The sequence below is a fragment of the Hippopotamus amphibius genome, chromosome 1, assembly GCF_030028045.1.
Source record: "Hippopotamus amphibius kiboko isolate mHipAmp2 chromosome 1, mHipAmp2.hap2, whole genome shotgun sequence".
Lineage (NCBI taxonomy): Eukaryota > Metazoa > Chordata > Mammalia > Artiodactyla > Hippopotamidae > Hippopotamus > Hippopotamus amphibius.
The window spans coordinates 234768951-235057308 of record NC_080186.1 but is presented as its reverse complement, the minus strand read 5'-3'; the positions used below and the strand labels follow the sequence as shown (position 1 = coordinate 235057308).

The following is a 288358-nucleotide window of genomic DNA, read 5'->3' as shown; positions in this document are numbered from 1 at the left end:
TAGAACTTTATCCCATCTGGGATAACAGCAATCCTCCTAATACAGTCCCTTCTATCGTTCATGTCCCCGCTAAGGTGGAAAAAACAGCACAGTCAAAAACAGGTCATGGCTTCAAGGAAATAGATGCTACAGGGAGGGAAGGGAATTCAAGTATGGCTATGCCTGTGGAGAAAAATTTGTGAAGGTCACAGCCCAGTGACATAGATACACTAAAGGAAGGAGTGTTAATTTAAAGATTATAAAATGCTACTTCTCCTTCACATTGTTCCACAATACCACCAGGTTCTAGTATAGCAGTGAATTCAGCTCAAAGAGCTGCAAGACTGAGACTCTATCTAAGGAGCCTAAGGGAAGTACTGAGGGAACACTAAGGACAACAGAAAAGACAAAACCAAAGACATTAGGGGAATTAAAAGCCTCTGGCACCTACAACTACAGTAATCATTAAACACAATCCAACTCTAAGCCAGATTAACAAAAAGCCTCACATTAAAAGGCTCATTTCCTATTACCCAATGCATTATGTCTAGATTTCAGGAATAAAACTATGAGTTATACTTAAAATGCAAGGAAAAAACATAGTCTATAAAGACAAACCAAGTATCAGATTCAGATATGACACAGATTTTGGAATTATCAGACAGGGAATTTAAGATAACTATGAGTAACATGTTAAGGGTTTTTAGTGGAAAAAGTAGAAAGATGGAAACTCTAAGAAAGAATAAAAAAGAAATGTTAGAAATTTAAAAAAAAAATTCTAACAGAAACAAAGAATGCCTTTGATGGGTTCATCAGTAGACTCAACATGGCCATGGAAACAAATAGGTGAGCTTGAAGATCTATTTATCAATATAAATTTCACAAACTGAAACATGAATAGAAAAAAGAACAACAACAAAAAGAACAGAGAATCCAAGAACTGTGGGATAATTGCAAAAGATGTCATAAATGCATAATAGGAATACAAGAGCGAGAAAAGAGCAGAAGATATATCTGAAGTAATAATGGCTGAGAATTTCCAAAATTATGACAGACACCAAACCACAGATCTAGGAAGCTCAGACAACTTCAAGCAGGATAACTATCAACACACACACACACACACTCTCTCTCTCTCTTTTTCTCTCTCTATCTCTACACCCCTAGGCTACCATATCCAAGCTGCAAAAAACTAAAGACAAAGAGAAAAGCTTTAAAGAAGCCAGAGGAGAAGAAAAAAAAAAAGCCTTCTCTCTAGAGGGACAAGGACAAGAATTATAGTCAACTTCTCATAAATTATCTTAACAAGAGAGTAGAGTAAAATCTTTAGTGCTGAGAAAAATAAAACCACCAATGTAGACTTCCATATCCATCAAAGTTATTATCCTTCAAAAGTTAAGTAGAAATAAAGGTTTTCTCAGAAGAAAACAAAAGCCGAGGAAATTCAATAACAAAAGACCTCCCTAAAAGAAATGTTAAAAGTAGTTCTTCAGGCAGAAGGAAAATTACATAGGTCAAAAAGTTGGATCTAGACATGAAAAAGAAGAGGATCAACAAAAGAATAAGTGAATGTAAAATTTATTTTTCTTATTCTTAATTAATCTAAAAGATAACTATTTAAATTAATACAGTAACAATCTATTGGATGAGTATAGCATATTGATAAGTGAAATGAATGATCCCAATGTCACAGGCAACTGAAGAGGAAAACTGGAAGCACAGTTATAAGGTACCTGTACTATACCAGCACTACACATGAGGTGGGCTTAGATTAGTTAAAAATGTATGTATTGTAAACTCTAGGGCAACAACTCAATTTTTTGGAAAGAAGTGTAATTGGTTTACTGAAATAGAATATAGAAGGGAATCATATAAAATAATCAGTTTAAATCAGGGGAAGAGGGAAACAAAAAACAAATGAAATAAATAGGAAATGGTTACAAACATAGTAGATATTAATTCATCTATATCAGTAGTCACTTTGAATGTGAATGGTGTCTATACATCAATTAAAATACAATCTTCCAAGTATATTAAAAAAACAAGATCCAACTATCTACTGTCACATAAAACCCATTATAAATATAAAGACTCAGGTGAAAAGCAAAAGGATAGGGGAAGATATATCATACTAACATTAATCAAAACAAGCTGGAAGGACTTCCTAGGTGGCGCAGTGCAGTAAGAATCCACCTGCCAGTGCAGGGGACATGGGTTCGATCCCTACCCCAGGAAGATACCACATGCCACGGAGCAACTAAGCCTGTGCGCCACAACTATTCAGCCTGCACTCTAGAGCCTGCGAGCCACAACTATTGAGCCCATGTGCTGCAACTACTGAAGCCCACGCACCTAGAGCCCGTGCTCTGCAATGAGAGGCCACCACAATGAGAAGCCTGCGCACCACAATGAAGAGTAGCCCTCGCTCAACCCAACTAGAGAAAACCCATGTGCAGTAACGAAGACTGCATACAGCCAGTAAAATAAATAAAATAAATTTAAAAAAAACAAAAAGCAAGCTGGAATACCTAGCTTAGGTAGGTGAGTTGATTTCAGAACAAGGAAAATTATCAGGGGAAAGATGCACATTACACAATAAGAAGGGGTCAATTCTCCAAGAAGACATAATCCTAAACATGTACACACCTAACAATAGAGCATCAAAATACATGCAGCAGAAACTGATAAAAACAGCAAAGAGAAATCAACAAATCCAATATTGTAGTTGGAGACTTTAATACCCCTCTGTTACTAACGGATGGATCCAGCAGGCAGAAAATCAGTAAGGACATAGTTGAACTCAACAGCACCATCAATGAGCTGGATCTAATTGACATTTATAGAATATTCCATCCAACAACAACAAAATACATTCTTTTCAAGGTTGTATGCAATTTTCAGCAAGACAGATCACATTTTGAGCCATTAAATACACCTTAATATGTTAAAAAGAATAAAAATCATACAAAGTATGTTCTCAGACTACAATGGATAAAGTAGAAATCAACAACAGAAAGACAGCTGGAAAATACCCAAATATTTGGAAACTGGAAAACCTACTTCTAAATAACACATGTCTTAAGGAAGAAATCTCAGGAAAAATTAAAAATATTGAACTAAATGGAAATAAGAAGTCAACTTTTCGGAATTTGTGGGCTATAACAGCAGTGCTTACAAAGAAATCTAGTGCATTAAATGTTATAAAAAGGAAAAAGACTAAAATCAAAAACTTAAGCATCTCTATAAGAAACTAGGGAAAGAGAACAATTTAAGCCAAAATCAAGCAAAAGAAAAGGATAAAATTAGAGCACAAGTCAATGAAATTGAGAACAAGAAAACCACAGAGACAATTAGTGAAACTAAAAGCTGCATCTTTGAAAAGGTCAATTAAATCAACAAACCCATAGCTGGGTTTACAGAGAAAAGACACAAATAACCAATAGCAGAAATGAAGTAGGAGTCCTCATTACTAATCCCATGGATATTAAAAGGGTAATAAAGGAATACTACAAACAACTCTATGCCCACAAATTTGATCACTAAGGTGAAACTGACGAATTCCTTGAAAGATACAAAACTATCAAAACTCACACAAAAATCAATAACCTGAATAACCTACACCTACTAAATTGAAATCAATAATTAATAAACTTCCAAAAAAGAAAATACCCCAGGCTAAGATTATATTACTGGTGAATTCTACCAAACATTTAATGAAGAAATTATACCAATTCTTCACAATTACTTTCAAAAGGTAAAGGCAGAGGGAACACTTCCTAACTCCTTCTATAACGCCAGTATTACCCTAATACCAAAGATAAAGATATTATAAGTAAGGAAAGCTACAGACCAATATCTCTTATGAATATACATATAAAAATGCTCAACAAAATATTAGCAAATCAAATCTAACAATATACAAGAATTATATGACATAACAGTAGAATTTATATCAAGTGTGCAAGGCTGAGTTGAACACAAAAATAATAAATGTACCACCACAGCAACATGCTAAAGTTGAAAAATCAAATGATAACATCAACTGTCACAGAAAAAGCATTTCACAAAATCCATAATAAAAACACAAAGAAAATGAGAAATGGAGGAGGAACTTCCTCAATTTGATAAAGAACATCTACCAAAAACTAAAGCTAACATTATACTTCTTTGTGAGACACTGGATGCTTTCTTCTAAAATAAGGAACAAGGTAAGCATGTCCTTTTTCCACCCTCTTATTCAATATCTTACTGGAAGTACTAGCTAATTATGCTAGTTAGACTGGTTATATTCCTTGTTTCAAGGTTTATTTTATTTGATATTAATACAGTCGCTCAAGCCTTCTTTTTACTGTATGCATCCCATATCTTTTCTATTCATTTACTTTCCCAACTTACCTAGTATTTATATTTAAGTGTGTGCATTTCTAGAAGAAAGAACTTGCTTTTTTAATTCATTCTGGTAATCTCTGCCTTTTAATTGGAGTGTTGAGCCCATTAACATTTCGCCTTCTGGAGACGAGCGATTTGATTTATTCAATATTAAAATGTCACTAAAGAAACTCTAACTAAGGAGATTTCAGTTTTTACTTTTAAAAAACTTCTTATTTTTAGAATAGTTTTAGATTTACATAAAAATTGTAAAGATAGTACAGCAAGTTCTCATATACTCCACACTCAGTTCTCCCTATTATTAACCTTAAAACTGTATGCTACAGCTATAATAATTATCGAACCATATTGATATTTTTAGGTAAAGTCCATACTATTCAGATTTTCTTAGTTTTTACCTAATGTCCTTTTTCTGTTCCAGAACACCATATTACAGTTAGTCATCAGGTCTCCCAAGACTCCTCTCAGCTGTGTCACTGTCTAAGACTCCTGGCTTTGGTTACCTTGACAGTTTTGAGGAGCACTGGTAAGGTATTTTGCAGAATGTTTTCTCAGTGGAGATGGGTCTGATGTTTCTCTCATGATTAGATGGGGGTTATGGGTTCTGGGGAGGAAAACCACAGAGTTGAAGTGCCATTCTCATCACATCATATGGAGGGTACATCCTATCAACATGACTCTCACTGTTGATGTTACCGTGATCACCTGCCTGAGACAGCATTTGTCAGGATTCTCCACTAAAGATACTCTTTTCCCCCTTGGCATATTGTACTTTTAAAAGGAGGTCTTTATGTGCTGCCCAGACCTAAGGACGAAGGCGTTATCCTCCACCTCCTTGATAGTGGAGTATCTAGGTAAATTATTTGGAGTTTTTCTGAAGAGGAGATTTGTCACTTCTCCCATTTATTTACTTATTTAATCATTTTTTATACCGTATGGACTCATGGATATTTATGTTATAGTTGGTGTTATAATGCATTACTACTTTATTTATTTTGCTGCCCAAATTATTCCTGTTTTGGCCCCCAGGAGCTCTTTCAGTTTGTTCTTATGTCCCTTTGACATACCCTTATAATTGTGAGTTTTTTAATACACTGAGAACTTCCTTACTTTCTAGCACTACAAGATAATCCAAGCTTATCTTGTATATTTCTTGCCCCAGTCCTAGGGCCAGCCATTTCAGCAAGGCACCCTGGTTCCTTTTACTGGAAAATTATATTAGAAACCAACATCTGGGTGACAGATGTGCTCATTGCTACTGAGATATCTTTGCTTCTAGGACCTCTCAACTAACAGGGCAAGGAAATATGTGTCTAAAGTAACCTGTATGTATATACACATATTTATAAATATTTCTATATGAAACCATCTGTACATATACCAAGCTAAACATGAGCTCACACCAATGTCTCCAGTTCTAGGCCATGAATCACTTCAGCCTCCTCCCCTTGCTAACCTGTAACCTTATTAGTAACACACCTTGCTCCCACCATCTGTCCTGTATTTATTTAACTGTGAAATTCTAATATACATATATAGTAGTTTCAGAATTGTTAACCTGTACCTGTGTGAGAAAATTTTATCAACTAGAATAAGCAGCTTAGTACAATTCTTTTAGTAAACTACACTCATTTCCAAAGTTATTTAGGTCAACACTGTTTCCCCCCCAACCCCTTCCTTTGGTGAGATTGTTTCATACATTTGCAAAGCAATTAGATTGGTTTGTCCATTCTGTATTACATGTGGGAATCTTCCAACCTTCTAAATTATTTTTTTAATTGTATACATTGTTTCATTCTTTGTGCTATAAAGTTCTATGAGTTTTGACAAATGCAGTGTCATGTATTCACCATTACAGTGAAAATAGTTTCACCCCCTAAAAAATCCCTTATACTTTACCTATTCAACCCTAACCCAGTGGCAACCACTGATCTGTTTATTATCCCTATAGTTTTGCCTTTTCCAAGATGTCATATAATCAAATCATACAATGTGTAGCCTTCTCACACTCACTTCTCTCACTTAGCAATATGCATTTAAGATGCATTCATGTCTTTCCATAGTTTAATAGCTCATTCCCCTTTATCACTGAATAGGTATTCTGTACCACAGTTTGTTCATCTATACACCTATTGAAGGACATCTTGGTGACAGTTTTGAGAAATTATGAATAAAGTTGTAAACATTCATGTGCATGTTTTTGTGTGGAGGTAAGTTTTCAACTCACTTGGGTAAACATCTCAGAGTGCAATAACTGTATCATATGGCAAGACTATGTTTATCTTTGTAAAAACCTATCAAACCGTCTTCCATAATGGTTGTACCATTTTTTATTCTCACCAGCAATGAATGAGTTTCTGTTGTTCCACACATCCTTGCCAGTATTTGGTGTTGTCAGCGTTTTGGATCCTCTCCTTTTTAATAGGTATCTAGTAATATATTGGTATCTCACTTTAATTTGTATAAATTTAGTGACATACGATGTTGAGCATTTTTTATATGTTTATACGCCATCTGTACATTGCCTCTGGTGAGGGATCTTTCAAATCTTAGGCCCATTTTTAAACTGAGCTGTTTGTTTCCTTATTGTTGAGTTTTAAGTGCTCTTCATATATTTTGGATACAGGTCTTTTTTCAGATGTGTTCTAAAAATATTTTCTCATAGTCTGTGGCTTATCTTTTCATTCTCTTAACAGTATCTTTCACAGATAAATTTGTTTTAGTGTTGTCCAACTTATTTTTTTCTCTCATGTATCATGCTTTTGATTATATATCTAAAAAGTTATCATCAAATCCAAGGCCACCTAGATTTTCTCCTATATTATCCTCTGGAAGTTTTATAGTTTTACATTTTAATTTAAGCCTATGATCCATTTTGAGTTTATTTTTGTGAAAGATGTAAGGTCTACGCCTAGATTTGTTTTGCATATGGATGTCCAGTTGTTACAGCACCATTTGTTGAAAAAACTATTCTTTCTCCTTCAAATTGCCTTTGATCCTTCATCAAAGATCAGCTGACTATATTTCTGGGCTCTCTATTCTGTTCCACTGATCCATTTGTCTATTCTTTTTCTAATGCCAGACTGTCTTAGCTATTGTAGCTTTATCACAGGTTTTTAAGTCAGTTAGTGTCAGTCTTCAGACTCTATTCTTCCTCAATATTGTGTTGGCTATTCTGAGTCTCTTGCCTTTCCGTATAAACTTTAAAATCAGTTTTTCAATATCCACAAAACAACTTGCTGGGATCTTGATTGGGATTGCATTGAATCCAGAGATCAAGTTTGGAAGAACTGACTTCTTAACAATATTGAGTCTTCCTATCAATGAACATGGAATATCTCTACATTTATTTAGCTCTTCTTTGATTTCTTTTATCAGAATTTTATAGTTTTCCTCCTATAGGTCTTGTATATGCTTTGTTAGATTTATATCTAAATACTGATTTTTTGTTAGAATATAAATGGTGCTGTGCTTTTAATTTCAAATTCCAACTGTCCATCACTGATATATAGGAAGGCAATTGATTCTTGCATATTAACCTTATATCCTATGACCTTGCTTTAATCACTTATTAGTTCCAAGAGTATCTGTCATCAGTTCTTTGGGATTTTCTGAATAGACTATTATATCATCTGTGAACAAAGATAGTTTTATTTATTTATTCATTTATTTGTCTGTTAATTATTTGTCTTATTACAGTAACCAGGACTTTTGTAATACAATACTGAGTAAGAGTGAGAGAGGGGACATCCCTGCCTTGTTCCCAATTTTAGGAGAAAAGTATCTAGTATCTCATCATTAAGTATTAACTGTAGGTTTTTTGTAGATGTTCTTTATCGAGTCAAGGAAGTATCCTTCTATTTCTAGTTTGCTAAGAGTTTTTATCATGAATAGGTGTTGGATCTTGTCAGGTGATTTTTCTGCATTTATTGATAGGACCACATAATTTTTCTTCTTTAGCTTGCCGAAGCGATGAATTTCATTAATTGATTTTCAAATGTTGAACCAGTCTTGCACACCTGGAAAAAATTCCATTTGGTTGTGGTCTAAAATTCTTGACTTGATCTGCTAATACCTTGTTGAGGGTTTTGCATCTCTATTCATGAGCGATACTCGTCTGTAGCTTCCTATTCTTATGTTTTTGCCTGGTTTGGGTATTAGGTAATGCTAGCCTCACAGAATGACTGAGGAAGTGTTCTCTCTGCTCCAGTTTTCTGGAAAAGATTGTAGAGAACTGATATAAATTTCTTCCTTAAATATTTGATAGACTTCACCAGTGAAATCACTTTGGAATGGTGCTTTCTTTTTTGCAAGGCTTTTAATTGTCAATTCAATTTCTTTACTAGATATAGGTTTATTCAGATTAGCTATTTTTCCTTGTGTAAATTTGGATAGATTGTGTCTTTAAGAAATTGGTCAATTGCACTGTTATTGAATTTGTCAGTACAGAGTCTCTGAACCTTTTGATCTGATCTACTGTCCACCATGGCAGTTTTAATGTGGGTCATAACTTTCTATAGGCTTCCAAGAGCAATCCAGCAGTTAACTACAATTATCTACAAGGTATCTAGGATATACGGATGTCTAACACATTAGAATTTATATGTTAAATTCTGTATCATGGGACAGTAGCCTCGCGTTAAAAAGTAGCCCTTCAGGACCTCCTAGGTGGCGCAGTGGGTAAGAATCCGCCTGCCAATGCAGGGGACACGGGTTCAATCCCTGCCCCAGGAAGATACCACATGCTGTAGAGCAACTAAGCCCATGTGCCACAGCTATTGAGCCTGCGCTCTAGAGCCCATGAGCCACAACTATTGAGCCCATGTGCCACAATTACTGAAGCCCACATGCCTGGAGCCTGTGCTCTGCAACAAGAGAGGCCAACACAATGAGAAGCCTGCGCACCACAAGGAAGAGTAGCCGCCGCTCGCCTCAACTAGAGAAAGCCTGCACACAGCAGTGAAGACCCAACACAGCCAATAAAATAAATAAATAAATAAATAAATAAATACATACATACATACATACATACATACATAAATGCTATTAAAAAAAAAGTAGCCCTTCATACTTCTCCATATGTTACTTCTCTAGTGTGGATCCAATATTCCCAGGATCTATCCCAAGGAACACTCTCCTAATGCCTATCAGAACATAATAGTTAGCTCCTGACACCTTTTTAACACATAATCACTGCTTCCATTAGTTTTCCCAGCACATGCCCAACTGGTTCATGATGAAATTTAATACTAGTATTGGTCTGGAAGTCAGGAGGTGAATTGAGGGTAGATCCTGAGGAAAACCAACATAATATTGCTACCTGCCTCATAGTCTTCAAGAAAGGGAGACTGTATTTTCCTACAGTGAAGAGTTGGTGCCACTTCTGCAAACCTGGAGAGCACAAGAGAATCTGGGTGCTCACGTTCATCTACCAAGATAACTTCATATTAGGTCTTAGGATCTCACTTCTTCTCTACCAAGGACTTATCTTTAGCACAGAAGACTGGGCTAGGCTGAGAATTCAGCCTTTTCCAATGTTCTGCCACATCTCTCTCTCTCCTCCACTAGCAGGAAATGAGGTCACTCTGGAGGTTAAGATGCCCCCAACCCTCACATTTTGCTTTAAATCTGTGATTGATTGTCCTGAACCTATGACTTTCTATTTTCAATGGCAGTCAACAATAGCAACCCAATTTCACAGTCCTTGTAATTATTCTTTCTCTACTACTTTCCAAATACCAGAAATATTGCACAAACCAGCGCAGATTCTTCCACAATATCAATTCCAGTTCACCACAGGTGAAAGCCTCAGCAATTGCACTTCTATTACATACCATAACAGACTATCAGAAGTGATGATGAGGTGTGCTATTATACTGCCAGAAAGTGATACAACCTGGGATCATATTCTTAGAGTCTGCTCCCTACAAGCACTTCTAGAAACAACTGTATTAGGCTGGGTTCCCTAGAAGCAAAACCTGAGAGAGGGCTTATAGTATACATGATTTATTGAGAGTGTGCACTTTGGAAAATATTCTATATGGGAAGAGAATGAAGCAGAACTGGAAAGGAGAAAGAGCGAAACAAGGATACAGTTTTGGGTAAAGCTAGCTACAGATTAATCCAGAGGAGGATGCTCAGAAGCATAAACCACGCAACAGGCTGACCTTTCTTGAGGCAAGAAGGCCAGCCTTTTGCACCCTCACATTAGTCATTCACTAGTTGAGGAACATCCCCAGAAGATACGCAAATGCCTGGCAGAGATAGCCCCATTAGAAGAGGACCACTTCTCTGGAGAAGGTGGGCAGCATGAACTGCTAGCAGTTGTCACTCACAGCATCTGAGGGTATGGGTGCACAGGCTTGGTAAATGGGAATCTGGGCAAAACACCATTGCTCTACTATAAGTGTGAAAAAAAGGGTCTTTTCAATATATAATGGTAGGTCAACTGGATATCCAATGACTAATAAACATATGAAAGGGCTCTCAAGTTCATTAATCATCAGGAAAATTTGAAACCACTGCAGAGTGACTAAAAATAAGAAGACTAACAATACTAAGTGCTGCCTAGGATGTGGAGGGACTGGAACTCCAATACACTGCTACTGAGAAAGTGAGCTGTTCCAGCCACTCTGAAAATAGTTTAGCTGTATCAACTGAAGAGAATACATATCGACTCAATAGCATAGAAATTTCATTCTTAGGTAAATGCTGAACAAAACCGTGTATATATGCAGGAGAAACGACTCGTACAAGAGTGTTCATAGCAGTGTTATTCATAATAGCTGAAAACTGCAAACAATCAAAATGTTCTTGAAGAGTAAATAAATTGCTTCATAGTCATACAGTGGAATAAATAATAAAAAATGATCACATTGCTGCCACACACAACAATATAAATTAATCTCACAGAAAAAATGTTCATACTGTATAATTCCATTTATATAAATGGGGAAAGGCAGGGCGTAATGATGAGGAATAGGCACAAGAGGATTGCCTGAATGTGGGTTATGTTATATTTCTTGATGTTCATTTTTGTGAAAATCCATCCAGCTGCACAATGAGGGTTTATGCCTTACCTGCATGTATCGTCTACATCAATATATATTATTCTTTAGTGAAACGGAATTACAATCAGTAAATTGTGATTTTTCGGATTTTGCCCAGCAATACAACCCTTAGAAGACGTTTCAGGTCTAATGCTAAGCATCATAATTACAACCAGATAATTCGTTGTAGTTTACAAGCCTGTACGCATTATCTTTCAATAATGTGATGGTGAATAGTAAACCAGTATTAGAACACATCTGCAGTGAAAGGGACCCAGAGCCCAGCTATGCCCACACAAATTTGTATAAAGTTGTCTCAAGGATTTAGAGGGATGCAGAATATGTTAACTCTTTTTAACCCCTAAGCATGTCCAATGTAGTAGGGTTTTATTGGTCTCATCACCTTGTCATATGTTTTTCACTGTCTTCCTCTCCATCTTTCCCCATCTCTCTTTTCCTCTCTTTTCTCCTTCTCTCCCTCTGTGTTTCTCTCCTTCTTTCCTTTCCTTCAATCTCCTCTATACAGGTTTCATGGAGACAGTGGAGACCGTGGTGAAGGTATCATCAAGGCTATTCAAAGGGAAAATTATCTGTTCTCTTGTTATATTTCCATTTTAAACACCAGTTTTAATTTTTTAAATGACTAAATTTTCTCAAAAAGAAAAGAACAGAGCATTTGACATAGGTAGCTAAGTATACACCAAAAATTCATGGTCCCCCATCTTTAGTGTAGAGATTATTTTAAAAGTGATTGCCCAGCCTGGGACTACCTTTCCCTGTATCCCTCATGGTTAGGTGAGACCACATAAAAGAATCCTAGTCTATGAAAAGGGAGTGGAAATGTTACATGCCATATCCAGTTCTGGCCCATAAAATTCTCCTATGTACTCTCCTTTCTGCTCTTTTCCCCTAATGGAGGCACCCTGGGGCATCCACATGCTGAAGCTGGCAAAGCCTCCAACAACCTGGATTCCTGAATGACTGTATGAAGGAGGGATACTGCCCATCTTCTCCCTTGCCTAGCACTTGTATGTGGGCAAGAAATAAACTCGTATTGTACTTGAACCATTATACATTTTTGGGTCTATTTGTCAAAGCAACTGACCAACCTTAATTGATACAAAGTATTTCTAGAATATTTAGTAAACAAGACTCAATAAATTTCCTTTCCCAAGTCTTAGACTTGATAGGTTATAAACTCTTTGTAACTATACTTGTACAGAGGGGAGACTAATTTTTCCATTCCATGGAATGTTATTAAGTGTGTTCTTCCTCACCAGAGTCTGCTCTCTGAAATGGAACAGAGCAGTTGTGTGTTATATCAACTGTTCCATCAAGTAAAAAAGGAAGGAGGGAAGGAAGGAAGGAAGCAAGGAAGGAAGGAAGGAAGCAAGCAAGGAAGGAAGGAAGCAAGGAAGGAAGAGAGAAAGAAAGAGCGAGAGAAAGATAAAGCCTGGAAAATGCCAATTAATTCTTGTAGCAAAAATAAAGAAGCGCTGTATCTTTCTCCTTAACTCTACATCAGTAACTTTACTAAGTGAAATGGTTTTAACAACAGATCATCAGAGTTCTCTGCAGAGAGTGCAAGAGTTGAAAAAGATGATGAGATTTAGCGACATTTCATTCATAAATAACAGTGGATTCCTGAAAGCCCCCTCTTCAGAATTTTATGGTTTGGAAACCAGAAATGAGGTTTGTTTTGCAAGAATTTCTATTTTTAAAACAAAAAGAAATAAATATTGAGTGGCTTGGTGAGTGCCCCACTACCCAAGCCTTCTTCTCAGGAAACCAATGCCAAGGAATTCCACTGGTCTGGTGCACATGTGGCTTGGCAGGTGCTCTACACTGAAAGGCACATGAGGCTTTGTCAGATTGGCTCAAATTGCTCAAACCTTGGGGAATCAGTTAATGTTTACCTTAACTCCAACCCAGGAACATCTGGGAATCTCCTGAAAAATTAATGACAAATTGTAGGGAGAAATCTGATAAAGTACTTATAACGTTGGCATTAACACCAAATGAGTTTATCATGATTAACTTTAATAAAAGCCAAAGGAATTAGAAATGATTTAGTTCAGTATTTTAGACCATCATTGACTTAGGTCAAGGTACCCCAAGGGCAAAGTTTTAATGAGTACAATGTTTGTTATGAGGCCACTAAGATGATAGCATGTAAAGTGTCACTGATCTCCATATGACTCCATTTGGCATGCTAACAGTTCCATTGTTTACAGTTCGGGGCTTTCTGATCATGTGGTGGGGTACATTCCATAGCTCCCTCTGACAGAATAATTCCAGTGTGTCATTTCAGAAGAATACTGAACTAGACCCTAACTTGGCTAATACTTGAGTACTCTAAGTTCCCAAGTTGTTGCTTTTGATGGGAATCTGGCCCTAACTGCCCTGAAATGATCATGCTTAAACTTCTACAACTCACCCAAGAACTATCTAGCCCAGATTTTGTGTTTAGTCCAGCAGGTCATCCTGGGCTAAGAAATGTGAGGATACTCTGGAGAAGAAAAACAGATTAACTGAGACTAAGGACTATAACTTCAGGTTAATAATCCTCACTGAAAGGCTACGATGCTCATGCCTCAGGGCCACCATTCTCCATGACTGTGGGGATTGCCAGTGTCCACAGAAAGCCCTTCACATGCCATCTCCATTCATGTACACAGACACACACACACGTACATACACACATAGGTACATACACACACATGCACACACAGTCCCCTGACTGCCTGCAGTACTGATATGAGTCTCCATTCATAAACTTCAGCTGTCTTGAAAACACAGACTATATCCTCCTCTACTAGAGGATATCTTAGAGGTATGAGCAAATATGAGTTTCATCACAGGATCTAAAGTCCTTTTATGAAACACTTTAAATCAAACATAGATCTTTTTAAACTTATTATAAAAGCAGTAAGTGTTTATTGTAAACACATCTATTTTGTTTATTGTATAAACTATCAGCAAGCAAAAAGATGAATTCATAATTCTACCATCTATAGATAACCCTATTAATATTTTGATGCATATGTTTCTAGCTCTGCAGTATTCAATTTGGTAGCCACTAGTACATGAGACTGCTGAGCAGATGAAAAATATCTAGTCTGAAATAAAATATGCTCTAATGATAAAATACTCACTGTATTTCAAAAACAGTAGGCAAATATGTAAAATAGCAATAATTTCTGTTAGCTATGTTAATATTTTTTTAGTTATATTAATATTTAATAATATCTTGGCTATATTTGCTAAAATATACATTATTAAAATTAATTTCACTTATTTCTTTCTACTTGTTTTAATGTAGTTACTAGAAAATTTTAAATGACATATGTGGCTTGCTTTGTGGTTTGTACTATATTTCTATAGAACAATGCTGTTCCAGAACTTTTCTTACGCATATATATTTACCTCATTATGAATGTTATATATGCTTTTTTGTTTTAAATGACTCTTTAAAAGACGATACAAACAGATGGCAAGATATACCATGTTCTTGGATTGGAAGAATCAACATTGTGAAAATGACTATACTACCCAAAGCAATCTACAGATTCAATGCAATCCCTGTCAAATTACCAATGGCATTTTTCACAGAACTAGAACAAGAAACTTTACAATTTGTATGGAAACGCAAAAGACCCCGAATAGCCAATCTTAAGAAGGAAAGACAGAGCTGGAGGAATCAGGCTACCTGACTTCAGACTATATATACTTCAAGGCTACAGTGATTGAAACAGTACTGGCACAAAAGCAGAAATATAGATCAATGGAACAGGATAGAGAGCCCAGAGATAAACCCATGCACATATGGTCACCTTATCTTTGACAAAGGAGGCAAAAATATACAATGGAGAAAAGACAACCTCTTCAATAAGTGGTCCTGGAAGCTACATGTAAAAGAATAAAATTAGAACACTTCCTTACACCATACACAAAAATAAACTCAAAATGGATCAAAGACCTAGATGTAAGGTCAGACACTATAAAACTCTTAGAGGAAAACATAGGCAGAACACTCTATGACATAAATCAGACCAAGATCCTTTTTGACCTACCACCTAGATTAGTAGAAATGAAAACAAAAATAAACAAATGGGGCCTAATGAAACTTAAAAGCTATTGTACAGCAAAAGAAACCATAAACAAGACAAGAAGACAATGCTCAGAATGGGAGAAAATATTCACCAACAAAGCAACTGACAAAGGATTAATCTCCAAAATATACAAGCAACTCATGCAGTTCAATATCAAAAAAACAAACAACCTAGTCCAAAAATGGGTGGAAGACCTAAACAGACATTTCTTCAGAGAAGACATATGGATGGCTAACAAACATATGAAAGATGCTCAACATCACTAATCATTAGAGAAATGCAAATCAAAGCCACAATGAGGTATCACCTCACACTGGTCAGAATGGCCATCTGGACATAATGAGAGAGTAGCATTGGCACATACACACTACCAAATGTAAAACAGATAGCTAGTAGGAAGCTGCTACAGAGCACAGGGAGATCAGCTCGATGCCTTATGAAGACCTAAAGGGGTGGGATAAGGGAGGGTGGGAGGGAGGCTCAAGAGGGAGGGGATATGGGGATATATGTATAAATACAGTTGATTCACTTTGTTGTACAGCAAAAACTAACACAATACTGTAAAGCAATTATACTCCAATAAAGGAAAAAAATTTTTTAAAAACTGACATAAAATGGATGATAGCTAAAATAAACAAACAAATAAACAAATAAATAAGTTACAAGGATATATTACATAACTCAGGGCATATAGCCAATATTTTATAATAACTATGAATGGAGTATAACTTTAAAAAATTATGAATCACTATGGTGTACACCTGTAACATATAATATTGTACATCAACTATACCTCAAGAAAATAAAGAAAGAAAATGAAACAGGAAGTACAAAAAAAATCTAGAAACAATAAATGCTGGAGACGGTGCAGAGAAAAGGGAAACCTCCTATACTGTTGGTGGGAATGTAAATTGGTACAGCCACTATGGAAAACAGTATGGAGATTCCTTAAAAAAATGGAAATAGAACTACCATATGACCCAACAATCCCACTACTGGGCATATACCCTGAGAAAACCATAATTCAAAAAGATACATGTACCACAATGTCCACTGCAGCACTATTCACAATAGCCAAGACATAGAAGCAACCTAAATGCCCATCAACAGATGAATGAATAAAGAAGATGTGGCATATATACTATGGAATATTACTCAGCCATAAAAAGAAATGAAATTGAGTTATTTGTAGTGAAGTGGATGGACCTAGAGTCTGTCATACAGAGTGAAGTAAGCCAGAAAGAGAAAAACAAATACCATATGCTAACGCATATATATGGAATAAAAAATGGTACTGATGAACCCAGTGGCAGAGCAAAAATAAAGATGCAGATGTAGAGAATGGACTTGAGGACACGGTGGGGGGTGGGGGGGGAGGTAGGGGGAGCTGGGACCAAGTAAGAGAGTAGCATTAACATATATATACTACCAAATGTAAAATAGATAGCTAGTGGGAAGCTGCTGCATAACACAGGGAGACCAACTCAATGATTGGTGATGACCTAGAGAGGTGGGATAGGGAGGGTGGGAGGGAGGTTCAAGAGGGAGGGGATATGGGGATATGTGTATAAATACAGGTGATTCACTTTGTTGTACAGCAGAAATTGGCACAACTGTATAAAGCAATTATACTCCAATTAAAATAAATAAATGACTTTAAGTTTAACCATATATTATACAGATATTTCTACATCAGTAAATATTCACAACACATTTTTAATAATGTTCATTGTACAGTTCAATATTATATTGATAATCTTTATTTAACCAATGTGCTAGTGTTGAAATTTTCGCTTGTTGCAATTGGATATATTTCCAATAAACATATAAAGAATTCCTAAAATCACAATCAGACTGTGTCTTACTTCACTGTCCCACACTTAACTTTTTAAGAAGAGGAATGAGAGTAAACCAGTGGAAATGACTAAGATGAGGGTTTAAGATTCAAAAATTTTGTTTATACCTTATAAGCCATTAAGGTTCTCCAAAAAACAGAACCAAAAGGATATTCTCTAGAGAACCTGAATACAGGATATATTAGTCTAGAAAGAGAGAGAGAGATACATGTAGAGAGAGATAATACAGGATATCTTAGTGTGTGTGTGTGTGTGTGTGTGTGTGTACACAGAGAGAAAGATTTATTATAGGAATTGGTTCACACAATAATGGAAGCTGAGAAGTCCCACAATCTGCCTGTGAAAATTGAAGAACCAGGAAAGCTAGTGGCGTAATTCAGTCCATGTCCAAAGGTCTGATAACCAGAAGTTCCAATGCCCAGGGGCAAAGAGAAGATGGATATCCCGGCTTAAGCAGAGAGTACATTCACCCTTGCTACATCTTTTTGTTCTATGCAGGCTGTCCAGTGGATTGGATCATGCCCACCCACACTGGTGTGAGATATCGTCTTTACTTAGTGTACCAATTGAAATGCTAATCGCTTCCAGAAACACCCTCCCAGACACACCAGAAAAATGTTTTACCAGCTATCAGAGCATCCCTTAGCCCAGTCAAGCTGACACATAAAATTAACCATCACACATGCTTTTAAGTAAAAATTACTAGGCAGAGGATTCAGAGGGACATCTGAAAACATCTCCAAGAAAGATTTAGTTTGCTGTAACATGACTGGCTTTGCACTTGAGTCAGTCAATATTTATTTAATGCTATAAACACTAATCCTTATCTATATTAACATGCGTAATTACATGAACCTAAATTCTTATAGATTAGTCTAATGAGATATTTAATCAGCCATGGGTTCTCTAATATTTTTCTAATAGATTTTATGAGAATTAGTTTTTGTGCATTGATTTTAAGTAACTAGAGTACAAGAACTTTTGTGGCCTGGTGATTTGGCAAAAGAGGAGGAAACAGATCTATCCAGAAGTGCCTACTAGTGATTTTGTTCACAGCAAGTGGACTGGTAAATGTGTTAAGGCAGCCCAAAAATGCCCTATCCAAAAGCTCAAGAGAATGTTTTAAATTCAGCTTTTTAAAAGGAATTTAGGAATTTGTTCCTCTGTTATTTAGGAATTTGTTCCTGTTACTCTGTCTCCACTTCTTCCCAGTTCTAAAGTCAAAACAGAGTCCCTATATATTTCAAAGGAAGGTCAGTGCTAAAAGGAATAGAGGAGGAAACTGTCCCCAATCAACAAGAAAGGGCTTAGATAAATGGTTTCTGTGATTTTGACTAGAGAATATTATGGTAAAATTTGAATCCTATGAAGAAAGGCTCCACATCTCTATGAAAAAGTAGTGTCTCCTCCAGCCTTAGAGCCAGGACTAGGCAACATACAATTGCTTCCTACTCTGAGGAAAGGTTGGAGAAACATCAACCCTGGTTCTTGGCCTTGGGCTCATTTCCCTAGGCCTTCAGGTAAGCAACAGACCGCAGGTCAACAAAGTCATCACTGTCTCCAACTCGGCATACCTGATCACTGGCTTAAGGAATGTAGTTTACATCCTTAAACTGTTGCATTATTAGAAGGAAAAGAAATCTCCTTCTTCCTTATTTTCCTAAAAGGCTTTCAAAGTATCTAACAATATCTGTCCTCTACCCAAAATGGAAAGATGAGAGACAATAAATATCATTTACTACAAGTAGTTATCACTGAACTAAAGAGTGAGGTTTCAGTAGAGTTAGTAGAACTGATTGAATAAAAAAGCACAGAATAAAAGCACCTTCTGTGCAGCCCTGCTCAGATTACACTCTACTTCAGTAAAACACATAATATTTTGAGGTTAACCCTAGACACTGAACACTGTTTAACTGTGCTCTGTAAACACTGTGAAAGTAAACCACACAAGTTTATTCAGAACATTTTAAAAATGTGGGCTGAAATAAAAACCTAGAAACTTCATTGGTACTACATCCATTTTGAGATGGTAAACAGAAAGAAGTACCTATAAACACCCCCTCTTGAATATTTCTAGCTTTAAATCCAGCACTCTTGGCTTCTATTTTTCACTGAAATTTTTTGTTGTACCACACAAAATGTAGGTCAAGTTGTTGGTAAGTGCCGGATAAAACCTGTTTATATCAAAAAGTAAATGGTAAAATCCTTCCAGCCTTACGTAGTTTTTAAAAAAGTATTCCTGCCAATGTGCTATTCAGGGTATCCCTGATAAACATGAGGAATGCCTAACATTGGCCTCTCTGGATGTCAGATTTTAATCATAATTATATAACTTTCCCTTAAGGGCAAATTCATAAGAATTGAAATTCACAAGACCCTCTACTCTTGGGGACAAATAATAGGGAGTACAACTGAAATCTTATTCAAGTTCTTATGCTTCATATCCAGTGAAGTCATTGAAAGACTCCACATGCAACGAAGGGCAAGATGTGTGCTATGGACTAAAAGTGTGCTTCTCCCCAAAATACATATGTTGAAGTCCTAGTCCCCAATGTGATGGTATTTGGAGGTGGGGCCTTTAGGGTAATCAAGTTTATATGAGGTCATGAGGATAGAGCCCACATGATCGGATCTGTACCCTTACAAAAAGAGGAAGTGACCAGAGCCCTCTTTCTCTCTCTACCATGTGATGGTACAGCAAGATAGCCATCTGCAATCCAGGAAAAGGGTCTTTACCAAAAACCAAATCTGCAGGCACATTGATCTTGGACTTCCAGCCTCCAGAACTGTGAGAAATAAGTGTCTACTGTTTGTCACTCAGTCTATGGTATTTTGTTTTGGCAGTCTAAGCAGACTAAGACAAGGTGAAACTCCAATACTGAAGGCAAGGCAGGCACACAGAAGCCACCACCAACTGCAGGTGGCATTCCCCTAGATCATACTAGAGCCTATCAACGCACATTGCTCTCTAAGCAGTGATTTTTTAAAAACAGCATACATGAAAGCCTCAGTGTTGTAGCAGTAGCAGAGAATATGGTAGCAGTCCAAATCTTAGTTCTTCGAAATCTACAGAAAAAATGTTCATCAACTTTTGGTCACTGGAGAAGATGTTCCAGGCCTTTCTTCTGCTTGACCTTTTGTTCATTTTCCTACTTTACATATGTCACACAGAGGATAAAGGGAAATAAATGTCAACCACACTATTGGGAAACCTGGTTTGGTGAAAAGCAGTAAAATGAGATGTTACAAAATATATTGACATTATTGTGCCCGAAATAAAAAGCCAGCTCTTCTTATAGATACTCCGAAATTTATAGAAAACCATAAACTCCCACAGTATAAACCATAAGTTCCTTCAGTTGTTGCCTCAATGACCATCCCTCAGTCAAGGACCAGCTATTCTCAAATCATCTAGAGTAGCAGGTAGTGAGGGAAGGCAAAAATATTCGGAGGCAAAAATAGTTTTACAAACTCAAGGTCTCCGTAAAGAAATTATACATGTGTGTATGTATATATGTATATACATACACACACACACATACATCACACACACACACAACCCTCCAGCTTGAAGATAATTGTTTGCTAATTTAACTGCTAAAATAAAATAAGTTTTCATACAGTGTCCAATCAGATACATGCAGTTATTCTGGAAAAAGAAAGGACTACATTACTTAGTTGCCAAGGATTCCTCAAACATAACAACCTAATAAATATCAACACTCTTGCTTAAATGACTGTCATATATAACCATTAGGACACGTGGAGTGGGGTTATCCAAGTACCAAGGCATGGTAGAAGGGTGTTTAGAGGAACTCTAGATCCTGCAGCAGACCCTCTTCTGGATGAACTCCTCTGGTTTTACAATAATCTTGACCTGAATTAAAGAGTGCTTATCTGGCAGTACTCTTTTGGTATTCCATAAAGGAAAGAAAGGTGTCCCTGGAAGTAAAGCACCTGCTGACATAAAACAAAACAATAAATAAACCACAAGGGAAGGCAATGAAAAACCACCAAGGTAAAGGATGTGAAGTTTAGAATTCTACTAAGAGGGAATGGATCTGAAGTTCACAGATGTACAAGGTGTGCTCTTTAGGCTTCCCTGACCAAGGCAACCATCCTCAATCTCCAATCATTCACTTTTAACAAGCCAAAACTACAAATATATTCCTGGTGAGAGTAGGACTTTTGTTACTAAATGATAATAGCTCCCCATAAGAACTCAGATTTACTGCTGATGCTGCCACAGACTACATGAGCCAAAGTTTTCTGTTTTTCCAGTTTTATTGAGATATAATTGACATAAGTATGGTATAAATTTAAAGTATACAACATAATGATTTGACTTATATATATCATGAAATGATTACTACAACAGATTTAGTGAACAGCCATCACCTCATATAGATACATTAAAGAAACAGAAAATATTTTTCCTTGTGATGAGAACTCCTCGGACTTACTCTCTTAATAACTTTCATTTATAAAATACAACAGGGGACTTCCTTGGTGGCACCGTGGTTAGGAATCCACCTGCCAGTGCAGGGGACATAGGTTCAATCCCTGCACCGGGAGGACCCCACATGCCACGGAGCAACTAAGCCCATGAGCCACAACTATTGAGCCCACATGCCACAACTACTGAAGCCCACATGCCTAGAGCCTGTGCTCCTCAAAAAGAGATGCCACTGCAATGAGAAGCCCACACACCACAAAGAAAAGTAGCCCCTGCTCACTGCAACTAGAAAAAGCTCATGCATAGCAACAAAGACCCAACACAACCAATAAATAAATAATTTATAAACTACAACAGTGTTAATTATCTTTACCATGTTGTACATTACATCCGCAGTATTTATTTATCTTATAAGTGGAAGTTTGTACCTTTAGACTACCTTCATCTAATTCCCCTCTCCCTACCCCCACCTCTGATAGCCACAAATCTGATCTCTTTTTCTATGAGTTCATTCATGTGTTTGTTTTTGAAGTATAATTGACCTATAATCCTAATCAGTTTATGGTATACAATACAGTGATTTGATATTTATATATATTTCAAAATTATCAAGATAAGTCTAGTTGTCATCTGTCACCATACAAAGATATTATGTAATTATTGACTATATTCCCCACACTGTACATTTCACACCTGTGACTCATTTATTCTGTAATTGAAAGTTTGGACCTCTTAACTCCTCCCCCCTTACTTCTTTCTCTCCCTCTCCCTACCCTCCTCCCCTGCAGCAATCACCTGCTTGCTCTCTACTTATGACTTTGTTTCTGTTTTGTTATGTTTGTTCATTTGTTTTGTTTTTTTGATTCCACATATAAGTGAAGTCATACAGTATTTGTCTTTCTCTGACTCATTTCACTTAGCATAATATCATCTATGTCCACCCATGTTGTCACAAACTGCAAGATTTCATTCGTTTTTATGAATGAGCAATATTCCATTGCATATATATACCACAATCTCCTTATTCATTCATCTACTGATGGGCACTTAGGTTGCTTCAATATCTTTTTTTTAATATTTATTTATTTATTTGGCTGCATCGGGTCTTAGTTGAGGCACACAGGATCTTCGTTGCAGTGTGTGGGCTTCTTTCTAGTTGTGGTGTGCAGGCTCTAGGGCACGCAGGCTTAGTTGCTCCACAGCGTGTGGGATCTTAGTTCTCCAATCAGGGCTCGAACCCATGTCCCCTGAATTGGAAGGTAGATTCTTAACCACTGAACCACCAGAGACCTCCTTCCATATCTTGGCTATTGTAAATAATGTTGCAGTGAACACAGGGGGGCATATATCTTTTCAAATTAGCATTTTTTATTTCTTTGGATAAATACTCAGAAGTGGAACTGCTGGATCATATGGTAGCTCTATTTTCAATTTTTTGAGGAATTTCCATATTGTTTTCCACAGTGGCTGCACCAATTTCCATTCCCACCAACAGTGCACAAGGGTTCACTTTTCTCAAGATCCTTGCCAACATTTGTTATTTCCTGTCTTTTTGATAATAGCCATTCTGACAAGTATGAGGTGACATTTCATTGTAATTTTGATTTACAGTTGCCTGATGATTATTGATGCTGAGCCAATCTTTTCATATGCTTGTTGGCAACCTGTATGTCTTCTCTGGAAAAATGTCTAATCAGGTCCTCTGTCTATTTTTCAATCAGGTTGTTTTTTGTTTGATGTTGAGTTGTATGAGTTCTTTGTATATTCTGGATATTAACCCCTTGTCAGATATACTGTTTGCAAACATATTCTCCCATTCAGTAGGCGGCCTTTTCATTTTGTTGATAGTTTCCTTCACTGTGCAAAAACTTTTCAGTTTGACGTAGTTCCATTTGTTTACTTTTGCTGTTGTTTCCTTACCTGAAGAGACACATCCAAAAAAACATTGCTAAGACTGTTGTCAAAGACCCTACTGCCTTTGTTTTCTTTTAGATGTGTTATGGTTTCAGGTCTTACATTTAAAGTCTTTAAGTCTATTTAAAAAAAATTTTTATGGTGTGAGAAAGTAATCTAGTTTGATTCTCTTGCATGTAGCTGTCCAGTTTTCCCAACACCATTTATTGAAGAGGTTATCTTTTCTCCATTATATATTCCTAACCTCCTTGGTAACAGGTTAATTGCCCATATAACTGTGTGTTCATTTATGGGATCTCTATTTGGTTCCATTGATCTACATGCTTGTTTTTGTGCCAGTACCATACTATGTTGATTACTGTAGCTTCATAGTATACTTTCAAATAAGGGAGCATAATATCTTCTGTTTTGCTCTTCTTTCTTAAGATTGTTTTAGCTATTCAGGATCTTTTATGTTTCCATACAAGTTTTAGAATTATTGTTCTAGTTCTGAGAAAGGCCATTTGAAAGGGATTGCATTAATCTACAGATTACCTTGGGGAGTATGGTCATTTGAACAGTATTAACTCTTCTAATCCATGAGCATGGTATACCTTTCCACCTATCTGTGTCATCTTCAATTTCTTTCATCAGTGCCTTACAGTTTTCCAAGTACAGGTCTTTTATCTCCTTACTTAGATTTACTCCAGGTGTTTTATTCTTTTTGATATGCTTATGAGTGGGATGGTTTTCTTAATTTCTCTTTCTGTTATTTTGTTGTTAGTGTATAAAAACAAAACACATTCCTATATATGTATTTCATAACCTGCAACTTTACTGAATTCACTGATGAGTTCTAGTAGTTTTTTTGTGGCATCTTTAGGATTCTCTATGTATAGCATCATGTCATCTGCAAACAGAGACAGTTTTATTTCTCCCTTCCCAAATGGATTTTTTTAATTTCCTTTCTTGTCTGATTGCTCTGGCTAGGATTTCCATTACTATGCTGAATAAAATTGGCAAGAGTAAGCATTTTTTGTGTTCCTGCTCTTACAGGAAATGCTTTCAGCTTTTCATAACCAAGTAGGATGTCAGCTGTGGCTTAAAGGTCATAAAAAGGTCATATATGGCCCTTATCATGTGGAGGTATGTTCCCTCTATACCCACTTTGCTGAGAGTGTTTATTATAAATGGATGCTGAAATATGTCAAACACTTTTTCTGCATCTATTGAGATGATATGATTTTTATTCTTAAACTTGTTGACACGATGTATCACACTGATTGATTTATGGATATTAAACCATTCTTACATTCTTGGGATAAATTCCACTAGATCATGTCATATGATCTTTTCAATATATTGTTGTATACAGTTTGCTAATATTTTGTTGATGATTTTTGCATCTATGTTCACTAGTGATACTGGCCAGTAATTTTCCATTTTTGTGCTATCTTTGTCTGGTTTTGCTATCAAGTTAATGCTGGCTTCAGAGAATGAGTTCAGAAGCAGTCCCTACTCTGTAATACTGTGGAATAATTTGAGAAGGACAGATGTTAACTATTCTCTAAATGTTTGGCAGAATTCACCTGTGAAGCCATCTACTCCAGGACTTTTGTCTGTTGATGGTTTTTTTAATTACTGGTAATTGGTCTGTTCATAATTTTATTTCTTCCTGACTCAATATTGGGAGATTGTACATTTCTAGAAATTTGTCTATTTCTTCTAGGTTGTCCTTTTTATTGTCATAAAATTGTTCATTACTAATACATTATGACCCTTTATATTTCTCTGGTGTCAATGGTAACTTCTTTTTCATTTTTGATTTTATTGATTTGGGCTCTCTTTTTTCTTGATGAATCTGGCTAAAGATTCATCAATTTTGTTTATCTTTTCAAAGAATCAGCTCTTTTGCACTGATCTTTTCTATTGTTTTTTTAGTCTCTGTATCATTTATTTCTGCTCTAATCTATGTGATTTCTTTCCTTCTATTTACTTTGGGCTTTATTCTTTCTCTAGTTCCTTTAGGTGTAAGATTAGATTGTTTACTTGAGATTTTTGTTGTTTCCTGAGGTAGGCTTATAATGCCTTAAACTTCCCCCTTAAAACTGCTTCTGCTGCATCCTATAGATTTTGGATTATTGTGTTTTTGTTTTCATTGGTCTCCAGGTATTTTTTATTTCTTCTTTGATTCCTTCAGTGACACACTGGTTGTTTAGTAGCATATTATTTAGCCTCAAAGCTATCGTGTTTTTGCAGTGTTTTTTTGCAGTTGATGTCTAGATCTCATAGCATTGTGGTCAGAAAACATGACTGATGTGACTTCAATCTTCTGAAATTTACTGACTTGTTTGGTGTCCTAGCATGTGATCTGTTCTGGAGACCTCTGCATGTGCACTTGAAAAGGATGTGTATTCTGCTGCTTTGTGATGGAATGTTCCACATATATCTATTAAGTCCATCCGGTCTAATGTGTTATTTAAGACCAGTGTTTCCTCATTGTTTTTCTGTCTGGATGACCCATCCATTGATGTAAGTGGGGGTACTAAATACTGGGGGTATTAAAGTCCCCCGCTTTTATTTTGTTACTGTCAACTTCTCCCGTGATGTCTGTTAATATTTGCTTTATGTATTTAGGTGCCCCTATGTTGGTATATATATATTTACAATTGTTATATCTTCTTGTTTAATTGATCCCTTTATCAGTATGTAGTGTCCTTCTTTGTTTCTTACGATAGTCTTTGTTTTAAAGTCTATTTTTTTCTTATATAGTACTGCTACCCCAGCTTTCTGTTTTTGTTTGTATGGAATATCTTTTTCCATGCCCTCACCTTCAGTCTGTATGTGTCTTTAGATATAAAATGAGTCTCTTATAGGCAGTATGTGAGTATGTGTGTCTGTATGTGGGTATCTTGTTTCTGTACCCATTCAGCCACTCTGTGTCTTTTGATTACAGCATTTAGTCCATTTACACTTAAAATAATTACTGATAGGTATGTACTTATTGCTATTATGGTAATTGTTTGGGGATTATTTTGTGGTTCTTTTTTGTTCTTTTCATCTTTTTAGATCAGCTAAAGTTTTAAGTGAAGATGTCACTAGTGCTAAGAAAACAGCACAATGGTGAGACTTAAAAAAGGAAAGACAAAAATTTTCTCAGTGGCAATATTTCTTCCTAGGGCTTGTCTAGGCTATGAGCAAAGTAAATTGGAGACCTCTAATTCAGAGAACAGGAAATGAAGAAATTCTGCCCTTTTTATAAAAATAGCATCACATCCTTCCTGTTCATACTTTAAAAATAAATATTTTACTTATTTATGGTGATTTAAGTGCCCTTCCTATATTCCTTTGGAATAACTCTTACCCTGGGCTAAGCCACCCTTCATTGATAAACTTCAGCACTCTATCTATGTTTCCTCAGGACCTCAGCCTGGGTGGCCAGGGAGCAGCACAATCACTAGATCCAATCTAGAGTAGGATCAACTACGAGCTGAGGCAATACCAAACTGTGAGTCAAGACTGAGTCCCATTCTTTCAGTTCAGAAGTGTTCTGGGAAAATCCCAAGGAGAGGAGCATCACTGAACTTCCCATTGGGGTTGAGGCTATGGAGCTCCCCATTCTCCACCAGTACAGTATGAAAGGAGTAAGCCCATCCCTGTGGGAATATATCAGATATGTGACACACAAGAGAAAAAAGTCTAGATCTTAGTTCCAGCAGTTCTTGGATACCTTCTATGGCCAGGCACTCTGCTAGGTGCTAAGGAGAGAGAGATAAATGATAATGGTATTATGGGTCCCTATAGCCTCAAGAAGTTTACCATCTGATATGTTTCCTAAGTTTTTCTCACATGTTTGCATTTAGGAATCTTATAGTTTTAGCTCTCATATTTAGGTCTATGGTCCATTTTGAGTTAATTTTGTACATGATGTGAGGTAAGGGTAGAGGTTTGTACCTCTGTGCACACCTATCCAGTTGCTCCAGCACCATTTGTTGAAAAGATCATTCTTTCCCCCATTGGATTGTTTTGATAACTTTTGTGAAAATTAACTGGCCATGTATGCATGAGTCTATTTGTGGACTTTCTATTCTGTTCTATTGATTTATTGGTCTGTTTTTACACCAATACATATTGTCTTAGTTACTAATGCTTTATCATATTGTCTTAGTTACTAATGCTTTATCATAAGTCTCGAAATTAGGTAGCATTGGTTTTCCAATTTTGTTTTTCTTTTTAAATTCTTTTTGGTTTTTTTAGATTCTTTGCATTTCCACATAAAGTTTAGAATCAGTTTGTCCAAAAACAAAACAAAACAAAAAAATCTACTGGTATTTTGACTGGGTTTGAGTTGACTTTATAAATCAATTTGGGGAGAATTAACATCTTAACAATGTTGACTATTTCCATTCATGAATACACAAAATTCCTTTTTCACCCCTATGCCTGTGTTATCAATCTTTCTAAGTATTTTTCTTGGAATTTTTTAGAGTCAGTATCTCTGAAAGACTCTGTTTATTAGCATTCAGCATTCAGGACATAAATGACATCTAATGAATATCAAAAGTTTTAATAATAGTACTCAAGAAATTATGTGAATGCATATTATTATTACAACAAATAATAGAAAACCTAGGTTTCACATCTAATTTTGCTAATATGCTTTTTTACTAATAGACTTCCTTAAATTGTTATGCTGTTTGGTCTTTATGTATTTATTCTCCTTTGCTGTATAAATAAGATGTCTAGTTTCACTTTTGCTTAAAAGACATTCACCTTCACTTTCAATCTTTCAGTCTCTGAAAGGAAAGATCCTCAGCTCTGACACAAATTGTTTGTAAAATTTAATCCTTGAATAGCATAAAATGGTGAAACCTCAAGGCTTCACATCTAGATTCTTTCTAACAGAAATAAGAAAGGACTACATCTCTTTAGACATGCAAGTAAGATGTATGGGCAGGATTAAAATTCAACAATTCCAAACAGAAAAGACAAACAATCAGAAACGATGCTCTCCAAAAATAAAGCATAGAGCAATTTTGTTGCTAACCAACTGAATATAAGCCCTGTTCACAGACATAAAAACAAATTTCTCTGTGTAACTTCAAGTGTCTCATAGGAAGAAAGCCAAACTTCAGTGAAATTTTAATATAGGCACAAGTTGCCTTCAACTGCCCACTTTTATTTTCTGAATCCTGAGCAGCCTCTGGCAGTTCCTCCTGCTTCCCAGAGACCAGCATTGCAGTGTCTTCTCCCCACAGCTACAACTGTTCTATGCTTCTAACATTTCTCTCCAATAAATCCTAGAATTATAGGCTACCAGTGCTGGGAGAGATGTAAGAAATCATGTAATCCAATCCCCTTGTTTGACAACTGGGAAAACAGAGGCCCAAGAATATAAAATTACCTATGCAGTTATATAATTTTCTGCTAATGCAGAAATTGAACTAGAATTCAAGCTTTCTACCATTTACCTTCAGAGCTGTCACAGAATGCCATATCACAGAAATTAGTTTAAACTATTATGTTAGGGTACTAATTATTCCAAGACAATTTCACTTATTTTTTTTTTTAAAGAAGTAATACATGAAAATTCATTTTTTTAAATTTCAGACAATGTAGATAATGTACAAGTCTCTCCTGGTTCTACAAAATCCCACTCCCACCCCCTGACATACCTTTAATTCTCAGATTGATCTATATCTTTTTTCCTCTGTATTTACATACAAATATTTCTACATGTACTTTTGTTTTTAAGGTGATTTTTTAAAAAATAATATAATTACCTATTGTGGGCAATTTGGTTTGTCTATTTGTTAACTTACCATATAGGAGATCTAGCACATAATATTCCACAGTGTGCCAAATGCTCTGTTATCCACTCAACATCATAGCTTCCTCCTTCTAAGTTCTTACTATCACAAGGGAAAAGCCCAAAAATGCATTTCCCAGAATCCCTTTTAATTATGGTTCTGGGTTAAATTCTGTCAGTAAGAGGTACTACTTACTGACAAGACTAAGAAGGCAACAGAGGAGAGCCAATATTTTCTACCAATCATTGCACACAGAGATGTGGACAAATGGAAAAAGATGAAAGTTCACAGTAATTTTTGGGAAAGCTCCTGAAAATCACCTGCTGCCCAACTTTAAAAAGCCTCACAAAATGGCTTCATTGGGGAATTGTACCAAACACACAAAGAAGAATCGATACTAATCCTTCTCAAACTCTTCCAAAAGACTGAAGAGGAGGGAACACTTCCAAAGTCATTCTATGAAGCCACCATTACCCTGATATCAAAACCAGACAAAGACACTACCAAAAAAGAAAATTACAGGCAAAAATCTTTAACAAATAGAGATGCAAAAATTCTCAACAAAACATTAGCAAATCAAATCCAACAACACATAAAAAAGATCACACACCACAACAAAGTTGAATTCATCCCCGGGTCACAAGGATGATTCAACATACACAAATCAATCAATATGATTCACCACATGAACAAAAGAAAAGACAAAAACCACAACATCATTTCAATAGATGCAGAAAAAGCATCTGATAAAATTTAACATCCATTCATGATTACAAGAACTCCTACCAAAATGGGTGTAGAGGGGACATATCTCAAGACAATAAAAGCTATTTATGACAAACCCACAGCCAAAGTAATACTCAACAGTGAAAAGCTGAAAACCTTCCCACTAAAATCTGGAACAAGACAAGGATGGCCACTCTCACAACTTCTATTCAACATAATATTGCAAGTCCTAGCCACAGAGGTTAGACAAGAAAAAGAAATAAAAGGTATCCAAATTGGAAGGGAAGAGATAAAACTATTACATGCAGATAACATCATACTATATATAGAAAACCCTAAAAACTCCACACAAAAAGTACTAGAACTGATAAATGAATTCAGCACGGTTGCAGGATACAAAATTAACATACAGAAACCAGCTGCATTTCTTTACACTAACAATGAAATATCAGAAAGGAAAGTAAAAAACAAAAACAAAAACAAACCTCCCTTTTAAAATCACATCAGGGCTTCCTAGGTGGTGCAGTGGTTAAGAATCCGCCTGCCAATGCAGGGGACACAGGTTCGATCCCTGCTCCAGGAAGATCCCACATGCCATGGAGCAACTAAACCCGTGCACCAAAAGAAGAAAAAAAAAAGAAAAAAAAAAAAGTAAAATCACATTAAAAAAAATAAAATACTTAGGAATAAACCCAACCAAAGAGGTGAAAGATTTATCTGCTGAGAACTATAAAATGTTGATAGAGGAAACTGAAGATGTTATGAAGAAATGGAAAGACATCCCATGCTCTTGGACTAGAAGAATTAATATTGTAAAAATGGCCATACTACCCAAAACAATCTACAGATTTAATGCAATCCCTATCAAATTACTAACGGCATTTTTCACAGAACTAGAACATATAATCCTAAAATTTATATGGAACCATAGAAGACCCAGAACTGCCAAAGCTGGAGGCATAACCCTCCCAGACTTCAGACAATACTACAAAGCTACAGTAATCAAAACAGCATGAGATTGGCACAAAAACAGACATATGGATCAATGGAACAGAACAGAGAACCCAGAAATAAACCCACATACATATGGCCAATTAATCTTCAACAAAGGAGGCAAGAATACTATGGAGAAAAGACAGTCTCTTCAGCAAGTGATGTTAGGAAAGCTGGAGAGCTGCATGTAAATCAATGAAGTTATAACATTCCTCACACCATACATAAAAATAAACTCAAAATGGCTTAAAGATTAAATATAAGACAGGACACCATAAACTCCTAGAAGAGAACATAGGCAAAACATTCTCTGACATAAACCATACCAATGTTTTCTTAGGTCAGTCTCCCAAGGCAATAGAAACAAAAGCAAAAATAAACAAATGGGGCCTAATCAAACTTACAAGCTTTTGTACAGCAAAGGAAGCCATAAACAATGAAAAGATAACCTACAGACTGGGAGAAAATATTCGCAAATGATGTGACCGACAAAGGCTTAATTTCCAAAATATACAAACAGCACATACAACTCAGTATCAAAAAAAAAAAAGCAACCCAATCAAAAACTGGGCAGAAGACCTATATAGATATTTCTCCAAAGACGACATCCAGATGGCTAATACACACATGAGAAGATGCTCAACATCACTGATTATTAGAGAAATGCAAATCAAAACTAGTGAGGTATCACCTCACACCAGTCAGAACGACCATCATTAAAAAGTCTACAAATAAATGCTAGAGAGGGTGTGGAGAAAAGGGAACCCTCCTACACTATCAGTGGGAATGTAAATTGCTGCAGATGCTATGGAAAACAGTATGGAGTTTCCTTAAAAAACTAAAAATAGGACTTCCTAGGTGGCACAGTGGTAAAGAATCCACCTGCCAATGCAGGGGACACAGGTTCAAGCCCTGCTCTGGGATGATTCCACATGCCACAGAGCAACTAAGCCTGTGCGCCACAACTGTTGAGCCTGTGCTCTAGAACCTGTGAGCCACAACTATTGAGCCCATGTGCCGCAACCATTGAAGCCCATGTGCCTAGGGCCCATGCTCCACAACAAGAGAAGCCACTACAATGAGGAGCCTGCGCACCACAATGAAGAGTAGCCCCTGCTTGCAACAACTAGAGAAAGCCCATGTGCAGCAACAAAGACCCAATGCAGCCAATAAATAAAATAAAATAAATAAATTTATAAAAAAAAAAACTAAAAATAGAGTTGCCATATGATCCAGAAATCCCACCCCTGGGCATATATCCAGAGAAAACTCTAATTTTGAAAAGCTACATGCACCCCAATGTTCATAGCAGCATTATTTACAATAGCCAAGGCATGGAAGCAACCTAACTGTCCACCGACAGATGAATGGATAAAGATGTGGTATATGTATACAATGGAATACTACTCAGTCATTAAAAAAAAGAATGAAATAATCCATTTACAGCAACATAGAAGGATTTAGAGATTATCATAGAGTGAAGTATTCAGAAAGAGAAAGACAAATACCACATAAGTTTTTTGTGGAATCTAAAATATGATACAAATGAACTTATTTACAAAACAGAAACAGACTCACAGACATAGAAAACAAATTTGTGGTCACCAAAGGGGAAAAGGATGGGAGAGAGATAATTTGGGATTAGCAGATACAAACTACTGTGTATAAAACAGATAAACAACAAGGTTCTACTGTAGAGTACAGAGAATTATATTCAATATCCTGTCATAAACCATAATGGAAAACATATGAAAAAGAGTAATATGTGTATAACTGAATCACTCTGCTGCACACCAGAAACTAACACAACATTGTAAATCAACTACACTTCAGTTAAAAAAAAATTTTTTTTTTTAAAGCACCTTATATTGGGGCATTATAATCTGACATTTAAAAAAAGCCTCATGAAGATCAAGGGTATTAATGAACAACTATCTGAAGGACAGGATTTCTTACCATTTCTCTAGTTAACTTCCCGGATCAAGTGGGGCCATCATCTCCCATGTCCTATTGTCAAGCTGTACCCTCCAGTCTTTTTATTTTCTTTCCTAAGGTTTGTTTTGATTCAGTGTCCTTTTAGTTCATCTAGAGGCAGCACTATAAATCTCATTCTGATATATTCTTAGGGATATTGCTGAGGACATTGCTTCCTATATGAAGATGCATTGAGAAATTTCTTTCAAAACTAATTGTCAAAGGAAACATTTGCACATATAAGAAACTGATGTATTAATCACTTAACTAATTAATCACTTTGGTTGACAAAAAGATCAGAGTTAACTTACACTCAATTTTCAGAAACTGTGTAGGACAGGGGTTCCCAACCTGTGGGCCGTGGACCACTACCAGTCCTTGGCCTGTTAGGAACCGGGCCGCACAGCAGGAGGTGAGCCACAGGCGAGTAAGCAAAGCTTCATCTGCTGCTCCGCCTCAGTCACATGACTGCCTGAATCATCCCCCAATCCCCAACCTGCACCGGTCTGTGGAAAAACTGTCTTCCATAAAACCGGTCCCTGGTGTCAAAAAGGTTGGGACCACTGTTGGGACCACTGATGGGACCACTGATGTCGGACACAGTGGCTCATGTGTTGTATCTTCATTGGATCTTTACCTTCCACTTTAATTCATGCTTCCCCTGGCCCATATTTTTAATTTACTTACATTCTCCCATTTTATCATGTAAACATTTGTATTTTTCACCACCTCTCCCAACTAAAAAATATAACATATGCTTAAGTATAAAATTTTTAAGACTACATGTAGCTCAAGCTTCCTCAGACCTCGACACCATGTAGACACAAATGGGGTAACGAACAGTAACTAAAATTTAACTAGTTTATACTTCTATTTATTCATGAAAGTCTTTGGGTTCCTATAAAACACGCCATTTCTACCCCCAACCAAATGTTTCTGGAAGTCCCCAGAGGGTGTACTACATGGATTTCCACACATCTGTTCTCCTATCAGGCACCACCATGGTTAGCTGAACATCACAGGCATGTATTTCTTCCAAGTTACAGTTCTAGATGAGTACTCAGGTCAGCAGGGCAACTCAACTTTTCACGTTCCCTCATGAATCTAAGCTGTTGGACACATTGCCATTTTCTACATGTGACTTCCAAGGTTGCCCTGAGTATTGACATTCTAGTCAACAGAAGGTAGTTAAAAAGAAAAAAGCAGTAGAAACGTGGGAGATTTTTATAAGTCAGCACTGAAAGTGGAATACATCATTTATTTCACATTCCTTTGGAGAGACCTTAATCACATGGTTACACGTAACTGCAAGACAGGCTAGGAAATGTAGTGTGGCTATATACCAGGAAGAAGTAAAGAAGGGATTTTGGTAAATAGTTAGCAGTCTCCTCCATGGTGTATTTTCTACTATACTTTTTGCTATATTTTTTCAACAAAATTGGGATCACATTTTATTCTGCTATATTCACTTAAAAACATATTGAGCATTTGCCTGTCATACAATTATCTTCAAAAACAGTTTTAAAAGACAATATATTATTTCACCTCATATATATAGCACAACGTGTTTACCTATTCCCCCACTGTTGGATATTTAACATCTTTTCAATTTTTTATTTAATAAATTAGGCTGAAATTCAAATATTATATATCTTTACCAGCTACTCTAAAATTTTTCTTAGGATAGGTTCTTGGCAAGTGGCATTATAGGGTCAAAGGACATATACATATATATAGGGTGTGTTTTACTCCCATTCCACTTGCTGAGGGATGGAGGGGTTGAGTTAGCCCTGTTTAGTCACACCCTAGTAGAGATGCAGGAGATTTCCCTTCCCCACCATCACCCCTCTAGGTGTTGAGGGCCCCAGCTTCTTTCTCAGGGCATCTAAGAGTATTCTAAGAGGGGCTGAAAAGAGGGGCTTCTTTGCCCAAAGTCAAATAGAATTGAGCATAATCTTTCTGAATGATCACTGGGAGATATGCTGGCTACTGGACCCAGAAGGCTTCCACCAACGTCAATATGAAGGGCATCTAAGTAGGTCCTAAGTACAAGCTATGTATAATATTCACTGAAAGGGAAACAGAATGGTCCACAGACACTGGTTCTGCTCCCAAGTTATTCCCTGGTGCTAGCAATGAATGCACTCAATCTAGTGTTAACTGGATGTGACTACCCGCAAAATCTCAGCAGGTCCCAGGAACCCTCTAGCCTGCCATATGCATTTTTAAGCATTTAGTGTTATATAAATTCTTATAAGTGGCTTCAAACATTATGTAATACATTGATCTACAAACAAGTAAATAAGAAAAACTGTATACTATAGAATAGGAATTGGCAAACTACAGCCCACAGGCCCAATCTGGTCTGCAGCCTGTTTCTATAAATAAAGTTTTATTGGGTCACAATTATGTCCATTCACTTATGTGCTATTGACAGCCTTCTACTGCAATTACGGAGTAGTTGTAACAGAAACCTTATGGCCCCCAAGCTAAAAATATTTACTATCTGGTCCTTTACATAAAAAGGTCTCTAAGTCCTGCTCTAGAATCTCAGCTACAACGACTGAGCCAGCTACCGTATTCACATATGCCCCTACTCATCTGTCGAGCTTGCTCAGCTCCACATAACCTTCTTACTCCACTCACGAGTGTCCTGCTCTATATTAGTGCATTGTTAATGCAGCTGGCCTCCTTAACTTCAGACCATCTCGTCCACTTGTCATAACTAATTTTTGAGTTTCACTCCTCTCCTCCCACTCAATTTTGGTTCACAATTTATGTGTACATACTATGTTTCAGTCATCCAAATTTCATAATGAACATGCTAAGTGGCATTTTTCTTTCTAGAAATGAAGGACTTAAGCATTTTCAAATGCTTGGTGAGCAGCACTATTGATATTTCTTTTTCTCTTATTCCTAGTAAACATTATGCTGTGTCTGTGTGGTCATAATCATTTCCATCACAAAAGACTCTACAAACCCAGGATTACCTCATCCCAATAGAAACAAAGGCAAAAAGGAATGAGGCTGAAGGGAAAACTAAAGTAAAACCATTTTCAGCGATATCAAAGGGACTTAGAATAACAAAGTGTATTTCTTACAAATAAATGTGCCCTTCTCTCAAAAGGCTTTTGTGGCATAGAAAACTATCTTTAGAGTCTTAGAAATTGCCATTAAATGTAAAGGAAGATAGAAGGGATCATTAAAATCAAAAATCAATTAAAGACATTTTAAAATTTAAAATATTTGCCTAAATCAAATTAAATAGCACAAAACACACAGCTATTTCAGAACTACATAAAAAATTGCAAGATACTCTTGTCTTCTAGTTAAACAGCTAGTTAGTTAATCACTGTTTCCAAATGACGTAACAAGGATGTACTTGCGTGTGTTATTTACAAGACCAGATACATGATTAACAAAAAGACACAGTTTAAAACACCCTCTTTTAATGTTTTTGTTACACAAGTGGACCCAGATTTGTGATTAAAACTCGTCAGAGAAGCATGTGAAAAAGTGGTATGAATCATCACTGGTTTCCTGCCTTGCCCCTCTCCAAAGAACCTTATCCTTTTCCCCAACTAAAAACACAGAAAACATTGACAGTTATAAAACCACTTAGAAAGAAAGCAATTTGTTCAAAAAAAAACTTTTTTTTTAATCTCTAATACAAAGCCTTCCTACCTAAATGCTCAGATGTCATCTAAGTCCTTTCTGGAGTTACAAAAGTGATTCATAGTTTAATATAGTTATAGATAATTTCAGAAAGAGTCCCTGTTGTTTAAATGAATGTGAAACCTTTTGCCAAGCTTTGGAAACTGCTGCTTTCATTAGCATGTTGACTTTTAAAAGGTGAGATAGCCTTTGGTGGCTTTAACTAGTGTCTTTTACGGGAAAAAAAAGGAGGCCTAAAGGATCTCTAGAAACTTTTTTTACCTCTAATACTATGATCATACTGTTTGATGAAATCCAAGAGTTGCTCAAGTAAACATCAATTTTCAACACTTCACATAGTGTTGAAAGATAGATCTATTTGCAAGTGTTCATATTCAGGAGTCCTTCCCAAACTAATGTCCATCCTTTAGCCTTTTGTTCCCTCTTCCACGTACTGTGAGAATTGAGTATTAAATTCATTTTCTCCTCGCCAACCACCATTCCCAGCTCCATCTCCATATACCCTTTAAAAAGTGTAAAAAAGTGTCTGTCTTTGACCTTTCTGATGTTCCCTTTCAGTATCTCCATCCTTCACTTTGTTCTTTTCTTCCAGGAATCTAGCACCATATGCTGGGCCCTGTATTAGTTATCTCTTGCTGTTTAACAACTTACCCTAAAACTTGGTGGTTTAAAACAATAAGTATTTATTATCTCACACAGTTTCTGTAGGGCAGGAATTTGAATGTGCGTTAGCCAGGTAGTTCTGCCTCCAGCACTCTCATGACATTGGAGTCTGCAGTCTTCTGAAGGCTTCTTTCGGGCTGGAGAATTCACTTCCAACATGCCTCATGCATATACCCAGCTAATTTGTGCTGATTGTTGGCAGAAGGCCTGCGTTCTTCAACACAAGACATTCTCTATAAAGCTGCTTGAGTGTCCTCACAACATGGCAGCTGGCTATCCCCAGAATGACTGATTTCAGAGTGAGTAATGCAGAAGCCTCAGTGTGACCTAGCTTTGGGAGTCATTTCCATAATGTCCTATTGGTTACAAATTAACCCTCACTCAAAGTGCTAGAAACAATACAGGTGTGACTAATAGGAAACGAGAATCACTAGGGGCCATGTGGAGGTTACCACACACCCTAACTGCCCCAGGCCTCCCACCCGGGCCCGCCTGCCTGCATTTGTCCCAGCCGTCCTCTCCAGATGGCCTCCCCAACCAAAGCAAAATTTTAGTGTGTTTATCCTCTTACTTCTCTATTCTTTACTAAGTGTAGCTTTGCTGATTTGGTAAGTTAATTTAATTAATGTGTTCAGAGAATGCTACAGGGGAAGAGTATTGTTTCCAGCTCGCACTCTCCTTCATGAGAGAATAAAAAAGCCAAGTCCTTGACAAGCACTAACTCTAGTGGTGGAAACATCAGGTATACTACAAACAGAGGGGGGAAATGCCTTGTATTAAGTCCTGGAAAATCTCACCACATAGGCATACACCTGCTTCCACAACTCCTAAATCCAAGTTTGTAGGGACAATTATAGACAACATGATAAGTCCAGTCACAAGTTTTTACTTCTGCTCTCTATTGGCTGAAATTACATAGACCATGCTCTAATCCCTGTGCACATTTGTGTGTCCCCAGAGCCTGCCAGAGAGTAAGCATCCAATAAATACCAGTTCAGTACAAGAAGGAAGGTCCAGACAGACATGATTTCTGAATAAATGACAGCACTAATTAGTTACCCACCTGCTTTCTAGAAACTCAATAGGTGCAACTTCAATAAAGAGAAGCAGAGAAAAAGCAAAAAAAAAATTTTTTTCAACACACTTTAAATCAATGTAACACAGTTATTGTTAGACAAGAGCAATCAGAAGCAGAGCTCTCTGAAAGCAAAAAAGCCAGGCAGGGGATGACTTCATCCGAGTTATGTATTTAAGACTAAAATTTTTTTAATTACAAACAGTAATTATGAGAGACTAACAATAACTCCATTTACTGAGCATCCAACTCAAGCCATGCACTTGGCATACATTAGCCATACCTTCTTCAACAACCCTACAGGACAGATACTAGGAACCTCATTCCAAAAGGAAATAAAAAATAGGAGGCAAGTGGCTCGTAAGAGATAGAGAGATGGGCTTCAAACCCAGGTCGGTCTGCCTCCAAAGCACAAATGTTCTCTTCAGTGCTATGCTGACGAACTGGTTGCTGTGTCTAATCAAAAGCCAGGCTCACTGGTTCTCACTAATGGAAACTGAGGGAGACCTCGGCTCCTCTGTCCTCTGCCTGGGCTCACGCGTACCAGTGTTGTCAAACTGGCTCCGTGCAATTGTGGACTTGCCCAATAGGCAGGCCTGCCAGACCCAGGCACTTTATAGGGTTCATCCCTGATTGTACCGCTTTTTTGGGGAGTACAGAAAAACTGTGACTGGGTTAAGGCTCACAGCAAGGAAGCCCCTAAACTGTGGTGCTGTGTATAAACTGATTGGAGGAGGACAGAAGAGAAGAAGGCAATATTTATACCTTTTGAGAAACAGGAAGTTAAATTTATTTTTTCCCTGGTGGAATATAGATATACACAAATGGCTGATTTTTCTGTAATATCAGTATTTTTAGTATAAAGCAACATTCACCTCTGCATGAGAGTTCTAAACTATAATAACAGATTTTAAGGAAAAATAGAAGAAAAGGAAATTATTCTCTAGGCTCACATACAGCCATCAAGCACACAACCTCCAAAGAAAAAAATCATGTATAAACTACAGATTTAGAGTTTCAAAAACACTGGGAACATAATATACTGAATTCTATCACCTGATTACTCAGTGCTAAACGACACTAAAATCCTTAAAAAAAGGAAAAAGGAAAAATGAAGAAATTCTCATTAAAAGGATTATTAATAAAGTTGCAAACTATTTAATCCTCCATGACAATCAGTAAGAAATAGTAGCTTTTTATTTCTCAAAATGTCATTTAAGGGACTTCCCTGGTGGTCCAGTGGTTGGGGCTCCACACTCTCAATGCAGGGAGTCCGGGTTCGATCCTTGGTCAGGGAACTAGATCCCACGTGCTGCAATGAAGACCAGCGCAGCCAAATAAATAAATAAACAAATAAATAAATAAATGTTTTTTAAAATTTTTCATTTAAAAAACCTTGTTTTCATCCTCTTCTTTGTGAGAAGAGAATTTGTCTTAAATTTTGAGTTTTCTAGACTTTTAATAACTTCTGTATCTCAGCTTTGCCCTGCCATTGTGCAGGATACAAAGAAGTATAAAATTTGTCTCTTCCTTTACAACAATGATTCTCAAATTTGAGCATGCAATGGAATCACATGAAAGGCTTGCTAAAATACAGTGTGCTGGGACCCACACCCGGAACTTCTGATTCAGCAGCCCTGAGTGGGGCCTAGGAAATTATAGTTCTAACAAATTCTCAAGATGATACTGATACTATGGTCCAGGAACCACACTTGGAGAGTTGCCACTATAGAACCAAGTCTCTCACCTAGATAAGGAGGCAAGGCACAGACACCTATGAAGTGAAGGAATTCTATGCAGTAGCATCAGATCAGACACCAGCTCAGAAAGACAAGTGGTGCGAGTCAGTGAGGAGGGAAGACTAACACAGGCAGGAGTCATCAGAAGGGAGGTAGGACGGGGGTTGGTTCTCACTGAATGAGCAGCGGGAAGAGAAGAACGGACATCTCAGGCCTACCCACAAATCTTACGCTTCACAAAGCAACCAAGCCACTCTGAGAAGAGACTCTCTGCTGGTCGGTACTGCCTATAGGCATGAAAAAGAACGCTGGGGCCAGTGAGTGCAGAGAAGCTTTGAATGTGTGTTGAAGGAATCATGGGCTTTAGGAACCACTGACATTTCTTTAGCAGGAGAGTGAGAATTTCAGTCAAGATTTAATGAGGATTTTGGCTAGGATTAAAAGGCAACAAGACATACATCTGACTGGGGCCAGGAGAGACTAGACCGGGGAGGCACCAGCTAGATGGTAAATGCTGTGATCTAGGCCTGAGGTGATAAAAGCCTGAAAGGGCTGAAGGCAACAGAAATCCAAGAGAAAGAGGCAGATTGAATGAGGTAGAGAATTTAGTGACTTACCTGATACAAAGGCCAATGAAAGGAAGAGAGAAGAGTGAAAGTTTACCGAGGTTATGAATCCTATGACTTGGGAGAAAACTATAACAAAATATTTTACTCTGTTGGACAATACCCAAGTATTTCTGCTGACAATATAATATCAGAAGGTACTGACATTTAGGGAGGAATGGGAGAGTCTATTTTAGCAAGTTTCAAACTTTCCCTAATCTTACAGGGTCAGGATTTCAAGTCTGAATCTCATTTGTGTCCAAACTCATTTAAATGCTTTAAAAAGTGATTTCCTGTTTTAAAGAGAAAAAAATATATATTTCTTTAAAATTATTCAAAGGGCTTAAAAACTTCTTAGACATCAAACAACTCTTAAGAAATAATATTTTGATGATTAATCAAAAACATATGGATTGAATTTCCTTTCCAATACACATCGTGTTTAGAAAGTAAGGGTAAGACTGCTTCATAAAATGAGTTTGCTCTTTTATCAAACTCAAAATGGCTGAAAAACCCTTCAAGCATTCAAATTCCAGCCAGATTTATCCTACCCTGGTTTTTGTGTTATTGAATATCAGAATCTGTTAGGCCATTTTACTTTTCTTAGTCAATGAATCATGACATTGGTTTTCACAAGACATAATATTTATGGACTGTTTTGACATGTACATCTGCAAAATAGGTAATGCAGTTGAATCAGCTGAATGCTCCAGTGAGAGCTTCCACACACAGCCAAGGGTGCCCACTGCTGTCAGTAACCTATGACAGTGGTTTTCACATTTGGCAAGAGAGACTGTTCTTCTGAGTAAACCCTCCTCCCTAAGGAGCCATGTGGAAACAGACTAGCTTGCTAGCTGTGGCCCACTCAGCACCCCCACCATCAACCTCCACGCACACGCGCGCACGCACACACACACACACACACACACGCACAGCTGTATGGCTTTTGTGTCTTCCTTGTACATTCTGACTTCCATTTAGCACAAACTCCTTTACCCTCATCTTAGATTTTGTCATCCCCCAAACCCCATTACTTATCTTCCTACACACCTAATTAACACCTCCCTGATTCCTACACTGCATTCCTTCAAAGCCCTACTCCTCTTCTGCAAAAATAGGTAATAATGGGCTATTCATTGGATAAACAAATCTATAATTTCTTCACACCTGAGGGGTAGGAAGAACCTCACGGGTCACTTAGTTCAGCCCCCTTCTTATCAGCCACGTGAAGAGAGTCCCCCTCTGAGACACAGCTGGACAGCAGCCAAGTCAGGGTTAGTGTGCAGGTCTCCTGATTTCCTCTCCACCTCGCCCTTCCAAACACACCACATTATCTCTTGGACACCTGTTCTTTTACAAGTGACTGGATGACTCCTAAGTGACTGTCCTCTCCTTTAAATCAAAAAGGAACCATTTCCCTGGCTGACTGCCCAGTTATTTGCTCTCAACTTGCTGTAACTATCCCAACTAACATGTCTGTGGTCAGCCTTCCTAGAAGATGCTGTGGTCAGAGGAGGTATTACTGGTCAAAAGGACATTTCCAGGGTACTCATATCATATTTCATTATTTAGTACTGCTGACTCAACTCATGCCTGTTAAAATGAGATCTGTTCCACACAAGTATGTTTCGTTTAGGGCAGCAACTCCACCTTTTGCCCTCCAGGGAAACTCTGTCAATGCCTGAAGACATTTTTCGTTTTGCCAACTGGGAATGCAACTGGCATCAAATGGGTAGAGGCCAGGGATGCTGCTAAACCTCCTACAATACACAGGACAGCCCCCTACAACAAAGAATTGTCCAGCCCAAAATGGTAATAGAGCCAAATTTGGGGCCATGGTTTGACGCTCTTGCAGAAATCAATACAAGAATTTCAGTACATTTCTAGGTTGTAATAGCTAGACCCTCTATCTCAGGGCATTCATTCAGCACCTACTATGTGCCAGGCATTGCACTAGGTACTGCTGCCAAATTTACATTAGAAACATAGAATGCTGCAGTGCTGCAAAGTTCTAGGTTCAGTGAAAGACAGAGTCTTCAGACAGGTATGTTCCTGAGCATGCCACACCACAGACAAATAAAATATCAAACCATCTGGAAGGCGTGATGCACCTCACCTGTTCCTGGGATCAACATCAGCCACTTGGACCTGGTGGAGAACGTTCGAAAGATGAATATGGTGTCTGTGCCCTGAAGCCATCCAAGAACAACTGGACAGGCACCTGTAAAGAATGCTCTGCAAAGTGAAAAATGGTCACGTGGTTTCTGTTGTTGTTGTTGTTGTTGTTCTGCCAAGTGAAAAGCAAACTATGCTTTAAACACTTCAAGAAAGAAAAATCTCCCCTTAATAACGTCTTAGTCACTTTCGCCAAAATGTCATCCTGTCAGGCTGGGTGCTAGCCGGGACATATCAAAAGTCTCTTTTATCAGTGTTATTCCTACTTTGAACACATTCCTTTAACTTAAGTCAGTAAGACTGGTTTGTATTAAAATACTGGAAAGGTTCTTGGGTTTCTGACTGATAGTAAATCCATAAAAAAGCAAGTGGCTTTTCCATTTCCAGAAAATCTAAGTGTTGTGAAAACAAATGTGCTCTAGTGTCGTATATAATGGAATAATATTAAAGAATAAATACTGAGGTCTGTTGTCGGGTAAGCTCTTTGAACTCAGAAGAATGTGAGAAAAATGCCTTCCCAAGCTAGGGGATCTAGAAACAAGGAGATAAGAATGACAAATGCTCCCTCAAAGCTACTCCAGATCCTCTATGCTATAAAAACCTAAATCAAATTAAGGAAGCCCTCCTCTCCAGGTTCAGCTAATATAGCTCTCGTGCCAGGTGGCAAATTTTGTATCTGAGGGATTTTCTCTCTCCCATAGTCGCTACCAGAATTCTCAGGTGAGAAAAAACACTTGCCCTTGGCTTTTATCTCCCTCTCAGCCCCTCCCCTTCTGTCACCACCACTCAGTGTGTCTTGGTAATGGTAGACCCTTCCACAAGATGGGGTCAGAGTTTATCCCTTTCCAGTGTCTATCTTGACAAAATATTTGCGAGGGTACATGTGGTATTGTAGTGACCCGTAACCTACACTGCTGCCTTTCCTACCAACCCACATGCAATCTAAACAAAAAATAAGATATTTGCTATACAAACACAGCTTTGAGGCAAGTTCTTTTCCAGTCAGATTGCTGCTTATAAACCCATTCTATAACTGAACATCAAAGTCCGTGGTTAGGATTTATATTTTTACAGGAAATAGTAACATTGTGACTAATGTCATACAATTTACAAGCAATTGCATGTACTACCATACTTCACGGTTCAGCATATTTCTGACGCCCTTCTCCAAACACACATAGTTACAGAGCCCGGACGGAGGCATCACGCACTTCTCTGATGACCTGATCAACAACTCTGCCCACCCTCCTATCTCCTTTTTGGTCAGTCTAACTGGGATTATACTTAAGAAGAAATGAGACTGGGCTTCCCTGGTGGCTCAGTGGTTAAGTATCCACTTGCCAGTGCAGGGGATATGCGTTCAGTCCCTGGTCTGGGAAGACCCCACGTGTGGCAGAGCAGCTAAGCCCGTATGCCACAACTATTGAGCCTGAGCTCTAGAGCCCACGAGCCACAACTACTGAGCCCACGTGCCACAACTACTGAAGCCCACATGCCTAGAGCCTGTGCTCTGCAACTAGAGAAGCCACCACAACGAGAAGCCCACACATCAAAGAGTAGCCCCCGCTCTCCGCAACTAGAGAAAGCCCGTGAGCAGCAACGAAGACCCAATGCAGCCAATAAATAAATAAATAAATTTTTTAAAAAAGAAAAGAAATAAGACTACCTGCTCTTCTGCCTTCCTAAGTCCACAGGGAGCTTGATGCCAAAAGCTCAGCCTCTGTGCACTGGTGCTGAATCAAATCTCAGAGACAGAGTTGTGGGTGAAGTAGAAAAGAATACCTTTACTGCTTTGCCAGGCAAAGGGGGACCCAGCGGGCTCCTGCCCTCGACACTGTGTGTCCCAACCCAGGAGGATTTGATGGAGAGCTTTATAGCAATAGCTCAAGGGTGAGGTTGCAGACAAGACTAGGGTGTGTGCAGGGTCTGCACTTCCTTAATCTCACCTCAGGTGGTCCATCTCCTAATCTTGATGAGTTTCTCTGGTTCCTTTAATCTTTTTTTTTAACATCTTTATTGGATTATAATTGCTTTACAATGTTGTGTTAGCTTGTGCTGTACAACAAAGTGAGTCAGCTATACGTATACATATATTCCCATACCCCCTCCCTCCCTATCCCACTCCTCTAGGTCCTCACCCAGCATTGAGTGGATCTCCCTGTGCTGTGCAGCAGCTTCCCACGAGCTGTCTATGTTACACAGGTAGTGTACATATGTCAGTGCTACTCTCCCACTTCATCCCAGCCTCTTTAATCCTGCTCCAGGTGGTTTCTTGGATGTTCCTCCATTGATCAGCAACTTTCAAATCTGCCCTTTGAAACTCAGGGAAGGTCATGGAGGCTAGAGTCTTGCCTACAAGACATGGGGGATAAAAAGGGTTTCCATGCATTTGTAGAGACATGGATGGACCTAGAGACTGCCAAACAGAGTGAAGTGAGTCAGAAAGAGAAAAACAAATATCATATATTAACACATATATGTAGACTATAGAAAAATGGTACAAATCAACCAGTTTGCAAGAGAAAGAGAGACACAGATGTAGAGAACAAACATATGGACACCAAGTGGGGAAAGCAGGGAGGGTTGGGGGGAATGAATTGGGAGACTGGGATACCAAATAGCACACTCTAAATATATGCAGTTTATTGTATGTTAACGGTATCTCGATAAAAGTTCTTAAAAAAAAAAAAAAGGCTTCCATGCCCAAGAACCCTACAGTGTCCTGCTCAGTTTCAAGCTCTCTCTCAGTAAATCTGAGCCACCACTCCAGCTTTCCACTTGAAGAAGAAAATTATCTGTTGGTGACTACTGTACAAGAATGATGTTTTATAATTTTCCATAAAGACATACAAACATTAACCCTCTCCCTGGACATAGGTAAGGCACTTAGTATCCTACTAACTCACTCAGGTCTCTACAGTTCTTAAGAAACTGCAGCACTGATATATTAAATCAGCTCTGCTTTAACCGGCAAATAGAGATCTCATGAATGTGGGCTTCCCGAGCTGGCCTGTCCTCTTCACCAGCATCGCAGTCACCAGCATCCTGTCTAGCACTTTCTCATAATGCCACTTGGCTCAGCTGTGTCTGTGTGACTCTGTATGTCTGCTTAAATGTCCACAGTGGAAGGTCGCGGAAGCTATCAAGGGACTTTGATCTAGCTGAGTGAGAACATCATTGCAACTAAAGATAACAGAAAAAAAACACTCTATATTGAAATATTAAATTGCTTCAAAGAGTCTTTATTCTTAGTTCTGTGGCCTTCAATACTAACGTAGCATAAGCAATAACTGCTGAGTTAAATATGTAAAAAGTCTCATTTGAGGATAGAACAGTAAGCTAAAAAACAGTAAGCAACTTCCAATATACTGTGAATTTGCTACTAGTGAGATGAACTGTTATGCCAGTTTCAATTTTTCTCCCTCTGAGATGACTTATAAGCAACTGCCTACAATCCAGTTATTCTTAAGTAGGCAGTTTTTCTAACATGACAGTTTTAACACCTTATTGCATTTATTTTTTTCTTTGCAAGTCTGTATTTCCTCCAACCAGCCCACCCTTAAGAGAGCAGGTATTGTATACTGCATATTGTGTTGTATTCTCTGAAATCCCAACACCTACCATTATACCTCTACAGTGCCAGTTGTTGATAAATGCTTGTTGACAAGATTAAACAAATGACTATGAAAAGCTCTTCTAAATGAAAAAACAAAAGTTTACAAAAATGGGCAAAAGATAAATTGATATATATGTATATATCCACTAAACAAATGGAAAGATTCTCTCATCCACATTACAGATTAAGGGAAATGCAAACCAAAACAACAATGAAATATTTTTCATCCATCAGATGACATTATTTGCTTTAAATAATTAGTTAAATATTATGTCTTGACAAGTAGAGACAAGCACAAATAGTGTGCTTGATTCAGTTTGACAATATCTATGAAAATGTAAACTGCTAACTCTGCTGTAGCGATTTCACTTTGAGAAACCCACACAGAAGAAGACTCAATATGTGCACAAAAGTAGGAGGCTCAACAAAGCATAGTTTGTAGTTGAAAAAAAATGGAGAAGCCATATTTCCATTAATAGAAGAATGGTAAATTAATGATAGTATCAATACATCAATATTATGAAGCACTGTGACAACATCAAGAAGAATAAGGTAGGGGTTTCCCTGGTGGCGCAGTGGTTAAGAATCCGCCTGCCAATGCAGGGGACATGGGTTCCATCCCTGGTCCAGGAAGATCCCACATGCTGGGGAACAACTAACCCCATGTACCACAACTACTGAGCCTGCTCTCTAGAGCCTGCAAGCCACAACTATTGTGCCCACGTGCTGCAACTACTGAAGCCTGAGTGCCTAGAGCCTGTGCTTCGCAACAAGAGAAGCCACTGCAATGAGAAGCCCACTCACCGCAATAAAGAGTAGCCCCTGTGAGCCACAACTAGAGAAAGTCTGCATGCAGCAACAAAGACCCAACACAACCAATAAATTAATTAATTAAAAAAAAAAACAGAAAAGAAGGGAGCAAGATGGATTATGAGTGATTTTTTTAACTTTCTTCTATACATCATCCTAAATTGTTCAAATAATTCTTTTTGAGTTACTGGAAGGACTCAATTTGCCTAAATATGTCCTTCATATCAGTTCCAGCACTGAGATTTGTCATCCATTCAATGAATATTTTACTGAGGGCATTTTGTAAAGGAAACTCCACGCTAAAATTCCTTTCTTTCTGTCCTTCTTAGTTTCTTACTAAAATGCAAATATCTCCCTATCTCCCTCTTCATCCCCTATGGCTGAGGTGTAAAATCTATTTTCAACCAATACCTTGGGAAATTCTGGTAGCTAAGAAAAAAACCATTGGGGCTTGTTTTTGTTAATGTATCCATTCACTCATTCATTCATTCAGCCTTTATTAACTGAGAATTCCTAGTCACTGTTACAAGCTGGAGATAGTATAACCTCACAGCCCTTTAATGTAATGAACAAGACAGACAACAATAAGCTAATTTATAGAAGGAAGGAAGAAAGGAAGGAAGGAAGGGAGGGAGGGAATGAGGAAAGGTAGGAGGAAAGAGATAATTACAAACTAGGATAGGTGCCATGGGAAAAAAACAGAGGGAGTTACAAGTGCCTTTAAGATGTTCTTAAGTCTTCAAGGCAAAGACTTCTCTAAGGAAGTGACTAAATGGAGATCTAAAATTTGTACTGTGTTGTTGGGAGACTGGTGTTGGGGGACAGGTGTCATTTAACTAACTTGTGCCAACTGAAATTCATGCATGTAAGGAACCATGCAAAGTGAGGGCTACTCGTATGTATGACCTCCCTCTACTCTCTTGGGAAATTGAGTCTTACTACCTTCATCTTCAGTGTACTGGGCTTTCACATTTTGGAAAAACAGCATTTCATAATGGATAGAAATATACAAATGAGGACAGAAGCCGAGGCTGGTTGAAAGGTCTAGAGTGGACAGAAGAAAAAGCACAGGATGAGACGAATTTGGAAGAACGCAGAAAGCCAAGCCTAGAGCTAGGAGGCCAGTTAGGTGGCTAGTAGCCAAATAGAAGAAGGTGGTAGCGAGGAGTGGAGACATACGAAAGTAGAAAGACCCTGGGAGACATTTGGCAAGTAAAATGGAGAGGCTCTGATGAGGAATTACGTAGGAAAAGGGGAGTATCAAGGATGAAGCCTAAGTTTCAAGGCTTGCATAAGCGAATAGACAGGGGCGACTTTCCCTGAGCCAACGGGCACAGGAAGAAGAGAACTGGGAGTGGATAATAGGCAGTGGAGTTCTTGAGGTCAACCTTCAACATGTCTAGATTCAATGGCCTTTAAAACAGCCAACTAGAAATGCTAAGTAAGAGTTCAGAAGAACAGTCTAAGCTGGTTATAAACGTGGGAATAACTGACATATAAAAGTGTGGGTGATGACAAGTGGAACAGACGGGTGCTGAATAGAAACAGAAATGAGTGGTGGTTAATGGCAAAAATTACCCAATTTGACAGGACCAGATCTGATAACCATAAGGGCCACTGATATAAGGCCCAACTGCCCTCTAGTGGAATCCAAGCCATTTTAACAGTCTGCACAAAGAAATACATTGAGCTGATTTTCAAATGACTGTGAGCAGAAACACTGTAGGCTTTCTGTGGAGGACAATGGACCCCAAGGCAAGCCACCTGCCTCCCTCCACAAGGCTCTGGATAAAATGAGGTTTCTCTCTTCTTAATGAAATCCAAAAAAATAAAACTAATAATTGTGTTTTTGAAATACTAGTCTACAATCCTTTTTTCATAACTCAGAAGATAACCAAAAATTTCTAAAAAGCAAATGGTATTTTTTGCCTAAACTCTTTTGGTGGCAAACCTGACTTGCTCTGAAAACTCATTTGGTGGCAAAAATCTGATCCAAATTTCCGTGAGGCTATTCACAGTCTTGATTTGCCCCTCATGGCATACACACCACGCATTTCACTGCAAAAACTTGATGGACTATGGATGCTGGTTCAGACCCAGATAAGAGTGTTCCATAACGTAGTAAATGCACCTCACTGTCTTGCAAACATCTAAAGTATAAAGTCTAAAATCTCTGAAAAACTCAGATCTAAAAATTCCAAGTTTCAAGTGTTCCTGAGGTTTTTAGCTAAAAGATCAGACAGATTACCAATGGCAAAAAAGTCCTAGCATTTCAAATTTGAATCACAGGAATGTTAATTTAAACAAAGACATATGTAAGCTCTAGTTATCTAAGACCCAACATGAGTGCAACAAGGAATCTTAACAAAAGGCATAAGCAAGCACTCAAGTCTGACTTTTCCAACAACAAGGTTAGCCATCGAATGAGCTGCCACTGTCCTGCTAATGCGTGTGTACATGTGTGTATGCATGTGTGTGCATAGCATGCCTATGAATCAAGAGACGGGCACAGACCGTAGACGCCTTCATCCTCCTCAAGCTGCAAGCCAAGGCCAGGGGACTCCCAGCTTTGAAGTTTCTGGGCAATCTACAGTACAGTGGACTAAGAAAGACCCTACATCCTGTATCTTCTTCACATAAATCTTAAAAACGGAGATGCAAATAATCTAGGTAAAGATTCTATATGACTTCCCCTTTAAAAGTACATAAAAAACAGTAATAATCATTTTCCACTGAAACCATGCCTGGAGAATAAAAACACTGTGTACTCTGAAAGGCCCCTAACTACTGGTATGGAAAATTCTACGAGAATCTCATTCCTTGTGCTAGTCTGATAGTTCTATGGCCCAGCACCAGAAACAAGTCAAGGCAGAAATATTGTCAAAATTTTTTTTATTTTATCTTGTTTAATAAAAACAGATCAGTTTGAAGTACAACCTCCTCTCCCAGAAAGCAATACCAAAATTCATTTAGAATTGGAGAATTTTTTATGATATTTATTCATTTATTCAACATATATTTATTGAGTGGTTACCAGGCACCAAGCACTGTCCTAGATATGGTGAACAAGGCAAAGTCCTAGTTCAGGTGTGAGACGAAGAGGCCAGAGAGCATCATCTGCATTTTACAGATAAGAGAAATAAGATTGAGAGAGTCTATGTGTCAATAATAAAAGTAATAAGAGCAGAACTTGCCTGCAGGCCCTCTGCTATGTCTCTGTCTACTAACTCATGACCCTCCACCTGCCCTACTGCCCTGCATACCAAAGGCCAAGGCACACATCAGAGATAAAGCCTAGAGAAGCAGGAGAGGTGAGCCCAGGAGGAAGTCAAAGAGCCAGCCAGAACACACACATAAAAGCCCCAAAGTGAGCGGAACAACACAATGCCCCCAAAGAAGTCAAAGAGGAGGGCGACCCCAAAGCCAAACAAACCAAAAATCCAAATCAATATTACGTTTAAATCTTTTCCTAGAGTGGATAGAGTGGAGGAACTCATTTATGGCTAGTTTATTTATGACTTTTCTCCAGCGCTGCCTCAAGATGAACATTTGAGAAATGTCTTCTACTAAAAAATAGGAAATAATCGCAAGGACAACATACCTTGATTTTAGAGGGCTTTTCTTCCTGCTAAGGACCTCAGAGCACTTTGGAGGGATACCAGATTTCCAACGAACAGTAACTAAGGAGGAGGTGTTTCCACAGCCTCTTGGAATTTCCTAAAGAAAGACAAAGGCAAGGAAGGGGTCATCGAAAGCCACAGACACATTGTGTAAAGTCTGTATTCATGCATATTTTATAGACAGGTTTGGTAAAAGCTAGAGATGTTTCAGTTCTGTAAGTTTTTGGCTCCCAAAGGACTGAGACTGGCCAAAAATGCAGGTAAACAAAATACCAGCTGAAAACTCCTCTACAAGAATGCTGTGGAATATATCACACCTGGATTTTGGCCTCAAGCCACCACAAACAGAGCATGTGGGCTTACTGGCACTGGAACAAGAATATTCATGGGAGAAATCAGGGGAGTAGACGGCTTAGGGGCCTGATAATGGGATATGTTTTGCCTCTTATCTTCTGGCTCAGATTCAGCCCAGGTGGAAAGTGACTAAAAATGGCTGCTTTATTGTGGCCTCTGGGCTTGGACATTTCCACTTGGGTCCTGGTAAACAAGGATCCACCTCCCTCAAACAAAAGGCTAAAAAGAGAAACCTGGAACAAATTCTAACAGATGTGCCAAGAACTCAATGGGCCATAAAGAAGAAAAAAATTAATAATAATAATAATAATAATAAACAGGAAAAAAAAAGAAAAAAATGGGGGAGAAAAGCCTCTTCACCCTAATAGGTGGTTAGAAACTAACTGTTCTTGTGGTAAACCCACGTGGGGTCCTAAAGGAGGGCTCGTATAAAGAAGCAGTTAAGGCATGAGGTCAGTTACTAGACTACAGTGACGAATGACTCAGCCTCAATTAACTCTCAGGTGGAAGGAGATGAGACAGCTAGATTTAACTGAACCCTTAACTAATACGTGAATGTTTGAAGCCACTTCATCATCTCACCCATAAAGTTCTTTCACTGCCAACTTCCTGACCTACAACCATCCTCCTACATCAAGGTTTCTCAATCTCAACACTATTTCCACTTTGAGCTGGATAATTCTTTGTGGCTGTTCTGCGCATTATTGAGCTACCAACTAGATAGCAGTAGAAGCCCCCACCTATCTCACAATTATGACAACTCAAAATGTCTCCAGACATTGCCAAATGTCCATGGGAGGCAAAACTGTCCTCGGTAAAGAACCACTGCTCTCACATAAGGGACCTAGGTGTGGTCTGAATCTCACTTCCTATCTGTGTGGCATCAGACAAGTTATCGACCACTCTGAGCCTCAGCACCCTTGCATGCCATCACTGCTACCCTGCTGGGGTATTGGGAAGATAATGAGATAGAGCCTGGCACATGGTGGGTGTTCAATTTTCATTTTCTTCCCTCCTGCTCTCTAAGGCCCTCTAAAGGTACAGACACCTTCCATTATTATTTTAACCTCTCTCCCACTCCTGTTCTCCAACAAACTCCCTAATTCTTTCTCTGGTCTGCCCATGCGGGAGCTGAAATCAAAAGACTTGGGAATTATGCCTCAGCTTTGCACTTACTGGTGAGATGAACTTGGACAAGTTATTTAACCTCTTTTGGATTCTCTGATCTTGAACTGGTATCATCATCTTAGTATCTACAAAACTGCAAGAGGTTCTTACTGCCCTGCTAAATAAGAAGCCTGACCTGGCCCACTATCACTTTGTGAGCATAGAAAACATGGACTGCAGGCTCCCTTCACTCAACCAAGTATGTGTCTTATTAAATTGATTCTCAAACATGTATATGCATTAAGATATCTTGTGAAGATTTTCAAAACAAAACACAGAGACTCAAGACACCACCCCAGTGGTGTCTTTTTTAAAGGTCCAGTGTGACAGCTACACGTAAAAGAATGAAATTAGAACACTCCCTAACACCACACACAAAAATAAACTCAGAATGGATTAAAGACCTAAATGTAAGGCCAGACACTATAAAACTCCTAGAGGAAATCATAGGAAGAACACTCTTTGACATAAATCACAGCAAGATCTTTTTTGACCCACCTCCTACAGTAATGGAAATAAAAATAAAAATAAACAACTAGGACCTAATGAAACAAAAGCTTTTGCACAACAAAGGAAACTATAAACAAGATGAAAAGACAGCCCTCAGAGTGGGAGAAAATATTTGCAAACGAATCAACAGATGAAGGATTAATCTCCAAAATATATAAACAGTTCATGCAGCTCAATATCAAAAAAACAAACAACCCAATCAAAAAATGGGAAGAAGACCTAAATAGGCATTTCTCCAAAGAAGACATATAGATGGCCAAGATGCACATGAAAAGCTGCTCAACATCACTAATTATTAGAGAAATGCAAATCAAAACTACAATGATTATCACCTCACATCAGTTAGAATGGCCATCATCAGAAAATCTACAAACAGAAAATGCTGGAGAGGGTGTGAAGAGAAGGGAACCCTCTTGCACTGTTGGTGGGAATGTAAATTGATACAGCCACTATGAAGAACAGAATGGAGGTTCCTTGAAAAACAAAAAATAGAATTACCACATGACCCAGCAATCCCACTATTGGGCATATACCCAGAGAACACCATAATTCAAAAAGACACATGCACCCCAATGTTCACTGCAGCACTATTGACGATAGCCAGGTTATGGAAGCAACTTAAATGTCCATCAACAGATGGATAAAGAAGATGTGGTATGTGTATATATTCCATTGTGTGTGTGTGTGTGTGTGTGTGTGTGTGTGTGTATGTGTGTATATACTGGAATATTACTCAGCTGTGAAAAGGAATGAAATTGGGACATCTGTAGAGACATGGATGGACCTAGAGACTGTCATACAGAGTGAAGTAAGTCAGAAGGAGAAAGACAAATACATATCAATGCATATATGTGGAATCTAGAAAAATGGTACAGATCAATCAATCAGTATGCAAGGCAGAAACAGACACAGATGTAGAGAACAAACATATGGACACCAAGGGGGGAAAGCGGGGGGCGGGGGGAAGGGGGGGACGGGGGGGCAGGGGTTGATGAATTGGGAGATTGGGATTGCCATATATACATTACTAATAAGAAAAGAAAAAAATCAAATTGTACACTTTAAATATATGCAGTTTATTGTATGTCAATTATATCTCAATAAAAGTTCTTAAAAATAAATAAGTAAATAAAGGTCCAGTGTGGGATTCAGGCAGCTATCGCATTTTATAAACTTCTCAGGTGATGTTGATAATGTGGCCGGGATTAAGACCACAGTCCTCAACTCAGGCTCTCCAATCCAGTTAAGTGCACATGCTCACCATCCTTAATTCATGACTAACTCCCCCCACCTCCCAGCTTTGCATAATTACCGCCCCTACCTGAATTGTTTCCCCAACTTTTCTTAGCCAGTCCTTGGCTTTTCCTTCTTTTAAGACTAACTTCCTTTAGGAAGCCTTCCCACTTTTCTCTAGTACTGGTACTTGCTCACCCATGAAAATTCTTAGTGCTTAGAAGATGAAATTTATTTTCAAACAAAAATTAGCATTTTACAGTATTGTTATATAGTATTGTCCTTCACAGAAGACGTTCTGGAAGGACTTCTACAAAGGACATCACTAATCAGAACATTAGCTTGAATTCTTCCTGTTTCATGGCTGTCAAAGACAGTTTATGAGCCATACAAGAAAGACCATGTTGTTAGAGTTACAAAAAAACTCTACAGTTTATCTTCATCAACACACCGTGCTCACCAGTCTTGGCTGTAAATATCTTTTAGAGATTTCTAAATATTAAATTCACCATGCAAAGGATGATTTATTATGCTGGGTAATATTTTTAAGTTGTACTACAAGATCTGAAAACAATTTTTTTAATGTTTTGAACAACAGCAGCGTTGTTGGAATGAGTGTCATCTTCCCAGTAGATTACTTGGGTAGAAACACTTTCATTGGAATAAATAAATAATGATGTGTTTGTTTTGAAATAAGTTGTCACCATCAATCAAAACATCGTATTACTCCAAGTGTAATTACTATTATTAGCTTGAAAGCTGTTTGATTAGAGTGGGGGTTCTCAACAAGGGGCCATGCGGCAATGTCTGAAACGTTTTTGATTGTCACAACTAAAGGGGGCACGCTACTGGTCAACAGCACCACAGCTGAAAACACTGGGTTAGATGTTTCTGTGGCTCTGCAGCTCATTTTTCTCACATATTTTCATCTGCCTGGTCCCTCTTTAGAAGAAATTTCTTCCCCATCATACCCCTCAGGGCAGAGCTACGTAGATGAAAGCAACAGGAAAAATACTATGCAATTGGCTAGCAATCTTTTTCTAGAAATTGAAAATCCCCATTAATCAGAAGTCATTATCCCAAAAAGAAGGTGTGACAGACAACAGCATAACGTGATTGGGAGTGTGGACTCTGGAGGTTAACCTGCCTGGGCACAAATCACAGCTCTGTCATTTACTAATTATGCGACTTGGGGGAATGTATTTAACTTTCCCATGCCTAAATCCCCTCATCTGTAAAATGGGAATAACACTATTTGCTCTCCCATCATTTTTACAAAAGTGAAATAAACTATTAAGCGCTTAGTGCCTGACAAGACACGCTCAGTAACTCAGCCACTATCACCATCACCGTCATCATTTTCAATACACATCATTGCAAAGATTAAAGCGCTAGACATCTGTGTAGAGTGCAAACCCAAGTAAACTCAAGTTCACGATTAGAACTGACAGGGCACAAGAGCAGTGGCCCTCAACCTTGGCTGGATGTTAGGATCACCTAGGGAGCTTTTAATAAAACCCCAAAGCCCAGGCCACACTGCAGACCAATTCAATCAGAATTCCTGGGGATGGGACCCAGCTATCAGTACTTTTTAGGCTCTCCACATGATCCCAATACGTAATTAAGGCTGAGGACCACTGCGTTAAAGTTATTAACAAAGTACTATATCTCTCAGTGGGATGATAAAAAGAGGGCATATTAAGAAAAGAAACAAAGGCATGTGAAAGAAGTAAGAGGTGGTAAATAATCTTTCAGTTAATAAATACATTCAGATTAATAGAGATACAGAGGTAAACATACAACAGTTCCTAACCTTTGAAGAATTTACAATCCCTTTGCCAATAAAATATATAAGGTGCTATGCGAACGGGAAGGAAAAAGCCCTGAAATGTAGCTATCTGGGAAGGTGACTGTAAAGCAATTTATATAGAGTTGAAAGAGAAAAGAAAAGCTGTGTAGAAAGCTGGGGAGTAAGAATACCCAAGACAGTTTAAGGCTGGAGACGTCACCCAGGATAGGGTGATAAGATTTTCAAAATTTAAAAGCAATTGTACTGATAGTTCAATAAGGAGTTTTGAATAACCAAGGAAGTTATTTGTTGTTGATATTTTTAAAAAGGTTAATTTCACAGAGATGAAGTATCTCCTTGCCTTATCCCAGAAAGTGCAGCAAACCAAGCACCTTAAAAACTGGTCTACTCTGCTGGGCCCCATGTTTCATGATATTGTGCCAACAACATACAGGAAGACAACACTCAAGGAAACTCACACCCCACTCCGATTTAAAAGCAGACCACTAAATGACCCACACACAGTCAAGTGAACCCAGTAATGAAAAGGAATGGACACTCTCTCTTCTTACCCCAAGTCATATTTATATACGATAATATTTTTATATCCAAAAGACTGAACATTCAGGACCAAATCAACTTTTATGAGCAATGACACCAAAAAAAACCCTATTAACAGAAACTTCTATTGACCTGGGTCTCAAGTCTCTGGAACACCAGAGGTTTGTTATTTTTCCTTTAATTTTGCCTTCCACTGTAATTTAAAATAAAAGCATGTGCAATCCTCACTTGTAAGCACAAGTGGTTCTATATACTAGAAGAAGTTTTCGGTTTGTACATTTGCCTCTCCAAAGACCTATTAGACAGATCAAAACCTAACTGTGGGAGCAAAGCTGCCCCCATTCACTGGAACCAAGCACAAGCCTTGGTATCTTGTTTTATTTCTCCGTGTGCATCCTATTATGGACCTATGCAACAATGCAAGACCACAACGCAGCGTGGGAGGGACCTGAATTACAACAGCTGTGGTCTCAATGCAGGAACCACAGCACACTGTGAAATTCTCCATAGCGCTGGATCACAATTAGAGTAACACCTGTGCAAAACAGGTTTTTTCTGATCCCCTAGAAAGCCCTCTGTTTTATGCAGGCCCAAACTGTGTTTGTTGTTCTTAAGCCAGTTCTCTGCCTCAGAATTTAGACAATCGTTCAACTGCTCGTTTCATCCCTCTAAAAGCAATCCAGAGTTCATGCGAGATATATCAATGAGTCCGTTCATTCCTGCCTCACCCAACCCCTCTCTACGTGACTCCCTGGGCAAGATCACTTTTACAAGGATGAAAAAGTATATCCCTTGTCTATGATACATAAAGGCTCTTGGTGAAGTCAAATCCTCCACAGCGTTAATGGCACAGAGGAAGACTGGGGCAAGGATGCGGCTCCTCGGTTCTGCAGGACCTGCTCCACAAGTGAAAGAGGCACAGCTGTGTGCCCTTAAGGAAATGACTACCAAAACTGAGGCAGTCTCTGCTTAAAAGGAGTCCAAAGAATGTCATTCTTGGACACTACTGAAAATGTGATTAAGACAACTCTTCAGAGGTCCACAATAGGCAGGAAATGTCAGAATCAAATTTTCAGGCTCAATTATTCAGCTCATAAATAAATTTTGAAGATGGGTTTGTCTTATGAAAGCTGAGAAGTATAGTGTTTAGCAATTATGCAAACCCTGAAGACTTGGCTCCCTGAAATCATTTCTGTTGGTCTTGGAATGCTCTCTGGATCCAAGTAGCTGACAAAGTTTCTACTTATTATTATTAACAACACAAGGCTTTAAGAAAGGTATGAGCTCTTTGAGTGAGTAAAGAGACTCTGGCTTAATTCCATTTTTCCAGTATTACTATTGACCAATGGCTGCTGATTTTCTACTTATACTTTGCTCTTAAGCCTTTTCTACTAATAATAATTCATTACTCAATTCAGGATGAATTCAAAGTCAAGATGCTGGGATTTTTAGCCTTACAGCAATATTGCACAAAGGAAAATCAGTTAAAATCTCAGCAGGTAATAACTGTAACAATTGTTCTCCTGGCATGCCTGGCCACCAGGAGTACACCTACAGAACAGCTCATTGCTATTTCATATCCATCATAAAGTATCAGAGCTAAGCACACATCCCATGGAAACTGTTAATTAATGAGGTTTCTAGTACTCTCATGGCCCTCACTGGTCAATACAGCCAAACAGCCTAAAATGTGTGAAGCCCTGTTTTAAAAAAATAAAAAATAAAACACCTGCAAGCCCTAGGCTCTGCCCTCTAGGGGCTTACATCTTTAATCAGTAGACCACACTTGCACATAGCTAGTAAAAAATGTGTTTAAATGAAATGCTTGCTGTGCACTCAGCATTGTGCTAAGTACTGCGAAAGTTTTAGAAGCATAAAACATGCCTCATTCTCAAAGAGGATGTAGTGGAGTTAAAGACAAGATAAATGCTAGAAAGGAGATCAGCAAGGACTAGAAAGATCAGAGAAAAGTTCAGGAGAACATGTGCCTTTAGCTAGGTCTTGAAGGATGGATAAGATCTGGGTGGAAGAAAGGCAGTTAGGCAAGAGGCTAAGATAAACAGAGATGTGAAAGCAGGAGTATGGCAGTTATACAGGATTCACAAGGTGGGTTCCTCCCCTCCCTTTTTCTTTTGGTCTTCTTAGATCTAGCTGACAGGGACAAGGTTAAAATTATTTGAAAGAATTTTGCCTCATCTACATGGACTTCCTATGCAAACAGAGAGACAAGGAAGCCTTTGAATGGGGGAACTCAGTGGATTGGAAATGTCTGCGTCTGGGAAAAAAAAAAGTAGTCAGAAGGATTATAATTACAATACAGTGTGTAAAGTGCTGCCATGGGAACATACAGTCCTGCGGTAGGAAAATTCCCAGGAAAACGTGACTCCTTTTATTTAGCTAGGTGACCACACACACACACACCCATACATCACAAATCTGGTTAAACTTGGCTGCCAGTTATACAGACTGTGAGAGTGCACAGCATCACAGGTGATGTCCAATGGTCTCACCCTCCTCCCTGGCGTCATGCGCTCCCGTCCAATTGTTCCCGTAATTCCTCTCCGCACTGACTGCCACCAAACACCCACTCCTGCTCGAGCGTTTTTTCAATGTATTATCTTGTTACACAGTCATGAAGAGCGTTGCATTATAGAGCATGTGACTTTCTGTAATTTGGGTAGATCCACCAGTACTAGTCTCTCTTTTCTTCCCCTCTAAGAAGTGAGAAAGTACCTTGCTTAGCTAGCTCAAAAGAGTCCCATGGGCATCCTTTGAATCTTTTTCTGAAACCCACACTCTTTCCTAAACAGGATGCTTGTCTAAGTGAATTCTAGTGAATGCAATTTTCCCTATTATTAAAATCCCCCCTAAGTGAAGGTAAAACGGGGAACATTAGCAGTCTTTCAGTTTTTACCAAGTTCTCTCCCAAAGGAAAAGATAAGGAGAAGACAAAGCATGATGACTACTCAGCACTCCGTTCCCCTCCCCACCACACCTGCTTCACTACACGGCCCTAACTGCCCACATCCTTCTCCTGCGGCCTTAGAGAAACCCAGGCTCTAAAGTTCTTATTGGAATCCTCTTCCAGTTTTGCCTCTTTATTCATTTGGGGGGTCTTTACCACTCAGCCCAGCCAGACAAGGTCTTCTCTGGCAGTAGAGGTCTCCAAGGAATCTGGAAAGAAATCTGTGAATGTAGCACTACTGTCAATACTGTCAACAGCACGAGACATAAGGGAGCCTCAAGAAGGTGGTGAAACTCCCAATCTAAACCTTGTGCCACAGGACTTCCCCGGTGGTCCAGTGGTTAAGAATCTGCCTTCCAATGCAAGAGAATCCGGTTCGATCCCTGGTCGGGGAACTAAGATCCCAATGCTGTGGGGCAACTAAGCCCGTGCGCCAGCAACTACTGAGCCCACACACTCTGGAGCCCGCGTGCCACAACTAGAGAGAAGCCCACGCAGGGCAAGGAAGAGCCCACGTACCACAACGAAAGACCCTGCGTGCCACAACTAAGACCCAATGCAGCCAAAAATAAATAAATATACTTTAAATTAAAAAATAAAAAAGATCAAACTTGTGTCATGTTTTCTTCATCCTGAGAGTCAGAGACCACCCTGGATATTAAGTGGGCACCCTGCCCTCTGCAGTACCTCCCTGTAGAGCCTCATCTACTTACAACAAAGGGTTAGGTGTTTATGTGAGCATCTTTGCTCATAGTACTGGAGCAGTTCACCTCTTTGACTTCTTTCTTAATTTCTGGAAAAGCAATGGTTTTTCCTGCTGGCAGGCATTTGCCACAAAATGTCTCTTCTCTCCATTAACAAAACCACACTGCATACCAGAAAGTCCTATGTATGTTCTTATACTAACAGATGTTACCACCCATCCTGTTTGTGATTCAACACATACCTAGCTTCTTTCTGAAACAGTCAATATTAAAAAGTGTACTTTCCCCAAAGGCTGTACTGCCTATCTCAGAATGGTTTCCATAACTTTTCTCTAAATTTAAATGGAATTTCCAAAATCACCAAAATTTTCAGCCAATCCAACAAACCCCTAATCTCCCTGCAGTGTACCCCCACAGTTTGGAAGTCATTATAAGGCTGTACTCCTGGTTCAGCTCTGCCCCTTAATTCAAACGATACTGGACAGGACCCCAAATGAAACACAGATGTCAAATAGGGAACTTGGAGATCTGTTTAAACTTGGACAAACATCTTCCCCATGATTCTTGTGAGTGCTCAGGACTAGCTTCCTTGAGCTTCTGCCTCTATGCTGCCACACATCAACCCAGGCAGGAGGTCCAGTCTGTGTACCAGTTTCTACAAAAATCTACAAAAAAACAAACATTTTTTGAGTTTAGAATCTTTAGGAGGAACTGGGGACAGCTTCATGAGGAAGAACCACACCTCATCGTTCTCCATCTTTCTTTATTCTTCCTTTCTCTTTCTCTTTCTCTCTCTCTTTCTCTCTCTGTGGAAACAACAGAAGAAAGGAAAAGGAACATGAAGGCAGAGAAAATGGGCCCCTTAAGGAGGAAACAAGGGCATATGGTAAATTAGTGGAGGAAATCTGAGTCCCTCCAATGGAAGTGCTGGTGGAAAGATTCCAGTCCTAATATTTTCAGTGGGAACCAACAAAGGGAAATACATGATTGGTGACTGAACTTGAATCTGTTTGGTTGAATCACTTGCTATTGCTAATATTCAATGGTTTTTCTCCTATGGAAATAACAATGCCACGTGATTCAACCAAACCTAAATAACTGGACAATTCAATAGATGATTACTCAATTTGAGGAAGACGGTGGAAAATTAACTGTTTGTACATGATTCATTTATTTTTTTGCCTAGCAGTTTTAAGTTAATGAAAATACTAGCAGAGATTAAAATTACCACTAAAGCATGACAAGATCAACTGTATTTATTTCTTTACATCTTTAGTATCTGTATGCATATATTCAAATATAGACTTTATATTAAATGTACATGCATATTTTAATTGTGAAACTAAATGTACTATCTGACAATCCCACTATTAATCAAGCAAGTGGCTATTAGGAGGGCCAGGTAACCTTCTGTAATTTGTATATATGTATCCCACAACATGTCCAAGTTCTACAGAGGACAGAGTGGAAAGATGTCAAAATTGCCATTCAGCCAAGGCCAGGGAATAAAATGACAAGTGAGTCCTGTGTCCCATCTTTTTCTTTGCCCTAAAATGAAAATAAGGTGGGTGGGAATTGCCAGAATTCAGCATAGGAAAACTGGTAGATGGAATCTGTGATCAACTGGAAACACAGCTCTTATCAGAGGAAAATATCGCCCATGGAAGCACAGACATTGTCATTCTTCAACACAGCTCACTAATGCAATGGGATTCTGTGCCAGCAAGTATAAAGTATTATAACACCATAAGTATATATACGGCTAGCTTGGGAATTTCTGTTTTGCAATCTCACTTGCTCCAAGAAATGACAAATTGAAGTTTAACAAATACAATAATTTTTGGTCTTTGTTTATTTCTTCTTAAAAGAAAAAGAAAGAGCAGAAATGCCACAGTTGGGAATAGAAACTACCTTGTGGATATGGATTTTACTGCAAGCTATGCGTCTGAGTTAAAGATGTTAATGCCGAATTCGCCCACCAAGATCAAAACTCCTACAAAACTTTTCCAGCTGCAGCATTTATGGCTCCAGGTTTTGTTTCAGAAAGTGAGAAATATGTTCCAGCATTATGATCTTATTTCTCTTTCTTGCCTGTTGTAAGTATAACCATAGTCTGCTCTTTTAATGCTATGGAAATGTTCAGTTGGCATTGTTTTTCGCACAACCATGGAAACACCTGCTTCCAAATTAATTTATAATCTATTTTGCACCTATGGCTGCACGCCACATTCCAGTTCATTTTTTTAAGGATTTTGGTATAAAGCATATAAGAAAGTTTATAATGTCTGCTTCTTCTCTTTTCTGCTCCTCATGACATAATGTTGGCTTTTACACAATTTACTTTATGTCCAGCTTTTTAAGATGTTAATAATATGTAAAGATATGTGATATGTTGCAATATATGTAAAGTTTTTTCTCAGTCTTTCAAAGCATATCCCAACACAGATATTGTACACTACTTTTCTTGCATCTTGGTCCCAATTTCTCTTTTTATTTGGTCAGCCTAAACCATGCAGTAAAGTATCTTTGGAGTTACTTTAATGAAGAAAAAAGTCTCAGTGTGCCCTCAATTTCCCTAACTTCAAATGTGATTGACTCACTTCTGTAAAAATATTTATTTCCCCTTAGATTTTATGGTAAGGTGAAGGGAAGATGTGTTTAATACATTCCAGATGATTCTATGGAAGAAGGATTATGAAAATCAATTTAACTACTGTTTCCTGGGCTTTGCTTTGTTCTATTTATCAATTACGGGGCACAGAATTTAATAACTAAGACAACATTTAAGCTATTTTAAATATTATACTGAGACTGGTAATGAGCTAATATGTTAACTTTTAAATATTTTTAAATACTTTATGAAAGAAAACATTCCTTTCTTACAACACAGACAACAACAAAAAACAAAACCAAATCAACTTTAGAAACAGAAATATCTACTCTGACAAAAAACAGGCAACTCAAATCAATGACATCATATTGTCTTCAAACATCTGTCATTTTTAGTTCAAGAATGATGATAGTATGCTTCCTATCTATAGAAAAAGAAAAAATGTTCAAGTGGAAAAATATTTACTTTCTTTCATTATAGGAAAAAAAGAGCAGAGAGGAAGGTAGGAATGGAAGAATTTGCTTCCACTAGCAAAACCTGATCTTGCAAATCAAAGACAATACTATTCAACCATTCCAGGTTCCCAAACTAAGGATGAGTCATCCTTCATGAACATCAAAACTAAAGTTCATCCTGGGACTTCCCTGGTGGCACAGTGGTTAAGAATCCACCTGCTAATGCAGGGGACACAGGTTCAATCCCTGGTCCAGGAAGATCCCACATGCCGTGGACCAACTAAGTCTGTGTGCCACAACTACTGAGCCTGCACTCTAGAGCCCACGAGCCACAACTACTGAAGCCCACGCGCCTAGAGCCTGTGCTGCACAAGAGAAGTCACCACGATAAGTCCTCACACCACAACAAAGAGCAGGCCCCACTCGCTGCAACTAGAGAAAGCCAGCACGCAGCAACGAAGACCCAACACAACTAAAAAATAAATTAAAAATTAAAAAAAAAAAACTAAAAACTAAAGTTGATTCCTTGCTTCCTTCCATTACTGAAAGATGGTCTGTGTAACATAAAGATAGAAACAAATATAATCAGCCTCTAAGAATTTCATGTAGCATTATCATAAGAAAATTTTGTTGCAACCACTGCCATCATTTACGACTATTTTAATTCCCCTACAAGTTAATGAATAGGACAAAGAGGTAGTAATTTTTTAAATTTGTGGCTTAGGGGCTTTTGATCAATATTAAATGTTACTCATTTTTTCTTATTAAATACCCATGCAGTTGAAAACATATTGATTTTTAAAAAGAGATCATTAATATTTCTTTTTTATAATGTGAGATGTAGATCACAATCATTTGAAGTCTCCCAAGTTATGTTGTTGCGTCACTGTTGTTTGTCATACCAGCCTGCAAGTTCACACAGGAATGTCAGCAGAGGATGCTTTACAGTTCACAAAGACTCATAATTCAGTCCCTCAGAGTGAGAGCATTCTTTGCTTCATTTGTCTATCTTAGTAATCTTTTAAATTAAAAAGAAAAAGATTCTAATGTGGAGAAAAAAATTATAGATACATTAGCAGCCTTGAATTTATAGGAAGGGATTAATAATATCACCTCGTAAAATGTTGAGAAGCAGTTGCCTAATTGGTAGGCCATTCCCTTCAGACCTCAGTATTAGTCATCTATTTATTTACTTTTTGTTTCATGCATAATATCTGCTTACTGGTTTTTCCCTGTCTAAAAAGGCTTTGATGTCCTGCCACATTGGTGCCGTTCATGATAGATTGTCAAATCTCAAGATCAGGGGCTATGGCACTGAGAGACACATTATAACAGTTTTACAGAGGATGAGAGGATGGGTTAGTTGTGAAATAAACACATCTACAAAGTCTTTAGTACTCATAAGGTACTCATTAATCAGGGCACTGTCATTTTAATGGTTCATCTTGTTGTTAAGATAAAAATGAATCTTACATTTATCCATTTTGGGGCAACAAAGTGGTTCACTGCCCTTTCAGTCAACAGTCTTCCAGACATTTGCAGAAACTGGTGTCTTAAGACCTTACCAGAGGATGAATACTGTGTGTACTGGAACACACTTTTGATAAGCTTGTACCTTTCAGTTATCACCCACATAAGTACAATAGAAACAATCTTAAAAAGTAAGTTCTCTTCCTTTCCTGCCTCTCTTTCTAATGCTGATGATATGTGAATACTGTTCCTCCCTCCCTGGGTCTTCTTCCTCTTCCCAAGGAATTCTCCTAAAAAATGGGCAGCCTCCAGGGTTGAAACCTCAGGCTTTCATCAAATCCTGCTTTTTCAAGAGTTCTCCCAAGATAATATGCAGTTTATTGTACGTCAATTGTAATAAAAGTTCTTAAAGAAAAAAAGAAAAGTTCTCCCAAGATAAAAGCCTCAATTACTGGAGCTAGGCTAGTGGCTCCCAAAACTACATTCGCAATCATACATCCCATAAGAATCACTGACCTACATTTCTCAGTAAATAATGCCACGAATGTGTCCAAATCCTACCTTTCCCTGACAACTAGCTCCTTTTCCAACACCTACATTTCAATTATTTATAAATGTAACCTATTTACCTACCCCTAATTCATTATTCCCCTTCTCTGCTTTATTTTTCTTTAAAGAACTCATCAGCAGCTAATATGCTATATGTTTTACTTGTTCATATTTTTAATTATCAGTGCCTCCCTCTCTTGAATGTAAGCACCATGAGGTCAGGGAGTTTTCAATGTTTCTGTTCCCTGTATCCCAGCATGGAGAACATAGTAGGTACTCAATAAATATTTCTTGAATAAGTGAAAAGATAAATGGAAAAATGAATGAAGCCATAATTCTCCAAAACCTCCAGACTAGAAAAATTTTAATTATATTTGATTCTGATCTCACATCTGTCCTAAATATCTAATCAGTCCTCCTTTCAACACTTCCTCTCAACCAAGTCCAAACCTAAATGCTTCACACATGGATTTAAAACATTTCAATCACTTCCTCCAGATGAGGCTTTTTAAAACTCTAGTTTTCATCACTCTACAGAATATATCTATTGTCCTTTATAAATTAAAAACAACCTCCTTTATGTAGCCTCTAAAACCCTCCACAAACTGACGCCACCTTACTGATACATTTTAATTCCCAATCGCAGCTCACCATTCTTTTTCTTTCCCTTAGGCTGAACTCCTGACTAGCCCCGCTTAGATACAATGTTCACTACTACCTCATGCCTTTACTCAGGTATATTTCCACCGGATAAATGTCCTTCCTTCTCCCCATCTATTCAAGTGCTCTATATTTTTTGAGATCTGAGTCCCAGATATGCTCCATTAAGCTTTTTGAGACCTTCACCAACAACCACAGCCCTCACGGATTCCTGCTTTGTCTGATCTCTGGAAACACATATGGTCTGCACCTCACAATCCATCACTGTTTGCCAGTGGTTTCCTGGCTTCATTTTGGCTCTCCAGTAAGACAGTAACATAAAGCTGAACCACTCTCATGACCAGTCTCAGATCAGTACTGTATCCAACAGAAACATAAGTCCAAAACCCAACATACATTTAAAAATAAATTTTTACTGAGGTATTCTGGTTTTATTTATTTGTTTGTTTTGTTTTGGCCACACCACATGGCTTGCAGGATCTTTGTTCCCTGACCAGAGACTGAACCTGGAACACGGCAGTGAAGGTGCCAAGTCCAAATCACTGGACCACCAGGGAACTTCCCAAGATTTTTCAAATCTCAGAAATACCATAAAGAACCTCTTATCCCATCATTATCTCTGAGGTCTTTCATAACAGCTTCTAAGTAATAACTCTTCTCTCCCTCTCACTCAGATGCTCTGTCCTTAAAACTCTAGTCCATACTTCTGTTGTATTTCTGTCATATTCCCCTACCTCTCAATCTATTATCCTTCCTGAATAGCTCTCTACCCTGTCTCTTGTATATCAATTTAGACTTTTGGGGCTCCTTCCAATACTATACCCCAGACATTAACAAGAACAAAATGCCAGTCCCTGGGACTACTGAAGCAAAGAGGACTCTTCCTCCTTCAAAGGTAGAGAAAGAAGAAAAGGCTAATAGTGTTTACCAGGCTAATTTTGTTGTTGTTTTTGTCACAGCTGCCCCCTGGTTAAATCTTGGTGGGTCTCTACAAAGAGGGGCATGCTGCTTGTTCCCCATAGGCATTTTTCATCAGATCCCAAACCTCTCCTACCTCTCTCCTTCTCCTATTGGGTTGGAAGACGTCTTAACAGCAAACATTATTATGGGTGGACTGAGCCAGACAGTGGACTCTCTAGCCTGAAGCTCCAGATATGAAGGCTCCAGCGATTTCCGTGTCTCTGACTGCCACACCACATGTAAGAGCACATCGGATGAGTGCCCTGCCCACAGCAGCCCTTCCCTCCAGATGCTTTGTCCCCTGCTAGAGAAAGACTGTCTGGTCACCAGGTTGTTCTTCTCACAGATCCATGACACTGCTACAGCTGTGCACAAAATAGGTCATGATGTGACAGTGAGGCAGCCTCGGTGCCACAAGGGCTTGCACAGCTCAGTCCCTGGAGACATCAGCAGGCAAAACACGCACAGCAACAGATCAGGGGAGGGAGAAAATGGTAGACACTGTGTGGCAAATGGAAGGGCAGTGGTAAATGCAAAACCTATTTCATGAGTACATAAAGGAACACCCCCAGGCATTTTCCATAATAACCAAGTGGGCTTTGGAAGAGCTAAGGTCAGTAGAGGCAGCTTAAGTACAGAGCTAGGAACACAATGATATTATTTACGTGATTTCCTATTTCACTCCTTAGCTCTGCTACTGGGAAAACTAGGAATACATGGAAAATGAAATAAGCCCATCCACCTCAAAGGGCTTTTGTAAAACTTACAAGGTGTGGAAAGCGTGAACATAGGGACTTGCACATAGTAGGAGCATAACTGATAGTTCTCTCCCTACTCTTCTTCTCAACTCCTCTAAGAACAGGCTCTATATTTTCCAAAATTTTATTCATTTAAAAAATATTCATCGAGCATTTATCAGGTATTGGAAATACAGTGGCTGAATAGGACAGAAGTAATTATACCTTACTGAAGAGCTGAGCACAGAGCAGTTGTTTAATAAATATTTGTGCATTGAGAAGACCAATCCTTAGTAGTCTCATCTCAGACAACCCTCTCCTGGAATCATCACACCCCAGAGAGCTCTAACCAAGGTCTGCTGTCACAGGAAGTAGTTAATATTAAGTATAACCAAGAGAGTTTGTCTTACCGAGTGAAGTAAGTCAGACAGAGAAACACAAATATATGATATCGCTTATATGTGGAATCTAAAAATATGGTGCACATGAACATGTTTACAAAAGAGAAAAAAATCACAAATGTAGAAAACAAACTTATGGTTACCAGGCAGAAAAAGGGGAGATTGGGATTGACATATACACACTACTATATATAAAACAGATAACTAATAAGGACCTACTGTACAGCACAGGGAACTCTACTCAGTACTCTGTAATGACCTGAGGAAAGAATCTAAAAGAGAGTGGATATATGTATATGTATAACTGATTCACTTTGCTGTACACCTGAAACTAATACAGCATTGTAAATCAGCTATACTCCAATAAAATTTAAAAAAAAAATAACCAAGAGATGGAAATAAAAATTGGCGTCCTGGGAAAAAAGAAATGGCCAGGAAACCTAGATTGAAAAACTAACTGCTAAAATGTCTATCCCCATCAATAGGAAGAAAATCTGGCAAATTCCAGGAGGGAATATATCAATATTTACTATGCCAGACTATGCCAAAGTCCATCATAAATCAAAGCAGGAAAGAGTCAAATGAAAATTTTTACTGCTGAGATTTGCAATAGCAGTGTGTACATCATTCAAGGTATATATTTTAATTATCATGGATGATAATAAGCTTTATAAGGGGTCAGTTTATAATTGGATTTCACTTCAACAAAGGATATTGAATAAAATTTAAATGTTTTAAAATATATCAACAAATTACTATAATAAATTACGATTTCTTACGATCTCAAAATTTTATGACAGATTAAATATATACTACCCTATCTTCTTGGATCTCACTTTCCAAGAAAACATTTTCTTAGTCAACAAATATTACTGAATGCCTGCTTACCACTTAACAAGTACCCTTCTATTCTCTGGAAAGACAAAATGTTACATGATACAGAATTTATAGACTAGTGAGAAAGATAAGGAAATACAAACAATGTGATCAGTACACTGATAAAAGACAAGGAAAGAACTGTAAATTCTTGAAGGGATGGAAGGTGATCAAAGTCCCCCCCCCCCCAAAAAAATAGTCCTTAAACTAAGTCCTGAAAAATAAATAGAAGTTTGGTGGATGTGGGTAGAGGTGAGGAATAGAAGCGGAATCCCAGCCATGGCAAAGAAACATGAAGGTATGGTAGCTTCTGGGATCCACAAATAGTAGCTATGTATGATTGTTCCAAGGGGTGAATCCACCATTAGACAAGGACAAAGAAAGTACTTCTCATCTACCGTAATATTTCTGATAGATCCCCTGGCATTCAGTAGGTGTTCAATAACTATTTATTAAATGAATAGGTCTCAAAGAGTAGACAGGTTGCAAATTACTAAGGGTTTTTTATATGTTGTGCTAAGACCTGATCCTCTGTGGTACACCCTAAAGAATTTTACGGCAAGAGAAGGGTATGACTAGGTTTGAGTTTTAGAAAGTTTCCCGTGGCAGCTCTGCAAAAGATGGACTGAGGGACAGTAAGAAAGAAAGCAGAGAAAACCCGGTGAGAACTGCAAGAAAAGATGAGCTGCACCACAGTATAGCCAGCAGTTGGAGAGATCACTTAGGAGAATCATTTGGGAAAGAGAACTATAGTGCCACATGACTATTTAGACAGTGCGGAGGAGGAAGGAGGGCAAAGAGGGCAGCCTCGCCTCAAATAGCTCCCAGATGCCTGACACCCACCACTGGGAGAATGCTGTTGCTGTTCAATAATACAAGAAATGTGAACAAGTATCTTCTATGAAACTGTTCATTAAAAACACATTCACATGTATATTCAATAAAAATCGTAGACTAGATACAAAGATACACAATGGAAAACTTGGGATTGTTTCATGATTTATTTATTCATTCAAAGAATATTTAAAGAGATCCTGCTCTGTGTCAGGCACTATACCAGGTAGTCACTGGGGAAATAACTGCAGGGAAAAAACAAATACAGTCCCTACTCCCACTGAGCTCACAGCTTTGTGTGGGAAGTAGGCTATCAATTATATTACAGAAAGACGGGATATATTACGTGAGGCTTAAAAGGCCAAGTGAAAGAAGTTCTCTTTATCTTAAGGGCTATGGAGGGCCATGGAAGGGTTTTAAGAAATGAGGGGAGGAAGGAGAACAAATACAATTTGCACTTGAAAAACATTACTCTGGCTATTGTGCAGTAGGTTAGGGTAAACCAAGGGTCCACTTAGGAGGCCTTTACAGGACCCAAGCCAGAGGCAACTGCACCTTAGACTCCGAAGAAGGGTGACCAGCATGACTATTTGTGGTTATTTATAACCAGTCAGCCTCTATCCTGATAGGTCAGTGCCTTGTGCCATACTAGTTATTAAATATTTTGGATATAAACCCTGCTATGGTGATGGTGGAGATGGAAGGAGATGGATGGATTCAATAAGTTTCTGGGAGGTAGAAATGATACCATTTCAGCATGCCAACAGGCTTTACCACTGGTCACCAGCTTCCTCTGACTGTTGATCTTTGAGGGGTAGGAGGTATTGAGGGTACAGGGTGTAGGAGAAAGAGCCCCCATTTGGCAGCAGTACAAAACCACACTGGGAAGTCCCCATCCCCTTTTTTATCTCTATTCCCCCCAATGACACTTGGCCATCTCTATCTACAGAGACAGCACCACCAGGTCTTTTGGTTTACAAATAAGGAAAATTGGACACTAGAAAGTATCATTCCCAGACTAGTTCTAATTTGTCATGAAACAGTGTCAGATGCTTATTTCCCCACGTAGAAAGGTCTAACACTTATTCCGTGACGCACTTAACACATGCTGCTCTTTGGCCAACATAACCAGACAAAAGCTACCCATCCAGTGCAGATCCTCGGCTCCTCCTTCACTCTGACTTGTGTTCCTTATCCTATTCACGACAGCCAAAGCAAGCAGAGTGAATAAAACTCAACAATTTGTTGCTTATGGCAACTCAGCTCAGATAAAAGGCTCAGCTGATAGGGGAATAATTAAACCCTTTGTTCTAAGTGAGCTTATACGATTATCTCTAGATTTTTAGTTCTTCATGCCATCTTTGCCCTCAGGTGCCACATATAATCCCATGTTGGCCAAAAGCAGGACCTGGCAAGAAGGAAAACTGTGAAATATAACCAAAGCAAAAATCAATAACCAGTCAATACATTTTTATTGAGCAGCTGCTTTTTGGAAATCATTACGCCTTCTACAGAGGGTGCAAGGGGCTGCGCCTTCAAGAAGCACACGATCTTACTAACAACAACAAAAAAAAACCAAAAACAAAAAATAAAAAAAACAGCTACTAAGCAGTATATGATCTGCATCAAATGAAGCACAATAAGTCTTTGAGAAGTAGAGTTTGGGACAGAAACACAGGGACAGAAGTGCCAGTGATGGGCCAGATGATGTAAAAGGGAAATTCAAGGGAAGCATAGTCCAAGAATGGATGCATAGAGTCTAGCAGAGCAAAAAAAGGGTGGAGGGTTTTTTGACTTTTGGACAGTTTTAGGAAGCTGAAGAAAAGGATGGATTTTTTGTTGTTGTTTATTTGGTTGGTTGGTTGGTTGACTGGCTTTCAGATATACTTATTTCAGCTTTACTGGGATGTCTGGGGGAGAAGTAGGAAGTATAAAGGAAAGGCCTATACTGTCTATGCTGGTAGAAAACTTCAGAGTTTTAAGAAATATTTTTCTTATTTATTTTTGCTTTTGTTGTGTTTGCTTTTGGTGTCATATCCAAAATATCATTGCTAAAACCAAAGCTAAGGAGCTTTTACGCTATGATTTCTTTTAGGAGTTTTACAATTTCAGGTCTTATGTTTAAGTTTTTAATCCATTTTGAGTTACTTTTTGTGAGTGGTGTAGAAGTCCAAGTTTATTCTTCTGCATGTGATTATCCAGTTTTTCCAATACCACGTATTGAAGAGACTATCCTTACCCCCACTAAGTATTCTTGGCTCTCTTATCAAATATTAATTGACTGTATATGCATGGGTTTATTTCAACAAATGGGACTACATCTAACTAAACAGCTTCTGGATGGACCTAGAGAGTACTATGCTTAGTGAAATAAGTCAGACAGAGAAAGACAAATACTCTATTATCACTTATATGTGGAACCTAAAAAATAAAACAAATGAATGTATATAACAAAACAGAAAGACTGACATATAAAAAACAAACTGTCATCAGTGGGGTGAGGGAAGGGGGAAGGGCAAGATAAGGCTAGAACAGTAAGAGATACAAACTACTATGTATAAAATAAATAAGCACAATAAGTAAATAAAAAATAAATAAGCAAATAAGTACAATAAGAATATATTGTACAGCACAGAGAAAGATAGCCATTATTTTATAATAACTTTAAATGGAGCATAATCTATAAAATACTGAATCACTATGTTGTACACCTGAAGCTAATATTATAAATCAACTATATTTCAATTTAGAAAAGACTAAACAGCTTCTGCTTAGCAAAAGAAACAATCAATAAAATGAAAGGACAGCCTGGGACTTCTCTGATGGTCCGGTGGTTAAGAATCCACCTTCCAATGCAGGGGACACAGGTTCGATCCCTGGTCAGGGAACTAAGATTCCACATGCTGGGGGGGGGGGGGGGGGTGCAACTAAGCCCACATGCCGCAATTACTGAGCACGCAAGCCACAACTAGAGAACCCACGTGCCGAAACTACAGAGCCCAGGTGCTCTGGAGCCCACACGCAGCAACCACTGAGCCCGCATGCAGCAACAACTAAGCCTGTGCATCACAACTAGAGAGAGAAGCCCGCGTGTCACAACGAAAGATCCCATGTGCCACAATAAGGTCCCCCATGCTGCAACTAAGACCCAACACACTAAAAATAAACAAATAAATAGATAAATAAATTTTTTTTTTTAAGAAAAACAGCCTACAGAGGGGAGAAGTTATTTGCAAACCATCTAGTTGATAAGGGTTACTGTCTAAAATATGTAAGTAATTCATACAATTCAATAGCAAAAAAAAAATCCAATTAAAAAGTAGGCAGAGACCTCAATAGACATTTTTCCAAAGAAGGTATACAAATGGCCAACAGATATATAAAAAGATGCTCAACATCACTAATTATCAGGGAATTGCCAATCAAAACCATAGAGCTATCACCTCACACCTGTCAGAATGGCTATCATCTAAAAGACAAAAAATAACAAATATTGGCAAGGATGTGGAAAAAAGAGAGCCTCTGGTCACAGCACGGTGACTCTAGTTAATAAAACTGTACAGCTGACTCTTGAACAACACAAGTTTGAGCTGCATGGGTCCACTTACACGTGGATTTGTTCCATAAATACAGTACTATGTCATCCATGGTTAGATGAATCCAGGATGCAGAACCTTGATAACAGAGGGCCAACTATGAGACTTGAGCATCCACCGATTTTGGCATCCACAAAGGGTCCTAGAATCAATCCTCTACAGATACCGAAGGATGACTATCTTATGTACCTGAAAGTTGCTAAGAGAATCGATCTTCAATGTTCTAACCACACACACATGAAAAAAAGGTACTATGGGAGGCAATGGAGATGTTAACTAACATTATTTGGCAATCACTTCACAGTATATATGTGTATCAAAGCATCACGTTGTACACCTTAAACTTATACAATGTTGTATGTCAACTTTAGCTCAATAAATCTGGGGGAAAAGAGAAATTTTTTTTCATTCTATCAAAGAATTCTAATGAATCTGTGCTCCTTCTCAACATTCTTAAAGGCTACTAGTCGTTCTCCACAGTAACCCTTAATAGAGAGAACGTAGACACAGTAGGACATAGAATTTCATGGAAAAATCTCCCCTGTATGGCAACATATTGAAAACCTCTAGGTTAGAACATATGTGAGAGACTGTGGGTTGTAGGGTGAAACCAATCAGAGAGTCCTAAGTATTAGGTGTTTATGTCCATGTTATAGTTTGGAAGTTCAAAAGGGAAGGAAGAGTAGCCTATACCAGAAGCTCATTCCTGGGGGGTCTTGGAGATTAAGGAACTGGGAGCATGGCTGTCTATAGGCTCTCTCAATATAGAGAGTTCTTATGCAGAATAACAAAAATTAACAGCAATGGGAAAGCATATTAGAAGGCTGGAGAACTGGGCTGGCACCAGAGCCAGGACACAACAAAAACCCATAATATGGTAGAAGACCCATGGCCCCAATGGACAGGTCCCGTTGGGACTCCAAGGCTTTAACTCAACAAGAGGAAACCAAGTGTCCTCCAGCAAGCACCTCTGGGGACGGCTGTGCTTAATTAAAGAAAGAACATCTTGAACACTCAGGCAAAGACAACCAGGGGCCTGGGCTAAGAAACCTCCGCCTATACTTAGGCAAATGATAGCTTCCTCCTGCTCGTGAGTCCCTTTATTCTTGGGTCACATGGTTAAAGGCTGTATATCCTAGTCTCCTACTTCTCTTAGAACCCCAAACCCAAGAAAATCTACACAAACACAAAGGAAGAAAAAGCACTGTGGGCTACAGTAGAATGGAAATAATATGAATAAACAACAAGGACCTACTTGTATAGCACAGGGAACTATATTCAATATCTTATAATAACCTATAATGGAAAAAAGTCTGAAAAAGAATACATATATATGTATACATACATATAGATATATACAACTGAATCACTTTACTGTACACCTGAAATACTGTAAATCAACTATACTTCAACTTTAAAAAGTTAATGTATAAATAGCTACCATGAGCATTTATGGCTATGGCTGCTATGCTTGACATATGCCTATATTATCTAATTAAATTTTCAGAACTCTTGTGAGAAAATTACTGTTTTCAGACTACCAATAAGTAGCAAAGTGAGGATTCTAATCTGAGCCTGAGTCTGAAACCCATTCTCTTTCTACTGAACCCTAATATTTCTGTTTGGGGAAGCTACTGAAGTACTTAGTATGACTTGATATACAAGATAATGGGAAGAAGAGATAAGGACAGGCCAAAATGACCCAGGGTAAAAGCACAAGGCAAGTCTAGATGAAGCAAAAACACAGAAAAGGTGAGACTACAAGGTTAACTGGCAATTTTTGAGTACCCACAATAAAGAGAATAGGACATATAGGTGAGCATGTGAATGGACTGATGGGCTTTAGGAAGATAAGAAAGAAGGGAAATATAGACAAGGGAGATACTAACACAAAGAGAAGTTGGTAAGTGTCCCAGGGCTGGGTTCCAACATGACAGGCATACTTGGCTTGACAAACCGGAAAGTGCCTGAAAGAAGAAAGGCTGGATGGAGATGAAAGAAACAGACACACCCACCTGCTGGAAAATAGAAATGGACCTACAGCAACAGCAGCTGATACCCTGCATTTTCGAACAGGCTGAGCTCTAACACAAAGGAGTGACAGATTGTCAGCAACTGTTTTCAAAAGAAAGACTATGATCACAAGACCCAGGACATATCTGGATCTGCACCACATGTCACTGGGGCCAGCACAAATGAAAAACCTCTACCCCGAGGGGCTCAGTAAAGTTGAGGGAGTTTATCTCTGAGAACTCTTTGTATTTCAGGCTTTCTTGTGGGCTACTACTGCCTTTTCCAAAACAAGGTTTTCATGGCTCCCATTTTTCTGATGAGAGAGTTTAGCCATAGAGCCACTGACCACTGCAATACTAACTCTTCTGGGGACTGGCCCTGGACAGAATCATGACGAGGCCAAAGCTCAGCTTTGGTATCTCCCATTCGCCCCATCTCTGCTCTCTCATCTTGGCATATTCTTTCCTCCTCCTCAGATGCCTACCCCATATTCTAAAGAGTTTTGTTCTCAGAGGGCTTTCAACTTACGTCGTTGATTCTAGAACTTCACTGGGTGTGAGATTCGCCCAGGCTCACCCATCTTCCCTCCCAGTCATTCTGTCCAAACTGGTTTGGAGTGGAGCCCCTAAATCAGTGTTTTTAACAGACCTTCCAGGTGATACTGATGCAGATGGTTAACCAATGGAGAAATACTGCATTATGGTATTTACGGGTAAAGTGTTCATTGATAATGGCTTAGATTTTAATAAAGAACTTCTGACTAGAATTATTTAGAGCTGAAGATATGTATCTCCAATGGTGGAATGCTGGCTAGACAATGGATATTTGAAATGCAGAAGATCATCTTTGGAGCTCTCTCATTCAAAATCATTCATCCTACGTTAGGGCTCAAATCAAACCCTGTAAGAGATAACTGCTCCCCTACACATAAGGTAGGGATCCTTGGAGCTTGCCTCTCATGACCGGGCCTTGATCGCCATGCTAAATTCACAGAATATCTGAATATTTGCAAGCTACCCACAGAGAAACATAATTATACAGAAAATGGAATTTATTAAGTTTAAATTTAAAGATGTTGCCTTTTTCCTCAAAGTCACAGTCAAAATCAAACATCAGCACTATCTACAACAGCCAGGACATGGAAGCAACCTAAATGCCCATCAGCAGATGAATGGATAAAGAAGATGTGGCACATATATACAATGGACTATTACTCAGACATAAGAAGGAATGAAATTGAGTTATCTGTAGTGAGGTGGACGGACCTAGAGTCTGTCATACAGAGCTAAGTAAGCCAGAAAGAGAAAAACAAATACTGTATGCTAACGCATATATATGGAATCTAAAAAAATGGTACTGATGAACCCAGTGACAGGGCAAGAGTAAAGATGCAGGTGCAGAGAATGGACCTGAGGACACAAGGGGAGGTGGGGGGCAAAGGGTAAGCCAGGACAAAGTGAGAGAGTAGCACTGACATATATACTCTACCAAATGTAAAACAGATAGCTACTGGGAACCTGCTGCATAACACAGGGAGATCAACTCGATGATGGGTGATGACTTAGAGGGCTGGGATAGGGAGGGTGGGAAGGAGTCGCGGGAGGGAGGGGATATGGGGATATATGTATAAATACAGCTGATTCACTTTGTTGTACAGCAGAAACTGGCACAACAGTGTAAAGCAATTATACTCCAATAAAGAGCTTAGAAGAAAAAAGTCAAACATCAAAACCAATCAACACAAAGTAAATGACCACACTTCTATTCTTCATAGGTTTAATTACTCTACCTACATCTTTTAATTTTTATTTTTTCAATTTTATTTTGGGTTATAAGATCTTTTTTATGCATTTATAACTACCTTGAAAACACAGGCCTTACTAACATGAGTTGATAATCAAAAAGAAAGAATAATAAAATAATAAACGCATAGGTCACATTTGACCTTAACTCTTTCCATTCTAAACTGCCATTCCCATCAATGCTTTCGAGACATTTGAGAAACAATATGGAATTTCATACGACCCTTGACCCTAAGACACTTCTCTACTGGAGCCCTCCAGTCCTAAATTTCAGTAAGCTCCACTAGAGGGCAGTTTTCCAGGTTCCTGTAGGGTTAGATTTAATCTGCCAGAATTATTTCTAACTGGCTAGTTTCCCTTTTATCAACATTTCCCATAGTTGGGAGGAAAGAAATGGCAGCAGGGAAGGGGTCATAATTCCAAAGGAAGCATTTTCAGTCCTAACAGTCATCAATGTAAGTACCATGTTCCAAATTTGTAAATTCTGGTTGTTTTACAAAAATCCCTGTAGATCAAATATATGATATACATATCACATTCTCCTCTGAAGCAGAATGCACTTTTTTTTAAAAAGTCAATACTTTATAAAACCAATCATGACTCAATTAATTGTTGTCTCATGTGAACACAGTTAATACAAAGGAAAGCTGCTGGTTGTCATTTTAAAACAATTTCTCAATAGAGTTCATTTCAAATAAATAAACTTGATATTCTAAGACTTACTCTATACCTTTTAGAAAAGCTGTAAATGTTAATAAAACATATTCCTAGAACATTCTGAAAATTATTTTTTACAAATTCAGGGAGTTACAGTTCTGCTTAGGGGAGCTGGTAGGAAGAGCAAAGACTCTCTGAGATGTCTCTGCTCCTCCCTTTTTACAGACTCCAGGGAGTTTGAACATGTGCAAGTCTTAAAGATGCTAAGATTCTCTAATAATGTTTTCATTTGAGAAGGAAACCCTGTGTAGCCTCCACCTGTCAACAGGAAATCAAGAAATCTTTAATATCTCTTTGAATCGAATCAGGGTTCATTCACTCATTCAACAAATATTTATTCTTCCTTTGTGCCAGAATGATGTAAAAGAATCCACAATGCATTAATCAAACAAAATTGACTCCATCCACATCTTCAGTTAGATTCTAGAACAAACAAACAAAAATTAGGTAGAAACTAAGGAAATTCAAACAAAGTATGGACTTTGTTAATAATGTATAATATAGATTCATTAATTATGCAAATGTACAATACTAATGTAAGCTGTTAATAATAGAAGAAATTGAGTATAGAGTACATGGAACTTTCAAACCTATCCTCACAACTTTTCTGTTAATCTAAATCTATGCTAAAATAAAGTTTTTAACAAGTAAAAACCAGAATTAGAGAAAGTTTTAAATGTCACTATACGTAAAGCATTAAGAATAATATATAGACTTAATATTGTCAGTGTCCATACTATCCCAAGCGATCTACATATTCGATGTAATCCCTATCAAAATACCAATGCCATGTTTTAAGGAAATAGAAAAAAAAGTCTATAATTTATATGGAACCACAAAAGACCACAAATAACCAAACCAATCTTGCGAAAGAACAACAAAACTGGAAATACCACACTTCCTGACTTCAAAATATATTATAAAGTACAGCAATGGTACTGGCATAAAGACAGACATGTAAACCAATGGAACAAAACAGAGAGAGCCCAGAAATAAATCCACACATATATGGTCAACTGATAGTCAATAAGGAAGTCAAGAATACACAATGGCGAAAAGAAGTCTCCTCAACAAATGGTGTTGGGAAAACTGAATATCCACATGTAAAAGACTGAAATTGGATGCTGAAAGACTGAAATTTTACACCATACACAAAAAATCAACTTAAAACAGATTAAAGACTTAAACATAAGACCCAAAACTGTAAAACTCCTAAAAGAAAACATAGCAGAAAAGCTTCATGACATTGGTCTTGGCAATGATTTAACACCAAAAGCACAGGCAATGAAAATAAATAAATAAATGGACAAGTGGGACTACATCACACTAAAAAAGTTCTTACACAGTAAACAATCAACAGAGTGAAAAGGTAACCTATAGGACAGGAAAAAAAAATTTGCAAGCCATCTATCTGATAAGGGGTGAATAACCAAATTACATAAGGAACATCTACAACTCAATAATTATAAAAACTAATGATGCAACTAAAAATGGGCTAAGAGGGACTTCGCTGGCGGTCCAGTGGTTAAGACTCCAAGCTTCCACTGCAAGGGGCGCAGGTTTGATCCCTAGTCGAGGAACTAAGATTTCACATGCCACACAGCATGGGAATAAAAAAAAAAAAATGGCCTATATAGTTCTCCAAAGAAGACATACAGATAGCCAGTAGGTATATGAAATAATGTTCAACATCACTAATCATCTGGGAATAGCAAATCAAAACCGTAAGGAGATATCCTCATACCTGTCAGGATGACTATTACATACATACATACACACATGCATACACATATACATACATAAAAATGTTGGCGAGGATGTAGAGATATTGGAGCCCTTGCACACTATTGGTGGTAACCTAAAACGGTGCAACCGCCGTGGAAAACAGTATAGAAGTTCGTCAAAAACTTAAAAATAAAACTACCATAGGATCCAACAATCCCACTTCTGAGTATTTATCCAAAAGAACTGAAATCGGGATCTCAAAGAGATATTAGCACTCTTATGTTCACTGCAGCACTATTCACAATAGCCAGGGTGTGGAAACAACCTACATGTCCTCAAGAGAGATGAATGGATAAAGAAACTGTGGTACGGGATGCTATTCAGTCTTAATGAAAGAAGGAAATTCTGCAGTATGCAACAACATGAATGAACTTTGAGGACATTATACTGTGTAATGAACCAGCCACAGAAGGACAAATACTACGTGAATCCACTTACACAAGGTATCTCAAATAGTCAAATTCATAAAGTCAAAGAGCAGAATAGTGGTTGCCAGGGGTAAGGGCGAGTGGGAAGTTGGGATTAACTAATCAATGGGCATAAAGTTTCAGTCAGGCAGGATGAACAGGCCCTAGAGACCTACAGTACAACACTGTACCTACAGTTAACAATAATATACTATACACTTCAAAATTCGTTAAAAGGGTAAATCTCATGTTAAGTGTTCTTTTCCAGAATAAAAAAATTTCTTAAACACTTCTAAAACAGAACAGAACAATCTGGCCCACAGCAGACATTCAATAAAAGGTAAGTAGCAACTGTCTGTAGCAGTAGCAACAATAGTAGTGGGAAGCCAACAAAAAGCTTTTAAGTAAAATTGTGAATTTCTTGTTCCTTATGCTTTTTGTTTTGTATTTGTTATTGCTTTAGGGGTTTTCTTTTTTTTATACAACATTTAGCAAAAAGCTGTAACTGTAAACAAAACTATTACTTCATTTTTCAACTGTACTGTTTTAGCACTACACAGGAAAGGGTTTAGTGTGCCAAAGGCTGTATACCTCATAATATCTTTTGGTCAAAATCATATGTTGTGTGATTAAATAGGCATGCCTGAAATGTCAACAGCACCTGCTAGAGACGCTATGAACTTATTCTATAGGCTTTCCATCTGAACCGTTGGATTTGTTTGTTTTTATTGTATGATTCCATTTATATGAAATGTCTAGAAACTGGCAAATGGAGATAGAAAGTAGATTAGTGGTTGCCCAGGGCTAGGGAGAAGGGGGAATAGGAAGTAACTGCTAAAAACCACAGGGCTTCCCCTTAAGATGATGGAGATGTTCTGGAATTAGATAGTAGTGACAGTTGCACAACACTGAATACTTGAACACCCACTGAATTAGGCACTTTAAAATGGTGCATTTCGTGTTGTATGAATTTTATCTCAGTTTAAAAATGGCTGGAACTTCCCTGGCTGTCCAGGGGTTAAGACTCCGTGCTGCCACTGCAGGGGGTGTGGGTTTGATCCCTGGTCCAGGAACTAAGATCCCACATGTCCCCTCCCATGGCAATAAAACACACACGCAGCTTAGAAAAGGACCTGGCCTTGAGTAAGCTCTCAACAGATGTCAGGCATGATGAATACTAAAGTTTCCAGCACAGGTATTATTTTCGTCACTGCAATACAGTGACTCCATTTTTTTTTTTTTTTTAATGTCTGACTGCTGATAGCTTTTAAGCCTGGCTCTCCCTCTTCCCTGCTCACCCACATGTGGACAAGCTGATAAAACAGCCTGGCTGTTCCCTCCTTTGGCGCCTGTGGAAGACTGAAATGAAGTGAGGCCCTGGCCCACGTGCAGGAACCCTCACCCCAGCCCCAGCTCTTAACCACAAGAGAAACCAGGCCAGGCTCCTTCCCTTCTACTCTGAAGGCATCGCAGACCTGCTCTCCCCAGAGACCTCAATTACGCAAGCGACAAATACTTCATCTCCTCTGGGGTGTGCGTGACATAATCAGTCTCGACACCCAAACCAAACCTGGTGGGGGGGGGGGGGGCAACAGCACCACTCCTATCCGCCAGCCACACCCGGGCCCCCACTCCCACAGGACCACGGCAGGCGGGACCCGGAAGGCCGGCCTCCATCGCACAGGGCGCACGCGCCTCACCGGCCGCAGCCCCACACGCCCAGCCACCCACTTCCGGCCTCCAGCGCGCGGGCGCTCTCCCTGCCCAGGCCCTGGAGGTGAGCAGCTCGCCAGCCCCGAGGCGGGTCTGCGACGGGGAGACGGCTTCCGTTCCCACCCTCAGACGGCGGTGCCCTCCCCTGGCCCCGCCCCGCCCCGCCCCTGCCGCGGCGGCGGCGGCGGGGGACCCCCGCTTCCCCTGCCGCCCACGCGCGCGGGCCAGGCCTGGGGCCGGGCGGCTCGCGGGCTCCGCTTCGGCGTCGGCGGGCTTCGCGGGGTCGCGCGCACGCCGCTTAGGAGGCTGCCGTCTGCACCGGGGCCCTGTGAGCGCCTGCCAGGGGCTCGAGGCATGTTCACACCCAGAACCCGCACAGCCTGAACAGACGGCTGACGGGGCAGAGGCGACGGAGCCGGCCCGCTCCACGTGCTTGAAGAGCGTCTCAGGACTGGTGCTCGGCGCGCTTCAAGCGCTCTGACAGAGGCCTGGGGGCCCCCGCGCCCCTCTGCAGGCCAGGGGTCCCCACAGTCGGGGCGGAATCTGAACAATGCTTCGATACCTCTGCCGCCGTCTGCACAGAGGGTGACGACGCGCCACAGCGCCACCGGCCGGCCGCCTCAGCCACTGAGCGGGGAGCTCCGCCTCGGCGTCCTTCCCAGCGGCCCCGCGGCACTTCCGCTGAGGGCGGAAGTGGGGGGTGGCTGCGCACGCGTCCTCTGCCCTGTGGCAAGAATGCGCTTGTGCAGGCGCCACTGTTGTTTTGACGCCTGAGGGACATGTGTTTATGTATTTCCAGGCAACAATTACAGATCTAGTCGTGACTTATCGCCTTTAGGGGCTCCACATTGTTTACGGGATCAAGTTTAAATGCCTTAACATGTCATTCTAGGACCCGCACAATTTGATCTTTCTAGATGCGTCAGCCTGCCTCAAAATCCTATACTTTTCATAAATTTGTGCTATTTCTTCTGATTTTTCCTGGAATACCCATCTCTCCATTCTTCTCGTAATAAGATAACTCTGTTTTGGGGTCTTTTCCATATATTATGACCACTTCTCTGACGTCTTAAGAAAATTTAATTAGTGATTCCTCCATCCTCCTGTAGCATGTTATCTATAAAGATTATAAAAATTATTATCTTCTGGGGAATACTAAGTATGATTTATTCATCTTTATATTTTGAATTGGATTTGTTCATTTCAAAGGATCCTTTCCTGGAAACATAATGATCGTTATAAGCTAACCAGATCCACACAAAGCATTTTCCTATATTGAATTCCTTTAGAAAGTATGTATACTTTATGTACCACGTGGTCATTAACTTGCTTTTAGGTTGCTTTGGGATTAGTCCATTGCTGATCAGGGCTTCACTCTCTACCTTAATTAGACAATCTTTAAGAAATGAGATCACATGTATCTTTTTGGTGTGTGTGGCAAGCATCAGTCACAGCAGCTGTGTATAATAAAGTGAATAGCCACATATTTATGAGCATGGGCCACCTTCATTCGTTATTCAAATGATTTAATTCAGTGTTTATTCTCTTCAGTTTTCTCTCTGAGGATTGCTGAACCCAAATACTCAGAGTTCTCACATCTGACCAAGTCTGCCTGAATATGTCTTTTATCATAAATCACCTAAGAATCCATAAGAATGCAGCTTCATTTTAGAGAGGGCTGGGATTCTCCTCAAAGAGGCCAAAGTCAACCAATAATCGTATGTATTTTTTCTTTGCAAAATTAATATATTGATTTAAAAAATTTAAATATCTAAAAGTAAAAGGCAAATCCTTCCTTAATCACCCAATATTTCAATTTATTTCATAATGTATAAAACATCTCATTTCTATATACACTAAATGTTTTATATATTAAATACATACTTTCTCTAATTTTTACACCCATAAATCATTTTATATCAACCACTCTACTTAGTAAATTATAGAAATCTTACTATATCTGTATAGGAAGTATATGTCTATACTTCATCTCCTTTATTTTTATTTTGACTAAGCCTTATAAACCTATTTAAAAAAGAGTGGTTTTGATGAGAAGCAGAATATAGAATATGGAAATGAAAACAAGTATCCAAATGTCACATCTGTATACAGACGGGCTTTTTCCCTCAGTGAAGCAAGAGAATCAGGTTCTGTGCTATCAGAGATGATTCTCAAAAGGCAGAGAACGTAATTCCTGAATTTGAACTTAATCCTGACCCACTTCATTTCCACATCTTTGATACTTTTGGTTCAATGCATTTATTAGCCTAACTCAGACTCTTACACCAGAGTCTTAACAAGTAGGTATCCTGACAAGAAAATTTCCCTGAACTCCTAAAATAATGATGAAGCCAGCATGTTAGATTTGGTGGCAGACTTTACTAAAGCTATGAAATCTGCTCTTCACCACCAGTTGAATTTGGGTACATCTATTTGTGCAGTGTGCTAGACAAAACCGTGATTCTAAAAGCCAGAATCAGCCCAGCATCCTCTTAAAAATCAAGCCAGCACAGAAGGCAGGATCACGCAACATTGATGCAATCATTCAGGAGCTTCTCTATATTCATTGACTCTACTTCTAAACCCAAAGCATAAAAAAACAACAAAAAAAAGTGATTCCATGGAATTCTGTCCCAGATGATGCAAAATCATATCAGTGCAAAAATGTGATCCAAAGCCTGAGGCGGTGTTGCCATCCTCTCAGAGGAAACGTCTAGAAATCCATTGGGGAAAACTAAATGCAAATGCCACCTCCTAGGCAACTTGTTCAGAGATGCATGGGCAGCCTTAAAAAAAAAAAAAAAAAAATCAGGATGCTTGTTCAAAAAAGCTCTCTTCTGGTGGATATTACCCCAAAAAGACCAAGACATGGCATCAGGCAGTCAGCCAAAGTAAACCTCTGCACTGTAAGCATCTCTCCAAAGGAAGAACGATAGTAACTTGGACTCCCACCTGCTTCCTCCAGCAGTCTCCACAGCATCACCCATGGGCCATAATTAACATCAGTGGAAACTCAAGAGTGCCGAAAACAGAGATCCAAAGTATAGTCGCCCATCAGCATCTAAGCTCTGCTCATTGAATCTCTAAATGTGCACTAAACCACAGCAGCTGCACCCACCACAAGCCAAAGGGGCTTGATTAGAAGCGGGGTCAACAAAAGAAAAGTAGGAAGAATGTGTAGAAGCTCAACAGTTAGCCATGCAGCCTATCCTCTGACCCTGGGAAACCATAGCAGTCGACGGATTGGTGCTGCATTCTTCAAACCTGGAGAAGCTCTTTGTTAAGATTTCATGCAGCCCCAGAGGTGAAGAGGGAAAGCCACCAATGGTGACAGACAGCCTGTCTACGTGTGTACTTAGACGAAATTGAACTGTGCGTCATTAATTGGTCAGCTCTGAGCCTCACTCACACACATGAACAGTAATACCATCAGCGGCAGCATCTCCTAATACCAAGGACGAAAATAAATACTTAATGTGAAGTATAGACACGGGCCAAGACAGGCCACTCTTGAGTTTTGAATTCTCATCATAGACGGAAGATGACTGATGGTGAGGGTGCTGCAGTTAATGGACATAGTCCTGTCTTTCCCATCACTTTTCCAGTGCACAGTTCTCATCCCCTTGATTATATTCAGTCTTCACTGTTCTTCCTGAAATCCGCACTCTGCTTTCTCATTGCCTCCGCTAACCAGTGGTTTCACTGAGCCACCTGTGTTCTCCCTTTCCTTGCTGTCAGCGTAGTGTGTAAGCCTTCATTGTTCAGCTACCTGGGCATTTCTCCTTTCCCCAGCACCCTCCCCTGCCATTTCACCCAGACTGTGCTAGTCTATCAAGATGAAAACAACACTATGACACTCAGAACAAACTTCTCCTGTCAGATGCACACAGGGGCCCTCTGTTGCACAATCTGCCCTCGTCCCTCATGCAATAGAGATTCAGCTCACAGATACGAGATCCAGACTGCAGATCAGCAGGGAGACCGACTTCTGCCCTTCATTTGGGCCAAAGAATACTTATCTCCTTATTTCCAGCTTCTTCTCAAGTTGCAGCTAGACGTGGGGAGATGTAAATATGTAAGTAAAACCCAAGCCCATACTCACACATTATCCTTTTCAAAATGCCAGTGCTTCTCAGTTGCCTTATCACAGGCTGATTCAACCCCTTATTCATAAAGGGCCAATAGCAAGAAAAAGCATCTCAGTGTGCTGGGGGCACCACAGAAGTGACCGCCATATACTGATCTTTTTGTTCTGACACATTGGTGTGTGGGATTGGGCTGAGGGCAAAGTTTCTATGTCTCTTTCTTGCAGCCCCAGGCTATCCTAAATGCGTAGCTCTGCTGAAGAAGTCCTTTCTGGGACAGACATAACATAGGAAACTTCACAATTGTTGTTAGTGTTTAATATTTATTGAACACCCACGATTGGACCAGGCATTCGACTGATGTATAGCTTGTACCTTATTGAAACTTTCTAGGGAGAAAAAAAAAAAAAAACCACTTTGGCTGAAAGCTAAAAGCTATCTAGCTATTGTAAGGGCAGCAAGGATACATATTCCTCAGATATCTCTAATTGCTTCTCATCACACAATACAATTTTCTGCTTCTTCCATTAAAATTTTCATTAACATAATATACTCTATGGGCAAGCTCTATGGTACTTTAAATTTTCAACTAAGCCCACTAGTAGCTTGAGCCAAGAAAAAAGATACCCTGTTAAACACATTTTTAAAGACTTCTTCTTTTAGAAAATGTGTAACATAATTAGAAATGTCTCATTTTCAACCTGCACAATGTTAGTCTTTGCCTTGGTTGCCTGCCTTTCTCTACCTCAGAACGCAAGGTCAGAGCGTCTGATGAGCTCCTTCAATAGGGGCCAAGTCTATCCCCTTTCCTCATATAGCCCTAACAGGAAAAAGACGTAGAGTAGCCATAACCCTACCATTCTTAAAGAGCTTGGCAACAGGTCAGTTTCCCTGGACCCAGGCACCTTGCATCCAGTCCCCTGTGTCTTCTTCCTTGGCAAAGAGATCTGGAACCCTGCTTGAAACTCAGTCTGCAAGCTGAGAGCCCCAAACCTTGTCTACTTCTTACCAGCCTTCCTTCCCAGAACTAGACTCTGCATGTTGGCAGCGATCCTGAAAAATAAGAAATATTTCCAGAATACCTACATCTTTGTTGCTGAGGTTCTGCCTGCCCAAATGGACTGGTATTGGTGATCCTTTGAATCATTGCTTTTATACATAGAAAAAAATCTGGATGAATATACACTAAAGCATTAATAATCGTTATCTCTGGGTGGTAAGGAAACACATGATTTCAATTTTCTCCTTTACTATATTTTCCAAATGTTCTTTATTACTTTTGTACTCAGGGAAAAAAAAGTTTTGTGTTTTGCTAAGTTACCAAGACATACCATTACCCGTCCCCTGTGTGCTTCAGTAAATTCTCTCTTCTTTTTCCAAATGCAGCCTGGTAAAAAAGAACTTTCTCTCCACAAAGAAGGCCAAAATCTAAAGAACAAATTCTAAGAGAAAACATTTTTTTAAAAGGTTTTAAAATCTTTTAAAACATAAAAAAGCAAGGTTTTGAAACCATATCCTTTAAAACATAGAAAAAGGAAGAGAAGTGATTTATTAATCATATAAGAAATCAAGATTTTCATGGCACCGTAAAAATTATGAAATAAAAATTTAAGTTAAAAATCGCAAAATAAAAAATTAATGTAATGTTAAAACTGAATTGGAAAATGTGACTCAAAGCCACAAAGAGGGGGAAGCAGAACACAAGAAATTATGCCCTAGACACAAAATTAAATGACCTTCAGCTTTGAATGTTTACTCTTCCCCTCTGTGCCCGCACTCCACCCAATGCTTTGTAGCAAGACTTAGATCTTTCTGCGTTGATGCGGAGCTGCCTCCTTGTAATATCACAGCTTTTCACTCTACCTGTGAAATGTGTTTTCTTCCTTAATTGACCATTTATGTTGTGCTGCATGTTCTATAAGCTACTTTCCTCAGTTGCATGCATGGGTACAAAAGTTCTCTGTTGTGCATTTGAATTTCTTTATTTGAAATATACAGGTTGCTGTCATTTGTTTCCTCATTACAAAATCTCTTTATATGACTTCAGCTTCAAGTAGAATTTATTACTTTTGAAAAAAGAAAAAAACATGAGCTACCACTTCACACCTATTAAAATGGCTGTAATCGAAAAGACAGTCAATAACAAGTATTGGCAAAAATGTGGAGAAATTTGAACACTCATACTTTGCTGGTGGAATATAAAATATCAACAGTTTCCAAAGTACTGTTTGGAAAACAATTTGGTAGTATCTCAAAAAGTTTAACGTGCAGTTACCTTACGATCCAGTAATTTCACTTCTACGTGTGTATTTTGTTTGTTTGTCTTGTTTAGTTTTGGTTGCACCGTGAGGCATGAGGGATCTTAGTTCCCGAACCAGGGATCAAACCCCTGCCCCCTGCTGTGGAAGCACCAAGGAAGTCACCCTTCTAGGTATATTTTTATGTGGTATCCCTAGGTACTCAAGATAAATGAAAACATATGACACCCAGAAACTTATATGAGTATGTTCACAGCAGTATTATTCATAATAGCTAAAGACTGGAAACAATGCAAATATTGGTGAGGATATATACATATTGACATAAATGTCAATTCCCCATCAATCATTCATCCAACGGTTTTGTTATCAGTTATTACTCAGTTGTACTCAATTCTGCTCACAAAATAAATATTGTTTAATGTATAAATAAACATCCAAAGTAGCTGAAAATGGATTGTTCATCTTCTCATTCTTTTCCCTCTCCAGGAACTGGGTCCTGAATGGCAATGCCTTCTGGAGACGGGAATCGGCGTACACAAGACAAAGATTCCCACATGGTTGTATATCTTAAGAGAGTGCTTGGCCCCCATTCATCCTATCCTCATATAAGTTTTATATATTGAGTTGCTGCTACCCTTCAAAGTTAGTTTGGAAAGTGTAAAGGGGAGTATTTTCTTGGAACTGGTTTATGAAACAACCACTTGTTCTCATTCATTTCTTTGGTTAGTTCATCCCAAAGTGTTCTGAATTCCTGATTGTAACTGGTCACATCTAGGTAGGTTTGCTTGTTTCCAGGATCAGAAAGGAAGACTATCTTGTATTACCCTTAACGGATTTATTCATAAAGATGACCCTGGCAATTCAGGGCATTCAAAATTTCTTGAATTCCCACAGGCTCCTTAAAGACAGGTCCCAAACAGAAACCTGCTTTTCCTCCATTATTGTTTATCTCAGGAAATGATACCACCACCCACCCACTTATTCATGCCAGAAACCCAAGTCATCCTCCTCTCCTCCTTTTCCCTCATCCCCCTCAAGCAATCAACAGAACCTATCAATTCTACCTCTTAATCATCTCTTGAATCTACCCTCCTCTTCAACCCAAGTGTCACCCCCGATAGAGTTCTGCTACTGGGATGGCATCCTAAAAGATAGCTTTTCACCAATGCTAGTACCTTGCAAATCTATTTCCATAGTTCAGGCAAAGAGAGCATGTCTAAGTGAAAAATGGCTCATGCCACCCCCTACTTATAACATTCCCATGGATATCCTCTAGAAAACCAATGAACCCATGGTTTTTATAAGCACTTATATAATCTGCACCATCAGCTTCTCCCATTCCTCAGTTTCCACTTTTCATCTCAAAGTATGTCTTTTGGTCATTACTAAACATCTTTTGATTCCTCAAACGATTTCTCTTTTGCTTCCTGGGCTTCACAAATACTCTTCTACCATCTCCTCCAAGTACCACCTTCTGCTGGCTAACCCTTCCTCAAACGTAAGGTCTCAGCTAAATGTCACTTCATTAGGAAGACCGTACGTAACATCACAGTTTATTATATGCACTTATTTAATACCTGCCTTCTCCGTTATCAAAAGTTCTAAGAAAACTGCAACTAGATTTGCCTTGTTTGCTTCTCTATCTTTATTACAGAGTCTGGAGAATATCATAGATATTTAATAAATATTTGTTGGAATTGTGTTGAAAATTAAACCACAGAAAGACTATGGGCTATTTGTGTTAGCATATTTTGTGTGCCTCAACACTGCAGATTTTATGCATAACAGTAGAAAAACATTATTTGTAAAAGCATGTTATGTTGTTTAGAATATAATAGTAATTACAGAGCTGTTTCTTTTGCTCATTACCCGCTGGAATACCTAAAGTACAATCCCTTCCTAAGTGCTGGGCTATAAAGTTTTCCTGGCTCAACTCTGTCCAATTCTGTGGCGAGATCTAGGAAATGGTGATAATGATGTCTATCTGGAAAGGTAGTTAAAATAGAGACGATATATTTCATGTTCCTGGCATGGAATAGGTACTCAATACATGGTAGTTATTATTAAAGGACAAAATAATAGATAGATGCATATCAGCGTGTGTGTGTGTGTGTGTGTGTGTGTGTATTTTAAACCCTCTCAAGACAATTGCTCTAATGGTGACATTGGTTAATTTTGTAAAACACGCTAACATATGGAATTATTCCAGGGAGGACAGTCTGACTGGTTCTTACAAAGCAAGTAGACAGATTGGAGTGTATTGGCAGAATAATCAGACCACCTAGCAATTGGATCTTTCAGAATCAGGGGTCTCGATCTGGGGTCCATGGAACCCTGCAAGGATTCATGCATGGATTTCAGAATGCTTAGGACCTTCCTAAAAATGAATGCAAAACTTTATGCAGGTGTTTATGTGTTTGTGTCTGTGCACTGTTCTGGGGAGATGGTTCATGTTTCAATAGCTTCTCAAATGGACTGTGAATAAAAAAAAAGTTAGGAATCACTGCCTAAAGGTTTCTTCAGGAAATCTGGTGCTCTGGCAAAGATGAAAATGTTGACAGTATGATGGTTGTGTCATCTGGCTGGCCAAAGCAATGTTTTCTATTAAAGCAAAGATTAGAAGTCTTGGGGCCAAAATGATCTCAACTAAATAGTTCTTCTACACTTTGTTTCCATCTGCCCAGCATGTGAGCCATTAACACATGGTTCCTGTTGATGATTTTCACATCCTTATATGTGAGGAAATCAAGCTGAGACCAGTTCAGAAGAATCATTTAACTAATGTATTGGAAAACCAAATAAGTGAGACTCCTATACAAATTAACAATTTTGTATTACTAAAAGAATGACTATTTATGGGAGATTAAGCACACAGTTGACCAAAACTGCCTCTAAGCCATTCATCTACCGGTCTTCATAATATACATATTCCTATTCTAGTCCAAAAAATAGAAAGGCCCGCCATGTGTTGAAATAATTTATTTCAACACTTAATGCATCATCTGTTCTGTATTTCCACATGTTGTGTCATCACCATTTGACCTCAACCCATTGTTAAATATTTAATAGTACTGTTGGATAAACAATACAAAGTATAGTTTACTTTTGAATGTAGCATTTACATGAAAAAAATAAGCCAATATATGCTGCAAAAGGTACAATTTTGGGTTATAGTACTAATCCTTCTGGCAGATGGAAAATGAGATATAAGGGGAAAGGAAACCACAGGGAGGATGAATGAATCAGGGAGAGCAATGACAAATGAAAAGATGACATAACTCTCCAACAAAGAATATAAGCAGAAAGTAACTGCCACCTAAATGTTGGCACAATGGGAACTGCATGTTTCCACCTCTCAAAACTTAAGCATAAGATGGATTGTTTTGAGTAGGGATCTATTCATGTAAAATTGTGAAATAATATTCAACAAAACACTAACCAACAAAGGATAATTTTTAACACTCACCGGGTATAAATCTCACAGTGACAGAAATTATTCATTCAAAGGACTATCTGTGGTCTAGAAGAAACACCAAAAGAATGCATGCAAGAGATGTTGGTGGGTTAGCCACTCCTAGAAAGTGTGCTCAATACATTCTTTTTGACTGACCATAGATAATCAGCCTTAGGAAGTATGAAGACATGTATACACCTGCACCAGGAAATCTTTATAACTCATCAAGTTCCTTTGAGATAAAGAGCTGGAAACTGCATTTAGTATCCTAGTTTAGCATGTTTTTCAATAACAGTTAAAATGCAAAATGGATCTACAAACCATAGTTGAGAGACATTAGAGAAAACCTAAGTAAATGGAAAGATATACCATGTTCATGGTTTTGAAGACTCAGTATCTTTAAAATTTCAATTCTCCCCAAATTGATCTATCCCAATCATAACCCTGTCAAGCTTTTTGTGTGTGTATATAGAATTTAACAAGCGGATTCTAAAATTTATATGGAAACGCAACTAGAATATCCAAAGCAATCTTGAAAGAGAACAAAGTTTGAGAAATTACACGACCTGGCTTCCTTACTTTACTATAAAGTCTTAGTCAAGATAATGTGAGACTGACATAGGATCAAGAAACAGATCAGTGAAACAAAGCAGAGAACACAGAAATAGATCCACACTTATGAGGTGCACAGTGCAAAGTAGACTTGGAATGAATTCCCCTTTGAGGAAAGATGATTAATTAAAAATCTATAGAAAGATGCAGTAAGGATGTATAAAGTCACGTCTAACAGTCTGGTGAATTTTAGACCTATCAAAAACATAATATTTCACTTTTGGGGCAAAATACACATCAGAAATGAAACAAGGTTCATGTAAAAAAAAATACACATGACAACATCGGTGATCAAACAGTGATTATATCAACCACTAACTGCAATATTGATTAGCCAAACACTCAGAAAAAAACCTAATTATTAAATGTGCAAACCACTGCTACTCAATGGAAAGCTAAAATGAGGTAACAGAAACCAAAATATACAAAAGTAACTGCAGCATATCAGCTCACCTTCAACCAATGAATAATCCAGAAAGGTGGCTCTCACTTGGATTGACACTTTGTCTCAGTCATAAAGTTGAGAAACAGAACAGCAAATACTGATTTGCTCTCCTCACACTTTCCATATAGTAGAAAGCGTAAATAGAATCAGGGTTAAAAGTGCTAAAGTTCACACACTGATATTTTGAGTCATATACAAATTATGAATCATTTGTATTGTCAAAGTGAACTAAAATACGGTAAACTATTTAGAAGTTTCTACTAATCCAATATAACATTCCTATCCTGAGGCATAATTTGAATTCTTTACTCAGGTTTATTTTAAAGACAGTTATGTTAAACTTGAATATGCTTACATGGCTAGTTTAAGTGACTGTGTGCCACGTATCATAGATGACTTCTAGAAACACAAACCATTTCTAAAATTGAAAGGATTTATAAGGCAATAAAAATATTAGAAACAAGTAGTATCAAAAAGAAAGGGCTGTCCATGATTGACTGACTCTATATAACATAAAAGCAACTTTGAAAAGAGAAAAGTGCAGGTAATCAATTGATTGTTTTCTCAATACTATATTTAAAAAGAAAGAACATACATTCTGATGACGTTTTAAAGAACTTCATCAACTGATGGTTTGGACATCTTGGATAAACATTGCTCTTATGTACTCACATTTCTTAACTTTTAGTTCTGCAACAATTCAGCCAATACAGAACTACTACTGCCCCACAACACCGTCTAGCCTATGAAGTTACACAACACCAAAGACTATGAGGCATTAAGTAACCAGTTTTTTACCTAGAAGAACAAAATCTGATTTTAAAATCACTTCAGCCTATTTCTCAAGTGCTTAAATTATGTTGTTTAATCAAGATTGATTGTTTGCATTTGAAATCTTCATATCATTTTGGAAATTACCTAACTTCAAAAAAGGTTGACATTTAATTTTAAGGCAAAAAGTACAAGCTACTCACTTCATGATTTCCAAATTTTCTATATGTAATCTCACCTACCCCTTCCATATTGTTTTTTTAGGGACTAAAATTTAACCAGGTCAATTCAGATTCAAACAGCAATTTCATATGATTTCAAATAGGTATCTTTGAGCTAGATTGAATCATTTGCTAAAGTCTAATATTTTAAGTTTATAAACTTCAGAAGGAAGGATAGCTTTTGAAGCTGACAAAAAAACAATCAGAGAACAGCAGTCTTTTTGTGTGCTGCCCAGAAAGTTAGTTACAAAGTGGTCCTATTGTGTTTCTCATAATTTACATTTACTCTTTTGGCAGAGCAGAAAGGAAAAAAATAAGAAGTCCAACTTGGAAGCATACAACAAAAATGAAAGAAGGCATTTTTATTTTAAAATGTCCCCTTGACATTTAGACACCTACAAACCCAATATTTAACATTTACAGGAGATAAAACAGTAAAAGAAATAGCAGCTGTTTTTCTGTGATGTCGCTGAACAGGTGTGATACCATTTCATAGCCCAGAAAGTGGATGGATCTCTTGCTGATGCTCACAGGAGGCCCATAGGAGACCAATATTGACCTGTGTCTGATTTCCTCCAACTGGCCAGAAAATAACCCCAGGCCAACAAGAATCCTGGTGACTGATCTGTGCCGATCTGGGGCAGACATTCTCCCAAACAGATCAATACTATCCAAGGTGCAGCTGAAAAACAGGATGAGCTTGTATCACTAAACAAACACCAAACTGCTTATTCACAAAGGCAAAAGCAACACAGCACTTATGTTTTCCACAGTGTGTTTGCCTGTGACCTCAACCCTGACCTGCAAAGCCACCCTCTCTGTGGCAAGAAGTAATCCTGTGCTGGGTCTTCCTCTGGTATTCCTCTGCATCTCCTCTGTGTCACTCCTGTGAGTGGTGGCATTTTTTACAATGACAGCTACTGTGTCTGCTTTGGCCTAGCCTAGACAATCGCATGATGCCAAAGCAGCTAGTCAGTGCAGTCAGTTTAGTCAAATGACCAGTCTGAGTACTTGGCATTATGTACACAAAGAATAAAATGGAAACAGAATTTTTACCCATCATACTGGAATTGTGTGGTCATACCTTGGACTAAGTTAATTCAGGAAGTTCTTGTGATCTGAGTTGTTTCTATATACACAAACTAATATAACTATTCAAATAAACCCAAAACTTAATAATCCAGATGAAATATTCTTTTGATTAAACAATCAAAATTGCCTTTATTCTAATTATCATTTAGCCAAACAGACCCCCCCCAAAGTCATATTAGGTATGCTCTTTTTATATCAATATATTCTAGGTGCACATGTAAATGAGTAAGTTAAATCATAACGAAAACATGAAAGTTACATCACTGTTTTCATGGCTATATGGTTATAAAATATGAGGAAATTATGGTCTATGGTCTTTAAAAGTACTGAGAAAATAAACTATGCATTAAAATATGACCCTACATTCCTCTAGGCAAGATGACTTCATATACAACCAGGCATGAGTAAAATTTAAATGTTTTGTATGGTCCTAAAGTGAAAAATTTCAGCTTTCAGAGGCTGCAGAAGATTCAGGACCAATAAATATACTTAAACAGGGGACAATATAAAATCATATAATTACATTTGTGTCTTCAAATATTTAATGGCTATTGGTAGCATTGCCCTGAGATCCAACCATCTACCATCTAAGATTATTCATGTATTTAGGATATTGAATTTATTTTCCAACCCTAGACACACGTTTGATAAACTTTGATAAAAACAGAAACTGTCTCTTGCTGCTACTAAAAGACAAATCTATACCCCCCCCCTCAATATTCTAGTAATTAATTGTTAGCTTTCCCCTTTCCTTCAACTAAGTTCTCCCTGGGAAAGAGGGCTGGAAAGGGAGAAAACAAACTTTCCCTCCAGCACATTACTGTATAAGCACTATATCCATCTGCCTGAATAAAGAAGAAATAAATTCAACTTTGGAACTCTGCCACGGAGTGTCGGCTCCTGCAAAGGGGACTGTTTGCTATTAATTGTTAATGTCGTCTGCCATTAGAGGGCACTAAACAACTCTACATTAATGCTGCGTTGGAGGGAAGAGAGAGAGGAAGACGGGAAAAGAAAGAGGGGAGGGAGAAGGGGGAGAGTGGGAGCAGAGTCGGGGAAGAGGGAGGGAAAGGGAAAAGAGAAGGGGTGGGCGGACGGGAGGGAAAGGGAGAAGCGGGAAGAGAGAGAGAGGAAGAATGAATCTGGAAAGATTAACAAGGATGGGGAGCCCCCGGAGCCGTCTGAAGTGAGCCAAAAGCCAGCGCCCCCTCCCCCGCCCGCGCGCCCCTCCCCTCCCGTCCCCAGGACAGTAATTATAAAGCGAAAAGCAGCGGCGAGGTCACCCGTTTTTACCAGCCTGCGGCACCGAGTGCGCGCGGTGCAGGTGCGGCGGCCGCGGGGCTTTGTGATGCATGCCCACGTTCAAAGGGGGGCTTGGGCCCGTCTGAGAGGCACCCAAACAACTGTCTTCTAATATTAGCACGGCTGTATTTCGGGATCTATTATAGTCTGTCCAGACAGATCCCATTGTAATGGGATCTTTTATTAAAAGATTAGCACTATCTCCTGCAGTTGGTGGAAAAAAATCTGTTATCACTGAGTTATTTGCAGTTGTGGAGGGGGTGGGAGGGGGGTGGTGGAAGATGGGGGGCGGGAGGGCGAGAGGAGCGGCGGGGGGGGGGCGGTCTGGCGGAGGGGGGGCTCGGAGGGGGTGGAGGGCGAAGAGGGGCGGATTTGAAATCCGCAGAACAAATCCCAGTGACCTGCGAATGTCCAAGAATTTTGTCTGCATACTTCGCTGTCTGTTGTCCTTCGGGCTCCAGAAGCGAAAAGAATAGAAATGTAAAAGGCAGCTTTGGCATAAACAATATAGCATTTTCCGTGAAATAATCGTTTCATATAAAAGGAAATATCGCCTCCTCAGTTTCATTCAGCGGTGCCAAAAATGTTATAAATGAGAGACCCGCCAACTTTCAGCGAAGAATGCCAGGCACTGTGCTTAATAAACTGAGGCCACAGAAGTTCATTATCGATGTTGCAATCTTTTTTATTCCGCGAACAGAGAGAGAGAGAGAGAGAGAGAGACGCGGAGGGCGAGACTGGGAGAGACAGACAGAGGCACGCAGGACAGAAACCGGGGCGTCTCGGAGCCGGGGGAGGGGTGGACCGCCTGCGTCGGCGCCCCGGCTCGGGCTCGGGCTCCGGCTCCGGGCGCGGCGAAGGGCGAGGGGAGCAGAGAGGACGCGCGGGGAGCCCGCGACGGGGGAGGCCGGGCCGGGCCGGGCCGGGGGTGTGAAACCGTTCTGCTCGCCTCTGGCGCGTCCAGACCGCGGGCCGCGTCCCGGGCCGGCCCGGCTTTGGGGGGGGGGGGGGGGGGGGGGGAGCCGGCGCCGGGGTTCCCAGGCACCGCTCGGGGCTCCGGGCGGCCGCGGCGCTCGGCGCGCACAGCCCCAGGCACGGAACGGCGCGGCTCCCGCGCCCTGCCCGCGGGGGCCTAAAACCGCAGCGCGCCGACCGCGACGGGGCATTTCGGCAGCCCGGGGCTCTCCGGGCGGCTCGCAAAGTCCTCCAGGAGCGGAGGCGCGGCGGAGCGGAGACCAGCGCCACCCGCCGCCCCGCTCCGCTCCGCCCGCCGCCGCCCGCAGCGCCCCCACCGCGCCCCCACCCCCCAGGCACACGCGCGCGCGCGCACACACACACGCGCGCACACACACACACACGCGCGCGCGCACACACACACACGCCGCCCCGGGCGCGCCGGCGCTGCCAGCGCGCGGCGGCGTGCAGGACTTGAAGTGGGTGTTCTTCCCCCCTCCCCACCCCCGCCCCGGCCGCCTGCCCCCTCCCTCTCGCTCCTAAGCAAATAAGAGCTCGGCGATCCCCCTCCTGCCGCTTTGATTTCGGGCACCTCCACCAGATAATTGGGAAGGGTTTCCAGAAGGTGGGAAATGTCACCTGATTCACACTGAACTTTTAAAAGCTCCCCACCCCCAAGGAGCCGCGCACACCCTCGCTCGCGGCCGCCCTCCCACTGCCCCACACACTGGGAGACCGCCCACCGCAAACCGCGGAGACCCCCGTCTAGATTTAAAGCGCGGCTGCGCCCGGCTTCTGACGTCCATTGAATCTCTCGGGCCGCCGGCGGCGAGCGCGGGGCTGCGCCGCGATCTCTGCGCCCTCAGCCGCCCGCCTCTGCGCCGCGCGCCGCCTGCCCGAGCCGCCCGCCGCCGCGCCCGCTCCCCGCGCCGCCGCGCTCCTCGCCCCGCGCCTGCCCCCAGGATGGTCCGCCCCAGGCACCCGCCCGGCGGGCTTTGCCTCCTGCTGCTGCTGCTCGGCCAGTTCATGGAGGACCGCAGCGCCCAGGGTAAGCGAGGGGGGTGCCTCGGGAGGCTGGGCGGAGGGCAGGGGGTCGTACTTTTCGGTCGTCTCCACGGGGTCTGTTCTGAGCGACGCTGCTCTCGGAAGATGTTGGACCAACTTAGCGAGTCCGGGATGGAGAGGAGTGGGAACACTGAAGGCAGTGACACTTTAGGACTGGGAGCCGAGTTTGGAGCGCGGCTATCCTTTAAAAGGAAAGGGAGTGAGCTGGAGTCTCTCAGTAGTTAGGGTTAGATGCTCCAAGTTCTGGACGTAATGAGTTCAGATGTGATCTCCCCTGTTTGGCTCTGAAGAAGGGGACAAGCATCAGTAGCCTGGAGATTTCAGTCGACCCATTTGCAATCCAACCTCTCTCCCTCCTACATCTTTTGGATACTTTAAAAAATGACGGGGGGGGGGGATACTGAAATTTCTTCGGTGGCTGGGGGACGTGGTTTCAGAAACTTTGCCCAAACTTGGAAATGTGGGTGCCGAAAATTTTAGAGGGAAGTAGCTTTCTGCCCAGTGGATGCTTCTTCTAATCCCCTCCCCCAACCCCGCACACACAAAAAATATATATATTACCCCGGACTGTTTTGAGTAGTTTGCAGTTTTTTACCCTTTGCCTCACTCCTCTGTTAACTTTCTGTAGAACAGTGAGGAGCCCACAATTGATTTCAATTCTGAGATGCAGTGAGAGCCAATTTCTAAAGTTTTTTGAAATTAGATTTGTTTATTTCAATTAGTCTTTGGGCAGACTTTTTTTTTGAAATAATAATAGCAGCTTGCGGCCCCATTACTGTTCAAGTTATCTGGATGATTCATGAGAAGTCTTCCTGACCAAAATCCGAACATTAAAGAAGAGGAGGTGGGGGGGAATTACTTGCAAAGATTTCTTGGTAGGTATGAGATAGGTGTGTGTGTGTGTATACACACACACGTATATATATAACCGTGAAACGGTAGGAAGTCTCCCCCACCCCCCTTTTGTTTTCCCCCCTACACTTTCCTTGAAGCAGGCTTGTAACTTTCCCGGCTTTGGCGTTCACATTTCCCGAGTGTTGGAGACCGCGCCCGGGCACTGCCCTAGCCGCCTGCGACGCGCTGCTCTGGGTCGCCCGCCGCTCGGGGCGCGGCGCTGCCTGGGTACCGGGGACGTGGGCGCCGGGGCAAGCAGCCCTCGGAGATTTCGAAAGCTCGCGGTGGCCGCGGGCGTCCTCCGGGTCTGGCGATTGCACAACGGCCCGTCGGGCGGGCTGCGCCTCGAGGCCGCGCGGGGCAACGCCGGGCAGGGCCCGGTTGCTTTTTTGCTTTCATTTTTCACAAGTGCCTTTTGCTTGATCTCTTACTGTGTGTGTGTGTGTGTGTGTGTGTGTGTGTGTGTGTGTGTGTGTGTGTGTGTCTGTCTGTCTGTCTGTCTCTGCCTCTCTCTGTCTCTCCCTTTCCTCTCTCTCTCTCTCAAGTTCTCCTACTTTCTTTTAACCCCCGTCACAAATAATACCCCTACCGCCTACATGAAACCAACATGTGAAAACATTCGTCGCATCCTGTTTTTGTCAGCTTCTTTCATCGGCTCTTCGAGTCGCTGCAGGTTATGAAATGGGACGAATAAAAGTAAACAGTCTAGTAAAAGTCAGTGCAAGCTGCACGTGTTGTGTCTGGGTCACTGGTAACTGACACTGATACGGCTGGGGCGCGCTGGCTTCGCGCTCTGGCCTGGCCTCCCCCTCGCCCACCTCCCACCTCTTCAATCTGGCTCCCCCACCCCCACCCCTTTACTCCCTCCGGTTTACTTTCTGCCTTTCCCTCGCCTCTCTCCGCCTCCGTCTCTCCGCCTCCACGCTCCCCCCCCCCCCCATCCCCGCCGCGTCCCCTTCCCGGGCCGGCTCGCCGCCTCCCTCCCGCGACCCCGCCGCCGCTCGCGCGCCCACGTCCCCACCGCTGTCTCCCCGCAGCTGGGAATTGCTGGCTCCGCCAAGCGAAGAACGGCCGCTGCCAGGTCCTGTACAAGACAGAGCTGAGCAAGGAGGAGTGCTGCAGCACCGGCCGCCTGAGCACCTCGTGGACCGAGGAGGACGTCAATGACAACACGCTCTTCAAGTGGATGATCTTCAACGGGGGCGCCCCCAACTGCATCCCCTGTAAAGGTAGGGCCCTTCCTCCTCCCCAGTGTGCAGGCCCTCAGTAGAGGGCGTCTTGCCCTCAGCTTCCCCAGTGCCCATCTGGGGTTTGGGGGCTGCGAGAGCTTTGTTCGTGGGTTCCCCCTAACTAACTACCACCATCCCCCACTCCCCAGCCCTGGTAAGATTCGGTTTGAACCTTGCCTGTCACTACAGGCGAAACAGTGTCGGCAGAGGTTCTCAGACTTCTTAGCCAGATGTGGTGGTGAAGCCAGCCAACCCTTGCACTTAGAGAGGCTTGGGTATGGGACGCAGCCCACTGGCCCTCTCCCCCGCCCCTCCTCAACTTCTGGGCCAGAGCCCCTTGGGCAAGAGCCCCCTGGGCTCGGACTCCTGGCCGCAGGATTGCGCAAGGCACCCGTAGCCCTCCTGGCTGACTCGCAGGGTGCCTGGCCCTGGTTTTAATCCCTGCGTCTTTCCAACTCCTAGAAACGTGCGAGAACGTGGACTGCGGACCCGGGAAAAAATGCCGAATGAACAAGAAAAACAAACCCCGCTGCGTCTGCGCCCCGGATTGTTCTAACATCACCTGGAAAGGCCCAGTCTGTGGGCTGGACGGAAAAACCTACCGCAACGAATGTGCACTCCTCAAGGCCAGATGTAAAGAGCAGCCAGAACTGGAAGTCCAGTACCAGGGCAAATGTAAAAGTAGGTCCTACCCGGCCCCTCCTCCAGCTTTCTACCTGAGAGAGACCCACTGCAGGACCCCAGGGGAATGGCGTAGTCTGCAGTAATGGCCTAATAATAATGACACCAAATACAGAAACCCTTTCTAACGTCTCCAGACTCCTTAATACATGGAAGGGCCACCCTAGAGTCATAGTTTTCTTTTGAAAACCACAGGGCTCCCAATGTGCGTTTCCAAAAGCTGGATGCTTCTGTTTTGAGATTTTCTTTATATCATCAAATGTTCAGTCCCTAAGGACCACAAGGTGCCTATTAATGTGTGTTTCCCTCTTTGTTTCAGAGACCTGTCGGGATGTTTTCTGTCCAGGCAGCTCCACGTGTGTGGTGGACCAGACTAATAACGCCTACTGTGTGACGTGTAACCGCATTTGCCCAGAGCCCACCTCCTCTGAGCAGTATCTCTGTGGGAATGATGGAGTAACCTACTCCAGTGCCTGTCACCTGAGAAAGGCTACCTGCCTACTGGGCAGATCTATTGGATTGGCCTATGAGGGAAAGTGTATCAGTAGGTATTCTGGATTGAGGAAGGAAAAGAAAAAACAGGAAAAGAGAAAAGGCTAGAACTGGTGTTAAAACTGTGAGGTTAACCAATTAATAAGCCCAAAGCCTCCCCAAACGCATAGCTTCACCAAAGGAAGAAATACTCTCCCGTTTGGGTAAACTGCCATGCCCACAGCATTCCTTAAGGAAACCATTGTCTTCTGGAAGCACTGGCATATATATTGAAATGCAAGACACAGGAAACAATTTTCCTTCTTAGAAACCCAAGAACTCACTCAATTTTACACATTTTTTTAAGTGCTAGACTTGCTGGAAGCAAGAAATAATTACTTAACAGTTCCTAAAATCTGTTATCAGATTCTGATAACTGATAGAATTCTTTCTTTTTTTAAAAGATCCAATTTGTGGGAAATAGCCAAATACATATTTAACTCAAGGATACTGCGAAATCCTGTTCCAAAAAAATACTACAGTGTTTTCATGCACTAACGCAGTGTGTAGGAAACTGGGGGGGTGTGTGTGTGTGTGTGTGTGTGTGTGTGTGTGTGTGTGAGTCGTATGTGTCTGAGTTTGGGTTTTATTATAGAGCATTTTTGCACAATATCTCCATTACCCCCATTAGTCAGTGATGAGATGTTTGCATTTATTGATAGGAGACTAGGGAGGCGGGGCCAGAGGGAAATGCACTTACTCATCACTGGTGTATTACATCCTAGAAGCAAAGTCCTGTGAAGATATCCAGTGCACTGGCGGGAAGAAGTGTTTATGGGATTTCAAGGCTGGCAGAGGCCGGTGTTCCCTCTGCGATGAGCTGTGCCCTGAGAGTAAGTCTGAGGAGCCTGTCTGTGCCAGTGACAATGCCACCTACGCCAGCGAGTGCGCCATGAAGGAAGCGGCCTGCTCCTCGGGCGTGCTGCTGGAAGTGAAGCACTCCGGATCTTGCAACTGTAAGTGCGATCTCTAACCCTGCTGCAATGTAAGGCTTTCCCAGGCAAGCTCTAGAGAGTTGAGACATAAAAAGCACGAAACCTCCCCATATCAGCCCGCTTCTATTTAAGTTAGGCAGCACTGAGTTTCACCAGCAGTACAGCGATCCACAAAAAAACTGCCTGGGGCATTTCCAGGCCTTAAGGACTTGTCCAATCAATGATTGTCACCAGGGTTGCCAGTCATTTGTCCCTAATTTCTTTTGCTTTAGTCGTGTGTTTTGCTGTTTGCTTTATTAACACTTGAATCTAAACTAACTGCTTCAAAGGTTGTTTTTTTTTTCTTCTTCTTTTTCAAAGACAGCTTTCTATTATCACACGTGGGCTGCCGCTTTGTGCAGTGGCCCCTACTAACTCTGAAATAAGGACCCAAAGCAGTTATACCTAGAACACGAGCGCTTTTTATCTAATTTCAGGAATCTGCCTGTAAAACCTGAGCCATTGATTCTTCAGAACTTTCTGCAGTTTTTTTTTTTTTAAGTTTTTTTAAACTTATTGCATAACAGCAGATGCCAAAAAACAAACAAAACAAAACAAAACAAAAGCATCTTACTGCAAGTCACATAGAAATGCAACGCTGTAATATGGCTGTCTCAGAGGGCTTTGAAAACATACACTGAGCTGCTTCTGCGCTGTTGTTGTCCGTATTTAAACAGCAGCTCCCCTGTATTCCCCCATCTAGCCATTTCGGAAGACACCGAGGAAGAGGAGGAGGATGAAGACCAGGACTACAGCTTTCCTATATCTTCCATTCTAGAGTGGTAAACCCTCCACCAGTTGGGTTGTTCAGTGTTGACATAGCCTTTGGGCAAAAAAAAAAAAAAAAAAAAAAGGGAAAAAAGAAAAAGAAAAAAATATATTGTCCATACTGTAAATAAGTGTATGCTTATTTATTTGGGGGGAAAACTATACATAAAGGACCTTTGTCCTAAAGCTCTCTCCCAGGCCACCTTGTTACTCCTTGGACCCGGAGAGGCGGTCATTGTGAGGTCTACTGGATGAGGCCCATAGTTGAGACTTGTAGACATTTATTTATACTGTGTCATGTTTTATAATTTATACATAAAATGTCTGGTTGACTGTACACCTTGTTTTTGAAGAAATTTATTCGTGAAAGGAAGAGCAGTTGTTATTTATTGTGAGGTCTCTTGCTTGTAAAGTAAAAGCTTTTTTTTTCTTGTAAACCATTTAAGTCCATTCCTTACTATTCACTCACTCATCTGTCTCTCTTCATTTCACTGTTGTTAGACTCTTTTCCACTTTAACAAACTTGCATGTCAGTTTCTGTCATGTTTATTTATTGGATTCTCTGCTGCCTGTTCTGTACATACATGATCCCTCGGGTTTTGTTTACAAGGAATCTTGACTGACCAAAAGGCATTATAACTCTGACTCAGATAGAAGGTACAGAGGATACATCTTTGAGGAAACTCCTACTTCCGTTCTCTTGTTGTGATGAAGACATTTTGTGAGAAAGGGACTGATAGCAATGTTGGATTTCTAATAATGTACTTTTAAGGTGTTACAGATCCAAAGAAATTGAGTGATGTGGGTGTCAGGAGCCTGAAGGAAGGGGAATGCTACACATTCAACCTTTTGTTAGGTGTTTCCTTTAAGCTAGTCTGCTGTACCTTTTAAATTAGTTCTTTTCACCCAATGTGTCATGAAAAGCTTTATCAGTTCAAGTTTCTTGCTTTTCATAATACTTTTTTCTGATGCAATTTTATATTTTCAAACATGGCAAGTTAAATATAAATTCATTTAAATATATAGTTTTGTACTTTTCTACCATGTAAATGTGCAATGTATATAAAAGTTATAATGTGTATTTGTAAATAAATTATGAGTGAAAAAATAAAAAAATTTTAAAAAGCCAATGGTCTCAATTGCTGATGATGTAAAAGAAGTTATTTGGGCTTTTGAGTAAAAATGTATATGATACATTTGCTGAGAAATAGTTATCACTGAAATTAAGTGGCCAGGGCAGTAAGGAGCTCCACAGTAAATTACAGATCATCTCAGCAGACCTCGAAAGATACAGGAATCTGAGGTACAGCCACCCCTTTGTAAAAGGGATGGCATACCTACCACTCAGCAAACTGTAGATGTTCTTCCCTGCAATGTACCAGCCCTCAAGCTGCCTGTTTAAAAACACCATCTTCTTAGATATCCTTGTTCCAAGTTCATCTCCATAGCCAGAGGCACCCTTTATCTTTCCTCATCTAAATAAAGTGGATCTTAGATCTTTAAAAAACAAAGCACATCACAAGGAAAAGTGAAAATAGACAATATACGACAACACATCCTAGAAGTCAGAATATCAACTACAGAAATAAAGGCAGTATAGTGCTGGAATTCTGGAGACTTGGTGAGGTAAGGATGGGGCAGGGGCAGATTTCCACAATGATGTCCATGGTTTGTGGAGAGTAAATAATGACCCTTTCAAGGTAAGAGGACATGTATTAGTTTACAGTTTACATTAGACAGCCAAGTCACGCTATTAGAGTCTCAGGTTGGCATCTGGGGCATGGATTGGTTGTCCCTGTAATACACTGTGATACATAGTGATACATTACTACAAAATCGCAAGTTTCTGCCTAATTGTGTGCTAATTCACTGCCTAAGTATATTAAAAATATCAAGTACAAGATACAAAGAAGTGAGGATTGGGACTGTAAGAGGGAAAGTGCAAACAACGGTCAATATTGCCCACATTGCTAAACAAATACATTCTTTCAGAGACTGACCCAAGTTCTTTTCAAAAGTTTATCCCTTTTGTGAAAACCCTCTTTAATATACATAATTATTAAAAATGACTATTGGAGATCTCCACTGTGGCTACCAAATGAGAAATTTGGTGGAAGCAGAGGGGCCTTGGGTGGGCAGAGTTTGTATAATGATTGGGAACCTGTCAGGTTCGTTAGCCCTCTGCCCCTGATTCCCAGAGAAAGGAGGAAAAGAGGTGCAGAAGACAAACAGGCCACCATTAACTGAGGAAAGCTTCTGTAGTGCCCAGAAGCTACTGGCTTGCCACTAGGGTTGGGCTCTTGGGGAAGGAAACAGCAGGCAGACATGGTTTCACCTCCCTTCCTGGAATTGATTTGTTACCTCGTCCTGGGATGCTACGGATGCTTTAACATCAGAGTAAAAATGTCAACTTTAACAGGCACCCGTGTGTGTCTTGGCAAGCGGGAGTGATAAAATCAACAGCATGCCTTTTAAACAACATCTGGATTATTTATTTAAAATTTTTCTTTCATATTTGTCAGCAGCAATCATTCCTCTCAAACACCAGACAGTATCTCATTTTCCTTCTTGGAGTTTCTGAGTTTTCCAGTAATCCTGCATTAGGCTAATCAGTACCAAAAAATATAAGTCTCTTTTAAAATTAAAGTTGGATTAATACCATTAGGCTACTGTTAGAGCTTCAGCTATGACTCAAAAGAGTCTAATTTGTTTTGGCATATAATGTAATTAATAGAAACAGTTGCTAATAACTAGTTTTAATTAGTGTGAGTACATCCTAATCATCATTAGGAATTGCAAAATATCAAGTAATAATGAAAAATCTATCAGGGGTCTAATTTTCATCAGATGTCCACTTCAATTAAGATTTTTATATGCTATATGGGTATAGCAAAAATTAAATCTGGCGTAATTAGAATCTTTCTCAAAATGCAGCTCAATGTAGTACCTGACCTTAGACTGGATCCTGTACCCAAGGGGAAAAGCACTGTATATGCCATTATTGTCCAATTGACAAAATTATGATACTGTCCATAGATTAAAGCGTTGTATCAATATCAAATTTACTGAAATTAATTACACTAATTTACATGGAAGAGAATATTCCTATCCTTAGGAAAGACACACTGAAGTATTTAGGGGGAAAGACCAAAATGTATGCAATTTACCCTTAAGTGATTTGGAAAGAAAAAGTATAGCTTTATATAGTTTTTTTCTCCATGTGTAATCAGAGAGAACACATAAATGATAAAAGTAGAGTAAAATGTTAGTTAATAAATGAATTTGAGTAAAAGGTATATGGGTATTATCTTTAATACCATCTTTATTTTTGCAACTTTTCTGTAAGTTTGGAATCCAAATAAAAAGTTTAAAAATTTAAAAAGTCATTCTCAAGGAGAGGTGCACAGTAGACTGCTCTTCCCAATCTCTAGGAAAACAACTGAAATAGAATCATTTAAAAAACCATTTGGGGGCTTCCCTGGTGGTTAAGAATCTGTCTGCCAATACAGGGGACACGGGTTTGAGCCCTGGGCCAAGAAGACCCCACATGCCGCGGAGCAACTAAGCCCTCGAGCCACAACTATTGAGCCTTGAGTTGCAACTACTGAAGACCTCAGGCCTAGAGCCCATGCTCCACAACGAGAGGGGCCACTGCAATAAGAAGCCTGCGCACTCCAATGAAGAGTAGCCCCCCGATCTCCACAACTACAGAAACTCCATACACAGCAATGAAGACCCAATGCAGCCAATAAATGAATAAATTTAAAAAACATTTTGTATGCCCAAAAGACTGGAAAATAATTCTGGTGACTTTGCAAGAGCTAAAGAATCAAAATTGGCAATGAGAGAATTTCTGACACCTAAACCATACCTGAATTGAGAAACGGCCTTTTCTTTTCCATAACCATCTTAAAATTTAGAGTAATTAGTAGCTTTGCTAAAACACTTTTCAAACGCCTGAAACCCCAGTTCTCCCCACTGCTTGCTATATATTAATTAGACAAGGAATTTAACCTCTCTGGGCCTCAGTTTCCCCATGTATGTAACCAGAATAATAAGTGTCTCCCTCATAATAATGTTCTGAAGATTAAAAGAAATAAGATGTGCAAAGTACTTAGATCTGTGCCTGGCACATAAAAAAACAGCCAGTGAATTGGTGTCCTATAGGACTGTAATAATTGTCATTAATTAAAGAAAAAAGAGGGACTTCCCTGGTGGTCAAGTGGTTAAGACTCTGCTCTTCCACTGCAGGCCACATAGCGTGGCCAAGAAAGAAAGAAAAAGAAGAAAGAGTGGAATTGTGGTTCATCAACCAGGCTCTACCCTGAAAATGCAATGAATGAGGAATGGAACCAATCAAGACCAGAAGCACAAGTGTAAACAAGTTATTTTTAAATTTGAAAGTATTTTAGCCACGTTAATATTTAATAAAACTTCACAAAGTTCTAGGTGCTATAGCAAAAGTTCACAGTTCAAATAACAGATGGAGATACATTATTTTCCATGGAAATTTAGAAAAAATTCAATCACCCGACAACATTTCCAGACACAAAACGTGCCTCTTATCTTTTCATTCACACACCCAACACAATCCCTGGTAGTAAACTAAATTAAATCTTTAATTTTGATAGGATTTCCTACATGAGGACTATAGTTTCCTAAAAGTAGTAATAAATTATTTCCAAACTAGAAAAAGTCCTAATGTAAACTGTACAATTACCATATACAAAAAGATGATATATTATTTAATAAACATTTATTTTAAAACATTTTTCAAAACCTGGTCCTAAGACAGACACATTTCTGTTCTTCCCATTCCACTTTCCATTCAGATCAGCAAACAATCATTCTTCAGCCAAAAGTTGTCATGTAAATAGACTCCAGGCATGCCTGCCCTGAGTATTCAGCAGACCTGCCCAGACATGTCCAAATCCCAGCTCCTATTTAGCTGGAATCCCCCCATGAGCACTGGGTCCCTGAGTTTTGCCATGCTTGCACCTCAGATATCTTGGCTGGTACCATCAAGATTCCTGTGGCTGATTCCTTCGGTCACTTAAAAACATATTCTCTGGATTACACCTAATGTAGTCCTGGCAGAGCTATAATTTGTCATTTTTCTATTTTAAGAATATAGCCCGGGAACCAGCTGGTACGGTCGGAGCCAGATATACTCCCACCAAAAGTCTCTTTATTAATTCCTTAAGGTATCAGATCTCTGGCTAAAGAATGAATATAAGCTCTTCTCAGGAATTTGGGGCAAGTAAGAAATCAGAAGCAAAGTCACAGTCCTGGTGAGACAGAAGGGGTGTACATCTATTCGCGTTCTAAGAGATCTTAATAGATCTCTATCTTTTCTGGCACCAAAAAAAAAAGTAGAAAAAAATTGATGGGATAATTTCCTAGTTGTGATGCAACCCATGAACAGTGGTCACAATGAAAGACCAAGGCACACGCCAGCCTCTATAGTTTCTTGAGATTGCTATGGGCTGATAGGCCAATGACAAAGGAGGAAATGAATTACTAAAAAGGCTGCCGATAGCGGAAACTCCTAGAGTCTTTTGTAGACTCAGTCTCCCAGAAAAAGTTATCAAAATAGATTGAGGGCAATTTATTTATTAGGTTTGTGGAACCAGGACCCAGTCAATAAAATTCTCAAATATAAACAGTTCTACTCAAGGTGGAGTGCCTGGTCTAGCAGCGACAGCGGTACACGGGAGCGTGTTAGAAATACAACTTTTCGCGCCCTACCCCAGAAACACTGAACAAAGTCACCTGGGGTCCAAGAACCTATGGTCTCACAAGCTTTCCAGGTGGTTCGTGTGTGTGCTAACGTTTGAGAACCACTGCCCTGGAATCCTTTGAAGCTCTGAGCGAGCCCTGGCCACCGGATGCTCCAAAGGCAGCCAGAACACCCATGCGTGGGTCTCTGCGAGGGCTACGGAAGAACCGCGTTCAACTCTGTTCTGCCAGCCTGACCTGGCCAGGATTCCCACACATAATTGGCCTTATTTGCAGGAGTGTGCTTGGCCATAGGTATCCCAAGGCACATTTTTCCTAAGACTATTCTCAGCCTTCACAATCTTAAGGGAGATCTTCCCGATGAGACTCAAGCCAGCCTGGCTAGGATTGCGGACTTGCCTTTACCATCCCTTCCAGGCGTGTGTATTGAGTGGTAAGTTTATCAAGAAGAGACCTGAATGTTGAATGAAGAGTAGCGACATTCCAACCCTGGTCCTCCCTTAAATTGACGTTTGGTCCGCTTCCCTTCCCTGGCTCTTGCCTACAACTTCTTCCAGGAGTTCTACATCATCTTCTTAGAAAAGCACTTCCGCTTCATCCATGAGAAGCCAAAACTGCTACTCATCTGATCCACCTCTTCTAAGAACAGGGAGGTCAAAGCAACCAAATGGAATAGACATGCAGGCTCAAAACAATAATAAGTGACATCCTCCTAGAAATGTACCCAGATGCACCCACATCTCAAGGTCCATAGCCTGAATCAAGAGTGGAAGGGCCTCTCTCACAATTGTTTTGACATTTTATTCTCAATCACTTCAATGATTCTCTCATGAGAACCTTGTTCTGTGAATCCCTGTCCATTTCCCCACACTCTCTAGCCAAAATCCTAACTAGGGATTAACGAAATCCACTTTCTCCACACCTATACCCTATGCTGCTGAGCAAGAATGAAGTCCTCAGGAAGTACCACTGGGTGCCCTTACACAAGAGCAGTATTTTATACATCTCTCTTTTCCCATTTCCCTCTTTGGCACTTCCAAACCCTCGCCACTCGCCTCAAACAGCACGTTCACCCCCACTCCCCTCACGTTCGGTGAACTTTATCTCATCTTCTCAACTAGAAAATTGCTGCCATCAGGAAAGAATTATGTCAGCTTCCTCCACTGCCAGCAGTACCATAAGTTTGCCTAATACCATACCATTTGTAATAACCTTCCCTCCAACCTCAAACAATCTCATGTTCATCTCTGTGTTTTACACCACACCCCTCCCATTTCTTCCAGAAATTCACCCTATTAACAGAGCTTTCCCTCCATCATTTTAAATTTCTCCCTCTACAGTGGTTTTATTAACCTGAGCCTATAAATATTTCATAACATTTTTTTAAAAATAAGGATAGAAAAATCGAAATAATTAGTAAAGTTGGCTTAGTTCAACACACACATGCGCGTGCGCGCACACACACACACACACACACACACACACACACAAATGCTTCCGCCTTGGCTATCCGTTTTTTAAAAAAAGCCATCTTGTGTCTTCCTCTGGACACAACCTGTGGAGTAATCTCGATTCTATCTTCACTAGCTCACCTCTCCCTCATTCCTCAGTCCTCTGCAATGTGGTCTTCCCTCCTATTATTCATCTTAAGATGTCTGGCAAAGATTATCAATGACTTCCAAGCCCCCGATACAATGGACACAATGGACAGGGACGCCCTCCTTACCAAATGAATCCCTCTTTGATTTGTACACTGCCAGCCAGCCTCTGCTCCTCTCAGTTCCCCGGGCGTCTGTATTCCCCCCACCTGTCATCGCACCATCCTTATGGGGCTGCTTTCTGTGCTGTGTTCTTCTCACCAGTGAAGCAGGATCAAAAGCTGGTTGGCAACCTAGGGACTGTATCCAACTCGTATTTTATTCGATTACACACACCTGTGATTAATAATTTTGAATCAGTGAACCATATTTTAAAATTATGGTTCAGTAATTCAAAATCCAACCCCCAAATCTGGATTTCTGCTTTCTCTTGAAAAATCTGAGACCCACATATCAGTGGGCCTGGGAGCCACACAGGCACCATCGGGAGGAGCAGAGCCGGCAGCGGCAACTCTCTCCTTCAGACGGGTACGTGCTGCCTCGTTCACTGCACCTCCCATGTCGCCTGTTGCTTCACCTGCTTTGTTTGGCTCATCACCTGATCGGACTGCCCTTTGCAGGGTGACCTTCCCATCCTCCACTCCCTCGCTTTTCCACGGGCACAGTCTTCGGTGCATTCCACAATATTCCAATGTCATCTCATCATCATGGTTTTCATTGCAATCCAAATGCTGGTGACTGAAGATTGCTATGACCAGCCCTGACGTTTGATGGAGCCTCAGATCATACCTCTGCAAGAGACCCACAACACCTGCTGCCCCTGACAAAGAGATGCCGCCCGCTCTGCTCGTCTCCTCACATAGATTCCTTCCAAACCAAAATAGTAGAGTAATAAATCTGATTATTGAAACTAAGTCCCCACAAAGGGGAGCTAGGAAATGCAGGGTTACATTCTAAATCGGGAAAGTAGAATACAGCATAAAGAAGTATAAAGTAGAGAGAGTGTCCCAAAGATCTTGGCAGCCACAAGGACAGGTAAGTACCACAAAGATGGGGAGGGAGCTGTTAAAGTAGAACTGCAAATGGCTGCAGCCAGAGGAAGGGTACAGAACTCATCAACATCAGCAAGGTTCAAGAGTGTTTTCTCAGCAGCACTTGACAACCAGGAAGCTCTTCCCAATCTACCACCAGTCAAATGCTCCACCCAATAAAATGGCAGCTGCCAAACACCCTGCATTTTTCCCAACACAGTTTGGAGCAGCATGGGGAGGGCGGAGAAATAGAACAGAGGACGACAGCATGAGGCAGAGAGAAGCAACTTCCCAAATAACGAACAGCAGTCAGCATTTGGCAGAATGTTTTGCAAGCAAGTCTTCTGAGGTCCAGCCTCTAGTGGACTGGTACAGGAGCTCATACTTAGAAATATGTGACTGAGGAGTCTGAATTCAACCTCAAGCAAAGACTGGTAGAAAACTAAGAATTCTCTGACATTAGCAAAGATCCTTATATGGGAAAGTCTGATCTCCAGAGCTGATGGCATGGGACAGAGATGTAGGTGACAAAAGAAGGACCAGATCAAGATACACCAATTTCCAAGGGCAGAGGGAATGAGTATAAACTAAATCAACATTCTGAAAATTGCTTTATTTGATGTATTGATTTTTATCTGTTTAAAATTCTCCTGAAGTGCTTTCCATTTTACAGGCCAAAATTACACCTCAACGAACCCCCACAGGTATCATTTATTTATAGTTTGGGGATCAACTATAATTTTTTCAAAAATCTTATATATGACTTCAGTATTATATTCAATAAATTAACATGAAGTTTCAATAATTAATTAGAAATAAAACAAATTTATATCTACATATTATAAAATCAATATAAAATTCAGAATTTATCAGAGAAATATTGCACCTTTAAAAATTAGCCAAGATGTTCAGAATAGATAAATCTATAGAGACAGAAAGATTAGTGGTTGTCCAGGGCTGGGGGAATGGGAGATAAATGAGGGCAGTGGGGTGGCAGGGACTGATTGCTAACAGGCATGGGATTTTTTTTGAAGGGATGAATATTTTCTTTTTTTTTGTTTTTGTTTTTAATTTTTTTTAATTTTTTATTCTTTATTTTTTACAATAAACTGCATATATTTAGAGTGTACAATTTGGTATCCCTGTCTCCCAATTCATTCCCCCCTCCCCCCGCCCCCTTTCCCCACTTGGTGTCCATATGTTTGTCTTCTACATCTGGGTCTCTGTTTCTGCCTTGCAAACCGGTTGATCTGTACCATTTTTCTATAGTCTACATATATGTGTTAATATATGATATTTGTTTTTCTCTTTCTTACTCACTTCACTCTGTATGACAGTCTCTAGGTCCATCCATGTCTCTACAAATGTCCCAGTTTCATTGCTTTTTACAGCTGAGTAACAGTCCATTGTATATATGTACCACATCTTCTTTAATTGAAGGGATGAATATTTTCTAAAATTGATTGTGGTGGTGATTGCACAACTCTGTGAATATATAAACACCACTGAATTGTACACTTTAAATAAATGAATTGTAGGTATACGAATTTTATCTCAATGAAGCTGGTTTTTTTTAAAATAATTTCCAAGATAATTTAAATGGAAGAATTTCATAGTTTTGCTTACTTTTAAAATTGTTTTAGGTTTACCAGAATCGACTTGAAAAGATACACTTTATTACATCTTGACACATTCTAGTCGTGTACTCATATTTACTCTAGATTTCTATGCCCCTAAATATCAGTCAGTTTTTGTTTTTGTATTTTTGTATTTTTAATTTTTATTTTATTCCTGGCTGCATCAGGCCTTAGTTGCGGCATGTGGGCTCTCTAGTTGTGGTTTGTGTGCTTGGTAGCTGCGGTGTGCTGCTTAGTTGCCTCTTGGCATGCAGGATCTAGTTCCTCCACCAGAGATCGGACCCGCATCCCCTGCATTGGAAGGCGGGTTCTTAACTACTGGACTACCAGGGAAGTCCCTATCAGTCAGTTTTGATGGTGGCAAATACAAACCAAGTATTGAAATTTTAGCTCTAGAAAATTTAGTCATTCTAGCTTCAGTAAGAATCTTTTCACAAATTAAAAATGCCCCATACTTTCACCCCAGTTTTATTACCACAGAGATTTTGAGAAAAGGAGTCAGAATTCTATGGGAAAAAAAAGAATTAACCAATGTAAGTTTCTTTTAACATTACTAAGAAAATTCTCAGACTAGGTAAATGATAAATATCCTAGTCTTATTAGATCTTACTTTTCACTGAAAACATTTATCATAAAATTAAAAGAACAACAATAAATAAATTCATACAAAAATTTTATCCAAAGAGAGAATAATTTTGGTCCCACCTGGCTATTAACACAGTCAAACCGTTTTAAGGCAATTATGTCATCACACGTTTTTATTGGTGCACTGCCAGTTTCTATCAGCACAGAAGTTAATTTTTTTTCCCTTTTGGATGTAAAGTAATGCTAGAAAAGAGAATTATTAGTATAGAACAGTTTAATCTGTAGGAATATTTTAGTGTTACTTGTTACACTTCGTCTCGGAAGTGAAAAGTTTGCAACTTCTTTGGCAAATATGTTTATGCACATTCATTCTTTCTGAGTAGAGCAAATTATTCCTTGTTTAAGAAACATTTTCATTCCCAAATAAATATGCTTTATTTTCCACTCAGTAGAAAATTAGACCTTGCCATCTGAGTGTGAGTTTTCTTTAATTAAATTAAATTGTTTTTTACAAACTACAGTCTTAGAATTGCAGTTTTCCCTTTCAGAATGTGGAAGGAGGAAAGAGTTAATGAGGTCTTTTCTCCTTAATACAATCTTTTTTTTTAAATTAATTAATTTATTTGATTTATTTATTGGCTGCGTTGGGTCTCCATTGCTGCACACAGGCTTTCTCTAGTTGCTGAGAGTGGGGGCTACTCTTCATTGTGGTGCACAGGCTCCTCATTGTAGTGGCTTCTTTTGTTGTGGAGCACGGGCCCTAGGTGCATGGGCTTCAATAGTTGCGGCACATGGGCTCAATAGTTGTGGCTCATGGGCTCTAGAGCACAGGCTCAATAGTTGTGGCGCACGGGCCCAGCTACTCCATGGCATGTGGAATCTTCCCAGAGCAGGGCTCGAACCCGTGTCCCCTGCATTGGCAGGCAGATTCTTTACCACTGCGCCACCTAGGAAGTCCTCCTTAATACAATCTTGATCTTTTGTAAAATCCTCTGATCTTAACTCAGATTCTTATTCTTTAACTCAAAGTTGGGTGTGCACTTTTTTTTTTTTTTGAAGATTTTAATTTGATCAACTCCTCTGGCTGGGAGGAGTGACTTGACAATTTATGCGAGCGCTTTCTTGTTTATCTAAAATATTAATTACATATCTCAAAAGATGATATACCACATATTATGACAATGATGGATATGCATATGTAATGAGCAGATATCCAGAGAGAATCTACCCTTAAAATTCTACTTCAGTTCACATAGGGTTCCCATAATCACCCAAAGCTAGCCAGGGTTTAGCTAGACCAAGGTTACTAATAGCTTACCTGTCAGAGAAACACATACACATTTTGCTCTGTCTTGGAGCTTGCCCGGGGGATTTTACTGCAGGCAATGCCGAGAGTGCTGATTACTCTGTATGCACTTCCACTCCCATCCATTCTCCATCCTCCTCTCTCCTACTTTGTGCCCTCGAAGGCTGAGCCCTAAGGAATGCCCCTGTGGGAGCTGGTTTCCCTCTAGGTTTGACCAGGCCAATGAGAGCAGAGGATGGGAGGAGACAGATGTGGGGTACAGGCTCCCTGCCCCCCGAACCCCGCCCCCCGCCCCGTTTTGGCACCAACTCTCTGGCAGTAGCTGCGTCTCTCTGCAACCATCCACGAGAAACAGGGCAGCCCAGTCTGCACATTTTCAGTTCCCTTTGAGTCCAGAGACTCTATTTCCTGCCCTTGTTCTTCTCTAAGGACAGTAAGGTGCCCCTATTGTGACCTGTCTGGGTGCCATCGCTTCCTCACTCTCTTACCCTGCCGACACCACGGTGCGAGTCCTGTCCTGGGTGCGGTTCTGACAGACCCCGGGGGCAGGCGCGCATGGTGAATTCTCTCTTCCTACCTGAACCCTGACACACACAGGAGTCTTCTAAGACTTCCTATTCAGACCTGATTTTTGGTGGATATAGGAAAAGGGAGGGGAGCCCGATATGGCCGCGTCTCCCTTTGATCTACCTCATTTCACTGAAAAACACTGCTTTTGCTGACACTGCTGTAAAACTTTGGATCTTTAGCCAGTACCCCTGCACGCGTGTATTTTTTGAGTACCTAACTTAGTGAATACAGCAGTTTCACACTCTCGAATTGGAAGAGGCAGCAAAGACTGGCAGCTTCCACTGAAAACCTCAGCAGAGGTTTCCTGAGTCATCTTCTCTTGTTACTTCAGCACACTCTACTTTTGGGGCTAGAGCAATCTCTTCCCCCACCCTCTCTTCACACTTGTCCCCAGGACCGTGGCACCAATATGTTTGAAAGCACAAGTTTTTGAGCTGTGTTTTTGATCATGAGTGTGCTATAGGCACTGTTTTACTTCCTTGCTCAACTGAGGAGAAAAGTCCGGACTCAGAATCTGCTACATTTTTGGAGCTTATCCTATGTATATAATGGAGACGAGCATTATAATAAAGCCAGTAAGGTCATAGTCAACCTGTTAATTATCACAAGCAGGTAAATAAATTCAGATTCCTCAGACACATGTATTTATTACTTTAAGTGAATAAATGTAATTTTGTATAACAAACATTCTAATGCATACAGTTTCTTAAACATGCCTTCAGATGAACAGAACCTGAAGTTTATAGGTTATAATCATTAACCGAAAATTCTGTATATTTAGAAGCTGCATGTCATAGATTTCTTTATAAATGTTAATGGACATTTATAAAGAAACATCATTGTGTTTAAAAGAGACAAAATTGATACAAATTTAAAGTGGAGGAACTTTGCTCCTCCTCCCACCCTAGGCTGAGGGTTATTTGTATATCATGTTCTTAAAACCACTTAAGTACTTTTTTTAAAAAAAAAGCCATGTTTGTTTGATTTGAATAAGAAATGCATACATGTTATGAAATTCAAAGGGAACAAAAGAATATCTAAGGAAAAGGATGTTTCTCTCCCACCCCTATACCCTCATCACCAAGGTCCCCTCCTCTGAAGCAATGAATGGTACCAGTTTCTTGTATGTTTTTCAGAAGTATTCAATGCATAAGCAAGCATGCACCTGTATTTTTGTTTTGTTTTGTTCTGCATAAATGGTGCCGTACTAGAAATTTGATTGTGCAGTTTGCTTGTCCACTTTTTATGTCTTATAGATTGTTCCGTATCAGTATAGAGCTGGCTCTCTCTTTTTTTTTTTTTTAAGATGATGAAGTGTTAAACAGCATAGATGCACTGCAATTGAGTCTAACCTTTCTTGTTTGGGGTGTCTTGTGCTAGCTACTCATCAACCCTTCATTTCTCCCTTACAGTTTATTTTCTGTTCACCTTTGTGGTTTGTTTGTTTTCACTTATATAGCGGGAAAGATAAAAACACATGTGATGATGATGGTGACATAAGGATATATGAGGGTGAAGAGACAATTTGCTTCCACTGAAGATTTTTCAGTGGTGTGCTGGGAAGTGTGACTTAACAGTAAGTTTTCCAGGGAGAAAAAGCCCTGGTTTGTGGCATTTGCTGATCATCTTATCACAGTCAGTTTCAAGCTACCTGTGTGATGCCACTGAACCAGAGCTGGGAAGAGATATGTACCATTCTATAGTATTTGCATGGAGCAGATACAAGATAATTAACCTCCTCATCATAGACAGTAGTAAAATGATTAGGAAGTGATGCATTTTAAAATATGTATTACTTTTGGTATAATTTAACTAATACACCTATAGGTATATAGCTTAATTTTGAATAACAACTTGTTAACTTCTAACAACTGACTTGCAAAATTCCTGAAAATGTTACAATCGGCTCTCATGAGCTGGTGTGTGCCGGCTTTAGCACGTCTCTAATTGTGTTTCTCCTCATTGAACAGGTACACACAGTAGCACATGTCTAAAGACATCTCTTGACTGATAAGCATCTAAAATTTAATATGTCCAAAACCAAATTCCTGATTAGCCCCCATCCTCAAACCTCCTTCCTCCGATTGCTTCAGTCAGAAGCCTTGGGGTCATCCTTCACCCTTTTCTTTCATACACACTACATTTAATCTGTCCATAAATCCTGTTGGCCCTACTTTCACAATATATCCAGGATCCAACCACGTCTCATCACCTCCACTGATCCCAACCTGGCCCCTCTTTCATGCCAGGACCTGGGATGTTGCCTAGCACATTACTAGCACTGGATAAATATTCATTGAGTGAGTAAAGGTATGAATGCCAGGCAGAATATTTTGAAAAAAATTAATCTCATTTTTATGTGGTTTGACTTTTCTTTGTCATTACCCAATCAAAAACCTTCAATGGGTCCTTATTTTCTAGAAAAGTGTTTGCAATGTGTAAGCCACTTAGTTTTCACAAATCCACATACACACCAAACATTACAATACGTCTGTTAACAGATGAACGTCCAGTTTTTTCCTATGTCTATAGATGCTTTGGTGGTAAGTAGAACACAAATTTATTTTAAAATACTATTAAATTTACCATAATTTTTTTGTCTTTATATAGTTTTTCAGAAAAATCCCAAAAGTATGATTACAAAGGAGTCCTTGTACTGGAAAAGAAAGAAAGAAAGAAAGAAAGAAAGAAAGAAAGAAAGAAAGAAAGAAAGAAAGAAAGAAAGAAAGAAAGGCAGAGAGAGGAAGAAAGAAAGAAAGAAAGAAAGAAAGAAAGAAAGAAAGAAAGAAAGAAAGAAAGAAAGAAAGAAAGGCAGAGAGAGGAAGAAAGAAAGAAAGAAAGAAAGAAAGAAAGAAAGAAAGAAAGAAAGAAAAAGAAAAAGCGAGCTAGCCTAGGAGAACAAGTCCAAAATCACAAATCAATTGCATTTAAGTTTAAAACTCACTAATTAAAATTGTGCTGGGTGATACTTATAGTACAGAGACATGTGCCTGGCTTTGTGAGTGATAACAACATGAGTAGGACATGTCCTTGGTCCTGTAAGAATTTTAATCTACTTGGGAGATAGACACAATTCAAAATAATTCTACCATGAGTTCTATTGTGAAAAGAATACAAAGTGCTATGAGGCTATCCGAAAAAGAGATCCGTTCTACCTAGAGGAAAAAGACTTATCAACAGAAGAGGTGGGGACAGTCTGAGCTGGGCCTTAAAAGGTCGCTAGCAGGAAGGGAGAACACATTCCAGGCAAAGAGAAAAGCCCGAATTGAAGGATGGGCGTGAAAGTGAAGAATGTACTCAGAGAAGCCCTGTAGAACGGAGTTTATGGTTCAAGGTATATAATCGTAGTAAGAGTGGAATAGTAAGTTCAGCTAGAAAGATAAGTTGCAGTCAAATTGCTGTGGGTTAGGCTGATGAATTTCGTCTTTGTTCTGCAAGTGAAAGCAGCCATTAAAGTTTTTCGATTGCATTCAACAAACGTCTGTAAGTACCTACCATGTAACTGGCCGTGAGCCAGGTTCTGGAGATGCAAAGGTCACCAAGAGACACAAGACACTGCCTACCCTCAGTCTTAGAGCAAGACAATGATGTCACTTGATCTATATTTTTGGAAGATAAATCCATAGAAAGGATTGACTAATTTCTTAGTCTTTCAGTCGCTTGGAAGCAGAACTTATTTTGGACAGATAAAATATATTCACTATGAACAATGCCCCTCACCTGTAATTCCCACCAACTCCTTTTTTAGGGAAGACAGAATCAAAAACAGAGATTTTTCTTATAGAGCGATGAGGAACAGGAGAACTGTTATGAATTGAATTGTGTCCTCTGAAAATTAATGTGTTGAAGTCCTACTCTCAATACCTCAGAATGTGACCTTATTTGGAAATAGGGTCACTGCAAATGTAATTAGTTGAGTCCATTTAAGGTGGACCCTAATCAATGTGACTTGGGTCCTTATAAAAAGGGAAATTTGGGATTTCAAAGATCGCTAGCCAACCACCGGAAGCTAAATGCCTGGAGCAGATGTCCCGTCACAGCTGTGAGGAGGAACCAATCCTACCCATACCTTGATCTTGGAGTTCTAGCCTTTAGAACTGTGACACAATCAATTTCTGTACTTTAAACCACACAGTTTGTGGTACTTATAGCAGTTCTTGCAAACTCACAGGAGGATGAAAGCTATAATATTCCACACGAGGAAAGGAATAGATGGGACTTTCCTGGTGGCGCAGTGGTTAAGAATCCGCCTGCCAATGCGGGGGACACAGGTTCGAGCGCTGGTCCAGGAAGATCCCACATACCGCGGAGCAACTAAACCTGTGCACCACAACTACTGACCCTGTGCTCTAGAGCCCGCGAACCACAGCTACTGAGCCCACATGCCGCAACTACTGAAACCTGTGCACCTAGAGCCTGTGGTCCACGACAAGAGAAGCCACCGCAATGAGAAGCCCACACACCACAATGAAGAGTAGCCCCTGCTCGCCACAAGTAGAGAAAGCCTACACGCAGCAACGAAGACCCAACGCAGCCAATAAATAAATAAATAAATTTTTTTAAAAAAGAAAAGGAATAGAGAAAGGTCTTTGTTGGCTTGGTGAAATCAGAGTGGTGTAGGCTGAGTCTGTAAAGCTAGACAGGGTTCTTAGAAGGCAAAGGGAAAGACAACACACAGAAAAGGAACTTTGAGGGGAAGAATAGAGAAGTCTGATAGGAATTTTCAGTTAAGCTTTGCTGTGTGGTATGTGATGTCATTCTCTTCTTCAGCTCCCCCAAAACTATTCAGTAAAACCTACCTTATTCACTTTCCTACGTGATTTAGAGTTGAACTTTTTTTGATGAAACAAAAAGCTGAGTCCTGGTTCAAGGTGAACGTGGAGGCAATGACCAGGTTTCCCACTGAGCCCCATCATAGCTACAATGCAGCCTCATTCATTCCAGAGGTACTGATTAAGCACTGACTCTGAGTCAGGCACAGCGCCAGGCATGTAGAATTCAGTAATAAACAAGATAGGCACAGTCCCTGCCCTCATGGAGCTTAGAATCTAGTGCGAATGATAGACAATAAGTAATTCATCACATTTCTATTAAAATTACTATTGGTTTGAGTAGTTTTACTCACACAAGTAAAATGTATGAAGGCAAAGTATAGGATACTATAATAACATGCAGCCTAACCTAGGCTGGCTGGCCACCGAAACTGAGACTTGGAGGTTGAGGAGGAGCTAGCTGGCAGTGGTAGCCTGGGGCGGGCTCAGGGTGGCGATGAAGATTCTCCTAGACAGACACAAACAGTGATAGCTGAAGGATCACAGAGCTTGGTTTATTTGAGAAACAGCAAGCAGGTCTTTGAGTCTGAAACTCAGTGGGGCAGGCAGAGAAAGATAGAAAATCAAGCTGGAGAGGTGAGCAAGTGCCAGATCATGCAGAAATTTGTAGGATTTTAAATTTTACCCAAAGAGCAATCGCAAGCCATTGAGGAATTCACACAGGTCAAGGACACCATCGGATTTCAAGTTTAACAATTCTATTGCCTGCAGAATTGGGGAAGAGGGATTGGGGAAGAGGGGAGAGGGAAGAGGGGAGAGGGAAGAGGAGAGAGGAGGGACATGACTAGGTGGGAGGAGGCCCGTTAGAAGACCCTGGCTGTGGTCCCCGTTAAAGACGACTTGGTCTAAGGAGGTAAATTCTGGTGGTTGGCGCCAATGTACATCCAGCCGCTGTTGGCTGTGTTTTAGGTTTTAGGCTATTTGAGGAAACCCCACAGCTTCCTTGTGCTCTGCCTGCATGGGGACTGCTGCTCCCCGTGCAAATCATGCGCTAAGATGCTGAAGAAATGTCTCGGTTGTTCTCTTTGGAAAAAGTAGAAAGAAGGTAAATACGTACAAGAATGAGATCTCTGTGTAAAGTCTCCTTATTCTCCTTCGTGTTTTCTTTCACACCTAGGCCGTGGCTTACATTTTCCTCGACTGGAGAGCATTGCTTATTATACTCAGATCCCCTTGCCTTTGGCAAAGACAAACAGTCGATGTTCATTTATTTTTTATTATATGCTTACTGATGTTCCTTCCATTTGGCTTCTTTATTTTTTTCCAGATTTGATTCTACATTGAGTATTATTTAGGAAAAAAAAAAAAACCAGCAACTTCAAAGCAATGACTGTTGCCAACATGGCAATTTTTCTTTAAAAAATTCTAAGTATTTACATTTGTTTGAGTTTCTCTGTGCTGACTTGCAACATGCTTCAGATTCAAATGAAGGTCATATCCACAGTTTTATCTGGACTATAAAGAAGATTATAAAACTAGCAACACTCTTAAGAGATAATTGTTATCTACTCACTGTATGGACAAAACATGCTCCTTCAACCTCATATTTGGCCCTAGTCAATATTTTAGTTGTTCAAGGGTATCAAAGAATCAAGACTTGAAAAAATAATCTCATATTTTCTCAATATTTAAAAGTTTATCTAATGTTTCTAGAAATGTGTGAAGGATGAGATACGAAAAAGAGTATGCACTTTCCCCAAGTCTAATTTTAAGAGCTTAAAAAAAGAGAAACATCTCTTATAAAACATTATTTAGACTGAAAAGAAATCCAAACAAACCTTCAAGCCAACAGTCTGCACTTTAAATCCCTAAACTAGCCAAGGATTTGAGACTTTATGCTTCCTTTGCTGTGAAGCTAAATATTATGGGATGTAATGTATCAGACTCAAACCTTGATTTCCATTAATACGGAATTTGAAAAAGGAAACTAAATTTATGTTATTTATTTATTAATTTATATATGTGTGTATGTATGTATGTATTGGCTGTGTTGGGTCTTCGTAGCTGTACATGGGCTTTCTCTAGTTGTGGAGAGCAGGGGGCTACTCTTCGTTGTGGTATGCAGGCTCCTCATTGCCATGGCTTCTCTTATTGTGGAGCATGGGCCCTAGGTGCATGGGCTTTAGTAGTTGTGGCAAATGGGCTCAATAGTTGTGGCTCACGGGCTTAGTTGATTCGAGGCATGTGGGATCTTCTGGGACCAGGGCTCAAACCCATGTCCCCTGCATTGGCATGTGGATTCTTAATCACTGCGCCACCTAGGAAGTCCTAAATTTATGTTTTATTTGCCACATTCTAAGGAATATTTCATGTACCAGCAAACCTCCCATCACCTAATATGAGGAAGAATTTTATTTCTCCATGCAATTATCAATATATTAGTATCTGCTAATTTCTCAACTCCCAAGTATAGGAACAATGTCTGTTCTGTCTTTTTGGGGGGGCATTGCTACAAAGCATGCAGGGATCTTAGTTTCCTGACCGGGGATGGAACACGTGCCCCCTGCAGTGGAAACGCACAGTCCTAACCACTGGACCACCAGGGAATTCCCTAGGACCAATGTCTGTCTTGTTCATCACCACCAGCTAAGATGCCTGACACATAGTAAACCCTCAACAGATATTTGTGAAATGAATAGCTGCATTCAGTTCTAACACAATCCTTGATATAGATTTTTTTGTATATGATTCTTCACTCCAAAAAATTGCCATCTACCTGCCTCATCTACTAGCCCGTATTATTCCCCATTGTTGAGCCTACATAAAGAAATACTCAGCTTTTGGATCACTCCTTGAAGCCTTGAGAAGTTCTAAATCTGTGAATCTATAATTATCACAATTACTAAAGTATCTATTTCTTTGACCAAGTATAGTTCCCTTTGAACTGAATTCCCCACCTAAGTATATAAGCCTTTCCGGTCAAAGAATTGTTATTTCAGGACACACACAAAAATGAACAGCATAAAGATGATTTAAATGATACAATATCTATATCAAAATTCTCAAGATTGAGACAAGAGAAAAAGCCATGTGCCTGACAAATGTTAAAGGGCTATGATTAAAAACAAATGATAAACTCAAGGTTTTGTGAAGTCATCCAAAATCAGAACGGAGGCTGTAAACTTATTTAGATATCTTTATTATCGTACAATGTGCCAGAAGGACTTAAACGACTCCCCGGGGTATTAGAAGCATACTTCCTTGAGCACTGCTTTGAGTAGCACTGATGTATTATAGAGTTGTCGTCTCTGAAGTATTTCATGTTAAAACTCGTGTGTGTGTGTGTGTGGTAGGCATTTTTCTCCTGATGAGTCAGTTGTAATATATCATCATATGCCCTGCTTACTTTGGCTCCATTTGTGTGGGCATGCCAAACTCTTTCTTTTCTTGAGCATGGTAAAAGTGAAGGCGGGAGTGCCCTGGTGGTCCAGTGGTTAGAACTCGGTGCTTTCACTGCCTTGGCCCAGGTTCAGTCCCTGGTTGGGAATTACAATCCTGCAGGCCATGCAGCGTGGCCAAAAATAATAATAATAATAAATAAGTGAAGGCGAAAAAGTGGGAGTGAGCCTTTATTTCATATTTTGGTGAATAGTTTCAGCCCATGGTCACTGATAAAAGATGAGCACATTGCAGTACTGAAAGTGATCCCATTGACTCATCAGGAGAACTATACCTACCAGAGCTGTACTCATTTGGATGTTAAAATGCTTGAGGAGGAAGACACCTTTTAGGAACTAGTGGAAGAAATAAATGGCAAATAGCAGAACCATTTACGGATGGTGATCATTTTGCTCACTGCAGCTGAGAAGAAATGATCAACAGTTTTATGAACAATGGTGGGAAGAATATAAGCCAAGAGCATTTCTCAACTCAGGATATTCAAAGAGGATAGAATCAAAATTGTCTCTGCAATGCCCAGAATATTAATTTCATGTAATTATCTGTGTGCAGTTAGCATTCTGTAAATGCATCCCTATGCTAAGAGAGTATGACTACATTTGGCTACTTTAATTTTCAAATTGAATCATCACAGACTATTTAGTTGATTCAATTCAAGCAACAAGTATTTTTTGAGGATTTATCTCAAGCCCAGCACTTTTTGCATGCATCAGATATATAAAAGAAAGTTTCTTCCTGTAGTAGATCGTGAATTCACTAGTGAGATAATAAATTCGCAAAGAAAACAACTGGAAAATAATACAAAAGAGTATATCATTAGGAGCTAAGCCACCTAACGTGAACCACACAAAAAATTTTATTTAAATTGACCAAGTTCAGGCATGATTCATGGTGAGAATAGGACTTACATTGGTTTGTGAAGTGTGGATAGAATCAGGTATCAGAAAACTGAGGGTGGAGGTATTTTAGATAGGGAACATCAAAAGAGAAGGCAGAGAAGAGAGAGCCAGCGTGGTGGGTACAACACAGTAGTAAAAACAGCTTAGAGAAGAGCTTTCCTAAAGCATTGCATTAGTACTCTTTGAAATCAAACTAGTTATGAAATTCCTGTGCCCCAAAGAACCCCATTCCCAATGACCATGACTCGCTTGTAACGACCAGTGTTATACAGTCTTGGCTTTGGGTTACAAGCATCTGGAGGGTTCAGGCAATACTGCCTCATCGGCCATAGAACTATGCCTAAATCCAGTGAGATGAACAGTGACCTACTTTATCAATGTGTTTAAAAAGGTCTAGGTTCCCGCACCGTAAAAACAATTCTCCAAACTTTTGTAATATGAGTTAAAATCTACCCAGTACTACTTAGATGCGCGGAAAATTATACATTTCTTTATTTCAAATAATCTCATCCTGTCCTTGAGTCCCCACTGCCACTGATAATTGAAGAAAAACTTAGTCTCTAGTTACAATTAACTGTTACCTCTAGTTAAAAGTCCCTTAATCAATCCATAATTTTAACTCCCTATCAAAGACATTTCTTCCACCAGAAGGGTCTCCTCTCCTCACTCTTCCTTGCCAAGGTTGTTTCTGAGTAGAGAAGAAAGCTTCTACATGTTAATGATGGTGGGAAGGGGAAGGGTCTTTAGTCTGCCTCCTATTCCCTTGATCTACGCCATCTAGTACACACACTAGCTGTGTGTGGCTATCGAGCACTGGAAAGGTGGCTGGGCTAAATTAAGATGTGCTGTAAATGTAAAATACATACTGGTTTTCAAAGGCTTAGTACCAAAAAAAAAATATATATATACACACACACAGATATATAAAAAATATATACATATATACATAATATCTCATTAATATTTTATATTGATTTCAAGTTGAAATGAAAATATTTTGGTTCATATTGGGTTAAATAAATATAACTATTAAACTTAATCTCACCTTTTTTAAACCTTTTTAATGTGGCTGCTAGAAAACTGTAAATTACATGTGTAGCTTGCATTATATTTCCATTGCACTGGGCTGCTCTGGGCCTTCTCCCGCCTCCAGTGCAGAGCGGCTAGTCCGTGGGTTTCCTCAGGCACCAGCACCTGCTGGGGAGTTCTGCATCTGGTCCTGCATGAACTGCTAACGATGGCTACAGTCCCCATCACGGGGACGTCCTCCCGGTGTAAGTTCGTCACCAACTACAGATTGCTTTTCCCAGCCCAAGCCACTTGGATCTTTCAGTCTGCGATAGTGTGATTTATAATAAGAAACACGTATTTGTTCTTTGTCCTGCTTCTGGCACAGAGCTCCTAACATCCTTGGAATTTCCTGTGATGAGAGCAGATACAGGTGTGTCTTGTTATGTTAATGAGGTGACTTTGGGAAAGCACTGAAGGGTGGGGCTGGTTGCCCAGGAACCAACCTCGTGATGAGAGGGTTGGAATGCTCAGTCCCACCCCCCTGACCTTCCGAGGGGAGGGGATGGAGGCTGGAGGTTGAATCAATCACCGGTGACGAATGATTGACTCTATCACCAATGACGAATGATTGAATCAATCATGCCTGTGTAATGAAGCATCCACCAAAGCCCCAAAGGACAGGGTTTAAAAACCTTCTGGGTTGGTGAACAGGTGGCGACTTGGGAAGTGTAGAAGGCTCAGAGAAGGCATGGACACTCCGAGCCATTTTCCCATACATTTTGCTATGCATATCTTCCATCTGGCTATTCCTAAATTACATCCTTTTAAAATAAACCAGTAATCTAGGAAGTAAAATGCTTCTCGGAGCTCCGCGTGCTGCTCTAGCAAATCAATTGAAAACAGGGAGGGGGTCATGGGAGCTTCTGATTTACAGTCAGAAGCACAGATGAAAACCTGGACGTGCGATTGGCATCTGAAGTTAGGCAGAGAGTTGGTGTGAGGGTCAGCCTTGTAGAAATGAACGCTTAACCTGTGGAATCTGACACTATGTCCAGATAGTGTCAGAATGGAGCTGAGTTGTAGGACACACAGCTAGGGTCCAAGAATTCCTTGCTTGGTGGTGTAAGTTTCCCCAGCACACACCTACATTGGAATTGGGTATAGAATGTTTACAGTCCTTGCAGCCTCTCTGCTTCCTACCGTTTACTTGCATATAGAACTTCCCTCGTGGTCCAGTGGCTAAGACTCTGTGCTCCCAATGCAGGGGGCACGGGTTCGAGCTCTGGTTGGGGAACTGAGATCATGCAAGTCACATGGCACAGCCAAAAAAAAAAAAAAAAATAGCGTATGAAGGTCATAGGCTTTGAATAATATTGTATCTCAGGCCCATTGCTCTAGAATCCTCTCAGTGCCCTTGTCAATTTACCATTCCAGAGCTACAAGAGATAAAGCCATGAGGCTGATTACAAGCCTGGATATTCTCAAATTCTCCCTCAGGCTGTCTGGGGTTACTAGCACCTTGCTACACCCTCCTTAGTCCAAGGCCAGGAATGATGGCTCACCAAATTCCTATTCCAGGATTCAATTACGCTTATCTTCCCTCTGGTTGCAGCCCTCCTTATCTGTCTGGTTTCCTCCCATCATGTAGAACTTTCTCTTTCCTCTTCTTGTCTGAAAACTCTTTCCTGTCCATCATGTTCTGCATGCTCTATAATCTGAGTTCATGAGATTGGCTCTTGATATTCAAAGGAGAGCATTTAGAAGATAGACTGTAGAGCCCCTGAGCTGTACTGGAGATCATCACTAACACTGGGGACATAAATGAATGATTTCCAATTTTGCCTGCACTGTCAAGGATTAGCTGAAATCCTGTAACTCTCTATATAACAGTTGTTTCTACTCTTCACATAAACTATTTCATTTCTTCCTTTATTATATGTTTTTCAAAAGCTGTACTTATGAGTAATTACTGTACTTGTATTTACAAAATATATGTATTTTGTAAAATTACATATACTCACTTTAAAACTGAAAAATAAAATAAAATTAATTAAAATAAAAATTAAAAATTCAAACAGCACAGAAAAAGCCAAACAAGAAAAAAAAAGCACCCAAAACACCCAAAAAATAATTGCTGCTAACAATTTTGTGACTATCTTTCCAGATACTGTGATTCCAGATTACCATGCTTAGTAATCAATTTTAAATAAATGGGATTATTCTAGACATGCTATCTTTTTCACTGGTAGAATCTTGTGGATTTATTTTCGCATGAATTAATATGGAAACGTATTAATTTTAATGGCCACGACGTATTCCACTGTAGGATTGTACCCTAATTTTCCTGTCTAGTCCCATATGAATGGGATGGGGGCGGGGCTAAAATAAACACAGCCAGAGTGGACATCCTGACACATACAACATTTTGCATTTGTGCAATAACTCCTTAGAATAAATTCTAGAATTGAGATTGGTGGGTCACAAGCTGTATACATTTTATATTTTGCTACAGTGTGTCAAATTGCCTTGTAGAAAAGTTGTATTGATTTATATGCCCACGATAATTTAGAGGGTCTGTTTTCTTTCATTTCCTACAACAATGGGTCATTTCAATCTTTTACAACTTTATAGATATGGAAATTATATTTCACCGTTGCAGGGGGTTTTTTTAAGTAGTTTTTTTTTTTTTTTTTTTGCTTGTGTTGGGTCTTTGATGCTGCGTGCAGGCTTTCTCTAGTTGCTTTTCTCATTTTGGCGGCTTCTTTTGTTACAGAGCATGGGGCTCTAGGCAAGCGGGCCTCAATAGTTGCAGCACGTGGGCTCCATAGTTGTGGCGAAGGGGCTTCGTTGCTCTGAGGCATGTGGGATCTTCCAGGGCCGGGGATTGAACCCGTGTCTCCTGCATTGGCAGGCAGATTCTTAACCACTGTGCCACCAGGGAAGTCTTATCTTTTTTTTTTTTTTTAATTTTTTGGCCGCATGGCATAAAGGATCCTAGTTCCCTGACCAGGGATAGAACCCACGCCCCAGACAGTGGATGCGTGAAGTTTTAACCACTGGACTGCCAGGGAAGTCCCTTTCACAGTTATTTATAGTTCATGTCTTTGATTATTAATAAAAGCTGAAAGCATTTTTATATTACTTACAATGTGTTTCTTCATGTATCATTGGCCAGATAAAACCTACCACAGATTTTTTCCTATTGAATTGTTATTTTTTTTATAAATTGATTCATTTGTACATTATGGCTATTAATTTTTCAACTTGTGTTATGAATTTTTCCTAATTTTTTAATGTATCTTTTAGCTCGTCTATGGTATCCTCTGCCCTAAAGATGTTTTAAATTATAATGTAGTTTCCAGTTCCTGTGATAATTTCCAAACAACAAAATATAAATAGATACACTTGAATTCTCTTCAAGTTCTTTTACATTTAGATCATTGATTTATCTTAAAGTTTGCAGGTGGGGATTTAACCTATCTTTTCTAAATCACTAGCCAACTGTTAAAAAATATTTTTGATGAATAATTCATCTTTTGTTCCACTAGTTTGAATGCACCTTGACTCTATAATGCATGCCATATATTAACTTGGTCCTGTGTTTAGACTCACCAGCCTTTTCTCTAACCTATTTCTGAGCCGCGAACGCACTGTTTTTCTTTTGCGGTAGCTTTATGGTGCATCTTAACACGTTGTAGGGCGTATCATAACCCTCCAGCTTCATCCCTGCCCACCCTGCTCTGCCCCCAAGAGGCTGACCTGGGGGCACTCTCGTGGCAACTACAGCACAGATTCCTTGGCTTCTGGTTGGGTTTGGCCAGCAAGGAAAATGAAGGGCTGAGGGATAGTGAGGTCTAAGTATTTGTTCTCCCACCTCCCCACTTGTGGGTCCCTGTGAATGGAGCTGTCTCTCATCCTATCAAGAGTCCCTGTTTCTAAAAGCCGACCTCTCCACTGGGCTTTCTAAGTTACCGAGTTCCAGTAGCTGTTTCCTCTTTTTCCTACATGAGTCCTGGGAGTGGTTACAGGGTTGCAATCCTGGGGTGTTGCACTAGATCTTCCAGTTTCCCTTACATGCTTCCAGACCTTCATCAATAGCCCCTCTCCTCTCCGCACCCCAACTTGAGTGTGACATCTGTCTCTGGCTGGCAACTTTACTGATCCAAGTGGTAACAGTGAATGCTTGTATCTGATCCTGGCTTAACCGCGAATGCTTCCAGTGTTCCACCATTAACCGTCCTTCACTGCAGCTACATCAAACCATCTCTACTGTCCTTGAGCACACTCTATCACCTCTCCCATCCCTCTCAGCACGTGGTCTCACTTGCTATTATATCTGCCAGCTAATGTGCGAGTCCTTTCTTTGTTCCCTCCTCTCACACTGGGAGAGTGATTTCTCCTTTTGTCTCAGCTTAATTCCTCTGGCTATTAGGATCAGGATTCCATTCTTTCATTTTTCTCAGGGATCTTGGGCTATCACCCTTTCTAGTCCCTCCAAGTTACCAGACTGAAACATTTCATGTCTGTCCATTCTTTTTTTTCTTTAAAAAAGAGTCTTGAACTTTACTGGGCACTTATTCCTCAGCTTCCTTTAATTCTTCTAATTCCATGGAAACGTCTCTTGCAAGATCACTGTGTCAGAAGTGGACAGAGTGAACACACAAGAGGTTCCTTTGGGAATAGTACCTGTGAAATATGAAAGGGGGAGGAAGCAGGATTTGAGCATGGAAGGACTTCAGATGTGATGCAAATCTGAAAAATTCTCTGTCAATCCAACAAGGAATCCTGGGGCAAAAATTGCTCCTTAAATGAGCCCTGGGCTGGGCAGAAATGTCCTTACTTACTCAATGTTCTTGTTAAGCTCCATCGTTAGCTGTGGCTGTCCAGGGAGAGCTTAGCTTCAGTCTGAAAGCCAAGGCAGATTTGGGAGGTGCTAAAAATCTGGACTCTGTCAGCTCAAAGCCATGGATCGTTCTGTCCTTAGAAAACATCCTCTGATTCTTCACTGTTACTTTTTCAGCTACTTCTTAATCACATTGGAAAGACTTTCTCTGACCATCCACCTATGTTGTTCCCTAGGGTTTGGTCCCAGGTCTTGTTTGTTTTGTACCCTTGAATATTCTATCTAGAAAAGTCTCAAACATGTTGCTAGCTTCAAAATGCTGGTGGCTTACAAATGCACGGCCGTAACAATGATCTCTGTCCTAAGCTCTAGGCCTGTATAGCCAACAGCCTAGGAGACATTTTCACCCACATGTCCCACAGGCACCTTAGTCATCCTAACTGAATTCTTTACTTTTCCTCCAAACCTGCTTCTTCCCCTCCAGCATTTTCTATCTCAGTCATCTACCCGGTTGTCCATTATCCTCATCTCCTCCTGCTCCAAAATCTTATGTAATCGCTAAGTCTTGTCTTTTTAAACTTTAACCACCTTACCAATCTGTTCTCTCCATCCTCATTCACTATCTCACCTCAAGCCAGGGTATTTTTCTCTTCTAAAATATTGCAGCAGCCTCCAAACCGTTTTTTTGGTTTTTGGTTTTTTCCTTTTCTGCTTTCTGTCCTAGCTCCATCCAATCTTGTTATTCATTAAATAAATAAAAATTTAAATAACCATGTGTCTGGTGAGGGAAATGCAGGTTAAAGGAACATTGAAACATAATTTTGACCTGTTGTATTCACTTCCTGCACTTGCTCTAACAAATCACCACAACTTGGTGGCTGAAAACAACAGCAATTTATTCTCTCACTGTTCTGGAGCTCCAAAATCTGAAATCAAGGTATTGGCAAGGACCACATTCCCTCTGGAGACTTCAGGGGAAATCTGTTCCTTCCCTCTTCCCTCTTCCGGGGACTGCCGGCATGGCATCCCTGAGCTTGTGTCCCCAATCACTCCCACCTCTGTGTCCGTCTTCACATTGTCTGCTCTGTGTGTCTGCCTCAAAACTTCCTCTGCCTCTCTCTTTTAAAAATACAGATGATTGCATTTAGGCCTCCCTGCATATTCCAGGACGAAATCTCCTCTCAAAATCTTCAACTTAATCACATCTTTTGCCAAGGAAGTTGATACTCAAATTGTGAATCTTAGGATGTAGATTTATCTTTTGGGGAGGCTACCCTTCAGCCCCATTACACCTATCAAATTAGCAGAGCTGTAAGTAGAATGAACATTCAATGTAGGCGAAAGAGATGAAAAACAGGATGCACACACACCCACAGCTGGTGCGGCTATACACTGGTATCACTCTGTTCAAAACAATTCAGTAGTATGAATTAAGGCCATTAAAAACAATCATACTCTTGGATTTTCCTGGTGATCCAGTGGCTAAGACTCCACGCTCCCAATGCAGGAGGCCTGGGTTTGGTCCCTGGTCAGGGAACTAGATTCCACATGCAGAAATGAAGGTCCTGCGAGCTGCAACCAAGACCCGGCACAGCTAAATACATAAATACATAAATATTAAAAAAATATACATACTCACCTAGTAATCCTACATCTAGGAATGTGTCTTAGACAAATATATTTAAATATGGCCAAACAGAAGATTCAAATTCATATATATGTATACATTTATATACATATGGAGAAAAGACTAGAAAAAATGCATCAAATGCCTGTCACAGTTATCTCTGGATAGTAACATTAAACTTGTCCAGGAGTTTTAAATATTTTATGATGCACGTACGTTACTTTAATAAGTATTTATGTCTATTTTCAAGTTTAATTGTATGAAATGTGGATTCGAGTTTGATCCACAATGAAGGAATAAAGGACGAGCCATCGAAGATGTGCGAATTACTTTCCAGAATATTTAAAAGCCTATTTGGCTATTCCTCAGGAGCCAAAGCAAGACAATACAAAATGGATTCTGGAAGTCAAACTTCTGAGATTTGTGGTTATACACCCAAATATTCCAGGGTTCATTTATCTTTGGAGAAAATTAAAAATAAGAGAGAGAAGTGAAGCTGGGATGGCCTGCCAGGATCACCCTATTCTGAGGCTGAAGGGGACCCAAGAAGTCACCTTGCTTATTTTATCACCTAAAGGTAAGCAGCTGCTCTAGGGAAATGTAAAGGTCTGTTTTTAAAAAAAGTATTCTAGAAAGAGAAATCCTATATCTCCATTGGTCTTCCATGTTCTTAAATATATCAATTATATTTGACAAAGTTCTGCAGGTTAAGTAACTGGAGGAGAGATGTGAGTCTAAGAATTTTCTTTGAGGAACAGTTAAAGAAACAAAGGAGAGACTTTTCCTTTGATTCTATGCTAAATCTAGCTGCATACAAATCAAAATTATTTTATGATTTTTTAAATAACAGCTTCCTGTATGAATTACGATTTAAGATCCAGATACGGATAACAAAATAATTATTAAGCAAAAGGCTATGTATATGTAATATATCAAGAAAAAAATTCCCCCTACAATAAAAAAATTTTTAACGTGCCAAATCCAGCTAACATGTTCAACCCACATCGTCAACTGAAGAAATCACTTAGCTCAACAAGACAAATGCCTTTTTCAGTACGAAATATTATCACATGACATTAGATATAACCTGAGGGCACCAAATACCCTTAAAATAGAGTTACAGAGAATGTATTTAGCATGTGGCTATTTAGTAATAATTAACTTTGCCTATTCAATGCATCACTCAATAAAATCAGCGAGAAGCAAATATCTCGCAGATCCTGGCTCAGGAAGCCTTAGAAGAAATGATGGCTTCCCCATTCAGGGCACACAAAACATCTTAAGGATTAAGACAATTGTAGTCAAAGGACTCTCCTCTTCCATTCTGTACAAAGATCCTCAAAGCTTTTAACCTCAAGAGATTATGCAGAAAATGTGCATACAGTTTCCCCAGAGAAAATTCAGTTTGGGTGACTAACTCCACGACAAGATGAAGCACAAAGAAAAGGACAAGAATAAGCAAGAAAGACTTGCTGAAGTTGTGCAGCTACACTGAGAATTAAGATCTAGTTAGGTGTGTACATCCTCAGGACCATGGTCACAGTTCTGAAAGAGATTTTTCAAAGGAAACGACTCTGTTATCAGTAGGGAACTTACGTAGGCTTGATTTGCAAATAACCTTTTCTTTGATGGAATTGGTAAAGCTATGTGCGGTTTTCTTATAACCTATGGAGGAAATAATTTTAAATGCAGAGACTTAAAAATATATAAGGCAAAAATAAATACATGTCAAGCGTACATATATATTTCAAACAGACGTACCTATATGGACATATAAACTCATTGACAGGGACAAGGACTGCATTTTGCATTCTTCAGTTGAAAAATCATTACGTCACAGAAATATTCATTTTTGGAATACACTTGAGAAAGTTTCCGTCTCAAGAGATTGGTGTAGGGATAAGAAACTGAGAAAGGCCATAACAGCAATGGTCAAGTAACTAGTCTAGCACTGCATAGGGAAATACTAGACAACTATTAAAAATGGTGGTGTAGACATGTGTGGTCTGCAAAGTATTTTTTATTATAAAGAAGCAAGTAATAGAATAGCATGTATGGCATGTCCCTATTTATGTAAAATTATGTGCGTATATGTAACTGTGTGTGTGTGTGTGTGTGTGTGTGTGTGTGTGTAGAAAGATGTCTGTGTCATCCAGTGAGCCTCTAATACACATTCTGTTAAATGAACAGGGTTAATCTCAGGGCAACAAGCCCTGAGGTGAATTTTCAGTTCCTTCTTTTTCTTTTTCTATATATTTTTTGAAGCAAATATAGTTAGAAGTAGAAAAATATTTTCACTTTTTTAAAAAGGAAATAAACAGAAAAAAACCCAAAACACAGAACTACTTGCCTACATGTGACTCAACGATGCACTATCACTGAAATAGCATTCATGACTCACTTTGGATTTCAATGGCATTCATTCTGCTGTTCCAGGTCTTCTCTGGTTCAAAAGCCCTGACTTCAGAGATTGAAGAATTAGGATGAGGAAAACTCATAGAAGATAATGGGCACCACCATAAGGTTAAGAAAAGGAAAAAAAGATTGCACATTTTGGGGTGTTAATTCAGTTGTTTTTCACATTTCTCCACTTGGGCACCCTAGCTGTGGAGAGAAGAATCTGGAAGGTCTTCATAATCTTGAAATGTCTTTAAAGTTTTATGTTTGATCCAAAAAATCATGAGAATTTTGCGTTATATCCATTATATGGCTGTAATTTTAACGCAAAGTGAGGTTTAAATTTATTTATCCTAGCGTAAAAGTGATGCTCCATGAAAAAGCTGGCCACGTTTTTTTCTTGCGGTTTTAGTGCCTGGTAGGCTGAGGGGGTGCGATACCCCATCCCCCCAGAGAAAAAAGGTCCAGAAAGCGCGCAGTTCGTAAAATCAGTACTACTGACAGACCAACTGCTCATGTGAAATAAGGCTCCAACTTTGCGCAGGGTGTCTCAGCACTTGATGGGAATCACAGAACAGGGAAAGAAAACACGTCATGAGAACGCCATACAATGCGTTGGCTCGTACTGTTACTGTAAAAAATATTGTTCATTTTTACCAGTTCTCTTTAACACTCAAGTCCTAAAAACTAAAATAGTATTTTAAAAAGTAAAATATGGACTAGTAACAAAGTAAGACATCTTTACCAAGTACTCATAGCAGCACAGCAAATAATTGGATAAAGCTGAAATAAAGTTTTTATTTCAAAAGGCTTTGTGTATGTAATAATCTCATTAGTATTCTGACAATATTATACCTTTGCTACATGTTTTCTGAAATTTAAAATGTTTACAGATGCTTATTAGAAAATGAATAAGCCCCAGATGTTCATAAATCACTCACTATGTCAAATTTAATTTTAAAATAAAGTGTTTTTTTCTCCTCTTCCAGCACAGCAAAACAAACTTTATAGTACATATCTATCCTCTGCGTATAATGTTATCCTTGAAAATGTGCTGTTTTTCTCGCTTAAGAAAATTGTTCTGACAATCCTTGAACTTAAGAAAAGAAAAACTTTTAATAAGCATTTGCTAATTCCAAATTTATTGATCACTCTTCTTGTTTACAAAGGAAAAATATAGTCACCCAGTGTATCTCAATAAGAAGGAGGCATGGAGTAATAAAGATGCCAACTGATGAAATGAAATTAAAACCACATGGAAACTTGGCAAGAAGACCAGGACAACCAAGTTACAATTTAACAATTAATCTTTTTTGAATTTTTGGTCACTGAACAATCAAGAATAATAAATTCTATGTTGTTATAAGCCGGTTCCTGTTCAAATCTCTAAAGTAATGTCTTTTTTGCAAGAGAATGTTGCTGGAGCTGACAAGGTCTGGGAAAGTTTTCAGTGGTAAATGAAACTTTAAAAGGCTTCTTTTTCTTTTGCAATTATTCATTTCTCAGGTTCAGTGAAACGTGTTGGGTCACAAAGAATGATCTTATTTTATCTTCCTTTCCCCCCCAAAACGTAGTGTTATAAAATAAAAATTATAGAAAAAAACTAATCTACTTCTAACCAAAAAAGGGGCATTTTATTTAAAAAGAACTGCAAGTAGTTCTTTACATTAAGAAGCAACTCAATGTAGTAAATTACTGTATCTGAATATCTTATTTTTGCACCACATTTAAATTATTGGAGCCAGGAAAAGTAAATGCCAATGCTGATTCAAAGAGATATTTATCCCATTCTCTAAACTGATGGGAAGAATACACAGACACAATAGGGATTACAACTCTCTTTGATGAAGTCTCCCTGATTTGAACCTGTTTTTTCCTCTTCCATGGAACAAGAGACCATCTCCCTGGCATAAATATTTCCCCCTTTGAAAAATGATTCCAACAAAAGATAATTGGGAAAAATAAGGTACCGAACACATAGTTAAGGTGGGAAATAATAAATAAATGTAAACAGATAAAACACTAAGATTATATCTCTCCAACCATATTTTCAAAAGAAAAAAGGTAATGAACAGACAACCACTTGTAACTTACAAGCTGAAGTCTTCCTTTGACAGCCCATGGATCAATTAAATCCTCTTCAAATTAGTGTTGATGTGTTAATGTGTGAGTTCCCCCCCCACGCCCCCTGAGATTCCATGGACCATTACTGGGGTTTTACGCTGGCTTTCTACTGAATTGTTTCTAGTGTTTTGTTGCATGTTAATACGAGGTCGTTTAAAGCTATGTAAATGCAGAGAAAAATAACTCTAAAGCAGATTATTCCCTACTTGGCTTTATTTTCTCACACGACGTTTTGTCTTCTCACTAAGAAAAGATTGAAAATATTTGTCTTGCTTAGTTTTTCTGTTTGATAACTGTATGTATAAACTTTAGCAATACTTAGGTTATCGAAATACAGCATGGCCATATCCCGCTTTCCACAACCTACTCAAAAACACCTAGAGTCTCAAAATTGTGAACCTTAACCTGTCAAAGATATTTAACTCTAATACAGAGTGACTAACAGGTAAAGAAAGAATATTTTAAATGTATGACTGGGTAATTCTTTTCATATATGATGGAATCCGAAACAATACCTCAGTTTTATCTGACAGGGAATTACTGTCACGTTTGCCTCCCCAATGCTTCCTGTTGGGGGTGAGTGGTCTATTCTTCAGCATGACAAAGTCTGATTTCTGAATGGCTGGTAGTGTCAAAGGGCCATTAGTATGCTAAGCCTTTTAGTGGCATGGGATAGCTCCATCCTGCTTTCCTCAATTGTTGCAATTGGGCCACGTGACTAACTGATGATTTCAAGGCAAGCTTTGGAATCTTGCTGTCTTCCAGAAATTAATATTCCTTCTGGTAATATAATCTATTGACTCCTTTTGCCCAATTCTTTAATGCCTGAATGGAGGTATAGTCCTAGTGAAATTCCCGAGCAAAGAGAAAAAGAGAAGACTCAGCAAACAAAATCGCTAGAGTCTCTCATGATTAGATTTTAAGAGTTTTAAAAAAAAACAAGTCTAATCTGTTTGGAAAAACTGTTAACAGCTTTTATCATCTCCGTTTAAAAACATTCTACAAATACTAGTGACAGAACTTGAGAGCAGTTTTTCAGAACTGAATTAACTATAAAAATGTTTATAGATCTGATTTTATCCTGTTTGGTCAACTCTTAATTGCCCAGCACTGAAATTTCTTTTGCATTTCTTGAAAATATTCCTTTCATGCTTGTTAACTGCCAGCACCCATAGAGAGTATAGTAGAATAAACACAAAACAATCATTTGCAAATTAAAGGCAGTGGACCAGATGATTTCTGATCCTATACTGACTAGTTACTTATTTTATTGTCTTATTCTACAGTTAGCCTGCAAACCGATAGGGAAATTTATTGAAATACCACATTTCGCTCCAAAGAAGATTTGAAAGATGATACACTTGTAGGTTCGTCTTTCAATAGTTCCAAAGGAAGAGCTACGCAGGGGAGACTAGATAACAGAATTGATCAGTTAATTGGTCTTGCAAGAGTGAAATCTATACAGTGCATGTTATTTGGTTAGAGGGGTATTCCAAGAATACCAGCCACATACGTATTCAAACACAGAGAGAAAATCACCTACCAAAGTCCAATGCACAACATGGTTTAGATTATTGACCTACACAGTATCCACAAATTCACCTTTATTCCTGAAGTGTGAAAAACTGAAACCTACGAATATCTTGTCACTCTGTGAGCTGGTATAGCAGAGACCACGTGGTTTTTCAAAAAACTTCTTTTTTTCCCCAGGGGCACACAGCTAGGCCATGCATCCCTGCCTCCCTTGCAGTTAGGTGTAATTATTTGACTGTGTTTCAGCTGCAGGATGTGTTTAGCTACTAGGATGTGCTTCACTGCCAGGCCTGGCCCATAAAAGTCTGCCTGGCCCACATATGATCTTTTATACCCTTTCTCCACCTGCCAGCCTGACTCAGAGCATGGTGACTTTGAAAACTTAGGATGAAGAGGGCAGACCCACAAGATAGAACGAGCCTCCATTCCAGAAACACTGCTTACAGGAAAACTCCCCACCAGTCGCGAATACTTTTATTGGACTTTATGTGAGGGAGAAATAAATTGTTATTATTTTTTAAGCCATTGCACATTTCTTACCAAAAGTGGAATATGGCTGAAAATGACAACTCCACATTTCTGACGTTGGTTTAGTGGTTGAGCATCAAGCAGTAAGGAAACATATTGGAGGCTGGAAAGATAGAGAATCATAACACCTAGAAGCAAAACATATGATAAAACTGTCTCCAGTGATAGCTTAAAGTGTTACCGAGTGCAAGCTCATACCACTGGCCACACGTCAGGCCAGTAAATGGAAGGGCGAGTTGTTGGGGCAAAGAACAGCAACTCTACTCAGAAAGCCAGCAAACTAAGAAAATGACGGACTCTTGCCCAAAGAACCATCTTGCCTGAGTTAGAATCCTGGCTTCTTTCATACTAAAAGGGGAGGCGGTAAAGTGAAACATTTCCTGGTTCTGGTCAGCCTGGGAAGGGGATGTGTTCATTTCTTCCTCCCTGTAGTCATTCACAGGTGGGCCTAGTCAGGATGTTTCCTGTGAATTACACAAAGGTATTTTAGCTTAATGCTCGGTACCTGGGAGGCAGGGTTCCCAGAGATGGGCCATTATGTATAATTTAAGCTTATAGGCAACATCCCTTCAGTGATTAACTTGTAATAGAAGACAAAAGGTTCTTCCCTGATAAACAATGAACCTGTAGCACTAGTGGAAGTGGCTGGAAAAAGTAAGGGTAACTTCTTTCAGCAAGCTATCACAAGAAACCGATATACTTGGGGGAAAAAATCAGTTTCCAAATAGAGAAGAAAGGGAATAGAGTCCAGAAATTTAGTTCCTCAAAGGGTTGGAAAAGTCCACTGCTTCCAAACCCTGTGCAATAGGAAAAAAGACTGGAAAAAAAATGTTTTGAGCAGAAAAGGGCTATACAGCAACTGTACGTTCCAGTTTGCTCAGGTTAGTCATGGTTTATGCCTCTTGTTTCTGCCTAAATATTAACAGTATTATTATGACTCATTCTGGCAAAAATCAGATTACAGATGTCGTCTTCCTAACCAAATCCAGGTGCCCTGATGGTAGCTGGCTAGTTAAGAGAAAAAAAAGGCATTGCATTATGTAGTTATCTACTGCTGTGTAATGATCCTAAACTTGGTAGATTAAAACACAACCATGTACCTACTTATGATTGTGCAATTGAGAAATGGCTTAGAGGGATGGAGGTCTTATCTCTTCTCCTCAAGGAATCAGCTTGGGTCACTCGGTAGCTGCATTTAACTGAAACAGCATTCATCACAAGAGGCAAGGAGGCAAAAAATAAATGAGGCTTGAGAGCTATGTCTAAGAGGGACCCTTAGGTGTGGTTACTGACACATGGAACTGACTACAAAAACACATTAATCAGAAATCTACTGTGATTTTGAAGGAATTGAATTATCAAACACAATTAAACGTCCAAACTTGCATGTTGGGAGCAAGCAGTAAAAACCGGGCAGTTCCCAGGCAGGGCACACTTCAGATGTATCTACGGAGAATATTGGACAGGGAAGCACCTCCCAGAGGGCAGGAACCACAGAGAACAATGGACAAGGAGCCTCCTACCAAAGAGACGACTCAGGACCTGATCAAGGTAAGGACCTTCATAATGCCTGCTTAACCAAATTGCAAAGCTGCAAAGAGTATTGATGGATGTGTATCCCTAGTTCTTTCCTTTCCTGAATAGGAGTGCATATTGCAATCATCTCTCTTATTCCATCATTGTAATTTGAGCATATGTATTGATGGCAGTGGGGGACATAAAACATCTTTTTGGTTCATGTTGGTAGGCTACAAGTTGGTACAGCAATGTGAACTTCATCTGATTGTGGTGTCTCATTTGTTTTCCTTGGGAAGGAAATGAGTGGGATCTTTTTTGTTTTTCACTTAAATTGTATTTTATTGAAGTATAGTTGATTTACAATGTTGTGTTAATTTCTGCTGTACAGCAAAGTGATTCAGTTATACATATACGTACGTTCTTTTCATATTCTTTTCCATGATGGTTGAATACATTTCCCTGTGCTATTCAGTAGGACCCTGTTGTTTATCCACGGGAATGAGTGTTTTCTAAATGTAAGGAGAAAAGAGAAAAGATATTTGGTGATCAGAAAAGCAAACTGGGGTAGAGACATTTATGTATGAACCAAAGTTCATTTCAGAGCATATAGATATGCTACTTTCCCCAGAATTCCCCTTGCAGTCAAGTGTGGCTATATGACTGAATTATGGCCAATGGAATGTGGGAGAAGTGATGTCTGCCACTTCCAAATCTGATCCATTGAAAACTTTCCACATTATCTGCACAGTATCTTTTCTCATCCACTTATTGAAGGCAAAGTTCCCTAAGGATCTTGAGAAGGATGGAGCCTGGGTCCCTGGTCTGGCTGGGAATACCTTATTTTACTGATATGTGAGAAATAAACTTTTATTTTGATGAGCCTCTGAGAATTGAGGGCTTATTTGTTAAAGCAGTCAGTATTATTTTAACTAACACAAGGAAATTAAATGTACCAGAGGTAAATGTTATCTGATTCCCAAATTGCTATAGAATCAGTCTTATTTATAATCAATAAAGTGAACTTTCATTCGCAAAAAATATTTTTAAGTGTTTATTTTCTTTTATGGGTTCAGGAGAAAAATAAAGCCTATACTTCTTAGGCAAAAGTTGGGATGTCTACCTGGCTCACACACGCTCCTTTAGAATTTGTCTCTTCTGAAGGGAGGGGCATAGGCAGTCATATCTAGCCCATGTAACACGGCCACCCAGTCCAGCTGATTGGCAGGGGTGGAGATCTCATGCAAGATGGACCAATCTGACTCTTCTTTCATAGGAACCTGGTACTAGGAAACTACTAAGTAGGAATTGAGCATAACTGACTCATTTTAATGGTGGGATCATAGTGTGAAATCCGTAAACTTCTGTTGATTAATAAGTAAAATACATGATGTGATGTCCAAAATTTGTTTTAAAATACTTCAGAAAAAAAAATTGTCAGATGTGTTTATGGGGTTTAATTTTTAAAATATGAGACTAGTGTAATAAATTCCCACGTAATCATTGCTAGTTTCAACAATTATCAACATTTTGCCACTCTTGGTTCTATGCAGACACACACACACACACACACACTTTTTAAAAGCAGTATCTCTTGTATGGTTAAAAAATTTAGATTCTGGGGATGTGATGGACTAGGCTTTCTAGCAGTATCCAGGTTGTTCAAATTATTTTGTCCTCTGTAAAGTGCAAAACTCTCATATGCAACACAAAGAAAAGATTAGTACATCATAGGGCTGATTAAGATTAAACGAAACATGTAAAGCGCTTAGCACATTATCAAGCACATACTAGGTATGTAAGATTTACTTTTTAATTTTTGATTGTGCCATAGTAGAAATTTGTACAAGGTGCAGTGGTGGCAGAAAGACTGATGGCTTCCCTTTGCGGGGTGAGGGGAGGGGTGATATCAAATGAAAAAAGAAACTGTTAAGTTGGATCTTGAAGGTTGCATTTTCTAAAAGAATAGGATAGTATAAAGGGTATCCAAGAGAGAAAGGTCACAGTACTTTAGGACACCTATAGAGACACAATGAATGCTTATAATTTTTTTGGCTGCCTAGGCTGTAAGTCTGCTTTGTACATTTGGGAAATTACTACCCGCTGAATATTGATAAGAGGTGGAGACTGCCTCTCACCAAGAAATCTGAAAGCTTTTGACACATACCCTTTCCCAGACCTCTGTGTAGCTGGTTTATAAGCATGTGACTCAGATTCAGGCGTTTAGGCACATTTGCCCCGGATTCTGGAGAGGAAGTCATTGATACCAAGGGCCCAGGGCAGTGGAGAATCCATTATGGAGACAGGTGACAGTACGAATTGCAGTGATACCCAGTTTTCATGAACAACAGTAGCTGTGGTTCCAGCAGTGGGATCTAGTCTCCAGTGATACACAAAACAGCTGTGCATCTGTACTTACCATGGCCATATTAGGGTCCTCAGTGGGCTAGTTTCTGTGGCGTGTTTTGCTTTGGTCCTTCTTTCTGCCTAGCTTCCTGTGCTACTGCCCCTTTTTAATTGAGCTCAGTTCTGCAGGCCTCCTGTGATGCTATTTGCTACTCGAAATGTTTTCAACAATTTCCTTTTCTAAAGTACACTAGGTTTCCGTTGCTTCCAACTAGGAATCCTGATAAACTAGAACATAAAGCAGGGTAAGGGAGACTGTGTGGTAGATGTGAGGCCAGTAATCCCACTACTGGGCATATACCCAAAGAAAACCATAATCCCAAAAGAAACATGTACCATAATGTTTACTGCAGCACTATTTACAATAGCCAGGACATGGAAGCAACCTAAATGCCCATCAACAAATGAATGGATAAAGAAGATGTGGCATATATACACAATGGAATATTACTCAGCTATAAAAAGGGATGAGATGGAGCTATATGTAATGAGGTGGACAGAGCTACAGTCTGTCATACAGAGTGAAGTAAGTCAGAAAGAGAAAGACAAATATTGTATGCTATCTTGCAATTTTTGATGGGGTGGTAGGTTGAACTTTTGCCAGCTTCTCTTAGATTCCTTCCTGGAAGTTGCTCTTGACTTCAAGCTTCCAGGTAGGTTCAGTTAATGGGAGGTGCTGGCAGACTGGAGGGCAAGTTGAATACTTATCTGTCTCTCCTCTCCAGCTTGGGGGGTGATGTCGGGTACTTTCCCCATCATTCTATTCCAGATCCTGTTGGATTATCTCTTCCTCCCTGACCCCAGCTCCTGCTCAGCCTCCCTTGCTACAGTTTCAAAGCCCATGGGTCACCCCAGCTTTGGAGCTCTGGTCACACTGCTTACTCCCTGCGGTGCTTAGCCGGAGGGGTGACAGCAGCTCCTGCTGATTCAGATATCTGAGTTGCCTCATAATCTCCCTTGTTTGGCTCCTCAGCAATTCCATCACCTGTGTAAACAATTCCCTGAATTAAATTTCCTCTGTTTGAAACAGTGGTTTCTGTTTTCCTGGCAGGACATTGACTGATATGTATGTCAAGGAAAGCCTCCTTGAAAGGTGACATTTGATCAAAGACTTAAGAGAGGAGGGAGTTAGCCATGTTGATATGTGGGGGGAAGTGTATTCCAGGCACAAGGAACAATCAACACAAAGGCTCTATGGTGAGAAAACGCCTGATGTGTTGGAGAAAACAGCAGCGTGAAAGAGAATACTAGCAGGTGAGGCAGGAGAGGTAATGGAGCCCCATCACCTTTGATGGAAGGTTTTGATCAAGGGCATATCGTGAATTGCCTTATATTTTAAAAGGACCATTGTGGCATCTGTGCTGAGAATATGCTATAGGGGACAGAGACAAAAGAAGGAATTCATGCTCAAAACTCTAGCAGTATTCTAGGCAAGAGATGATGGTAGCTTAGACCTGTGAGCTAGCAATAGATGTAGTGAGAAGTGGTTATATTACAGTTATACTTTGAAGGCACAGCAAAAGGAATTTATTGGGGCAAGAGAGAAAGCAAGGAGTGAAGGAGGACTGAAATGATGTTGTCAGAGTCTGGCTAGGGATATACAAAGTGACCAGAAGTCTTCAGGAGTGGCAGTGAGAAGTGATCTGCACGTACTTCTCTAACAGCTACACAAATTTAATTATTTTCCTTATGTTCTTCTGGACCTCTTCCAATGTCAATGGTTGAAAATCATTAATGCAGTTTTTGGTAGCTATTTTTAGGTCTTTAACTGATTGTTGTTGAATCTTATGTAAAGGGACTTTGTGGCCACTCTGTAGTACGGAATCATTTTTTAGAAATATTCCAAGATGTTTCAGAACTAGTGTCCCAAAGAGAGAGAAGGAAGTTAAGGATAACTCCAAAGTTTTTAGCTTGAACAACTGAAAGGATAAGGTTGCCATTAGGCAAGATGGGGAAGGCTGTAATTAAACAGATTTGGGGGAGATCAAGAATTCAGTTTGGGACATTTTAAGCTGGTGGTATCTATTAAATACCTAAGTGAGAAAATCAAGTAAATAAGTGGAAATACAAATCTTTAATTCATGATAAAAGACTAAGCTGGAGATAAAGGTTTGGGAGCTATTGGTAAATAGATGACATTTAAAAGCCATGGGACTGAATGAGGTTGCCAAGGGAGAAGAAAAGAAGACCAAGGATTGAGTTCTAGAACACTGTGACATTAACAAGTTTTGGAGGGAAGGAGGAATCAGGAACTGGCATCTGAGAAGGAGTATATAAATGAAGTGGGAGGAAAACCAGGACAGTATGGTGTCCTGGAAACCAAGTGAATCAAGTGTATTGAGGACTCAGTAATCAATTGTGTCAAATGACAAAACAAGTCTGAGAATTGATCATTGGCTTTAGCAACATGGAGGATATTGGTGGTCTTGAAAGAACAGTTTTAGTGGAATCAAAGCATTGAAGAGAAAATAGGAGAATTGGAGACAGTGTATAGAGACAACTATGTAGAAAATTGTTGTGAAGAAATGTAGCAGTAGTTGGTGGGATACACTGAATCGAGATAAGTGTTTTTTTTATATATATAAATTTATTTATTTATTGGCTGCATTGGATCTTTGTTGCTGTGGATGGGCTTTCGCTTGTTGCCACGAGTGGGGGCTACTCTTCATTGTGGTGGCTTCTCTTGCTGTGGAGCACAGGCTCTAGGCACATGGGCTTCAGTAGTTGCAGCACACAGGCACAATAGTTGTGACTCAAAGCTCTAGAGCGCAGGCTCAATAGTTGTGGCTCAAGGGCTTAGTTCCTCTGTGGCATGTGGGATCTTCTTGGACCGGGGATGGAACCCGTGACCCCTGCATTGGCAGGCGGATTCTTAACCACTGCCATCACCTAGGAAGTCCAGCATTGTTTTTTAAAATGGGGGAAATGACAGCATGCTTGTAAACTGAGGAAAATGTTCCAGGAAGTAGTGAAATATTTATGGTGTAGAAGAGAAGAGACAGAATTACTGGGGCAACGTCCTTAGGCAGGTGGTTCAGGATGGATCTAGTGCACAAGTTGAGAGATCAGCTTTAGATGGGGCAGGAATATTTCATCCATGATAAACAAGGAAAGGCAGAGTACGCAGGTGCATCTGCTGGTAAGTGATGTCGTGATGGATGTCTGGAGAAGGGTTCTTCTGATTAATGAAATTTCTCAGTGAAGTAGGAAAGTCACCAGCAAGAAGGGAGAATAGGAGAAGAGGAAACAGAGGTTGGAGGAGAAAGAATGTGTAAAAGAGTAAATGGGTTAAGAATACATGCATATAGAATATAGGAAAGTTTCATATGATTGGCAAGTAGCATTAAGGGCCGACTTGAGGTTTGTGGTAAAGTGAGACAAATCAGTATAAATTTGGTGCTTTTCCCCACTTGTGTTCAGCTGCATGGGGCAGGATAGAAAGACAGGTGGATTTAGCTTAGGTGGCAGTTGTGCTGAGTATAAGAAATGGGGCAAGGGAGTTGTGAGTGTAAGCAAGAAAATGATCCCGATAATTGGCCATGGAATTTAATCTAGATAAGGGGACGTCATCAGGGGTGAAGAACAGGGAAATGGTGGTAGCATCAATGGCTCAGCAGTTCTGAGGGAATCAAAGGATGGCTGGAGCATCCAGGCTCCTTCCACCTCAGTACGTGCTCATCATAAGGCTCTTGTTTTCCTGGTCTAAGTCTTCGCATTTGCACCTACAGAGCAGGATGATACAAGAAATAAAGAAAAAGGGGGAGGGTGGGGCGAAGAGGTACAACTTCTATCTATGTTTAAAGCAGTTCTCCCAGAAATTGTCACATGATACCTTTTTGTTACATTTCTTTGGTCAGAACTTGTTACATGCTTATTTCCAGCAATAAAATAAAATCCTTATTCCAGAGACCAATAAATAATGGCTTCTACTACTAAGGACAAAGGGGAGGAAATAGGTTAGGCCATTACTATATTTCTTTGCTTCTAAAATGTGCATTTCCCCACATTTTACCTCTCTGAAATCAGGATATATAATATAGTTGGTATATTGTGTCACGGTTTAATTGCTGCATTTTTTTGTACTTAATAGTATAGAAAATAACGATGCATTTTACAGTTGATGACATCTTATGTTGGAAGAAAGATGGTAGTATTTTGCCAAGACAAAGAATACTGGATGGAAGGGACAGATTTGCTCTGGGTAAAAGAAAGGGAAGATATAGAATTTATTAAGCCTACATGTTAGGTTTGAGAATGACCCATAAGCAGATGAAAATGTAGGATGGGAACTTCAGATTGTGATGGGGCATGTGATCAAATTTATGTGGGAAAATTCCTTGAATTTTTCTGAATTTTGATTGTCTGTACCCTTTGATTTCCAAAAATAATTTCAAGATGTATTTCTTCACTATAGATAGAAATTATTTCATTTGTTGCCAAAGCCTCAGCAATCCTGCCAGACATCATAATAATTTTATAAGATGATAAGGTATTAATTCAAGGTTTCCAATTGAATTAGCAGTGAAAAATAAGATGTGATTTAAAATATTCGTTTGCAGCCGATAAATGATGGTGGAATTTTTTCATGTCTATGGTGATCGCATGTGAAACTTCTGATAGAAATGTCTGGTTTTAATTTATTTTCTTCTGGATGCTTTATTGAAGACCCATGTGCAAAGGGAAAAAATTAAAACCAGACAAATTCAGATCCACTGTAAATTTCACATGGCATTGGAAAGACTAAACTAAATGTTTCTCTTGGCCACCATGCTTGAAATGCAAGCAAAAAGTAAATTCAATTCATATTTTAATACTCCTATTTGAAATAACAAAATAGTATTTGGACCTGGACATTTATTAAGCCTAGTGGTAGAACCTATAGTTTGGGTGAAATTGTTAAAAAAAAAATGCACACAGTAAATTATTTATATTCCATTTTCAGGCCTATATCCTGTATTTGAAATGTGAGAAATACGGAAATGAAAGGGGTTATTAAAAAGTTTTTTTTAATGCAAGCCTAGTAAATGGTAGATTTATGGTTTCAGGTCTTTTGCCAGCAACACTGGGCCCCTACCCCCAACACACCACCAAGGTCTTCAGGAAATGGCACTTGATCAAAGATGAAATATTAGAAACAAATAAGATCTGTAGACCTGAGCGAAAAATCACCTTAAAAACAATTTGTAGAAGCCTTTTATGAGCAAAAATAGCAAAAAGAAAAGGCTCTCTCCCCTGATTTTTGGTATTTTTAAAGTTCCAATTATTTTCATTCATTCATTCATTCATTCATTCATGTATTCTACACTTTCTTTGGGTCCTACGGTGTGCACTGGCTAGGTAGTACAGATGCACGTACGTGTAAGCTAGGTACTGGCAAGATGATCAGCAAAAGCAAATATGACCCCTGTCCTCAGAGAACTTACTTTACATTGTAGAGAAAGAGATGATTACATTGCATTAACATCACAGCATGGGAGGTACTTTGGAGGAGAAAGATATGGTGTCAGGTGGGTCTATAAAAAGAAGAACTGACATGGTCAGGGAACTCAGAGAAGTAATTCTTGTGTAAGAATATCAGTAACAATATTTTTGGCTTCAGGATATCTAACAAGTGTAGGCTTAAACAATTAAGCCACCTATTTCATATAACAGTAAGTCTGGAGGTGTTTGATCAGCGTTGATTCAGAAGCTCAACAATGCCATTAAAGCCCTAGGCTCTTTCCCTCTCTCTGCTCTTCCGTCCTTTTTTGTTGACTAAGTTCTTATATTTGCGTCCTCTTCTGGAGTAGATGTCACAGCTCTAGGCATTATGTCCTCATGCAACTGCATCCAAAGGCAGGAGAAGAGACCTTTTCCCTTGTGTGTGTCTTTTTTTCAGAAACCGTTTTTCCCAGAAGGAATTTCAGATCCCTTGGCCTTGGATATGTCCACGTGCTAGCTGCGAGCTGACGGGAAAGCAAGTATACAACCTTTTTTAGTGCCTATAGTAGGAGTCAGGTTCTGTCATCAAGGAAGGGGGAGGTGGGAAATGCTTATAAGATACCTAGATTTTCTACCACAGGGAGTGACTCTCAGGCTGTGATCTGAAGGGCAAGGAGGATAACTAGAGAAGAGGCAAGAGAGAGCACTCCAGGAGGTGACCATTTGTGAAAGGCTCTGGGGCAGGACAGAAAGCCAGTCAGTGGGCTAGAGAGGGAGGAAGGTGGGAGACAGACCATGTGGAGCCTTTCAGATCAGGTGAAGGGATTTTGTCTTTATCCTGAGGACAATGGTATGCCACTGGAGGGATTTATACAGGTGACATGATCATGTGTTCATTTCCAGAGTGGATATAAATTGGAGGCCAGAATGAGTGTGGTAAGCCAATAGGGGCCATTGCAGATCTCCAGGTACAAGGGAGAGTAAAATTATAGAGTTCACTAATTATTGTCAGCTAAGTAAAAATACCTTCATTTGATTAATTGCAGAAATAGGATAACTGTTCCTAGAGATATTACGTGAAGGTAAGAAAAAGTTTACGTCCATAAGTGGAAGGAGACTGATCTTATGTACTGGAGGATTCCCTCCATATCTTATAATTCATAGCTATCATAAGAAGTTCAAAAAGTGCTGAAACTTACAAAAATGCTAAGGAGGAAAAATAAAGCAGGGACGATGTATAGAAAGCACTGGGGTGGGGTCAAAAGCTTAGATAGGGTGGTCAGGAAGGACCTCACTGAGAAGGCGACATGTGAGCAAAGACATGAAGAAGGAGAGATAGAGATAGAGTGAGAGAGAGAGAGAAAGAGAGAGAGAGGTAAGATTATTCCCAACACAGGGAACAGCATTCTAGCCACAGAGAACAGCAAGCACAAAGGCCTTGAGATAGAAGGGGACTTGCTGTATTCTGAGAATATCAAGGAGGACAGTGGGTTTAGAATGCAGTGAGTGAAGGGACAGCAGTAAGAAATAAGGTCAGAGAGACTTTAGGCTTCCTAGTGCACAGGGCTTTATGTGTTTGGAACCTGAAGGGTTCCAAACAGAAGAATGACATGATCTGACTTTCGTTTCAGTAGTTTTGATGGCTATGTGGAAGCCATTAGAAGCCTAGTGCGAGCATCCGTGAAAGAGGTGATGGTGGCTAAGATCAGAGTAGTAATAGCTGAGGAAGGAAAAATAGTCCATTTCTGGATTCATTTTAAAGAGTGAGGTGAAAGGTAAGAGAAAGAGAGGAATTAAGAATGCCTCCAAGGTTACCATGTGACCCAGCAATTCCACTTCTGGGCTTTATGTGAAGGAAATGAAATCACTATATTTGATAGATATCTGCACCCTCATATTTATTGCAGAATTATTTATTACAGCCAAGATATGGAAGCAACCTAAGTGTTAACCAATGGATGAATGGATAAAGAAAATGTGATACACACATGCACATACACAATGCAATATAATTCAGCCATAAAAAGATGGAAAATTTTAAATTTATTGCCATTTGTGACAACATGGATGAATCTGGAGGGCATTACACTATGTGAAATAAGTCAGACAGAGTAAGATAAATACTGTATGAAATCACTTGTATGTGGAATCTAAATAAACTGAGGGACTTCCCTGGTGGTCTAGTGGTTAAGACTCTGTGTTCCTAATGCAGGGGGCACGAATTTGATCCCTGGTCAGGGAACTAAGATCCTGCACAGCAAGGCCAAAAAAAAAGAAAAAAAAAAAAAAAAAAGAAAAGAAAAGAATGAAAAAAAGAAAGATAAATTAAAAAAAAAAACACAAACTCAGAAACAGAGTAGATAGGCGGTTTCCAGGGGCAAGCTGGGGGAGGTGTTGTGGGGGTGGGAATGGATGAAGTTATTCAAAGGGTACAATCTAAACTTCCAGTTACAAGATGATTAAGTTCCAGGGATATAATGTACAGCATGGTGACCATAATTAACAATATTGTATTATATACTTGAAAGTTGCTAAGAGCGTAAATCTTAAAAATTCTCACCACAGCACATACATACACACAAAGTTAACTATGTGAGGTGATGGATGTATTCACTATTGTGGTAATTGTTTTGCAACATATGTGTATATCAAATTATCACCGTGAACTTATACAATGTTGTACATCAGCTGTATTTCAATAAAGCTGGAGGAAAAAAGTGACTCCAGAGATATTATGAATATCCAAGTCTGGAATATTAATAGCATGGAATCAATTTTTAGGAGCATCTGTTAAAGTCTGCCACAGTTAGTGTTTTATCCAGAATATCATTTGGGAAATGAAGTAAAAGCCATTGAGTTAAAAGCTATGCCAGACTACTGAGGAGTCAGATAAGGTTAGATAGTGTATACTCGTTGGTAGTAAAACAAGTGTTTTAGGTTGCTATGTTGTTTCGCCATGACGAGCAGCTCAGGAGGAGAATTTTGGTCACCATGCATGAAATGCAAGCAAAAGTTAATGTCAACTCATACTTGAATACTCCTATTGAAATAAGATAGTATTTTGACCTAGACATTCTATTAAGCTTAGTGGTAGAGTCTATAATGTAGGTGAAATTGTTTTAAAAAAATGCACACAGCCAGTTATTTCTGTCCCATTCTCAGGCTTACATCCTGTATGTGAGGTCAGAAAGGAACTCATGAATGGGTGGATGAAGGAATCCAGCAGAAGGTCAGCAGAACCAGAGCTTCTATAGGAGTGTGTTATTTATTGGCAATGCTGGTTTTGGATCACGGGCTGAGCAGAAAGGCACAACCACCTAGCGGGCGGAGGTTTTGCTGGGGATTGCAAATTCACAGAAGGAAGGGACTAGAGCGGGTGGCAGGTGAGAGGCTGGGTTTTGATCAATAGGAGTAGAAACAGGGCTACGGCAACTTACTGTAGGAAAATTCAGACCGGTTCATAAAGCCTCTCCTTAAAAAAGAAAACACTTATAAAAATTTAATCTAAAATCAAAGCCACCTTGGCCTTAAAATCCTCCCTGAAATAGAGAACCCAGAAATAGCCACACACAGGTAAGGCCAACTGATTTTTTGACAAAGGTACAAAAGCAATTCCATGAGAGAAGAACAGACTTTTCAACATATAGTGCTGAAACAACTGGATCTCCACAGGTAACAAACTGAACTTTGACCTACACCTCACACCTTATTAACTAAAAACTTAACTCAGAAACTAACTCAGAGTGGATCATAGACTTAAGTGTAAAAGGTGAAGCTAAAAACCCTTTAGGAGAAAACATAGCATAAAACCTTCAGGACCTAGGGTTGGTGAACAATACTTGGACAAGACACCAACATCACAATCCACACAGAACAAGAAGCAATGTGTTGGCCTGGGCATGGAGAAAAGGGAACACTTGCGCACTGTTGGTAGGAGTGTAAATTAGAAAGCCACGACGGAAAACAGTATGGAGGTTCCTCAAGAAACTAAAAATAGAACTACCATATGATCCAGCAATTCAACTTCTATTTATCCAAAGAAAATGAAAATGCTAATTTGAAAAGATATATGCACCCCTATGTTCATTGCAGCAAGATTTACGATAGGCGAGACGTGGAAACGGCCTAAGTGTTCATCCATAGATGAATGGATAAAGAAGATGTGGTCTATATATACAATGGAATATTACTCAGCCACAAACAATAATGAAATATTGCCATTTGCAACAAGGTATGGACCTGCAGGGTATTATGCTAAGTGAAATAAGTCAGACAGAGAAAAACAAATACTATATAATTTCACTTACAAGTGGAATCTAAAATCCAACACGAAGGTACAAACAAAACAAAACACAAACAGACTCATAGATACAGAGAACAAACTGGTGGTTGCCAGAGGGGCTTGGGGTTGGGGGACAGATGAAATAGGTGAAGGAGATTAAGAGGTACAAACTTCCAGCTATAAAATAAACGTCAGAAGGATATAATGTACATATAGGGAACACAGTCATATTCTAACAACTTTGTATGGTGACAGATGGTGAGTGGTCTTATTGCTATAATCATTTCACAAGGTACAAAAATACTGAATTACTATGTTACACACTTGAAACTAATATATTATATGTTAATTATAATGCAACAAAAATAAGTAAAACATGGAAGCAAAAAAAAAGCATAATCCATAAGTTTAAAAATGACTAAACTGTACTTCATCAAAATTGAAAACATTTATTTAGCAACACACCCGGTTAAGAGGATGAAAAGACAAGCTACAGATGGGAAAAAGTATTTCTGAACCACTTATCTGATAAAAAACTCATATGTGGAATACACAAAGACCTCTCAAAATGTAACAGTAAAAAACAAATCCTGCAATTAGAAAATGGGCAAAATGAGACATTTAACTGACTAGAATATTCATAAAGGCAAATAAGCACATGAAAAATATTCAACATCATTAGCCATTACGGGACTACAAATTAAGACCATGATGAGCTCTCACTACATACCTGTTATTTATGTTAGCTGAATGGAAATTAAAAATAGTGACAATACCAAATGCTGATGGGGATATGCGGAGAAACTGGATCTCATACATTACTGGTGAGGATGAAAAATGGTACAGCTTTTCTGGAAAATAGTTTAGCAGTTTTCTAAAAAAAACTAAATATACATTGCACTTTTGAGCATTTATCCCAGAGAAATGAAAATTTACGTCCACACAAAAACCTGTACACGATTGCTTATAGCAGTTTTATTCGTAATAGCCCCAAACGGGAAACAAACAAAATGCTCTGCAACAGATGAATGGTGAATCAAACTGTGGAAGTCCAGATATATATCCTATTAGTTTTGTTTTTCTGCAGAATCTTGACTAATACACCATGGAATACTACTCAGCAGTTAAAAGGGACGAACTATTGTTAAATACAATACCTTGGATGGATCTCAAGGGCATTATGCTGAGTGAAAGAAGCCAATCTCAAAAAGTCATATACCGCATGAGTCCATTTACATAACATTCTTTTTTTTTTTTTTTTTTTGGCTGCATTGGGTCTTCATTGCTGCACAGACTTTCTCTAGTTGTGCCGGGCGGGGGCTACTTCTTGTTGAGGTGCACGGACTTCTCAGTGTGGTGGCTTCTCTTGTTGTGGAGCACAGGGTCTAGGTGCATGGACTTCAGTAGTTGTGGCATGGGGGCTCTGTAGTTGTGGCACATGGGGTTAGTTGCTCTGTGGTATGTGGGATCTTCCTGGACTAGGGATTGAACCCATGTCCCCTGCATTGGCAGGCAGATTCTTAACCACTGCGCCACCAGGGAAGTCCCTAACATTCTTGAAATATAAAATTACAAAAATGGAAACAGTAGTGGTGGCCAGGGGTTAGGAGGTATTACTGTAAAATAGAAGCAACAGGGGAAATCTTTGTGGTGATGGAATAGTTCTGTATCTTTTTTTAAAAATTAATTAATTAATTAATTTATTGGCTGTGTTGGGTCCTCATTGCTGCATGTGGGCTTTCTCTAGTTGCGGTGAGCGGGGGCTACTCTTTTGTTGTGGTGCAAGGGCTCCTCATTGTTGTGGCCTCTCTTGTTGTGGAGCACGGGCTCTAGGTGCATGGGCTTCAGTAGTTGTGGCACGTGGGCTCAATAGTTGTGGCTCACGGGCTCTAAAGCGCAGGCTTAATAGTTGTGGCACACGGGCCTAGTTGCTCCGTGGCATGTGGGATCTTCCTGGAGCAGGCATCAAACCCGTGTCCCCTGCATTGGCAGGCGGATTCTCAACCACTGCACCACCTAGGAAGCCCCTGTTCTGTATCTTGATTGTGTTAGTGGTTTCATGAATTGACACGTGATAGAATGACACAGAACCATATAAACACTTTACACCAATGTCAGTTTTCTAGCTTAGATACTGTACACCAATCATATAAGATGTAATCAATGGGGAAAACTGGGTGAAGGGCACACAAGATCTCTCTGTGCTGTTTTTGCAACTTCTTGTGAAATCTATTCCAAAATTGAAAGTTTAAAAGAAAATGCCCTCTGAGACATCTCCTGCTTCATCATTTCCTCTTCCCTGGACACGGCTTTCTCTCTCTTTGGTGGTCCGTGCTATGGTGCTCAGTCTCCTTCTTTTCCCCTTTTCCTTATGTATTGAGTTTTCTTTTAATTGGCCTTAAAGCAAAACCAAGGCATTCCCCATCCTCCTGTTAATCCCATTCTTTTAACAAAAATTATGTTTTCACTTCCTTAATTTTAAAAGCAGCAACATTCTAACTCTTTAAAAAAAATCTTTTAAGTAACAATCCCCACGAAGTAATCTATTTCTTTTTAAAAATAAATTTATTTATTTATTGGCTGTGTTGGGTCTTTATTACTGTGCACAAGTTTTCTCTAGTTGTGGGGAGCAGGGGCTACTCTTCCTTGCAGTAGGAGGGCTTCTCAGGGCAGGTGCTTCTCTTGTTGTGGAGAGCAGGCTCAGTAGTTGTGGGGCACCAGCTTAGTTGCTTGCAGGGATGTGGGATCTTCCCCCACCAGGGATTGAACCCATGTCCCCTGCATTGGCAGGCGGATTCTTAACCACTGCGCCACCAAGGAAGTTCCTAATCTGCTTTTTATTTCATAATCCACAGTTAATCATTGTTCTTAAGGTCAGTAGCCCACAAGTATGTTTCCAGCAATCGCTTCAGAAGATACTTTTTGTGTTTTACGTCTGTTCTCTATGGACTATGATCACATCTGCAGGATTTACTGGGAAAAAAGTGATTTAAATATTATGTTCCGTTAGATTTTCATGTAAATACACACGTCAAAAAAAAAAAAAAAAATAATGCTTTGCCAGGCCATGTGTCTAGATTTTTCATCTGGAAAATATGATTATTATAACTCTCAACTACAGAACATCAAACTGAATACAGCCCTTTCCTGAGGGCTTGAAAACTGAATCTGGCAACACTTTGGAAAAGCACTACTTTCGGTTCTCAAGAACCCAGGGAGCCCTTTGGCTCTTTCAGTGGGCTCAGCCCTAAATATTGAGTCCTTTGAAATAATTATGAGTTGCAGGTGTTTAAATTTTCAAGCATTTTCTTTTGGTCTCTTCATTAACTGATAAGTAACCAGTCCTTAACAAAAAAGGATTTTACTTTATGAGGATGATATTTACATCGAAGGCACTGCTGTCTTTTTCTTCCGTACACTTTCTTTCTTATCTCTTTCAACCAAACGTTTCCTCTCTTCCCCAAACTCCGTTATTTAAGAAAACACCAATCGAGAATGAAATTACCCCAAGAACCCCCGCTCCGTTGCGCCGCCGTCCCACCGGCCTGAAAACGAAGGAAGTTTGTCCCTCGCGGTGATCCGTCCCAGTGTTTGCCTGCGGCAAGATGGCGGCGGTCTCAATGTCAGCGGTGCTGAGGCAAGCGTCGTGGGGGAGAAGGGCCGCTGCCGCAGCTGTCGTTTCCGTTTCCAAGGTTCCGACCAGGTAACGGGCCTGTGAGGCTGCTGCTCCAAGCTTCTCGGGTCTCTCCACGTTTGCGGAGGTCTCTGCTGGCTGGGTCCCGGAGAAGGCCTAGGGAAAACGTCCTTGGCTGACCCTTCCCTCGGGAGAGCGCGGGCGGGCCGGGGGCTGCCTGCGACCTGGGGGAGCGGGGGCGCGGAGGAGGGCCTCGGGCTCCCGGGAAACGCGGCCTGCGGCTGTGGGAGAGGGTCTGCGCCGCGAGGTCGTCTCCGGAGCCGCGAGCCGAGCCCCCACAGAGGGGCGGAGCCTCGCTCATCTTTCTCCCCGCGTTCACCTGTTATGCCCGCCACCCTGGCCTTTACGCGAGGGTGGGATCGCTCCCTCCCGTCCGCGGCTGCCGGCGGGGTCGACTGGGCTTCGGAACTGAAGGATTGTTTGATGTATCGGGCTGCTTGGGAGGGAACCTTGGTTGGACTTCAACGTTAGTAGAAATATCGCTGCTCGTAATATTGGAAGGTAATTTTTTAAAAGCTGGTGGTCCTGCCGGGAGTTTTCTCACCCAGGATTTTACTAGAGCCTCACAGTCCTTCAGAGACTGTTGTCGTTCGTTGTTTTGCCTTGAAGCATTTTTGTGGTGGTGATTTCTTTTTCAACTGCGTTGCTTAATGCTCCACTTCCCTATTTTCCTGAATTTTCTTGACTTTATTATATAGTGCCGACATCATGACGCGCGCACGCGCACACACACACATATTCTAACACTTTCGTCTGTGAAGAATGACTTTGCTTCGTTGTTAATTTTCACAGCCTGTTAGTATAGATATAAACCAGGGCTTATGTTGAGCGTCTGCTGCGTGAGTGCTTAGAACTGCGGTGGAGTGACTGGATAGACAGATGTGAAGGGGGCGGAGGAATGGGAGTGGTTAAAAATTGAAAAGAAAGTCTAGTGAAACGCTGGTTAGTTTAGTGTTATATTAAATATAAAGGGAATACAGAGAGAACGAGAGTTAATTAGAAAGGATTTTTGGAGATAAGTTTTATTAAGGTTCTAAATAGTGGATGGTGAATGGGAAAGATGTCCTAGGTAGGGTCAGTGTCTTATGAAAAGCCTTGAAGGCAATAGAGCAATGTATACATAATATAGAGTCATTGAAAAATAAGAATGCTAAGATTGGGGAAAGGCGAGTTTGTACCATAGTTAACCGTTCTACATATGGGGAACTTAAAGGATGGAAAGTGCTTCTGTAAGGTAAGATACTCCACTGGTTGACTTCGGTCCAAATAGAGGTGACCCAGGTTAGCGCTTATTCTCTTAGATATCATGGAGGTTAATTTTGCATTCCCAAGAAATTCACAGTATTTCTAGAACGGAGAACAAATTTGAATGGTCCATGGCTAATCAAAACATGGATGTATGTCTAAGTTACAGCCATTATGTTAGCAATTTACAGTAGTTGAAGTTAAGATACTAGATTTTGAAAACTTTGGTGATTAGTACTACTTATCCACATTTAAAGAGTTTCTGCTTGCAAATGTGTTAGAAGAGATTTGAAAATAAAATTTTAGATCATGTAAGATGACCTTTGTTTCAGACTTTAAAAAACTTAAAAGCCAAGGCAAACAAATTTTAAACACAAGTCAAATGATACATTTATTTTCTTTCTTTACCACTTTTTAAAAAAGTTAATTTATTTGTTGTCTGCATTGGGTGTTTGTTGCTGCACACGGGCTTTCTCTAGTTGCGGCAAGCGGGGCCTACTCTTCATTGTGGTATGTGGGCTTCTCGTTGCCGCGGCTTCTCTTGTTGTAGAGCACGGGCTCTAGGTCTGCAGGCTTAAGCAGTTGTGGCTCTCGGGCTCTAGAGCACAGGCTCAGTAGTTGTGGCACACGGGCTTAGTTGCTCCGCGGCATGTGGGATCTTCCTGGAGCAGAGATCGAACTAGTGTCCCCTGCATTGGCAGGCAGATTCGTAACCACTGTGCCACCTAGGAAGTCCCACTTTTTTTTTTAAACCGAAGAGCTTATGTTGTTCACTCCACCTTAAGGGCAATTTATGGCACTTCTGTCTTAGGTATTATTTGCTTTTCGCCCTTAAGCACTCTCTTCACGTTATGATTTGAGAGTAATGATGATCTGAAAAGGCAGAGTGTGGAAAGAGAACCAATTAACGGGGACATATGCATCTAAAATTCATTTTATTGTATTGCTTAGAAAATATTTGCAAATGATGTGACATTTCATATCACTTGAGTGAAATGGGGGCGGATAGAATCAGTAAGGCCCTTGATGAGGGAGTAGTGAACAAATATAAATATTGAAGAAAAGGAACTATCAGCAGAAGGAAAGCAGCAGTTAGCTGCTACATTAACTTACATGAGTTTAATTTTAGTATATCAGTAAAAGACCAAAGAGCAAACCAAACCAACCAAACAAACAAAAACACCCAACAACGTGTACACACAAGAAAGAGAAAAAAATTAAATAGCATAGTTGATTCAGCTGATCTAGTTACTGAGCTCCTGCTCTAGAGTGAGTGTGTTTCCACCTGCTTCTTATTTCCCTGGACTGAAGGAGAGTCGGGACAACTCCGGATACATGGCCTACGCTTATTCTTACTTTCCCTGACTTTCCTGAGGGATTGTCCAGGGTAAGTTTAACTATTTGGGATTGTAGTCTGAAAGTCAGATAAAATGGCACTCTATTTCAAAATAGCAATACTTAGGACTCAGGACATTTGATACAGTGTTTTGTTTTTGTTTTCTGTAACCTATTCATGTATACTTATCTCACTTAGCCCTGTTCCATCACTTCTCAGTTAGACTGAGTCTTGTGTTTACCTCAAATATAGCTCCTTAGGGTCTTCATAGGGTGTTAATTAATAGTGGTGGGGACTAAGTGTTTGGGACCTCTTTGTGAGGCCTATTTTATGCTCCAGTTTCTGGCTGTATTTTGTTGCTCTGTTTCCTTTTTCAGCATTAGATAAAGCCGGTATGAAATTATGAGTCTGCAGGAACCTTCAATCAGTAAGAGGTACTAAGTTTCATAAGAGTTCTGTGTATATTACACCTTATTGAGAAACTGTCTCAGCCCAAATTTGAAAAACATTTAGGACCTTTAAAATCAGTAGGTTGGCTTTTATTTCAGATAAGCTGGATAAACAAATCCCTCTCTGAAGGGCAGCTGCTTTTTGCTGTCTGGAACATATCAAAGCCAAGCTTTGTGAGCTTGCAATGTTTCTAATGTGTTTTCTAATAGGTTTCATTGTTTTGCTTATTTTCCTCATTAAAAAATACCCATAATTAGTTGATCTAGTTTCATCAGTAGCAGACATCTTTGTTGAATTCCTCATAGGAGATTTAAATATTTTAACACTAGTAAATATTAGAATAGTGTCTTGGCACATAGTAAACCTTACCTAAATAAATGCTAATTTTATTAATGGTTTGAATAGCCTGAATATTTTTCTTTTCTTTAATCTTGATGATGGATATTGTGGTAGATGGTATTATTATTTATAACATTAATTTCCATTCCCTGTGACAGGATTATACATCACTGCCCCATTGGTCAAGTGACTTGTTTTGATCAATGAAATGTTAACCAGAAGTGTTATACCATGTCAAATAGAAGCTCCAAGAGCTATCCCATGTTTTGCCATGTCATTTTTTACTCTGCTGTCTCTGGTGGGGTCTTTTCTTTCAGCCTGGATTCTGGACTAAAGACAACATGGAGGAAAGCAGAAGCTGATTCTTGTAGGTTATAGAAAATATAAAGTGACTAAGACATAGACTTTATTATAAGCCACAAAGATGTTTGGATCGTTGGCTGCCTCAGCATAGCAGCCTGTACTGACTCTTCTGCACATATGCACGCGCACACACACACACACACACTTGAAAATGAGCAGGTTTTGGTATATGCACTGATGTATCAGTAATGAGGTCACAAGCTTTTGGAGGGCTGGAAAAAATTTTTTATTTATTATTGTATACTTCATAGCACCTAGTGTAATGGCTTGCACATAATAGGTAAGTGCTTATCATGTAGATGAATAAATACATATTTAGAGATTGTGAGGAAAAGTAGGAAGCCATAGGCAGTATTTCTGTTAATAGCCTCATCAGTGAAAGCCAGGTAGGCTCTAACCTACATAAATGTGAATATAAAATATGTACAGCACATAGTCTTCTAATTATTTGTAGTGGCCCAGAGTTTAGGGTATTCACCTGAAGCCCTGTTATCTTCTGGATTGAAGTTGTCTTATAAATAGGTTTTTTTTGGTACTCATGCATTTCTTTTTTTTCTTTTCTTTTCTTTCTTTCTTTCTTTCTTCCTTTTATTGGCTGTATTGGGTCTTCATTGTTGCACATGGGCTTTCTCTAGTTGCGGTGAGTGGGGGCTACTCTTTGTTGTGGTGGGCGGGCTCCTCATTGTGGTGGCCTCTCTTGTTGAAGAGCATGGGCTCTAGGTGCATGGGCTTCAGTAGTTGTGGCACATGGGCTCAGTAGTTGTGGCACACAGGCTCAATAGTTGTGGCGCATGGGCTTAGTTGCTCCTTGGCATGCGGTATTTTCCTGGGGCAGGGATCGAACCCATGTCCTCTGCATTGACAGGCGGATTCCTAACCACTGCGCCACCTGGGAAGTCCCTCTTTTTTTTTTTTTAAATAAACAGGATAGGGTTTTTAAAATTTACTTTTTATTTTTATTTTTTAACTTAAACCTACATACTTTTTTTTTTTTAAATTTTTTTAGGGGTACACCAAGTTCAGTCATCTGTTTTTATACACATATCCCCGTATTCCCTCCCTTCCTTGACTCCCCTCCCCCTCGAGTCCCCCCCACCCTCCCCGCCCCAGTCCTCTAAGGCGTCTTCCATCCTCGAGTTGGACTCTCTTTGTTATACAACTTCCCACTGACTATCTGTTTTACAGTTGGTAGTATATATATGTCTGTGCTACTCTCTCGCTTCGTCTCAGTTTTTGCTGCATTGAGTCTTTGTTGTTCTGCGTAGGCTTTCTCTAGTTGTGGTAAACAGGGGCTACTCTTCTTTGCAGTGTGCGAGCTTCTCAGTGCGCTGGCTTCTCTTATTGTGGAGCATGGGCTCTAATGTGCCAGGCTTCAGTAGTTGCAGCATGCAGGCTCACTAGTTGTGGCACACAGGCTCTAGAGTGCAGGATCAGTAGTTGTGGTGCAGGGGCTTAGTTGCTCCATGGCATGTGGGATCTTCCTGGACCAGGGATCTAATCTGTGTCCCCCTCATTGGCAGGCAGATTCTTTTTTGGACTTAATTATCGTTCTTCTTTTAAAAAATAAATTTATTCATTTAAAAATTTTTGTTTATTTTTTGGCTGCGTTGGGTCTTCATTGCTGCACACGGGCTTTCTGTAGTTGTAGCAGGCCGGGGCTACTCTTCGTTGTGGTACGCGGGCTTCTCATTGTGGTGGCTTCTCTTGTGGAGCACGGGCTCTAGACATGCAGGCTTCAGTAGTTGCGGCACACAGGCTCAATAGTTGTGGCTCACAGGCTCTAGAGTGCAGGCTTAATAGTTGTGGCACATGGGCTTAGTTGTTCTGTGGCATGTGGTATCTTCCTGGGGCAGGGATCGAACCCATGTCATCTGCATTGGCAGGCGGATTCTTAACCACTGTGCTACCAGGGAAGCCCATTGTTCCTTTTATACAGTGAGAGTCTCCAGTTGAGGAATTAGGGCTTTTTGTTTTGTTTTTTTGTTTTTGTGGTGAGGATTTTTCCCCTAAATTTTGTAATTATTTTTGATGAGAGACTTTCTGTATGTAACTTGATTGTTATACTTACCTTTTTAAACAAAATACATGTAATGTATATATTAAACAAGGTAAACTGAACATCTTTTTCCTTACTCCAGTGATCATTAGGAAAAAGAGTTATTGTGTTCTGTTGCCTTTAAAAACTATCAAGTGTCTGCTATGCTTTCTGAGTTCTTGTGGCTACTTTTTAGTATATGTGCTGCAGAAACAGGGCACCTTGTGGCTACTTTTTAATAGTGTTTTTGTATCCTTCCTTGACTGGTCTACTGCCCTTTAGCAGTTCCACTACCACTTTTTGTTTATCATGGATTTGCATACCAAGCAAGTAAACCTGGTAGAATTTTGCATAAAATGAAGTAGGTTTAATAAAGCTTTGATAATGGCTGAAATTTACTTTGTTGTGATTAAAGCCTTAAACTTTTTAAAGGTTGACAGATAACACATGGGCTCTTATTATAACTTTTCTTTTTCTCAGTTTGCAGTATCCAAAGACCCTGATGGAACCTCTGTAGTGATCACATTCTTCATAACAACTTTCATGTAACTATTTGGATGTTTTAGCAAACTCTTGTAAGACTTTTGTCCTTTAAGTAATGGCATGAGAACAATTCAGAATTTCTGTTTCAAATTCTCTTTCTGTTTGCTATCATTTTAGTAGGTGTATACAACCTTAGGTTCTTTAGAACAAGTTAGTTGCTCAAATGTGACCTTTTCTTCTTGCCTTTACTCACTAGACTTAGTTTTTCCTTTATGGGATCACACTCCAGTTCAGTTGTTTTTAAACCCTTGCTGTGCATCAAAATCACTTGTATGTATAAATAATTCAGATGCCTTGGTCCCAGTATATATTGGTTCAGTAAGTTTAGGTTGAGACCTAGCTCTATAGTGACTCTGAAGGGAAGCTAGGGCTGAAAACTACTGTTTTTGTTTTTGCTTGATAGTTTCCATGCTATGTCTTGAAGGACTTAAATGCATTTTACCTTAGATGGAGGAGATTTTCAGAAACAAACAAGCAAAAATGCTTCTAATTTTGTATATTTTCCTAATCTAAGTTTTGTTTTTCACCCATGTATTGTATAGAGGTTTTTTCTTGGAGAAACTTTTCTTTGAGGTAAAGCAGGCATTTTGATAATTTTGGAGAAAGCAGGCTATGTTACTCGCTCTCCAGAGACTCTTGTTCTTCCTTTTGGAAGGGCTTAGGTTTAATATAGCGCAGCTGTTGAACTCTGCCCTTCAGAGTTTTAAGAAGAAAGTGTTTTATCCTTTAAAATGGAAATGCCATTTTTAGGGAGGTGGTCTTTGGCTGGATATTGTTCTGTAAGAAAGCTTTTCTAGAGTTCTTTTGTTTCAGTGATTTCTTAGAATTATTTCAGATGTTGAGAGCACTGTCTCTGAGAGTAAAGGTCTGCCTGCTTTTATAATGTGTTTTGCTGTATCCTTAACAAAGCTAGATGAAGAGTTTATTTCTTTTTGTTTTCTAGGACTCAAAAATATGTTCTTTTCTTCATTCAGCCACTCCATACATAAGTAAATGGTCCTTGAATAGGGTTTACTAGACAAAAGATCCTGTTCTAGATGACTGTTTAGCAAGCCATATGCTTCTCCTAAAAATGTCAGTCTGTCTTGATGAGCTTTAAAGTGAATACAGATGTTTTGGCTCTTTTGAGGGCTACCACCCTTTGTGTGGAAAGAGTACTTTTTCAAGAAATTTCTTCAATATACTATAGAAGTTTGCATGAAATTTATAACTTTTTGTCTTTTAAGTCTAATGAAATAAGATTTAATAAGGCATTAGTAATTTGAATTTAACTTTAATATCCTTAGTTACAAATGAGATTTGGAGAAACAAAATAGGTCTTAATAAGGCTTTTGTTAAGATTTTATATTTGTTTGGTTTTTAAAAAAATTTGGAACTTAGAGTGCTATTTAATATATTTTTGCAATAAAAGGTGATATTTTGGCAGGAAGGGATACCTTTTTAGTGAGTGTCTTCTACTTTGGTAGGTTAACTGTAGAAGTTATAGTTCATCGATTCATATAATGTTTGAGGTGGAAGAAAACTCTTGAATCATCCTGTCTGACCCTTTGTTTAATGCAAGAATCTCCAGAACTTCTGCTTCATGATTATTTAGAAGTTGAGGAATACGTGGTGAATTTCTGGTAGGTCTAGAAAACCCTTTATATTTTTAGACTTACTGGTAAATGAAGTTTCTCTTTAATATTATATGGAAAAATTCTACCCCCCATGCACATGTCAGCCCTTCAGATAATTGAAGACATTTGTCATCAGCTATTCTCCCTCTGAGTCTGTGCTCCAGACTCAGTATGTCTAGTTTATTTACCCCTAATTAATGACCAGATTTCTTAATGCTTTACTACCTCTTGGTGCTCCTTAGGATGAATTTCATTTTTCTAATATCTATCTTTGAACTGTATACTGTATTTTAACCGAATGTAATGATCAAAGGTGGTATTTTAGTGAATTTAAATCAAAGAAAAGCGTTGACTCTTGATTGTATTTAACATTTTTTGATCCACCCCCTAGAGTAATGGAAATAAAAACAAAAATAAAGAAGTGGGACCTAATGAAACTTCAGAGCTTCTACACAGCAAAGGAAACTATAAGCAAGATGAAAAGACAACCCTCAGAATGGGAGAAAATATTTGTGAACGAATCAACAGACAAAGGATTAATCTTCAAAATATATAAACAGTTCATCCAGCTCAATATCAAAAAAACAAACAACCCAATCAAAAAAATGGGCAGAAGACCTAAATAGGCATTTCTCCAAAGAAGACATACGGATGGCCAAGAGGCACATGAAAAGCTGCTCAACATCACTAGTTATTAGAGAAATGCAAATCAAAACTACAATGAGGTATCACCTCACACTGGTGAGAATGGGCATCATCAGAAAATCTACAAACAGTAAATGCTGGAGAGGGTGTGGAGAAAAGGGAACCCTCTTGCACTGTTGATGGAAATGTAAATTGATACAACCACTATGGAGAACAGTATGGAGGTTCCTTGCAAAACTAAAAATAGAGCTACCATATGACCCAGCAATCCCACTGCTGGGCATATACCCAGAGAACACCATAATTCAAAAAGACACATGCATTCCAGTGTTCATTGCAGCACTATTTACAATAGCCAGGACTTGGAAGCAACCTAAACATTCATCAACAGATGAATGGATAAAGAAGATGTGGTACATATAAACAATGGAATATTACTCGGCTGTAAAAAGCAGTGAAACTGGGACATTTGTAGAGACATGGATGGACCTAGAGACTGTCATACAGAGTGAAGTGAGTCAGAAAGAGAAAAGCAAATATCGTATATTAACACATATATGCAGACTATAGAAAAATGGTACAAATCAACCGGTTTGCAAGGCAGAAATAGAGACACAGATGTAGAGAACAAACATATGGACACCAAGTGGGGAAAGTGGGGAGGGTTGTGGGGGAATGAATTGGAAGATTGGGATACCAAACAGTACATTCTAAATATATGCAGTTTATTGTCTGTTAACTATATCTCAATAAAAGTTCTTAAAAAAATTTGTAAATTGTAAAGAAAAATCCACTATTTTCCTTTTGATGAACAGTTTTTAGAATTTTAACATGTGTATAGATTTGTATAACCATCTCAATAATGAGGGTACAGAATACCAAAAGACTCTACCCCAAAGACTCCCTCCCTATCTCTGTAATCTCTGGCAACAAATAATCTTTTCTTCATTTCCATAATTTTGTAATTTTGAGACTGTAATATAAATGGAACTATATGGTATACAACCTTGTAAAGATTGGTTTCTTTCGCTTGGCCTAATGCCTTCGAGTTTCTTCTAAGTTGTGTGTATCAATAGTTCATTTTTTTTTATTGCTAAATCATATTCCATTGTTTGGATATACCACAGTTTATTTATCAGTTTACCCCTTGAAGACCATTTGAATTTTTTTTCCAGTTTTTGACAGTTGTAAATAGAGCCACTTTAAACATTTGTGTACAGGATTTTGTGTAAACATGATTTCATTTCTCTAGAGTATATACCCAAGAGGGAGATTCCTGGGCCATAGGTAATATACTTTAACTTTATAAGATACTGCAAAGCCATTTTCCAGAGTAGTTGTACCATTTTGCTTTTCCAGCAGCAATGTATGGAATTTGAGTTGCTCTACATCCTTATTAACATTGGTATTGTCAGTATTTTTAAATTTAGCCATTTTAATTGGTACATAATGATAATTGTGTTTTTTATAACACTGTTATTGACATATAATTACTATATAATTGATTCATATAAAACATACAATTTGATGGTTTTTAGTATATTCACAAAGTTGTGCAACCATTCACAGAACGTTTTCATCACTCCAAAAGGAAATCCTGTGCTCATTGGCTGTCATTCCCCGTTTCTCCTTGCTCCCAGCCCTAGGAAACCACGAATCTGCTTTCTGTCTTTTAGGTTTGCCTACTCTGGACATTTCATAGGAAGAGAATCATATGTGATTTTTTGTGACTGGTTTCTTTTCATGGTTTAAGGTCTATCCAAGTTGTAGCATGTATCAGTACTTTATTCCTTTTTATGTTTGATTAATATTCTATTGAATGAACATATCACACTTTATCCACAAGTTGATGGACATTGGGGCTGTTTCCGCCTTTTGGCTAGTATGAATAATGTTCTGTGAATATTTGTGTACAAGTTTTTTTGTGACTCAGGTTTTCATTCTTTTGAATTTATACAGGGGAGTCAAATTGCTGGACAATATGATAACTCTGTGTTTAGCCCTCTGAGTAACTGTCAGACTCTTTCCAAAGTAGCTGCACCGTTTTACATTCCCACTAGCAGTGAATGAGGGTTCCAGTGGCTTCACAACCTTGCCAACACTTGTTATTACCATCTTTATTATAACCATCCTAGTGAGTTTGAGGTGGTATCTGGTGGTTTTGATTTGTGTTTCCATCATGGATAACTCATTGTGGTTTTAATATGTATTTCCCTAATGGCTAATAATATTGAGGTGAAGTGTCTGTTATGTCTTTTGCCCATTTTTAAGTTGGGTTGTTTATTTTATTATTGTTGAGCTTTGAGAGTTCTTGAAATATTCTGGCTATAAGTCCTTTGTTAGATATGTGGTTTTCAAATATTTTCTCCACATCTGTAGCTTTTTTTTTGTTCCATTCTTTTAACAATATCTTTCAGAGTAAAAGTTTTTAATATTGATAAAGTTCACCAGTTTTTTTCTTTTGTGGGTTGCACTTTTGTTGTCATATCTAAGAACTCTTTGCCTAATTCCAGGACATGAAGATATTTTCCTCTGTTTTCTTCTTGGAGTTTTGAAGTATTTTTATTCAGATGTATGATCCATATTGAGTGAATTTTTATATAAAGTGTGAGTTTTAATTTGAGGTTAATTTTTTTGCATATGGAAGTATATTTGTTCCAGCACCATTTATTGTAAAGACTGTTCTTTTTACCATTCAGTTGCTCTTGGACCTTTGTCAGTAATCAGTTGACTATATTTGTCTGGTTCTGTTCCATTGATCTAAATCCCTTTGCCAATACTACACAGTCTTGGTTGGTTTAGCTTTATAGTTAATGTGTTATAATGGAGCTGTGATTCTTGCAATTTCATTCTTCTTTTTCAGAAATTTTTTAGCTATTCTAGTTCCTTTGCCTTTCTGTCTAAATTTTAGAATCATTTTTATCCATATCTGAAAAATCCAGCTGGGATTTTGATTTGTATTGATTTAAATCTATAGATTAATTTGAGGAGAATTGTCATTTTTACTATGTTGAACCTTCCAATCCATATACATGGATGTCTCTTCGTTTGATTTCTTACATCGGTGTGTCATGGTTTTGAATGTGCAGATCCTATATGTTTTGTTAGATTTATGCCTACATATCTCAGTTTTGGGGAGCTCTGGTAAATAGCCTTGTTTTTAAGTTTTCAGTTTCTAATTGTATATTGCCATATATAGAAATAGGATTGATTTTTGTGTGTTAGACTTTGCAGGCAACCTCACTATATTCATTTGTTAGTTCTGTATGTATTTTGTAGATTCTTGGGGATTTTTTAAGTAGGTAATCATGTAGTCTGTGAATAGGGACATTTTATTTCTTCTGTCCAGTCTCTACACCTTTTGTTTCTTTTTGGTTTCCAGAAGTATTAAACAAAGATTGTGACAGTAGACATTCTTGCCATTTACTGATCTTAAGGAAAAGCTTTCAGTCTTTCACTGTTAAGTATAATGTTAGCTAAAGAGTTTTTTGGTAGCAATGCCTTTTATCAGATTGAGGAAGTTTCTACTCTTAGATTGCTAATAGTTTTTATCATGAGTGGATGTTATATTTTGTGCATCAATTGATGTATTATGGTTTTTCTTCTTTAACCTGTCAATATGTTGAATTAATTGATTTTTCAAATACTGAAGCAGACTTGCATTCTCAGGATAAACCTCACTTTGCTGTATTATTTAACTCTTTTTATATATTTCTGTGTTTGATTTGCTAATATTTTGTTGAGGATTTTTACATCTATGTTTATGAAAGATATTGGTTGTACTTTATTTTTTGTTCTGTTTTTGTTTAGATTTAGTATGAGGGTATAATACTGGAGTCATAAAATGGGCTAGGAAGGATTGCTTCATCTTCTGTATCCTTTTAAATTGCTTTAGTTCCATCCCACAAATTTTGATATGTTGTATTTTGTTTTCCTTTGGTTCAAAATATTTTATTTCCCTCCAGATTTCCTTTTTTTAAAAAAAAGATTTATTTATTATTTATTTATTTTTGGCTACATTGGGTCTTGGCTGCATATGGGCTTTCTCTAGTTGTGGTGAGCGGGGGCTACTCTTCATTGCAGTGCATGGGCTTCTCATTGCAGTGGCTTCTGTTTCGGAGCATGGGCTCTAGGTGCGTGCGCTTCAGTAGTTGTAGCACTTGGGCTCAGTAGTTGTGGCGCAGGGGCTTAGTTGCTCCGCAGTGTGTGGGATATTCCCAGACCAGGGCTGGAACTCACGTCCCCTGCATTGACAGGCGGATTCTTAACCACTGCACCACCAGGGAAGTCGCAGACTTCCTTTTTGATGCATGGATTATGTTGAAATATTTTAATTGCCAAGAATTTGAAGATTTTTCCTCTCATTTTTCTGTTTCTGATTTCTAGTTTAATTCCATTTTGTTCTGAAGACCCAATTCCCCGGGGTTTCCCTTTTTTTAGTTTCCATCCAGAAACTTGTGGTTCTTGCTACCTTGCTTTGTGATGCAGTCCTACAGTTGCATTAGCATGAGAGGCTAAGGGATGGGAGGACAGACAGAGAAAAAAACCAAAAAAGGAATAGGTTTTGGTCCTACCTTCTTAAAACCACAACTTCAGTGAATGGATAAGGTTTCCTTCCCTCTAGTTTTTGACTCTTGAAGGTTTCCATGTGGAAACCGTAGGATTGCCTACCACTCAGTGCATGAGAAAACAAGGAAAAGAGAAAAAATTGGTGATTTCCACTCTCAGACATTTCTGTTAGTTCCCTTTCTAGCTTCTTGGGACAGAATGCTTATACTCCGGAAGTGCTCATTTCTAGGTTTCCTGTTGCGTTAAGTTCAGGCAAGGGATACTGGAGTGAAAAAATAGGGTAAACTCGTCTCTGGTTGAGTGATACTTTGAATTCGGTATTTTTCCCTGATCAGCTTGCTATTTACTTTTCAGTATTCAAATAGCTTTTCCATGCATTGTGTCCAGAGTTTATGGTTGCATTCAGTGGGAGAGACAGGATAGAGTGTGCTTATTACACCTTAGCAGAGCCAGTCAGCCTAGGATGGATTATTTAAAAGCTAAACTAATACTTCTTGCATTTTAGCACATCTGAATAGATTTAAAAGATCTAAAAGATGACATCCCAAAAGTTCTTCATGCAATCAGATTCTAAACCATTGATTCTCAACTGTGGTAGTAGGAGGAATCTTAGAAATAGGCCAGAGGAAGGGTTTCAAAGAAAATACATGTATCCTTGGTTGAAAATTGACATTTAATAAAAGGTGGAAGTTTGTTTGTTGCCTATGTAAACGGGCAGAAAAATGCATTGAGTCACTGTTTTAGACCACCAACCAATAAATCTTAATTTCTGTGAGAGGGTGTAGGAGTTAGAGATTTATTTTGGATAAGTGATGGAAATTTTGGTGACTTCCTTCTAGAAATGTGTTCACTCACATATGTAAAATCAAGACTTACATTTCTAGCGGATTCATGGACCCCAGGTTTTGTAGCCCTTCCATACGGAGCGTTAGATCTTACACAGTATTTTATTTATACTAGCTCTTGTGTTAGGCTGTTCTCAGTTAGTGACAGAAACCTAGAAACTCAAATGATAAGCATAGACCAGAAGATGGAATTGGTTTATATTGATATTTTCAAGCAATGGAAAGGGCAAGGGTACTGCTAACTGGTACCAGGGATCAGAGGTAGAAAGCTACCAGGCTTTCTAATTTGTCATTTGTCAGCTACTACTTCAGGTTGTTGTTTTTTTGTTTTGTTTTATTTGTTTCTTTTTTAATATGGCAGATATCATAGCTGATGGAAGTTTTTTCAGGCTTATATCTCATAGCTTTATCATGAGGGAGGGACTGAAAATCCCTTTCTTTTGTACCGAGTTTTAAAAATCTTGTGGGAATACTCAACTGAGTCAGATTAAACAGACTAAGGTTTATTATAATATAGTCATTGTTTGTAATTTTACTTATCCTATGGTATCCTATGCATATAGATGATAGGAACTCTGAAAGTCAGTTGTAATGAAAGCTGGGCCCCTTGAACAGAAGTCAAGAACCAGGAATATTTTATATTGCAATATCTTTAGGGAACAAATAATGTTTGTATATATTGTATAGACCTCTTACCTTTTTCTTAAAGACCTCTGGGATTTTGCTTGCTAAAGTTTGTTCACTCATTCAATAAATATCTATAATTCTTTTCTAGTCACCAAGACTGCATTTCTACACTTTACTAGGATGTATGCCCTTGGAACATCTGCTTTGAGGATGAATGCGTTAGGGTAAAAGTGTTTAAGCAAAGGCTAGATGATCATTTTTCAGGGTCTTGTGGATGGGCTTTGTCTTAGGTTGGCATTTCCCAAAGAAGAGTATGAGATGAAAACATGGGCATAGGAGGTTTATTTGAGAGTTTACCTAGGAACTAGAAGTGAGGAGCTCTGGAGTGAGACAGGGAAGGAAGGAAAAAGGGTAATAATTGAGGTTGCTGCAGTGAGCAGTAAGAGGCTCAGTTCCACTTGAATCTCCTGAGCATACAGAATGACCTGCAATATTATCCATTTGGAAGCTGAAAGGATGGAACATTTATCCACTTGTTCTCATTCCTCTTTGATTGAAGGTGTTAGCTCTTCTGTACTTTGAGTTGTACTAGTGCTGCTAAAGACCCTCAGGCATAATGGGTTCACTTCAGGTGAGGTACTGGAAGATGACCCGAGTCTGAGCTTCTGTAGCTGTGGTTGCAAAGAAGAATGGCCAAAGGAATGTGACGTGAGCACTGAAGGTATTGGTTATGGGCTTCCTTATAACTCAAGAGTCCCTGTAACCTTTTTGGGGGGGCGGGGGAGGGGTGCGAATAAAAATTCTTTTTATTTACTTATCTTTTTTGAAGGTAGTTTAAAAAAAAATTCTTGTTTATTTATTTATTTATTTATGGCTGCACTGGGTCTTCGTCGCAGCACTGGGTCTTCGTTGCAGCGCTTGGGCTTCTCTAGTTCCAGCACATAGGCTCTACATTGCGCAAGCTCAGTAGTTGTGGCATGTGGGCTTAGTTGCAGTATGTGGGATCTTAGTTCCCTGACCAGGGATTGAACCCTGGCCCCCTGCATTGGGATCGCAGAGTCTTAACCACTGGACCACCAGGGAAGTCCCAAGAATTCAAATAGCGATAATTTATTGAACACTTAGGCACTGTGGTAATTGCTTTATGCAATTTCCATTTCATGAAAGTGAATGATCTCATTTTAGATGGTCTATTGATAATTATATTATAGTTTAATCTATTCCTACAGTTGTAAATAACTCATATTTATTAGAATTTGCTTTATTCACCAGTATTCTGAAGAACATGACAAAGGATCAGGAAACTGAGGTCTTATAACTCACTTAACTGCAAATAATAATAGAAGTTCTCCAGGGAGGAGAACAATTCCATCTTTAAAGAATTTATGACGGCATAATACTCCCGTATTGTGTACCAGTTGACCAGTGACTGTAAAACATCCCAGCAGGCAAAGGTCAACCTACAGAGTTTTCTTTGAATTTGAGAATGTAACAGATACGGCTAGTGGCCAGTAACCTAGGTGATCTCATTCTCTGGGTGAGTATATATTTTCCTTTCACTGATACTGCCTAAATGATTTAATGATAGTTATGAGAACTTTTTTCTATCACTATCTTCTGGCCTTTTGCTCCTGTCCCACTGTTGTCTCTGACTGTTTGCTATGGTGGTAGCCTTGTCATCCATCTATTAACGTGTTCCAGCATACCATGTTAGTGCACAGTGAGCAGCGGGATAGGTACAACGTGCGTCTCGGGTTATTTCACAAAGTTCAGTTTCCTTTTCCTTCAGTTGAGACTTAAAACATGGGTATTCTGCTGCTGCTGAAGTTAATGGTTTAAGTATGTCTTCGTTACTGCTTGTAAATGGCCCCTCTTTAGGACTTGAGTTTTTATTTTGGTCCCAAATTTAGTCTTTTGGCTTCGAGTTCAAACGGTTGATGTGGCCAACTCCCTCAGCAGTCTCTTTACTAAGTGTCCTTGCCTCTAGCTTTGGGAGAAACTGCTTTCCAGAGATTTTCTGTTAACTCCTGATATTAGCCATGCTGCCGGACTATATTCTTAGCTTTTTCATACTTGAACTACTCTGTAGGAGCCATCACATCTGTTAATATAGTAGTTAGGAGCACATGTTTTAGAGTCAACTCTACCTACATATGAGTGCCACCTCTGACATGTCTTAGCTCCGCGTCTGCTTTGTGCCTGTTTTCTGTTGTGTAAATCGGACATGATAATCTGTTTCGTGAAGTGTGTAAAGTGCTCAGGGCAGCGCTTGGCATGTGTTAAGGCCTGGTAAACAGTGACAGCAAAATTATTGTCATCGGTAACACCGTCATCGCTGTTCTTTCTTTTGTGGCTTCTTTCTTTTAGTTTTTATTCCTTTCTTTCTTCCCCACCTTTCCCCCCTCCTTTCATAAATCTTACCTAGATTCTAGTTCCTCTTCCTGGATTATTAGAGAATCTTAGATTTTGTCTGTTTATGTGCAGTATTTTGTTCATGAGTATATAAAAGATTTATCTGCACCTGGCTTTTTCCAGATTGTGACCTCCCATGCACTCCCCAGCTCAGTGTAATCTATTTTTGGTATCCACCATTCCACTGAAATAGCTTTCATCAAGGTCGACAGTGAACCTGCTGCTAAATGAATAGACTCTTCTCAGTCCTTATCCTACATGACCTTTGCAATCCAAAAGGATGACTTTCTCATTCTTGAGTCTTCTTTTCAATTCTATTTTGCCTTTCCTCCTCAGTTGCCTTTGAATACCCATCATCTTTTGCCCGTTCCTTAACTGCCAGTGTTTCTGAGTTTGATTTATACTTCTTTACTTTTTTTAAAAAATGTTTTACATTATATAGTATTTTATATACATATGAATGTATATAACATATATGTTAGGAAACATAATAGCAAAATGAATTGATGTGGACTCACCATTCAGTTTAAGAATTAGCAATACCTTTATTCTTTGCGTACTCTCTGTGATAGGCTGAATAATACCTATCCGCCCTAAAATGTCTATGTCTTAATTCCCCAGAACATGTGAATGTTACCTTGGGTGCAAAAGTGACTTTGTAAGTATGATTAAATTGAGGCTCTTGAGATGGGAAGTTATCCTGTTGGGCCTGATGTAATCAAAAAGATTCTCATAAGAAGGACACAGGAGGAGTCAGAGGAGAAGGAAATATCACCATGGAAGCAGAGACCAGAGTGATGTGACCACATCATAAAGCAGCCTATAAAAACTGGAAAAGACAAGGAACAGATTCTTGCTTGGCACCTTCAGAAGGAACCAGCCTTGCTGACACATTGATGTTAGCCCTGTGAGACTCATTTTGGCCTTCTGACCTCCAAAACTGTAAGAGAGTAAATCTCTGTTGTTTTAATCTACCAACTTTGTGGTGATTTGTTACAGCAGCAGTAGGAAACTAGTACACTCTTCCTGTATCTCACTCTCTACTATGACTTCAGTTACTGTCTATTTATACAAAAACTTAAATGTATATACAAGGGTGAGTCAAAAATTATCCTCAGGGGCTTCCTAGGTGGTGCAGTGGTTAAGAATTCACCTGCCAATGCAGGGGACACAGGTTCAATCCCTGCTCCAGGAAGATCCCACCAAAGAAAAAAAAATTATCCTCACTCTGGCTGTAGAATTTATTTTAATTAACTTTTAGAAAAGACAAATACATCATTTTTTGACATAATCTCCTTGCATTTCAATATACTTTGTCCATCTGTCAACAAGCTTCCGTATTCCCTCATTAAAAAACATTTTAGGCTGAGCTGCGAACCACGAATGCACCACTGTCTTCACTTCTTCATCAGAAGTGAATCTTTGTCCTCGTGGGGTTGCTTTCAGGGGACCAGACAGGTGAAAGTCCAATGGAGCAAGATCAGGACTATAGGGAGGACGCTTTAACACCTCAAAACGAAGTTTTTGCAGAGTTTCAACAGTGTGGGCAGAAGTGTGCAGATGTGCACACCCTCAGACCACAAAAAATGATCACTGCATGCTGCTCTTCTTTGGTGCAAATCGCAAGTGGGACATCCATTTTTGCTCGCACTGCAGTTACCAGTGAACTGATGTAACACGTTCACATGTGCACAGCAGTGACTGGGGAGACAGTAGCCTTGAATGGAAAGTGCTGATAGGACAGTGTGGCCAACAGAAGTTTTAATATAACCGGAGTGCGGATAATTTTTGACTCCTTCCTGTAGTTCATTTGCATCGTATACACTTTTCACTGAAGAAAGTCAACCCATTTACATGGCAAATAAGAGTAGAAAATGTTTTAAAAACATTTAAAATTTCAAGTTGGATCTTTCATGTTCTGCTTAGTGATCATTTAGTCCTCAACCAAAGAAACAGCAATTTGTCCCAGTGCTAGAGGACTGGCTTATTAAGAGGTGGTATGTGGGTCTCCACTGGAGTGAGAGAGCTTCCTAAAGAATTTCCAAAGATAATTTTTACTATTTGCAGTGTTTGCCTAACACACTGACTTTAGGAGCTACTCTCCATCTAAGATATGACTCTGTTATCTTTTTCTTGAATTCTAGACCCTTAGAACTAACAACACGGATTTTCCACAGGCATCTTAATCACAGCATATCTGAAACAATTTGGTAATGACCATCTTCTCCACCACTCCACTCATTCTCCCTCCTATCACCAACACCCAGACAGTTATTTGAAACCTGTGCATCAGTTTTTTCTCCTCCCTCTCTGAGACCTTCTATCAATGTCATTCAATCCTAGTATTCATTTTTCTAACTCTCATTCAGTTTCCATCCTTACTGCAACTGTAGTTACCATCATCCTGCTTTCTAACTGGTCTACTTGTCATTGCTCTCAATTTGTTCTCCATGTTGCCTGTAGGATAAAGTCCAAACTTCTCAGCATGCCACAGAGTCCTTCATATTCCCTGCTCAAATCTTCTGTTCATTCTTTGACATTCATCCTCTCCTCAGTTCCCTTCTGGCCCAATCTCCAGCCATATGCAGGCTATATTTTTGTGATTCTGAGCTACTTGTTATCTCTGACTCCTGGCACTTGTGCATTCTCTTACTCTCTCCTATGTGATTAAGTTTTTGTCTGCCTGTACTGCTTCTTCTGTTTTCCCCTCTGTCCCTCCTATCCCTTACCCCACCTCAACATCCTTTGCCTATTTAAGGTCTATTTATCCTTTATCCAGGTGGCACTTTAACCATCACTTTGTCTAAGGAGCATTATTTGAATTCACAAGTTTAGGTTAAATACCAGTTCTGTGTGGTCTTAGAGTGCCTTGTTCTTATGTCCTACCTCTTTCTAGTATTGGTTCTGATTCATTATGATTGCCTGTTTTCTTGTCTGTGTTTCCTAATAGTCTGAGGTTCTTTGAGAGAAGGAACTATTTTCTTCATCTGTTCCATTTCACAGCATAACACAGCACTGAGATACTCAGTAAACATCTGTGGGCTCATGTGATTATACAGTAGTATAGAAAATTAAAAATATTTCATAGCAATGTCTCCATAAGCAGGATAGCATTTTACATTTTTGTTTTCCTTATGAAGTAACTGGGTTTTAAATGTAAGCATCATGGACAGTGATGTTATAGATTACTGGAAACTGATGACTTTTTGTTTTTCATTTTATAATGTGTCCTGCTTCTTCCTTATATTGCATATTATAGGCTGTGTCTGTTTTTTTAATCCTTTTTTAAAAAATTGAAGTATAGGGACCTCCTGGTGGCTCAGTGATTAAGAATCCGCCTGCCAATGCAAGGAACACGGATTTGATTCCTGGTCAGGGAAGATCCCACATGCTTGGGATAGCTAAGCCTGTGTGCCACAACTACTGAGCCTGTGCTCTAGAGCCCGTGTGCTGCAACTAGTGAGCCTTGCGTGCTGCAGCTACTGAAGCCTGCACACATAGAGCCTGTGTTCTGCAACAAGAGAAGCCACCACAGTGATGAGCTTGTGCACCAAATGACGAGTAGCCCCTGCTCACTGCAACTAGAGAAGGCCCACTTACAGCAACGAAGACCCAATGCAACTAAAAATGAAGTTTAGTTATTTATAGTGTTTCATGTGTATAGCAAAGTGATTCAGTTATACATATATATCAATTCTTTTTCAGATTCGTTTTCATTATATGTTATTACAAGGTAATGAATATAGTTCCCTGCTCTGTACAATAGGTCCTTGTTGTTTATCTATTTTATATATAGTAGTATGTATCTGTTGATCCCAGATTCCTAATTTATCCCTCCCTTCCTTTCCCCTTTGGTAACCATAAGTTTATTTTCTATGTCTGTGAGTCTGTTTCTGTTGTGTAAATAAGCTCATTTGTATCATTTTTTAGATCATATGATATCACATATAAGTGATATCATATGATATTTGTCTTTTTGTTTCTTACTTCACTTAGTATGATAATCTCTAGGTCCATCCATGTTGCTGCAAATGGCATTATTTCATTTTTTTTCCTTTAAGAACTTTTCGTGAGATATAATTGACATACAATAAACTGAATTTATTTTTAATTTTAAGAACTTTTGTTGAGATATAATTGACATACAATAAACTGCATATATTTAAAGTATACAATTTGATATTTTTTTCTTGTTAGTAATGTATATATGGCAATCGAATCTCCCAATTCATCCCACCCCAAGGCCCCCCCCCCTTCCCTGCTTGGCATCCATATGTTTGTTCTCTATATCTGTGTCTCTATTTCTGCCTTGTAAACTGGTTGATTTGTACCATTTTTCTAGATTCTGCATATATGCGTTACTATACAATATTTGTTTTTCTTTTTCTGACTGACTTCACTCTGTATGATAGTCTCTAGGTCCATCCACGTCTCTACAAGTGTCCCAATTTTGTTCTTTTTTACGGCTGAGTAATATTCCATTGTGTATATCTACCACATCTTTATCCATTCATATGTTGATGGACATTTAGGTTGCTTCCGTGACCTGGCTGTTGTAAAATAGTGCTGCAGTGAACATTGGGGGTGCATGTGTCTTTTTGAATTATGGTGTTCTCTGGGTATATGCCCAGCAGTGGGATTGCTGGGTCATATGGTAATTCTATTTTTAGTTTTTTAAGGAACCTCCATACTGTTCTCCATAGTGGCTGTATCAATTTACATTCTTACCAACAGTGCAAGAGTGTTCCCTTTTCTTCACACCCTCTCCACACATTTATTCTACCTTTTCTCCACATTCATTCTCTTTTTATGGCTGAGTAATATTCCATTATATATATAAAGAGAATATGTGTGTGTGTATATATATATATACACACACACACAATAGATAATTGATAATATATAACATGTAGTATATATAGTATATATATAAAATTTATAATATATGATATATATACATCTCACATCCTCTTTACCCATTCGTCTGTCAGTGGACATTTAGGTTGATTCCATGTCTTGGCTATTGTAAATAATTCTGTGAAGTTTGGGGTGCATGTATCTTTTTGAATTAGGGTTTTCTTCAGATATATGCCCAGGAGTGGGGTTGCTGGATCATATGGTAACTGTTTTCAGTTTTTTAAGGAACCTCCATACTGTTCTCCATAGTGGCTGCACCAATTTACCTTTCCACCAACAGTGTAGGAGGGTTCCCTTTTCTCCATACCCTCTCCAGCATTTATTATTTTTAGACTTTTAGATTATGGCCATTCTGACTGATATGAGGTGATACCTCATTGTAGTTTTGGTTTGCATTTCTCTAATAATTAGTGATGTTGAGCATCTTTTCCTGAGCCTGTTGGCCATCTGTGTGTCTTCTTAGAGAAATACTTATTTAGGTCTTCTGCCTATTTTTTGATTGGGTTGTTTGGGTTTTTTTGATATTAAACTGTATGAGCTGTTTGTATATTTTGGAAATTAATCCCTTTTTGGTGCATTATTTGCAAATATTTTCTCCCATTCTGTAGGTTGTCTTTTTGTTTATGGTTCCCTTAGCTGTGCAAAAGCATTTAAGTTTATTTGTTTATTTTTGCTTTTGTTTGCATTACTGTAGGAGACAGATCCAAAAAATATTGCTGCAGTTTATGTCAAAGAGTGTTCTGCCTATGTTTTCCGCTATGAGTGTTACAGTATCGAGTCTTACATGTAGGTCTTTAATCCATTTTGAGTTTTATTTTTGCATTTGGTGTTAAAGAATGTTCTAATTTCATTTTTTTACAAATAGCTGTCTAGCACCACTTATTGAAGAGACTGTCTTTTCTTCATTGTATATTCTTGCCTCCTTTGTCATGGATTAATTGGCCATAAGTGTGTGGGTTTGTTTCTGGGCTTTCTATCTTGTTCCATTGGTCTATGTGTCTGTTTTTGTGCCAGTACCATAGTATTCTGATTACTGGAGCTTTGTAGTATAGTCTGAACTAAGGGCACATAAGTCCTTCATCTCTGTTCTTTCTCAAGATTGTTTTGTCTATTAGGGGTCTTTTTTGTTTCTGTACAGATTTAAACATTCTTTTGGTTTCAGTTCTGTGAAAAATGCCATTGATAATTTGATAGGGATTGCATTGAATCTGTAGATTGCCTTGGGTAGAATGGTCATTTTAACAATATTGAGTCTTTCATTCCAAGAACATGGGTATATCTTTCCATCTGTTTGTGTCATCTTCAGTTTCTTTCATCAGCGTCTTACAGTTTTTGGAGTACAAGTCTTTTGCCTCCTTAGGTAGGTTTATTCCTAGGTATTTTATTCTTCTTGATTTGATAGTAAATTTCTCTTTCTGATATTTTGTTGTTAGTATATAGATGTGCAACAGATTTATGTATTTTAACTTTATATTCTTCAACTTTACCAGATTCACTGATGAACTCTAGTAGTTTTCCGGTGGCTTCTTTAGGATTTTCTATGTATACTATCATGTCATCTGCAAACAGTGACAGTTTTACTTTTTCCTTTCCAATTTGTGTTCCTTTTATTGCTTTTATTCCTCTGATTGCTGTAGCTAGGACTTCCAAAACTATGTTGAATAAAAGTGGCAAGAGTGGACATCCTTATCTTGTTCCAGATCTTAGAGGCAGTGTTTTCAGCTTTTCACCATTGAGTATGATGTTAGCTGTGGGCTTGTCATATACTGTCCTTATTACGTTTAGGTAGGTTCCCCCTGTGCCTGGAGAGTTTTTATCATAAATGGATGTTGAATTTTATCAAAAGGTTTTTCTGTATCTATTGAGATGATAATATGGTATTTATTCTTCAATTTGTTGATGTGGTATATCACACTGATTGATTTGCGGATATTGAAAAATCCTTGCATCCCTGGGATGAATCCCACTTTATTGTGGTGTATGATCCTTTTAATGTATTGTTGGATTCAGCTTGCTAGTATTTTGTTGAGGATTTTTGCATCTATGTTCATCAGTGTTATTGACCTATAATTTTCTTTTTCTTTGGTATCCTTGTCGCAAACTTTATCTTATGGCAATATTTACTAAAATGTATAAGTGGGATTCTGTCGTAAAGACAGCTTTTGTGTGAATTGGGTCTTCACTGTGACTCCAAAATTATCCATCAAAGAGAGGATGGGAAAGATAGAAATGTACTGCAGATTTAAATAATTGCCAATAGTAATTTTTTTCCTGTAATAAATAGCTATGTAGCTATTATACTGTCAATTTTGGAATGGCAGAGTGCTCAATATACAGAATAAATCCTGACTTGAGGTTGAGAATTACTTTCTGCTGTTATAGTCCACATTAAGCAAACCACATGATTTTACTTGGTTGAATTTGTTCAGTTCTATTTATTTTAGAAATAAAAGCAAGTAAAAAATGGAATCTATTAGTGTTTAAAGGATTTTAGCATGTTGTAGATATTGTTAAATGTTACCATTTCATTTAATTTACTGGAAGAGAGTTGGGAGGAGGTAAAATAAGAAGCATTGGTGGAAAAGTAAGCATTTTGGGGAAAATAAAATATAGATGATTTTTTAGCCACTATTTAAACTACTGGCTTTGTGGGACAATATCTAATTTAGAAATAAACTGTGAAGCTATTTGCCAAGACTGTACCACACACAGTAGGTGCTAAGTGTGTGAAGGAATTAAAGTAATATGCTAAATCTTTTGTAATTCCCTTCTCAATCCTATAGCATTGGATGCTCATTGAAAACAAAAGTATCTGGACCACAACATTGTTAAGGAAGTTTTTCCTGACAGTTCTGGCATATCCCACTACATCTTCCACTTCCCCAAGTTTTTCCTTCATGCATAGAAAAGCACCTTGATATACCTTTATCATAGTAATTACCACTGGCATTCAAAGCAGTGACATTGAAATTACTCTTTATATGTTTGCCTTCCTACCAGTAAAATCTTTAAAACTAGCTACTGGGTCTAGTATTGTGCATAAGACCTAGTAGATATTTCAATAGATGTTTGATGAATTGAGAATAGGAATTAGAATGTTGGTATACATTCTTAAGTATTGGGTTGGCCAAAAAGTGCCTTCAGTTTCTAAGTAAAAATAAAACACATTTTTCATTTTCACCAAGAACTTTATTGAACAACATATTCACCCTTTTATTCCACTACCTTCTGCCATTTTTCAGGCAACTTCATAATTCCACCTTCCTAAAACTTTATCCTTTTGAGCAAAGAACTTTTCCAGACTTTTACAGTCTTCAAGGGAATTGAAATTTTTTCCTTTAAGAGAATTTTCTAAAGACCAAAATAAATGGAAATCTGAAGGTACAGTGTCTGGTGAATATGGCGGGTGAATCAGAACTTCCCAGCCAAACTGTAACAGTTTTTGCTTGGTCATCAAAGAAAGGTGTAGTTATCTTCCATTATCCTAATGGAAGATTATGCCTTTTCTGTTGAATAATTCTGGACACAAAATTTTTGTCGAGTGCTGCTTTCATTTGGTCTAATTGGGAGCAGTACTTGTTGGAATTAATCGTTTGGTTTTCTGGAAAGAGCTCATCATAATAGAGGACCCCTTCCAATCCCACCATGTACACAACATCACCTTCTTTGGATGAAGACTGGCCTTTGGTGTGGTTGGTGGTGGTGGTTCATTTCACTTGCTCCACAATATTTTCCATTCTGCGTTATTGTACAGTATTCAGTTTTTTCATTGCCTGTCACAATTGGTTTTAAAAATGGAATGTTTTCATTATGTTTAAGTAGAGAATTACATGCAGAAATACAGTCAAGAAGGTTTTTTTCACTTAACTTATGTGGAACCCAGACATCAAAGCGATTAACATAACCATGTTGGTGCAAATGATTTTCAGCGCTTGATTTGGATTATTTTGAGTATGCTGGCTATCTCCCTCAGGATATAACATTTGATTGTTCTCCATTAATGTCTCAATTTGATCACTGTCAACTCCAGCTGGTCTACCTGACCGTGGAGCATCATCCAGCAAGAAATCTCTAGCACGGAACTTCGCAAATCACTTTTGATACGTTCAGTCAGTCACAGCACCTTCTCCATACACTGCACAAATTTTTTTGTGTGTTTTGGTTTTGTTTTTACCTTTCTTGAAATAATAAAGCATAATATGCCGAATATGTTGCTTTTTTTCTTCCATCTTCAATATTAAATTGGCTACACAAAAATTCACCAATTTGGTAAGTTTTTTTTAAATGCCTGATGATATGACAGCTGTCACATACATTTTAAACAAAATTGTTTCGAATGAAGTTAAAGACAACTAAGTGCTACTAGAGCTATCTTACAGAACAAACCAAACGAACATTTTGGCCAACCCAATGTATATGGTCAACAGAGTTCAGCTGGGCTTTTTGAGCACAGATACACTATTTTGTAGTTGATAAGTATTAACCCTCATGTGATGTTTCAGACTTCTCTTCAGAGTATTTTATTGCCTGATATTTGTCAGCATGACCAAAAATATTTTACAGTTAAAACCTCTTTGGGAATTCCCTGGCAGTCCAGTGCTTAGGACTTGGCGCTTTCACTGCCGGGACCCAGGTTTGATCCTGGTTGGCGAACTGAGATCCTCCAAGCCTTGGGCCAGGTGTAGCATTGTGACTATCGTTAATACTGTATTGCATATTTGACAGTTGCTAAGAGAGTGAAACTTAGAAGTTGTTATAAGAAAAAGAATTTGTAACTATGGTGATGGTGTTGACTTATTTTTGCTGATCATTTCACAATATATGCAAATATCAAATTTTTATGTTGTACTTCTGGAACTAATACACTGTTCAATTAAAAAAACTAGGTGAATATTTTTAAAAGAGAATGTTATGAAAAGTCAGTGGAAAGGGTTCATGTCTCATTTTCTTATTGACTATTTTAGTTTTGTGATTGAAATCAAGTTGCATACACAGTTCTGAAAATACTTCTTATTTAAAAGTCATAGACTTAGGCATTTAGTTAAGTAATTTATTTAGACCAGAGTTCTCATTACTCTGTTCATTTCTAGTAGTCTATAGTTTTATTGGATTTGGATAAATTAAGAAAAAAGTTTTTCTTTTTTCATTGAAGTATAATTGACTTACAATATTATATTAATTTCAGATGTACAACATAGTGATTCATTATTTTTATACATTACAAAATGATTAGTATAATAAGTCTGGTTATCATCTGTTACCATGCAAAGTTATTATGATATTACTGACTGTATGCCCTAAACTGTACATTACATCCATGTGCTGACTTATTTTATAACTGGTTGTTTGTGCCTTTTAAATCTTTCTTACCTATTTGTCTCATCCTCCCCATCCCTTTAGGAACTACTGGTTTGTTCTCTGTATCTATGAATCTGTTTCTGTTTGGTTATGTTTGTTTGTTTGTTTTTTAGATTCCACATGTAAGTGAAATCATACAGTATTTGTCCTTTTCTGTCTGACTTATTTCACTAAGCATAATACCCTCTAGATTCATCTGTATTATCGCAGATGGCAAGATTTCATTCTTATTTATGGTTGGGTAATACTCCATTGTATATATACACCACATCTTCTTTATTTATTTATCTGTGGATGGATACTTAGTTTGTTTTCATATCTTGGCTATTGTAAATAGTGCTATGGTGAGCATAGGGGTGTGAATATCTCTTTTTGAATTAGTGTTTTGCTTTCTTCAGAAAAATACCCAGAAGCAGAATTGCTGTATTACATGATAGTTCTATTTTTAAATTTGAGGGGCAATTTCCATGCTGTTTTCCAATTTACATTCTCACTAACAGTGCACAAGCATTCCCTTTTCTCAACATTCTCCCTAATACTTGTTATTTGTTATCTTTTTGATAGTGGCTATTCTGAAATTTGTGAGGTGATAATCTCATTGTGGTTTTGATTTAAATTTCCCCAATGATTAGTGATATTGAGCAACTTTTCATATGTCTTTTGGTTATCTGTATCTTTGGGAAAATGTCTATTTAGGTCCTCTGTCCATTTTTTAATTGGGTTGTTTGTGTGTTTGATGTTGAGTTGTATAAGTTCTTGGTAAATATTTGGGATACCTTGTAAGCAAATATCTTCTCCCATTCAATAGGCTGCCTTCTCATTTTGTTGACAGTATCCTTTGCTGTGCAAAAACTTTGTAGTTTGATGTAATCCCATTTGTTTATTTTTGCTTTTGTTTCCCTTGCCTGGTAAGACATGTCCAAAAAAATACTGCTGAGACCGATGTTAAACAGCATACTGCCTATGTTTTCTTTTTCTTTTTTAAAATTAATTAATTAATTTTTGGCTGCATTGGGTCTTTGTTGCTGTGGGTAGGCCTCTTTAGTTGTGGCGAGCGGGGGCTACTCTTTGTTGTGATGTGTGGCTTCTCATTGTGGTGGCTTCTCTTGTTGATGAGCACAGGCTGTAGGCACATGGGCTTCAGTAGTTGTGGCATGTGGGCTCAATAATTGTGGCTCACAGGCTTAGTTGCTCCATGGCAGTGGGGTCTTCTCAGACCAGGGCTCGAACCCGTGTCCCCTGCATTGGCAGATGGATTCTTAACCTCTGCACCACCAGGGAAGCCCCTGTGTTTTCTTCTAGGATTTTTATGCTCTCTGGTCTTACACTGAAGTCTTTAATCCATTTTGAGTTTATTTTTGTATATGGTGTGAGGAAGTCCAGTTTGATTCTTCTGCGTGTGGCTGTCCAGTTTTCCCAATACCATTTATTGAAGAGGCTGTCTTTCCTCCATTGTGTGTTCTTGCCTCCTTTTTTGTAAAATAATTGACCAGAAAAAAATGTCGATTTCTTTCTGGGCTCTCTGTTCTGTTCCATTGATCTGTTTTTGTGCCAGTACCATACTGTTTGATTACTGTAGCTTTGTAATATAGTTTGAAATCAGGGCGCATGATACCTCCAAACTTTGTTCTTCTTTCTCGAGATGGTTTTGGCTTTTTGGGGTCTTTTGTGTTTCCATATGAATTTTAGAATTATTTGTTCTAGTTCTGTGAAAAATGCTATTGGTATTTTGATAGAGATTGCACTGAATCTGTATTAGATTGCCTTGAGTAGTGTGGTTATTTTAACAATATTAATTCTTCCAGTCCATGAACACAGTATATCTTTTCATTTATTTGTGTCATCTTCAGTTTCTTTCATCAGTATCTCATAGTTTTTGAAGTATTGGTCTTTTACCTCCTTGGTTAGATTTATTCCTAGGTATTTTATTCTTTTTGCCATAATTGTGAATGGGATTGTTTTTTAAATTTCTCTTTCTGATAGTTTGTTTTTAGTATATAGAAACACAAGAGATTACCATATATTAATTTTGTGTCCTGCATCTTTACTAATTCATTTATTAGTTCTAATAGCTTTTTGGTGGCATCTTTAGGATTTTCTATTTATGATATCATGTCATCCTCAAATAGCGGCAGTTTTACATTTCCTTTCCAATTTCGATTCCTTTTATTTCTTTTTCTTCCCAGATTGATGTGGCTAGGACTTCCAGTACTATGTTGAATAAAAGTGATGACAGTTGGCATCCTTTTCTTGTTCCTGATCTTAGATTCAGGTTTTCACTGTTGAGTATGATGTGGGCTGTAGGTTTGTCATATATGGCTTTTATTGTGTTGAGATATGTTCCCTCTACACTCCCTTTGTTGAGAATTTTTATCATAAATGAATGTTGATTTTGTCAAATGCTTTTTCTGCAATTTTTCTTCTTCAGTTTGTTAATGTGCTGTATCATGCTGATTGATTTGCAGATGCTGAACCATTCTTGCATCCCTGGGGTAAATCCCACTTGGTCATGGTGTATGATACTTTTAGTGTATCGTTGAATTCTGTTTGCTAATATTTTGTTGAGGATTTTTTCTCTCTTTCATCAGTGGTTTTGGCCTGTAGTTTCCTTTTTTGTGATGTCTATGTTGGTTTTGTTATTAGGATGACGCTTGCTGCATAGAATGAGTTTGGGTATATAATTCTGTTTTCAATTTTTTGAAATAGTTTGAGAAGGACAAGTGTTAACTTTGCTTTAAATATCTGGTAGAATTCACCTGTGAAGCTGTCTGGACATGGACTTTTATGTATTGGGAGTTTTTTTTTTTTACTGATTCAATTCCATTACTATTATTGGTCTGTCCATATTTTCTCTTTCTTTTTCATTCAGTCTTGTAAGATTATATGTTTCTAGGAATTTATTCAGTTCTTCCAGATTATTCACTTTATTGGAGTATAATTTGTCATAGTAATCTCTTATCCTTTTTAATTTCTGTGGTGTCTGTTGTAACTTCCCTTTCATTTCTAGTTTTCTTTTTTCGTGCCTACTGTCTCTCTCTCTTTTTTTTAATGTCTTGCTACAGCTTTATCAATTTTGCTTATCTTTTTAAAAAATTTGTTTATTTATTGGCTGAGTTGGGGCTTTGTTGCTGCACACGGGCTTTCTCTAGTTGCAGCAAGCGGGGGCTACTCTTTGTTTTGGTGTGTGGGCTTCTCATTGCGGTGGCTTCTCTTGTTATGGAGTGCGGGCTTCAGGTACTTGTGGCACGTGGGCTCAGTAGTTGTGGCTCACGGGCTCTAGAGTGCAGGCTCAGTAGTAGTTGTGCACAGGCTTAGTTGCTCCACAGCATGTAGGATCTCCCTGGACCAGGGCTCAAACCCATGTCCCCTGCATTGGCAGGTGGATTCTTAACTACTGTGCCACCAGGGAAGTCGCTGCTTATCTTTTCAAAGAACCAGCGCTTAGTTTCATTGATCTTTTCTACTTTTATTTTAAAGTCTTTATTTGATTTATTTCTGCCCTGATTTTTATTGTTTCTTTCCTTCTACTAACCTTAGGTTTTGTTTGTTCTGTTTCTTCTAGTTCATTCAGGTGTAAAGTTAGATTGTTTATTTGAGATTTTTCTTGTTTCCTGAGGTAGGCTTATATCGCTATAAATTTCCTGTTTAGAATTGCTTTTGCTGCATCCCATAGATTTGGGGTCATTGTGTTTCCTTTTTCATATCTTTCTTGATTTCATCTTTTATTTCTTCCATGAACCCCTTTGGTTGTTTAATAACATTATTTAGCATCCATGTATTTCTGGGTATTTTTTGCGGTTTTTTTCCTCATAGTTGATTTCTAATCTTATAGCATTGTGGTCGGAAACGATGCTTGATGTGATTTAAGTCTTAAATTTATTGAGACTTGTTTTGTGGCCTGGTAGGTGATCTATTCTGGTGAATGTTCCATGTGCACTTGAAAAGAACGTGTATTCTGCTGCTTTTGGATGGAGTGTTCTATATGTATATATGTATTACGTCAATCTGGTCTCATAAGTTGTTTAAGGCCAATGTTTCTTTATTGATTTTCTGTCTGGATGATATGTCCGCTGATGTATGTGGGGTGTTAAAGTCCCCTACTATTACTGCATTACTGTTAATTTCTTTGTTAATATTTACTTTATGTATTTATATGTACTTGTCTTAGATGTGTATATATTTACAATTGTTTTATCTTGTTGCATTGATTCCTTGATCATTTTACAATGTCCTTCTTTGTTTCTTGTTACAGTCTTTGTTTTAAAGTTTGTTTTGTCTGATGCAAGTATTGCTACCTCAGCTTTCTTTTCTTTCTTTCTTTTTTCTTTTTTATAAATTTATTTATTTGTTTTCTTTATTGGCTGTGTTGGGTCTTCACTGCTGTTCACGGGCTTTCTCTAATTGTGGCGAGCAGGGGCTACTCTTCATTGTAGTGCACAGGCTTCTCACTGCTGTGGCTTCTCTTGTTGTGGAGCATGGGCTCTAGGTGTGTGGACTTCAGTAGTTGTGGCATGTGGGCTCAATAGTTGTGGCTTGCAGGTTCTAGAGCACGGCTAAGTAGTTGTGGCACACAGGCTTAGTTGCTCCGTGACACGTGGGATCTTCCCAGACCAGAGATCGAACCTGTGTCCCCTGCATTGGCAGGCAGATTCTTAACCACTGTGCCACCAGGGAATTCCCTTCTTTTCATTTTTGTTTACATGGAATACCTTTTTCCATTCCCTTTTCTGTCCTTTAACATGTTATGAAGTCTCTTTGGTGGTACTGAAACCTCTAGCTTTTCCTTGTTTGTAAAACTCTTTGTCTCTCTTTCAAATCTGAATGACAGCCTTGCCAGGTAGCGTATTCTTGGTTGTAGGTATTTTCCTTTCATCACTTTGAATGTGTCGTGCTACTCCCTTCTAGCCTGCACAGTTTCTGCTGAAAAGTCAGTTCATAGTCTTATGGGAATTCTATTGTACTTACCTAGTTGCTTTTTTCTTGCTCCTTTTAAGATTCTCTGGTTTTAGTTTTTGCCATTTAATTATAATGTGTCTCGGTGTGGATCTTTTTGGGTTTCTCTTGTTTGGGACTTTTTGTGCTTCCTGGACCTGCATGTCTGTCTCCTTCCCCAGTTTAGGGACGTTTTTAGCTTTTATTTCTTCAAATAAATTCTCAGCCCCTTTCTCTTCTTGTTCTGGGACCCCTCTAATGTGAGTATTAGTATGCTTAATATTGTTCCTGAGGTCTCTTAAACTATCTTCTTTTTTAAAAATTCTTTTTTTCTGGTTAGCTTGGGTTAATTCTACTTCTCTTCCAGTTCCATGCTCTGTTCTTCTGTATCATCTGTTGATTCCTTCTAGTGTATTTTTAATTTCAGTTATTGTATTCTTTGGCTCTGTTTGGTTCTTCTTTATATTTTTTATGTCTTTGTTAAACTTCTCACTATGTTCTTTCATTCTTCTCACAAGTTTGTTGAGCATCTTTTTGATCATTACCTTGAACTCTTTATTGGGGAGATTGCTGATCTCTACTTCACATAGTTATTCTTCTGGGGTTTTGTTTTTTTTCCTTTGTTTGGAACATATTCCCCTTTCTCCTCATTTTGCCTAAATTTTTGTGTTTAATTCTGTTAGATAGGTTGATTATATTTCCTGAGCTTGGAGAACTAGGCCTATAGGATACATCCTTTGGAGCCCAGTCCACTCTGGTCACCAGACCTGTAAGCTCTAGGGCTGTCCCCTGTGTGGACTGCATGGTCCCTTCTGTTGTGGTGGGAACACCTACTGTGGGTGCATTGGTAAGCAGGGCTAGCCCCCAACCTGGTTGGCTGCCAGGCCCTGCCTTTTGTGGTGGCTGCTAGTGGGCTGGGCTGGGCCGGGTCTTGGTACAGCGGGCTATACAACTGACTGGGAGCTTCCAGGGTTGGTGCCAGCCTGCTGGTGACAGGGCCAGGGCCTAGAGTGGCTGGCTGTGGGGCCCAAGGTAACCTCAAGCTGGTGCTGGCCCACTTGTGGGCCAGTAAGCCTCCAGCACTAATCAGCTAGAGGGAGAACTCCAGAATGGTATTTGACAACAACAGTGTCCTCATGGTAGGATGAGCTCCCCCAAACAACTGCTGCCAGCCTCTGTCTCCCCAGGAGAAGTCTCAGTTAGAGGCTCTCCAGAATCACTAAGTGGGTCTGACCCAGGCTTCTTTCAAATTACTGGGTCTGCACTGGGATTTGGAATGTGTGAAATTTTATACGTGCCACTTAAAAGTGGAATCTCTGTTTCCTAGAGCCCTCTGGCTCTGTTGTATGCAAGGCCCCCTGGCCTTCACAGCCAGCTGTGAAGAGGGGGCCCCTCTTTTTGGTGCAGGACCTCTGGACGGGGAGCCCCATGTGAGGCTTGGACCCCTTGCTCCTTGGGGAGAACCTCTGTGCTTGTGATGGTCCTCGCCTTTGTAGTTTGCCTGTCTGCAAGTATAGGTCTTGACTATACCACATCTTTGTCTCTCTTACCCATCTCATTCTGATTCCTTCTTTTTGTCTTTAGCTGTGGAAAATCTTTTCTGCTAGTCTTCAGGTTGTTCTCATAGATCGTTGGTGTGCTTGTGAGAGGAGGTAAGTTTGGGATCATCCTACTTCACCACCTTGACCACACCAAGATTTATACCAGGTCTCCTGCATAAATCTTTTTAAAATAAATGTGTTTATTTATTTATTGGTTGCATTGGGTCTTTATTGCTGCCTGCAGGCTTTCTCTAGTTGCAGTGCGTGGGGGCTACTTTTCATTGTGGTGCATGGGCTTCTCATTGCGGTGGCTTCTCTTGTTGTGGAGCATGGGCTCTAGGTATGTGGGCTTCAGTAGTTGTGGCACGTGGGCTTAATAGTTGTGGTACACGGGCCTCGTTGCTCCGCGACGTGTGGAATCTTCCCAAACCAGGGATCAAACCAATGTCCCCTGCATTGCCAGGTGGATTCTTAATCACTGTGCCACCAGGGATGTCCTTCCTGCATGAATCTTATAGTGAATGCTCAGTTTTTCTTAAATGATATGAAGACCTGTAAAACTTAATTGAGTAACACAAATGCTATTTATTTTCATTAAGCTAATCACTATGAGGTTCAGTGTGTGTGTGTCTGTATGTGTGTATCTTTATTTTTATGTGGCCTTTTGTGCATATATATTTTTTTGTGTTATGTTTATGAGGTGATAAAGTCTGGATTGTATTTTATATTACTTTAAAAAGTTCTGTTTTTTATAGAATTTTCTCTATAAACAAGTTAATAGGTCTGTTAAATTTACAGACATGCATTATTTTAAAAATATACTGTATTTCAAACTATTTTAAAAATATACTGTATTTCAAACTAGTATGGCGTTGCTAACTAGTACAAGATATTTTCAGTTTTTCTTTTATTAACAACTCACCTCTTATAGTAATTTATTACTCAATTTTTCCTTGGTGTATGCCTGATTTCAAAAAATGATTGCTCTAAAACAAATCATGGGTAGCAAACATATACTGTAGTAGTTTAGGAAAATGAATTGTTGTTTAGTTAATTTTTTTGTTTGTTTATTTGCTTATTTATTTATTTATTGGTTGTGTTGGGTCTTCTTTGCTGCACACAGGCTTCCTCTAGTTGCGGCAAGTGGGGGATACTCTTTGTTGTGATGAGTGGGCTTCTCATTGCAGTGACTTCTCTTGTTGTGGAGCACGGGCTCTAGGCGCGTGGGCTTCAGTAGTTGTGGCACTCAGGCTCAGTAGTTGTGGCTCACGGGCTCTAGAGCACAGCCTCAGTAGTTGTGGCACATGGGCTTAGTTGCTCTGAGGCATGTGGGATCTTCCTGGCAGGGCTTGAGCCCATGTCCCCTGCATTGGCAGATGGATTCTTAACCTCTGTGCCACCAAGGAAGCCTAAATCTGAACTTTTTTTTGGTAGTTGAATCTATATCTTAGAATTAGCCTGAATTTCAGGATTAAGCTAATAACAGCTTTGAAGTTCTAAATGGAAGTTAATTGTTAATTTAAAAACTTTAGTTCAGAAACAATAGTATTGATTATAAATAATTTTTCTTGGAATATATCAGCAACTATATGCTAAGTGTTTATCATTTATATTTCGTTTATTTTTCTTAGTATCCCTGTGAAGTTATATCTTGGTTGACTAAAAGTAGATGATAATAAATTCTTGTGATAGGAATGGTCTGCTGTCCAGTCAGTAGGGTCTCCATGAAGAGGTAGAGGTAGTTCACAGGCCTTATGATGAGAATCTGGGTTTACTAAAGATAAACAATAGCAGTAATCTGATGGCAAAACTGGTCAAGTCAGGCAACAGTGGGAGATCCTAGGCCCAAATGGAGCTTTAGACCTTGAGTGTTGTTCTAAAAGTCTAGGCTACTGAGCTTGCTAAATTTTAAGCCTTGTTCAGTGGTGCACATGCAGTTTTTGTTGACAGTCACATATTTCAAGTACCATTAATTTCATCAAGGAAAAAAATTTCAGTCTTGCTTTATGCCAATCAAAAAATTCTTTTGTTATAAACTTTGATAATCACTTTTGAAATTTGTGCCTATAAGTAGCTACTTCTGCAGAGTGTAACTAACCATTCCTAAGGTGTATATTAAAATTAAGTTGTACACATTAGATGGTATTATTAATAGTGAAGTTTTTTTTTTTCTTTTTTTTTCTGGCTATGCTACACGGCTTATGGGATATTAGTTCCGTGACGAGGGATTGAACCCAGGCCCTTGGCAGTGAGAGCACAGGGTCCTAACTACGGCTGCCAGGGAATTCCCAAGATTTTTTCTTTTTTCTTGCTTAAACAGCTATACTAGGTAACATTTATTGATCCTTGACCAAATGCCAAGCACTTACTAAGGCTTTGTGTATGTTGTCTTATTTAATCCTCACAGTAACTGTACGCATTAAGTAAAAATATAGTCAACATTACTTTCCAGTGTAATATTTTGAATTGATAATGCAGTCATAGAGTTATGTGTATATAAAATAAATTGTATGTAAGAATTTTCTTCTCATCTGTGTCCCCCATCTGCTCATTTACCACTGCTCCCCCACCCCCAGCCCCCAAGAAATCATTGTTTTCTGTTTCTTATGCTTGGAATTTGTCTGTGCATATTTAAGCAAATACAATCTTCTTTTTTTCTTTTTTCTTTTTTTTCGCTGCGTTGGGTCTTCATTGTTGCCTGCAGGCTTTCTCTAGTTGCAGCGAACGGGGGCTAGTCTTCGTTGTGTTGCATGGACTTCTTATTGTGGTGGCTTCTCTTGTTGCAGAGAACAGGCTTCAGGAGTTGTGGCACGCAGGCCCTAGAGTGGACGAGCTTCAGTAGTTGTGGCACATGGGCTTCAGTAGTTGTGGCTTGCTGGCTCTAGAGCGCAGGCTCAGGAGTTGTGGTGCACGCGCTTAGCTGCTCTGCGGCATGTGGGATCTTCCTAGACCAGGAATTGAACCAATGTCCCCTGTATTGGCAGGCGGATTCTTAACCACTTTGCCATCAGGGAGGTCCCCAAGCAAATACATTCTTATTTCTTTTCCATTTTTCCATAGATGAAGAATGCTAATTATAATATTTTTCATTTTGTTTTCGATTTTACAACTTTTTATTAAAATCTTCACACATGCAAGAGAGAGTATAATGAATCCATAAACCTACCACTTAAATTTTTTAAAGAACTTTTATTGAGATATAATTGACATACAGTAAACTGCATATATTTAAAGTGTACAATTTGATATTTTTTTATTATTAGTAATGTATATATGGCAATCTCAATCTCCCAGTTCATCCCACCCACCTCCCCACCACTTAAATTTAACGTTGAAAATATTTTGATTTTTTTTGCTCTTTTTGCATTTATGTGTATGTATATAGATAATCAAAACACATGTTTATGTATGTATATATATGTATATGAGCAAAATGCACATACCCATATATTCTTTATTACCTAAGCTATTTGAAAGTAAATCATAAATATCTTGGTACTCATCCCTTAATACCTCCATTTTTAAAAGGAAACTAACACTAGTTAATGAAGGATTTTAAGCAAAGGAGTGGCATGATAGGATGTAGCTGACTGATAATGTGGAAGGTGCTTTTAAAGAAGATGAGACTAGAGGCAGAGAGGCCAACTAAGTGATGGTTGTATTAGTCCAGGTGAGAGGGAATAGGACAAAAATAGAATAATGAATTTGGTAGTATTTTGTGGTTAATTAGACAGAAAAAGAAGTTAGCTGTTCACGTTTCTTAGAGAAAATCTGGGAAAGGTGTGTTTGTTGATCCTTTTCAGGGTTCCCTTTCCTCTCTCGCCACTAAGTGAACTGGTTTGGTTTGTTACCGGAAGGAAAGAAAAGAACATTTAATTCTCTCTAACATTTATTTCTTTCTACACCAGGCACCTCCATGTCAGTTATTTAACATGTTATTTAATTGTGACAGTCATCCTGTGAGGTATTATTATCTTTACTTTTGCAGATGAGGAAATTGAAATGTGGAGCTGTGAAGTGTTCAAGATCATTTTGTTCCTAAGTGGCAGATACAGAATTTTAACATAGCTCTGACCAACTCTGAAGTCACTACGTGACCATTTCCCGAATTGTTTCATGAAGTTAAAAAAGTGAAATGTATGTGAATGTTAGTGATTTTTTCTTCTCAGTGTATTTGTTATTATTCTTAATCATGTAATCATCAGCCTTTAAGAAATAGTTTGCCCAAGAGTTCCAGAGTTCCTGATGGACACTTCGTCTTTGACTTGACTAGCTTTCTCTTTGATGTAACATTGCTAGATAATGAATGCTGTGCTGTTCAATTATCATGTCTTATAATTTTGACATATTTTCTGTGATTGAATTTGTTTTATTTTAAGTATATTTGCAATTCAAATATAGTCCCAGTGGTTTTATGGCAGTTAAAAGTTTTAAAGTAGAAGATCCTTTTTTAAAAAAAATTAATTTGTTTATCTATTCATTTATTCATTTACTTATTTATTTATTTATTGGATGCATTGGATCTTCATTGCTACACGCAGACTTTCTCTAGTTGCGGTGAGCAGGGGCTACTCTTCGTTGTGGTACATGGACTTCTCATTGCGATGGCTTCTCTTGTTGTGGAGCACAGGCTCTAGGCACATGGGCTTCAGTAGTTGTGGCACGTGGGCTCAGTAGCTGTGGCTCACAGGCTCTAGAGCGCAGGCTCAGTAGTTGTGGTTCCAAGGCATGTGGGATATTCCCAGACCAGGGATTGAACCCATGTCTCCTGCATTGGCAGGTGGATTCTTAATCACTGCACCACCAAGGAAGTCCAAGATTGTTAAATTGAAGTAAATAAGCAACAAGTTGGAATAGTTCAGAGTGAAGGTAAATGAAGATAAAATACATAGCCTTTTTAAAAAAAATTAGATGAGCTGTCCACAATGACACAGTAGCACTAAAGCTGGTGTGAAGCAAATCATAGAATGACTTTTTGACCCCTTCTGAGCTTTGGAGGCACAAGAAAATAAATCGTGTTGCCCTTAAGACCAAAAATGTAATTTTTTAAATTGACATGTTGATTCACTTGAACATAGTAAACTCTCCATCTGTAACACTTCTAATCTCAAACAGACAATGTAAAACAGATACCATATAACTTAAGCTCTCATATGGCACTCCTTAGAAAATTACTTGAATAGAGAATTTCTTATGGAGCTGTCAGGATACTAAACCCTAAAATTTCTGTGGCTTATAATAACAGATTCATTTCTTGTTTATGCTGCATGTCCCTTATGGGACAGCTGGGAGCTCTGCTCCTCCATTTGTCCTCATTTGGGGATCCAGACTAACTATCATTCTGATAGAGGAAAAGAGATAGGTAATTAGGCACTGATTTTTAAAGTCTCTGCCTGATACTGTACCTTTCACTCCATTGGCTAAAGTAAGTCATATGCCCACACCAACTTCAGAGATGGCAGTGAAGTGTGGTACTCTCACCATGTTTCGAAGGAGAACTGGAATATTGGTGCACTGCTGTGATAGCTAACACACTGGCCTTATGAGGAACATAGAGGAACCATGCATGGTTGATTTGTAGAATCTTCCCCCACCATAAAGGATAAGTACCTTTGAAGTAATACTGTTGTGATTAAATTAAGGATCTTAATGCTAAAAGATGAACTAGGTAAATAACTGAGAATGTTGAGTAGTTACTTATTTTACTGGAGGAGTCAAGTAGTTCATCAGGGCTTGCTTTTCCTTGTATTTTGTCCATTAAATTTATATTGATATATTTAAAAATATTTACTGTTATTTGCTTATTTGTAACAAATCTATTAGTGAAAAAATCACAATGATCAACTATTTTTATGTAAAACATGTTGAATAGTGGTGCCAATGCAGTGGTCTGAAAAATCACAAAGGTGGTAATTGGTATGAAGTATGGTAGCAAAGTATTACTTAATTCTTATTCCATAGACACACTAGAAGTTTTTAAAAACTGTATAATTTTGAAAAATATGCTACATGAGGCAATACAAATGAATAATCATATTGAAATCCAACAGCTTCAATTTGGTCTTCTAAAAATTTTGAAGACCTGAGTGTACTTCTGCATCTATACATGAAGAGGCTTTCTTGAATCAAAGCTATAAATCTTTGTCTTTGACAAACTTTTGTATGTGTGTTCCTTTTTATTGGTAGTATAAACCAGTGTTCAGCAGTTTCCTCACAAGGCACAGTCTTTTTTTTTTTCTAATTGTAAAGTATACATAACACAAAATTTACCATTTGAGCCATTTTAAAGTGTAGTTCAGTGATATTAAGTACATTCATATTGTTGTGACCACCACCACCATATCGTTCTGGAACTTTTTGTCATCTTCCAGAATTGAAACTGTGTACCTTAAACAGTAACTCTCCATTACCTCTGCCCTGGCACCCACCATTCTACTTTCTGTCTATAAATTTGACTACTTTGGGTACTGTGGATACTTCATATGGGTGGAATCATGCACTATTTGTCCTCTGACTGGCTTATTTCACTTACCATTTCTTCAAGTTTCATCCCTGTTGCGGCATATGTCAGAATTTTCTTGCTTTTCAAGGCTTAATAAAATTTCATTGTTCGTATATACCACATTATTTTTAATCCATTTATCCACCAATGGACACTTGATTTTTTTCACTTTTTGGCTACTGTCAATAATGCTGCTATTAACATTTGGTGAAAAAATACCTAGTTGAGTTCCTACTTTCAGTTGTTTTGGATAAATAGCCAAAGTAGAATTGCTGAATGATATGGTAATTCTATTTTTAATTTTTTGAGGAATTGTCATACTGTTTTCCATAATATCGGCACCATTTTACATTCTAACTGGTGGTTCCAATTTCTCCATATCCTTGCCAACACTTGCTCCTTCCTTCTTCCCTCCTTCCCTTTCCCCCTTTGTCATCCTAATGAGTATGGTGTAGTATCTCTTGGTTTTGATTTGCATTTCTCTAATAATTAGTGATGTTAAAGATTTATGTGCTTATTGGCCATTTGTATATGTCCTTTGGAGAGATGTCTAAGTCCTTTGTTCATTTTTTAATTGAGTTGGTTGTTGTTTTGTTGTTGAGTTTAACTAGTTCTGTATATATTCTGCATACACCTTGTCACATAAGTGATTTGCAAATATTTTCTCCAGTCCATTTCTTTTTCTCACTGAACTAAATTCCATTGTATGGTTCTACCACAATATACCAATTACATATTGAAGCTGACATCTTGGTTGCCTTCAATTTTTGGCAATTATGAACAAAGCTGTGATAAACATTCTCATGCAGATTTTGTGTGGACATATGATTTCAGTTCAGTTGGGTAAACCCTAGTAGCACAGTTGGTGGATTGTACGAGACCTCTTCTAGCTCCACATGCTTATCAGTATTTGGTGTTGTCAGGTTTTTGGATTTTAGTCATTCTAATTAGTATGTAGTGGCATCTCATTGTTGTCTTTTTTAAAAATTGGTCTTTGTTGCTGGGTGTGGGCTTTCTGTAGTTGCAGAGAGCCGGGGGCTACTCTTCATTGTGTTGTGCGGGCTTCTTATTGTGGTGGCTTCTCTTGTTGAGAGCACGGGCTCTAGGCACATAGGCTTCAGTAGTTGCAGCACATGGGCTCAATAGTTGTGGCTTACGGGCTCTAGAGCACAGGCTCAGTAGTTGTGGCGCATGGGCTTAGCTGCTCTGTGGCATGTGGGATCTTCCCGGACCAGGGCTCAAACCCATGTCCCCTGCATTGGCAGGCAGATTCTTAACCACTGCGCCACCAGGGAAGTCCTCATTGTTCTCTTAATTTTCAGTTCCCTAATGATAAATGATGCTTCTTTGCTGTCTGTATATCTTCTTTGGTGAGGTGTCTGTTCAGGTCTTTTGCCCACTTTTTAATCAGATTTTCTTGTTGGAATTTTAAGAGTTCTTTATATATTGTAAATAAAAGTTATTTATCATATCTGTGTTTTGCAAATGTTTTCTCCCACTCTGTGCTTGTCTTTTCATTCTCTTCAAGTGTCTTTCACAAAGCAGAAGCTTTTAATTTTAATGAAGTATAACTCATCTTTTTTTTCTTTCGTGGATTTTGCTTTTAGTATTGTATATGAAAACTCAGTACCAAACCAAGGTCACCTAGACTTTTCTCTTACGTTATATTCTAGAAGTTTGATAATTTTGTTTCTTACATTCTGATCTGTGATCTGTTTTTGAATTAATTTTTATGAAAGCTGTAAGGTCAGTGTGTAGATTCATTTTTCTTTTTGCATGTGGTAGTGTTCCAGTTCCACTTATTAAAAAGATTATCTTTTTTCCATTGGATTGCCTTTGCTTCTTTTCCAAAGATCAGTTGACTATATTTGAGTAGTCTGTTTCTCTGCTGTCAGTTGTGTTTCACTGATCTGTGTGTTCTTTTGCCAGTACTACATTGTCTTGATTACTGATATGTGTAGTGAGTCTGAGGTCAGTGTCAGTCCTCTGACTTTGTTACTCTTTTACAGTATCATGCTGATACTTTTTCCTTCTATATGAATTTAGAATCAGTTTGATGATATACACAAAATAACACTTTGGAATCTTGATTTGGATGTGATGGTCTGTAGATCAACCTGGGGAGGACTGACATCTTAACATGAGTCTTCCTATCCATGAACATGGAATAGCACTTTGTTTATTAGATGTTTTGTGATTTCTTTCATCAGAGTTTTCTAGTATTTGAATCATATAGATGTTCTGTTAGACTTACCCCTAAATATTATTTATTTTTTGGTGCTGATGTAAATGATACTCTGTTTTTTGCTGGTTATATAGGAAAGCAATTGACTTTTGTATATTTACATTATGTCCTGAAAATTGCTATTACAATTACTTTTTAGTTCCAAGTGGTTTTTTGTCATTTCTTTTAGGTTTTTCTACATAGACAGTGTTGTCATCTGCAAATTAGGACAGTTTTATGACTTCCTTCCCAATAGGCATACTTTTCATTTCATTTTCTTGTTCTCTTGCATTAGCTAGAACTTCAGTGCAGTGTTGAATAGGAGTAGCAAGAGGGGATATCCTTGCCTTCTTTCCATACTTATTCACCATTAAGTATGTTAGTTGTAGATTTTATGTATATGTTTTTTATCCAATTGTGGAAGTTACTCTTTATTCCTAGGTTGCTGAGAGTTTTTAGCCTAAATGGGTCTTGGGCTTTTTTCAGATGTCTCATATGAGAATTAAGTTGGTCATGTGATTTTTCTTTTATAGCTTGCTGATGTGCTAGATTACATTAATTGCTTTTTGATACTTAATCAGCCTTGCATATGTGGAATAAATCCTATTTGGTCATGGTGTATAAATCTTTATACATTGTTGGATTTGATATGCTAATATTTTGTTGAGGATTTTTGCATCTGTGTTCGTAAGAGATATTGGTCTGTAGTTTTCAAACTTCTTTTAAATGTCTTTATCTGGTTTGAGCATTAAGGTAATGCTAGTCTCATAGAATAAGTTAGGAAATGCTCTCTTGCTTCTATTTTCTGCAAGAGGTTGTAGAGAATTAGTATCATTTCTTCTTAATTTCATTTAGTTTCTTTACTAGCTATAGCCTTATTCAGATTATTTCTTCTCCTGTGAATTCTGGTAGTTTGTGTTCATCAAATATGAGGGTGAGCCAAAAATTATCCTCACTCTGGCTGTAGAATTTATTTTAATTAACTTTTAGAAAAGACAAATACATCATTTTTGACATAATCTCCTTGCTTTTCAATACACTTTGTCCATCTGTCAACAAGCTTTCATATTCCCTCATTTAACAAATGTTTTAGGCTGAGCTTCGAGCCATGAATGCACCTCTGTCTTCACGTCTTCATGTGAATGAGTGTCCGGCTTCTACTTGATGGCTAACACTTGTGCGACCTTCTTTGAACTTCTGTATCCATTCATATACACTTCTTCGTGACAAAACACTTTCTCCAAACTGCGCACAAAGTCTTCAGTAAGTAACGGCACCAGGTACACCCTCAGACCACAAAAAACGAATCACTGCACAACTGCAAATGAATCACTGCACGCTGCTCTTCTTTCGTGCAGATCACAAGTGGGGCATCCATTTTTGCTTGCACCACAGTTACAAATGAACTGATGTAACCTGTTCACATCTGCACAGCAGTGACTAGGGAGAGAGTAGCCTTGAATGGAAAGTGCTGATAAGACTGTGCAGCCAACAGAATTTTTTTTTTTTAAGATTTATTTATTTATTTATTTATTTGGCTGCATTGAGTCTTCACTGCTGTGCATGGACTTTCTCTAGTTGCGGTGAGCAGGGGCAACTCTTTGCGGTGTGTGGGCTTCTCATTGTGGTGGCTTCTCTTGTTGCGGAGCATGGGCTCTAGGCATGTGGGCTTCAGTAGTTGCAGCACACAGGTTCAGCAGTTGTGGTGCACGGGCTTAGTTGCCCCGCAGCATTTGGGATCTTCCTGGACCAGGGCTTGAACCCATGTCCCCTGCATTGTCAGGTAGATTATTTATTTATTTATTTTTAAAGAACTTTTATTGAGATACAGTTAACAGACAATAAACTGCATATATTTAGAGTGTAAAATTTTGTATCCCAGTCTCCCAGTTCATTCCCCTTCAACCCTCCTCACTTTCCCCACTTGGTGTCCATATGTTTGTTCTCTACATCTGTGTCTCTATTTATGTGTCAGGCGGATTCTTTTTTTTATTTTTTTTTTAAATGGCAGCTTCACTTTTTTTTTTTTTAAGAATTCTTTATTTATTTATTGGCTGTGTTTGGTGTTCGTTGCTGTGCACAGGCGTTTTTCTAGTTATGGTGAGCGGGGGCTGCTCTTCATTGTGGTGCATGGGCTTCTTATTGCAATGGCTTCTCCTGTTGTGGAGCACGGGCTCTAGGTACGCGGGCTTCAGTAGTTGCGGAGTGTGGACTCAATAGTTGTGGTGCACAGGCTTAGTTGCTCCGCAGCATGTGGGATCTTCCCAGCCCAGGGCTCGAACCTGTGTCCCCTGCGTTGGCAGGCTGATTCTTAACCACTGCGCTGCCAGGGAAGTCCCCAGAAGTTTTCATATAACCAGAGTGTGGGTAGTTTTTGACTAACCCTCATAATTAGTCCATTTCATCTAAGTTATATTTATGGACATAGAGTTGTTCATAATATTTATTATATTTTCAGTGTTCATGGAATTCAGTAGTGATGATAACTCTTTTTGTTTCTGAGATTGATAATTTGTGGTCTTCTTTCTTTTTTACATTTTTTGGCTGCATGGCTTGCGGAATCTTAGTTCCTCAACCAGGGGTTGAACCCATGCCGTCGGCATTGAAAGCACAGAGTCCTAACCACTGGACAGCCTAGAGATTCCCTGTCTCTTTTTTCTTGGGTAGCTGGGCTAAAGATTTATCAATTATACTGATTGTTTTCAAACAACAGTTTTTAGTTTTGTTGATTATTTCTTTACCAATTGCCTATTTACAACGTCATTGCTTTCTGCTAAATTTTTATTATTTTTTTTTTCCTTCTTCTTGCTTTAGGTTTATATTGCTCTTTTTTTTATAGTTTCTTATAGTGGAAACTTAGGTTATTGAATTTGACTTTCCTTTTTTTCCTAATATATGCATTCAGTGCTATAAATTTCTAAACATTGCATTTACTGTATCCCACAAAATTTGAAGTGTTGTATTTTCACTTAGTTCAAAATATTTAAAAATTTCTCTTGAGAATTCCTCTTTGACCCGTAAGTTATTTAGAAGTGTGTTGTTTATTTATTTTTTGGCTGCGCCAGGTCTTAGTTGTGGCACGAGAGATTTTTGTTGCAGCATGTGGGATCTTTAGTTATGGCATGCAGACTTCTTGGTTGTGGCATGCAGACTTCTTGGTTGCAGCATGCCTGGCATGCAGAATCTAGTTCCTTGACCCAGGCCCCCTGCATTGGGAGCACAGATTCTTACCCACTGGACCACCAGGGAAGTCCGAGAAGCGTGTTGTTTAATCTCCAAATACAATTGACCCTTGAACAACATGGGGGTTAGAGGTGCCACCCTCCATCTGATTTTAGTATATGTGCTGCTGAAGCGAGCACCCACCCTCAATCTGAAAATTCATATATAACTTTGACTCCCCATGAGCTTTTTTTTTTTTTTTTTTTTTTTTTTTGGCTGCATTGGGTCTTTGTTTCTCCGCATGGGCTTTTTTCTAGTTGTGGCGGGCAGGGGCTACTCTTCATTGTGGTGTGCGGGCTTCTCATTGTGGTGGCTTCTCTTGTTGTGGAGCACCTGCTCTAGGTGCACAGGCATCAGTAGTTGTGGCATGTGGGCTCAGTAATTGCGGCTCCCAGACTCTAGAGCGCAGGCTTAGTAGTTGTGGTGCACAGGCTTAGTTGCTTCATGAAATGTGGGGTCTTCCCAGACCAGGGCTCGAACTCATATTCCCTGCATTGGCAGGCAGATTCTAAACCACTGGCCACCAGGGAAGTCCTCCTGCTAAGCAGCCTACAAATAGCCTGCTAACTGGCCGGAAACCTTACCAATAACATAAACAGTTGGTTAACAGGTATTTTGTATATTGTATGTATATTAGACTATGTTCTTACAATATAGTAATCTAGAGAAAAGAAAATGTTATTAAGGAAACCATAAGGAAGAGAAAATACATTTATAGTACATGTATGTATTTACTGAAAAAAATTGGCACATAAGTAGGCCTGTGTGATTCAAACTCACCTTGTTCCAGGGTCAGTCGTACTTAAGGATTTTCTAATTTTCTGTTACTGATTTCTAATTTAATTCCATTGTTGACTGAGAGCATACACAGTGTGATTTCTGTTTTTTGTTTTTTGTATTTTTTAGTTTGTTAAGGTATGTGTTATGGCATAGAATGTGGTCTATTTTGGTGAATGTTCCATGTGAACTTAGAGTGTATATTCTACTATTGTTGGATGAAGCGTTCCATAAATGTCACTAAAATCCAGTTGATTGACGGGGCAGTTCAGTTCAACTATATCCTGACTGATATTCTGCCTAGTGGCTCTGTGCATTACTGTTAAGGGTATTAAGTCTCTAACTATACTAACAGATTTCTTTGTTTCTCCTTGCAGTTCTTTCAGTTTTTGACTTACATATTTTGACATGCTCTTGTTTGGCATATGCATCTTTAGGATTGTTAATGTTTTCTTGGAGAATTGACCCCTTTTTGATGATGTGATACCCCCTCTTTATTTCTGATAATTTTCCTTGTTCTGAAATTTGCTTTGAGATTAATATAGCTATTGCAGTAAGATTTGATTGCTGTTAGCATGATATCAATATATTTCTCCATCTGTGTCTTTATATTTAAAATGGGTTTCTTTCAGGAAACATGTAGTCCTGGGGTTTTTTCATCACTCTGACACATTTTCTCTTCCAACTGGTGTATTTAGACCATTCTCATTTAAGGTGATTAGCAACATAGTTGGTATTAATGTCTACTGTGTTCATAATTCTAGGCTTTACTCCTCTGTTTTTTGGGGTGATTTTTGTCTTGATTCCTAAGAATGCTTTATATATTCCAGATATTAGTCTTTTATCTACTCTGTATTGTACTTATTATCTCTGATACTTCCTTTATTTTAATTTAGTGTGTAGTGCCTTCTGTTGTTCAGAAGTTATTTTTCTTCCACAGTTTGTGGATGTTGTATCTTAATTTAAAAAACTCTTATGCTTTATGCCAGTAATTTACACACCCAACACAATTTGTGTTTGTGTTTGTGTATGTGTGTGTATGTGTGTGTATTAATCCATCTGGAATTCCTTGGTATATGATGTAACTATTTTATAGGAGCATTTAAACATTTTTCTTCTGTGAAAGGATAACCAGTTTTCTTAGTATCATTTATTAAATAATCTTGCTTTTCACCACTGATTTGAAATTGCACTTTTATTATATAGTAAATTTACAGATCTACGTAATTTGTTTTTGTACTCTGATCTGAACTGTTTATTTGATCTATGTGTCTGTGCCTGTGCTAATACCATGATATTTTAATTGCTGTAGCATATTAATTGGCAAGGCAAATCCTGCCTTATACAGGCATACCTTGTTTTATTGTGCTTCATTTTGTTGTGCTTTACAGATACTGCCTTTTTTTTTTTTTTTTTTTTTACAAATTAAAGATTTGTGGAAACCCTGTGTTGAGCAAGTCTGTCAGCACCATTTTTCCAACAGCATTTGCTCACTTTGTGTCTCTGTGTCACTTTTGGTGATTCTCACAATATTTCAAACTCTTTTACTATTATTACATTTTTTACAGTGATCAGTGTCCTTGATTTACTATTGCAAAAAGATTATGACTTGCCGAAGGCTCAGATGATGGTTAACATTCTTCAGCAATTAAGTAGTTTAAAATTAAGGTATGTACTTAAAAAAAAAAAGATACAGTGCTGTTGCACACTTAGTAGAGTAGAGTATAGTATAAATATAACTATTACATGCTCTGGGAAACCAAAATGTTTGTGACTTGCTTTATTGCTATATTTGCTTTATTGTAGTAGTCTGGAACTGAACCTGCAGAGTCTCTGAGGTATGCCTGTAGCTGTTTCTCAGAATTTTCTTGGTTATTTTTGTGGATTTTTTCTTCCAGATGAGAATCATCTAATTTCATTAAAAATTCTGTTAGAATTTTTTATTATTATTACGTTTAATTTATAGATTAATAACTGACATCTTTATGGTAAATTAGCTTCCAGTTATTTACAAGACATGCCAAAGTACAGCAACTTAATTCCTTCCTTTAAGGCATTCCAAACCAGTGAAGTTATTCTTTAATGGCCAGTGTAGCTCAATGATTTGACCTTCCTAAATATGAACTTTTTATATGTTTGTTGTGTTTTGTAATATAATTACTGTCATCACCATGACATCTATATTTCTTATCCCCTTTGTTTTCATTAAGCTCATTTATATTTATTTTGATATCCTGTTGGTATAAACTTAGGTATATTTTTTTCTCCTTTACATTTTCCATCATGCCCTCCAGTTCCTTTGTTACCACCCTCCGAAACCTTGCCCACATTCTCCTCCTTATTACTCTTCAATTCCATTCCAAAGTCTGGTATGTGAGTATAATTACTCTTATCCCTCTTGCACAAATCTTTCCTTAGTCTGTTGGATGACTCTCAAAGGATTAGTTTAAAATTTTGGCCTTTGTTGTGTCCAGAGGCACAACAGCTGTTGGTTCCTGCTACAAGTTCTACCTGGCTCAGAAGAAAGGGAAAAATATCTATGAGCAGGATATTATAATTTTTACTGACTTGACCAGTTGAACATTTTAAGATAATATTAAATACTTAGGTAAAGATTAGAAGTGATTACAATAAACCTGAATTAGAATTAAATAACTTATTTGTGAATAGTTTATAAACTATCTTCACTGTTATTTCCACTGAATTTAACCAAATTTGTAGGATCTTTGCCTTTCCTTTTACCCTACATATTTTCCCAGAATATTAAAATTGTCTCTTAACCTCCCATCTTTGTTTTTTCCCTTAACAATTAGTTCTTAATTGCTTCTGTCTAGTGAGTACAGTATGATGAAGACAGCTTAAGTTTTCTCTATGGATTCAAGATCTTGAAAAGCTTTAAGATCATCAACTTGAAGGTGATTGACCCAAACATCAACATATGTTAAGCCTGAGATAATTATTGTGGTATAAAGTATGTGGATATATTATTATCTTATTATTTCTACTTAGAACTTTTAGTAATATTTCCTTATGTTTTAGTATGGAACTGAACACTTCCTGATTTAATGTCAATTTGGGTTAATTCAGTTTGCAGTAAATTGACAACAAAATAATTGTTTTAGTCAAAAGGCTGAGGATTCATTGATTCATTAATAATTTCTATAGGATTAGGAATTTTACTTTGTGTTTAAGTCCAGCAGATCATTTGTGGTTCCTAGAAGTTACTGGTTCAATTTTAATGTTTATAAAACCATATTCACTCATTTGTAGGGATGTTTTTGTTATCTGTAGTTGAACACAAACTACCCCAATAACTCAGTTGCTTAAAATAGCAACAGTCATTTGTTTTACTCAAAAATTGGGCAAGGCCTGGCAGGCAAGCTTATCTCTGCTGCATATGGTGTCTACTGAGATGGCTCAACTTAAACTAGAACAGCAGTCCCCAACCAGGGACCGGTTTCATGGAAGACAGTTTTTCCACGGCCAATGGCGGGGTTGTTCAGGCGGTAATGGGAGCATTGGGGAGCGGCTGATGAAGCTTCACTCGCTCACCCCCCACTCATCCTAACAGGTGGAGGAAGACCTGTACTGGTCTGCGGCCTGGGGGTTGGGGACCCCTGGACTAGAGGATTCATGTCTTATAGCTCACTCACTTGGCTAGCAAAGTGGTATTGACTATCGATTCCTTTTCACGTGGGTCTTTGTGGAGCAGGCTAGACTTCCCCACAATATGGTGGTTGGGTTCTGAGAGTGAGTACCTCAACAAACCATGTTCTAAGAGGCAGGAAATGGAAACTGATAGTTTTTTAAGATTTGAGCCTGGAAACATGCATAGCCTCATTTCTGTATTATATTGATCAGGGAGTCACAGGGCTAGATTCTAGGAATAGGGAACAGAGACCTCCAGCCCCTCAAGGAAAAGAGGAGTGTCAAAGAAATTTGGAGCCGTGTTTTCAACTGCTAGAATAATATGGGAATTTTACTATTCTTAGTTGATAAAGTTAATTTACTTCAAGAGGAGAATGGTGTTAGTGCTTGGAGTCAGTAATATGATTCTTATTCAGATACTATTTTCCAGTGCAAATGGTTTCTTTTTATCTTTTTACCATTAAGACTTTTTGAAGAGTATATTTTGAAAAAAACAGTATTTTCAAGAAGTCTATGTGGAAAACCACAAAGCTTTGATGAAAAAAAGTCAAAGAAGATCCTAATAAATATACATGGATAGGAAGATTGAATATTGTTAAGATGTCATTTCTTCCCAACTTGATGTATAGATTCAGCACAGTTCCAGTCAAAACCCCAGCAAGCTGCTTTGTGGATATCAAGAAACTGATTCTATATGGAACGGCAAAAGACCCAAAATATTCAATATAATAGTGAAGAAGAATAACAAAGTCAGAGGAGTGACACTAACTGACTTCAATATTTAGTACACAGCTGCACTACTCAGACAGTGTAGAATTGGCAGATAGTTCAATGGATAGAATTGATATTCCAGAAATAGACTACTCAAATATTGGTAACTGATCTTTGAGGAAGGGGCAAAGGCAGTCCAGTGGAAAAAAAGATAATCTTTTTAGTAAATGGAACTGGAACATAACCACATGCCAAAAAAACAAAAACAAAACTGCACATTGACCTTATACCTTTCACAAAAATTAACTCAAAATGGATCATAGATCTAAGTGTAAAAAGCAAAACTATCAAACTTCTAGAACATAACTTAGGAGAAAATCTAGGTACCTTGGTTTGGTGCTGAGTTTTTAGATACAACATCAAAAGCACCGTCCATGAAAGAAAAATACAGATGAGTTGGACTTCATTAAAATTAAAAGCTTCTGCTTTTTGGAAGACACCTTAAGAGAATGAAAAGGAAGGACAGAGTTGGAGAAAATATTTGCAAAACACATCTGATAAATAACTTTTATCTACAATATGCAAAGAACTCAAAATTCAACAATAAGAAAACAGAATTCAGTTTAAAGCTAGGCAAAAGATCTGAACAGACATCTCACCAAAGAAGATATGTAGATGGAAAGTAAGCAAATGAAAAGGTGCCTCAACATCATATATCGTTAGGAAATTGAAAATTAAAACAATAATGAGATGCCACCACACACCTATTAAAATAGATAAAATCCAAGAAACTGACAACACCAAACACTTGTGAGAATGAAGACAACAGGGAGACTTATTTATTGCTGGTGGGAATGCAAAATGGAACACCCACTTTGGGAGACAGTGTTGTAGTTTTTTACGAAGCTAAGCACAGCCTTAACATGTAAGCCATGAATTGTGTTCATAGGCATTTACCCAAAGAGTTGCAAACTTATATCCTCACAAAAACTGCAGGTGAATATCTTTAGCAGAAACAACCCAAATATTCATCATGAAATGAATGGATAAGCAAATGTATACATGCTTTTGAAAGTTGTAACTCCTCAGATTTTTTTAAAGAAAAACAGATTATGAGTTGAGTAGTTATTGCATAGCATTTTCATAGGGGGGTTATTAAAACAAACTAGAACTATAATCAGTTCCACTTAGAATCAAATAGAATCATCATTAGAAGAAAATTAGAGCAACAAGTCCTCATTTTACAAATTTACAAAAATGAAATTGAGGTACAGAGAGGTTAAGTGATTTGGTCATAGATACAACAGTAAGTAGAAAAATTCAGAGTTAGAAATAAGATTTCTTAATATCCATTTCCAGGATACCTCATTTTCTTACAGGAAACTTAAACAAAAAACTAAATGGAATAAATCATTTGTATACTCTAATAATGGTAATTAATAATAATAGTCATAGCCCTCATAGTTTATCCTTTGGGCTCAGAATTAAGATTGACACTTAAGAAACTTGGAAATGTGAACAGGCCAGTTGACAAAACAAGGCAAGTTCATGAAGCAAATAAAATTTCTAAGTTTCTCAAAAATGGGTACTAAATAGCAAAATAAAATTACCATTCATTTACTAATCATTACATATTAGTCATTTCTACATGGACACTTAACTTCCTAGTATTATGATACACAGTCCAATAAAATACGATTATTAATATTTGACAAGTTTGCTTTTGGCTGTTGGTAATAATGCTGCTATGAATATTGGTGTACTAATATCTGAGTCCCTGCTTTCAGTTATTTTGGGCATATACCTATAGACAGAATTGCTGGATCATATGTTAATTCTGTGTTTAATTCTTTTAGGAATTGCCATACTGTTTTCTATAGCAACTGCATTGTACATTACCACGAGCAATGTACAAGGGTTCCGATTTCTCCATATTCCACCAATGCTTTTTTTTGGTAACCATCCCTAATGGTATGAAGTGATATCTCATGGTTTTGCTTTGCATTTCCTTAGTGATTAGTAATGTTGAGCATCTTTTCATGTGCTTATTGGTTCTTTGTAGATCTTTGGGTAAATTCTTTTCCCATTTGTAATTGAGTTGTTTTTTTCTTGTTTGACTCCCTCTTTTGAAACTCATCATTCCTATGTACTGATTTGCAGGAGCTCTTTTACCTTTTGTTTTTGTTTTTTGTTTTTTGTTTCTTGGCTGTGCCATGCAGCTTGTGGGATTGAACCCAGACCCTGGCAGTGAGAGCACTGAGCCCTAACCACTGGACCGCCAGGGAGTTCCCTACCTACTTTGGATATTGATCCTTTATTGTTTTATGTTGTAAATATATGTTATCTGTCTTATTCTTAATCTATCGTATCTTTGGTTTAGAAGTTTTTATGTGGTAGCTTCTGTCATTTTTTCCTTTATGCTTTTGAAAGGTTTTATATCTTGTTTAATAATGTTTTTATATTCTAATATTACTAAAAATATTTTCTTCTTTCACTTCACTAATGTGTTCTTTACAAACTAATAAATGAAAGGACATTTGCTATATAGTTCACATTTAATATAAAATTACCTGTAGATTATATTTTGTAGGTGTAATTAAATGCTGTGTAATTGACTCTAGATCTCTCTTGCTACCTTCACTATCTAGAATTGGAGGAATGTTTTTCTCCACGTGACATTTGTTTTTTAATAATTGCTGTCTTTGTTGTGTATCAGGAAACCTTTGTGTTTCAGGTTACATATACTTAATATATATAACCCATATGCACATATATGTATACGTATACATATCAACATCATGTGTTTTTGTTTTGTTTTTTTAATAAATTTATTTAATTTATTGGCTGTGTTGGGTCTTTGTTGCTGCACACGGGCATTCTCTAGTTGTGTCGAGCAGGGGCTACTCTTCATTGTGGTGTGTGGGCTTCTCATTGCTGTGGCTTCTCTTGTTGCAGAGCATGGGCTCTAGGAACGTGGTCTTCAGTAGTTGTGGCACACGGGCTCAATAGTTGTGGCTCATGGGCTCTAAAGCACAGGCTCAGTAGTTGTGGCACATGGGCTTAGTTGCTCCGAGGCGTGTGGGAATCTTCCTGGAGCAGGGATCGAACCCGTGTCCCCTGCATTGGCAGGTGGATTCTTAACCACTGTGCCACCTAGGAAGCCCCATCGTTGTGTTTTTCACTTAGGCAAATTTTTCTGAAATAAATTATATGTGAATATATTGTTTCAAATAATAAATAAAAATTTCTGCTTATAATCTCTTTGCATTCTAACCTTTTTCTTACAAAATTTTTTATTATGATTTTTAACTCTTTCTGGTAGTATTATTTTACTTAACATCTTTCATCTTTTATTGTGGTGCCTTTCATGTACAGGCTGATAATAATATGAGAGATAATTTTCCATCTGTGTATTTGTTTATAATAGTTATCATCTGTTTACAGAAAATGGCATATAGCTTCATTCTTATGATTAGAGATCAATATAAAATTATTAAAATATATCCATCCTTAAAGTATATATACTTTAAAATTTGTAAGAATTTACTTCAGGTTACAACTAATGTACAATACGATTTTATCATACAATTTAAGAGAAAATTGTTTAAATCAGTCAAATCTACTGTGCAGTTAAAAATTACACAGTTCGTGGATTATAGAGTTTTAATCTATCTAATTTACACTGTTTTGATCTAACACTTCCATTCATTATAGGAATTATGTAGTTTATTTTTTTGAAATATAGCTACTTTTTTAAAAGATTTATTTTGTTTATTTATTTATTTATTTTTGGCTGTGTTGGGTGTTCGTTGCTGTGCGAAGGCTTTCTCTAGTTGTGGCAGGCAGGGGCTACTCTTCATTATGGTGCAATGGCTTCTCATTGTGTGGCTTCTCTTATTGCAGAGCACCAGCTCTAGGCATGCGGGCTTCAGTAGTTGTGGCATGCGGGAACAGTAGTTGTGGCACATGGGCTTAGTTGCTCTGTGGCATGTGAAATCTTCCTGGCCCAGGGATCGAACGTGTCTCCTCTGCATTGGCAGGCAGATTCTTAACCACTGAGCCGCAGAGGAGTCCCAAATACAGCTACATTTTCTAACACTTCTAATATTTCAAATTTTCCTGAGTTCCCTTATCATTGCCTCATTTTTTTCTTGCAATATATGGATTTGGTTAAAAGTATTCAAAATATTCTTATTGTCATTTTATTGGTCTTAGTGATTTCCAGAGTAAATAGATTTTAAAGGTGCTTAATTATACTTCTTTAGTATTATCAAACGACCAGAATGTATATTTTAACTGTTTGTATAAATAATTTTAAAAAATTTCCATGTAGGTGTATTTCATGTGGATATATTTCTGAGCAGGGTATTTACAGTGTTAATGAGTTGCATTAATTTGGGGAAATAATTGACATTAAAAAAATGAAACAAAGCCTTTTGTATTATGAGTTATCTTTATGTTATTAGTAAGTAGATTTTCTGTAAAGCTGTGTACACTGTAGCTATTGAAAGTAGAGCATTTGGCATGAAGTTTTTCATCAGTTATAGGTGATTATGTTGCATCAAAATTACAATGGTGATTATATTGCATTAAATAAAAGAATTGAATACTATATATTCAGTTGTTTTGGAAACTCGAGTCAATTGTATATATTAACTTACTTTTGAAAGAGAAATCTACATAGGATGGCTTAATATTTGGAAAATTCTGAAATGCTAAATTGTCACAATCATTGATGGCTGTTACATTCATTAGTATAAACTACAATGTGTACATGAAATAAAAAATCTGTTAGCTTTAAGTAATTTCCTTGGGTTGAGGGTGAGGCCATGCTAATATAAAGGAGTTAGATTCTGTGCTGATTTTATTTCCAACTTAATATTTCTATTTCAACTATTCAGACTTTCTTCAATTCTGTGAATGGGATACAGGATTAAACCAATAACATTAGTTTAAATGATCATACAAATCATTCTTATTTAAACTTTTGTTTTGAAATTAGAGTGAAGGAACTTTTTGTTAACATTATGTAATTAAATTCTACAACTTTCACTTTAGTCCATTAAGATTGAGATTTTTCTTTTTCTTTCTGATGCCATCATTTAGGAATCAGCATTCCAGAAGTGCTGATATAGCTTTGCATTTTTCTTCTTTGTAATGTCAAACTAGCCACTGTACATTCATAGAGAGCAGAATAGTTCTTGTCACTGGCAGCCCTTCTGTGACAGAGAGCCTATAGACTGCCATAAAGTACAGCCTGTTGTGAACCGTCAAGTGAGAGTCTGCCAAAAACTCAGCACACAGAACTAATTGGGGAAAAAGGATTTTTGTGCCCTCTTCTCTTTCTTTCTATTCTTTTTGTTTTATAAGACAGATATTGTTAAAGTAGCTGGTTTATGTAAGATTTGTCTGCCTCTCTTTTCTCATTGCATGGATCATTTTTTAACTTAAAATGTTGCACTGCAGGTTGTTGAGCACTTCCACATGGAGGCTGGCGCAGGACCAAACTCGAGACACGCAACTCATAACAGTTGATGAAAAATTGGTAAGAATTTTCTATTATATGCTGCTAGGATTCTGCCTTCAGGATTATTTTTGTACAATAGATTTTTCAGATGGTGTTCTGGGTTCTTCTAGGAAGAAATAATCATTACAAAAAGATAATTTGTGTTAAGCATTTTCCACAAATATTGTCATATACAAACATTAACATTACAAACAGCTTCCATTTTTGTGGTGTTTATAAGTAGAAATCAGAATATTTTTATTTTTGTAATGAATATATTTTTAATTTTCTCATTTATATTCCTATTTGAGTTGTAGGAACTTACCAGTACTATCTAAAATTAAGTATATTGGGTTTTCCTGGTACCAATTATTGTTATTGTTACTGTGTGTATATGTGTGTGTGTACACACACTTACACATCCTATTTCTGCATTATGCATGAGAGATTACAACTAGCAACAGATGAATAAGGTTCTTCTGCTAATCAACAGCAGATAGAATGTTGGTAATCATCACTTATAAAATTTTTCAGTGTGTGGTGTTAGTTTAGATGCAGTTTGTTATTTATGTTTATATTGTACAGTGGTGTAAATTTTGTAAAGTTTCTAAGACTTCTAGTAAAAATGTGTAATCATATAAACATGTTATATCTGGTTTATAATTATCAGATATGTGGTTATGTTTCTTAACTATTCCCTTTCTAATTGTACATTCTTTTGTCACTTAGTTTTGAACCTGTAAACATAATTTAAATAATAGGTCACACTTAAGTTTCTATTTGCACCATTGAAGTTATAAACAGATAAATAGATAAGTAAACAGACAGTTTGAAAGGCTGGTTATGCCTAAGACTGGTTGGTTTTTTTCTCTAAATTGTCTCTTGGATCTGTCTACTGACCTTGCCATTATGCTGGTCAAGGCTATCACCATTTTTCGCCTAGATTGCTGCAGTGGTTCTTAATTGATCTCCATAGATACTTTAATCTTCATCTAATTCATTTTCCACAGGATAACCAGAATAGTCTTTTTAAATGCTGGTTGTGTCATCCTTTGGTGTTTCTTACTGACCTGAGAGTAAACATTAAAATCCTATCATGGCCTTTGAAGTCTTGTGTGATTTAACTCCTGCCTTCCTGAGTTTATCTTGTACCTCTGTTTCTTATACTCTGTGCTCCAGCCACACCAAGCCTGAAACTTGCTGCTCTTCTTTCCTGCTTTAGGGCATTCAGATTTCAGTTAATTATGCCCTGCTGCTTTTTACTAATTCCCTAGCTCTTCATTCAGGTGCCAACTACCTGTTCATCAAATATTAATCAAATATCACTTGCTGGGAATTCCCTGACAGTCGAGTGGTTAGGACTCCATGCTTCCACTGCAGGGGTCCCAGGTTCTATCCCTGGTTGGGGAACTAAGATTTTGCATGCTGCAAGGCATAGCGTGGCCGAACAAACAAACAAAAGCAAATATCACTTGCTTAGTCAAGTATAAGAGAGATGAGGTAGGTATGTGTGTGAGAGGAGGAGGATTTATACATGCCACATGTTCACTAATTAATGATGGTACTATAATTTTGCTTTTCAAATGACCGTCTCTTTTAAGCCCCCAAGAGATTACTTTGTTCCAGTATTATGAGGTTTACTCTCTATAACTGTCAAATTTTAGAGAGTTAGTAGCGCTTCTAAGTTTTTTTTCTTACTGGTTTGCAAAATGAATAGGTCAGACAGCAATCTATTGCTTTAAAAAGGTGCTGTGAAGCATACCAGAGAGGTATACAGACTGCTTTGAATTTTGTGTTTTTAATGATATCCCCTAAAATCAGTTGTATACTTTTAATGAATTTTCTTGCCCTTTTTAGATTTTCCCTAGCTTTGTTATGTCTTTCTTGAAGTATAGTAGTCAAAATGTCAATGTGATTTCCGGTTGAAATAAGTCAAAGTCTTATGTATAATTATTCATAGTTCTTGAAGTGATACTTAATATGGGTAACTGAAACCCATAGGTAATTTTCAAACCTAAGTTTTAGCCATTCGTTTAGTTTTATATTAAAATGAAAATATTAAATAAATAGGTAACATAATGCCAACAGGGGTTTCATATTTTCTTGTTCCTACACACTGTTGATGGAGAGTTTAATAAGTAGCATAATGGCAAGACCAGGGGCTGAAGGGTACTTCCAGAAATATTGAGGAATTGAAGTTATGTTTGTATTTTGAACAAAACCGATTCTAAAAATATATCAACATTAATGATAAAAATATTTCAAAATGTGAAGGAAATCCTCATGAGTGTTTTAAAAGGAGATGTGGAAACAGCATTTTAATGTCACTATTATATAAGGTAAACCCATTAACTTAGTATACCATTTTAACTACTCAACACTAGACTACTGTTATGTTTGTATCTGAAATTGAATAGAGGCTAGAATCTTAATTGGAAGGTAGGGGAACTAGCCATTATGATTTCTGTTGAATATTATTATATAATTTTTTTTAATGTTCACTTTTTTAAAACGTATGTATGTATGTATGTATGGTTGACTGCATTGGGTCTTCATTTCTGTGTGCGGGCTTTTCTCTAGTTGTGGCGTGTGGGGGCTACTCTTCGTTGCTGTGCGTGGGCTTCTCACTGCGGTGGCTTCTCTTGTTACGGAGCACAGGCTCTAGGCGCACAGGCTTCAGTAGTTGCGGCATGCGGGCTCAGTAATTGCAGCTCGCGGGCTCTATAGTGCAGGCTCAGTAGTTGTGGTGCATGGGGCTTAGTTGCTCCGTGGAATATGGGATCCTCCCAGGCCAGATATCGAACCCGTGTCTCCTGCATTGGCAGGCGGATTCTTAACCACTGCACCACCAGGGAAGCCTTATAATGTATTTTTAAAATTAATATAGGTATGCCTATTAAAGCCCAGTCCATAAGCATATGGACTAAACTTAGTTGGGGATCTATTTCAGTGGTTATTCTAGTTTTAGAAAATGGATCTTAGGAATTTAAAACCAAAGGATAACTTTAGATGTTACTTAGTTATATTACTGCATCAGGTAATTTTTCATCTAAAAAATCGTTTAACCTTTTATTCAAGAGAAATCTTATGTCGGAATTCAGTTAGTAATAAATTAGATAAAAGCTGAACTGCTGGAGGGTAAGGGTTGAGAGCATGAGGGAAGAAGACCTGTAAGTCTTCCCCAAGACATCCGCCTCTGGGGACTTCATAGAATGAGAGTTGGAAAGATAATTCAGTGTTCTGCCCTTTTTTGTTGGACTGAACAACTGGTTCTTGTACTTCTGTTTTAAAAATTTCCAGCTGATTGTCATTTCTTTTGAGGCTGCTCTTTATGTTACTGATCTGCCATATTTATTAGAAGGCTCTTTCTTATGGAGAAAAAATAGTCTTTAAAACAAATGAAGATGGAATAATTGTGTAGCCAAATGCAAAAACAAAAACATAAACCCTTCATTCATACCTTGCACCACACTTAAAAATTAACTCAAAGCCGTAGATGTAAACTCATAGTCTGAAATGTAAAACTGAAAATTACAAAACTTCTAGAGGAAAATGTAGGAGATCTTTGTAACTTTGGATTAATATTTTTTAGCTATAACACCAAAGCATAATTCACTTTTTAAAAATTATAGAGTAGGACTTCCTCACAAATAAAAATTTCTTTCAAATTTCTTTGAAAGACATTGTTAAAAGAATGAAAAGACAAGCCATAGATTGGGAGAAAATATTTGCAAAACACAAATTCTGATAAAGGAATTGTATCCAGAAAATAAACACCACTTATAACTAAATAATAAGATAGTAACTCGAATAAAAATGAGCAGACATTTTACCCAGGAAATACTCAGATGGGAAATAAACATATGAAAAGATGCCTAACATCATGAGTGATTATGAAATTGCATGTTATAACTACAGTGAGCTACCACCACACATTTATTTGAATGGCTTAAAAAAACTGACCGTACCAAATGCTCACAAGGATGCAGAGCTACTAGCACTCTCATAGGAATGCAAAATGGTACAGCTATTTTGGAAAATAGTGTGGCAGTTTCTTATAAAGTTAAACATATGCTTACCATATAATCTAGTACTCTCACTTCTAAATATTACCCAAGTGAAATGAAATCTATGTTTACACAAAATCCTGCATGTAAGTGTTTTTAATAGCTTTATTAATAATTCCAATAACCGGAAACAACCTGACTGTCAATAGATTTCTGCACACTGATTAGGAACAAACATGGATAAACCTCAAGTGCTTTATGCTAATAAGAAGCCAGACTCAAAAGCTGCGTATATACTGTGTGATTTCATTCATTTGACATGTTAGAACAGGCAAAACTCTAGTGACAAAAAGCTGATCACTGGTTTTCAGGATTGGATGCGGGAGAAGAATTAACTATAAAGGGCATTAGAAAACTTTAGGTGGTGTGGAACTGTTCTACATCTTGATTGTGGTGTTGATTTTTTTTTCCTCAAAACCAATATTTTTCGTTATGACTATTAAAATAAAAACAACTGTACACTATAAAGGATGGATTTTACTGTTCATAATTTTTATTGTTGTTGTTGTTACTGCATTGGGTCTTCATTGCGGTACCCGGGCTTCTCAGTGATATGGCTTCTTTTGTTATGGAGCACAGGCTCTAGAGGACAGGCTCAGTAGTTGTGGCACATGGGTTTAGTTGCTTCACGGCATGTGGGATCTTCCTGGACCAGGAATCGAACCCGTGTCCCCTGCAGTGGTAGGCGGATTCTTAAAAAAAAAAAAAAGCTAGTTTCACTTAATGTCTTTGATGAAGCAGTGAAAATTATTAATTTTTAAAAATCTCAATTCTGCATGTACATCTTTTTATATTTCATGTAGCAAAATAGAAGTACGCATAAAACTTTTCCACATACCGAAGTGCAGTTGTCTCAAGAAAAAGCGCTTGTATGGTTGAGTTGCTGTTGCAAACTGAGCCTAGTCCTTTTTTTCATGGAACACCTTTTAGGTGAAAAAACAGTAACAGATGACAGACACAGTACAGTTATTCAGTACCCGGTACATGGCAGACATTTTTTCAAAAATAAACCTGTCCTTTTTTTCTCACAGTCACTATAGGTAGTGCCTGAGCCCAGAATGGAACTATGAGCTATGAGCTATTGCTTCTGAGAGGGTCACTTTCCACCGCACTACCTTGCTTCACATTTTGTATTTCTCCATAGGTCTAAGATATATATAGTTGGCTGATTGACAAATACACTTTTGTGGGTTGTACAAGGCCTTTGTCAGATAGCTTATAATCATCACAATTTTTAATCAAAGTAATGTGTCTTTTCCCTCAATGCCGGTAATAATTTAATTTTATATATATTATATTTGTGGTTATTCATTATATCCGCCTTAACTGGGAAAGATATTTCAAATCAAAATGAGGTATCAGTGCAAATAAAAGAATCATTGGAGACTAAAATGTTTTTCCTTACCTGTTAGAAGCAGAAGATAAGATGTGAGATATGTGAGGTATTTATATTTTAGAACTTGATCTTTAATGGCAGAGGAGAACGAAGTTATTTGTTTGATTAAATAAAATCCCAGTGTTATTTTTGCTTATCTCAAATAAATGAATAAATAAATTTGTGTTATAGGAAGTATTGCCCATGATAAACTTCAGGCTTTCAAGTGAAAATTAGAATTTTTGTAGAACTTAATTCTGCCATTGATCTGAATGAGCTTGACAACTTCCCAGTACTTAAAGACTGTTCTAATGGGATTGGTAGTGATATTAATAAATGTGACTTTTAAAATATTGTGTAATGAAATATGTTAACATTTGAAAGATCTGCATACTTGATGATGTGTAAAACTTTCAATTAAAGTTCAAGAACAAACAATGGATTTAATGTGAGAATGAAAATACTAAGCTTATTAAAATACTGCTCCCTTCTCTAATTACATTCCTGTGTGAGAATGAATTCTCTTCATATATTGTAAGCATGACAACTTAGCCAATAGTTTGAAAATAAGAAGTTAGAATTCAGCTGTCTTCTATTAAGCTAGACATTAGAGATTTTCAAAAGTGCTACTCAGTTTTTTAGTTTTTGAAATATATTTTTATAATATTAACATTAATATATAATCGGTTTATTATTTTAAACTAAGTTTATATTTAAATTTTTTCCATTTTAATTTCTTTTATGATAAATATAGGTCTGTCTCATATAAGCAAAATCTCATTGAGGTCTCAATGATATTTAAGAGTGTAAAGGAGTCCTGAGACCAAAATGTTTAAGAATCGTTCTCCTAGGTCTTCTCTTTTCTGGCTTAAATATCCCCACGGCTTTGGTTCATTTTACGTGAGTTTCAGTTAATTCATTATCTTGATTACCTTCCAGTTTGACTGAATCCGTTTTAAAATGTTGTTGCCAGAATTTCTCATGATACTCCAGATGTATGGTGCAGGATATGGTGGGGATTATTACCTCTGTTCCTTTTAATCTTAGCAGTCTAGTAAGGCAACTTAAAATTTAGGTTCTCATACTTCTTGCTTATGTGGATTTCATGGAGAGCTAGGACCTCAGACCCTTTTTTATTTGTACTGTCATGTTTCATTTCTTTCATCTTAAGTATATACTGCTTATTATTTTAAACTGTTAGCAGATTAGCTCAAAGGGCATGTCACCACGTAAACCTTAATTTTCTTTCATTTTTCACTGTTGCATCTGACAGGCAGAATTTAATATATATAACATAAATGAAAGGAATTTTTAGTGTTTCAGGGATGTCAGTACCATACAAAGAAAAAAACATTTTATTCTGGGCATCAGTTGTATGATGACAATTGTATCCTATCTTTTTTTTTAGGCGTACAATGTAGAGGGGTGAAGTTGGCTTAGAATTCTTTACACTAGAAAATGCCATTTTGTCATTTTAGAACTATATACAATGTTGACATTGTTAGAAAACAAATCTTCAGAGAATAAAATTGTAGTAATTCCTGGATTACTGCTAATAAGGAATTTTATATCAGAGCACATGGTAAATTAATCAGTCATTCTTAATATCTTCTCTCATTTGTTGTGTATAAACTATCCTTTTCATTTACTCTTGCAACTAATAAAATGTTGAATATCAAAAGAGTAGACGACAGCATCTTAAAATAATCTTGTTGATTTATGTAGAAGCACAGTGTTTTTTGTGGGTTACACATTATTATTTTCAAGTATGTGATACTTCCTACAGATAATAAGGAAAGCCTACAAATGGTTGCTTGCTAGGCCCTTGTTTTTTGTTGCTGGAGTTGCTGTGCCATGGAGGTTGAGTGAAGAATGTCTTTGCCTTTGTGTTTATTAAGAGAGTAACTGTTTTTTCTTTATGCCACCCCACCCCAATCTCCTTTCAGTACATTTGATGAATGCCCAAGTCCAATGAACACATTGTGTTTTTATTTTCACTTGTATTATACAAAAAAGAGAAGTTAAAATTTCAGTACTCTTTGAAGATTTTGAGTAAATGCTTCCCCACAAAACAACCGAAGCATAAATTAGACTTACATAGGTGTATTTTTGATTTGTCTTTTAATCATTTGTATTAAGTATTGTAAAAATACTAATTCCTGTTTTTCACAATTACCTTATATGAACTATCAACTGCTATAGTTAATATTTTAACACACAAAAATAAAAAACCACCCTGATAAAATAAGAATTATTTCAGTTTATTAATAAAAATAATGTGAAATAAGCCTTAATAGTTTGACATTACTTCCATAAAATTATTATATGCCATCTTTCCTTCATTCTTCATTTATTTATTCAATAAATACTGAGCACTTTTGTGCCAGGCACTACTCCTCAGTGTTTATGTTGATATTTTCAATGGTTTGCTTTCATTTAGGTACTTAGTTATTTTGTCTAAAAACTATTAAGCACCACCTGTTTTAAATCTTATAACGGTGTTCTGCTTAGTTATACATGCATTCTCAACATACATGCATGTGAGAAAGGAAACTTTCTTTTTAGCTCTCTGTAAATCTTAAATCTGTGGTGTGGGATGTCACACCCCACACCAGATTTTTTGTTTTTTTTTTTTTCTGAAAAATTACCTGATAGTACACATTATTAATGTAAAATTGTAATATTTTGGATATTTTAAGTAGTCTGTATTAATATCTAATTTAAAATTAGGTACGCATGTAAAATAAATAGAGTCAGTGTTTTGAGTGTTACCAATTTCTTATGTTTTGCTGTTTGACAGTTACTTCCAAATAGCAATAACGCAGCAGTTAAAACTTTGTTACTTGTTGATGCTTGCGATAAATAATTGCTATTGATTAAGCATGTTATTAACATATTCAGCCAACAAATATTACTGTTTTAGAATGTCTGCAAGCAGCAACAAATTAATAGAAATTTATCATCACTTTAATAGGTTTGAAGTGTTTTCATTGCTTGAACTTACTCTAAGAAATTTATAAAAATGAATGATTTTTGCAAGTCTTTCAAAATAAAACCATATTTGCAACGTCCAGTATTTGTTTTATGTTATTTTTGCCTCCTACAATACTAAAAGTTCATAGATGAAAACTTTTTATGTCTGGAAACTTGAATTAAAAATCAGTCATTAAGAGGTGACCTGCACAAAAAGATAAACCTAAGTTAAAGGCTTACATTTGCTTTGACTGCTTGCTTTTTTTTTATTTTTCCCCAAGGGGTCAGTTTTCTTTTGGTGAGATTACTTTCTTTTGCTGTATGGCAGCGCTATCTCTGCTAGATTATTGGAAGGAGTAGTGTCTGTGATTGGGGTTATACAGCCTTCTAGCATCTCAAGTGTCTGTTTTGTCTGGACTTTCCTCACGCAGCATTCTTGTGCAAAAATTTCAAGGCTTTAGTCTGGAGTACTGGGTCAAAGGATATGTCTCTTTGAAGGGTAGACAGGAGTTTTTTATGTTTTATTCACTAAGTAGTATTTCATTTTACATCAAAGAATAGCAGCCTTTGAGACCCTTCCATGGTGGCAGTTTAGCATGAAAGTTTTTTTTCTTTAAGACTTTTACTAAATATGGAATAATGTTTCTTCATGTTTTTTACTTTGCAGATGCTTATTTATATTCTTTATTTAGATGAGACTATTAAAAAGAGAAAAGTGTTGACTAAATATAAATGTTAGTTTGCAATATAGTTTTAGGTTTTAAAAACAGCAGTTGTTTTTTTTACAATGTGCTGTTCTCTGTTGGTTTTACATTACCCACAAACTACTGAAGAAAATTGGTGAACAGCTTTTAAGATTGTAGCACTAATATTGCTTAATATTCTAAAAAAGAAGTAATGACTAATGATTTTGGTAGTGTGAATTTTATAGTGAAATGGCCATTCTTTAATTGGCTTTTTTTCAAGTACTGGTGTGCCGGGGGTGGGGTGGGGGGGGCATTAATTTTAGAAAATATAAAAAATTCAAGTAATGAAAAATGTTGACTTCGTATAGCTAGAAATAAATGTTCTTCTTTCTACACTTTTGATATAGGTTAATCAGTAAATGTATTATGTACCAATAGCACTAATCACATAGTAATTGTTTATATATGTTTAGAAGAGGATTAAATTGTATATAATATTCCTGTTACATGACATAATATACTTCAGCATATGAACTAATATTAATATAGCTTGTATGGATAGTATGGATAAAAAATCCTCTTAAATTACTGAATTCTATTAAATTAATAGAATTAATTGATCATTTAAATAGAAATATTTCTACTCTTAATGACATATCGTGTTTTAAAACAACTTCAATTAACTTACATTTAATACTGATTAAAACAAGTCAGATCAATTATTATATGCAGTTATTTTAAATAAAATTATATTGATAAATTTAGAACTTTGTTCTAAAATATACTCCCAATTAAAGTAAGTTATTTTCACATACTATCAAGCTGTATAAAACTTGTACTAACTAAATACAGAGGAAATGAATGTTATAGTAGTTTAATATGCAGACAGGAACCATTTAAACTTAAAATAGAGAATGATCTTTCTTTATTAAAATTGTTTAAGGAACAAAAGCTCTTTCCTCTGCAGTGTTCAGCCATCTCTATTATCTGTGATTCTTCAGCAATTAAAGCAGATTTATTTTCCTCTTTGTTCCTACTTGGAATACTTGAACAATGCTGGAGAATTGAACTGACTGGAATGTTTTATCTTTCAAAAGCTTTAAAGTTCTATGTACCAATTAGCAAAATACAGTAAAGGTTTAAACTGTTAATAGCCACAACATCTTTAATGCATAGATCTGTAGTATGCTAGAGCTGTATAACAGTTCTCCATTGTATGTCTCTTTTAAGGAGAGTAACTGTGTCAGTTCTTTTCTTGCTTTACTACCTGCTGCGTATGGAAATTGTGTATAGTACTTGACACTTGCTTTCAAGAATTTAAAATTCTTGCATGTTATTATGTAGGAGCTTTGGCTCTCAATAAAGTAGAATTGATAATATTTTATTTGCTTGCATTTTACATTAAGATTTTTTGGTCATATTTTAGAGGTTATACAGTTTATATGTGAAAATACATTATCATTTTTTTAAAATGAATTCAAAGTCATAAGCTGTATATTATCTCCTTGGAATTTGGTTGTCTAATTTTATTTGTTTAACTGAATATAATTATAAACTAATCATCAAGGTTTATATCAGAGCATATAGATATATGATGCTTTATTTTATTCTGTATCTGAATGTAAGTAGGATTTTGTTGTTTGTTTCTTTGGTAGTAGAAAGAGGATATTTTGTTTTTAGAGTTATAGCTTTTTTAATTGGCCAGCTTGCCGGATATTTCAAAAATTAATTCCAAATACCCACATTAAACTTGTTAAAAGCCTCATGTCCATCATCTTATAGTAAGTTCTTAATGAAGGCCGAGGTGAGAGGAAATGAAGAAAATAGGAGTAACATCTTTTGGTGACAATTATTTTTTCTCTTTATATCATGTATGTCCGGGAATAGAATTCGAGTAAAGGAAAGGAAAATGCAGACCTTGGAATTTGAGACTAGCAACACTGAATCTGTTTCTGTGTTCAAGTTTTCTAATCTTATATGACTTAGTTTGTGCTCTGATTTGACTCTTCAGGTTGCCAGTTGAAAGTGTGCAAGAATCATTCATGTTTTACAAGATGAGGAGGCTTAAAATGTAGGGTAGTGATATGGAAGCTTTACTGCAGGCAGTATACTATGTGTCCACAAAACTCTGTCTTTATTAGGCATGTTTTTCAAGATATGTGTGAATAAGCATTTTGTTCAGTTCTTGTTTCGTGTTTAGTATTTTATTTGTTTCAACTTTGAGTTTATTGCATGTTAATGAGAGGTTTTTTTTTAATGCTTCCAATCAAATAGGTATAAAAAATGATCTTGGCTTTCTCTAAGCAACATATAGGAGACAAATATACCAAAATGTTGGGCTGAGAATGCCAATTTAAATTTAAGAACTGAGGATCTGATTAGTGTACTGATTTGCACCTATTGTAATGACTACTGAATATGTATTGTTATAATTAAAATCTATCAATTAAAAAGATTTTTAAGCCTAAGTCAGTAGTTAGAAATTTGACATCCGAAAAATTAAAAGAAGGTTCCTGTTTTAGTAAGTTTTATAATGTATTAAATATTCACACCATGGCTGGTGTGTCATGTGCCTGGAGTGTTTGGAGACTAAAATTCCTCTAGGGTTAGGAGTTTTCAACTATTACAGTCTGTAGCTGTTTGTGGAGATCCTGCAAGGGATTTTTTTTTTTTTTACTCATTTATAATATAAAATTGTATTGTACTTTTTCATTTGTTCATTCAATTATTTGCACACCTGCTATGTATGGTATTCTAGGCCCTGGGGATATAACAGTAAATAAGGAACAGCATCGTTGCTCTTAGGGCTTATATCAGTATCTTCGTGTGTAAGCATATGCCAAATTTATTTCTAAATGATTAAGATACTTTCATAGATTAATGAATGTTACAAGAAAAAAAAGCAAGCAAGGTGATAGGATAGAGAATAGCTGGGGGTTTTGGTAGAATAGGGGTTTTTTATAGGGCATTCAAGGAAAAACATTTTGAGAAGATATGAAATATGAACTAAGATTTGAATGATGAGAAGGAGCCAGCTATGTGAGAAGCCAGGGTAGGAGCACACCACAGAGAAAAAAGGTAATGCCTTAAAGCGTAAACTAGCTGCTGGTAGTAGTCAAAGAAGAGAAGGAAAGCTATGTGACATAGTGACAGAGGGGGAGAGTGATATAAAGTGAGGTCAGAGAGCTAGGAAGGAGCTGGATTAGGTAAGATTTTACGTCCATGGAAACAAGTTTGAATTTTATCCTAATTTTAATGGGAAGGTATTATAGGGTTTTAAGAAGGAAAGTGATTTGATCTGATTTACTGCTCAAAAAAGCTTGAGAATTACTTAGCTATTATGGTTAAAGGTCACTTCAAAGAAGCGCAAAGGGAGTGATTTGTTTGTTGCTATTTTTATTTACTCATATGCCCTTTTTTTTGACATTCATGAAATTTTTATAGTTTTCACAAAGTTTTCTACAAGTAATTGAATTCATAACAACTACTTTTTTAAAAGGACCCCAGTTTTTGTGTTTGCATTTTAGATTTTACATAGGGTATAATAATTCACTGTTAAAGAATCTTCTGAGTTTGAAATTGTTTTTTTTATAAAGGTCATATTGGGACCTGGAATAATAAACTTATCTTTTTCCTCTAATTTTCCACTCTCCTGGCCCTCCTACACTGACCCCCCTCCACCCTCAAACCACCCCTTCTCCCTCCCAGAAAGGGGGGGCAGATAGAGGAGATTTGTCCTCAGGGTAGAGGAAGATAAGAAATTGTCTGAGCTGCTGTCCACCAGGTAGGTGCTGACAAAGCCCCACATATATTTGTGTTGCCCACTGTTTGCATGGCTTTTTTCCGTCTGTCTCTGTGACTCTCTTTGCCTCTTTTGCTGACTATGTAGCTGGTAGTCATCTCTTTCTCTTTCTGACTGCTTCTGTTTCCTCCTACCCCCGTAATGTCCCCTGTTTCATGGCTAGCTATTTCTTACTCCTCCTTTGCGCTTTCCACCTCTGTCTCTGTCTAGTTTTGACTCTCTGGCCAATTCTTTGGCTATCATTATTCTTTACTTTTTTTCACTCTTCTGTGTCTCTTTTATTCCCCTATTGTTCTTTCTCTTCTTTTTCCACACATCTGTTCCTTTTGCCCTTTTTCTTTCTTTGCTTCTTTTTTCCTCTCCTTCTTCCAAAATGATGGGAGAGCTACATCAGATCTAGAGAGAAGAGACACAAATGACCGTACTGTCTAACTGCATTTTTTTCATTGTCTTATTTCCCTCTTTGGGAATATATAAGACTTTTGAAGACATTTACTAACTGTAAGAAGAAATACCATGACTTGTACATTGTATTACTTGACATTTTCAACCTAGTGAGAAACCTGGAATACTAGAAAGACCATGGGCTTGTTTATAGATGTAGCATTAGATCTTTAAATTCCTTCTTTTAGCTGTGTGACCTTGAGCATGTTACTTAACCTCTGTGAATGTCCTCATAAAATGAAAACACTTTTTAGAGTTGTTTTGAAAGTTAATTGAGAATACCTACATTAAACAACAGGAGAACACAATATCTTGTTTACTTCATCATTCAATAAAAGTCCCTCCCCCTCTTTTTTTTCCTGTTTGAAGTTATTAGTCTGAAAAGAAAAACAAACTGAAATTATCACCCTTATCCTTAATTAAATCTAAATTGAGAAGACTACTAAGTCAATCTGCTCCTCAGATCTTGAGTCCTCGAGGATCTTGGAGCAAAATATTGGTCTCAATTACAATGGGCCTTATGTTAGTGAAGTGTGTTTGTGCATGTCGAGTTGGTATTTAATGATTTTTGTTATATAACTTGCCTTTTCTTACAGCCTATGGCATTTTACTAAAGCATCTGTGATATTATTATCTTTCTTTACATAATTTCTGCCGATCTGTTGTGTAGATGTGTTGCTGTATACTTATCATTCCCATGAGAAATTTCCTTAGTTATTTATAACCTATTTTAATGGTGCGAGTTTTAAGCTGTATTACTCCAAAGAAGTTTTTGAAGGCCTTATTCATGTTATTAAGCTTTATATTTGGTCATTAAATTGTATGTAATTAAAAAATTTTTTTACTGATTTTAATAGTAAAACATGTACATTGTAGAAACATTAACTTGGAAATATTAACATAAATTAAAATCACCTTTAATGTCATAGTCTTGGTGAGTTTACTTCTTTTTCATATGAATATTTAAACACACCAACATCCAACATACTTATATACAACACAAATTATCCTTTAGTTTGATGTCCTGTTTTTTTCACTTTATTTGCATTATATTGTGAATATCTTTGTCTAAAATTATTCAAAAGAATAATTGTAAATGGATATATAATCTACCATTATATGGCTATGCCATAATAATATATCTTGTTATACTGCAGGTTGTTTGCAGTTTTTGCTGTTATACCCAATGTTAAATGAACATCTCTATTCCTAAGTAATCTTTGATAACATCTTTATTTTAGGAATGATTCTTTGAAGTGGGATTAGTAAATCAAAGGGCTTATTTAGTATTCATGTTTTAAATATTTTTGATACCTAAAGATAATTAATAACCTTCTTGAGAAGTTTTTACTAATTAACTATGTATAATTTTAGAGATATGGGTCTTCATGGCCTATATATTTTTTCTAGTATACGTAATCCAATTATATATATGCCTTTCAAACTCTGACACATGGGGTTTAACAAGTTCTATCCAATAGCTAAATACTGTACATCTAAGAATTAGAAAACAGTAAAAACACATAGTACTTAAATGATGTAGCATTGAATTAGAAAGCACTTCAAAGCTTAGTACATCCTGAGGATCAGCATTATGAACTTAGCTATTATTGTGCTATCAGTTTGTGGGTGTGCAGGTTGATATATTTATATCATAAATAAATGTAAGATATTAGGCCACTGTGTAGCAATTAGTACTACTAAAGCTATTACTCTTTTTTTATAATACATTGTAACAGGGTTTGTTATATAAAGACTATCTGAGAAATATTCTCCTATCTTACATGTCGGTCTGTATTCTTTCTTATTACAAAGCCTTTCCAAAACAATGCAAGGTGATCATCCACTAATATATCTACAGTATTTATCTTCATCATTTATTTGGTGAACCAAATTATTTTTGATTTCTAATTTAATTTTATTGTAGTCAACAACACACTGATTTCAATTTTGAAATTTTAAAATTTTTTTTATGGCTCAGAATATGGTCTATTTTGATTAATGTTTCATGTACATTTGGAAAGAATGTGCATTTTTTAGTTTGGGGGTTTGGTGATCTATACATTTCAGTTAAGTTTTAGGTTGGTTAATAGTGTTGTTCAGGTTTTCTTTATACTCACTGATATTTTTGTGTCTTCTGTCAGTTACTGAGAGAGGTGTTAACATCTCAAAATATAATTTGTTTCTTCTGTTAGTTGGATCACTTTTTTGCTTCAGTTATTTTGAAGCAAACATTGAAGATTATGTGTTGTTGATGAATTGATGTTTTTATCTTTATGTAACATCCCTCTTTATCCTGGTGCTAAATACTTGTTCTGAAGTCTACTTTGACAACATTAATATAGCTGCTTCCATTTTCTTATTCTTAGTTTTGCATGGTGCATCTTATTCTACCTTTTTACTTTTAAGCTGTTTGTGAGCTTGTATTTAAAGTTTGTACCTTGCACATATATTTGGCTCTTGCTTTTATTTCATCTAGTTTGACAGTCTCTGCCTTTTAATTCCCATTTGATTTCTTTTCTCCTTGCCTCCTCCCTACCTTTCTCATCTTCATTTTGGATTGAGTACATTTTTGGAAACCCATTTTATCTTCTTTATTGATGTTTTAGCTGTACCTCTTTTCTTTTTAGTGGTTGCTTTAGGGATTACAACATGCATTCTTAACTTTGTACAGTCTACCATGAACTAATAATATATCACTTTACATGTAACATGAGAATCTTGAAACAGTGCTTCCATCTGTCAGTCTAGTCCTTTGTGTTAATGTTGACATAGGTTTCACTTCCATGTATTTTATAAATCTCATAATAAATTATTAATATTGCTCGAGATAATCTTTTAAAGAAATTAAAGAAACAAGAAGAAAATTATTTTATATTTACTCAAAAATTTACCATTTCTGGTATTCTTCATTCCTCTTTATAGACACAGATTTCTGGTATCTCTTTCCTTCAGCCTGGAGAAATTCATTTAGCATTGTTTGTAGTGCAGATCTATATGGACAGAGACTCTCAGCTTTTGTTTATCTGGAAATGCCTTTGTTTTGCCTCTGCTTTTGAAAGACTTTGTCTTAGCTCAGGCTACCATAACAAAATACCTAGACTGAATGGATTAAACAACAGAAATTAATTTTCTCGTTGTTCTGGAGGCTAGGAGTCCAAGACCCAAGTGCCTACGTGGTTGGTTTCTGGTTAGGACTGTCTCTCTGGTTTGTAGATGGCTGCCTTCCCACTGTATCCTCACATGGCAGAGAAGACATTGCCCTGGTGTCTCTTCTTATAAAGGCACTAATCCCATCATAAGGACCCCACATCATGACCTATTTAACCCTAATTACCTCCTGAAGGCCCTATCTCCAAGTAACCATCATATTTGGGGTTAAGCGTTCAATATATGGATTTGAAGGGCAAGGGGTTGCTGAATGTTATGGACATTCAGTCGATAACATTGGATATAGAATTCTAGATTGAAGGTTTCTATTTTAGCACTTTAAAGATGTCATTCCGTTTTCTTTTTTAAAAAAATTGTGGTAAGTATATGTAACACAAAATTCACCATTTTAACCACTTTTAAGTGCAATTCAGTGGCATTAAGCACATTCATAATATTGTGCTAGTACCTGGTAACCTTTATTATACCTTCTGTCTCTATGAATTTGCCAAATAATGTATGATATAAGCAGAATCATACAATATTTGTCCATTTGTGACTGGCTTACTCATTTAGCATAATGTTTTCAAGGTTCATCCATGTTGTTGCATGTGTCAGAATTTCATTCCTTTTTAAGGTTATGTTGTATATATGTGCCATATTTGGTTTATCCATTCATCCACTGATGGACATTTGGGTTGTTTCCACCTTTGCCTGTTGTGAATAATGCTGCTATATACATGGATGTACAAATCCATATATATAGTCCCTGCTTTCAGTTCTTTTGGGTATATATGTGGAAGTGGAATTGCTTGGATTATTATATGGTAATTCTGTGTTTAACATTTTGAAGAACTACCATACTGTTTTCCACATAGCTGTACCATTTTCACTTTCCCACCAGCAACACACACGTGTTCCAATTTTTCTACATCCTCACCAGCACTTACTTTCCATGTTTTAAGTAATAGCCATTCTAATGGGTGTGAAATGGTATCTCATTGTGGTTTTGATTTGCATTTTCTTTTTTTTAAGAACTTTTATTGATCATATAATTGACATAATAAACTGCATATATTTAAAGTGTACAATTTGATTTTTTTTATTAGTAATGTATATATATGCATTTACCTAATGACTAGTGATACTGAGCATTTTTTTCATGTGTTCATTGGCCATTTGCATGTATCTTCTTTGGAGAAATGTCTATTCAAGTACTTTGCACATTTTTTATTTGGATTCTTTTTTGTTGAGTTGTAGGAGTTCTGGGTATTAACACTTTATCAGATATATGTCCTTTGGTGCATAAAACTTAGGGGTTTTATTGTTTTAAGCTTTTACATTTAGGTCTTTGGTCCATTTTGAACTAACTTCTGTATATGGTATAATAAGGTAAAGGATCCAATTTTATTCTTTGGTATTTGGGTATGCAGTTTTCCCAGCACTATTTGTTGGCGCTTTCCCCATTGAAATGGTGTTGGCAGTTTTTTTTCCCTTTTAAAAAAATGTTTATTTATTTATTTGTTACCATGATACATCTAGTTACGATCTGTTACCATACAGTTATAGTAGTAGTATTGACTGTATTCCATGTGGTGTACACTACATCCCCATGACTTATTTACTTTGTATCTGGAAGTTTGTACCTCTTAATTCCCTTCACCTATCTTATCCACCATGCAACCACTCCTCCCTCTGGTAACCAGTTTATTCCTGTATCTGGGTCTGTTTCTGGTTGGTTTTGTTTTGTTTTGTTTTGATTCTACATATAAAGGAAATCATATGATATTTGTCTTTCTCAATCTGATTTATTTCACTTAGCATAATACCCTCTAGGTCCATCCATGTTGTTGCAGATGGTAAGATTTCATTCTTTTTTCAGGGCCAAGTAATATCCTGTTGTATTTATATGTGTATATAATCTTCTTTATCTACTCACCTATTGGTAGATGTTTAGGTTGCTTTTATATCTTGGCTATTGTAAATAATGCTGCATTGAACATAGAGGTATATATATATCTTTTAAATAGGAATTTTCTTTATTTCCTTTTCATATTGTTCAGTGTTAGTGTATAGAAACACAACTGATATTTGTTGTGTGTTGATTTTTTTTTATCCTGCCACTTTGCTGAACTTGTTCATTAGCTCCAGCAGGTTTTGTGATTGTGTGTAGACTCCTATAACTCTGTGAACAGAGTTAATTTACTTCTTCCTTTCCAATTTGGATGTCTTAAATTTCTTTTTTCTTAATTACCTGTTCCTCTTCAGAACTCTGCCTCACAAATGTTAGTAGCTCTGTTCAGTGAGACTGCTCTGTTCTCTTTGGGCTCCATATCATGACTGGAATATGCCCCCAGGCTTAAAGCTGGGACAATTGTAGGACTACATCATGAATTTTCCTTCTTTCAGGAAGACGGTATGATGCTACCTGTTATCCGTTGTCTAATATCTGAAGAATGTTGCTTACCTTTCCTGGTTTTATAGTTTACGTAGCAACGGTGATAGTCTGGTGTGTGTTACTCCGTCATGCATCCCAGTGAAGAGCCATATACTACGTTGTGTCAGTCTTTTACAGTAACGGCTTTAATGCATCTTTAATTTTTTAAGCCAACCTTTAATAATATGCTCAGCTATTGATGCTCTCAGTTCTTCCTCTAAAACATCCTTACCAACATACTACATACTATGGCTTAATTTGGGTTTCATTTTAGTATACTACCAGACTTCAGCTCTCAGTAATGAGTCATATGTTTACCAAGACTCAGCTGTGCTTGTTTCCACACCTTTCTATGCCAGTTTTACTTGCCCTTGTAATTACATAATTTAATTGGATACTACAGTCTGAATGCTGCTATATGAGGGACAAAGAATTCTTTATATGACAGTTCTTTTGAATACTTTGAAAAGACAATAAAGGTGAATTTCTAACACGACTTTTGTCAAATTAGGTGGAGGTGAAACAATTATAAAAAGTTGTGATGTCAAAGAAATCTAGACAGATTTTGGATTCATGTTTCACAAATGTCATTGTATTCTCACTTCACATTAAAAAAACCAAAACTGTAAATTGTAGCTATGCATTTTCTTGGTAGTTTATGGAAGAAACAGCACTTGGAATTCTAACCACTGGACCTACACTCAGAGGAAAGGTACTGACCCTATATCAGAGGATTATTGAAAGAATGTACATGTATGCTTTTTAAGTTATAAAACAGTGTTTAAAGTGTGGCTGTGTATGCATGCATGTGTGTATTTACTTAATGATCCTGTTTTCACTAATATTTTCAGTTAAGTGAACAACTCTCAGTTCCTAAGTCAGAAAGGAGACATATTGCATAGCTTAACTTTTATTCTTATGCTAAGTTAGTGAGGGGTTGTTTTATATTTTTTGCGTCTCCTTGAAATCCAGTTTGGCTTTCACAGCACTGCCTCTTGAATATTGCTTTTTTAAACTAGAAACATTCAGCTTTAGATCCATTATTTTCAGCTTCCTTTCTGGATTTAACTAATTTCATTTATTGCTTAAACCATCATTTGATTTTTGGATGTTTATTTACCTTCTGTACCTTTGCCCCGATGCTTATTCAAAAGTTATTTCATATTTAGTTCTCTGCTGCTGTGGCTTTTGTTCTTATAATTCTTAATTTATGTTGTGTGTATGTCAGCTTTTTAATTTATTACCAGGGTGTGAGGGGGACTGTTTGATTAAGAAATAACAGATTGGATCTTTTAAAAATTTAATATGCTATGTAAGCTCCGAGTGTTTTGTGGCCAAAATTTTTTCCCCTTTATTTCAGCTTCTGAAAAAAGCTATTATGTGACCTAATATAGCTATATGAATTAGTGCTTTAAAAATAAAAAAAATTCTGTAGCAAAAGGGGAGGGGGTTTATGTATTAAAAAGTTGATTGTTATTAATGTTACATCTTTCTCATAAGTTTAAAAAAATTTTAGCTTAACTTTCAGAATGCTTCAGTGAAGCAGGCTGGTTTTCACTGAGGCAGTATTGACTGTTCATTTATTTATTAAGCATTTTTTTTAAGTAACTTTCAGTTGTTTCAGAGTTAGTAGAAAATGAAGATTGTTTCAAGTGTTCCCTTATAAAAATAAAGTCTTCCAATCGATTTTCTTGATTTGGGGGGAAAAGTTTACTTCTATATGATTTTTTTAAAAATTACAGCATTCCAGGGGAGTTCCCGAGTGGCCTAGTGGTTAGGATTCCGGGCTTACACTGTTGTGGGCCGAGTTCAGTCCCTGGTCAGGGAACTGAGACCCTGCAAGCCATGTGACATGGTGGGAAAAAAAAATTCATAGCGTTCTGTCTTAAAATAGCTGTTTAGTAGGCTTGATTTCGCTATGCCATATGTCAAATCATGTACTATAATATAACTATGTACAGTAAGAATCTGGAAATAATTACCATCCTTACACCATTACAGAAAGATTATACATCTCTATGATGTTCCAGAGTTATATTCTGAACAGTTAATTAGATTTTAGGTGAGTGTTACCTTTTCCCAGCTGTTTCTACTGGTAGCATTCGGGTCAATTTTGAGGAAATTTTGTTAATTTTTTAAAATGTTTTTGTAAGTCAAAAATCAGACTCATCTGCTCCTTTATAGTTTTGTATGGAAGAATACACAATAAATAAATTTAATCCAATTAATTTATACCTGTTTCTCTGTGCCTTTAGAGCATAAATGGAAATTGGCTGACATTGTGGGTGGCAGTATAAAAATTTACCATCCTTTTGGAAAGCAATTTGATAACATCAGGAACCAGGGAAATGGTTATAACCTTTGACCCAGTTAGTGTTACCCTCAGTGACTAACCTTAAAGAATTAGGCTACTGAGATTTTCACTGCAGGAATGTATCCTTTAAAAGAAATAGTAACAAAACAATTTGATTTTTCAATAGTAAGGAATTGGCTAAGAAATTGTGGTATATCAACTTCATAGATTATTAATGAGGCCATTAAAACAGGAAATATGAAAACTGGGTAACTACATGGAGAAAAAACTAAGCTGTGGGATACTTGAAAACAATGCAAAATAACTTTATTATTATTATAACTAAACAAAGTGGATATGTATAGAGATAATTATTGGTAGGTAATATACATTAGAAAAGCAATTCGGTTTTAAAAGCATGGATACATTTAAAAAATTTCAAATTGTTATAATGTTTTAACAGTATATTCTTAAAATCATAAATATCCTGAAAGAATCTTCTGTCTCCCTCTTCAGTCAGAAAAAGTATTTTCTGATACTTTTGCACCTTTGAAACCAAATACAATCTCTCTTTTGTTTGACGCCCGTGGCATTTATCACATTTTACTTCCCATCCTGACTTAATCCTTCTAAACATTGCTGTGAGATAGGCTTTGTGGTGCCTTCCCCCACCCCCACCCCCTTTTTTTTTTCTCCTTTTCCTGCCATATTGCAGGGCTTGCAGGATCTTAATTCCCCAACCAGGGACTGAACCCTCGTCCTCGGCAGTGAAAGCACGGAGTTATGAACACTGGACTGCCGGGGAATTCTTTGTAGTGCATTTATTCACAGAGGAAACTGACAGAGTTTAAGCAACGTGTCAATACCTCATAGCTAGCAAATGGCAGCGCTTGGGTTCCTCGAGATTTATCTGAATCTTAACTAATATTGTATTTTACAGTAATGATTATTTATTTATCCCCCTTCTTATGAGTACACAGATAATAGACTTTTAAAATTCAGGAATAAAGTCTTATTTGTATATTCTCTATGGGCCCTGGCATAGATAACTTGGCATGGTAGGATCTGTCAATTCAAATTGAAATGAACAAAGCTAAATAATACCTTATTCCTTTACTTCCATGAGTGTCATAGGCTTTTTGGTATGTGGTTGCATACTTAAACAAGTTTATTTAACATATATCGTACTCAGTGTTTTTCACACATACAAAAAATGAAATATCCAGCCTTTATTTGAAAAGAAAACTACGTTTTTCTCTCCTCCAGACTTGAAGCAACTTATTGACTCTAATTATAAGACCTTCTGTTGTGTTTTATTTACTGACTCATATTCTTCAAAGAAGGGAGATTTTTTTCATCTTAACAACCACTTCCCATCACTTGTTCACTCTGTCCTTTTTAAAAAGTCAAATAGTAGTTTTCATGAGGATAGAGATCATGTCTGTACTGTTGAGCACTGTGTCCACTGTCTAATCCATAGTAGACACTAAAAATACATGGGACACCTCTCTGTTGCCCAAGCACTTTACATACATTATTTAGTCCTCATTTTACTTCGTCTAATGTATCCTTATAGATGATGATTTAGGAGAAATCTGTTAATTTGCCCACGTAAGTTGGGATTCTAACCCAATTTTTTGGGTTAGAATCTTTGACTTAGTCCTTTGCTTTTAGCCCTTGCTCTACCCTATCCTGCTCAGAAGAATCTAGGAGTAATGAAAATAGTTTGAGATTGAGACACGTCTCTAATTCTTAGTGTTTTCACTTGTTATATGATTAACTGCATCGTTTGCTTCATCTGTTAATGTCTTAACAACATTACATTTAAAACTTAACTTTTGGTTTCATGATAGCTTTGCCCAACATGTAAGATATAATGGATATATTCCAACACTTGTTTCGTTACCTGGTTAGAATCCTACATCAATGTTTGCATTAACAAACAAACAAAAATTGGTTCTACTGGCACACTTCTAATGTATTTTCACAGTTTGATTGTATCTCGAATCGCTATGGCCAATAACTTTTTAGAAATGTTTAAAGTTCTTCCATGGTAAGTAAATACATATGGCTGTGCTATCTGCCAACTCTTTATTATTTTTCAAACTGTAAAATTTATTTTGTAAAATGTCCTTCATTACTTATGAGACCACTTAATGAGTTTCTTGTGTTAAGTATCTGTAGGGCACTTGAAAGGAAGTTTTTATTACAAATCCAGGATTGTTTTCCTTTTAACATCTTTCGTGGTTGAAGTAGAATATAAACACAATCATCAAATTTAGATCAGTTTTAGCCCTAAAATAAATTTAAACACATAATTGGTAACTTACAGCCTGCAATAGAACAAGTTTCTATAAGCATTATTTGTACTTAATGTTCCAATATGTACTCTATTAAAACTTTTCAACATTGATACATAATAACATGCAACTTAGTGAACTTATTACCAAAAATCCTGGTAAAAATTTTGGCTCTTCTGGTGTACTGAGAGATCTATCAAAAATTCATCCAAAGTGGTGAAAACCTTTTTCATTAATTTCTCTTTATGACAAGTGTATTAAGGTTAAGTGGGTGGGGCAACCGGAAGTAATTACTAAGACCAGTGGCATTTTTGTGGCTTAATAAAGGCAGAAGCTAATTATTCAGTTTTTATTTAAGTGAAATGGTGCCAAAAAGGAGGTTCCTGCAGAGCAGCTGCACTCCTTCAGTGTTACCCTAATTTACCAAAGACACAACTGTCACAAACAAAACTTTTAAACTTGATATATAGCCACAAAAGTAAGGAGGCTTTTGTTTGGAGTGCATGCAGAAGAACTCCTTTATACAAATCAACCGGCAGATGACGGACAATGATGAAAATTTGATTCTTTGAAGTCATAATAGTCATTGAAATGTGTGAAATTCTGGTATTGAAAAGAGAACGGCCAGCAAGACTCTAAATCCTGGGTGGTTGCAAGAAGCTTGCTGGGAGGTTTTTCTGCATTTTGACACCAACTTCCCATTGCTTGTTCCCTGCTTCCTTTGTTTAAAAAAAAAAAAAAAAAGTTGAATTCACACAAGATAAATGGGGACAGTTGATAACCGAATCATACAGTTTTTGTATGGAAAACTAATATTTTATAATGGAAATTGGTATTTGAAAGAATAAAGTTCAGTTACATATACTGGCATATACTTTCTTAATGATTTTTTAAATTCCTCTCTCATTTAACTAAACTAGACTTGTGAAATGGAAGGTCAGCTGTCAGCTTTTCTAGAATTTAAAATTGTGGAGGGGATGGTACTGAAAAGAGTAGAACTTTGGAATTATGCTATGCTTCTTTTCAGTAGCAAATTTTTGAATTTGAATGCCCTTTAATCTTTGAATCATGATTAGCTAATTAGTTACTATTTCTTAAAATAGCATATTGTACATAAGATTGTTTCTGAAACTTTATTCAGAAAGCGACATTCTTTAATCAGATAAATATAGGTTTCATACTAGACCTGTTTAAAATTAGTTTTAAAATTCAATGTCTGCATATATTATATATAGGGTTATTTATTTTATTAGAATTTATAGATTATTATTAACTGGTGAGTTCTTCAGGTGCCAACTTGAAGGCTTCTTGTACCTTATTGATTTAACTTTTTTGTAGTCATGGAAAATTTATGAATTATTATTTATAAATTACCTATTTTACCAATCAAATGAAAACTCTGTAAAAGACAACATTGGCATCTTCAAAGCATTTCTATCTTTCATAAGTGGGTTTTTTAAAATAATCACAGATGATCCATATTGCAATAGAGAAGTAAAAATCTAAAGAGAATATCAATTAGTTCAATTATAGTTTAAGTAGTTTGCAGATCATTTATTTATTTTCAAAAGTTGAGTCACAGGTAGGTCAGTGAGAACTTTGAGGAAAGCAAAGCATTGAAGACACAAGTAAAAAGTTCAACATAGTGCCTCATAGTTCTTTTCAAGTATTACATTGTTTTAATGGGATCTTGGAATGGGAGCTTTAGCCCATTGAAATGTCGCTTAAAGGACATGTTCTTCTGTCACTAGCTGAAGCTGTGTGGATGAAATGATAACAATAGAGTGTTCTGATGCATTTTAAAAGTGTGAGAAATCAGTTTGTCTAGACTGAGAGTGTGCCTACAGGGACTAGGAATTTTAGAGCTTCTGTGCCCTTTAGGTGTCACGTATGTGAGGGATGCCAAGCCTTTTTATTCTGTCTTTGGCAGCAGTTCAACTCCGCTACAGTACCTTACACGTCTTCTGTGGGCAAAGACAGGGATTCTATGTCAGAACAACTTGGGCTTCAAAATTTGGAAACTCATTTGTTCAAATGCCAGCTTTATTAGGGGAAGATATTAATAAATAATTGCCGTAATTTGAGAGGGCATGGAAGCACTGGCAGCTAGGAGCTTAGCAATATTTTGTAGCCACTGATTTTAAAGAGGTTTTCCATCCTTAAAAAATCATTTTGTCCCTTTCTGCTTTGATAGTACAAATCAAGAAATACTCTTTCCATTTTATTAAAGCTTTATTGGTTTTTAAATTACATTGGCATGTGCACACATATAGACATTTATTAAGAAAAAAGTAAATCTGTTTCCTGTGATCTCATCTTTCTGAGGTAACTGGTATTAAGAGATTAATGTTTCCTTTTCTATAAGTCTTAATTAAAAGAATAGCCAACTTATAGCTCCAGTTTTTATGATCTCAGCTGAGAATGGAGGGGTTGCTATGGAATGTGACAAGGATGCCTCACTCCATAACTCTGTAATGTGCTCATACTGTTTGTTTATTCTTTGCGTCAACTATAACTGAAGAAATAGGACATATTAATATGAAGATATATAATGTTAAGTAATAAGTTAATATGCAAAATTACAAATACTGTAGTGAATTCAAAGGGGGAAATAAACATTAAGGACTTCCCAGGAGCTGAGTCGCTTTCAAGCCCTTGAGTAGAGCAATATACTTTAGAAGGTTATTAAATGTAATCAGTGCCTGAAATTACTTTTCTTTGAGGCTGAACTTGACAATTAGAAATTACTAATTAAAACTTATATTCATGCCTTTAAAAAATATGTACCAATTGTACTCATCTTGTTTTTATTTTATCCTCTAAGCAAAGAAACTTTAAAAATGTAGGCATATCCTAGAAGCACATTTTTGTGTGAATATTTATGTGGATCATTTTAATAGTTTCTCCAAACAGACAACCTCTGACAAAGTAACCACACCTAATTATTGGTACAGGTGGAAAGGCAAGTTGCCAGCTAAAATAACTTTAAAGAATTGGGTTTTTAATCTGTGGGTAGAAAGACTAGTTGAGTCAGAAATACATTTAGTTTTTTCCCAGTACATATTACAACTGAGTACTTATACAGATTCACCCAAAGCATTGATTAGAGTGGAACCACAAATAAATGTTACCCTTCGTTAGAAGACATATTACAGTGAAATTAAAATTGACAAAATGTGCTAAATTTTCTAGTTTTCACAAGTTTGGTATACTAATTTCCATGTTAAACCTGTTGTTTTTAACCAGTTATTTAAAATTTACCTTAGTAAGTGAACCATGATTTTAAAATGCTTCATTTATAAGAATAATATAGTGGACCCTACTATGATCTTACATTGATAGAATGTTTTACTATTACTAAATGGAGACAAACTCTGAATTACTTTGTTATTTTGTGTCCTGATTGCTGCTATAAATTGATAAATAGATCTAATCTGGGGCATCAAAATTGTATGCATTCATCAGTTGAGCATTTGTTACACTGGATAGAAATATAGAACAAGAGTCAATTAAGTTACCAGTGTTTTCATCTCACATTTCTGCAAAAATTATGCAGATTTTTTGGCTTGCCTTTGCAGAATAGATTGACGTCTGTTTGATATCATTTTTTCTTCAGCAGGTTTCACCAAAGGGAGATAAATCAAAAAGGGAGATAATTAAAGTTAATTGATTTTGTTTGCAAAAAGGGTCAGGCCTTCCTCTGAAGGGAATGCCTTGTAAGCAGCTTGACGCAAAAACCATTGGTAAGAGATTTTTTTTTTTGTATTTAAAATTTAATCACTTTTTATATTTCATTATTTTTAATATCCCTTTACATTCTTTCTCTGCTAACTAATTAGCAGGTAATTAGTTACCTGCTCATGAAATAACAGTCTGTTGTATGTATACAGGCTTTTATACCAGCAAAATCTTCAGAAATTAACCAGTGCTTTGTTGTACAAAAGTGACCTAATTTTTTTTTATGAACCCTTTCCCACTGTACCCCAACACTCCCCCAGTATATCTTTTCCAAATATCAAAATAACAATTTACATGGTAAAATAACAAAGTGATGAAATAAGTCAGAAAGCTTTAAAAAAATTTATAAATAAGTATGAATAGAATTCAAGATATAAAAAGCAACAGAAATACATTAGAGTGTATGTGGGCTGTTAGAAACATGTTTGCTTATTTTTCCATAGGATATTACTACTTTAACTGGTGTTCCAGAAGAGCATATCAAAACCAGAAAAGTCAGGATCTTTGTTCCTGCTCGCAATAACATGCAGTCTGGAGTAAACAACACGAAGAAATGGAAGATGGAGTTTGATACCAGAGAGAGATGGGAAAATCCTTTGATGGGTTGGGCATCAACGTGAGTACTTTGGTTTATTTGATATTATTTTCAGCTCTCTTTTTCTGTGTAGATTTCTGTGTGGTGGAATAGGCCTAAATGTTAAAGAGCAGGACTGCCTTTAGTTGAATGAAAGAAGCTGCTACTAGAGAAGATAGCTAGATATTCAAGAATATTTTCTTCCTTATTGAGATTCCTGGAACATTGTATGTGTTCAGTCTCCAGTTGAAAGTAGTTATCAGTTTAGATTACGTCTCATTTTAGAAAAGTATGAAACTGAACATCTTTTCCTGATAATGTACCTGGGATAATTTTTGTTTAAAATATCTGCCACGTTGCAATTTAAGTAGAATTATATTTTATTTGGCAGAATAATATATAGGCACAGTTTTTTAGGTGTTCTTGGTATCTTTAGATTTTATGTTTCATGTAATATATGGAGTGTTGTTGTAAATCACATACTCATAGAGACTAAAGAAATTTATAAGGAATAACTTTGTCTATACCCAATGGTTGAAATGTTAAAGATTACTCACTTTAAGTTACATGATCTTTTAATGTGTTCATCTGTACACAAGGTTCATCCGTTGCACTGTTTATTGACAGCATTTGGATTGTTTTCAGTTGGGGTTAGTATGCATAATACTGACATGAAGATTCTTGTACGTATCTTTTGGTGAATGTATGACTTTGTACTAATATGCTGATTAACCCCTGAAACATTAGTTATCAGTTAATAATCAAACCAATTTATATTAAGTATCAATAATCTATTAATTCTCTATCCCTTATGCTTATATAGTTAATGACAGTGGGAATGTGATGAATTTTGTGTTAGCAGACAGTTAAATTACTGTTAGAAAAACTTGAACTTATGGAAGATATATTTTATATTTTATTAGGTTAGGTCTGTTGTGGTTTTACCACTCTTTTTAATCCTGGAACATAATGTGGAAAAATAAAAAGTCATGGCATTCCTGAGGTTTTGATGGAAAGCACGAGGTGTTTACTAACTCCTTCTAACTCTGTGGAACTCCAAACTCAGTCTCCCCTATAGCAAGTGGACAGCTGCTGAAGTCTCTGTTCAGTTCTTTCAGCCTTCTCAGCTATTGTTTTAAAGCCTTGCCCATTCATGTGCAGTTCAGAAGGTCTCTGCTCTGGGGATTCCTCCTTTTCACTGTTTTTGCTCCTAAATTTCCAGCTTTTCTGGAATACTAAACTCCATTTCCAGACTTCTTGTGCTAACAAGACTATGGCTTTCTGCTTGAGTACTTGATGCTCCTAGCTGTCTGAACTAGAGAGTGTACCTTTAGGGGAAAAACTGTACAAACTTGGGTCAGATCCACCATGGGTGCATTTTTTTTTCAAAGTTTTGGAGTTGGGCAGTGAATTTGGAGTTGAACTTTAGGACGGTTGATCTGGCATATAGGGATCTTATGGGAGTCCCAGAATAGTAACCATTTTGTATGACCAGAAACTTCAGCAGCAACAATTTGTGAATCTTCACTTCAGTGAGAGCTGCTTCTCATGTATTCTCTTCTGTGTATATCTCATATATTTATGGCATCCAAATTACTTCCTGAACCTTCTTTTCTATATTTTTTTTCACATATCTAAATGATGTTTCACAGAATGCTACACTTGGCTTAGAGAGTCAAAATAAACATTTGCAGCAAAACAGTGCTCTCTACCTTTTACTAAACATATTAATAAAAGTGACATTTCTGAAGTTACATGCTTACTTTGTAAAGAGTCTGTGTAGATTTGTAAACATCACCACTGTCCTAGTTTGAAGAACTCAATTAGATGTCCGATCTTAGAGCATTATTTTTTTTAAAGTGGCCAAGTGCTGAAAAGACTATTGTCAGTAGGATGTCTTCTAAAGAGTATTCTCCATAATGATGAAGGTTCATTAAGAAGAGTGCGTATTGTTGCCATCTATTTGGGACAGGGAGGCAGTAATGATAGTAGTAGTGTTAGTTATACAGCAGTTTTCTTATTACTGAATCTTTTAAATTGAGGTATAGTTGATGTACAATATCATATTAGTTTCAGGTGTATAACAGTGATTCAAATTTTTATAGATTATACTCCATTTAAAGTTATTATAAAATATTGGCTGCATTCCCTGTGCTCTACAATATATCCTCCTAGCTTGTATATTTAGTACAGAGTAGTTTGTACCTCTTAATCCTCTACCTCTATCTTGTCCCCGCTTCCCTCTCTGCACTGGTAACTACTAATTTGTTCTTTATATCTGTGAGTCTATTTCTGTTTTATTTATTCATTTATGTTTTTAGATTCCACATAGAAGTGATAACATATACATGTATTTGTGTTTCTCTGTCTGATTTATTTCACTAAGCATAATACCCTCTGGGTCCATCCACGTTGTTGCAAATGGCAAAATTTCATTCTTTTTTGTGGCTGAGTAGTATTCCATTGTATATATATACCACATCATCTTTATCCATTCGTCCGTTGAGGGATATTTAGGTTGCTTCCATATCTTGGCAACTGTAAATAATGCTGCTGTGGACATTGGAGTGCATGTATCTTTTCAAATTAAGTGTTTTCATTTTTTTCTGGATATACACCCAGGAGTGGAATTGCTGGCTCATATGGTAGTTCTATTTTTAGTTAGTTTTTCTTTTTTTTTTTTGAGGAACTGCCACTCTATTTTCCATAGTGACTGCACCAATTTACAGTCCCACTGTCAATGCACAAGTGTTTCCTTTTCTCCACATCCTTACTAACATTTGTTATTTGTGGCCTTTTGATGCTAGCCATTCTGACAGGTATGATGTGGTATCTCACTGTAGTGTTGATTTGCATTTCTATAATAATTAGGGATGTTTAACATCTTTTCATGTGCCCATTGGCCATCTGTATGTCTTTGGAAAAATATTCAGGTCTTCTGTTTTTTGACGGGATGTTTTTATGATATTGAGTTATATGAGCTGTTTGTATATCTTAGATGTATCTGTCGTATCATTTGCAAATATTTTCTTACATTCAGTAGGTTATCTTTTCATTTTGTCAGCGTTTCTTGTTTGTTTTGTTTTTTGTGTGAAAGCTTTTAATTTGATTAGCTCACATTGGTTTATTTTTGCTTTTCTTTCCTTTGCCTTAGGAGATAGATCCAAAAGAATATTGCTTTGAATTAAGAGTGTCTGCCTATGTTTTTCTCTAGGAGTTTTATGGTTTCTAGTCTTGCATTTAGATCTTTAGTCCATTTTGAGTTTATTTTTGTATATGGTGTGAGGAAATGTTTTGATCTTATTCTTTTACATGTAGCTGTCCAGTTTTCCCAGCATCACTTGTTGAAGAGACTGTCTTTTCTCCATTGTGTGTTCTTACCTTGTTTGTCATAGATTAACTGGCCATAAGTGCATGGGTTTATTTCAGGGTTCTGTAGTCTGTTCCATTGGTCTATGTGTCTGTTTTTATGTCAGTACCTTACTGTTTTGATCACTGTAGCTTTGTAGAAAAATCTGAAGTCAGAGAGCATGATACCTCCAGCTCTGTTCTTCTTTCTCAAGGTTGCTTTGGCTATTTAGGATCTTTTGTGTTTTCATACAAATTTTAGAATTATCTGTTCTAGTATTGTGAAAATGCCATTGGTATTTTGATAGGGATTACATTGAGTCTGTAGATTGCCTTGAGTAGTATGGTCATTTTAACAATATTAATTCTTCCAATCCTTAAACATGGTATATCTTTACATCTGTTTGTGTCTTTAGTTTCTTTCATCAGTGTCTTATAGTTTTTCAAGTCCAGGTCTTTTACCTCTTTTGTTAGATTTATTCCTAGGTATTTTATTCTTTTTGATGCAATAATAAATGGGACTGTTTTCTTAATTTCCCTTTCTGATAATTAGTGTGTAGAAATCCAACAGATTTCTGTGTATTAATTTTGTATCCTCCAACTTAACCAAATTTATTGATGAGCTCTTGTAGCTTTCTGGTGTCTTTAAGATTTTCTATATATGGATGTCACCTGTAAAATAGTGAGTTTTACTTCTTCCTTTTCAACTTGAATTCCTTTTATTGCTTCTTCTTGTCTGATTGCTACAGTGAGGAATTTCAGTACTATGTTGAATACAAGTGGTGAGAGTGGGCTTCCTTGACTTGTTGCTGATCTTGGAACACTTTCAGCTTTTCACCATTGAAAAGCTATGGGCTTATCTTATGTGGCCTTTATAATGTTGAGGTATGTTCCCTCTAAACCTACTTTGTGGAGAATTCTTCACATAAATGGATGTTGGATTTTATCAAAAGCTTTTTCTGCATCTATTTCGATGATCATATGGTTTTTATTCTTCTGTCCATTTGTTAATGTGGTGTATCACATTGATTTGCAGATATTAAGTCATCCTTGCATCACTGGGAAAAATCCCATTTGATCATGGTAGATAAACCTTTTAATGTGTTATTGATTTTGGTTTGCCAATATTTTGGTGAAGATTTTTACATCTGTGTTCATCAGTGATATTGACCTGTAATTTCCTTTTTTTGTGATATCTTTGTCTAGTTTTGGTATCAGGAAGATGCTGACCTTGTAGAATGAGTTCAGAAGTGCTCCTCCCTCTTCAGTTTTTGAAATAGTTTGAGAAGGATAAGTGTTAACTCTTCTAAATGTTTGGTAGAATTCAACTGTGAAGCCATCTGGTCCTGGACTCCCTTTTATTGTGAGTTTTAAAATTACCATTCAATTTAATTACTGGTAATTTGTTTGTATTTTCTGTATCTTTCTTGTTCAGTCTTAGGGGATTGCATTTCTAGGAATTTGTCCATTTCTTCTAGATTGTCCATTTTAACGTTGGATTTTGTTTGTTCTTTTTCTAGTTCCGTTAGGTATATGGTTAGGTTGTTTATTTGAGAGTTTTTTTTCCCTGAATTTGGCTTATATTGCCTTAAAGTTACCTTCTGGAGTGGCTTTAGCTGAAGCCTATAGATTTTGGATCACTGTTGTTTAGTAGCCTATTGTTTAACCTCCATATGTTTGTGTTTTTGCATCTTTTTTCTTGTAGTTAATTTCTAGTCTCATAGCATTTTGGTTGGAAAAGATGACTGATATGATTTCAATTTTCTGAAGTTTCTGAGACTTGTTTTGTGGCCTAGCATGTGATCTATTCTGGAGAACATTCCATGTGCACTTGAGAAGAGTTTGTATTCTGTTGCTCTTGTTTGGAGAGCGAGAGAGCGAGAGAGAGAGAGAGCGTGTGTGTGTGTGTGTGTGTGTGTGTGTGAATTAAGGCCATTTGGTTTGTATTTTAAGTCCAGTGTTTCCTTATTTATTTTCTTTCTGGCAGATCTGTTCATTGATAGAAAGGGTGTTAAAGTCTGGGACTGTTATTGTATTACTGTCAATTTCTTCTTTATGTCTGTTAATATTTGCTTTATATATTTAGGTGCTGCTACGTTGGGCACATATGTATTTACAACTGTTATATTTCCTTCTTGGATTGATCCCTTGATCATTATGTAATATCCTTCTCTGTCTCTTCTTGTAGTCTTTGTTTTAAAGTCTGTTTTGGGTTTTTTTTTTGTTTTTTCGTGAGTGTTGCTACCCCAGCTCTCTTTTCATTTCCATTTCCAAAGAATACCTTTTTCTGTCACCTTACTTTCAGTGTATCTTTAGGTCTGAAGTGAGTCTCTTGTAGGCAGCATGTATATGAGGCTTGTTTTTAATATCTGTTTAATCACTCTGTCTTTTGATTGGAGTACTTAGTTCATTTACATTTAAAGTAATTATTGATATATATGTACTTTTTGCCATTTTGTTCATTGTTTTGGTGGTGTCCCAACACTAGTGCTGGCCTTATGGTGAGTGGGGCTGCACTCCAGTTCAGCTGGTTGAGTAGTCCAAGGTGTCTCAGTGCTGGTGTCAGCCTCCTGGTGTGTTGGCTGGATCCTGATAAAGCAGACTGTGGGCCTGGGATTGGTGACAACTTGCTGGTGGGCAGGGTCTGGTCCCAGGGGATTCTGGGGCTAATGTCCTCCCACTGGTGCATGAAGCCAAGTCCTGTGGCCTCTTGCTGTAGGGCCTAGGGTCCTAGAGCCAGTGTTGAACCACTGGTGAGTGGGACCAAGGCCAGGGGGTTCTGGAGCTAGTGCTGACTCACTTGTAGGTGGAGCTGGGTCTTGGGACCTTTAGGCTACAGAACACTGGGGGCTCTTGAGCTGGTGTTGGCCCACTGGTAGGTAGTACCAGATACCAGGACAGCTGGCCGAGGGGCCCACAGTGTCTCAGAGCTGGTGTTGTCCTGATGGTCAACAGAGCCAGGGCCCATGGGGTCCCAGGGCTGGGTCCTCTATGGCAGGCTGAGGGTCTGCTGTGGTCCTGGGGTCTCTGGCTGTAGGGCCCACTGGTGGACAGGGCTGTGTCCCAGGGCAGCTATGGGCTCAGGAGCTCTTAAGGCAGCCTTCCTGCTGGTGGGTAGAGCTGTGTTCCCACCCTGTTAATTGCTTGGCCTGAGGTGTCTCAGGATTGGTGCCTACAGCCTGGTGGGGTTCCAGTGGTAATAAGCTATTGGGAGGATTCCAAAATGGCACTTACCCAGTACTACTGTCCCTGTGGTAGAATGAGCTCCCCAAAATGGCTGTTGCCAGATTTCTACATCCCTAGGCTTCAATTGCCTCCTGCCTCTCCTGGAGACTCTCAAAGATAAGCCTCTCCTGAGTCTGACCCAGGCTGCCTTCAAATTATTCCTCTGCCCTGGATTCCAAAGTATGTGAGATTTTGTGTGAACCTTTTAAGAGTTAGTCTCTATTTCCCACAGCCCTCTGGGTCTCCTGAAAGTAAGCCCCATTGGCCTTTAAAGCCAAACATTCTGGGGGCCCATTTTCCCAGTGCAGGATTCCTGGGCTTGGGAACCCAGTGTGGGGCTTAGACCCATTGTCCTTGGGAAGAACCTCTGCAATTGTAAATTATCCTCCTGTTTGTGGGTAGCCCACCAGGTGTAGGAGTCTCCCCCTCCTACCTGTTTCATTGTGGTTCATTCTTTATTTCTTTAGTTATAGAAGATCTTCTCCACTAGATTCTGATTTTTCTCAAAAGTTGCTGTGTAAATAGTTGTAATTTTGGTGTGTCTGTGCAAAGAGGTGAGCTCAGGGTCTTCCTAGTCCACCATTTTGGCCAAGCTTCTTCTAATTTTGATGAATTTATAAGGTTAGTTTAAAGAAAAAAAAACAAACCTAATTCTCATTCTACTCTAAACTTTTTTTTTAAAGTTTAAGGATTGATGAATGTCTTTGCAATTTTAAAGTTTTTAATTTGACATGTTAGAAAATCTCTCAAATTTAACACAGAAAAACATATTCAGTTAACAATTTTAAAGAAATTATTCAGAAGAAGTCATTTTTAACCAGAGGTTAATGTTAAATCATGGGAAAAAAAATTGTTTCTTACAGGGCTGATCCCTTGTCCAACATGGTTCTAACTTTCAGTACTAAAGATGACGCCATTACCTTTGCAGAAAAAAATGGTAAGTTTTGCTTATTTTTGTTTTGCTTTGACAAAAGCTGTGATTTTATGTTCTTAACCTTAATCAGATTCTATATACCCCTGGCTGCTATTAAGTTGAACGATATCTCTCAATGGATCTAATCCAGTGGTTTTGGGGTTTTTTGTTTGTTTTAACAGCATGAGAACATACCCTCTCCAAAAAAATAAATCTAAAAGTAAATGCACGTATAACATATAGAAGTCAAACTCCTCTAAATTTGAAGTAGAGGCAGGGAATAAAACTACTTGTCCAACTCCTATCTTGTTTATGAATCCCTCTGCAAAATCACTAACATTCAGTTTTTAAACTCCAATTAAACATCTCCTAAGGCAGCCTATTTCAGTTTTGACATCTGTTTATTATTTTCTTACGTAGAGCAAAATCTCATGTCTGTCCCTCTACCTGACGGCTTTCCAGTTATTTGAAAATAGTTATTATCATATTTCCTCTAAAATGTCATGTAAGCCTAGATGTCTACATCTGCCCTTTTTATTGACATGTTGGGTCTGGTACCAAGCATAATCTCATCTCTACAATTACATTAATACAGTGCAAGAGTGTATTATACCTCAAAACTATTGTAGCCACCTCAAACTATTGGCCTGTGTTGGTCTTCTATCAACATCTTTTTTTCTCGTTTTCTGCTGTTAAGCCATGCAACAGAGTAGTGCAAGGAGGCTTTGGAGGCAGACCATTTGGAATTCTAATCGTTTTTATGCCACTTGGAGCTACATGATTGTGGATTAATTTCATCATGGATTTAATGTTTCTTTGTTGTTGAAGTAATGGTACTTATCTTAAGGTGTACTTAGTCCAGTCCTTGATACATAATAGGCAGTTGGTAACTATTAGTGCTGTCCGTTACCTCCCTCCATCTGTTACTTCTGCTGTTTCTCTCTTGGATTTAAATGCACTGCTGTGCATTCATACCTAACGCATTCTGTTGTTCTAGTTGATCAAATTGAATTTGAATCTAATTGAGCTGTCTGTTTGAATGAGATAATGTCAGTTTAAGTATGTTGCTACTATAAGGCCATACATAAGTGTAAAAAGATTATTAGTGTTATCTGACATATTTGATATAAATGTGAAAGCACTATAGAGATTATTATTATCTGAAATATTTGCTCTTCATCCTAAATTCATATTATGTACCTCATGATTAAGAGTCTGAAGCCAAATTGCCTGGGTTTGAGTCCATATCAGATCTCTATTTGTATGACTTTGTACAGGAGGAAATGGAAGTACAATGGAAATTGTTGTGAGGGTTGAATTAATTAAAGTGCTTAGAACATAGTTAAGTAAGTATATAATAGTATATCAGTTTATTTTCTTAGTAGTAGACTTTTAAAATTAAAAAAAAGATTTCAATTCCTTATTAATACTTTCTTGGCAACTTCCAAATTTCTGAATTACATAATTGTTCTCAAAGTGGTTATAGTCTTTAAAATATTATTATAATTTAACATTTACATTGCTCCTTTTAAAATTAAACTGTAATATAGCTTATCAGCAACAGTTCTATTAATGTTTTTCATCTTTGCAGCCTACCATATTTCATGTCTGACACCTCAAAAATGTCTGTAATATGAGTTTAATGACAGGAAATCTAATTAAACTCATCTCTGAGTGGGCACAAGGACTGCATGACTATAGTTGCCCTGTGAATTGCAGGTGTGAACTAACCCACTGCGGCTGTTAAAATCAAGTGCCTTTCCACTCTGATTTCTAGCCCCCACACCACAGTGAAAATTGAGGAACATTATCAAAGTTAATAGACAGTAAAACTTGAAAAAGTTTAGAGGATATTACCTTATAAAACTGTAAGCTAACAGTGGATCACAGGAGTTCCCTGGTGGTTGAGTAGTTAGGATTTGGCACTTTCACTGCCATGGCCTGGGTTCAATCTCTGGTTGGAGAACTGAGATCCTACAAGCCACGTGGCACGGCCAGAATAAAATATAAAACAAAAACAGAAAAACTGTGGATCAGGAATTCTAACCTGCTAGGTAGCCAGAGTTATATTGATCTCACTCACTGTTTTGTTTCCAGTATGTACCTAACACACAACCTATATAACGGACACTTGTTATCTGGTGAAATTGACTTCTAAAATATTTTCCTCTACTCAAGAATTTGGAGCCACTTTCATCTTCTGGGGACGTCCTCAATGATTATTCCTCATTTATTTAACATTTAGCATTATATGTCTTTAAATAGATGGGTTCTATTTCTATAGCTATTGTGGCAGCAAATCTGAACAAACACGATTAAGTGGTACAGAATCCTGGGGTGGAGGATTTTTCCCAAATTGCCCAGCATCCCCTCTGTTCTGATTTTGCTCTCTTTGGTGGGTCCATACACATGGATGCCCCCTTCCCCTCCACACCAGACATCGTTTTGTTGTGAGCTAGTGCTATTGAAGGTTATGTGAACCAGTGTTGTGGTACATTAAGGCATTAAAAAGAAACAGTTCAGAAGCTCTAACATGTAAAGACTATTGGATTAAGAGGCTAGAAACTAGGATTCTCATTCTATAATTTTCTGACCCCCAGGAGAGCATGAGCAAGTCATGTTTCACTATACTTTATTCTAATTTTAATTAATTGGCCGTGTTGGGGTCTTCACTGCTGCACACGGGCAATGTCTAGTTGTGGCGAGGGGGCTACTCTTCGTTGTGGTGCATGGGCTCCTCATTGCTGTGGCTTCTCTTGTTGCAGAGAGCACAGGCCCTAGGCACAGGGGCTTCAGTAGTTGCGGCACACAGGCTCAATAGTTGTGGCTCACGGGCTTTAAGTGCAGCCGTAATAGTTGTGGCGCAGGGGCTTAGTTGCTCCACGGCATGTGGGATCTTCCTGGAGCAGGGCTCAAACCCACGTCCCCTGCATTGGCAGGCGGATTCTTAACCACTGCGCCACCTAGGAAGTCCCTCACTATACTTTAGCCTTTGATAAACATGTTTCTTCATCTTTGAAATAAATTGGAGTAATGCTCAGAAGCTATAGACTTCAGGATGTCAAGCTCATGAACCAGCTCATATGTATCTTTATTTCTTTACTGTCTAATCCAGTGCCTTATTCATCAGATGCTCTAGAAGGAAACATTTGTTTTTGTTGATATAGATAATTCTGTGTTGATAGTAAAATCTGGCAGTCCAGTTATGAGCATTAAAATAGTGTCTAGAAATAGAAGGTTAGGGTAAAACGACCACAAACAAAAAATAATTTCCATACTAAGGGACTATTCTGAAAATAAACAACCTACCTTTCATCTCCTTCTTACCTTTCTAATTTCCCTTACCTTTAAATGGTTTTCTAAAAAAGTCATGACCATCATTTTCGTTGACACAAAAGATTGTACTCTGGAATATCAGTACACTGAAGAACAAGATTTACAGATTCAGTTGCCTTCTAGAAAACATTTTTAAGGCTTATGTTTCAGACTCAGTTAATGGGTAACATCATAACAAAAGCTCACATTCATAAACACTAAGTCATGAGCTAGTAAGTATGCTAAGTGCTTTTCATTCTAATTTAAATTCTCACAAAGACTCTACAAAGCAAGAATAGTTATTCCCATTTTCTAGTTCGAGGAAGCTGAGGTTTTAGGGATATTAGGTAAGGTTAACAAGGCCACATACTCAGAAGCCAGTGAGCAAGTTTTATTTGAACACAGTTATATTCATTTATGTAGTGTCTGTGACCAATTTTCAGCTCTAGTAGTAGAATTAAATAGTTGTAATAGAGACCATGTGGCCCCCAAAGTCTAAAAATATTTTCTATTTGGCCATTTACAGAAAATATTTACTGACCCTTGGTCTAAACAATTACATGTACTCCCTCAACATTGAGACCCTTTCTTCTCTGACATTTCTATAAATCTAGATTACTCCTTATTCAGACACTTTGAAATGCCTATGCTTAATAGAGATATTTCTCAACTGATAATTCAAGTTCTTCACAATATAAGCAATAACTTATCACTCAGGTACTAATCTAACTTTATCTTATATGCCTCAACTCTTCTTCCTGCCTTTATCCTCAAGCCTGCTTTACTTTCTTCCTGCTACAACCTCTTCCTCATTCTGTTCCTTTTCTCCTCTTTTTTTTTTTTTTTTTTTTTTGAGCACTGTGTGTATTTATTAGCGTTTTTTTTTGGGGGGGGGGGCGGTACACCAAGTTCAATCATCTGTTTTTATACACATATCCCCGTAGTCCCTCCCTCCCTCGACTCCCCCCTCACCCTCCCTCGTCCTTTTCTCCTCTTTTTTCCCTGCCGGTGAGCTCCAGCCTGGTCTTCAAAATACATTTTATATGTTATCTCCTTTCTGATCCCTTTTCTTATTTCCCTTTCCCACCTCCGTCTCACACCTCCAAATAGATGTGCTCTCTTCCTTTTAACTTCCACACTAATTTGTTCCTGTCTTATGCCTCTTACAGTATGGTATTGTATTTTACTTCTTTTGTATTGCATTCAGTCATACATATGTTGAGCACCCTGTCGTGTGCCAGCAGTGGCGGCTAGGTTCTGGGGATCATCAGTAAGGCATAGTCCTTTTACTCATACTGTAATATTTTACCCTGCTTACTGAATTATAAGCACCTACCAGGGAAAACACCCAGTCCCATTCATCTTCATCTTTCAGTGTGCTCAATAAAAATTGGTAAATTTGAACAGTACACCTTTAGTGATGTTATAATTATTCTCCAGATCATGTTTTAAACTTTGCCTTAAATCACAATTTGGCTGCTTGTTCTGTCTCTTAGAAGACCTGTTAATTTCCTCTAAGTAGAAACCTGAAAAAAGAAAATTAAGAAGTTGTGTTTATAAAATGCAACCGATGTTTTTCTGTCAAGGTAATTTGAAGCTTATCCTTAGTTTATTTTAAGAGGTAGTACCCTGAAGTATATTCCAGTGTACTTAAGATGAAAATTTCATAACTTGAGTTATTTTCAAGCTGTATGTTATTTGTTCTAAACTTTTCTTTTTAAAGGATACTGAGACCTAGAGAAGTCTTGTTTTATTAAACAAGAACAGTATCCATCACATAGCTGCCAGCTGCTGGGCCCAAGTTTCTAGGTTCCAAGTCCAGTGTTTTTTCCATGATAGTACGCTGCTGGTATATCTTAAAAAATCAGCCGTCTAGATCTGCACTGTCCACCAGTATGGTAGGCACATGTGGCTGTGTAGCATTTGAAATGTGTTCAGTTTGAATTGAGGTGTGCTGTTAAGTGTAAAATATACATTGGATTTCAAAGACTTAGTATAAAAAAGCATTAAATATCTCTAATAATTTTTATATTGATTGCCTATTAAAATTATAATATTTCAGATATGTATTGGGGTAGGAAAATAAATGGTTTAAAAAAATGACTAAAAAGAAACAGCTAAGTCTTTAATGTTGCTCCTAGATAATTTAAAATTATATGTATGGTTCACATTATGTTTCTATTGGACACTGCTAATCTAGAATACTTCAAGCTATGTAAGACATACATTATATACATATTCTAAATATTTCATTAATGTATATTCTATAGTGAAAATAAAAAAAAGGAAAGCCTTACCTAACTTTGAAAAGTTCACATTTTATTACTTAACGAATGCAGGGAATTCCCTGGTGGTCCGTCACTGCTAAGGGCCCAGGTTCAATCCCTGGTTGGGAAACTAAGATCCCACAAGCTATACTGTGCGGCCAAAAAATAAAATAAATTTTTTTTTATTTTTTAAAAAAAGAAATGCTGTTCTGTTCTTCAGAGACTCTTACCCGGTATCAATCAAGGATAAGTGTAAGCTCTTATATTACATATAATAGTGAAGTAAAATAGCTATAAGAGACCTGTACTACATCATAAAACCGTGGTTAATCACCCATTTTCAGTTTCTGAATCAAATAAGGCATTGTGTGAGTCCGCCTTTTTTACCTAAGGATGCCCTCATCTCTGAGACTAAACGTTTTCTTTCTCCTGCTGTTGCTAATTCCAGCAGCTACCCCTGCGCTCCTCTTTTTAGCCTAAGTCTCTCTTCTCACCAAACCTCACTTCCTGTGAAAGTCTGGTTCTGTGAACTGGGGAGTGGGATAGAAAAGATTGAATGCTTTCCCATGGCTTCTTTTTCCCTCTGCTCCCCACCTCTTACTTCTCCCTCCCCCAACATACACAAAGTAAATTACAAATACCCCTATGTCTTTTGGTTTTAACTCCAGAGCCTCATCCTAAAGATCTCCCTTTGAACTCAGCATATATTCCAGAGGAACTCTTCAAAGATACTTTTTCTTTTTACAAAGAAAGGTTATCTGAGGTTTCCTCTGAAATGTAGATGAACCTTATTTTAGTTCTTTGTGTACTGAAAAGACCCACCTTTCTCACCCATGTGGCTTTTGTCTTTTCTTGCTTCAAGCTGGAGTCAAAGGGTGGGGGAGGAGAAGGAAGCTGCATCCTTGAGAGAGGAGGTGGAAGCTGTGGAAAATTTCCATAGAAAGCTGGGAATCTACTACCATTTATATGCTAATGAAAGTAGAAGTGGCTCTCCCCTAGAAGTGCCCCCCCCCCCCCCCCGTTTGATCTGATTTGAAACTTTGTGACTTTCCTCTGGTATGTCATTTTACCCCCTGTGGTTTTCTCATTGTTGTTAGCTGTAAAAACTCTTTGAAATTCTCAAAATAAAGGAGGGCTTCCTTCAGGAATAGGACAAGAGAGCCGTTAAGCTGCTATAGTGGTCTGTTGGGGAGGAAAACCCACCTCTGAGGTAATAGAAGGTAGAAGCATCCCAGGAAGCAGACAGGTTAGGCCCTGGACTCAGGAAAATAAAGAGGTAATTCGAGTTGCAGCCCAGAATGTAGAATGACCCCAGAAGTAGACACCATCAGCAAGGTCTGGCTTTCCACCTAACTCAGACCTTGTAATGACGGTCTCAACCTCAACCTCACATCCATATATCTATTAAAAAGACAACTTTCAAAACAAAAGAAGGACTCATATGACTCTCATAAAATGCTTGTCAAAGGATTTAGTTTACTCTGTTGGGGAGCAGAATTTGCCACCCCAAAATATGTTTCTTTGGCATATTAATTACTTTAAGCTGATTATTTTCTAAGAAACTGCAGACTTGGGGAAAACTCTGAAAACAAAGTAGGAGTTACCCTTTTGTAAGAAACATTTATAATGGAAATCTCCATTTGTAAGAGTATCTCCCTGGATGTACCTGAAAGAGGGGGATGACCTTATCTCTGGAAACTCTTATCAGTGGAGAAGAAAATGACTTAAATCTGCATAACAGTTTCACCCTTGTTTACTGTTCTCTTCCTGGTGATCTCACAGAATTGACTCTCCCTACCCTCAGTGTTCTCTTTTGTCTTTAGCTGAGGATGGTATTTAAGGTGAGGGCTTTGGTAATTTTGATGAATCATTTAGTTCTCCTGGGTCTCTCCTATGTATATATGTTATTAAACTTTTGTTAGATTTTCTCCTGTTCATCTATCTGATGTCAATTTAATTCTTAGTCTTTAAATACTGTCTCCAGTTAAGAGATATTGTGGGTGGGGAGTGAGTTATGGGAGGTTATGGGCAGAGTATCATAAACAAGGGTGTGGTTGTTATGCAGATTTAAGTTCAAACCTTCTCCATTAATAAGTTTCTAGAGTTTTAGTCATCCCTTCTCCTCCTGCTACTGGGAGACACCTTACAAATGGAAATTTCCCTTATAAATGTAAATGTAAACCTCAGAAAAGGGCAACTTCTCTGTTTTCAAAGATTTCCTGTGTTTACTGTTTCTTTAAAATAACCAGCTCAAGATAATCCTTATTGCAGAAGAGGTATATTTTGGAGTGGCATATTCTGCTCTTTACCACATAAGCTTTCTTAAGTTTGCTTTGCTGAAAATTTCATAAGGAATCTCAAACTGGATTTTTCAAAAGCCTTTTGAGACTAGAAAGCCAAGCCAATAACTTGCCACCAGATTTCTCCTGCAATACCTATTAAATTGGGCAAATTTCGCCTTTCTCAAGGCCCCCCAAATATTCTAAGGTTCCTTAATACCTGAGGGAACTTTGTAAGCCCCGGTGCCCTGGAAGGACTTTGAAAGCATTGGCTCCATAAAGTCAACTTTAGTTCCTTAGAAATGTCTGGTCATACCTGAGTCAATGAGCATCATCCTCAAATATGTCTTTCCAGGTAAGGCCTTGGTTGCATAACCATTGTTTCCAATTATGTTCTAATGAAAAGGAAGACATAGTGTTACTGAAATGTACATATAACTGTATTATCATGAAAATAAGAGCATTAAACCAGAGGTCTTGAATTCTGTAGGAATCACGTAGGGAGAATAAGATATCATTTACAAATGATATGAATTTTAGTTTACAAAGTAGAGTCTATTAAATTGTAATGAGTTATAGATACCTCAAGAGGAGAGGGAAAGAACTTCCTGATATGTCCAGAAAATAGACATACTGTTAAAACAATATCAAAAATATTCCACCCCCCAACCCTAGAATTCTCTCTCACCAGTGTATTCAATCCTGTGTAACTAATTCTAGTTTCACTGGATCATAAATGTATCTGCTTCTTAACTAGAGTTCTGGAAATTGTGACTCAGTCCACTGATACGGTCTTATAATTGTTTAAGTGATGCCATCAGAAGCCTATACCCAAAGTACCTAGCCTAGTCCTTCTTCACCCGGCTTTGAGACAGTCTTTCTTTGTTGAAGACAAAACTCTCTGCCTGTAGCTGTTTGCAAGAACTCTTAGGGAAGCAATAGAATAAAATTTAACAATCTATTCATAAATGATTAAAAACTTAAAATGGATATCGTTAACATTATAGATAAATTTCAAAAGTGAAATATATGATAGGAGTTTATAATAAGAATAATGCAACTTAAAGGCATTCCAAAAAATGTTACAAAATATCTATACACAATTAGGTAAGCTTATTTTCAAAGACAGTGAATGTTCATCTGATTTATAAAAATAGATGAACATACTCTTTACAGAGACAAAAATGTTAAGACAAAGTAATCCTGAGACATAGTGTACCATGAATATACCAAACATATAGTAAAATATATCAAAAAATATGTCAAGTAAAAAGATTCAGTAAGTCTAGGGTAGGTCATGAACGTCTGTATATTAATAAAATTCCATAGCTACATGGTATGGATTCCCAGTCCACATATACTGGCCTAGAAGATACAATATCCAAACTAAAGTAAAGATGCAACCAAGTTAATATTTTAAAAAATAACTGAAATTGTGACTGATAACCTATACTGTTTTCTGATATCAGGCAAAGCAGCACCAGAGTTCAGATAAATAAAACCTATCATAAACAGTGAGGGTATTGACAAATTTCTATACTTAGCATATAGCATACAGTTTGTGAAATGCTTTAATAACTTTTTATCCATACAGATTTAATCTCAGGATGGTTAAGCATCTCTTCTGACTTGACAACTCTTCCCATGTAGCTCATCAATAATAACATATCAAATAAATCTAATTATTTCTAGCACTTCTCTCTTTACAAAGTTGAAAGAACACATCTTTGAGATTCCCCAGAGGGCCTGTGGAAAATCACAAAGATAGTTTTAGGTGCAAAGATACTCTGAATATTTTATTTTACATTTAGGATTTGATTTGGGGGAGCTATTCTCTACTCAGTGATTACAACTTCTTTATTTGTTTGACCTCAAATAGAAAGGACTAACAAACCAGATTTTCTGTCTTTTCTCATCTGAGAATGGATTTCTAAAACCATTAATCCATTCTAAAGGAATCATTAAATGATCAGACCTTAAAATCCATTCCCCAAACTAGTAGAGAACAACATTGAAATTAGAAAAACAAGAGAATCAGCAAAGTTCTGTTAACTTTCAGAAGCTAAGAAAAGATATGTCTGGGCTTAAAACACCACTTCTGGTGAAGAAGTTTACCTGGCTTTGGTTGGTGAACCTATTAGGCATCTCAGTAGGACGTCCAAAGTTGTTAAAAGAATATCCTGAAAAAGATATAATCATGACTTAATAGATATAAATGAACATGTGTTGAAGAATTTATTTTACTCACAAAGTAAGGGAGCCAGGCAGGCGTTATAATCAGTTTAAAGGAAAAGTCAGTATAGCACAGATTTATACAGAGTGAAAGAATGTTGAGATAAGTTGCAAATGGGGAGAAAACTGGTTTTTCCGAGGCCTGGGGAGTTACCAGGCAGGACAGAATTTATATATCCGTCTTGTACAGTTGATTCTCATTATTTATGGTAGTTATGTTTTATAGTCACCACAAACACCAAATTAGTAAATACCAAAATATTGCTCCTAGGGAAAATAATTCTTGGGGGGGGGCGAGGGGGGGAGGTGATTCTTGTGAGACTCTGATCACAAAATTTTGTCAGCCGATCAGTACATCATCTTGTTTTTATGTGTGTTTCTTTTTAAAAGTACCTTATTTAAAGTATATTGTTAATTTATGAACATTGAACTCATGGCCAACACCATTATACCTTAAGCCTGAATGATGCTTATCTAACAAGTTGGCACATAGGATCACTAGGAACACTAAACAGCTCTAAACTACTACACTTGGGGGTCATTTTAAACAGTGAAATTGCCAACAAGAACACAAAAATGCAAAAAATGTAGCCGTAAATAGACTACAGAAAGGATACTTGTTTACAGTGTGAGAACTGAAACAAGAGGCAGAGCATTCATTACCTTGTTTGACCTCAGCTGGAGCTTGTGTATTGGCTGACTCAGAATTTTCACTACTCTATGCATGTCATGAATGACCATGGAAGTATTGATTTGGGGTTTATAAATGAATTTTAGTGAGTAGGTGAATTCACAAGTACAGAATCTGCAAATAATGAAGATTGTACATACAACTTTCGAATTTGCAGAATAACTCAAAGAAAATGAACAGGGTATATGGTCTGGTGTTTTTTAAACGCTGCATAGTCTCTATTGAAGCACCAAATTTTGTTTCTACATAACTTTCTTCCCAACCCCCAGTCCCAGTACTGTCTGTCTTGTGGCTAGGGAAATGTTAAGCTTGGCTGCTAAGGAGAAAGACAGACAGACGTGAATTTCTTAGATTCTCTGTTGGAAGTCTGAAGTAATTTTTCTCATAGTGTTATACATGGTGGCTTAGGGAAGTTCTAATTTATTATGGGTTATGTAGGATTCTGGAAATCCCTGCGCACAGATCACACCCAGACCAATTATGTCAAAATCTCAGAGTGATTTTTGAACATCTACCATTGTTGTAGAGTTTTGTTCTATAGAAAAGTGTGTCCTAAATTTCTAATGACTGATTTTCAAACGTACTTTTGGAATACAAACCAGTGTGTTTTGTGGCAAATTCTAAATAATGTAGCTCCAAAATAATACTACTATATAGCAGCTATATTATTTGAACAGATAAGATTTAAGGGGGCATTAACTATCATATCAAAGGTTCTTTTTTTGTTTTGTTTTGGTCTTGCAGCTGTGGCAGGGGTAGGGTGTTACTAATCCATCTTACATAATTTTTGTGGAAAGAATTGCTGTGCCAATATGTATCCAAAATACATTTCTCCTCCATAATGTTTTCTAAAAGAAGATTTAAGATATTTTAAAATTATTCTGAACCTCTTCCTCTCCCCCAAAATATTAGATATGTGAGAATTTCAAACAGAGGTACTTTTAAAATGAGTGCCTGTAAAGCTACTTTTCTTCCCCCTCCCCCACCCCCCCTTCCCTCCTTAAATTATATTTTAAGTTTTTGCTTTGCTTTTATCCTGGCATAATATGGGTCCCATAGCCTGGTGAGGAGCCTTGAAACTTTCCAAGTACCAACATACTTCCCTTTGGCCTCCAAAGTCTTTGCTGTTCTGATCCCATTTCCTCTATTAGCAGTGACTGCCGGTTGTGTCAGTTTGTGCCAAATTATGTGATTGTTCTTGCTTTGCACACAAATGGAAAGTAGGAAAAATCATTAAACCATTCACTTCTGAATATTGTCAGAGTTTGCGATTAGTTTATTGGAGGAGAAAGACCTTTAACAGGACTTGAACCAAAGTTACTAGAGGTAACATATTTCACAAGCAGTAAAAACACTGATGAATGTTCCTCTGTATTTTTGTATTACCCAGCCATAAAGAAAAGCCTTCTGTAAATTTAAATGAATGGGATTTGCTTTTGGCTCATATATGGAATTCATAAATTATTGGGGTCTAGTTTTGTTCAGAGGCGTTTCTGTTTTTGTTTTTTGGTAGTACTTGAAAAGATTACACCAAACATTCATATCATAGGAAGTAGAATATCTCAGCCACAATCTGGAGATCAACAAAATAGATGGGCATATTTCTGAAAAATAAATTGAGCATGGGATATTACAGATCACATTTTAAGTTTATTGGAGCATTTGCCAGAAGTATTTCTCTGATACGAGGGCTTAAAGTTCAAAATATCTTTGTGAAAGCATTCCAGTGTGTGAAACAGCTTCTCATCATTTAGGTGCTGTTGGTTGGATTTGTGGTTAATCCATGCCATATGGCTGCTCTCCTCAGTGGGACGTGACGGCAGCCCTAGGAGCTTTACCCCATCCCCAGGGCAGCTGCCTTGGACTCAGTTGCTTTGATCTTCTTCTGTTGCACAGCTGGGAGGAGCAAGGGCTGGTTTTCAGTGTCTCAGTAGAACAACACATGAAACCATTGTCATAGACTACACCTTGATTTTATACAAGCATTCTTCAGAGAATGCAAGCTTTTTTCACCTTCATAATCTCATTCAAAAACTCAAGTTTGAGTTATTTCTTTAAAAAAAAACACTTATTTTCAGGTTGAAAAAATTTAAACATTTCACAAATAAGATTCCATTCTTAAATGTCTGTGTTTTATTTCCCGCAGGTTATATTATCTTCTATCTTTCTAAGAACAAGTTTCAAATAGGAAGTAGAAAAAATGAGTACAATTCATGTAATATACTAATTAAGTACAAATGTTCAATGCCCTTTCAAGTGTTGTTACTCTTATAGTTATTTTGTCTTTTTAGCTAAAGCTCACAGCTTGTTCCAGTAGCCTTTATATTGCCACAATATACAAAAAATAATCTCGGGTAGATTGTGGTATGAAGTTTTTACTGGGAGCATTACACTTGTTCATCCAGGCATTGTAAGGTAAACACTTTGGAGAGGAATGCTTGGAAATGTGAGATTCTTAGCAGGATTCCAGGAAAGAGCAAATTTTCATTGTAACATCAGTCCTACATAGTAGAAAACTTTGACCTGAGTTTCAGTCTATGTTGTGAGTTGTCATTAGACTTGCTCATACCCTTCTTTGCTTTTACTTAATCAGAGAAACACAGTTGCTTACGTAGCTTTGGGAACAGAGTTGTTTTCCGCAGAAAAATGTGAGGGACAGAAATTTTCCCCCTGTACATCCTTACAGGATGGCATGGTAAAGTATGAAGAAATAATATGGAGAGGGATACTGTTCACAGCAGGTTTCTTGCGTGTGTGTGTGTGTTCGCAGGGCGCTTTGCCCGTCCACGTTCCAGCCCCTGTGATGACACTCCTATTTACTGTTGTTGTCACCATCCACAGCAGCTGTAATCTGGCTCCCAGCTCCCAGGAGTCAGCTCACTCCTTAGTGACCAGGAGAAAACCCAAACCAGTTGTTCTTTTATGTGTATAAACCCCCGGTCTTCTCACATTGCAGTGACCCTGACAGTGTTTTCAGACTCCGTGGACAGAACAGATAACAGAGCTATGTCTGCATTCTGATGCAGTAAAAAAAATTCTTTTTCTCCCTCATGGTTGAAAAATTAACTGTGTAAATGAGAGAGTGATTATCAGGTATGTGTTTGTGTATAATATCAGTTCCTAAATATTTCTAAGTGCTTTCTAATTTCTTCTTCAGTTCCTCTTATAATGTCTTTATTGGGCTGGAGAGTATGGGTTGGAGGCAGATGGTGAGAGAACTTATGTTCTCTCAACCATCGTTTGGCAAGAAAAGATCACGGAAGTCGTGGGTAAATTACCAGTAATCATTATAACCAGATAACCAGACATAGAATCGATGCTAGAAACCATTTCTTTTCTTCACAACTACGGGGGCAACACATGGAGGACATAGACTTACTTTCTGGGGATTCTTAAAACAGTCTTTTCAACTCATTTACAAAAATAAACAGAAAAAAAGTTAGGAAATCACACAGATTGAAAGGGTGAAACAGATAAAAATTGCAATTACAGGACATTTTAAAGGAAATGCCATTTTTTTATGAGGTGGTTAGGTGCATAGACTTAACCTGAGTTAAAATCCAGGCTCTGCCACTTACTAGCCAGGTGGCTTATCGTCTCTATTTTTCCTCATATTTATGTATAAAATCAGGGTATTTATAATGCCTGCCTCATAAGCCAAGCAACTTATGAACTCAGTTTTAAAACTCAGTGCAATTACATTTAAAGCATGTCGCTCAGGACCTAGAATGCAGAATACCGAGCACATTCCTGACTGGGGTTCTTTGTACTTGTGTTCCTTTTGCCTGTATGCTCTCCTTCCCGACATCCACACGGCTCACTCTCTGACCTGTACGTCTTCACTCAGATGTGATCCTCAGGGACGGAATGTGCCCCTGCCTGCCCTCTCTAAAATGTTTTCTCTTCAGTACTCATTAGTATATAATATGTATTTTTAATTGTATATTTACTATATTAGCACCTAATATACTGTGCATTTACTTATTAAATTCTCCTCCTGTACTAACTTGAAGAAGTTTGAGAATTTTTTGTTTACTGCTTTACCTCTGGAGTCTAAACAGTTCCTGACAGAGAAGGCAATTGGTAATATTTATTAAATGTATAACAAATGCCCAGTAAATATCATTATTATAGCTGCTTTACTGAATTGAGTATTATTTATAATTATCAGCACCATTTGCTGATTAATGTAGGAAATGCTTGAGAAGTTTATAATGTTAAAATTATGCTCAGTTCACAGTATTACTTTGCTTACTTACCAAAACCCCTTTCTATAGTTAAGAACTAGGACAAATTATGCCTTACTAGATTCAAAGCATCATAAATTCAAAATTAATGGGTTCCAACGTGACAGAAATTTTATTTACATTAATACTTCATATAAAAGATAAGTTGCTAGAAAGTTGCAAATCAAACTTGAAGGAGAAATAATAGCTTAACATTTATCAAGTGCTTACTGTTTATCAAGTGCTTACTATAAACCATAAGAAAGAAGATAGGATAGTTAAGGCACAGGCTCCAAAATCAGGCTGTGTTCAAATCCTGCCTCTGCCCTTTCCTAGCTGAGTGACCTTACCTAACCCTTCCGTGCTTCAGTTTCCTCAGTTAAATAAAGGAACTAATATTAATTCATATGACAGTTTTAGAAAAACACCTTTCTCATAGAACTTAATAAGTGCCAGGTGCTAAGCACTTTGCATGAAGTAGCTTAATCCCATGACAACCTATAAAGTAGGTACTGTTCTTATGCTCTTTAGTAAATTTTTTGAAATTCAAATAACCACTTGTTAATACATGTACTTTATAATAAGCTCAGGTTTTGTGAAAGTGAGATGTATTTAAACCATTTGTTTCATTTGCTTTCCTCCTCCATTTCCTTATACCAAGTGGGCTTTCTTTAAGATAGTGTTCTAGCAATGGAGTCATTTCCCCTTTTTGGACATTGAAATGGGCATAATAGCAGTATACTTTGATGATTTGAGTTTCATAGGCTTCACTTTTATGGCAAAAGTGAATTCTAACTAAGACGCTTGTTGAAATGTAAGCTTTGTGGTAGCAAATACTGTACTCACCTAGAGGCACTAGAATTCATAGCAACTCACAAGATCAAGAAGCTTACTTAATTAGACGACAGTATTCAGTTTGTACCTTTTATATATGACTGCATGATTCAGCCATGAATCAAATGTTTCAAGATGAGTTATTGGAAGAAAGTTCTGGGAGAGAAGAATGATAAATTACAGGGATGGATCTAATGAAGAAAAGTAAGTTATATAGATAGGTTGCTTGGACTAGGGAATAAAAGGATGACTTATAATTATATTTACTAGGAGGAGTGTGTTTATTTAGTTTTTCTCCATAAATTAGAAGAACTGAAGAACTGTACTTAAAGCAGAAGGTATAGACATACAAATCCAGTTTTCAAAATTATAAAACACTGAGAAGGACTTTGGTGAGAAGGTATAAACTCGCAGAAGAGAATAGATAGTTTAGACCAGTGGTACTCAAATTTCTATGCACAAAAATCCCCTGGGACCAGATTCCCAGGTCCCACAGGAGATTCTGATCCAATGGATCTCTGGTCAGGCCTAAGAATCTGCATCGTAGATGCCCTTAACACAAATATTGAAAAACTTTTTGAGTTTAATCAGTAGCCTGTCTAGGTGCAGGGAGCTGAACCAAGTAATCTTTTATGGTCTCCTCCAACTCTGATTTAGATACATAGTTGTGTATTTGTTTATCTGTATCACTTCGAATGAGCTCCAAACTGTTGTAAAGGCACCAGCTCTTAGAAAACAGTGAGGTGGATTGTATTGTTCAGTGCTCCTCACTACGGTTTCGGAAGAAGTCACATATCAAACCATGAAGAGGAATGGAAATTTTTATGTAATACATAACCATCGATATTTGAACAAGTAATATTCAGCAAGGAGAAATTAAATCATGGTCTACACCTTTAAGATATGGTAAATCATCTTTAGGCAATACTTTAGACTCTCTTGTCACACAGGATTATAAGGGAACACATTACTAAGTATTGATGTTTATACTAAAGATGTGTTGACACGTACACCTGATAAATGTTAAATTTATGAAAGTTAGCCCCTGCCTCCTGTGTTCTTCAGGTATCCTCTTTAACTCTGTTCTTGTTTATTTTTGTTTTTGTTTTCTAGGGTGGAGCTATGACATTGAAGAGAGAAAGGTTCCGAAACCTAAGTCCAAGTCTTATGGCGCAAACTTTTCTTGGAACAAAAGAACAAGAGTATCCACAAAATAGATTGGCACTGACTATATCTCTGTGCTTGACTGTGAATAAAGTCAGCTGTGCAGTATTTATAGTCTGTGTATAATACACATCTTAATCTCCTAATAAATTTAACCTTTAAACTACAGATACATTCTGTGGGGTCTATTTTAAATGTTTTTTTGATGTCTCAAATTAAACATGTTATAATTTCCTTTATAGAGAGACGTTTTCAGGTGATCATACCTCTAGGAAATTTTGGCACTTAATCTGTTGAAAAGGAATGCTTGAAATCGGCTGCAGTGTTGAAGTCTCACACTGGCTCTTTACGGCCATTCTCAAGTTAACAGTGTTTATAAACCAGCAGCCACCATATCGACAAAATGCTGTCTTAGAAATTTTCCCTTTATCATAGGTAAAGAAGTTCCTGACCACACTGCCATCTGATAACCCTAAACCCAGATCTCCTTATTATTGAAATCCTCTGCTTTAATTAGAAATAGTCTCTAAGCTTCTTGGAGCCTGAACGAATTGTGTTCCAAACTAAGCTCTGCCCACAAATCAGCACTCTGTGATTATGATGGTTCAGGTAAAGATTATACATTCTTATGAATTAGAAGACTCAGAAAATAAAAACCAGTTCTTTATCAGAGATGATTGGTGTTCACTGTTGCTTTTAGAAAATATAAGTAGATATATGCTTTTGTGATGTGCTAATCATTTAGGTCATACAGTATGAGTTACCAAGCACACACTCCTGTCAGGACCTCAGTAAACACTGCATACTCATCTTCATAATAACTCACTATTTTCCCCATTTTGCAAAGACATAAATTAGGGTTTAAAGTGACTAAATAACATGCTCCAAATCCCGCAAGTGAAAGCTGGCACTCGAGCCCCTGTCTGTCTCCAAAGCCCATGCTGTTGACTACTTTAGTTATGGAAATAGGATCGATGAACGGCGGATGATTTCTTTGGCTTGCTAATACATTCTTTGATGTTTCAAAAGTTAATTACTAAATATACAGTCTCACAGTCACATTTCCTGAAAACACTAATAGCACATTAACCTAGCCCAACAAAGAAAACATATCAGAGTATAAATTCGTACAGTATTGTTTTGGAGAGCATATTAGCAGTCTCTTTTCAAAATGTTAACTGCATATTTCATTTAATTTTAAAAATCCTTTTCTAGGTAAATAGCCTATGGATGTACACAGAAGTGAACATACAAGGATATTACACAGCTGTTTAATAGCTAATAAGTTGAAGTAATCTAAATTGTCTTATTAAAAGGGGAATGAAGTTAAATGAAGTATTTTACAGCTATTATAACGAACAAGAAATTGTGTATGAGCTGTTTGAAATGATATTCCAGATATAGTGCTAAGTGGAAAAAAAGAGTAGTAGGTAATTTCTGGGGTGAGGTGGGGCAGCAGATACTAACATATATGCACCTAGAATATTTTGGGAAAAATATGTAAGGAACTGCTAACATGATTTTACTCGTTACCACTAGTTGTGGGAGAGGGGAGTCTTGAGTCTTTCACGTGTATTTAACTTTCAGTATGCTTTTTGAATATATTACTCTGAGGATATATTATTTGTATAAGTAAATATACATAATTATAAATATATCTTTTTACACTGCAATTCATATCTTGCCATCTTAAGCTTTACTTGAAAAATTATGCATTTTAATTACTACTATTTTAGAATTTTAAGTAAATGGTAAATTCTACAAAATGATAAAATAGAGCTGTTAAGAAGTGCCACAGGGACTTCCCTGGTGGTGCAGTGGTTAAGAATCTGCCTGCCAGTGCAGGGGACATGGGTTCCATCCCTGGTCCAGGAAGATCCCACATGCTGCAGAGCAACAAAGCCTGTGCGCCACAACTACTGAGCCTGTGCTCTGGAGCCCGTGTGCCACAACTACTGAAGCCCCGCACACCTGGAGCCCATGCTTCACAACAAGAGAAGCCACCACAATGAGAAGCCCACACACTGCAACGAAGAGTAGCCCCCACTTGCCACAACTGGAGAAAGCCTATGAGCAGCAACAAAGACCCAACGCAACCCCCCCCCCCCCGAAAAAAAGGTTCCACAGATATTTCATTATTAGTTTAAATTTCAGTTAAAAAAAATAAACCTTCTTATATCCCATACAATAAGGCAATAGAAGCAAGTTTTTTCTTCAAAAAATGATTTAGCATCCACCTTAACTTTGGTTTTTAGCATAAAATGTAACACTTTTTATTTCAGTTGTTACTCTGGTAGAACTAGCTTCATGGACCACCTCACACATCTGCTGAAAATTCAGTATTCTTTTCTCTTATAATATCTGGTCCTTATTTACATAATAAATCAATACCCAACTGTTTCTGGGTTGTTTCCATCTCTCATCATTCTACAGGAGCTGCTGATACAGTGACTTTTATGTTCATATGATTTTTTTTTTTTTTTGGGGGGGTACACCAGGTTCAATCATCTGTTTTTATACACATATCCCCTGTTCATATGATTTATAATTTACTTCTATAAGACTAGCATAAAGGGGACCCCATTTTTTTTAATGTTTTTTGCTTTTGGGGGTAAGTATGACAGATCCAAAAAGAAAGAAAATAACCTAGACAGCTCTCATTTTTACAGTATCTCTCTTATGCTAAGGGATCCTGTGATGTAGATTTTCTAAGTCAAAAAACAAGTACTTTGCCAATAGTCCTGAAAAACAATATCAATACAAACGTGTTTTAATGACTTTTCACATTATCTTACGTTTACACTATTTTAAGTTAAAATTTTACTACTATCATTTTGATTGTAGATATAAAGTTATTACCTTTATTGACTGAATGTGAACTTATAAAGTTTATTAAATTTCTCTCTCAGTTTCCTCATCTCCAAAATGGGGGTATCTACCTAATGGGGTAGGTAAAAGTTAATATTGGGTTGGCCAAAAAGTTTGTTCGTTTTTTCCCCATAAGATGGCTCTAGTAGCACGTAGTTATCTTTAACTTCATTCAAAAAAATTGTTAGATTCAATGTGACAGCTGTCGTATCAGTGTGCATATTAAAAAAAAGACATCAAAATTGGTGAATTTTTGTGTAGCCATTTTAATGTTGAAGATGGAAGAAAAAAAGCAACATTTTTGGCATATTATGCTTTATTATTTCAAGAAAGGTAAAAATGCAACCGAAACAACAACAAAAAAGATTTGTGCAGTGTATGGAGAAGGCGCTGTGACTGATCGAAGGTGGTTGCAAAGTTTCGCTCTGGAGATTTCTTGCTGGATGATGCTCCATGGTCAGGTAGACCAGTAATAGTTGACAGCAATCAAATCGAGACATTGAGAATAATCAACATTAAGCCACTTAGGAGATAGCCAGCATACTCAGAACATCCAAATTAAGTGTTGAAAATCATTTACACCAGCTCGGTTACGTCAATCGCTTTGATGTTTGGGTTCCACAGAAGCTAAGCGAAAAAAACCTTCTTGACCATATTTCCACATGCGATTCTCTACTCAAATGTAATGAAAACATTCCATTTTTAAAACAAATTGTGATGGGCGATGAAAAGTGGGTACTGTACAATAACATAGAACGAAGAGATCGTGGGGCAAGCGAAATGAACCAACACCAACCGTACCAAAGGCCGGTCTTCATCCAAAGAAGGTGCTGCTGTTTATATGGTGGGATTGGAAGGGAGTCCTCTATTATGATGAGCTCCCTCCAGAAAACCAAGCACTGCTCCCAATTAGACCAACTGAAAGCAGCACTCGACGAAAAGCATCCGGAATCAATCAACAGAAAACATAATCTTCCATCAGGATAACGCAAGACCTGTTTCTTTGATGCCCAGGCAAAAACTTACAGCTTGGCTGGGAAATTCTGATTCATCTGCTGTATTCATCAGACATTGCACCTTTGGATTTCCATTTATTTTGGTCTTTACAAAATTGTCTGAATGGAAAAAATTTCAATTCCTGGAAGACTGTAAAAGGCACTTGGAACAGTTCTTTGCTCAAAAAGATAAAAAGGTTGGGGGTGATGGAATTAGGAAGTTGCCTGAAAAATGGCAGAAGGTAGTGGAACAAAAAGGGTGAATACATTGTTCAATAAAGTTATTGGTGAAAATGAAAAGTATGTCTTTTATTTTTACTTAAAAACCAAAGGCACTTTTTGGCCAACTCAATATAATCAGAGTGACTTTTTATTAAGCACTTCCTCTGTCATGCACAGGGCACTGTGTTACGCACTGAGCGGGCGTTCTGTCTCTTCTAGGAAGATACCCTGGAGCACTCCAACCCTATGAAGTTGGTGTTGTAGAACTAACTTTCAGGACAGACAATTTGGTGCTTAAAGTATGTACTGCTTTGTATTTTTAATGATGTCTTTATTTCTTTAAAATATTTGTGCTTTGGTTATAAAAGTGTTGCAAAAATACTTGATATAGAAATCATAAAGAATATAATCACAAATCCCAAGCACCCCAAGATAACCATCGTGATACAATTGGTGTTTCTGGTATTTCTTTTCTTCATACACATATATTGCTTTTATAAAACAAAATTGCAATAACATTGTACATTTAAAAAAAACAACATTGTATTGGTATCGAACACTTTTTCCACTGACTATATCATGTTTTCCCATGACATTTTTTTAATAAGGTGGTATGTAGTACACAATTTAAACTACTGTTTTTCAATGTTTTGATTTTGCCAGTTTTTTGCTTTTATATTTAAAAACATATGACTCTTATATCCCCAGCCAGACTGCAAATGAGTGGAAGCATAAGTGTTGAAATTTCTTTCTCAATGTCTTCTACAAAGGCTCACTCATGGGAAAGCACAATAAACAGTGGTTGGTTTGATTGTTTACATGATTCTGAATACAAACCAAACCTGGTCTGTCCCGTTCTCTTCTGGTTTTCAGTTGGTATGTCTTTGAAACCGTTAGTGGATATTTACTGGGACTCTTATTCAGTAGCTGTTCAAAAGCTGATGCCATTTACACTCATCTAAGAATTATACTGACCACTCATGAGTTAATTTTAAATGGATTTTAAAAATTTTAGGACTCAGATTTTTTTTTTAATTTTATAAAATGATCTTGTTTTATCTTAAATAATGTTAAAATAATCTGCCATATATTCTCAAAAATGGAGGAAAAGTTAATGTACAATTATTACAGTGGGTTTCTTTGGAAGATATATATCAAACCTACATGGGTAGTAAAGGTTAAATCACAAAATTGGAAAAAAATAGATTTTTGAACTGTGATTTAATTGATTACCCACAGATAAAGACACAAGTACACCTGTGCTTTGGACCCTGGTTAGGGTAGATCTAGGTTGAGGAAACTGAGTGCTGGAAATTATGGCAACTCTGGGAACCTAATGAGAAACTTTAGTGTCTCTCCAGTTAATTTAACAAGAATAAGTTGAGGAGATTTCACTATTTATTGTAGAAAGCTCACAATGCTGATTTTGTGACCAAAGCCTGCCAACAATGGAATGAGATCATCATAATGTATTATAATGTAATAGATTTTCTCCTAAGGGTCACTGGTTGTATTTTTAAGTTTTTTTCCTTTTCACTGGGACTTTCTGTTAATTTTTATTATAAGGAAAAAAAGGTTAAAAATGAACATTCATATATGCTTCACTTAAACTGATTAGTTAATATTTTGACACATGTTTTCTCCCTCCTTTCCTCCCCACAATCTTTATTTAAAAGTAAAGTACAGGCATCATATCATCTCTAAATAGTTTGGGATATATCTCTTTAGAAAATAGACATTATTCTACATAGACAACATTGTCACAATTTTTAAAAATTTGGCTGTTGATAATTTAACAACTGTCTATATTCAGACTTCGCCAGGTTGCCCCAATATTGTTCTTTGCACTGATTTATTTCAGTCCCGGATCCAATCAATAATCATATATTAAATTTAGTGTCCTTTGATCTTGAATTGTTCACCTGCTTTTTTGTTTCTTCCGTGACGCTGGGTGTTTTTGAAGAATTCAGGCTAGTCCTCAAAAAACGTTCCACAATTTGGGTTTTCTTATTTCCTCATGATGAGATTCAAGTTAAACATTTCTGGTAATAACCCAAAGAATGCTAAAACAATGGTGAAATTTTGTTGGGAAACAGATTTATGCAATCTCAAAGTGTCATCCCATACATTAGGTACTAACTAAAAGAGATAAAAGTACGCTATGATGGAGAAATCTGGCATGTACCACCTCAACCAAATGCTCAAACTTAACATCACCAATAATTAGTAATTTTACGTTTTCTCAAAGAATCAATCCTGGAGGCAAAGAAAATCACTGTCCAATTATTGGTGATGTTAGTGTGATGACTTGGTGAAGGTAGTACATGCCAGAGTCTCCATCACAAAGTACTTTTACTTTGAGATTGCGTAAATCCTGTTTCTGAAGAAAATTTTAGCACATTGTGTAAGCATTTTTGGAGTATCCTTACCCAAATCGGGAATTACACCAGAGACAGCAAATGGTAATTTTCCAGCTCTGTCGACTCTCCATCTACTAGCTGCTTCCCTCACCCCTCATGCCGGTTTGTTATTATTAATTACTGTTGTTGACTTTGGATTCTTTTTTACTTAGCATCTATTATTGTCATTGTATTTCGTGTTCCAGGTTTGATCTTTGGGAGCTCCTTCAAGCTGGCTCCTCTGTCCCTTTGGCATATATTTACCCCCACTTTTTTTTTTAACACTGCCTTTATTTCTGGAGCAATGTATTTTGGGTTTATCTTGTACAATCCCCCCTCAGACCTGGAATCAGTCATTTCTCCAACGAGCCCTGTTTCCTTTCAGTGGAAGGTAAGACTTAGAAGTCAAGGTTAGGGTATTACCCATATGTGCATAGCAGCACTGTTTACGATAGACAAGACGTGCAACAACCTAAATGTCCATCAACAGAGGAATGGATAAAGAAAATGTGGTATATAAACACAATGGAATATCACTCAGCCATAAAAAGAATGAAATAATGCCATTTGCAGTAACACGGATGAATCTAGAGATGATCACACTAAGCGAAGTGAGTCAGAGAAAGACAAACACCACATGATATCACTGATGTGTGGAATCTAAAGTAGGACACAAATGAACTTATCTGTGAAACAGAAACAGACTCACAGACACGGAGAGCAGACTTGTGGTTGCCGAGGGGGAGTGGAGGAGGGAAGGATCGGGAGTTTGGGATGAGCAGATGCAAACTGGTATATATAGAATGGATGAACAACCGGGTCCTACTGAACAGCACAGGGAACTGTATTCAATATAAACCATAATGAAAAAGAATATTGTATATACACACACACACCCACACACATGTATATAACGGTCACTTTTCTGTACAGCAGAACAACACAAAATTATAAATCAACTATACGTCAATAAAAAAAATTAGGGTGCTATATAGACCCATGTAAGTGGGCAGAGTTTACACACATGCACATATTTTATATCTTGATAACCTCCAATTCCAGTCCAGTAGCTCAGATTTCTTTCTCTGCACCTCCCCCCTCGACTACCCCCCACCCCCACTGAACATTTTACCACTCCTCCCACAATGAGAATCCTGGTTCCTAGCATCAGTGTATTACTTGTTTACTCTATCCTACAGTACACACAAAATGGCTTTGAAATCACTAATGCCACCAGTAACAAACTACAAGGTGATGTTCAAGATTTCTTCACAATTCTTGTCTTCAGGAAAAACAGAGGAGGTAGAGTCAGAGCACTGTTCCCCAAGTTACTTAAATTTATTCTTTATATTATCTAGTTTCATCTACAGTTAGGTTCATTTGTTCCTTTATCTATAGGATTTTTTCTTTCTCGTTGATTTATTTTTTAAACGTAAAATTTTAACCTGGTCCAAAAGTCAAAGTTGTACTAAAAAATTGAAGGAGTTGCATTCTTACCCACCCTCTGCTGTGTAACCAGTTTTATTACTTTCTGATTTATCTTACCTATGTTTCATTTTGGAAATTAAGCAAATGTACAGAGTCATAATTCTCCTTTCTTACACAAAAGGAAGCATACTATAGTACTCTTGTACCTTGCTGTGTTTTTTTCTTAGTACACCTTAGGACATACTCCATATCAGTTCTATACTTAATTTGGTACATCTTAGTGATTGTAAATTATACCTCAATATTGATTTAAACATGAAAACAAACCTGTGTGATGTCAGAGCAGCACTTACAATGTACATGATCCATGAGTATTTGATATGGCTTATAATGGTTAAACAGGAAAACAACTGTATATAAAGACTTTGATTCTCAATTGAGAAGATCAAACATGTCAAAATTCACATACAGAATAAAAGTCAGAGTTTCCATTTCTGCAGCATTTGCACCATGACTAGGATGGTCCATGTGGAACGAGATAAAGTGAAGAAATATTGGAAGAAATATTACTCAAAATTGACATCTGCAAAAACCAAAAAATTAGATACTTCTCGAGTTTTCCATTATTGTGTAAAACAAGACAAAACAAAATTCTTAACATGCCTCATTTGATGAAACATTCATTTTTTGGTGTGATTTGGCTTTCTGTTTATAAATCTACGCGTGGGAAGATGAGTTCAGTTTTAGTTACAATGGATGCAGGATGCCAATGAGCTATCAGTTGGAGATTCACAGCCTCCCATTGGAAATGTGGGTCTGTGGAACTTAGCGGATGGGCCAAGAGCATTGGCTGCACTGCGGTAATGAAAGCTCTGGCAAGGAATAGAGCAGTGAGTATAAGATTGTGAAGAACAGAGAGGAGGGTCAAGGACAACTCCTTAGGGAAAGTATGTTCAGCAAACAGAGAGGAAGAGGTGGTAAACAAGGGAGAGAGGGGGCCAATAAAGGATTTTTTAAATGACAAGCATTGTCTTTAAGCTCAACAGCTACATACCTCCTTAGAGGTTGCTAGGTGCTTAGGACCAAAATTACTAGAATATCAGAAATGGAAATTGAATCAAATTGGATGCCATTTCATTAAGAAAGTGCGGTTCTAGTAGTAAACAAAAGGTTGCTTCGTCTTTGTATTAGTTTCTTATGGTTTCTATGACACATTATCACAAATTTGGTAGCTTAAAACAATGCACATTAATTCTACAGTTTTTGAGGTCAGAAGATCAAAAGCAGTTTCACTGGGCCATAACCAAGGTGTGGTCAGGGCACTCCTTCCAGAGGACCCAGGAGGCAATCCATTTCCTTGCCATTTCCAGATTCCAGAGCTACATTCCTTGTCTTGCTTGACTTGTAGTCCCTTCCTCCATTTTCCAAGACAGTAATTTTTTTTTTTTTTTTTTTTTTGACCACTCTGCTTGGCATGTGGGATCTTATTTCCCCAACCAGGGATCAAACCTGCGCCCCTTGCATTGGAAGCATGGAGTCTTAACCACTGGACCACCAGGGAAGTCCCACTAGTAACATCTTGCTTTAGGTGTCTCATTACCTTCTTCCCCGCAGGTCACATTTCCCTCTGCCTTTCTCTTATAAGGACACTTGTGATTACATTTAGGACTGGCCCAGATAACCCAAAACATGGGATAATAAAGCCCTGAAAAATATCCCAGAACTACCTCACTCTTTAAACTGTCAATCTGTCAAGTTTGTTTGGCAGTACATAGTTATTGGTATTTATAAGAAAGATTAGTTTAGAAGGGCCTTCAAAGATAACAAGTAGATATAATTTTTTTGGTAAGTCTGAAATCATTCTAACTTTTTTTTTTAAAGCTCTCTATTGGAATATAATTGCTTTACACTATTGTGCCACTTTCCGCTGTACAACAAAGTGAATGAGCTGTATTTATACATAGATCCCCATATTCCCTCCCTCTCGTCCTCCCTATCCCAGCCCTCTAAGTCATCACCCAACATCGAGTTGATCTCCCTGTGTTATGCAGCAACTTCCCACTAGCTATCTATTTTACATTTGGTAGTGTATCTATGTCAATGTTACTCTCTCACTTCGTCCCAGCTTCCCCTTCACCCTCCACCCCCACACCCCATAAGTAGATTTAATTTAAAGTTGTGGAACAGGGAGTAACTTCTACAAGTTGACAAAACCAGTGTTTTAATCACAATGAGACTTCAAAACTGTCTCTCTTTTTGACTGGTTCCCTAGAACAATCACATGCCCATTATGACCTATGATGAAATTAGGCCTGCTTGAGACAAGAAAAATTTAAAATAAATAAGTAAATAAATAAACTTATTGGATTTAATATCCCCTTTGGAAGAGAAACTAAAGCACACTCTTCTCTAGTATGACAACCCTTAGATCAAATGTCAGATGTGCCACTTATAATTGACCTCTCTAATGCCTTAGTGTCCTTATCGAATGTCATTGAATAAATAAGCACTTAGTATATACTTGATAAATGTTGGGCACTCTCCTTCATGAGAATTCACATCATTCATTAAATATTATTTCTGGCAAGGCATTTGGCTAAATTTACATGTGCCTGCTAGGATCTCTATCATAATGTGAGATAGAAAGATAAAGCAGGATGCCTACAGATATAAATAGAACTTAGATAAAATAATGTACAGTTTCACTTTTAAAGTTGATCTTATAATCGAGAATAAACAGGACTTAGCAGACTTGTGAATATTTGAACTAACTAATGGTTTTATGGGTAAGCAATGGAAACTATGTATGTGAGTACAGAGTGCTAAAGCATAGTTAATTTTGTTGTTAATATCTAACTCAAACTTAGTCTTTAATGACTATCTATAGAGAAAATCACCAATAGTAGGTTACAATGTAATATCCACTGACATTTTTCATTATGAATATACACACCCTGATCCTTATCAGCAACCCTGCCTTTGAACCATTGCTGTAAAACTCCTCACCAAATCCTCCTGGCTTGTGAGACAGTTTGTGAGGCACCAGCCCACCATGTCCCCCTTTGCCTGGCAAAGCAATGAAGCTATTCTTTTCTGCTTCACCCAAAACTCTGTCTCTGAGATTCAATTCGGTACCAGTGTACAGAGGCCCAGTTTTCAGGATCAATACAAATTTACAGTTCTTAAAATGGAGGAAATATTTTAGACATGTAACAATCATGTGATTTTTTACAAAGGGATTTACGTGTGAGTCTAAAGTAATATATAACACAATTAAATAATGCTTTAGTCTTTTAAAAACGGCAATTCACCTAAGGGGACACAGTGACGTGCACTTGGGAAATATAAATTATAAGTTTGCAAAACAGGGAATGATTGATCTTTACATAAGAAAGAAGAAAACTGCTAACAATGAGAAGGAGCTGAAGGACCATAGAGAACCATAAGATGAATAGGGATTAAGTACATATGTAATGGTGGGGAAGGACCCTGGGAAGTACATAATGCAATATCGCTATGTATTAAATAAAGGATAAATTGAGGTAAGTGAAGAATTGCTTCAGTTAAATTTCCAAAGGATCAAATACACATTACATTTTGCTTTAGGTTATGCCACACAAAGAAATGTACAGAGAGAATTCCAGAGAAGAAAACAACAATATCTAAATGCCAGAAGGTAGATCATATAAAAAAAAAATGAAAGTCTTGGCACATGTCAACTACTGGGAGCCATTCAAAACAAAATAGGCTGCTTGGACAATCACAGAGGTTTGACAGATAACCAAGAGCTGAGGCAGGGTTAAACAATGAGGTTACTCTCCTACACAAGGCCACTTCCTTCAAGACTAGGGGAGGTGGCTATTTTATTTAATGCATACAAACCAATATAGAGAGAAGATGAAGAAACAGAGGATACGTTGCAAACAAAAGAACAAGATCAAACCTTAGAAAAAGTCCTTAATGAAACAGAGATAAGTGATTTACCAGATAGAGTTCAAAATAATGGCCATAAAGATGAAGACCTTGGGAGAAGAACAGATGAATACAGTGAGAACTCCTACAAAGAAATAGAAAATATTAAAAAGTACCAATAGAAGTCACAGATATGAAAATACAATAACTGAACTGAAAATTACAGTAGAGGGGTTCAACAGCAGACTATGTGAAATGAAAGAATCAATGACCTTCAAGCCAGAGTAGAGGAATTCACCCAATCAGTGCAGCAAAAAGAAAAAAAAGAATAAAAAAGAGTGAAGACAGCTTAAGGGACTTATAGAACAACATCAAACAAAATAATATTCACATTTAGGGGTCCTAGAAGGAAAAAATTGAGAGAAAAAGGCAGAAAACTTATTTGAAAAAATAATGGCTGAAAATTTCCCTAACCTGGGGAAGAAAACAGACATCCAGATCCAGGAAGCCTGGAGAGTTACAGATAAGATGAACCCAGAGAGACCCACACTGAGACACATTAAAATTAAAATGTCAAAATTTAAAGACAAAGAGAGAAAGCAGCAAGAGAAAAACAATGTGTTACAAACAAGGGAACCCCCATAAGATAAGCAGCAGGTTTTTCAGCAGAAACTTTGCAAGCCAGAAGGGAGTGGTATGAGATATTCATAGTGCTGAGGGGAAAACAAACAGGAACTTCCAACCAAGAATACTCTACTTAACAGAGTTGTTATTAGAATTAAAATAGAGATAGTTTTCCAGACAAGCAAAAGCTAAGGGAGTTTATCACTACTAAATCGGCCTTAAAATAAATGATAAAAGGACTTCTTTAAGCTGAAATAAAGGGTGCTAATTAGTAACAAGAAGAGATTTGAAAGTTTAAATCCCACTGGTAAAAGTAAATGTATAGTAAAGGTGGTGGATTAATCACTTATGAAGCTAGTATGAAGGTTAAAAGACAAAATTAGTAAACATAATTGTAACTACAATAATTAGTTAAGGAACACCAAAGATAAGATGTAAAATATGACATCAAAAATATAAAAAATGAGGGAGGAAGAGTAAAAATGTATAGATGTAGAATGTGATCAAACTTAAGTTGTTATCAACTTAAAATAGACTGTTATAAATTATTATATATAACTCCTATGGTAACCACAAAAAAAAAAAAAAAAAAAAAACAAACCCTAATAGATACACAAAGAGAGGAAGGAATTTAACCATGCCATTTGGAAGTTATTAAAGTGGAAAGTGATTAAACCACAAAGGAAGAGAGCAACAGAAAAGAACAAAGTAAATACAAAACAGTGAGTAAATAAAGTGGCAATAAGTTCATACCTGTCAATAATTACTTTAAATGTGAATGGACTAAACTCTCCAATCAAAAGACAGAGTGGCTGAATGTAAAAAAACAAACAAAAACCAAACAAGATCCATATGTATGTTGTCTACAGGAGACTCACTTCAGAGGTAAGGCTGGATGTGAAATCATAGAAAAAGATATTCTATGCAAATGGAAACCAAAAGAAAGCTGAAAGTGCTGTACTTATATTAGACAAAATAGACTTTAAAATGAAGACTGTAATAAGAGACAAGGGCATTTCATAATGATAAAGGGATCAATTCAATGAAAGGATACAACATTTGTATATATTTGCACATATAGGAGCACCTAAATACATAAAGCAAATATTAACAGATGAAAAGGAAGAAATAGCAACACAGTAATCATAAGGGACTTTAATACCCTACTGACATCAATGGATAGATCATCCAGACAGAAAATCCATAAAAACACTTTGGCCTTAAACAACACATACCAGATGGATTTAACATTTCATGAAAAGGCAACAGAATGTATATTCATCTCAAGCTCACACAGAAGACTCTTTAGGGTAGATCATATGTTAGGCCATAAAACAAATTTTAATAAATTTAAGAAAATATCAGATACCTTTTCTGAACACAATGGTATGAAAATAGAAATTAATTACAAGAAAACTAGAAAATTCACAAATATGTGGAGATTAAACAACATTCTACTGAAAACAAGTGGGTCAAAAAGAAATCAAGTGAGAAATTAAAAACTACTTTAAGACAAGTGAAAATGGAAATAAAATATACCAAAACTTATGGGATGCAGCAAAAGCAGCTCTAAGAGGAAAGTTCATAGTGATAAATGAAACAAAAAGGAATCTCAAAAAAACCAACCTAACTTTATACCTCAAGGAACCAGAAAAAGAAAAACTGAATCTCATAGTTAGTAGAATGAAAAGAAATAACAAAGATCAGAGTGGAAATGAATTAAATAGAGACTAAAAGGACAATGGAAAAGAACAACAAAACTAAGAGCTGGTCTTTGAAAAGATAATTGAAAACTCTTTAGCTAGACTCACCAACAAAAAAAGGGAGAGGACTCAAATAATAAAATTATAAATAAAAGAGGAGATGTTACAACTGATGCCACAGAAATACAAAGAGTCACAAGAAACTACTATGAACAGTTTTTTAAAGTTATTTTTTATTGGAGTATAGTTGATTTACAATGTTGTGTTAGTTTCTGCTGTGTAGCAAGATGAATCAGTTATACATACACACACATCCACTCTTTTTTAGATTCTTTCCCCCATAAGGTCATTACAGAGTATTGGGTAGAGTTCCCTGTGCTGTACAGTAGGTTCTTATTAGTTACCTATTTTATATATAGTAGTATGTATATACTATGAACAATTATATGCCAACAAATTGGACAACCTTGAAGAAACGGATAAATTTCTAGAATCCTATCACCAACCAAGACTGAATCATGAAGAAATAGAAAATCTGAATGGACTGATTACTAGCAAGGAGACTGAATCATTAATCAAAAACCTCCAAACAAAAAAAATTCCAGGACCAGACAGTTTAACTGGTGAATTCTACTAAACACTCAGAGAAAAATGAATACCAATTCTTCTCAAACTTTAACAAAAAATAAAATAGTTGGGAACACTTCCCAACTCATTTTACAATCTAGTATTACCCTAATACCAAAACCAGACAAGGATGACACAAGAAAAGAAAATTATAGGCCAATATCTCTAATGAACATAGATCAAAAATCCTCAACAGAACATTAGCAAACTGAATTCAACAATACATTATAAGGATCAAATCCATGATAAACAGCAATTGATTCCAGGGATGTTATACACAACATTAACAAAATGAAGGATAAAAATCATGATCATTTCAATAAATGCAGAAAAAACATTTGACAAAACTCAACATCCATTTGTGATTAAAAATGCTCAAAAAATGGATATAGAGAGAATGTACCTCAATATTAAAAAATGGCCATATATGACAGGTCCACAGCTAACATCATACTCAGTGAAATCTTTTCCTCTAAGGTCAGGAATAGACAAGCATGACAGTTTATTCATTACTGTTTTGCAAGTTCTAGCCAGAACAATTAGTCAAGAAAAAGAAATAAAAGGCATCCATATCCAGAAAGGAAGGAGCAAACTATCACTATCTGCAGATGACATGATATTATATATAGAAAAACCCTAAAGACTCTACCAAAAACCTCAAACAAACAAATTTGATAAACAAATTCAGTAAAGTTTCAGGATACAAAATCAATACACAAAAATCTGTTGTATTCCATACACTAATACTGAACTCTCAGAAAGAGAAATTATAAATCAATGCTATTTACAATTGCATCAAAAAGAATAAAATACCTAAGAATAAATTTAACCAAAGAGGTGAAAGACCTATACACTGAAAATGATAAGACATGATGAAAGAAACTGTAGAAGACATAATTAATAGAAACATATTTCACCTTCATGAATTAGAAGAATTGATGTTGTTAAAATGTTCATACTACCCAAAGCAATCTACAGAGTCAATGCAATCAGTTTCACATCCTAATGGCATTTTTCACAGAAGGAGAATAAACAATCCTAAAATTTGTATGAAATCACTAAAGACCCTGAAGAATCAGAGTAAGAGAAAGAAGAAGCCAGAAGCATCACGCTTCCTGATTTCAAGCTATAATACAAAACCACAGTAACCAAAACAGTATGGTTTTGGCAAAAAAACTGACACATATATCAATGGAATAGAATAAAGAGCCTAGAAATAAACCCATTCATGTATGGTCAATTAATTTACAACAAAAGAGCCAAGAATATGCAATGAGGGAAGGACAGTTTCTTTAATAAATGGTTTTAGGAAAGTTGGACAACCATATGCAAAATATGAAACTGGACAGATATCTTACACCATACACAAGAATTAACTCAAAATGGATTAAAGACTTGAATGTAAGACTTGAAAGCATAAAACTTCTAGAAGAAAACATAGGCAGTAAGCTACCTGACATTAGGCTTGGCAATGATTTTGGATCAGACACCAAAAGCAAAGCCAAGAAAAGCAAAAATAAGCAAGTGAGATTATATCAAGCTAAAATGCTTTGGCATAACAAAGGAAACCATCAATGAAATGAAAAGGCAACCTACCAAATGGGAGAAAACATTTGCAACTCATGTATCTAATAAGGTTAGTATCCAAAATATTTAAAGAATTCATACAAATCAATGGCAAAAAAACAATCTGATAAAAATGGGCACACGATCTGAATAGCCATTTTCCCAAAGGAAACATACAGATGGCCAAAAGGCACATGAAAAGATGCTCAACCTCACACTAATCATCAGAAAAATGTAAATCAAAACCACAGTGAGATATAACCTCACACCTGTTAGAATGGCCATTATCAAACCAACAAGAAATAACACGTTGATAAAGGTGGAGAAAAGGAAATCCTTATGCACTCTCAGTTGGAATGCAAGTTGGTGCACTCATGGTGGAAAACAGTACGGGGTTCCCTCAAAAAATAAAAAATAGGACTACCATATGATCTAGGTATTCTACTTCGGGGTATTTATCCAAGGAAAACAAAAACACGAACTTGAAAAGATATACACACCTCCATGTTCACTGAAGCACTATTTATAATAGCCAAGATATGGAAGCAATCTGTCTATGCATGAATGGATTTAAAGTGTGGTCTGTGTATACAATGGAATATCATTTAGCCATAAAAAGAAGGAAATCTTGCTATTTGTGACAAGAATGGACTTTGAGGGCATTTTACTAAGTGAAATAAGTAAAAGAGAGAAAGACAAATATTGTATGATATTACTTAAATGTGAAATCTGAAACAAAACAAAACAAAACAAAAAACGACCTCACAGAACACGGAACAGATAGATGGTTTCCAGAGATAGGAGGTAAAGGGGTTCAATAGCTACAAACACCCAGTTATAAATTTAAATAAGTGTGGGACATAATGTACAGCATGGTGACTATAGTTAATAATATTTTATTGCATGTTTGAACGTTGCTAAGAGAGAAATCATAAAAGTTCTCATCACAAGAAAAAAAATTTTGTAACTGTGTGGTGTTGGATGTTAACTACACTTATTGTGGTGATTATTTCACAATAAATAAACATCAGAAACGCTTCAGAGAAGCAGAAAAGCATCAGAGAAGGAATATATTAAAGTAAAATAAAATCGTACATTTTTCCTTTTTTAATTGACCTAAAAGATAACTTTTTAAAGTAATAATAGTAGCAATGAACCAGGTGATTAGGACACATGGATGAATGAAATTAATGACAGCAATGTTATGAAACAAGAGGGAGAAATTATAAATACTGTTATAAGGTATCTGCCCTATATGTGAAATAGTATAGTGTTAGTTGAAGGTAGATTAGCAAAAATGCATATTGAAAATTCTAGGAAAACAATTTAAAAGTTAAAAAAGAAAACAATTCAGCAACACTAGATCAAATAACCTGATTTAAAAAAATGAGCAAATGATTCAGTAGACATTTTTCCAAAAATGATAATACAAAATGCCAGGAAACCTATGACAAGATGCTCAACATCACTAATCATCAGAGACATGCAAATTAACACTACAGCGAGATAGTATCTTACACCCATTAGGAGTGGCTGCTATTAAAAAACAAACAGCAAAAAACAAACAGAAAAAACAAAAGCAAACCACACACAGAAAATAACAACTGTTGGTTAGGATATGGGAAAATTGAAATGCTTGTGCAGTGCTGGTGAGACTGTATGAAAGGTGTTACTGTCATGAAAACAGTATGGCAATTCCTCAAAAATTGAAAATATAGCTATTATATCATTCGGTAATCTCATTTCCCATATATACATCTAAAAGAATTTAAAGCAATTCTCAAAGAGATGTTTTCACAACTGTGTTCATAGCAGCACTATTCTCAATAGCCAAGAAGGAGAAGAAACCCAAAATGTATATCAACAGATGCATTAATAATCAAAACATACAATAGAATATTATTCAACTCTACAAAGAAAGGACATCTTGTCACACGCTACAGCATGAATAAAACTTGAGGACATTATGCTAAGTGAAATAAACCAGCCACAAAAAGAAATATATTTCATGAAGTATATTTATATGAAGTATCTAGAGTAGCAAACTCATAGAGACAAATTAAAATGGTAGTTACTAGGGTGTGAGGAGTTATTTAATGGCTACAGAGTTTTAGTTTTGCAAGATAATTTCACAACAAATTGAGAATAGTAACACTATCAAACTGTACACTTTAAAATGGTTAAGATGGTAAGAATTTATGTTGTTTTTACAATAAAAATCAGTAGCACTTACATACATAAATAATAACCAGTTATAAGTTATAATAGATGAGAGAATTCAATTTATAATAGCAATAAAGAAGATAAAAGTACTTAGGAATAATGTTAATAAGAATTGACCAAAATCTCTATGAAGAAATTTATAAAACATTCCTGAAAGACACAAAAACACACTTGAACAAATGAGAAGATATCCTTTGTTCTGTGATAGGGTATCTCAATGTCATGAAGATGTCACTTCTACTTAATTTAAGCATTTAATGTAATCCCAGTATAAATCCCAATAAATTTGTATATGGATATAGGTAATTTCACCCTAAAGTCTGTACGTAAAAACTAACACAAGAGAATAGCTAGGGGAACACTGAAAATAAAATAAAATAAAACTCTGAGTGGTATACCCCTTCCAGATATTTCAACATAAGAAAGTCAATATTAAAACAATTTGGTACCAAGCACGAATCGATAGGCCAATGGGATAGAATAAAAAGTGCAGAAATAGACCAACCACATAGAGAAGCTTTAGTATAAGATAAAGGTGATATCTCACATCAATTGGGACAAAGATGATGTTTTTAATAAATGGTATTGGGACAACTGAAGAAAAGAAAACTTGATCCATTCCTCATGCCATACATAAGAATAAGCTGCAAATGCATCAGAGGAAGGAAGGTAGGAAGGAAGGAAGGAAGGAAGGAAGGAAGGGAAGGAGGGAGGGAGGGAGGGAGGAAGGAAATAGTCCTAGAAGAAAACATGGGTGAATTTTTTTCTCTCTTCAGTAGAAAAAAGATTTTTAGCTATAATTCAATTCTTATTAATTATAACTCAAAATTCAGATGCAATACAAGAAATGTTTGATGAATCTGACTATAAAAATACACATCTTTGGGATGATAAGAAGCCATAAGCAAAGTCTAAGACAAATAAATTGGGAGAAGGTATTTGCAAACATATCTCAGTTAAACAGCTACTCCCAGTTATACTAAAGACTTAAGAATTGAAGGGGAAAAGGACTAAAAATCCTGTAGAAAAATACGCAAAAAATCATGAACAGACAATTCACAGAGACAAAAAAGTCCCTGAAACATATGTAAAAATGTAATTTCAAGCATAATAAAGGGAAATGCTAATTGAAAGTACCCTGTGATATCATTTTCACCCATCTGATAGGCAAAAGTCAAAGCTCGCTCATTTACTTTGCTGTTCAGGCTGTGGAGGAACAGGCCCTCTTACATCGCTGAGTGGAATGGTACGACCCCTACGGGGAGGGATTCAGCCTCCTGACAAACTACACAAGTATTCACGGACCCAGCAATCACATCTGTGAAAAGGTACCTTGAAGATATGCTGCAATAAATATAAAACTACATATGCCCAAGGTTATTCATCCCAGCCTGATTTGTAATTTTTAAATGTTAGAAACTGCATAAACATCTAGGTGTAGGAAATTGAATGAATGACGTATGGAACATTCACACAATTGAGCATAATACAGCTGTTAAGAAGAGTGAGGAAAATTTGCATGAACCGATATGGAGTAATTTCCAGGAGATCTTGTTTACTGAAACAATAAGCACAAAATAATATTTTTTATAATTAACACTGTGATAAAAAATAATAAAATAATAAAAGAAAAAAATAAAATAAAATAAAATGTGTGTTTGTGCATGTATATGTATGTATACATGTATGTGTGTATATTTATGGAAATTTCCTTGTTTTGCCCACTGAAGGGCAAGAAGAAAAGACACTCCAACATCAGAGAGCACACTTAGCATCAAGATTTTGGTCTGTAATAACATTTTCTTTTTTTTATTTGAAAATCACATGAGTTATTGTAATGAACAGGCTTAATATGTTAACATTGATCATGTTTAGCATAGTGCCTGGAATATGATAAATGATTAATATCTGTTATACAATTATTATATTTTCTGTATATCACATTCTAGTTTTATTATATTTATTTGCATAGAGATGTGAAGCAATAGATAATGCACAGAAAGGTAAGAAAGTATCTATTCTCTGTAGAGCTTAAAAAAAAAAAAGACAATGTAATAACATTTCTTAATGAAATATACTAAGGCTTCTCAGAAAAAGGACTGAGTCCAGCACTGGGACAGGGTAAGTACAAGATGAATCCAGAACATCTTGCTATCCCAGAAAGTGAGAAAACATTATCACCAGATGGTGCACAAAATGCAGAGTCCAGCTTGAAGGGACCCTCACTGGTCAAATCTGGACAAATTGAGCAGAAAAATTACTAAGCACAGTAATACAGTATAAGCCATTAGGGAAAAGAGCAGTAACTCATGAATCCATACTGATAATAAATATAGATAAATAATGGAGGAGAAGAAACGGCCCTAGCTTGCAAGAGAATGCCAAGTGCTGAGTGGTAAGTTTGGACAGAGTGCTGCTGGAGTTGGACCATCAGCAGTTTGCAACCATCCAAGTTAGGATTCCGTTAGGCAGTGGGACTTCTGAAATGCCCACATGAAAAGCTTGACAGATTCTCTCCTCAGAGAAACAGTGATAAAACCGGAGAAATACATAAATTAACTAGTATTTTCTAAAAGTCTCTGGAATTTGACCCAAAGGCATATAATCCATTGAGACGCATTTGCTTAAGAAAATCCTGTGCATCTCTGCAAGAAAAGTGGGAGTCTGTGCCATTTCAGCCAGGGAATGCTCCCATTCTCTTCACGCAATCTCTTCATCTCTATAGAATTTAGAAATTCGATACTGTGCGGGTAGGACAGCCCATGAGGACCGGAGAGCTCCCATCCTCCCTCACAAGCTCCCAATTGGGACACAGATTCCACTCCAGGAAAGGATGGGGCAGCTTAGGAGGACGAGTGGCTCCTATCCCCACCCCCAGGGCTCTGGCCTCGTGTCGTGGAGTTTCTGCTCAGAGTGGGCATAGCATGTCATGAGGACCGGTAGCTGCCTGGCCCTGCCTGAGGGGGCTCGTGTTATTTGGAGATGAACATGGAAAAAGCCATGCCCAGGGACATTGTCAAAAATGGTAGAGATGAGTGACAAACAATCCAAGGAAGGTTAGTATCTCTGTGCTACTAGTAATGGTAAACAAAATGGCAATACAGTAAGTCCCCTACATACGAACCTTCAAGTTGCAAATGTTCAAAGATGCGAACACGTGTTCGCATGTCTAATCACGTAAGTTAGTTCCTGTGTCTGGCGTACACTGTCATGTGTGTGCATCCTCTACAAGTGGCTGTGCTTCTGTGTACTTTAATGTTCAGCACTGTATAGAATACAGTAGTACAGGATCTTTATTTCAAGACCAGGATGTCCGGAAGCACGTGTAAAAGCAGCGGTGATGTAGCTGGTACTGCTAAGAAGCTCCAAGCGATAACGATGGAAACAAAAGTGAAAACAATTGAGAGAGTGGAGTGACAAGATGAAGAAGAAGCAACTGAAGTATTGAAGAGGTTTACAATATAGGAAATGGCTGGAGGATTTTCTTTATTTGAGGAGGCACTGTTAGTTTTTGAGGCACAAGACCCAAACATAGAACAGTACACCAAAGTTGCAGCAGACGTTCAGAGTGCAATTCAGTGCTTCCATGTCATATGTGATGAGAAAAAAGGAGCTACTACCCAGACATCACTGGACCGTTTTTTCAAGAGGGTGATAGAATTGAATCCAGCAAGGAACCAGAACCTGTGCCATCAACGTCAGGCGTGAGTGGAATTGCAGCTTGCTCTCCGTCTCCTATTGCTGACGATCCTGCAGCTCTACCATCTCCCACCTTCTCTCCCTCCTCCTCCAGTCAGTAACTCTTTTTGCCTGTTCATTTGATGCCACCCCCTGTATGCCAGCTGTTGGACTGTACTACTGTACTTTTCAAGGTACTGTACTGTAAGATTTAAAATGTTGTCTTTATTTTTTGTGTTTGTTTTTATGTATTATTTGTGTGAAACGTATTGTAAACGTATTACAATACAGTACTATATAGCCAATTGTGTTAGTTGGGTACCTAGGTTAACTTTGTTGGACTTATGAATAAACTGGACTTATGAACGTACTCTCAGAATGGAATTTGTTTGTATGTAGGGGACTTACTGTATCAGAAATTTAAAAGGGAGAGCCAGGGAAAGAGATAGCAAAAAAGTCTTGCTAAGACCACATGCATCCCTGGACATTTGGAAAGCTGTATACATGAGCAAGACTGCATCTAAGTAACCAGAAAAGTTGCTGGCTGAACATGGGACAGACTTGTAATTTCGACTCCTGAACTTTGAAAGCATTCCCAATACTCTACACAGATCCACCAACAAAAAGTGGAGGCATTACTGGCTCAGGGGGGGCTTAAAACAACCTCTGATCAATCACTGAACAGTAAGCTACACTGACTCAGGGGTGATGCTTAGGAAGTCTAAAAATAAAAAAGGAAGACAAATGAGTAGTGACATACATCAGAGACGGCACACTGCAGAGGAAACAGACTTCACAAAGTTTGTTCAATCAAATCACTAAGGAAAGAAACAAAAAATGGCAATAAGCCTGGGGTGTGGACACAGATTAAGAACTGAGAGTTGCTATGTCATCTAAAATATCCAGTTAAACAAACAAAACAACTATGAGACATGAAAAGAAATAGGGAAGTGTGGCCCATACTCAGGGGAAAATATCAGTCAATAGGCATTACTTTTGGGTGCACCAGAAATATGT

General features: G+C 37.8%; 2 protein-coding genes across 3 annotated transcripts; both read left to right on the top strand.

Moving 5' to 3' along the window:
• The first annotated feature begins 97864 nt into the window (after positions 1–97864).
• FST (follistatin) lies at positions 97865–104415 on the top strand. 2 transcript variants are annotated; one of them, XM_057700871.1, is made up of 6 exons: positions 97865–98329; positions 100278–100469; positions 100932–101150; positions 101470–101694; positions 102407–102637; positions 103359–104415. In XM_057700871.1, the coding sequence occupies exons 1-6, from the start codon at positions 98245–98247 to the stop codon at positions 103439–103441; spliced, it is 1035 nt and encodes a 344-aa protein (XP_057556854.1). In that variant the 5' UTR covers positions 97865–98244; the 3' UTR covers positions 103442–104415. The 2 variants fall into 2 exon arrangements, with proteins under 2 accessions (XP_057556854.1, XP_057556857.1); XM_057700874.1 differs by having other exon boundaries at positions 97866–98329; positions 102410–102637.
• Positions 104416–156295: 51880 nt separating this feature from the next.
• On the top strand, positions 156296–265266 carry NDUFS4 (NADH:ubiquinone oxidoreductase subunit S4). The gene is made up of 5 exons (XM_057743647.1): positions 156296–156409; positions 212724–212802; positions 240472–240644; positions 248039–248112; positions 265046–265266. The coding sequence occupies exons 1-5, from the start codon at positions 156312–156314 to the stop codon at positions 265147–265149; spliced, it is 528 nt and encodes a 175-aa protein (XP_057599630.1). The 5' UTR covers positions 156296–156311; the 3' UTR covers positions 265150–265266.
• Positions 265267–288358: the final 23092 nt, after the last annotated feature.

What these genes read in the sequence shown, in the direction of transcription:
- FST (XM_057700871.1), top strand. Translation starts at nt 98,245, where the DNA reads ATGGTCCGCCCCAGGCACCCGCCCGGCGGGCTTTGCCTCCTGCTGCTG. An exon ending in CTATGAGGGAAAGTGTATCA is followed by an intron (nt 101,695 to 102,406) that starts GTAGGTATTCTG and finishes ATTACATCCTAG; the next exon opens with AAGCAAAGTCCTGTGAAGAT. An exon ending in GCACTCCGGATCTTGCAACT is followed by an intron (nt 102,638 to 103,358) that starts GTAAGTGCGATC and finishes TCCCCCATCTAG; the next exon opens with CCATTTCGGAAGACACCGAG.
- NDUFS4 (XM_057743647.1), top strand. Translation starts at nt 156,312, where the DNA reads ATGGCGGCGGTCTCAATGTCAGCGGTGCTGAGGCAAGCGTCGTGGGGG. An exon ending in GTTTCCAAGGTTCCGACCAG is followed by an intron (nt 156,410 to 212,723) that starts GTAACGGGCCTG and finishes GTTGCACTGCAG; the next exon opens with GTTGTTGAGCACTTCCACAT. An exon ending in TAACAGTTGATGAAAAATTG is followed by an intron (nt 212,803 to 240,471) that starts GTAAGAATTTTC and finishes ATTTTTCCATAG; the next exon opens with GATATTACTACTTTAACTGG.